This window comes from Linepithema humile, chromosome 3 (assembly GCF_040581485.1).
Source record: "Linepithema humile isolate Giens D197 chromosome 3, Lhum_UNIL_v1.0, whole genome shotgun sequence".
In the NCBI taxonomy this organism is placed as follows: Eukaryota; Metazoa; Arthropoda; class Insecta; order Hymenoptera; family Formicidae; genus Linepithema; species Linepithema humile.
Window position 1 is genome coordinate 2,119,697 of NC_090130.1, and position 218,783 is coordinate 2,338,479.

At 39.2% G+C, this 218,783-nt stretch overlaps 4 protein-coding genes and 1 long non-coding RNA gene across 20 annotated transcripts; 1 reads left to right on the forward strand and 4 right to left on the reverse strand.

Moving 5' to 3' along the window:
- Positions 1–267: 267 nt before the first annotated feature.
- Positions 268–93,311, reverse strand: LOC105676334 (protein abrupt). Of its 2 annotated transcripts, none has more exons than XM_012374119.2 (8): positions 93,171–93,311; positions 68,632–68,938; positions 66,779–67,479; positions 42,492–42,728; positions 41,895–42,089; positions 41,574–41,757; positions 40,710–40,769; positions 268–18,135 (listed from the first exon to the last, which is right to left on the reverse strand). In XM_012374119.2, the coding sequence occupies exons 3-8, from the start codon at positions 66,983–66,985 to the stop codon at positions 17,126–17,128; spliced, it is 1,893 nt and encodes a 630-aa protein (XP_012229542.2). In that variant the 5' UTR covers positions 66,986–67,479; positions 68,632–68,938; positions 93,171–93,311; the 3' UTR covers positions 268–17,125. The 2 variants fall into 2 exon arrangements, with proteins under 2 accessions (XP_012229542.2, XP_012229543.2); XM_012374120.2 differs by lacking the exon at positions 268–18,135 and adding an exon at positions 30,970–39,834.
- On the reverse strand, positions 22,214–23,580 carry LOC136998575 (GDNF-inducible zinc finger protein 1-like). The gene is made up of 2 exons (XM_067351500.1): positions 23,424–23,580; positions 22,214–23,042 (listed from the first exon to the last, which is right to left on the reverse strand). The coding sequence occupies exons 1-2, from the start codon at positions 23,485–23,487 to the stop codon at positions 22,669–22,671; spliced, it is 438 nt and encodes a 145-aa protein (XP_067207601.1). The 5' UTR covers positions 23,488–23,580; the 3' UTR covers positions 22,214–22,668.
- On the forward strand, positions 93,271–179,004 carry Ca-beta (Ca2+-channel-protein-beta-subunit). Of its 15 annotated transcripts, XR_010889165.1 has the most exons (13): positions 98,048–98,366; positions 101,199–101,934; positions 129,922–130,011; positions 160,200–160,316; positions 161,822–161,941; positions 162,041–162,251; positions 163,036–163,133; positions 164,341–164,477; positions 164,814–164,979; positions 165,116–165,485; positions 166,238–166,270; positions 169,840–175,446; positions 175,536–179,004. XR_010889165.1 is itself a non-coding variant. In XM_067351488.1 (12 exons), the coding sequence occupies exons 2-12, from the start codon at positions 101,683–101,685 to the stop codon at positions 170,019–170,021; spliced, it is 1,776 nt and encodes a 591-aa protein (XP_067207589.1). In that variant the 5' UTR covers positions 93,271–93,393; positions 101,199–101,682; the 3' UTR covers positions 170,022–179,004. The 15 variants fall into 15 exon arrangements, 14 of the variants coding, with proteins under 14 accessions (XP_067207589.1, XP_067207595.1, XP_067207593.1 ...); XM_067351488.1 differs by lacking the exon at positions 98,048–98,366 and adding an exon at positions 93,271–93,393 and having other exon boundaries at positions 169,840–179,004; XM_067351494.1 differs by lacking the exons at positions 166,238–166,270; positions 175,536–179,004 and adding an exon at positions 167,064–167,142 and having other exon boundaries at positions 98,046–98,366; positions 169,840–169,981.
- A 1,227-nt stretch (positions 179,005–180,231) lies between these two features.
- Positions 180,232–207,659, reverse strand: rau (RA domain-containing protein rau). Its single transcript, XM_012374134.2, has 6 exons — positions 207,250–207,659; positions 205,815–206,035; positions 183,992–184,248; positions 183,227–183,290; positions 182,699–182,947; positions 180,232–182,398 (listed from the first exon to the last, which is right to left on the reverse strand). The coding sequence occupies exons 2-6, from the start codon at positions 206,016–206,018 to the stop codon at positions 182,012–182,014; spliced, it is 1,161 nt and encodes a 386-aa protein (XP_012229557.1). The 5' UTR covers positions 206,019–206,035; positions 207,250–207,659; the 3' UTR covers positions 180,232–182,011.
- A 5,932-nt stretch (positions 207,660–213,591) lies between these two features.
- Positions 213,592–214,717, reverse strand: LOC105676285 (uncharacterized). The gene is made up of 2 exons (XR_010889166.1): positions 214,149–214,717; positions 213,592–213,745 (listed from the first exon to the last, which is right to left on the reverse strand). It is a non-coding gene; the product is annotated as an uncharacterized lncRNA (long non-coding RNA).
- Positions 214,718–218,783: the final 4,066 nt, after the last annotated feature.

Sequence of the window (218,783 nt, forward strand, 5' to 3'; positions counted from 1 at the left end):
TTGATGTCGCACGAAACGAGGGATCTACTTCGTCCACGGTTGCTATTTTGTCGACGGTTTGCTGGCGTTTGCCGGTAAAAATCGATTATTGGAAATGGAAAAATATAAATTGAATATTTGTGAAGCATATATTTATTATAACTATAAATTAACTGATAAATTAAAACAACCGATAATTGCGACTCAGTTATTAACAGTAAATATCTTACAAACAGTATCTAGTTATTCCATTATGTAGCACTACATTTACAAGAACAATATCCGCAATTACGTTCTATAAATTTTATTAATTATCATGTTTTCTCTACAATATAACTTGCATATATACAAAGATCTACTTAAGATTCTAACTGCTGGGTACAACGTACTTCGCAAAAGTAACAACGTTGGCGAAAGGGAGGATAGAAATAATTTCAAATTCACATAAAACGAATACGCAAGAAGTAACGAAATATAAATTTTGGAAAGCACACGCGTGTTTGCTAAATAGTGGCTCTTATCAGGAATCTCCAAAGTATCACTTGTGCACACGATGCTTCCTTATAAAAAATGAATTTTGCCTTGCTCTATTTAATTGCTCATCTACAGCATACAAGATATATATATATATATGTATGGTTTACTATAACGTATACTATCTTTTCCATTTACAATGTGATATAGCAATTTATATTTATTGTATACTTGTCGATTCTTAACAACTATATATTCTTATACATTTTTCTTCGCTTATTCATTTTTCTGTGTATACATACGTAGTGCCCTTATTAATGTATGCAAGGGGGCAAAATAGGAACTGTGATCGCCTGATGTACCTTGTTCGTCCGCTCTTTTAAACACCTAATTACGCGCTGTTCTGTTATTTTTTTTTCTACTCGCAAGTTTTAATAACTAAATTTAGGAGTATTAAATTTTCTAATTACTTCTACTGTTGAGTTGTAATAGAATCTAAGGGTATTTAAATTATAAGTTATTATAAACTATTATATTTTGGTAGAAAATTATAAAATCTTGGAAATAGTAAAATTTTACAAAGCAATTGTCGTATTAATTATAAATTGTAAATAGTAGGAAAAGTTAATACAATTATCGGGTAATAATATTGATGGCATGGAAAATTCTATTATGTTAATACATTTAAGTTGATATTACAACTAATGTATTTAGAAGACATTACTTAAAAGATAGATGATATCATACAATAGATAATTAATGTCTTCGATAAAAATAAAAAAAATTGTTTTTTCAAAATTTATAAAAAAACATGAAATAGAACTTTAACGTTCTATCACAATAGGACTTTTTTATTAGCGAGTAATATACTTGGACGAATACGTGGTGCAGTTTGCGTACAAACAGGCCGCAAGAAGGCACCGAGCAACGCAACACACGAGCTCCTAAATCTTGGACAACGATTGTGAGAATGGCGTGCAAAAGAAAGGCATCTTATGAATTTTATTAATCGCGATGACGTTTATTTCAAAATAAAAGGAAATAATGAATCGCCTCTAAAATGAGAAAAAAGCATATAAGTGTCAATGGAAAAATTTGCCGTCATTTGTACAGGGCTTTGTTCGTCAACGTGGTGATAATTCAGTATAATTCGTTGCCACCAAGGCAAATACTTGCTCGAGCTCTGTACGTGAAATACGCGACGTCGAATCGATGGAAACGTCGCGCGCATCCGTATTAAAGCCGAGCTTTTCTCTTCGCGGAATGCCGCGTCGAACCCTCGAATCTCTGAAATATCATTTTTGTCGCGACAGAAAATTTACGTTCAACTTTACAACTATTTATTACAATATGTTTATGAGCAATTTTTATGAACCAAAAAATTAATTTAAAAAAGTACAAAATTATTACCTGCAATTTTTTCACAATTTATTATCTCAAATAGTTGATAGATATTTCAACAGTTTTAGATTTAACGTCATTAACTGACACTTATGCAAATATATTATTAGTAATTAATTTTAAAAAAATTGCCTTGTCTAATAGATGCCTTAATTTTGCACATGCTATTAACTCGACATATGTTGGACGTGATTAACAATAACGTTACGTAAGGTATCTATCTATAGCTACACGATATACGGTCTATATATATACCTTTCCTTTTTCTTAAATATAAAGTATCTTACGGTATACATGAGTTTTATGCTATATATCGAGGGAAATTGCCCTTCAATCGCTTTTCTTTCGCGACGCCGTGGTGTCAATAAATTTCTAACGAAAACATGCTGGCAGCGCTTTTCGTTCATCCACCATCTTCTTCGAAATTCCTTAAATTTAATCATATCTCTGAAAATCGGTAGATTTTCTGCAAGCTAGAGATCTGTTCTCGTCGTCGCTAATGACATACGACTCAACTCTTTCGTTTTCTGTCATTTTCTTGGAAATTGTCCTTTAATCGCTCGATATCAATCTCAGTACATGTTCATGGAGGCTTTCTACGACGTTTTCGAGCACAAGCACATGCTATACTTTCCCACTGCTATGCATATATATATAACTCTATTTATGGTAAAAATTTTGTACTTTGGTCGAGACTTCCGGTGAATCTCTGATTATATTGAATACGGAGAGTAGTGAATCTCGACGTACATAGGATACGCGTTGAAAAGTATTCTTAATAAATATAATTGTTAAAGATATAATATAAATACAATAAAAAATTGATCTGTAGAAAAAATGGAGGACTAATTCACCAATTAATTTGATCGTTCATCAATATCGATAGTTTAATGTAAGACAAATTGCATATATTTTTAATTTTACAAATAAATTCTTTTATACAAAACTTAAATTCTATTAATAAAATATAATTAAATCTGATAACATTATAAAATTAATGAAATAAAATGTAAAATTAGAAATATATGTTCTATTACACCTTTACATATTAACATACTGATTGCCATGGCGATCAAAACATAGAAATGATAATAACTTACACAATAATGATTAAATCCACTTAGGTATAACACCGATACGTCTTTCATATTCTTCTGTTCATATAAAAATAATTATTGCCAGGCGATAATTTTGGATCCCTGATCTTGTAGTCAATGTCTTAAGTATCTTGTTATTATTCCGTAAATTATGCGTAAGTTACATTGAAATAAAATACAAATATATAAAAATACAAATAATAAACTTCATATATTGCACTTTCTACAAAATAGATTCTCATTAAAAGGTTTTATTGGAATTTTTCGCGAATCTTCTGAAAAATAGAAATGCATGCACATTAACTTACACTATAAGCGCTAATAGAAAAGGAAATAAAATAAACATGCAAAACACAATTTCTGTTCTATATTGCTCAATGCATTTATTAGATTGCGACGTATTGGCGGATTCTAAGTCTTACATGTCGATTAAAATATAATCCAAAACGAACTTAAAATTAATTAAATAATAACAGTACATCTTATCGGCATCTATCAAATGAAACAAGCACAGCGAATCTTGGTAAAACGCCTTACTTAAATATAGTATATATTTACAAATAAAAAGAAGAAGTAGTGATGTATGATGGAAACGGAGCAGAATTTTCTTTCCGATTGGAAGGAAAATGAGGAATCTACAATGTACTGGCACATGCAGTAAACTTAATGGTTACGTCTGTCTCAGTGAGCAGGAACGCCGCTGCACAGAGCCCCGATATCGACGAAATGCCGGAGTAAAAAAAAATCCGTTCTTTCGAATGACATGCGCATCTACGACGTTTTCTAAACACATGACAAACGCATTTCCTTACATGCTCTCTATCAAAGCTGAAGAAATTAAAAAAAAAAAAAAAAAAAAATGAAAAAAAATGCAGAGCAATAATGACAATAATAATAACATTAATTCTAAATATAATAAAAGCTATAATAAAAAGAAGAAAATAAAAACAACAATAATGAAAAACTAATGTTATAATGATACAAAGTCCTAATAATGTCACAACATATATATATATAATATGTAAGATAATAAGATGTAATCAAAGAAAGATATTAGATTCCTTTCGAATAAGCATTCTAAAAGATCGCAATTATTTTCAACATTAATTTCTTTTCGTTTCCTGCATACTTTTTTTCAATCTCTCTGCCTCTTTCCATTTCTCTTTCTATTCCATCTCTAGCCGTCTCTCTTTTCCTTTTTTGAACATTTGCATAAAATTATATAAATATTATAGTAGTGATTATAAATTAAAACGTATATTCTGGTATTGAATCATATTTCGCTTCCTACTCGGTTTTAATTTAGATGGAACAGAACCCTATTTAAAAAAGTTAATTAATATTAAAAATTTGTTTTTGTATTTTCGAATTTATTTCTTTGGCAGAGATAAATTTAAAAATTCTTAACTTGGCTCGTTCTCCTTTTTCTTTTCTTTTTCTCTTAACTCGATGTTCAATTGATAATCCCCTAATTGTGATTAAAACTTATAACGAAATGCGAAAGTATAGTAAGAATATAAATATTGATTTGCGTCATTTCAGTAATATTTCGAATAATATTTTTAAAAATTAAAAGAGCACTCTATTCTGCCTTGCATTCTTCTTATTTGTAATATGTATTCGAAATAGCACGAAATAATAATTTGTTACATCGCGATATTTGCGTATTATAATCAAAATGTTCATATGATTTCTAAAGTTACAAAATATTAATTATGGTTTGATGTTTAATGTTAAATGGATAAAATTACTCAAAGTTATTGAGTAAGAGAGCTCATTGCGATACATCATCGCTTTTCTGTTTTTGCAAGATCTCAGCGATACCGAGTACGTCGAGATTGCACGCCCATTATATGTTTTTATTTTCAATTATTTTTTCCCTCATTGTACTGGTTTTTATTTTTATTTCTTTTTTAATCATTAGAAAGACTCTATGAGTATATGTTTTATGACTCTTATGGTTATATATATAACGCGTCCCTGATTATGTTGTTAGTTGTAAAATATCACGTATAAGTATACTTATATTCTCTCTGTATCTTTCTCTTACTTTCTAATATGTATATAATTTATATGTATACATATATAATATATACGTATGAATATATGGACATTCGGTCATATGATGCATTTACGCGCTTAGGTTCATTCATTCTCGTGTCTCTCTCTCCCTCTTTCTTTCTCTCTCTCTCTCTCGTTCTCCATCATGCACACTCAACGTCCTACTCTCTTCGTACTACATAGATTAAATGGCAAAAATCACTAACCGGTGTTCACGGCCTGTAAAAACGATTGTAAGTACAACGTATTGCATTGTGATTTTGGAATTCAGCATTGTCGGTCACAGAGCGGTCGAGCGCGGTGCCTGGCAGTGCGTCGTCGTGCATCTCGAAATAATGCACACATGAGTGTAAATATAGATATACATTACTGGACAAAATGATAAAATACCGTGAAAACTTCTGGATTAGATTTAGTGCGGCGTTTTATCATTCCGTTCGCCCAGCGTATACAGGCATCCAACATTGTCGTAATAAACTTATCATGAGATTGAGGTAGTTTGTTTTCGCTCTTTCTTTCGCGACACACGATTGAGACTGCGTATCGAGTTGAAAGTTTCTGATCGCAAAACGATCGTTTCGAAAACATCACTTTGATTATTTGCGCATATTTCTCACAATTGAAAATATTAAGTTTAATTCTAGTGAATTATTGTGAAACAATTCCTAATTAATAATGATATGACTTTACACACATAATACCGAAAGAGATATGGCCAACATATAGAAACAAATAAAACACATGAAACAAATGAAATAATACATATATATTGATCATTAATAGTTGATAGAAATTACAATGATAAATGATGGAAATTGTGGTAATAAATATGTAAAGTGTAAAGATATAATTTCCAATGTTTATGTAATTTGCAACAATTAGGTATATGGAATATAACGAAGCACAAATAATAAATGATAAATACACAGATGGCTTAAATTACGTTGGTTTTTCAACATAAGAAATAAATTAAAATTAGATTAAAAACGACAATTGAGAAAAACAGATTCTAACTTTAGAAATATTAATAAGAAAGGAGGAAAACAGATATGCGAGAAGAAAAATTTAAGGACGCAAGTGGCTAAAAGCTTAGCGGACCAATATTTTTCTTTTTTATCTTTCCTTTATTCCTTTTTTTTAATGATTTCTCTAAAATTAAAATCTTCAATATAAGATCGTTAACTAAAATTAAACCTTGGAACATCTGATGTCCTTTTTGACATAATTCAATCCCCGTATGTGTGTTATCTTTTTTGCTTGTTATATTTTCAGAGACAAATTTATTTATGGATTACCCTGTACACAGAAATACACAAGATACACACACACACACACATTCATACACAAACACATTACATTGTGTCTTATTTGCTTCATTTCTTTATAAGAATTAGATTATATCAAGCACATGTAATCAAATTCATATTTATTGCAAAAATAATTCTCCCTTTGAGTGTAAAATAATGTTTTATTATGATTAACGGAGTATCAAACAATTTTACAATAGATATAAGAGAAATCCGCGCAAATTGATCGCAAGAACTTATAAATTAATGCTCTCTTCCTTACTATTTTTCATTTATGCTACTCGACTGCTCTGTGTAAGGAAACAATAACCTAAGTCCGTGGAAGCTATATTATCTCGCGCATGACTATGTGTAAATATATATCGTGTATACGTAATATATGTATATAATATATACTTTTACTATAAAGAAAACGTCGATACGCGATTGACACGCGAATTTTCATAAAGTAATTTATGTCATGTATGTGAGCATGAGTACAGCACGAGAAAAAGACTGATATTTAATAACATGGAGGTAGCTATGTTAATTTCACAATTATTTCCCTCTCCGTAATTACGCATGCAAAAAATTGTTTCGACTATTTCCACGATGCAAGACAGTTTATAATCATACTGTAGAAGTTGTAAGTTTTTTTTTTTTCAAGTTTCAAACGTTATTAGATTCATACTTACACGGAAACTGAGAAAAAAGTTCTGCTTCTACACGTTTGAAACAAAGAAAATGAATATTTTTTTCTAAATAATGATTGATAGTCAAAAGCAAATTTGCACGCGCGCCAAAACATGCGGTATATAGATGTCTCGCCACTTACCAGTGTAAAATCTCGTAACAAACAAGAAACAAACAAACAAATGAAACAAAACAGAGTAGGCGGTGAGACGCGAGTCGCCTACGTCGGATTAACGCAAGAATCATGCAGTAATAGTAATAGTAATAAGTAGTACCAGTAGTAGTTTCTATAAGTATAGTATCACGGCCTGGCTGCTTCAGATTTCCTGAGTTTGTTATTACATATAATGCATTATTACATCGTGTCGGTTATTTAAGTACCTGAGAAGGCGACTCACTCCCGGCCGTGCACTCGCATACACATTTTTTGTCTGTCCTGCAGCTGCCTGCAGTATCTTTTTGAGAGCTCAATGTCTGACGATGAAGTCAGGCCATATAGCTCCTTGAATTCATCACCAATGCCTTCGAGCCGTAGGTTTTTTCTCAAATCTGTAAATTAATAAGCCTTTCGAAGGCAGTACAGGACAAATGTCTTAGCTGTATGATCGTCACATTAACTCGGCGATGACAAATGCACCGATCAACTTTCCCCTATGGACACACTCCACTTAAGAGGGAGAGCATCGAAGCGGATACGAACGAAACTCGTAAATCGACAAAGAAGGCCGTTTGTGAAATAACGGTCTATGTAACGATTGCTCATTTTGCTCCGCGATGACACCTCGAATATCTTCGCAATTGCACAAATTTTTTCCAACTTATTAATTTCTTATAAGTCTCCACCACAATAATGCTGAACGTAAAAACGCATGATGGTAAATTCTTTGCGGAAAAAAAAGTGAAACTATGTGCGAGTATTTTTTCTTTGTGAATCTTGAAGAGCCTGGTATCAAAATAAGAAAAATAATATAGATGCGTTATTTACATTTTTGTAACTTGCCTCAATAATGAAATATTACAGCCTGCTTGTTAAAATCAAATGAAATGTTACTGTACACTTTGCAAAAAACTTAGAATTTCAAAATAATCAATTGCTTTCCGAAAGCAGGATAGGATAGATGCTTCAGTTATATGGCTGCAAAAAAATTTAATCGGATTAAAATTTATACCGCAAAGCTCGTAAAAGCGAGTTAACTGGATCGTTAGCAAAGTTTTAAAAATTGACGAAAAATATTCGGGACCTCGATTTTTGGCGTTTCACTCGGACGCCGGCGTGTGCAAATGTTGGCACTCGAAAATTCCGAATGTCGCCGTAGCGATGACTATTCGTTTTAGTTTCACATTTGCATCTCGCCGAAAGGAGGGCTGGAACGAGCGGTGGCGGCAATAGCCAGACAGTTCGTAAAGGGTTCACCGCGTTTACGGCGTCGTTAATCCGCCTTTATAATCACTGTGAGAGCAAACCACGTGAAGCCGATTCGGCTGGTTTAGGGACCTTTACGAGCTTGCAATTCGCACGCACGTCATTATCAGCCCAGAGTCTCATACCGCCGGTGAATCGCGGGTGATATCGCCGTCATTCCGCCATGCGTTAACTACGTTCATTTGAACTTTCTACCCACGTATTACGCGAAAACCCCGCGACAGCTCACTGTTATTCTCTAGAAGAGATAGGAAAGGGCGAGAAATCGCCGCAGAAACGTTTTCCACGCTGCAGCTTCGGAAACAATCGATTCTCGAAAGCTATAGTAGGCAAGAACTGGCTATTTGCATATCGTCTGAATTATATATGCCACTGTTCAACGAAGTCAGAATACAATGAGCTCAAATTAGAAGTTTATTCCGGGAAATTTATCGCGCTCATTTGCGAGGAACGTTAGTTCCTGAAAATCCAGTGAGCTCGAAAATGCAGTTAATTATTTCGAAGCAAAATACTAAATTTGTCCATAACGTAAATTTATTGACACACATTGCATCCTTCATAGCATTCAGAATTCGCTAGTATATTTCGAGAAAAAGATAGTTGAAATTGTTTCCGGTGATTAAATGTTTCAATCTGTCTTGCGACCGAATTAATTAATGCAATTGCCGAAATTGTTTCAATCTTTCTCACAAATATTTCCACACTGATTCTTTAATAAATAACTAGCTAACAATCCTATAACGTAAATATTAACTGTTAAATGAGAATTACGGCTTACTTACATTTAAGTAATGAAGAATTTACAATCCCTAATATTATTCCGCTCTCAGGAATCGATTTTGGAACAATATATCTTTCGCAGGATTATAAACTTTCTTCAAAGACTAAGTAATTATGTGTCTTTCAAACAATTTCGTTAACGAAACTTAGGTCGGCAGAAAATTAAGGAGCGACAATTGCGATAATTTGATCGAGGTGTCAATCGGGAGAGCGCCGGCCGGGCGCGTTATGCACACGATTGTCTCTAAAAACTATTGCAATACTGTAATTGATGGTATTATTTCAAGATGACTATTGCGGACTATGTTCAATGGACTATGACAATGTTAGGGACTGACCCGACAAAGGGGTTTAGGCGGGAATGGCGGGGTCACGCCGAGGTTACGGAATCTTTCATGTAAAAATATATATATATATATATATATATGTACACATGTATATACACATATATGCTTTTTCCGATGTATATACATATATATAACTATATAAATACTGACGTAGAAAACTATGATCCGGTGAAAGAGCCGGGATAGGCAGAAGAGGGTACAGAGATGAGCTTACATCTCTTCGTGAAAGGTAAACGAGACCCCGCCAACTTTTCGTTCTTACATACAAATATATAGAATATGTAATATATATATATGTGTGTGTGTCTGTGAGTGTGTATGTATTATGTGTCTCGCACTTACGAACGATAGCTATGTATAAGTATGTTTATGTGTTTACATTATGCGTTCTATATGTGTGAGGCGGACTCCGCGCGCGTGAGCCGTCGCTTTCTTCTTATTACAACGATTAAAAAGAAACGAACAAAATCTATCGACGAGATCACTATTAATTATTGACGATGACGTCACACGACAGATCTATCGCGGCTATTGTCGTTTTAGCCCGTTTTAACAACTTTCGGCGTGCTTATTCACTTCCGCATTTCGGCACTTCTGACAATGAGTTAAGGACTTTCTGCTCTCGCAATCATTACGCAACTTAACAAGAACAAATATTAATCATCGGCTCTAATACAATTAATACGCAAAAAATTATCCCGAACCAGATACTAAATCTATCCATATATGTAACGGTATTGACGTGTATAGCATACTTTATAGGATGATTTCGGATATTTTCACGGGTTTACAATGGCACAAAACAATCGATTGCGTTCTACTTCCGCACATTTTCTTTCAATTTTCTCTCTGTTCTTGTAATCTCTCTGATTTTCATTCCGTGACGGTAAAAATTTTAACTTCTTTCTAGCTATTTAACTTCTAAATTTACAACTTCTTTCTTTGGATTGTTAGAATCCTCGCATGTACTCGCACCTGTCGTATAGCGCAGAAAAAACTTCAGAAAAAAGAGGAACCCAGATGCGTAGAGAATTTATCGAATGCACGATGTAGATTGTTCCAGGATTCTTTCCAACCTAATCCGATCGAAATTGTATTTAATTTTGAAATAATTTACAGTTTGATGTAAATTATTTTGTACAGATAGAAAATAATGATCTAAATTTAAATCAAAACGTGTCTAGTTAAATATCAAGCTACTAATTTCCTTATTTCATTTTCAACGCATTTCTATTCTGTGCTAGCTCATATATGTTAATCTTTTATTATCTAATTTTTTATTTCATTAAGCATGTCGAATTTTTTTATATATTTCTTGCGTTAAAGTAGCTTTGTCAGCGTATTTAACGCAAAACGGAAGATGCGAGTATCCGCGAATTTTCTTTTTTCTCTCTCTTGTATCTCTCACTGTTTATTTCTAATAAGCAAGTGGATAAATTTGTACTCTGCGCAAGATGGTCTGCTTTCTTTTATAATAATAGAGAGCTTCAAGGCAAGAAGTGGTTCCTTTGTACCTGTTAAACGTAGATTCGTCTCTCGTTTGAGATGTCCTGTCATTTTTTCTTTCCATTTTTTTTTCTTTTACTATCTTAAAGTCAATGATGTTGGTCAACGACTTTTTTTTTCATTTTCGCACTTTTGTCTCACGTGAAGAAATTTTCACGCGATTATTTATGAACAAAATGAGAATGTAGACTCATGGGAGTCGAGTTTATGATGAAATCTCGTCGAGTGTTTTAATTTTCGCCCGGGGATGTTGTTCGCGGCTCGATAGATCGCAGTTTGTGGACGCGTCTGACATTTCTAGTCTGACATTCTAGACATTTTAAAGAAAGAGAAGAAAAATGAGTACCTTGATTAATAACAATCATAATAATGACAACAATGTAATTTAGTCTTTGAGTATTTCTTAGCAAAATATTAAACATCGAATGCTTTCATATAACAATATGACGCGGGCAGTACTCATTTTATCGCGTACTTATTACTTTTTAATTTCCGCACGCATTATCGTATACAAATGTCATATGTTCGTATACAGTTGCATTCGTATACACAATGTTAAGCTTGAACATTCCAAAATTCAGCTCATTAAACGCGTGATTAGCACAACCCGTTATTACTTGCGTTTTGTTGATGACACACAATTGTCCCAAATAGCAACTCAATAATTTCTAAACTAAATTATTAAAGATAAAGATATTAAGTTAAGTTAAAGTTAACGTGTTATTAAAAAATAATCCATCATTTATCGAAGATATTAGTTAATTTCACTTGCTTGCTTTTATTTGGAACTTTTGAAACTCATCTAGTTTTCCTGCAGCTTGCCGAATTCTTTTGCGCAATATCGCGTAAGTAGTTTGACACTAATTGTCGAAAGAGTCACTTCTTTCGCGCCTTTCCACGATCCTCTACTTCCGCTTACTTTGATCACGTTTAATCTCACCGGACGAGAGTCAACGGTTTTGCCTGCATTGAAAGCACCACTCGTTTACTAAACAAAAACTTCCTCGGAAACACCTGGCCATCTTACAGGTCGTCAACTAGATAAAAACTTTCTTGGGGAACACTTGTTCACCATGGCCAGGTACTACGGTAGGTTTTATTAAAATCCTACCAGACATGTATCGTTTACGGGCATTGCTCTCGCTTCAAGATTCCTCGCATACGGTCGCTTGGCGTCCTGCAACAAATCTATCTTAAAAGTGACATTGACCCATCATGACAAATTAATTCTAAGAACTAATTCGATACTAGACTTTGAGTATTGCATACAACCTACAAGCTATCTAATATATCTGTGTGTCATATACATATACTCCCTATTACTATCTCTTATATAATATGTTTCTAACTTCTAATATGTAATTTCTAATGCGGCGTCATCGTCGTATTTTTATCCTTCACTTTTTATTAACCTTAAAAGTGAAGATAATTTTATAGGTCGGCAAAACAACGCTGTCCCGCCCTGCACTGGCGTGCTGGGTGCCCTATATAGCAGATTTGAATGCTGTTCAATGAATGCTTTCAATCTGCTAAACAAATACCGACGATGCTTCGCTTTTCACAGCGGCAAGTAACGGCTGCATTCTTTTAGATTGCATTGTATAAGCCTGACTCGATTGTTCAGAGATTAAACTTCAATCCCGAAAAAAGTATGTGCAATTTTCGGAAATAAGTTTATTTTTTCCTGTTCCGAGATTTATCCCTTCTATTCCAGCGCCCAATAACCTCAAATTTGGGCTTATTTAATGCCCATTTTATTTATGCCGCTCGCTTTCATTGTCTCACTCTCGTCTGATCGTCTCCACAATCGACCGATAATATGTATGAGACAATTCTTAAAAGAGATAAATAAATCCCTTGTTTAGCACTCTTATTATAGAATATCGGTCGGTCACGAACAACGATCGTACAATCGAGAATTAGTAACCATTGAAATACTCCTGAACTCTCTTGCCTAAATTCAAAAGTTAGAATTCAAATTTGCGCTTGTCACACCCTTCGTTCTTTAGGAATCTCTTCTATTCTAAATTAAACTTGCCGTTTACTCCGACACTCAGATTAGTTAATAATTATATATACATATATATGTTGCACTTAACAACAGATAATCCGAGAACTTAACAACACGATCACCATGGATTTCATGGACGGCATACGCTTAATTGATGCGTTCCTGCCGATACTACGCGGTCAAGTTATACGATCTACTCACCACCCAGTTCTTTTATCATTTTCCGGTTGCATTTAGCTCGCGTCACGTTACGTATTGCCAAGTTCCTATTTTTCTTTTCTTTATACATATAGTATATACTGCGTACATATATGTATCTATAGAAAAGAAAAAACATACACACAAACTATTTCCTTTCACATATATATATATAAAATAAGTGTGTGTGTATGTGTGTGTATGTGTGATATATCTTCTTTTATATATATATATATATGTATATATATATATGTATAAAAGAAATATATATGTATATATATGCATATATGTATGTATATATGTATGTTTCTCAATTATTATATTTTTATATGTAATCTGTTCGTAATCTACAGAAAGATACAGCATCAATGAAATTAGCACGTAAATATATTAATAGGAACCATTTCTTTTACTAGCTTATCGCATTGCGCTCGCGTGTTTACGGGCAATTTTTTCAGTGGCTACATTTTGCCTATGTTTCGCGAAAATGAATAATGTTTCTGATGCATTAGCAACGGACTCTAAATTTTTATAATCAAATTCATCATTGCTTCGAAGCCGGTGATTAAAAAAAGAGCGAAGTGTCTAAACGCGTCTAAACGTTCGATTGTATTGTATTCTCTTGACCTGAGATTGCTAAAAAAATTTAATTTGTTTTGTTATACGCGTAGTTTGCAATCGATTTCCCCAGATCTACGTTGCGCAGCAACAATCTTGCAGATCACGTTGACCTTATGCCTAATATTCTGAGCTTATTGGTTCGAACTTAAGTACTACGTTATCCCTCTTACGACTAGTTGTTTAGACGATTTATATTTGCCTTCACAAATTTTTTTAATATTAGTAAATTGCGTTTGGTAATATTCATATCTTTAAACGCGCGATCTCAAGTTCACGATATAGAGTTAATAATAATTTGATACTTCATATTACAAAAAAAATCTATTTAAAATTTTTTTGCTTTCTTTAAAAAAAAATTCTTTTTGTGTACAGAAATAAAAAAATTTTCATGAACTTTTAATTTTTTATAATCCTTATAATGCAGTTAAGTAAACGTCCTGTTATTAGATATTGTACGCATCTAGAAAATCATTAGAAAAAAAAATCTGAATTATCTTGAGATACGTATGCGTATTTCGCATCTACGTATGTGAACATGTAGGCGCGCATCAAATAGATACGAATTTTCACAGATGTGTAACTCATTAATTAGTTATTAATACGTCGTGTTGATGTCCATGCAACAATGTGTCATGACATATGTTATATAGCTTCTAACCGACATTTTTATTCACTATAAAAGTATAGTTATCTATTGCCTTGATAGAATTGTATTATGTGCAGTGGCGAACTTACTGGTAAGCCACTGATTATGTGTCCCATTTTTAGATTCTCGTATTAACACTATATATATTAAACAGAGGCCAACTGTCATTATGTCGTTCACAACCGTCGTAAAAAGTTTGTCTTTGTCCAATTTTTTTAAAAACAAAAACCTAATACTTCCGTGATAGAAGTTTGAATATTTGTTGGTAATAAATACGCTCAACAATCGGACGTATATATATATATATATGGAACACACTCTCATGATTCGTTCGTTAAAATCGTGATTGTGTGACACAGTAGTGGATTGATGGTAGGAAGCGTTTCTAACCGAGTACATTGAAATTTGTACAGACGTGAAAGTATATTGATGAAAATCAATTTGTTCTCTATAAAAAAATTCTACGAAACAATATTGCTTCTTTTTGCAACTTTCATGAAAAATTAATGGTTGTGTTATATGAAGACATTTTGCAATCAATTATTCCAATAATAATTGCTCAAATATGAAACGTTATTTAAAATAATGTTTGGTCTGAATTGATCGTTTATCGGTGGTTTTGTGGCAAAATAGATTGATATTACTACGTGTTTTTTTCAGGGCTACTTCTGTTCAATTTTTTTACAAATCTAAGCAATATACAGTAGTTCCTGGATATAAGATCATTTTCCTAATTTTAAAATAAAACTTTTCTCACCTCCATTTTCAACGTTTCAACTTCGAGTTTGAGCTTTATCCGATGTTAAGTGTTTTAACAAAGATTACTTTTAAAAATGGTTTCCTTTTATAATCTTTCTAGTCCAATCTTCTTATTCTGTTATAACAAATTTGGTTGCCTGCAAATAGTGCGCATTATTGCAAATTAAAATTTATTATATATTTTAATCTATGCAATTGTAAAAACATCATATAAAACACTTGAAACTATATTTTTTTAAAAATAAACATATATTTTATTAATGTAATTCTCATAATAATAAATTATATTAAACGCGAGGCAGGTTTAGTTTAATTTGTTAAATTTAATGTATATTTTCTGCGGCACATTAATGTGTACCAGTACACACTAGTTTATCCAACCAAATTTGCTATTGCACTCGTCCCGACAACAAAATTTATAAGATAATTCTTCGAAGAAAAATTAACCCATGCATTTGTTATATAATCCATCCATATCCATCCAATAATCTTATCCAGGAGTTACTGCACGTGTTTCTTTCAATATTTTTATATTTATATATAATAATATAATATTATTATATATTTTATATATATAATATTATATATCTATATATATAATATATAGATGCAGATAAATATATTATATATATGTAATATATATAATATACACACAAATGTATATATATATATATATATTATATTATATTATATATACATATAAGTAATTATACAGAATAATTCTTAAATGTATATCAATATTTTAGAGAATAAAATCAAACATAAAAAAAATTTTTGTTACGAATATAAATTGTTTAGACTTTATTTTTTTAATTACATCAAAGTGCTTGAAGTGTACACTTTGTGTTCTAAAACACACTGCGATATGCAATATATAATATTAACATGCATTTCAGAATCATCCTGTATAATAATATAACATTGTCTGTCTATCTATTTATGAACTTATCTAACTATCTTTAAATCGTTTACGTGAAATCTATTTAAGTCTACTTATTTTTAAGTCTTCCATCATCAGAAAAATCTTCCGCAAGAAAATAAACAGCAAAAACAGTTGCCTTGTCATAAATTTCAGTATCATTAGACATGCAAGCAGCAACGCGGCATTATAGCCCGCGTTTCCGTTCCATGATCCAGCGGCATATTTCATTCTCTTTCGTTTAGTGAGATTCGTATTAGCCTGTTCTATCACCTATCATGTGCACTGAGGTAGATGGATGGAATATTTATGGGGTATATGTGTCTCTTGCCCCATTAGTTGTTGCGAGAAAAAATCATGTAGTTGCAATTACGATACATTAGCAATATCGTAAGAAAGCACCTTTGTGACATAGTTGCGGACGCAGATATGCGACACACGTGTCGCACTGCTTGTTAAACTTGGTAGGCTTTTGATGCTGTAGATATAAACGTTCGTCTTAAGAGTTATACTACTGCCAAAATCCAAGTTCCAAGCAAGCTCCAACAACCATAATTCGACGTACCAAAAGTTAAATTAAATTTTGGTATTCCAAAAAATTCCAAACCCAATATTTAGTGTGTTTGTTGTATGATATATGAATATGTTCTATGTATATACATATATATGTGCATATGTATATACATATACTTGCCCTAATGATTCTTATTAATAAGCAAGGCTCGTTCATACGTCATTTGTTTCACAAGCCATCCCCGCGTAAGAACAACAAATACAAAAACAAAATATTGAGTTTGCAATGGATGGTGCGTATTATATCTGCCTTTTTCATCGACTAAATCGCAGCACAGCAATTATGCGAATGCAAAGTTATCTGAAGGAACTTCAGAAAGCTATACGGATTGTACAACAAATAACAAAGAACTACTCGTTCTTGCCTACTTCGGGTTCTTCGTTCTCACTAAGTTCCTCCTCACCGCCGGATGAATCCACGTCGTCTGTAAGTTCGCTATGTCTCTCGTGCGCATCTCTTGTATCATGCCTGTTCTCGTGAACGATTCCGGATTCCCGTCCCTCATCCCTACAGATGACAGGATAATCGTCCAAGCTGCGAGCAAGGTCGCGCTTATCCATGACGGTCATTTGATGGACCACCTTGGCAGCGTTAGCCATTGCAGCCGCTTGTTCCGGAGTTAGTCCCATTGTTGTTAGGCTCGAACTTTCCGCTATCAACTGTAAATAAGTATCCAGAATCGCCGTGCCGGCAATAGCACTAGTATTGTGAACGGCATGATGAACGGATGGATGCAGCGGCGCCATGTTGGGCTCGCGGCTACCGTGCATCGTGTCGAGAGACTTAGCGGCAATTGCCGATGACGTTGAATTCTTGCCATTGCTGTTAATATTACCGGTTGACTTAGTGATCACGCTGTGGTTGGTAGGCGTTGGCGAACCGTATCTAAGATTGTGTACAGTGAGTGAGAGATCTTCGGGATCGTCACCACCACAAATGCTGCTACCGGTCTCGGAAGCAGCGCCTCCGCGAGGTAGTTCCAATCTCATGTCGCTTCTTCGAGGTGCCGTGGGGCTGGCTCGCGCTCGGAGCTCAGCCGGGCTCACGTTCACTCCGGCCTTTGCCAGTAATCGAGATGCCAATTCGGGATCAAACGGACTTGGCATTTGCAAGACTGGAAGATCCTTTGTGCTGATTCCGCGATGCTGTCTCGACATGTGTGAGTGAAGAGAATTCCGAGATTTTGCTACTGTACCACATAAGACGCAGCGATAACCTGGGCAGACCGTATGCTTGTCTTCCAAGTGAGTGCGTAACGTGTGTGCCGAACGATATATTTTTCCACACTTCGGACAGGGTCTAGGATCCGTGGCACGTACTCGCATCAACTCTAGCGCAGGTCGGGATCGTGCATTGAGGACTGAAAATAAATGATAAGGTGTAAGCGAGCTTAGAGAGTTTCGAAGGTTAAATCGAGATTACTATTTTGAGAGAATAATGCAGAATTGTTAAATTACTTTGCGATTAATCGACGATAATAACTCGATTAACGACATCATCAACGTAATTTTCAAGATAATCAAGTCAAATTATTTCATAGTTAACAAAAAATTTGAAATCTTAATAACACTTAATTTTACACAAATAATTATGTTATATGAATAGGGAAGATGGTGAAAACAATAGAAAATGCTAGTAAAAGAAAGTTGAATCTTCCTAAAAGTATCAGAATATAGTGAGAACACCTTTCACCTGTGTAACTACTATGTAAAATCGACTACATGTTGCACACAGATTGCAAGAAATTTTAACAGAAAGAATTCTACAATACTCTAGATTTCTCTGAATATCTTTTTATTGTACAAAGCATTACTTAAATAGTATAGATTTCATTTCGTATATCTTATGTATATATTTATATTTATATATATATATATATTTATATATATATATATATAAGCTAGTATTTGCTAAAATAGTGCGTATCATGCTATCATTCTATACATTATTTGCCGTACGAGCTGTCAGTCACGAAAAAAATTAAAATCGGTAATAAATAATACTTAAAAACCACTGCATTTTTCAGTTGTATGCATTGTGTGCATGTATGTATTTAACTACAATGCACATATTTCTGTACAAACATTTATGTTCAAAATTAAATAACGAGCATATATTCATAATTAAAATCATAGCTCTTGTCTTTATTCACCAACGTTACTCTTCGAGATCCACAACTAACAACTCGTACATCCAGAGAAATATATATATATTTTTTTTTGTTTGATATATATATATATTCCTTTGTTTTTACGTGGCATTTCCAGTATACACAATCTCGAACATAACATCTTTTGGGGAACTCTTTACCTAGAGAATACTGTTAGAACATAAGATTGTATAAAAATAAGGCTAGGCGTTGTCAAGCGACCATAATTCTGGTCGACGTATTCACTCGCGATCCATCCACTCACGTAGATCTGCGTAGACTTTCGCGTGATCATGCACTTCCATAGACACGCCAGCACCTCTCTTTCACATATCGCATCGAACTTTGTCACGTTTTCACGCCGATCGCTAGAGCAAACGAATTTTTAGAGCCGACCGACCGCTCGGTTTCGGCGCGATTGTCGCCGCTGTTTTCGGCGTGCGCTCTTTTCCGTCCGGTTTCTACACTCTTAATACTATGTTATTTAACATAAGGCTGGCTTACTCAGCTTAGAGGAACATTGTTTTCTCTTTTAGATACGTAGTCTAATCGTTATATCAATGTCGATGTCTGCGTACACCGGACGTCAGACCTTGCTACGAGTGCGTCGCTTTATCCTACGGCGGCGTCTACGTTTCAGGCGCTCTACAGGAAATACTGCTCCGTATATTTTATACAAAATCAACTCTATGTATATCTCTTTATGTGTACATATATATATATGTATGTATGTATGTATATATATATATATATGTATGTATGTATGTATATATATATAATATATGTATAAATATATATATATATATATATATATGTACACTATATTTATAGCTCTTTATATATTTATAGATTTTCTCCTTTGTCAATATAATCTCTCGCATATATACAATGTGCGCTTTCTTCGTCAGGGATAAACTTCGCGGTGGGTGCGTATGTGACAGTATTTTCGAAATAAAGCACTAAAGATAGTCCGATTTTCATCTTTGCGCATCTCTTATCACACAAAGGTACTATATTTGCAGCTAATTTGTAATTGGCATGCCCCTCTAAATACATTCACCGACTTTATTCATATTTTTACTTCGCAGATCTCTTTGTAAAGAATTCAATCTCCGTCGACCAGACTCTCTTCCAACATTTATGATTTAAAGCAGCCTTTGCGCGACGATAACAAACTCAATTTTGACATGAATTTCGTGTGTCTTCTTCTTATTAAAAGTATTAAATGAGCAAGCTTTAATTTTCCTATACAGGGAATGATTGTCGATTGATTTCTAAGTGTATATTTTTATGTATATTATATTAATTCTATCTCAGAAAAAAATAGTCCATCTCAATATTATTAAAGTAATATTTTCAATAAATCTGTTAATATAAAATCATCGATATATTAATATAAAATAAATTCTAATCCTAACACTCAACTAAAAATTGTTATCCATTAGACCATTACTCGCCATCGTCGCGCAATTGCTGCACAGAAAATTTTAGAATCACACACCATAAAAATAAAGAAACAAAGCTTCTTTGGCAAAAGCCTGCTAGGAAAGATTAAAGATTACAATACGCGATCAGAGTTAAGCTGATCCTCGCCTGTTTATCAGACGTATGTCCACCTCAATGTCTTAATCTGATCCCACTGCACCGGATGCTTGAGTCGCATATGATTTCTGACACTGTTGGGATGGGAGAAGGTTTTGGCGCAGGAGGCGACGGGACAGGTGGGCGAGTCTCTGGGGTAATGCTGATCCAAGTGCGCCCGCATGGCGCTGATATCCTGTAACGTCCTGCAGCACAGGGGGCACCTGTAACCGTGTTGCCGATGGTGCTCCCGCAGTAATCTCTGTTGCCTGAAGTCCGGCTGGCCACGCTGGTATTTGCTGCTCGTCGTGATCGTCGTGGTGGCCGTGGTGAAGGATTGACTAACTGATGAGTCGTCTTCCAGTGGCGCCTGATGACGGTGGTGAGGAGGAGGGACGGATAGTGGATGATGATGGCGATGCCGATGATGTTGCTGGTGATGGCTGTGGTGGTGGTGGTAAGCCGCGCCCTCCGCCTCATCAAGCCCGTGATCTGCAACCACCACCACACCAACGTTACCACCAGCCACCACCACCGTAATCCCACCCCGAATTATACACGATAATGCTACGCGCCCAACCTCGATCCAACGATGTTCAACATCTCGGAGTATTTCCCGTGGAGCGGAGTTACACCGGATTCTTACTATTTGCTACCAATCGATTGCTAATTGTTATTGGCACAGGTAGAGACTATCTGTGTAATTCAATGTAAGATGCCTGACATCCTCCGGATATATGTAAGTTAGTTCGGGAAAATTTAATATAAACTTCGAATCATATCAATAATTATTTTTCAGTGTTTTATAATTATAATTTATATATATTTATATGTTATATATAATTTATAATTTTCAACTTTTCTGAATACTTATATAATACACACATATATATTTTTATATATGCGTGGTACTATTTGTTATTATATATTCGGATGTACAAACTCACACGAGATAGTCTCTAGTAATTCAGTATGGAAATCCGTGACGTATCATTTTTTAGCATAATAACAAACATTCATAACAGTTAGATGTCACATAATTGAGATCATGATAAGATGTTGACACATAGCTGGGGTGTTCGGAATGTGATGAAGATGATATAAATTAAATTTTCTACAGAAATAAAAATACGATATGTCGTCAAAATTTATAACTGGATAACTGCCCTTTACTTGAATACAGTTGGAAGGAGTCTGCATCGTGCAAGAGAGTATGGACAATTAATGCTGCCATTTAACTATGCTCTTTAAGTGGGGAAGTGGGAATATTATTCAAATTGAAGATCTTTGGCTACGAGTAGCTGGATTTTCGGTGAAAAGATGACGGAGGTGTTCGAGAGATCCTAAATTCGCAAACATGCTAATCGATGCTAACTTCTCGATAAACCTATTGCGTGTGTGTTTGTTATAATTATGCGTTCATGTAATTATTTAAAATCAGGCGTTCGCGAGTCAATTTTCGTATACTCGTTCAGTTCCGTATACGCTTAATTTGATGCGCAGCATTAAAATATAAAATCGATGATCTTTTCTGACTCGCGCTATATAAATCTCAGTATTTTGTATTTTTAATTACCGCTGCAATTATTTCAGTATTGTGTTTAGGCGTGCGCTTCGTCTGCCGTCGTCACAAAGTCTATGCAAAACATCTGACGATTGGATTAATTCATTTTGTCGCGGTCGGAAGTGATTTTGCGTACCAGAGGGCTTGAAATCCTTTGCGCTGTTTATTCTCTTTCATTACGCAATTTCAATTAATATCTCGTTCCCATTCATTATAAAAGCATTATTGATAATGTTTGCTACAATGTGAAAACTACAATGTGGGTGCAAAAGTGATTTCAGTCGCCGTCGCTTACTAATGCCCCCAGAGATCGCATTCGGATATTCCCCGCCGCTGCGCGCCGACCACCATTCGCTTTAACGTTCGTGAGTTTCATTCCGTAAACGGATTAAACAAATTTCGGGTGGACAGCCGGCGCGATGCCAGCCGTGGCGGCGACGAAAGTCCCCATCATGACTTCTAAAAGCCTTATCAAGCTGGCAGCAATCCCCGCGTTTCCGACCGCACGATATCGACTAAAGCTTCTCGACGAGCGGCGAGGACTTGATTGTATTTCGACGCGCTTCCCGACGATCCGCGGACGACGACGCCAAACGTACTCATGGCAACGACGACGAAGAGGGCGATTGATGCTGTTGCTGCTGCTGCTGGACGGCGGGATTGTTCATGTTAGGCCTCTGATGGATGCCGTGCGCCTGCAGCTGATGATTGATTAGGTAGTGCTTCGTCTTGCACCGCTTGCCGCATACGTTGCACTGCGGCCACGTGTCCGGCGACGGCCAGTTCGAGTGGACGTTTTTCACGTGCTGCCGCAGGTTGCTCGGCGACGAGTAGCTACGGCCGCAGTAGCGGCATAGAGGCCTAGCGTCGTCGTGGCGCAGTGCCGTGTAGAGCCTCGCGAAATTCTCCACCGCCTGTGTGGTATCGGTGGCGGCGACCGCCATCGCGGCCTCCTCCCTCGGCAACGCCGATCCTACAACCAGGACGTGCCCGTCAATTGATACTGTTTCTTTCCTCGCTTTCTCTCTCTCTCTCTCTCTCTCCCTACCACAACTTCTTTCTCTCTCGCTACCTCTCCGTCTCTCTCTCTTTCTCTCTCTCCCTCTTTCGCCCTTCTCTCTCTCTCTCTCCTTCTCTCTCTCTCTCTCTCTCTCTCTCTCTCTCTCTCTCTCTCTCTCTCTCTCTCTCTCTCTCTCAATCACTCACACTCATTCTTTCTTTTGCAAGTTCTATTTCGCGTGCATTCGCTCTCTCACGTTCTCTGTCCTCTCCGCTTCTTTCGATACCTCGATCACGCTTTCTCTGTCACACAACGAACTCGCATAGGCAGCACATATTCGCACACACGTTATACCTTTCATTCTTTCTTTCTGTCGCTCTCTCCCTCCCTCTCGCTTGTTGCAGCCTGAGCCACACATGTGGCCAATCGCACGTGATTCCTTTCTCTCTGTCTGACTTTCTCTCTCGCACTCCGTCTTTCTTACTCTCCCTATCTCTTATTTGTTCCGCACCCTCAGGCGCACTTTCGCGCCCGATCCATCCGTCTTTCTCCACCGCGTACATACTCTCTCTCTTTCTCTCTCTCTCTCTCTTTCTCTCTCTCTCTCTCTCTCTCTCTCTCACCTTGTTCTAGCATACACACTCGCACTACTCTCGTACTCTCAGGGCATGCCCGGTTGTAGGATGTTTGGTGTGTTGTTGATGTTGTTGTTGATGTTGTTTCTTATCCAAAATTTATTTCGACGACCCTAGGCTAAATCACATTACGCGTCGCTACGGCATTCCTGTTGTTTATCCCTTTTTTTTTTTTTTTTTTTAAATTTTGGCACCATTTTTGCATCAAGAAGATGGAGGCGACTTTCGGTCGTCATAATCGAATGTACACTCGGCATCATAGCGCACTCACGAAATCATTTTAAATCGCGCTTCCTACGCGTCTTATGAACGGGGCGAAAAATTCGGGGAGCAAGCGAAAGATAATCGTGCTTGATCTATCGCCCACTTTCGTCTTTGTGCACTCGCACATCAAATTCTTGAAGAGAGAGACTGAGAGAGAGAGAGAGACAGAGAGACAGAGAGGAAGAGAAAGACAGGAGAGAGATAAGGAAAAGAAAGACGGACAAACTAAAAGAGATAGAGAGAGAGAGAGAGAGAGAAAAAGCGCGAGGATGAAGCTGAGAGAAATGGAGGAGTCGGAAGAAAGAGATAAGGAAGAGCAGCAGGGTGGAGCGGGAACAAGGAAGACAGGGCGAGAGTAAGCGAACTACGTAAGAACCCTCGTATTGATCCACTCTCTACGCCTCGTTACGACTATCTTTCCTACGAATCTCTAAGCATAAGGCCTCTCCCACTTTCGTGCACGTCTCATTACGTAAAATGGAAGGATGCGTGGATCCATCGTGTGAGGGGTATTCAATTCACATAACAGTCTCTCCTTCCGATTATCGTTATGCCCCATTTTCGAATTTTCCTATCTAAACTCCTTGAGTAGTCTCTTAGTAATCACTGATAATTTACGCGAATATCGTGATGGGTAATCCAGTTTATATTTTATCTTTGTATGCGTATGTGTGTGTGTCTCGTATATGTTGGTAAAGAAAAATCGACCCCGAGTTTTGAAATATCTAATCGCGAGAAGTCCAGAATTGTCGACATATATTTTACAAATATAATTCTCTCACAAATTTAGAGTGATTGAATCTAAAAAGGGAAACAATTGTCAATAATGGCGTTTGGTGAGCGAATAAGCTATTATTTTTAAAAGCGTCGCTTTTCAACGACAGAAAAGAAAAATAATCTCCGGAACGCTAGCAAAAATAACTCTGAGCTGAAATTCGGTCAACGATATTTGTATGACCGTCCTATTCTATTCTCGAAATTGACTTTTGTTCGCCAAACCTAGGATGAACAACATGCAAAAGAGGAGCGCAGTATGTAGACTGCTGTCTGATTTATGGCGGATGACAAACCAATTTATTAGAATTACAGACGTGCGTATACCTATATAACGCAAACCGCGGGAAACCGTATTCCACGATGATTTATATATCAATCGGGCTACACCAGAATTCGGGTGGAATTAAGGTCACATCGCTTCTAAAGCATTAAATTGGATTCTTTTTTCTTTTCATTTTCATCTTTTATCATCCAATTGCATTTTCGTACTTTGCGAATATTAATGGAAATACTTATATATAAATGCAAAAATAAATAATTTTCCGACTATTAATATTTTTGTAAAAGCATATATCCACTGCATATTAAACGTTCAATAATTCAATTTATTTAATCTTTATTCATTTTGAAATCTTTCGAATTTACAAGTTATAAAATGCATGGAAAATTAAATCTTTGTTTAATTTGTTTGGACAAACATTGTTAAATAATCAGTTGATTACATGCAGGAATCAATATTTCGTTCTAATCAAGGTTTGAAAAATTCTTATCGCGCAATTTTCCGTTAACGTGAAATATATTTCAATAAGGCCGTAATCTGTTGGGAAATCTTAAAAATTCAGATTCGATTGATCGAGGTGTACGTGTTCACCTGATTACAGCGAACCTTCGAACCGATCGGACAGAAGAGAATGATAGAACGATGGGTGTAGGGTGTGGAAAAGAGCGATGGGCGGAAAGACAAAATGCGAAGGGATAGGCGAGAGAAACGGCGGAGAGAGAGAAGTGGGAAAGGGCAAAAAGGATAGCCGGAATGATGAAGGACTGTGGAAATAGGAAAAGATGCTAAGAGATTTAGAGAAGATAAACGAAGGGACGTGATTTCCTTCGAGAAATTCTTTCTAAAACGAAATTACCTCTTCAGAAAATGTAGAAAGTTCCGCGGGAGGACAGTTGAGGAAATAAAAATTTATTCTTTCTCCTCTTAACTTGATTTCAAAGCTAGTGAAATAAAAGATAATATTTTAATTTTGTTAAGAGAAAAGATGGATGTGCGTCTCTAAATTTACCGAGTTTAACGATATTAAATTAAATGTTCTTACGATAAGATAAAATTAAAACTATTTTCGTTATAATGAAATGATAGAAAAGCAACTGCTTTTAACAGAATCGAATATTGATTCGTTTTGAAGGATTTCATTTTACTTCATTACAGGGATGTTTCTATAATAACTAAAGCAAGTTATAAGCTTTCCTAAAATTACTCTGACCTAATTCGAAAAATTATCAAATTTGCTACAACTATAAAACTTCCAAATTTCGAAAATTATAAATATATTATTAAAAAATTCAAATATGACATAGATTCCAACGACAAATTCTGATACTCGTCTGATTATTTTCAATAGTATATAAAAATTTCTTACTCGAGCATTATAACCAACATTATTCGGAATTGTCATCGTTGTGTGATTACAAACATTTTATGCCGCACAATTGGGAAACGGCTGAAGTCGGTTGATAGATAGTCTGTTCAGAAATTCTGCGAGAAAGAGAGAGGGTGTGGGAGGAAAGGAGGAGGGAGGGAGGAAGAGAGAGAGAGAGAGAGAGAGAGAGAGAGAGAGAAAGAGAGAAAAGATGAAAAACGAGAAGATGATGCAGCGATCGGACGAAGGTCGAGGTTTTCGCAAAGAAGTTCAAGTAGGACGAAAGGTATAGGGCGGAGGAAAGGAGAAACGCCAATGTTGTCGACAGAGAGGGAGATTCGGTAGCGAGCCAGGATGATTGCGCCAGTCCATTAGCGGCGTCGCTCCGACGAATTGCGCTGCATTAACGAGGACCTGCTTCTCGAGGAGCAGTCAGCACGCTGATTGGCCGAAGGGAGCCCGAAGATCGATGTCTTCGGGCTTCCGGGAAAGTCCTTTCGCGTCTGCCTCGCGTTACCGCAGGGGCGAGCGATTCGAAAACGTCGATCTCGTTGAGAGAAGAGAAAGAGAGAAAGATATACACATATATACACACACACGCGCGCGCGGTAATCGATATGCGGCGGTGCAATGCCTATTCTTGGGAGTGTTACGAAAATGAGAAACGAGCCTTGATGTGCTACATCGAAATTCGATTCGATGTTGCGGCGGTAAAACGAGAAACAACCATCGGCATTTTTCCGCAGCATCCCGAGAGAATTAATCAGAAATCGAGGGAGAGTTTAAATCTTGACGTTTCGCGTACGTTGCGCTACGCTGGTTCTTCAAACTTGGACTAAATTGTTTACTCCGTCGATTGTAATATTCTATATCAAGCTATATGTCAAAAGTTCAAGTTCTAAGGATTCTATCAAAACGCTGATGTAATCATTCGTTAACAAAGTTGGTATTGGAAGCCAAGTATGATCATAGCGTATTGCATAAATTGCATCGCTTTCGTAATGATTGAGCTATTTAAATCTCTATCTGCAAACGTATATTTTTAAAAATAATTTCGAATAAAACGTATTTATTTATTAGGAATTTTTACAAAATTGACAGCTTCGAAAGGAACTGTTCGAGAGTTCGTTAATACCGACATCTACTTCGGTACTTCGTCACTCCCTATAAAACTATGATCACACCTGGCTTCCGCAGCCAGTCTTTGTTAACGATTGGTTACATCAACAGCACAACTTAGGGCTTAGGTTTATGACAGGCGGTTTGATATATGGCACTCGACGAGTGGGATGGAGGGATTCTACCCGAAGGGATAGAAAAGTTTAATTTAGATAGCCTACCAACTTCCCCTCAACACGATTCGAGTTTTTTACTTCTCCGAGGATGAAAAAAAGAAGAGTACGCTGCGCATTGCGATGAGAGATACTTTTGCTCAACTTTCGCTCTTTCGCTCATTTCCTCGCGTGCGGGGCGAGGATGCGAAGGGCATAGCGTTTTGTATTGCATGAGCTGCATCGCTCTCGCAGTAATTGATCGAGACATTTAAATTTCTGACCTTGGCATCCCTATCCGATCTCTTAACATCCAAGTTTAATTAGTATTCCACTCGACAGTACTATGCATTTTTCACGAAATGAAAGACATTAATTTGCTAAATTCGTGGTTGCTAAAACAATTTCTAGATTTTTCCATTTTCACAGATTAACTTACATTTGTAGGACCGTATTTTCTTTCGATTCAGTTTTATTTTAACTACATTAATTTGCTTACGGTTTAAATTAATTTAAAACATCTAAAAATAATATACGTCACGAAGTATTTCTCTCTCTCTCTCTCTCTCTCTCTTAACTGAAATCAATTTTTGAACTAAATTTCTTCAAGTTTTTTTTGCACGACAGATTTCTGTACTTAAAAAGTTTTCTAGATAACACGACAAAACAATTTGATATTCTTTGAGGCTCTTCCTAGAGAAGTTTATGAAACGAAATGGAATAGAATGAGTCGCCTTTTCCTAGAATTGAAAAACCGTGTCTTCCGCCGAAAAGTTTCCCCCAACTAGCGGGATACGTATCGTGCGTGACACGCACGTGTATTACGCAGGAGGAATGTTTAGAAGGGGGGAGGAAGAGGGGCGATTTCACATAGTTGAAACGACTTTCGCCTGGCAAGTTGGATTTGCAAACGGGAGGGTTAGAATGAAGCGACCGGACGGCCGGAGCCGGCTGGATGAAACTGAGATTGCTTGGCAATGGTGGTAATAACGGAGAATACAGAAATATAGACGTATAAAAGGAGAGAAACATGGCAGATAAGAGTATCAGCGTAAAAATAGTCGAAATAAAAATTTACTTCACCAATGAGACTTGTTTTTCCACGGAATTGTCATTACGAATAAATATATGACAGTGGTTCGAGTTAAATAATTCAAGCCCGAGTGAAAATAAATGAAAAATGTATGGAATAAACATTTTAAGAATTTCTGATATTTAAGGCTTGATATTGAAACGTACAATAAATCGTATTTATATAATATATAAAATATATTTATGAAATAGCTAGCAAGATTGTTATTTAGCAACACATTTTCAGAAATATGTGTCAGAAGAAAGATATATAACCAATAGGAGATTGGACCGAACGTGATACGGAATTGCACGGATATAGGAGGTTTGGAAGAAGGGTAGGAAAGAGTATTGGAAGACGTTGAACGGGGTGGATCGCTGTGCGTGACGCGCGTGTGTTAAGACGCGAGTGCGCGCGTTCCAGGCACGTTAGAAGGAAATAAAGGGTGGATTTACGTATTCGGAGTGAATTTCGCCTCGGGAGATTGCCGACGAGAATCGCGTGGGATAACCGAAACTTTGTAAAAGGTTTTGAACGCAAGGCATCGGAAAGCGCATAAAATAAAATGCCCTGAAAAAAGTTTGTAAAAAATACAAATCAGTTAACGTTACGAGGAAACGTTGAAAAAAAAATATTTGGATATCATCTTAACGCAAAGCTGTTCGTCGATATTACTGTAAAAGAAATTATCTGCAATGGACGCATCAATCATTTGAGAAACTGTACGCGTCTACAAATACGTCACGATTGCCTGGTTCCCGGTCAAACTCATAAAAAGAAACTCGAGCCGTATCGGCGACTGTCGAAGGGAATTGTATCTATGGCGCGCGTGACATGCGTGCGTTAAGCCGCAGTGCGTGAGACTCGAGCGCATTAAGAAAAAAAAAAAAGAAAGTAGAGGGTGAATTGACGTAGTTGGAATGACTTTGGTCCGCGAAGGGAGCAGTGACGGATGGGGGAGGGGGGAGGCGGGGGGTTTAGGAGTAGGCGTTTGGGCAATCGGAGGTACGACCGAAGAAGCTTAGGGTGGTTGGCGGCGGCGGCGATGGTGGCGGCCGCGGCGGCGACTGTGGTGGTGGTTGAGTGGTGGCGAGGGGTAGGTGCCGGGGGCAAGTGAGGGCAGATCAATGCGGACATGTGCGGGAAATTGCACAGGGATCGATCCCAGGACCCTCGGGGGAAGCGCGGCCTCTGTGTTTTTCTCTCTATCACTCCCTCTCCCGCTATCCTACCCTCTCTGCCTCCGTCTGCTCTGTCTCTCATTTCGCTTCTCTCCGCCTCTCTGGTCTCCTAACCCTCTCTCTTCTTCTCCTCGCTCTTTCACGCGGATTCTATCTCGCTCTTTCGTGAAATGCCTCCCTGACGTAGCACCAGGCGCGTCGCTTACTAATACCGCTGATGATCCTTTAGCGATCGACAATTCTCAATTTTTATATGTTTTTTTCGATACCCTTTTGCTTGGCTAGACGAAAGAGAGAACTTGAATATGAGAGTTCACGTATAAATTTAGATTCGTCAAACTGATCTATTATATTTTATGATTCCATTTGAAGCAAAAATTGCAAACAATTCTGAAAGTTTATATAGTCTTTGGCAGGATTGACATTATTATGTTTAAGAAGATCAATAATAATGATAAGTAACCAAGATCAAATCTAAGGTAAATAGAATAAGAAAAATAAAATTTAAATTTGTCTTTCGATTTTTGTCAAATTTTTCCACAAAACTCCTTGTTTTTCGAGGCTTTAGAAAAATCCGTTTTCAACGTTCAAACATTTTTGACCTTTGAAAAAATTCCATCCGATTTACAATATACTCAATGGGTAATTTAAATAAGTTTTAAAGTTTAATTTGAAAATTTGTCGGCTTCTTTCAGTTTCCGTCCGAATAACAAAACGTCCGACAGTCTACAAAAACTAAAACTTTTAGTTTTTACGGAACAAAATAGTTGAAGAGTGAACGGTTTTAAATCTGAAAATGCGTAAAAACGTAATAAAAATGTATTGCACCGAGAGATATACAATAAAAAAAAAAAAAAAAGGGAAGAATTTGACCATGCATTAAACATTTTACTTATTCACAAGACACGTAATATAATTTTTGTGCGAAAGAAAAAGGGTTACACGCCAGAGGAAGGCATAGATATTTGTTACTATTTGTTACGAACAGGTAGAAATCCGTTTACAAGAACATCATAAACAACTTCAACCCTCGCTTCGGCAAGCGTTGGGTTACTTTTGTTCTTTTTTTTTCTTTTTACTGACAGTCGTCAAAATTATTATCCTCAAAGGGTTTCGAGCGGACCTTTCTGTTAAACGAGAACTTCCTGTAAATCTCAGTTTCTGAATATATGCGTCATTAGAAAGCGACGATTGTCTAGGCACGCCTTGTCTTATCCGCAAATTTTACCATCGCGATCAGTCTAGTAGAAGTAGCACCGTAAATTTCTCACGAATGCAGCATTCGTACGCCTCAACTTGAAGATTGATTAAGCCCGTCGCAGCCGCGCCACGCAAGGTTTATTAAAGACGTGACCCGACATAAAGGATCCTTGTCCTCGGTCCTATCTATTCCCCCCACTCGCTTTTCTTCTATGACCACATTGATTTTCCACAGTACTCCACCCTCAATTCACATCATCCCCGTCTCCTCCGCCCTTCCATCCGTTAATTTTCCCTTCGCAAACTCTTCTCCGCGAGAGAGATAGAGAGAGAGAGAGAGAAAGAGAGAATGCCGAACGAGGTACAAACTAGTACCCGCTGGACGGGCATCCAAGCCTTCGTTTCACGGCGTCTTCTTATCAATGCCCGACGTCGCGCTGGAGGCCGTGCAGTCGCTGTTTACTCGCGAGTAATCCGGGAACGAGAGCTCGGCACCGAGTGCTCGAAAGCTTTGCAAGTTTGATTGAATCCTAGTAGTAAGAGCGCCGCCGGCATCGGAAAATGGACAAGTTGCTAGCTTCGAAGTTCGTCTTTCACGGACCCCGTTTTTTGTTTTCCCCGCGAAAGTTGTCGCGCGTGTCGTGAACGGAGCCGTTTCGGTTGGTGCAATCGGCCGTAACTTTTGCGTTTCGAAACGAAAAGATTGTTCGCAAATCTTTTTGTGAACTAATCGCGGAAAATCTTGCATTGCAATTACGTTCATATTTTCCAAATTTAAACCAAATAATTTTATATAAAAGCGAATTAAATTCTTCGCATTGTGCCGTTTCATTTAACATTTTATTAGTTATATTAGCTATCTTTTATGTAATATCATATTTTATTATTCAAATATTGGATTATACAGAAAAGTTGGAGAAGTATGTTCATCGTAATTATAATACAATTTGTCCCTCGTAATCATCGTTGCAGGCATTATTTTTTGACGCAAAAATATCCGTTTATTGTTGTCAATTTGTTTAAGAGCTCGTGCTTTTTTTCTGGTAAAAGCATATTTGAGCTCATCCTCGTTGATGAGATTTCGCCTTTGATGTCTGCCGTTTTTATTGCGTTAAGTGGATTTCGGAGGTAATTTTTTTTCGGCCGGCGGCGCAACGTTTGCCGCGCTATTGCAACGTTCATAAAATACGTTCTCGTTTTTCGTTCATATCGACGAGAATCGATAGGACAGTGAGATTAAAGTCGAGTACCCGTAACGATGATTTCGGACGCGTGGCGCAAATATAAAGGCACTATATTTTTCTCTGCCGTTTGTTATTTCTCTGTCGATCCATCAAGTTTGTGCAATATTTTCTAAAGTTTTATTGCGAATTATTGCGAAATCAAAGACAAGAATTGAATTTTCATGAAACGTAATAAACTATTGCAATATATGTTCTTTATATCATCGTTTTAGCCACGTCTTGCAAATATTTTGGGATAATGTATTTAGATTGGCGAGACATGTGCCACATACAAAAAATAGTCATTTGCCGAATAATGTCAAAACTAATACGATAAGAGAGAGAAGAAAGTTCCAAAAGGGAATTGTAATTGTCATTTACCGGGAAGACGTAATAATACATGATGAACCATTCTTCGAATCGCTCTTACTACTCGTGCGGGATAACAGCACGTGGATCTTACGAAGGCGGAGAAAAGGGGCGCTTGGGACATTAAGAAGGCAAGAGACGAAATGGGCGACGGGATAAGGTCAAATGGAGAAGGATACCAAAGGACAGACAGACAAAAAAAAGCGGAGATGGCTGAAGGGAAACAACACGTGACACCGTGCATTCGTCTCGTTGCTCTGCTTATCGCGCAAGAAGCTCATTTTTATCCTTCCCGCGATATCCTCCAGCATTCTCCGCCCACTTCGTGGACCGCCTATGTGTGTTTCTATCTGCTATCCCTAACCCCTGAAATATATCTAATGGAATCGCCACTCCCAAAAGTAGGCTACTACATCCAATCTCGTCTCATTTCCGGATCTTTTTCTCTCGTACAGATTTTTGTTTTGAAACTGCGATTTTCATTTCAAACAATTTGATTGCGTCATTAGCCTGCGCGTCTCCACTTTAAGCCTCTTCAATCTTTAAAACACGAAATTTTGAATGGAGGTAAAGAAAAATCGCGAACGTATTTATTTTTAGAATGTAAAAATAACATTTACCATAGAAAAATAATAACGTTAGACTAAATTTGCTCTATTATTGAAATCAGAGATTCAGTTAGAGTTAGGATTAATTGGAAAAATAATTGATAAATATTTCAAAAATTGAAAAAGGAGAATATGTACACCAACAAAAATATATTTTTGCATATACTGCGCAATACAAACTCTCTCTTGAAAAAAAATGGGATGTTACTTGATGTTTACATCGATTTTTTTTCTTTAAAGTTCTTTTTCTCTTTTCTCCCGCATCCGGTTCGAATGGATGTCCGGGGAATGCGAGTGGTCAGCAAAAATTAAGGACGAAGAAAAGGAAAAGAAAATCTTTTCTACGTTCCTCCATCCATATGTTGCGCGGCTGTGACGTACGTGTACACACACGGCAGCATAAATAAAATTGCCAGTGAACTCACATGATTGCTATGTGTTTGTTTCGTCACCATGAAATCTACTTAGGACCCTTTTTCCCGTTACGTCACACGTGTCGAATAATATCGCGCAGGATGTCGAGTAGCAATGGTCAAACAGTAGTAAAACTACGGCATTTTTTGCGGGGAGAAAGCCTGGTGGAGATGATAAGAATCTGACCAGACCCGGTAGAAACGAAGTTATCCGAATCGGATCCGGGTGATAGATGACTCTAATCTGCCGAGAGTGCGCGATCGAGAGCCGACCTTGCAGCGAAGAACATGGATTCGTAGTAGGCTACTAGAATTCAGCGCGAGAAATCGAGATAAGGAGCAACGCAAAAAGAACATAAGTCACGCTGACACGTAATTTCGGTGGCCGGAATGATAGGTGTAATTGTCTCCGATGTCACAGCCAAGCTGAGAACGTATGTTCTTGGAACTTTTAAATCGCAAATCAAAATAAATTCTCTGAGATTTTAAATTCAATTTTCGAGATTGGGTCACGTAGATATTTAAATAGCACGGTAGCTAAGACAGTTTTTTGATTAAAGGTAATGAATTAAAAAATTTCAAATTATTAATAAGACTTTAATTGTGTAGGAAAAATTAATAGATATATGCATGTAAAAAATTAGAATAATAAATAATACGAAAAAAAAGAACAATAAAATTAATATTTAAATTAAAATAAATTTAATTAATATTTAATATTTAAATTTAATTAATATTTAAATTAAAATAAATAAAACTAATATTAAATAAAATTTGACTAGAAAGTACCTCGTAATTTAATTAAATTAGCGCAATATTATAATATAAATATTAAATTAATATAAATATTACATTTTTTTAGCAAAATTAAAATCAATATATTGTTTCTTTTTGTCAATTTTATCATAAATATCAACTTAGTGTTTTTTGATTCATACATTATATAGTTTTGCTCAACTGTGGTTTTCCTACGAGCCATTGACTCGGAAGAATTGCAATTTGATCGAAACGCACAACCCCGGAAAAATATTATAACCTCCGGCTAAATCTCAGCAAGAATTTTTCGTCAAGATAGCGCGTGTAATATTTGGACAACACCCGAGGAAATTGTCGTTACTGCTATTCGACGAATATTCAATCATATTCGTTTGCCAAAAGAATGTTTAATTTTCATACAGTAACCAGAGCACTACATGAGCACCAATAAGCACCAAATGTAGTACATGTTTAGGGCACTACAGGCCTTAGACACATGTCGCGACCAGATTTCAGAGATGGCAAGAATTTTTCTAATTTAGAAAATAATAATAATATAAATATTAGTAAAAATAAATCTGTTTTATTGTGGATTTTCTGGAAAAGTTTTACATACCTAGAAAAGAAATTATTATTTTATTACTTAATGATTTTTTTTTTCCTAATTTGAATTCTCTTTTTAAAAACCACTAAATGTGCGCTTATAAGCGGTAAAAAATAAAGTCTAAACTTTACACAAATTTCTAAAAATAATACACATACAATCGATCATCTTAGAAATCAATTTTGCAATTGAAACATAAATTGCACTCGAGTTTTGTAACAATAAGCGGAAAGGAGGAACAAATGAGAGACAATTACGTTATCCTCGCGAAAGTGCAGTTTGATCGAAACCATTATACGAGTCTCATCTCTCTAAGATTCATAAATTACCGCATCACTTTCAAAGTACGCAAAAGCATCAGTAAATGGCGTTCATCAATCACAACCGCAAGAGTCATGCGGGTGATGGCGCAGCTTCGCAGCTGATCCCATCGTATCGGTTCTTCCCGCATCGAGCTTCGTGTCACTGGGTTACCACGCGTCTCGGGACGGAAGTAAATCCCATCCCCAGCCGCACCCGAATCGAGCAGAGTACCGGTGAGTGCTTTTAGACGAGACCACACTCGTAAGCGACGGAGCTTTACGCCGACGGCACAAAATAAGGAGAACACGACGAAATGGGTTAGGGGGAGGAGAGGAAAGAGGAGGGGGGGAGGGTGGTCGAAGAAGAACGTGCGCGGATAAAAGAGGACAGGCAGGGAAGAAGAAGTGAGCCGAGGGTTTGCTGAGAACAAATGCGAAGCTCTGCCTCCATTTACGGGGGGGTTGCGAGCGTCAAGCACGAGACACGAGATGGAAGAAATTCGTGGAAACACCGCGGAATTGGATAAGCCGGCGGGGTTTGTTTTGTCAGGGGTTCGCAACGAGGGTAAACGCGACCGCGGCATCGCGTGGTCGATGGTCATAGGCCCAGCCATCGCGTGTCACGACAGACTTCCTCCCGCTCGCTCGCCGGCTCGTTCGCTCGCCGCGGTTCGTCCGGCCGCGGAAATCGGCAATCTGCTAACCCGAGACAGGCACTCGCGCTGTTAACAAGCGCCGCCAGATCGATGGATTGAAATGGCTCCCTGCTAGTTAAATTAATATTCCCTCGGAATGCTTACTTTTCACGAATGACTAAATTACCCCCACGCGCGACTTCCCGCCGCTTGCCTCTTCTAGGAAATCATATCCGCCGTTCAACGACTGCGTCGTTATAAATTGATTTAAAACCACGACGTTGTTTAATAGAAATAACTAAAATTTTACATATGTGAAAGTGATCTGTCGTACTCAAAGTCCAACACATAGAGCAAAGTAAATATAATCGCTTTTATCTATTGAACGTAAAAATTGCATGAACTCTTTTTCTCACAGCCAAAAATAAACTATTGATAGGTTCTCTTATCAAAAATTAAAAAAAAAGTCTAAAGATATCATAATTATTTTTAGCATTATTGCGTTTTCGAAAGTGTAAGAAATTCCACGGCCAGATTTCACTTTGCCAGATATCATCATCTTGCGATATAAAAAAAAAAAAAAAATCATCTATCTTATTTTCCGTCATAACGAAAATACGGAAAGAGACGGATTCTTTACGCGAAGTATCAAGAGAAGACCGACGGCGATCGAAAGCTCGACAATGGAATTGCGATTATCGTCCGAGCAGGGTTGCTTGCCCTCATCAAATCCTGTATACGCAAGAGCGAATCGAATGGTATGGAACACGACGAGAGACAGGGAGAGGCAACGGCGAAGGAAAAAGGGAATGGGATGGTGAGGGGCGGGACTGGCACTGGGTGGAGAAGCAAGACAGAGTTAGAGAGGAACGAGCGGGAGGTACTAGGTGCTGTTTGTTGAATCCTCGAGATCAATACGACGTACCCTATCTCTTTCTCCCGCGTAATATTACGAACGATAGCGTGCGTGACACACGTATATGTTTTCATGCTCCCGATACGCGTCACGAGATGAAGTGATGCTGCGTCGATTAATTCTGGACTTTTTTCTTCGTGAAAATGTTTGTCAATTTCTGTTCTTCTTGTTAGAAGCGGAGAAAAATTACGACATACAAAACGCGTAATTGCTTGTCTCAATTATGATATACTCGTGTCATGAGGTTGCAATTAATATTGCAACTCTATTTCCAATAACTTTGCAAAAGATTCTATTCACGCAAGTTTCAATGTAGAAACTTGGTGACATTTAAAAATCGATTGTCTTTATTTATATATATATATATATATATATATATATATATATATATATATATATATATTTGTTATATATATATAATATTTGTTATATATATAATTTTTTAAAAACGCGTTTCTGTTACGTGTGTGTTTGATTGACATTTTTATAGAAATTTTCATCTCAATTCCCGCCAACTCTTATCAATATATATTTGATATATAAAAGTTCGGAAGCTCTTAGGAAAGAAGCGATGCGAGGAAGACGAAATTAATCACGAGCATAGATCCTCAAGGTGTGGGAGTTCGTATCTCTGGCACCTATTTCTACGTAATCCCTCATTCCGCCTAACTCTCCCATGAAGACCGATTCTGTAAAGAATGAATACACCGTGACAGGATGGCTTCACGACGCCAGTCCGCCTTTCAAGAAACGGAAAGCCGGTCATGCTACTTTACTTATCGCGCTAGTTATATCGCAAAGAATTTTACGCGAAAGTCCTCGCGGAGCTTTTTCCAGCTCTGTTTCTCTCACGCTCTTTCCCGTATTTCCTCTCCCGACCAATCGAGGAGGCCTGCTTATCGTCGCCGCGAAGGGCGAACTGCGCACTGCGGTATGGGACGAAAATAGGTCGACCAATTCTCGTACCAGCACCCTCTTTCGCTTCCACCTTACCTATCGACACCTCCGCACCCTTATCCGAGCTCTAATAAAAAACGAATATCTGCGAGTGAGCTTCGATCGTTTAGGCGCGGCCTTTTCGACGCATATTCAGGGTCAAATTTAACCGCAATTGATGCGCTGAGAGAGAGGTGGAATGTGTAATCGAATTATTCGAGGTGTTACGCTAATAATTAATGCTTTTGATACAATAAACATGTAAATATGAATTTGCAACAATTTTGTAATTTTCCCGATTACGCGTATTTGGTTGTCTAATTTTGAAGATATTAATACTATTAAATATGAAGAAATTTAGTACATATTTTTAATAAATTAAAAATTCACAAATAAGTACTAAATTTCAATGATTCATTAATTTAATAACCGTAACAACAAAATTTTAATTTATTAAATTCTTTTTGTATAACTAAACTAGTTTGCAAGAAGCAAACAAAAAAGTAGTTTGCAACTTTAGATATTCAGTCATTTTGCAGTCTTTGTTAAATATAAATTTTTTAAGAAATTTTTTTCATTTTTATAAGAAAATATTGTAAAAAGAATTTAAGTAAAAATTAAAACAATCAGAGCCAGCCTTCGTATAAGCTCTTTGACAAAATTCGACTTCGCCAGTCGAAGAGAGTAAATGAGCTATGAGATCATCTTGAAACTAAAACATAAAATAATACTTAACGTATTTCCTATCTTGTATAATATTGCATGTACATTCATTTAGATACCATTGTCAAAATAGCTAACATTATAGCCTATGTTACGTTATAGCCTACGCACCTCTCTCCAGCGCATCGTAGAAAGAAATTCTATACATATATATACACTCACACATCGGCACCTGCAATTACCGTAAGTGTCAACTCACTTCCGCTAAGAGACGCAAGCACATGTTCTCATCTTTGATGCGCGAAAATACACGCACAGTGCATTCGTATGTTCCGAGAAATAGAAATTAGCTCAAAAGCGTTGCCTCTATCAGTGTCTTTTTTTTTTTTATCACGTCATCCGGAGGCATTAGCAAATGATTTTGTTGCACGTCGCCCAAAAAAGTGTTCTCCACATTCTTCGTATACATGTTACAACCACGTTAGTTATAACCACGAGGCTTTTTACTTCGTTTGATTTACGGATCACTGTTTATCTTCGGCGGACCACCTGTCCGCCACGGAATACTGTTGAGACTGTTGCTGGGCCGCAGAAACCTGAGAAGCAGACTGCAATGCTTGCGGTTGCGTCTGCACGTGAGCCATCTGATACAGGGTGTAGCTTTTTCGTTTTCTGATGCCGTGCATGGAAAGCAGGTGGATCTGCAGGTACTGCTTGGTTTTGAATTGTTTGTTGCACACGTGACACGAGATGTACTCGGTCTGCACGGTGTGAACGTTGACGATGTGCTGCTTCAGGTTGGAATTGTTCGAGTATATCTTGCCGCATTCGGGACACTTGGGTTTACCGCTGTGATTTGCGTTATCGATTTGCTGATGGAACCGCCTCTGGGTTTGCTGGTGAAGCATCGCTATACTTTCGATCTTGTCTTTCGCGCAGGACTGTAGCATCAGATTCAGCTGATCGTTCTTCGTGCTCTGCTGGAGGCCATGGAGATTGTTCTGCAGCTTCTGATGCATCATCGTCAGCTGCTCAGTGTTCAGGCTGTTGAGGGAGTTGAGGGCATTGAGGGTGTGTTGCTGCGACGACTGTTGGCTGGTGGCATGGTGGTGATGATGCTGATGATGATGATGCTGAAGCAGGACCGAGAGATCCTGCCCCTTCGAGTTGTTGTGACCCACGCCGCCGCTCTGGTAGCTTTCGGACCCGGCGTGCTCGTTCCTCGTGGAGGACGCGCCGGGCAGCCAACCGGAACTCGAGCTTGAACCGTCTCCTCCAGAGGGCTGCCACCGCCCTGGAACCACCAGCCAATGTCAGTCCTCAGCCAACCTCGTACGATCCCTTAAACACTATTCTTTTTTTTTTGCCTCTCGCCAGCCCTTTCTTATGCTCTCATTTTCGACCTTCTTTTTTTTTCTGAAAGTGATTTTCCAGGTTTCAAAGATAACTCAACAATTTTCACTCGGTCCCTCCCCCAACGAGCTTCTCTCTAAAACTAGGATCGAATTCGATCCTTTGTGCGAGTTAACATGACAATTGGTCCTGGCGCTCTTGTGCGCCCTATTCTATTCACCTCTTCTTCGTCATCACCTTCTTATACCGCAGTTTTTGTTTCCGACTCTTACTCGAGCTGTCGAATTTCTCTAACCGATTGAGATAGTTACATCGATAGATGCAAATTATTAAGAGTTTTTTAGTTTTACAATTTGATTAGATGATCCTGAAGACTTTGTGAATGTGGCAAATAACGACGCGAACCGATTTCACACTCGCAAAATTTCCCTCGGCAATAACGATGCGAAAATGAGTCTCATGTCGCAGAAGTGAATATGAAGATAAAGATGAAGAATACGACGTGAAACTCGTTTTCAAATCGAACAGTGACTGTGCGTGATTGTGAAAAAGGTTCGCGCCTTTGGCAAGTAAGGCACGCAATGACGAAAGCCATCGAAGAGAGCCGTCGAGATGCGACTCCCGTAAATACGCTGCTGCTCACGGTGTGATAAAAGGGGTAGATGGCAGGGAATGCAGGGTTGTGAGAGGTACGAGAGTTCTCATGCATTCAACGCAACAAGAGATCAGATTCTTAGGAAACGACGGAAGGAGACTAGTTTGGGCTTCGAGAACGTTTAAAGGGGTGAAATTGAATCGATGATGTAGCACACTTACCGTAACTTGGATCCTGATGTACAGGCGTGTGTATACCGGACGGTCCTGGCAAGTTTATTCCTGTAATTTGTAAATGAAACAACCCGTTAGATCTCGATATTTAAAAATTTATATATTTTTGAAACGTATATCATATTTGAACGCGAAAAACTTGAAAAGTGTAATATTTGTCGAGTTATGAGAGCGATTTTGTGTGCCATATACATATTAAAATATAATTAATTTATCGTTATTCAATAATTTATATAATACATCGCGAACCAAGTCGACTATTTTAACAGTAAAAATATAAATCATGAGATCTATATCGCTCAATTGACTATGGCACAGGTAAACAAAATTAAATTATGTTAATAATATGTTAGTTCGTCATATTTAATAATAGATGCATACTAACACATTTTCGCAAGTCAAGGAATACAATGAAATTATGTACACAAATGGAAATAATTGTAATTATTCATTAATTAATTTTAATTGAAGCCGTAATTAGTAATTAAGTCTGGTTAATTGCTAATTACGAAAGTAATTAGTAACTGACGAGAAATTAATTATTAATTACAAATGTAATTAGTAATTAAATGTGTCATTAATTAAAAAATTAATTTGCATCCTCTCGGCAAAATTGGAATTTCTTTGATCCATCATAAATTCAACTCTGCCTTTTCTAAATAACGAACTAGCAGTCGCTTGCACACGAAAATATCAATATAAATTGTACATTTCGAACAATTATTCTGCTTATGCCTCTCGATATTTAGTGTCAAATTAATTAAACAGTGTCAAAAAACTTCGTCAAACGTTAAATTACATTATGAAATTTTTATACGACGCAAAAACTTGTAGTAAATATCTTATAATCACCTTGAAGGCCCAACAATGCCGCGGGTATAACGTGATGGTTACTGTTGTTACGATGAACAGAATCTACAGGGTCATTTAAAATGTCGCTCGGCTCGGTCTTCACCGCGTTCAGGATGCTGTCGTTATTCGACATGTCATCGTCATTTTCCGACATAGAGTTCGAATCCTCGCAAGTCGACTGTGCCTGAAAATAAATAAAATATGCCCATACATTTGTGAAATGTATAGTCAGAGAGTAAACGTACAGCGTACACTTTACGAAATTTGAATTTATAATCTTCGAAAATTTGTTCCCACACAATAGGCTCCCTGCTCGCTTACCTGTACGTTGTTTGTGGGTGTCATGTGTATCGTAGGTCCGCCTTCAAGTGCCTGACCTAACAATGAGTCCTGAAGATCCGACTTTTCTTCCATATGATTCTGCGGGCTGCAACTTCTCGCTCGTTTTGGAGGCGGGCTATTATCGCTTTCATTGAGATCTCTACTGTTATCCTGCCAAGGATTACGCGGTGTTGCCTGGCCAAATTAAAGACAAGCCGAACAATAGTTCAGCGTTCATAAAAAAAGGAATAACGCAATCGTTCTTCATAATCCAATTTTAACGAATATTTAATAATTCAATAATCTCATTATATGAATAATCAGCAAAACTCCGGTTACTCATCCATTATTAAAACTTCTGCGTAATATTTGTCTAACGTCTATTATGAGTCGCGAAATTAAAAGCTAAAGGATGAAGCGGGAAATCCTAGCCGGGATTCCGCCTGTCACGGTAGCGGCGACGGCGTAGTGTTAAAAGCACATTAATTAAAATTCGTTTTAATTAAGGCTAAATTAATTAAAAGTTCGAAACCAGCCGTATAATTCGTATAATTAATTTTCCAACTTCCATATTAAACTGCCGTGGAGACAACTTACGGGCGCGCTAGCGTTGTTACTGATCGACGACGAGGAAGGTGGAATTTTCGCGCTGGAGGAACCTTTGTTGACGTCCGCTAGTCCTTTTACTTTAAGCATCTGCGCCGTCTTCAAGAACGCAGGCAGCTGCTCCTGACCCACGTTTACCTCCCCGTGATACATGAAGCGCAACAAGGACTCCATGTCCGACGATGCCACATCCTTTAGGATTACAATCGGATGCTGACATGGATTTGCCTGTACAAAATTAATATTTTTTCCTTTGAGTCTTTGTTTTCACATTATTGATTGACAAAGTACTAAAAGTCTTAATCGTAAGACAATGTGATAAATTCAAAATATAATAAAATATTCTAACATTATTTCATTTAAATATTAATTTTGATATTTGAAATCGTATGACGCTGTGCTATTTATAATAAATTACGCTGCTTATATATAATTTATCGAAAGTTGCAAAGCCAGCGTAAATTTTTTTTTTTCAAATAGCTTTTAACATGTTCGATTTCAGACTATTTAAAAAAAAGTCGTACGATACCGCTCGGTATTATTCATTCAATCGAGTGGTCAAACATGCAGCGCTGATTCAACACGGTTTGATATAAGATACGAGTGTCAAGTTAATCGCTGCTATTAATTATCAGCCCATCCCGGACAGCCGTTAGTACAGTTATTTCTTACGCGCGGCAATTATGAAAAGTATGCGCTCTAACGTTCGATCGATCAAGGTTATCGATTCATCAGGGAGCGCGTGATTTTTCTAATCGTAAATTCATACGAGCGAAGATCGAAAACCAGGAGAGATACATCGATCCTCTATCAGCGCGAGGTCAAAAGGTTCGACGGTAACGAATCCCCTCTCCTTCCCTCCGCAGAGCAGAACGTTTCTCACGTATACTGAAATCTAGCAAACCGTATGCACTTCGATATCCATCTCGGCAAAAAGAGAAATAATTCTTTTCAGACTAAACGATTCAGCATCGGTTAAAGGTTAAGAGGTGTATGAGGATTCTGATCGATGCTCGGCGAATCGATACCTCTTCCGAAGCGCTTAATCCCATCTACCGATGGACGCGCAGAGGGAGCTTGACGGCCGATTAATTTGTAACGATTTACAACCGAGATGCATATAATCAGCGTCGTTTAATCCACGTCGAAGCTGCCCCTCATCTCGTTGCACCGATTTGTACGTTAAAGAGCACATAAATCGTCCTTTTTTTTTTTTCTTTTTTTTCGCAATCGCGTATAGCAGAACAATTCGAAAAATGCGAACTCTGTGAGAGATAGAATACAGTTATGTATCGCAGATTATAGACATTTTACAGTAGTTCTTAATTACACAGGCGCATGTGTGAAAGACGCAGAAATAGTTGAATCATCGTGATGGACGTGAAACTTTAAATACTTAATTTGTGAAAATTTCGCTTCGGCTTAATCGACCGTCGCAGGATATATAAGGATAAGGAATTCTCTGGCAAGTGACGCCAAATGTGTCCGCCAGTGCTAAGAACGCCCTAGATGTCTTTTCGGCTTTTATCGGCGAATTGACCGAGTGAAATCGCTTTCCGCCGACGGTTAATTGCATCCGCGAATAGTCACGCTCGACGGCCAATTGATTCGTAACGACGATTTATAACCACGACGCGTATAATGATCGATACTCAATCTACGTCGGGATGTTCTCGTACCCCTCAGGCATCAATTCTTGCACCTGTCAGGCTGGCGAATTAACTCTTAATATTAAACGACCCTCGAAATCGTTAGACGGTGACAATCTATTCTGAACAAATGCAAAATTACTTTAAAGCACTTATAAAATTATCAGGCACTTTATAGTATTAGAAAGTCCCTGTGCTTGTATTTGCATATTGCAGCTCATATCTAGGAAATTCAATAATTACGCGTACATACAATTTCTGAACGAAAATCATCAATCAGAATTTCATATAAATAGTCATAAATATTTACTATTAATTAATTATTTATCTGCTTGTTATCAATTTATCTATGTACATAAATATCCATTTGCAATAATTAAATATCAAGCTAACGATTTGAAATCACCAACTTCTAAATGAGCTTCTACACATTCTTACGACACAGCAATGTAATAAAGACAATGTGCTCTCAGCTGAGATCTATGATAGTCTCAGTGAAGATTACATAGATGCGCTAATATCACGGTTTCTCTCGCGAAAAGACAACGAGAACAGTAAGTTGCTTCTTTTCATGCATTTAACGAAGGCGTTTCACGGAGATACATGCACGCCGTAGCGATGTTATATGCAGCGCCGGTGCTATTATCGACAGAGATATTAATTATAATTAATGAGTCTCACGGGGGTGGTTCGACTTTCCATGTATTTGCACACACCTGCACACACACACACACACACACACACTCACTCTCTCTCTCTCTCTTTCTCTCTCTGCATCGGCGAAGACTGAGACGCACAATGCCACAATCTCGACAAAGAGTCGTTCGATTATCGATGCTCCGAATTTAACGTAAAAACCGAGAAAGCTTGACGCTGTCACATGCAGGGACATTTATTATTGGCTAGTATCGACTTAATGTCTGTGCACGCGGCGCAGTGAGGTGCGGCGTTTCGATTTATTGAACTACAACGGAGGAATATCGCGTGTATGGTAGCGAAAAGTGCTTCTTGAGGGCAAGTTATGATACTATATTGCAAAGTGTTGGAAATAGTGCAGTCAAAAAGAAATATTAGTAAATTTAATTGATCTACTTACAGCATGTATTTATAATTTATATACATATGGACACGAGTTGGCATAATTGATTTTCACATTTTTATTCATAAGTTACTTTGAAATGGTAAATTATTAAATTTGATAAGGCTTTTCAATTATAGAATTAAAAAAAAAAAATGCTACAAAGTGTGTAATTACTTTTGATAGATAATTTATCCAGTAAATGTGATAAAACATGAAATTATATTTAATAGCGACCTTCTCCACAAAGTCCGCAGCGAATCAGTCAGTGTACAATGCAGTTTCGTAATTGGAGAAGTATATTTTATTAAATATCGATAATCGCTCTGCAATAAAAGTAAAACTATGCTGGTCGAGCTTTTTCATCCCGATAAAAAGTATGACTTAATCAATCGAACGCATTGAGATTCATCTCTCGACGGAGGCAATTTCTGCAGCGCGTAAAAGAGAAATATTTTTACCAATAATCTCGTGGTTAGCGCGGACTCTTCAATAATAATTATGCGCAAGAATAAACGAATAAAGGTTCCTGATTATAACGATAAAAAATATAGGAAAATCCGATGCGAGAGCGATGAAGCTGATCTCGTTGTTATAATATTTCGTTAGCTTTTATTGCAAAAAGAGTGAAAGATCGGTAAATAAAAGTAAACAAATCAATTTTTCTCTCAATCTGTTACCATTTCTACGTGGAAAACATTTTGGTTTCAAAATTTCAATGCTAACATTTATCTGAAGATCTACAAATTTTAAATGTGACACATGTACGATTCTTTATCAGCTTTATCGAGTGCTGAAAAGCTCGTTGATAGGAATAAGTCAAATAATTGAAGTAATGAAAATAATCACTGTCTGAAGGAATCGGCACACCTTTTAGAAATCTGTAGTGAAGAGAGACAAAGTGAAATAGAGAAGCAGGAGAAGAGAGAGACAATGAGTGGCGCGGGAAGGGCAGGGAAAGAGAACGTTGTGAACTCCTTTATCGCATTAACCAACTCAATTAACAACTTGGAGACGAGACACCATCCTCTCTAATTAGACCTAACGGGATTAAAACGGGTCAATAATTAATTGTATGATCGCGTGTGCGTCAGAGCAGAATAGGCGAATGATCAAAGAGTCCCCCCCTCCCCCTCCCGCCCCCCGATTAATTTCCGAGATATGTATCGATCTGCTTATCATGATTCCTCCCAGGCGAATAATACTTGCTCGGCTGCAACCTGTATGTGTATGCAAACGATATGTCGACATATTTGCTAATTGCACGTCGGATTATTGTCGCCTTGCAAAATACAGCCTCGTCAGAATTATATTTCATTCTATTATAATTACGCGTAGAGTATCGTACACAGAGTGTCAATGTAAGCTGACATTAAAGATCGTATTGTAGTATCGCATCGGTGTACTTGTTATCAAATGAAATCTAATTGATAAATTGCTCGCACACACTTCATCCAACGAACAATTTGTCTCAATCGTCAAAATAGTCGGCGGATAATGCAACATTTACCGATGTTACTCATATATTATGCTGTTTGCTCTCTCGGAATTCGATCCGCGCATTCGACGCGACATGTATCGATTCTACATTTGTAACGGAAGTCACGCAAATATTTTACATGTAAAAATGTAAACAAGGTGACGATGCATTTATTATTCAAATCTATTCCACGGCTCAGTAAGCGACTAGTTTTAACATTGCAATTTTTCGTGCACTGAGAAAATGATTTGCATGGCTCGATATGCGGGAAACTTCGCCCCGGTCTTACTAACAGCTTGTATGTGTGAAGCTGGCATATCATTTCGCGGAAACTCACAAATAATTAAGAGTTTTGACTTTATTTTTAATAGTTCTAGAGTTCCTGATAGTTTAAACAAATAGTTCTGGCCATTAAATCAACGAAAATGCCTCAGGACAAACTGAGACGCCAACTTCACGCAGCGTCTCACTTTGTCCTACGACATTTTCCTTGTCAATAATTGTTGGAAATTAAAAGATTTATAGTTCTACAAGAGTTCTAAGAAGAGTTCTGCCTTTTAAAAGCAAAAAAATATCAATAAAGATAAAATAAGAACAAGCAAATCCTTATATCTATAGATATACAGATGAGACGCCGGCCTATTTTCAAGAGTTCTGTTTATTCCAAATCAGTTTTCGTATAGTTCTGGACATGCACAATGCCTTTCCAAGGAGTTCTGATAGTTACAACAATTAGAACTTTTTAAAAAAATATATTTTGCCCAAAAAACGTATTTTTTCAGTTATAAAGGTGAGACGCTAGTCGATTTTCAAGAGTTCTGTTTATTCCAACTTAGCTCTCGTATAGTTCTGGGCATGCACAATGCCTTTCCAAAAAGTTCTGATAGTTACAACAATTAGAAATTAAAAAAAAAATTATTTTGTTCGAATAACGTATCTTTTCGAGTATAAAGGTGAGACGCTGGTCGTATTTCGATAGTTCTATCGATTTTAAATGACATTTTGCGTCAGGCTGTAATCACTTTTCATTTCTATGAAGAGTTCTATGCGTTATTAGAATGATAATTAAATAAATTAGATCTTTTGAAGCGCTGGACGTATAAATACCGAGCTATCGAGGTGAAACGTTGATTGTTTTTCTACAACGTCATGGATTAAAAAATTTTTATTTTACTGTGTAAGTATATTGTTTTAAATGTCCACGCCGTGATTCTGGATTATGCTAAGAACAAGATAAGTACATTTAAAACAATACACTTTCACACAATAAAATAAAAATTTCAAAATCCATGACGTAGAATAATGATCAGTCTCACCTTGATAGCTCAATATATATACGTCCAGCGTCTCGAGAGATCTAATTTGTTTAATCAACATTCTAATAACTTTTACGCATAGAACTCTTCGTAGAACTCGAGAGACCTAACTTGTTTAATCAACATTCTAATAACTTTTACGCATAGAACTTTTCGTAGAAATAAAAAGTGATTACAAACTGACACGAAATGTCACTTGAAATCGATAGAATTATCGACATACGACCAGCGTCTGACCTTTATAATCGAAAAAATACGCTTTTCAGGCAAAATAATTTTTTTAAAAAAAGGTCTAATTGTTGTAACCATTAGAACTCTTTGGAAAGACATTGTGCATGCCCAGAACTATACAAGAGCTAAGTTGAAATAAGCAGAACTCTTGAAAAACGACCAACGTCTCACTTTTATACCTGAAAAAACACGTTTTTCGGGTAAAATAATTTTTTTTTACTTTTTAATTGTTGTAACCATCAGAACTCTTTGGAAAGACATTGTGCATGCCCAGAACTATACGAGATCTAAGTTGGAATAAACAGAACTCTTGAAAATCGACCAGCGTCTCACCTTTATACCTAAAAAAATACGTTTTTCGGGCAAAATAATTTTTTAAAAAAAGTTCTAATTGTTGTAACTATCAGAACTCTTTGGAAAGACATTGTGCATGCCCAGAACTATATGAGAGTTAAGTTGGAATAAACAGAACTCTTGAAAATCGACCAGCGTCTCACTTTTATATTTGAAAAAACACGTTTTTCGGATAAAATAATTTTTTTTTTTAATTTCTAATTGTTGTAACCATCAGAACTCTTTGGAAAGACATTGTGCATGCCCAGAACTATACGAGATCTAAGCTGGAATAAACAGAACTCTTGAAAATCGACCAGCGTCTCACCTTTATACCTAAAAAAATACGTTTTTCGGGCAAAATAATTTTTTAAAAAAAGTTCTAATTGTTGTAACTATCAGAACTCTTTGGAAAGACATTGTGCATGCCCAGAACTATATGAGAGTTAAGTTGGAATAAACAGAACTCTTGAAAATCGACCAGCGTCTCACTTTTATATTTGAAAAAACACGTTTTTCGGATAAAATAATTTTTTTTTTTAATTTCTAATTGTTGTAACCATCAGAACTCTTTGGAAAGACATTGTGCATGCCCAGAACTATACGAGAGCTAAGTTGGAATAAACAGAACTCTTGAAAATAAGCCGGCGTCTCATCTGTATATCTATAGATATAAGGATTTGCTTGTTCTTATTTGATCTTTATTGATATTTTTTTGCTTTTAGAAGGCAAAACTCTTCTTAGAACTCTTGTAGAACTATAAATCTTTTAATTTCCAACAATTATTGATAAGGAAAATGTCGTAGGACAAAGTGAGACGCTGTGTGAAGTTGGCGTCTCAGTTTGTCCTGAGGCATTTTCGTTGGTTTAATGGCCGGAACTATTTGTTTAAACTATCAGGAACTCTAGAACTATTAAAAATAAAGTCAGAACTCTTAATTATTCGTGAGTTTCCGCGAAATGATACGCCAGCTTCACACACACTATCAGCTTCGTGCGTGCACACGCGTGCATGCGCGATTTTTCCTCGAATCAGCGCGTTCGCGTATCACGAGCGTTTCTCTATCATAATTATCCAGCCGCTTGTGAGAGAGTATAATTCAGCGGAATCCAGAGCGTCCGCTTTCTAAAATCCGTAAAGCGGCGGCAGCGCGGCGGAAGATCGTGGCGGGCGATTAAGATTCGACCGCGTGATCGAGCGGCACCGATAATTGATTAGTGGAAATACAGAAGGGGGCATGCGTGAGAGACAATGAAAGGGGCAGCGGAGATTAACGATACGCTGTAGAAAACGAGTGTGTCGCAAGACTCGCTGTAGCGCTGAGCTCCTTAACTCCTTCGGACATGGTGTTCATTATAACGGGCTATGTATCTTTTTTATTTGTAATAGCCGAACATCTATTCTCCGAGACACTTGGTTGTTCCAGTTTACAGATATGTCGTGATTTATAGTTTGGATTATTTAGCACGACCTGCACATTTAAGCGAAATAACGGACGGAAAAAAAGACAAATTATCTTGGTAATTCGCACCAAAAGTTAGCAATTTAGATAAAAAAATTTTATTTAAAAAAAAGATGTGAATGGGAAAAAATCATGTAATTTAAAATATACAAAGTGTAATAAAAATAATTATTTTCTGTTGTTCTAAATGAGATTTCAATTAATTCCATTGAAAAAAAATTCTTTACAACATTTTAATTGTCTGTAGCTATGGAAATAATTCGTGAAAAACTCTTTATTCTCTTTCTTTTAATATTAGTGTGCCAATGTAAAAATCGCTGAAATTAATTTTGGAATTAAATGTTAAAACAATTAACAGAAAAAAATTGCATTATTTAATTTTTTACAAAACTCTAAATTATTCCGGAAGAGAGGATAGTTTTAAAATGCACACGAATAGAAAGACAAAGGCGTCGTACAATTTACAGTATGCGCATTACAAAGAACGCTGAGTGTCACGAACACCGCGCATAATCGCGTATAACGACTATACATCGCGATATCGCATGTGCGAGAAGCACCCTAACTAAACCGTAAGTAGAAAAGTAGATACGATTGCATGGTTTCTGATCCGGTTATGCGGCATGCACGCCAGCAGTCGTGGCTTCGCAAAACATATCGTCGGCATCACGTACACGCATAAGTAGCGATGGGTTCGACGCTCGTTTACGGAAGATCGATATGCGGGGCAAGCGCGCATCATCGATCATTGAGAATACCATTGCGCGCAATAGCGTGCACGCTGTGCAATAGAGCTTTAGCCGGTTGGAAATTCAGCTTTTACCAAATGCAAAATTAATGCTACCGTGCTCCATTTGAACGGAAAATTGCTAAAATTATTTGAATATGAGGATCGAATTATATTTGCAATATATTTGATCGCGACTGAAACTTCCGAGGCTGTTGAGATTCGACATGATTTAAACAGTTATAATATTACAGTTTCTCCGATATATATTGAATCTTTAATAAATATATTTCATTCGACAGTTATTTTTATGAGCTTATTAGATAATAAGATTTGTTAGCTAGATTAGATTTATATTAGCTAATAAGCTCACGAAAATAACAACCGAATAAGCTTACAATTAGTATTTTAATATCATTTCCGTTTGTGGTGAGTAACGCAAGTAATACAGTTAGCCAACAATAGCCTAGTCTTGTTACGAAGAAAACAACTCTCTCTCTTTCATTATTTGTGAATATTCATTTAAATCAATTACTTTTTTGCGCATTTCAATATTAAAATATTCCGATATTTTCATATTTTAATATTTCGGGACTTATAATTCGTTTGTTTGGACACTAAAAATGATTGTCGATTCGAATCTATTACTTCAAAGAAATCTACATACGTAAGTACACAGACACACATGTCTTATGCGTGTGCGCTTCTCTTATCTGCTTATCTCGATGTCTGATGTTTCACTGACGCACGTATTAAACTTTCCTCGCATTATCCAGCCAATTCGCGAGATAATAGCGGCATGGATATCGATCAAACCTCGCACATAGTTACCGACTTCCTACTTTTTTTCTCAATGCTGCCAACATTAACTAGGTAACAGCAAAGCGATAAATTAAATTCACATGATACGATGGCAGATAATGGGATTAATCGTTTGACTGTCAACTATCGAGATTGATAATCCATCGAAATTTTGTTGACTGCGTTAGGCGGATTTGTTGCCTTCCATCCACGCGCGCGTGTCAAAATAAATATATCTATATTGTATGTATATGCAGTTTAACATAACGTGTATTTACCATGAATATTATATCTTGCATTTATTCGACAAACGTTTGTTTGACTATCGGCATTAGAATGGAAAATAACGAGGACGGCGGGTCGAAAATAATACATTATGCGCCGTGTAATTTTATTTCTTTTTTAACAGTCAAGTTTTAAAATTTATAACGTTAATTTACATTTATGATTTATTAAACTCATTTAATTTTGCCCTTATAAAATTATAAAGAATCGTTCATCGTTTCCAATTTCCTTCGAGTCGTAAACGACAGTATCAGTGCTATTGTACAATTATGCCAATCAGACATTAATGAACCATTGCGTCTGTGCTTACCGATAGCATCACTCGCCGCAGCATCGCCATTGCGAAATATTCCATTCGCGAGATAACGATGTAATAATCGTCATCGTCGCGACGCTTACCGGCCTTCTCGTTATTGATTCACCGTGGATTCTGGATCGCGACGCCGTGTCGCCGGAGCGAACATCGGGGGAGAAGACAATAAATGTGCATCGTGCGCACTTCTCCAGCATCGCCTTTTCCAGGCAGCCGTAGTAGGAATGCGCGCACGTACAACGACGCACTTCCGTTGATAAAAATACACGCGGTATAATGCGTCTCGGTACACGCGTCGACATTTCGCTTCGTGGTACGAGCACGGAAAGTGAACAGGACACCGAAAGCCGAGGCGTGTTCGTCTTTGTCGCGCGTGGAAAAAAAAAAAGATTGCTGCGCGACGATGTTCCGCGCGTAATCCCGCGTAATTATGTGCATGCAGAAAAGGTAATGCTTCGCAAGAGGAAGAAATTAGAATTGAACGAACGCGGACGTTGAGAGTCCGCAATTTTATTTTCGAATATTCCAGATTGAGAAATTTTGCTTATAATTAAAAAAAAAAGAAGTAAGGTGTTTCAGACAATTTGAACAGCGAATATGACTCTTTCGAGTCAAGATTTTGCTGAGATATGCAATTTCAGATAGAAGCTATTTATTTAACGTCGATGCATCGTTTGACTATTTTAACATAATGCAAGAGATACTGTTCATGTTTCTATTAGCAGAACGCAGCAGAATGCACGCGGCAGCAATATAAATGAAGCATAATTTCACAGATACGCCGTCGCGCCGTGTAACGCCTCTCTCTGTACGATGTTGATTTCGCTGCGTCGCGCTCCGACAGAAAGACGGAGCGCATATACGCGCACACGCAGCACAATTATATACCGGCGATAATTTGCTGGCCACATGTGCGCCGCTTAGGCGCGTGACATTAAGCGTAATGCGAGTACATCCGCGCGCACTAACGAAAAACGAGAATACCGGCTAGCGAGCGCGTCGCGAATTAATGGATCTTCTTCCCACGGATAAACATCTTGCATTCGTAATGCATTCCTGCCAACAAATAGCTTTGACGCGATCGGAAAGGAAAAGCGTGGCACAATAAATATTATTCTTTCCATCGGAATATCGTAAGAATTTAGAATCGTCTACGTTTGTTGCTTTAAAAAAAATTAAGTTTCGCCGAGTAATCGAATGTACATATGTATGCGTCTACGTATAAGCTTGTAAGCTTTACTTTGTCCATAGCGGAAGAAACTTTATTGCAGTATAACTGGTTCTGACAAGACAAAGTACTGCTGAATTGTATATAAAAATCCGATACCACGTACCGAAGCAATCACTTAGGTTCATATTCACACTATGCGCTTAGCGCTTGTAAGTGTGACTCCCAACTCGCATTAGCATTGAATCACGCAACAAATCAAGCTCGGGATCAGGCGAACATTAAATGCGAGAGTTTGAATAGAAGCCTTGATATTTAAGATCTGCAGAGTCGTGTGATAAATCGAGTATCGACCACGCGAGATACTAGAACGGCCACACGCTTTTAACAGAAAGTATATTCGGTAGTTCTTTTATCGACCTTGCCGCAGTTCGTGCTACTATTTAGAATTTATACAATACGAGTCATATGATATATTTAGATATGTCGTACTCGGAACAGACGAGATATTTTAAAAGATGGGGAGGCGGCGATCGAGCGAGATGCGACGTGCATCGAAAAGTCGAGAAGTTGCCGCAAAGAGCGGATTTTATTGTTAATTCTGTTACCTAGAATTGTTCTTGCGGATATAATAGCCGACTGTGTGTGCTTCGATAATCGAATCCATTAATAAAACATGTCCAATGTGTTTATTATCTTCGTCTGGCATCGCGTTTTTCGAATTTTCTAGTCGCGCCGAAACAAGTGCTGGGTATTTTTATATGATCAAATTTAATATCAATACTTCTTTTTCTGTGTCGTCATTGCATTACATACATATTTGTGTGCCTGCACTATAGATCTGTGCAGCTACTTTAAATTTAGATCTAAAAAATCTAATCTTTTTATAAAACGACGAATTTTTAGAATGCCAAGTTTATAAAAAGCCTTCCTCAGAAAAAAGTCTGCGACATACATTTAAGTATGCATTGAAAAATATTTTAATCTCTTTTAATTGATAAATTTTTCTATTTCTCCTCTTCGTGCTCACATTAAATTATCACAAAGAAGGCTATCGGGCTTTTATATAATGCCACTCTTCGTTCAAGCTATTTAAACGTGCTTCCGCGTACACGCAACAATAAATAATCACTATCTGTCCACCCACATTATTATCCAGTCTCATTAATCTCCACTATGCGTTCTACCATGCCAAATCCTTAATGCACCAAAGCATTATCGCGAGACACCTTAGCGCGGGGCCAAATATATGTCCGTACTTCGAGAGAGTGCTCAGAGTTCTTTCCCAAAGACTTCGATCTTCCTATTGGACGTTGAGATAATTGATAGTTAACTCGCCGCTTACTGTTACAGGCGACTTATCGGGTCGATCTTCGCGCATTTTAAATTCACTCCGGCGATGTTCAATAGTAGTGTCCATTTCGGCAATGACGCCTTCGATTCGACGGCGGATAAATCACCGTAATAGTCGGACGGTACGATGGCCGGGCAGCGGAATCCGCGCGCATGTATCTAGCCTGCGTGCGTGTACACGTTTCTCGCGGATACAGGCGGGCGCGCGCGCGCGCGCGCTCCCGCCGGTTGGAAATTGCCGATCCGATATGCAAATAGCCGCGGTGACCACTAATGCGCGGTTAACGGTAACGTTATTAACGGATCGTTACACGGAGAATGTTCGTACGCGGATGTGTGCGCGCCACACACTCGCACGGAGAATAGGATACGATGTGTATGCGCGACGTTCGCGATGTTCGTGAGAAAATCTTGAAGAGAAGCGGGGGAATTTATCAATAAAACGGTGAGTAAGGGAAGAGCGGGTTAAAAGTTCGATGTCAGTGAAATGCCAGTAGCGACGGATTATCAGCAAATTGATGATAATGAACAATTAAATGACGCCACGACGATTTATTATTCGCATGCGACGCAACGAACTGAATAATACTGGAATACGCGCGGTGACTGCAACGCCGATATATATCGCAATTGGCAAAACACGAACGGCTCGTCGCGAGTAAAATGACGGAGCGTATTTACGAAAATAGAAGATTTGTGCAGGAAGTGTTTATCATGAGACGGAGATAAGAGAATGTGTAGATGTGAATGAATTTAGGAGTGTTTGCTGAATACTGCTGATGCAGCTGCTGACATTGGATAGCACGAAAGGCCATGCAACACTAACCTCATCGTTACAGCAATGTCTGTTTTAGAATTGAAAATAAGAACGTATTTTCTAGAACGGATGTATTTACTTCAACTCTTGAACTCGGATCACAAAAACTAATCGCGACGATGTAAATAAAAGATTAGTTAAATTAATATGAGAAATCTGATCGAAAGTTTTTAGGCTTATCTTACAAATCTTACAAATGACTTCCATCGAGCAAAAATGTCGGAAATTTACGATGTTTTAATAATAACGGAATCTCAGCTCGATTTGTTTTTTGCATCATTAATAGAAGGCAACGGGACTTGATTTCATTTAAATATCTTTAATAAGAATTGCATACACATTTTGCTCAAGACACTTATGCGAGCTTTACAGCTACGCTACATGATTCAATATGCATGATTCACATTCAAGAAGCTGGCTAATTGACAAGTAACACGAGTAGCTACCAACAACGAGAGTTCCGAGAAAGATCGCATTGAGGAAATTGACGAAAGTCGCGAGTAGGTCGCCGCCGTATGATTCAGATGAAATCCCTGAAATTAAATGCGTCGCGCAAGACTCACGCAAAACGACCGAGTAAACGCCACGCATTCCTGTGGAATGAATGAACTGTAGATGTCTTCGCGAAAAAATTGCGAACGAATTAAAGGAGAAACGTACCGTCGGGTTCGTTAGCTCGGAGTGATTCAGGTAACGTTCCGAAAATTGAGAGTGACGATCGCTTTCGGACCAGGCAAGCGTGAAAGGAAGGAAGCGTGCATTTTAGCGAGCCTGTGAATCAGCGAACGGAACGTCCTTGCGAAAACAAAGATCGTTATTATACATTTCGGTAGGCCGGTGTTTCACGGTTCAAGTTGAAGGTAAAAGAGCGTAAAAGTGGATTGCAAAATTACAACATTTCTACAAAATTATATAACTAATAATTTTTCCACGAAATTGAAAATCCCTATTTTTGTGCATCGATCAAAATTAACTTAACAAACATCAAAGTCCGCGATTACTTCTCGAAACGTTTCGCTAGCATTCAAAACGTGGTACTTTTAAGCTCGGTCGCTGCCAACTCGCGCCTTTAATTTCGCCCGAGTGCCATCGCAGACGAACGGTCAAATTCTTGAATTACATCGTAACATATATAGCGACGCGCGTACACACGACAGAGAAGACGGGGTTCGGCCCCGTCGTTCTCCGTTCTTTGGATCCCAACGACTCAGGGGCTTTGTACACTTCTCTTTCCCCCCCCCCCTCGTCGCTTCGCCCCTCCCGTCCGATGGCACTTCACGAGCGAGGAGAGCCGACGCGATGAGAGCGGGAGGAGGTACGCGGAGAAATTTATTACGGCGCGCGGCGCGGTGGCCGATCTTATTTTAAGATCCGCCGCGCGCGCGTCTCGCTCATGGTGCGAGTGTACGCGCTCGAGTACTTATGGCGACGATCCGGTGGACGACGGACGGCATTATGGTCGACAGATGTACTACGTCCGCCTAAATTCGACGCGCCCTCGATCGGCACCGAAACCCACAGCCGTCTGCGAGATAATTGGCTGCGCAAATAAGAAACCAGTATTTGCAGTTACGCGCAAGCAAAGATATAATATATCTAATTTATATTGAAAACAAATATAGAAGATAATAATTTCTATTAGAATATCTTTTTTCTGTTATTTATTCAATCCCATTTTTTTTCTAAATACAAGAATATATCGTCTGCATCCCTTCAAGACTGTCTATCATGTCCGTGGTGTGTGTATGTGTGTGTTATACGTCGAGGAAATAAACGCGCGTAAATATTACCGCGGCGCTTCGGCAGCGACTTAATTACGTTTTTTTTTTTCACGGGTTGGAAAGGAGTAATTAATTTACGGCAACGTCGGCAGCGCTATGTGATATTTCCACGTGGCGTTCAGCATTCAAGGCGAGCCGGAAATTGACTCGAAATAAAATGTGGGCGTAGGTGAATTGTTGTGTGATTTGCAATGGATGCGATTCATAAAGTCGTACATTACACACCATGCGATAATTTGATAAAATGCAACAATCATTATTACTGTGTTCAGTGCTATTAATTCATTCCTTTAATAATCAGTATGTAATCGATTAGTTGTATCGTGGATTTTTAGTAATTAATGATATGTATGCACTTAATTAACTCGTAGTAAGTTAATTTTCAAATGAACAGAGATATTTGACGGTTTCGAATTATGTCGGAAACGAAACCATAGAATAAACACGATGGCAACTATACGGATATAATAGAAATGTACGCGAGCTGTTAATAATTATTTAATACAACATAAAGAACTCGCACGTATGTGTTTCCATTTCGCATTTAAAGTTCACAGATGACGTAAATTCTTGAACGAGTCAAGAAAAATTACTGGAAATTAATTATTGAATGAATGACATTTCGGGCTGGAAACGAGATAATTTCAGCTATATTTGCAAACTGGACACACATCATGCACACACATACATTTACCATCGTAATTTTGTGCCCAAACTTTTTTTTTATATATTTTCGAGTCGCTTCTTCTGATTTATCGATTCGTAAGAATCATAGAATTCTATGTAAAAGATATATATATATATATCTGTTGATGTCAAGACACCGTCACGTAAATCCCCGCAAGGAGATCTACTCGTAACCGTTATTGCCCGGTCAAATATAGCTCCACGCGCCGATACCTACGCGCCCAACAACGAGTCTTGAAACATTTATCCAGTGCGTTCGAAATAGTCTCGTTCGTCGCGTATTATTCTTGGAATCAGTCGAGCTGGACGCTCACTACGTCGAGTGCTGCCCAATCAAAGCCCCATTCTTCCGCCTCCCAACGCGTCATGCCGCTGTTTACGATTACATGCGTCATGCTTAGCACGCCCACGTACGTACACTCGATCAACGGCAATCGCGCAATTAGGCTCGCGCTCGCAATTATTGCGCGAAGCGCGGCAACGCGGATGTACGGCGATTTGAGAGAGTTCGCCTGCACCTCGTTCGAAAGCAGACAGAAGGAGTTGTATTGGGAGCTATTATTTTTTTACGGATCGATCGAAGAATCGAAGGAATTCTCGTGTTTTTCTCGTGTTTTTCTCACGCGATTATTCCAACGATCACCATCTGTCGTCGTGACAGACGGACTAAACGAGGAAAAGCGGTTTGCTCCTTATTACGATCAATTTCCGTACTATCACTGGCCCTCACGACAGGTTTTCCCCTCCATTAGCGGTGAATTACAGTGTTTATAAGCACCGTACTTAGCGGCGGAACGAAGCGCGGGAGAGCGAAACAGTAAGATGCGGAAGGCGGAGTAAGAAGCGAGAGACAAAAGGAACTCTCCTCGATGAGTAACGTGCGGGATGACGTAGTCGTTTAAGCCTGCATTAAGCACCATTGCGCGCACGTGTAACGGTGACCACGCTCTCGTCTCGAAGCGTGTACGTCGCGTCGGAGGGAGGCAGGATATACTGGAGAGGGTAATTAAAGTGAGATACAGACCAAAAACGTTATTTGGAGAAGCGCGACGGAGGCAAAGGCGAGACGAGACTTTCATTGCCTTTTATGCCGCAGTTGTTTTCGTCTCGGTACTGCCTCCCTCTCACTCCTTGATACAGCCTAATCGCCAGCCAGGTTTCGTAATTAAACTTACAATCGTAGTTAAGTCTTTCCGAGAAGACGAGCAGCGTAACGAAAAATCACAAGTAAATTTGTTCATAATTTCTTTTCAACTCTGGATAATTGACAACTGTGGAGAATTGAGTTTACCAATTTTCAAATTTTTGCTTGAAATTGACAAATTAAACTTGAAAAAAAAAAAAATGGAAAAATAGATTTGCAATCCGTTGTAACAAATTGACAAAATTTTTAATTTCCAACTACGAATTCCGTGCATAAAGCTGAAAATTTTGCTCGGCAGAAAGCTCGGTGAAAGCATTATTTAACTTTCGTAAAATGACGCCGTCTCCAAGACGATCGAAATTTCGGTGATATTAATGTCGAACCGGCGCGCGAAGCTCTTCGAGTAGAAATAGATGCTACACGGGAGGCGTTAAGATTCTTGCTACACAATCACGCCTCGCATCACGTACAGCCGGAAGCAAACACGTCCGTGTACGTCTCGTATATTTCCAGTCGCGCTCGCACGCGTGTACTCATACTCGTGAAGACGCCCCGACGGCGCGCATCGATGGTAAATTTAAATGCGACCGGTCACGGGGGGAGGGGAGAGACGGGGGGACACAGAGAGACGAAGTACGCACGCACACGCGTGTGGTATCTCAGCTGCCCTACGAACGCCTTTAAATATAGAATTTGGAGCACCTTGTCCGCCATACGACGATGGGATTGTGCAAGCGTGATTTTCTCCGCCCTGCACTCGGCACGCGTTGTTTCTAGTATTTCCCGCGGCGCACGCACTCGTCTTTTTGTATATTCTTCACCTCACTCCTCCATCCCGCTTTTATCCCCCCTTCATTTATATTTCTCGCGACTTATTTCTAGCTACACTTACATCCCCTCCCACATCGTCATCTACGCTCTCTCCTAAACTAATGCCCTGTCAACAAAATAAGTACAGGAAACGCTGAAATATGTGCAACTGAAACGTATATATATATATATATATATATATATATATATATAGACGTATATAGATTTCAGACAATTTTTCTAACGGTACAAAATTATATTTTCTATTCGAAATCTTATATTAACGCTTTTACATGATGCGCGTTTAATGCGAGAATAGAAAAAGAAGAGTTAGAGATGAAAATCACTATTCATAAAGGCATCAATCGTCTTTATCGTCTCGCCTACCTCTTATTATATTCCTTTCTTTTGCCGCCTGTGCATAATTTAAACGTACTTTCGTTAATTATGACTGAAAAAACCGCCGGGGTGAGATAACGGACTTTTGTCTGCGCTTTTATCTCCGGCACTCTTATTATTTTCACGCGCGTGGGATGTCGTCGTCGATGTTTATACACGCAACGACCGCCGCGATTAATATAGCCGTGTGCGTATACGCGCGCGCGTGCCTGTTGCGTGAAGTTCCGTGAGCGTGATAACAAATCGTGCACTTTTTTTTCTTCGAATAAGAGAGGAGTGGAAAATAATCAAGTTCAACTTGAATAAAATTAACAGGAGAAACTTATACATAGTAATTTATACATTTACCATCGAGCTGTCACCAAGTCAAGTTCGCAAAGGAAAAAAAAAAAGAAAAAAAAAAAGAAAAAAGAGTTGTTCGCGACTTTCTTTCCGGTATCAACAGACACGCGATGCATTGGAGAAATCATTAACGATGCCACGCGAAAAAAATATGTACACTCAGATACTGAAAAGTGTCACCACGTCATCCTAGAGCATGATGTTGTTAATTCGATAAATTCTCGCTGTGTTGCATAAAATTTATTTATAGCAAAATACTAAATTTATGTTATTCGCAATGCTATTTGTAATTCGCAAAAAACTTGGAATGATAAAAGGAACGTTTATTGCGACGGAGATTTCGCGTCGAGTGAAACTGATGCGAAAAATTTATAAAAAAAATGAAAACTAAACAAGGTGCGTGTCGATTCGTATTCGAAAGCAGCTTATATATATAATCACGTTATATATAATCTTTGACGCAGCAAGATATACTTGACCAGATATACTTTATTAGCGGGTGTTGCGGCGTTTCAAGAAGCTGCGAAAACTCGTTAAGCCTGTTTCCATGACACTCCGATATTAATCCGCCGATCAACGTCTAACAAAGCGGAGCGCGGCTTTCAGAGGCCGTCACGACGCTAGATAACTCCGTTAACGTTCCATTAATATCCATGCGGCGCGATGACCGTTCGAAGGAAATGAAATACTTTGTGTCGGCGGGTAGAAATTAACATGACTCTCGCCCGCGTTCTCTCCCTCGACTTCGCAGCGCCGTAAATGTCAGTTGATCTAGTCCACGCTTTAATCATCAGATTTGCTCTCCGCTACTTTTCACTTTAATTCCCTCGGTCCGCACAGACCCCTGACGCAGTTCCGATTTAATTAACAGATTAGAGTACGCGCAATTAGTGTCACTCGCTGATTTCGGCCGTAACGAAGTCGGAGCTCACTCGGCGCGCACTTTTCACGCGCATAATAGTTTCTTCTGCGGAAAAAAAAAAAAAAAAAAAAAATCAACGCGACCGCTGCGAATTTGCATATCGCGCGACTCTTCGCGGGGATTTATCCGCGCCGACAAATTTATTACACGAATATAAATCAACGCCGGTAGAATATCCCGTGGAACACAATCGATTCTACTATTGCGATTTACAGGATGTCGCTTACGCACGAGCGACATATCGCGGGGGGGAGGTGGGAGGCGGCATTTGTTATCGTCAAAGCACGCGTATGTATAATCGCTATTCGTATTTTGGCAAATATCATTGCGGGTTCGGCTCGATAACCGGGGTGATTCGTCATCGACTTCTGGCTGATAGTCAAATGAACGAGTATGCCGTAAATCGACGCGTCGATGCATCGTCGTCGCATAAATCAACCCGTCGTTCAGGTGCGCCTCTATCAGTGCTTTCGGGCAGTTTCGTTATCGTTAGGTACATATCGCGCGTGGCAAATCAAATTGGAAAATATTTTTGGAAGGATAAAATCGCGCACGCGAGCGAACGCACGCTTATCGGACCGTGTTGTATTTGCCGAGCAAACGGCGAATCGATTAACGCTACACGATAATTAATATGGGAAATAAAATGAAAATGATATAATAAAGTGTCCAGAGTAATGGTAAATATTGCCGGAAAAATAGCCCCGAGATAACGCTTATCCGCGCTACGTTGTTACGATGCGAGTTTGTTATTGCGACTCCCACCGAGATAATTCAGCGCAGCGCTACGCTGTAAAAACATTTCATCTTATTTTTATTGTTCACGGAGTCATGAAATTCCCAAATTTCTTACAGACACGCGAGGATGGACTTCTTATGGCCGCCCGTCGATCGCGCCTGCGATCGAGGCCGTATCGCTCGTAAGCGTTACAACCGGCGCTATTTATGCGCTAACAATAAGTAGGCGATCATCGAAACCAATACGGAATCCTACGTCATCGCGCAAGTGGGCAAACAAAAAGCGGGTAATACGGTGAAGCGTCTGCTATTAATGCCGGCATAATAGCAACTCCTATTGCCGCCTGGTTGTAAGAAGGCTGTTAAGGTCGACTGGCCTTAATGTAATTGTGTCCGGGAGGTTCAAGCGATACGGCATGAAATCCCGCGCCATCGTCGTGTGTTCACGTAGCCGGCGTGACGTAAGCACAGCTCGGCCGGCGTGTAAAGCTTTATTAACTCGCCTCGAGTACTGCCCGACACTTAAAATCAATTAGTGGTACGCGTCAATTAGAAAGTCGCTTGCTTCACCCCGGCCCAAGTTGCTCTTCGGGCGATAACGGCGGGACGCAGAACAATCGAGAATGACGATCCAACTAAACGTTGTGATTGTGAAGAACAAGTACACTCTGTCTGTCTAATATTTATATGTCGTACGATTAATTTGCGAACGTTCCAATTAAAATACCGGATTGATCATTTCTAAAGTCCTCTTCTGAATCAACAAAATTTTTCGATAGAGCAAACATCTCAATCATGTTGATGATTGAAAAATAAAGTGTTGATTACATAGAAAATTTTTTCTTTTGCAATTATTTTTTTGTGGAATAGAACTAGATATATCAGACTATACATAGCCTTGTAAACTTATTTTTAGACTTCTATTAATGTCACTTTCTGCAAAGGAAGTCGGGAAGTGATGAGCATAGATAGCGATCTTATCGTTCTCGGTGTAGTATGGTTTTTTTTTGCGGAAGCTAGCGTTGTGAAAAAAAATAAGGCGCGATTTGTCGAACTTTTTGTCGAACTTTCTTCACGCCCACTAGATCGTTCGAAAGTATTAGATTTATAGAACGCTGTCTCGAGAAGGCGGCGGTAAAAGTCAATGATGCACGCGAAGAAAACAGGTTCTCCAAGAGATATCACAAATGTGAATTATTGACGACATCGCGATGACATGTCAAAGTGATTGATGATATTTCGTATGGAGAAAAGGATAGATTTCCGCTTGCGACGGCTCGCACGCTATATTATGCAAATCAAAGCGGAAGTTTTTTTGTGGATTCCTTCCAGCCACGCGAATATCGCGAGATTGCCTTCTGCCGCCGACAATTCTGTGAGATGGATCTCGGATCGATGTGCAGAGGGCGCGGGAGATGTTAGCGGAATGTCTGACAGTAAATTTTGGGAAAATTTAATTATTCCCGTATTTGTGATGTGGATTCCTCTTGACAGAGAAACATAAAATAATCAAATTACATATCGCATAATATTGTTTTATCTCTACAATTATGTTTAATTGTTATAATCATATTATACCCCTGTAATGTGTGTGTTATTTTCATTTTTACGCTTTTGATGTCACAATGTGTCAAAGAAAATCTAATAAGCAGCGTTGCATGAATGTTAATTATCGCTACTTTCATAACCAATATTGCATTGCAGCTATTTATGTATTTTTTGATATTCAGCTTTGAGAGGAAAGTAGACACGCGAAATAAGTGTAGTTGCAATCGTTCCCCATGATTTTATAACGATTTGTAACGTCCGCGATTTATGAGGTAAGAAACCGGTTGTTGCGCGTTTGTTCGAATCGATTAAGGTATACATAATTACTATCAGAGTTATTATAATTCGCGATTGCGGCAATACACGCGAAATGAGATTCTTGCGTTACTTCCATTCACTCATGCGTTGCTTGTGTCAAATAAAAACAAGATATCAAGATTAATTTCGAAGAATTCAAAAGAAGTACAACATAATTGAAACCACTTTGATTTTAACAAGTGTATAGAATATTTTAACTTTATCCGAATAATCAGAATGTATTTTACGAACTCGAAGGAAAACAGATAAAAGATGAAATACAAAAAAAAAAAAAAAAATCCATTGATTTCTAAAACAATAGCGATAAAAACATTCGTGTCTATCCTGCAAATACGCATACATATTTATTATATTATAACTAAATCCGTCTTTTAAATCGATATTTTCTTAACACCATTATAAACTCGCAAAGTTGATATTCTTCAATTTCATGCGTTTTAACAAATTTAATTTCATCCGGCAATATTGTATTATGAGTACACGCGAAATTGATTATTTGACCATTCGTAATGGTCGCTAAATGCGTTAAAAGCAATTGTAAAATTAATACCTTATTAAATTTATGATTTCTAGCAAAATGTTAATGTAAAACATAACAAAAGTTATAAATTAACTCCCATTGTCTCTATTATCTCTACTTTTTTCGGGATATCAAAACGAACAGGAAACCGCGACTTACGAATTCTTCATGGCGTATGGTATCTAACCTTCTATCTACCCTTCCTCGAGAAATGCCTACTTTCTTTCTCCGCGTTTCCTTTTGTTCCCTCTCGGCAATTTGCATCTAACCCACCCGTTCAAGCGGTATAAAACTTGTGAGACTCCTCCGACCCTTGTTGGAATCATGATACCAAAAGATCGTTCCCCACCGTTTGTTGTTCATGTAAAGCACACGGGCCTACTAACTAGTCGTAGAAAAGATGATGGCGGTTGTTATAATATTAAAGAAAAATCTCGATCTTAACTACAAATTGACAGACACGTGTCATGGTCCGCGCGTTACAAGATTTCATTACTCGAGGAGGAAAAACTTTATTTTTTTTTCCTCAATAAGCCCATCTGTTTTGACGACGATAAACAAAAGTAGGGAAACGCTTCGATGATAAAAGATATTTATAACATCAGGATAATTTCTGTCAACGTAATTTTGACTTCTTCTTTTTGTCATTAGCTTCACGTAGCAACGATGTTTGTCAATTTTATCAGCGTGTGAAGGATTTCTTATTATAGAAAGTTGAAGCGCAGAATGAGATGTACATCAACGTCACTCACTAACACTATTAACAATCTAAGATTAGCGTAAGATCTGGAGGCAGAAAGTATTACTGGAGCGGCTAAAATTAATGACATGCAGTTCTAAATTTGACTTTGTATGACGTATTCGTAGTCATCATAAATACCGTGTCACATTTAAACTTGACACCTACTACGTTCTGTCGTGAGACGTTATCGAGAGAAATTGCGGCGGAAAATACAATTACAGGAGAGAAATGGCGCAAAAATGGACATTAATAGACATTGATCGAATTAACTCTTAAGTGCTGCGGACCGTATATAAAATTGTTCAGTTTTTTCTTCCGCCATGGTTTGCCTTACGCTTCTTTTAGCTTATTGTTTATTACATTACATTTTACAATCCATTTTTATGCACGTCTGCATGAGAAGTCAATATTTTTTACTCGCAAAAGCTATTTTTTCAAGAGTAAAAAAAACTAGCAATTTGGGAAAATTCTCTATAGTGCTATGTAAAAATCTAATCATAGTTTTTTATTACTACATACTCATGAATTAAACATTTCTTTGGATACTATTTTGCACTAAAATAACACATTGATTTCCGTTGAAACAACCATTATGGTTAAATTTTATCGAATAAGTCATAGCGCAGATATATTTAAAGCAAGGAAGATATCAGTTTCCGTAAGTAGAGTGTAAATAATGCGGTTTGTGACTATCAGATATAATTTCACTCCATCACAATGTTGCCGTTCCTACACATTGTCGTTTGCAACTCTGATTCAACTTTCCTACTTTACGATCGAGTTACATTGCTCGCACATGCAATAACCGCTAAATATTCCTCGGTTTAATGCATCGCTGCGAAATTTCCAACAGATTTTGCAAATGTGAGCTCAAATTAATGATTAGAATGTAAGTCTTTACCAAGCTAAAATTATATTCCTATAAGTCTCCAATGTTGCAATTTGCATTTTAGTTAACATAATATTGTCGTTAAAAAATTTCCGTAGCCTGGATTCTATCTCTCTCGCTTTCTCATTTCTTCAACATTCCTAACATTACTTTCGCTTATTATAACACGTTAAAGAGAATATTGTTGAAATATCCGTAAAAACAAGTAGCAGTATAATTCAGCGCTGTAATTTAGAAATGTTTTACTTAAAATAGAACTTATCTTCCTTTTCAATAAAAATAACATGTAGATAATTTCTGAATCACACTGAAGAGCATTATTTCTAGCTGATTTTATATAATCACATTTAATATTTCTAACTTACTTTTACTCGAGGATATTTCAACACACAAGTAGGAAAAAAAAAACATAAAATGCACTAACCTTGAGCAACTGTCGGAAATACGGACTGCATGCCGAAAGAACGACTTTGTGCGCGGTGAAGCTGCAGTTATCGCACGCGAGCGTGACGTCGACGAAGTCCTCTTCGTCTCTTAGATGCCGAAACGAGCTGAGGATGCTCGACTGAAAGTCATTCCATCTAAGAGAGTACTGCTGCTCGTTGCCGCTCGAGGACGAAGAAGCCGCCATGGCGTCCGTCCTCTTTGAATTGACGGCCCGAGGTGGTATCGTGCTCTCTCTGGCACCCCGTAGGAACACTCTCTTACCCTCTTTCGGTACACTCCCTTTCCTACTCTCTCTCTATTCCCGTGAGATTTCAGCGACCTTGACTGAATCGCGCGATGAGCGGCCTAATTTGCGCCAAAATTAAGTTGCAACGCGTTTAAATTTGATGTTACACTCGACACCAAATGTCAAACGGACTGTCGCAATGGCCACAGGCAATGTCAAAAGTGAATGCAAGCGAATAAATGTCCAAATAAAAGCAAGTAGAGAGGAAACTTTAGATATATTACTTTAATGGGTTTCATAGTACTTATGGTGCATAATAGGAACACGTCGTTATAAAACGAGTTTAACAACAAATCAAAGGAAGCCGACTTCAGGAAACAGTTTATATAATTTGCCAAATATACGTCGCTGTTTATGGATTCCTGTATGAGTGGTTCCTTTGTAGGTCGTTCCTGAAAATGACAGTGTTTTGTATAGTAATCTCTATTCAAATTTTTTTTTAATATTTATAAATTATATTTAATTAAATCACGCATTAATTTATGCATGCTTTGGTAATTAATTCTTCAAAAATGTGTAAGCGTTAATACAGGAAAATGCATTCAAGATGGCGTTAAGTAGACTGGTTTATTATAATTTACATGATGCGTATGATATTATTGATAATTCATGCATATAGATTGATGAAACTTTTATGCAGTAGCCAGGAATCAAAGATTACATTTTTAATGGCTGCTGACTGGCCAATTGTCCATGAAAATTTAAATATGTAATGCGTAACGCGCGCATTACGAGCTACATTTTTAAAATATCAGACCCATTGGAGACAATTAAAATTTAAATTTTAATGCGTCATTCGTAATGAACAAATTAAGTATTATTCTTGCCCATACAAAACTCGCCGCGTTAATGGAATTGTGCAATCGACCTTAGCGTGCGCAATCGTCCGACATAAAATATTTTTACGTTTATTTTGTTAATTTTCTGTTAACCTTTAAATAAATGTTCTGTTAACCTTTAATTAAATGTTGTTTATATTAAAATCATAAAAGTCACGAAAATTCCAATAAAAATAGTAACGTATTCAGTAATATTATTATAACATTAAATACATAGTAATTATAAAATAACATCATTAAGATGTGTTAGTTTGAGCCACTTTAGAACATTTTTATGACCTATTAAGGAAAACTATTTTAATGTTTATCATAATAAAATAAATTAATTCTCATAAAACCCCAACCAAAAATTATTTTATTATTTAAATATAATTAAATATATATTCGTATATCACGCGCTACAAAGTTTGTAGCATACACGAGAAAGTTAAAATAACAACTCGAAATAAATCGAGAGAATATATGTGTGTACTCGTATAAATCAAAAACAGAATATCACATTATAAAGATATAACAAAAAACATAATAATAATAATGTGAATTTTTTAGGCGCAATATTATTAAACTTGTGAGCTATTTTTCTAATTTAGCAAAATAATTGATGACATACTTAAAAAAATATGTACACTGTAATGAATACGAACAAAACTTTTCAACGTGGATTTGCATTCGATTAGTTTTTATAATTATAAATATTATACCCACCTTAACCGTTTCAACGATACGTTGGCGTGTACCGCAATCGTGTGTCTTCTCTTATAATCACTTCTTCATGCGTTCCGAAATGCTTTCACCCTTTGCCCGCCCGCGACGTATTCGGCGCGGCATTCCGGCATCCAATGCCGGAAAATCGACTTTAAGGTTTCCTTTTTGGTTCTTGACCATTGAAGTTTAGGGTACTAACAATAAAAACACTGCTTCAGTCCATTTACGTTCCATTTCTTTAATTATTTTGCTTTGTCTTCTCTTTTCTACGCAGTTCTTCTGTTTTAATACCGCATGCTCTTCTCTCCTGTAATCATCAGACAAACAGACAATATAAATTAAGTGACTCAAATTCGATATTTTGAGAAAAAAAGGTGAAGATTACATCAGTGATTCTCGAATAATTAGATCTCGAGCAAGTATGTGTAACGTCAATTTCGATGATAAAAACGACTGGGTTGCCCGACAGGTTGCTTGAGAACCACTGATCTTTATCATTAAATATTAATGATAGAACGAGTAAAGAATTCGATTCTAGTTTCTAATTTATTTATTACTGCATATAAATGAGGAAAAAAGCAATGCTTTGATTAAAGATAAACGTGATTTTCTTTGAATTCCCTTTCGCTTAGATTATTGATAAAAATTTTACTCGTAAATAGACAGAAGAAAAGACGGCAATCGAAGGAAAAGGTTCGTGCTCTTATGAATGTTTAGGTTGCTTTGTTTAACATATCAAATTGATAATATGTAATTGATAAATAACAATTTTCAATATTGGTCCGTATTACGATTGAACGCTGCTGAAGGATTAGAAATGAACGACTGGTGAAACGCGCGAATAATACCCACTCTTTGGCCACATCACGAACGGATACATTTACTAATAGCAACCGGTTTACTCGCAAAAATATTTCGATGGAATCTCCCGAATATCACCCGGTTTACGATCGTTTTATCCGCGCGCCACGTTTTTACGCGATCGAAACATCCCGTGGGACTCCCGATTTCTCAGCGCTTTTACTAGCGTCGTGACACTTAATGCACGGTTGGATGCATACGCATTATGCATTCCCCGTGCTTAACCAGTGATATATAGCCGATACGCCGGATAAACGGGGAACCTAGGGGGTCTGCAATCGACCAAATAAGCAAATCTGAAGACTTCCATTGAAATAGTTTCGCGCGACTTGTTTAATATTACATGCCGACCCAACCGATAGGAGAATACTTTTAGAACACTTAATATATTTGTTAGATTTATAGATACCTATTATTCTGTTGCGCATGATAACAAAACTATTGCATGCAATAAAGCAGCCAAGCTTCAGAAACATTTTTAATACGAATTATTTTTTATTACATACATAAAAATCAAATTATACAAGAAAAATAAAATTGTAAATGGAATTTCCTGACTCGAATATTACTAGTTGTAATTCTGGATTTAATTTTCTCGTGTAGTCTAATTTTTAATTTAATTAAAAATAAATATTCATAATATTTCTAATAAAAATTGCTGTAAAAATTTTTATGAATCTTGATTGCTTTATCGCGATTTTTATCATTGCGTTATATGCAAATATATATAACTTTATCGTTGTCTGTATGAGTGGACTTCCGCTACATATTGTCCTAATCAAATTTATTTGAAATTCTTATAAAATTCAATTTAGTATATCTTATCTAATTTATTCTATTTTAATTTAATTTAATCTAATCAGTGCAACGTATCTCTTAATTAGATTTTTTCAATTTTCTCTGACACGGAACTTTGAATAAAATTAAGAGTTAATTAAAATTACTGCCGGATGTGAGAATTTTAAAGCTTGAATGACACTATATATGTATTTAGGACAGCAATTGCTCAAATTCCGAACAAAGAACAATTACCGATTTAATTACGCATCAAAAAAATACTTCCCAATGAAGTACTTAAGCGCGTGCGTAGATTACGATTACTGCATGGTCATACGACAAAATACCGCGATAAGAAACTTGCGTCATACGCGGAATTGACGCGTGGTATTATTTTTCGTTTACAAACACCTATAATCGTAAATCATCCGGCTTTACGATCAATAGAGAACGTTTCTCTTCATCGTACATCGATTATCGTAATGTAAGCGTGACGTCTGTCCCGTCGTTCTCCCGATTCTCTCCGCGTCCCTTCACGCACTCGATTATCGCGTTTATCGCGTTTATCGCGCGTTCCCAATTGAAGACGTAGATTTAAATCCAACTTCCGCTCCATTCGACATAGATGTTTACATATCTACGTGTTACGTGCGATCTGACGATAATATCCTACGAATAATTCATCGAATCACTTTCCTGAATCTTCAGTGCGTAAAGTATTCTTTTCGCTTTTACAAAATATTTTGTATAACAATGTATAATTAATACGGAATGCTAGAGATAAATTGTAGTTTATCAATAAATATTTACAAAGTGCGCAACAATAACAACATATACTTATGTATAGTAAAAAATAATGTATGGTAGTTTACAAGAAAAAAATTTATAATATCATAAAAATATTCTATAGCTGCTAAACAACCGTGTAAAAAATAATCGGTATAATAAAATATTTTACATTGTTATTAAATTTACGACATAGTCACAACTCGAAAATATTTGCTAAAATATAATACGAAGTACATTAAGCATAACATGGCCGAGCAACATAAAATCTTAACACAACTGCTGCGTTTTATATGAGCAATTCATTCACAAGTTCGCGGAGATAAACGCGGAATTTATGCACCGTTCGCGGCGAAATGCACAATGGTTTCGCGACCTCTCCCTCGCGAGTTTTACGTTCACCAATTTAGTTTCCATTAAAAGCGAATTTCGTGACGCCGCGCGATGCTTATCGGTCGGTTATCAGGTGAATGTAAAAGCTTGACCGTGTTTCCCCGTACAATGTACGATCGCCTTCGCGGCTTTAATTACGAAAATAGCTCGATCTCGCTGATAGCAACCGCGTTGTTTCGCATTTCCGTATATATGGTAACACTTTGTAAACAAGCGGCCGTAGTGACCCGAGATATCGCGGAGTAACGTATCTGAAAAACGCCTCAACCACGTACGCAATGCAATTGCGACGCACGTGTCGGGAATCAAAAGCGCACAAGCCGCGGCAATTACGCATTACGAAACCGCCGTAACGACTTCGCTTTGGAAAGCGCCTATTAGCTGCCGGTCAGAAAACTGAATGTGTTAGAAAATAAAGAAATAAAGCAGATGATAAGTGATATGTGTGACTAATCAACTAGAACCACAGAGAAAACAGCGCAATTCCAATATCGATCGTAAAGTTCCGCCGAAGACGTCAGAAGGCGATGAATAAATTCTATACAATCATATTTTATATCTTTGTATCATTGACATCAGTGTCAAGCATGAATATGTATGTATATACGTATATACATATATACACTAGAATTACTATATTTTTTTGCATTGTTTGCATAATGTTAATTGTAAAAAAGACTGTATGGTTTTCTCGTAAAAAACAGATGCAACATTAAATTTTTTATTCAAATTCTGCAAGAAAGAAATACGACTGCGTATAATTGCATCTCTAGCGCTTAGATCTGTACTGAAGAATATTGAAAATGAATATCTCACGCCCAAAGTGAGGAAATTGAGCATCAAAAGTACGAGCAGTCACATATTATGAAACTGACATAATGACCGCGGTTTCGTAAGCGCATACCTAGAAAGCGTTACAGCCTGAAACGCACTTTATCTATGTTTCCTTCTACGACCGTACTCGAATATGCATTTCACCCGACCGGTGGTGGCTTGCATCTTTCTGCGGCAAAATGAACTGGAGTCTGACAGACACGCTAATCGCGAACGCAACTGCTAATACCGCGAACGATTTATCTTCGCATCGTTAACCATGTGTTCAATTTGGCGCAGTCATGTGTGAGAATCAGGAAGAAAACAATAGCAGGCGATTAAGTGCGGAGCGATTCGATTTCTTGGAATTAATACAGTTCGCTCAAATGCGTATTAAAATTTTTAAATTAAAAAAATTAAAATTCAAGATTATGCAATTTTAGAGACGTAACTGTTATTGCTGAGCGAAAAATACATTAGCTCTCACCTTTTTATCGACTTATTAAATTTTGACTTTCTAAATAATATCTTACTTTTATTAAAAATGCATATTTGAAGATCCGCAAGTTTTCAATTTAAATTTGACAGAATTAGAAATTCAAATTTTCAATTTAAACTCGACAGAATTAAAATTTAGTTTTTCAGAATCGTGGGTGCGAGCGTGGAATATTTTAATTTGAATTGCGTTGTTCCACAAAGGAGAAAATGCAATTTTCATGCCGCTAAATTATGCGGCTAGGCGAGCCGAGTGATAAAGTAAGACACTTTCGTTGTCTGGCTCCGTGCGTCTTTCGGTGTTTACTCACTTGTGAATGTGTAAAATCGCGACCGCGAGAACGTAAAACAGAACGTGTGCGCATGCTGCCAGCATTCCATTGTATCATATGAATGAACTACACCGTCCGGGAATATATTTCGACCAATCGATCGGCAGCGGCCGAACTGTTCCCGGCACGGCATCGATGCGCAAACATAATTCCGGCGTCTGCGGGTTGATGGAAAATGTGAATCACGTGAACCGAATCGCATGTATCGGAGCGTATATCACGTACTCGTAATCCCAAATTTTATTTTGCAGCTAATAATCTGGATATTCTCTCTTAAAAAATCGCGAGCGTTGTAAGAAGCTACGGCAATTGGAATTAACTGTTTGTTAATTGATAAAACATTTTTTTCTCATAAATAAAATGTTCCGGAATGATATAAAGAATCTTTCTTTGCTTCAAGTAATCTGCGAATCGTTAAATTTCAGATTGCTCAACGTTTTACATTGTTGATCCAGTATTAGCGCAGAATTGATCACACCTGCGGATTTTTTTTCTGTAATCAACTATTTAAAGATCAAGAACGATACATGCGCATTTAATAACATAATTTCAATACCGTATTCTCGACGTAGATTAATTCCGAGAGTCATATCCAATAATTACACTTACAATGCGCAACACATTAAATGTTTGATTAATAATACTGCTTACAGTCAATTATAACGAATTTATCACCTTTAAACGGAAAGATGCAGAGACCTCAAGTACCCTCGTCCGTTTTTTTTTTTCTCCGCTCAACTAGCAACGCTTTGCATATTATTGTATGTGATGTGCGTACACAAAGAAATATTCCAAGCGCGCAAAAACGAGCGCGATCTGCATATGTCGTTAGGAATGATCGATGAACCCAGCAGTAAAGCCGTCGTCATTAACGCAGTCGCTTTTTGCGCGCGCATACGAGCGAGTACGCTCGCAACGAAGCGCCGCGAATTCTCCTTGCCGAATTTTTGCGCGATTTACCAGCCGCTCGACGAAAATTGGCTGATCCACCGGCGTAAAAAATAACGAAATCGATGAATGAGCGCCGCGAGTCATTTGCAATTTAATCCCTCATACATTATTTATCACCCTTAACGATCGCCGTCGTTTCTCTTACGCTTTTTAGAGATAATCTATTTTTGCGATTCTGTTCCGACAATAGTTTAAAAAACAAATAGACAAGCAGACACAACAAATTAATTTAATTTCAAGTCTTTATTCTTATCAGGTTGTTTACACATAAGAGATTTCGTTGCAATTTCTTTAATCAATTTCTTTTCGTCGTCATTCTTTCTGCAATTCTGATGTATTCAGAGTTTTGAGCGAAGGATTTGTTTTATTTATTAGAAATTGATAGACTATTTTAAGATTCGTAATAGGGGGAAAAAAAAAATCTTCGAAATGACCCGACAATAACCGACGCCCACAAAAGTGATATGCGTGCACGATCGACGACGCTTTCCACGAATTAGCGGCCATTTCACATTCCAGTAGCGATCATCAGAGGTGCGCGATCGATAGTCATCGGAGACTATTGTCAGCGGTACTATTCAATGGCCCGATATTGCGAGTGAGCGTAAATCTGCGCTTTCCTGCCACCCCCGCTTTATGACTCAGCCGCGCGTACAAAACGATTTGCATACGCTGAATTTCGTGCAACGCAATAGCCGATCGTTTTATTTGCGCATCGAGTGTAATTACGCTGGTGAGATGGACCACCGAGGGTAATAATTGAATGACGATCGCATAGATAGCATAATAATGAGTTAAGCATCACCACGAACAACGTCATCACACCAACACAGCAACAGTAACAGTAACAACAGCGCGATCATCAACGATACCAGTGACCAGATGACTTTCACCTTCCAATGTACGCATGTATCACGCGTACAGGCATTTCACCGACGCAAACGCGGCCGTGTATGCGATAAGCGAAGCACATAAGTGTTTGGTAATTTTGGGAGATAATAGCATCCCGGTTAATTGGAACCTTTCGTATGCGGATGCGCGCTGCTGATTGAATATTGGCGAAGAGGTCGTAGTAATTATCTTAAGAAATTCATTGCGCGAGATTGAAGTATCGAGAAAAGCAGAGAGAGAGAGAAAGAGAGAGAGAGAGATTCTTCGCACATGGCGGAAGAGAAATTTTGACAGTTTTTTAATATCGATGCGGATAAGAGTGCAAGAGTCGAAAAAAAAGAAATTAAATTCGCATAATTATTGTACTTAAATATTTTACAAAATAAAAAAGATTTAAATTAATATTTTATAACAAGTTCGAACGTAAAGAACAAAACTAAAAAAAGGAAAGAGGAAGAGACGGCAATATATAAATATGTATCAAAATAATAATTTCGTTGGATTTTTATCATCACGCACAAACATCGTATAATTGTTGTTTGGAAAAGTTTAAGTTCACACATTATACGATAAGCTAGATCGTTAAGACGCTTGTATGCGTAAGGGCGCATATAGACGTGGTATTAATTTATTTTATGCGCGCTCGCGTGCACCGGCTCACGCATACGCGGCTGCGCACGTTTCCTGATTACACAGTATAAACGCCAGGTTGACGACCCTTTAATAACTCTGTGCATTCTCGTTCCGCGATCAAATGTGGATCTCGTATCGGCTAATTAGGAGACGTTTAGTAATGAAGATGCTGATGAGATCCTGATGAATCGACTGATATTCGACAGTCACGTAGCCGGAAATAGCGTTGTAAAAGGAGTTCGTTACGCGATATGCGCATTGCTCTTCCGGAAGAGAAATAATGCACAATTTACTATCAACGAGTTATAGATCCGAAGATTCTAACACGAGAAATTTAATGTACAGTGAAAATTTATTAAATATTACTTTTAATTAATGTGCGCCTTTATTGCGCATTTATCTAAAATTTTTCAGATAAATATTAATATTTGTTTTTCATTAAATGTTGAAAGTTTAATACGCATGACTTGATAAGCTACTTTACGGACCGACACTTAAGCTATTCGCTAAGTACAGATGTAATGTAACGACGTATAAACTGCACTTCGAGCGCAAAAGCAAGGCAAACGCAGGGAATCTTAAATATTCCACGTAGACGACAATCCTTGACGTGACAAACATTATCAAATACGGCCTCGCACTTGAGATGTTAACTTTAGCAGCTACTCGACACGCTTACTTATGATTCCAGCTTAGAGGCATATAGTTAATAACCAGAATCGCATTCCAAACATTTCTTTTATTCTTTGCATATCAAACTTTTACGTATGTAACGTAGAAAACATCACCGTTAATGTGACGTTTCCATCGCAAAAAATCGCACAGAAAAATAACCATGCATGAAGCGTGTTTAAAAATAGGCAGACTCGAGACAAAACTAAAAAAATGAAGAATAAGAAAAATACAAAAAAACCTGTATTAATAGCTTAAAAAATCATTCACAGAAGAGATGTTATTTATCTCGAAATGATTGTTGCAGCACTTAGTCCCGTCGCGTATTCATTTCGAGTCTTCTTGCCGCCTAAGCATCGACGTGACGAAATAGAACGCATGACGTAGCACAATGGCTCGCACACGGGCGTAAATAACGCGAGACCGGCTCTTATCTCGCCGGCTCGTTCTGCGCAATGTGGGACACGTTATCAGGCAGTCTGCTGCAGAATACTGCACTTTTATCGCGAAGCAGGGGATTTGCGAACGCGAGAGGGAGAGAGCGGGAGAGAAGCATGACAGACCTGAATTAAGATCGATTACGCGGCGCGCGTACCGCGAGCGCGTCGAGACGAGCAATTTATCAACGAATGCGTGTTTACATGCAACCGTCGCGACGCGTACATTTCGCATTTACTACGTGTCATCGTATTTACCCGGTCTTTACTACGTTGTAAGCCGGCGGTAAATGTACGCTTTAATTCGTCTTTTCCCCGCCGCCGCCGCCAGTAATTTGTGTTCGACATTCGTTATTCTCGGCAGGCACGCGTTTTATTCGCGAGAATCGGTGCGTTTGGTCCGCCGTCGCGCGACTTGCGCTGCAAATGATCTGTAAAATAGGCCATTACGTAAAAATAGTTCATCCACATTTATTTATCAATGCCGCGTTTATTCGGAATATAACAGAGAGCTTTATGAGATAAAATTGAAATTATATATAAAATGTGTAGGAGAGCAATTTCAACGAGCAATTTTGTTTGTTACTTCTGTTAGAAAAATTATAATTGAATACATAAAATATATAACTTGATCTTGACGAATAAATTTCGAGTTGAGGCTGATGACAATGGCGAAGCAGTAATTGCGAATGTGTGTTTGCCTTCAAAGTGTTTTTTGTTTATTTGCCGAGTGGAATTTATCACGGTTACACTACGATAGTCTCAAGGTGAAGTGATCGGCTAATTTCGGCGCTTAAGTAATATACTCGATGAACAATTCCGTTGGAAACAAAAACCTAGCTCGGTTAAGACTTTATTAAATATGTACATTGTGCATATAAAAAAAGTCGACTAAAATATGTCTCTTACAATTTTATTCAAGCTGTAATACGCATCATTCCTGATTTGCCAAAATAAATGTTTTGCGCTAGATTCTTTCTAGCGAATAAAAAAGGCTGATTCAGTTTTTCAATTTTAAATCGAACATTTCGCGAATTGCACTTTTTTCCATTTACGAATTAACCACGGCGGCGGCGGGGTCGCAAGAAAGTCGCGTTCCATCCCTGGAATTTCAGTCGAATGTCCACTTATGCACGCACATGCGCTCGCATGCAGTAGTGCCAGCGTGGATGCAGATATACCCGGAATAGATCAAGAGGAGTTGAGATTGGATATGTAGCGCGGTAGGTATGCCGCGAATTCGAGGTGTGGCACCGGTCGCCTCTCTTCCCTCGCCTGAGGGAAACCTACTCCTCCTCGCTGGCTCTCGTCGACTGCCCACTCGAGGAGAGTAGTATTGTGAGGCAATTAGAATCGTAGATTCATCGACGGTGCACGCCACTGTCTCCATTCCTGACATTCTCGCCGGCTCTCTCCTCGAACCGACGCGACTCAGCGGCTATGAGCGAAATCTCGAGCGAACGTGAAAGTGAACCCTTACACGCGATACAAGCGATTCTAATTGCAATCAATTTTTAATCGGGGGAAAAAAGGCTGCGTTACATAAAAAATTTTTTCTCTAAAAAAAATTGCCTGCAAGCCGGATGTAATGAATTTTACGTAGTTAAATGTTCATCTTCCGGCACATATTCATATAATTAACGCTCTCATTATTATCAGTGCAAAACCTGCGTATGTACGATCCGATGTATTATTCAACAATTCGATCTGGACTGCACGAGTGTGCTTGGAGAAACAAGCATGACAAGATATCTTTTCGACGAGAAAATGAGCGGAAGTTAATGCAATGCGGTAATTGCATAATAAAGCAAATCGAAATTACCTCATTCCGAGGACGGCGCGTGTATCACATTATATACACATCGTCATTTGCATTGACTTCATACTTAAGCGTCAGCGCTTTTTGCAGATGGCCTTTGCGCGCACTATCGTCAAAGAGTACAAAGTCGTTTACTACACGTGGAATAGTACCGGATATTAATCGGCGTGATTCGATGTGTCGACAGTTTTTCTTCTGCATAAAGTAGTTCCGCGTTACATAAACTGCGCCGCTATATCATGCAAGACCCTCGACAGGTGCGAAATAAAGAACGCGGCACAATAGTCGAAAACGTCCGGCGAGTAAGAGAGAGGATGAGACAAAAGAACACGAGGGGATGTCGGAAGACTTCAAGAATATGTCCCTCTCACGACCGTGAAGGTCGTGTATGGAGCGATGTACATTTCGGACAATACAATAATAGCGAGTCATCGATTCCACGCTATTACCATTCAACGCAATACACCTATCATTATGTTTTAACAAACAATGATGTTAACAGTCTTGGGCAAATTTGACAATTTTAAAATACGAGCGAGATTATCAAAATATTCATTTGTTTTCTTTTTTAAATCTTTCTCTTACGAATAAATCATCGATGAAATTACACAATACACATTCGTCATTTTGCGGTGAATTATGCAACGCGATATTTCGATGCGTTTACAATTTTTATTCAGACGGGGAAAAAAGTAGCGCAGTATGTATCAACGACGCGGAATTTATCGGTGAAAGCTTTCGTCGCAGATCGAAAGTGAAAACGCATTTTCATATGGTGGGTGCGCCACGAGTGCACTTTATAGACGCACATGTCCGCGTCCGGGAAATCCTATAACGAGGCTCGTATTACGAACGCCCTTTCATGTACTGCGTCGACCGATGGGCATGAGTGTGCGTACGTACACATTCGAGAGGGTAGTGTACGAAAGATACAAACGAAAAATGTGAAACGTCGAGAGAGGAAAAGCAGGACGTACTCGTATTACAAGGGAGACCTACAGGGTTCTCCACGAATAATCATCAGCGTCGCACGGCTCCGGAAACTTTCTTTCAAATAATACGAAAACAATACAGTTAAATCTTGCAAACAGCTGACGAGATTATTCAAATAAAGAGTTGTAAGAAGGAACAATTGATTAATTTGTCAATTTATGTGAGAATTAACAGATCATTCTCCATCGATTTTTACATAAAGAAAATATGAAACTATTGTTAATCAGAAATGTTTTCATGATTAATAACACTTGAAGATTTTATGTGCTTAATACATCTGACATTATTGACCGGTGCTGACTTGGCTTCTACTTGGAATGGATATAAAAATATATCTACTTTGAACAGATATAAAAAGATATAAAAAGTATTTTAGCGCAGTATAAAGATTGCAGAAAAAAGTCATCAGATATACTCGAAGTGTATAAGGTGCAGTAGTAATACTTGACATTTGGTTGCAACTTTAACGACATTTCAAGTGTCTGATTATATATGCGCGTAAATAATGCATTTTTTTAACAGATATTATCCCTACTTTATTATGTAGTAATTTTGCTCGAGAATAATATTATTCTGATGGATACTAATTTTGTAATAAGCTTATTAAATAGATGTCTCTATGCAACAACGGTTATTTAATTAAAATTGTAATTATATAATAATAATTTTATATTGCTTCAACAAACAAATAAAGTACGTAACAAATTTACCTATATTTAGTGCAGAAAAAAAGAATTTAGATAATTATGTTCTGATTTAATTAAATTATGTTTGACAAATATATATTATTTCAAAATTTATTGACTTATACGGGCGTGCCGTATTGAATCTGTAAACAATTAGTTCTAAAATTGGATAAAACTCAATTATAATCTGCAGAGATGTAATGATGAAATAAGATATATTATTAGTTACTTTTGAAACGCATTGTAATTGCGGTTTCAGACCGCAGTAACGAAGGCATACACTGCCGTAGGGTAAGCATTTCGTTTGTGCCAAAAATAAACATCCTGGCAGCCACTTCTTTTCACGACCCCTCCGACGAGGAAATTCATCTTGGGGTAAATTCTTGAAACGTTAGAATTTGCACAGGCCGTTCCGCAAAATAAAATGGCAATATCTTTGGGAGAGCCAAATTTGCTAAAAGGTTACTCGCATTTTTCGCGACAATTTCCTGTTTCGTTGAATTGGTACAATTGTTTCCAAATATATATGTGGCCATTGAAAAATGTATGTTTATTCTCGCAGAATAATTTCCAAATCTAACACCGAAACCGAGCAATCTGTTGAGATTTTGTTAATGATAAACAGAAAGCAACGTCAGCTCAAATACAAATCCAAACAAATTGCATATTCAAATAGATTGAAGTAGAACTTCAGAGTCGAATAATTTATACGATTTGAATGGAAACAATGCTTTGATTCGAACAGGCCAAGGTTTTCGCAAACGCCGCCGAAGTGTTTAAAACTACAATGTTCAGAGATGTATGTAAATGCATAAAGAAAAAATAATGCATCCTTGCAAGCAGGGGGTAGAATATTTGGAGCATTCTTTGTCGGTTATCTAACAATACTAGCATCTACAATACTAGAATGAGAATAATACTAGAATACTAGAATGTCACTTCTTCCTGTTATTATAAAAATTCGAAGAAAATATTTCTAAGATCAAAAAATCACCGTCCAAAAAGGCCGAAAGGTATACAGGACTTTCTAATCTCTTAAATTTCACCTACTGAATTTCAAACGTTCCGACTCCATTCAAAATCCATATATGCTCAATATGATTTATTCGTTTACAATACAACAGAATAAAAGCTAAATGTTTCCCTTAAGCAGGTAAAACGTTGTACCAAATTTTGCGTGTGTGCTTCGAAACAAATCACGGTGTCGCCAAAAAATATTGCAAATGTTACCGAGGCCCGCCAAGGCCTCTGTATAATCGCGTTATAAATCGTTTACTAACGTGTAAAGAAATTCAGCATCAGACGGGAGCACCGCGACGGAATTAAATGCTAAGTCAGCGAACGCATCCGGCATTGAGAATAGCGGCATTGTGCTCTCCGTTACGTGGCGCGTACTTTTCGTGAGCCTAGCTTAAAAGCGTGCAAAAGTATACCTGAGTTCTATGAAGTATATGTAGGGACCATTAATAATATTTCCAACGCAATTATCGAACCAGCTGCCGCGTTTCCTTAGGGTCCCTTTTAGCTTGGAAGCAGGTACCGAGCTAGAAATCTATCGCTCGATGAATGCGTGTGCGTCCTGCATGTATATGCCAGATACGTACGCTCGCCCCTGTGGAGCCTTGGTCTCTAGAAGATATATATCTCCTTACATCATTGCGGTTGCCCGCCCTAATGTTCAAGAAAGCTGTACTGCTTGCGAAGATGAGAGGCAGACTGGTGAAACTAACGCGTCCAACTAGTTTGGAACAAAAGAATTTGATACGGATCTTTGGAGATGCGCAGAGTGCTAGAATCTTCAACAAGTATCGAACGAGTACCGGCACAAAAGAACGAAAATAAGATATAGTAGATTCATGTTGATGCTAATCAGAAATGGCGGGTCTGGCGGCAATCATTTTTCACGGATGTTCGATACTAAGTATCGATCAATAATAATAACAGCGTCGGATGCGTCGGAACTGGTAAAATGCATCTTTGCATTTTTTATCTCCTCTTTGTTAACTCTTCTTCGGAGTATACGTAAAAAAACTGCATAAAAAAGAAGAAGGTAAAATCGATAAAATTCTAATTTCAACCGCGTTGCCGCGCGCGTCGCAATTTCAATAGACGCCTATCGATTCATCTCGCGATTATAAACAATATTGGCATTTGCTAATTCAATGATTGCAATTAAATCACTCAAATAATGCCTGCCGCAGCAAATCACGCAACGCTATCACATCCCTTCCACCACTTACGCCAGATTATAGTTCGATATCCGGCAGTCCCTCAACAACGGCTCGGCATATATCACCAGCAAAGTTTGCCCACCGACAATTGCCCTCCTCTTCCCTCCCCTCCCCCTCCCCCTCAGCCCCCCTCATCCGCTCCCACCCGCCTCGTTCCCACCATCGGACCGTGACGAATGTATGTACATCATCTCGCGGTCGCAATCTCGTGCCCGTCGATTCATTAATTAATCGCTGGACACACATACAGAGACCGCGTGTTCGCGCACAGTGGCAATTACCGGCGCATTGTCGCGCATAAATCATTAGCAAACGCGTCGCTTCCATAATTCGGTTAATATGCAGTGTTTTTGCCGACGCTGGGCGTCATGTAACGCGCCCCGGTGTTCCCCACCACGCTTTCTCTTATCTTAATTATCTTGTTTAGGTCGGCGCTAATACACGTTACAATGACGCGACTGATCGATGTGAAATTTTAGCGAGATGCCTCGGCGCATCAAATGGAAAAGTTAAATCAAGTGTTCAAATAATTTATGTATGCAAATAATGCGAGTAATTACTGGAGAAAAATTAAATCAATTAATTCGTGCCATTTCGTCCGGATTTTTTGTGAATTGTGATAACGTTTTATTATTTTAAATAATAAATTATTATTAGAATAATGAAATATCGATATGACAATTTATCTGAATGATTTGATTTATTGAAATTCGTCACTTTTATCATTTGACATGTAGAATAATAATATTTAATTAGCTAGCTGAAAGATTATCGTCGGGGAAAATTAATAATTAAATAAAATGAGTATCGCAGCGCAATATAATATTTATGTTAATTTATTATCCAATGTGCAACTTTTTGAAAATAATGTTCAACTTCTATACAATTCAATAATTAATGGACATATTCGATAAATATTATGATTATCTTTGACTGTTATTATGAATTACAAACAAGGAAGTTGCTAAATTATACTCATGGCTTAATTGAATTGTGCAAGTGATAAAATCGATATCTTATCAAGCGCGATAAACAAGAAGAAATGTAAAATTGCTGATGCGCAAACATTTTTTTTTATAAACCTATTTCATATGTTTGTGTTATACTTATTTGTTTTGCCAAAAAAAAACTACTCATACGTTACACAAAGCTTACACAAAATCAGACTTTTAATTAGAATTTTACAATTTTCTTAATTACTAGATATTTTTACTCTGAAAAAATGTAAGAAAATAAGAGAAAATTATTAAAATATGAAATATTATTTCAACAATAAAAAAAAATATCACATTATGATGCACTTCACTTCATACAAGAATATAATAATTTAAGTAAACATGTGTTTAAATATTTCTAAATCAAACGAATTTCGAAAAGGTATGTCAGAGGCCAAAAATGTTTTCGTGTTTACGGATGGTTCGTTTCTCACTTTCAACCGCGCTTTCGATAACAGCGAGATTATATTCTGTATGCGCGTATGTATGTTCGCCGATAATCTGAAGATAAGGCAACGCGACGCAATGAATACACGCGCTTTAAATCGTCCACTGCTATGGTTTTTATTGACATACGCTACTCCGGCAAATCTAGCTATTGGATTACAAATTGCCTGAGTTAACCCTCGTCAACGTAATCGTCTTTGGGACTCACTTTTAAATTTATATGAATATCACAGTGAAGACTCGAAGTTTCACGCAATGGTGCAAATTCAATATTTTTTATAAAGCTTGTTTGGATGCGCAACAAAACATGTACTTTTTATATGATATCACTGGAACTTTACTAGTCATATAATCGTATAATATTTACAATAAAAATTTCATTTCAGTTTTGTGCTGAAAGATTTTTTTTTAGATATTTTTCTGAATAGAAGAAGTCTTTCTTCAAGGAAGATATCGTTCACATCTGCTTGAGATCAGTAACAAATAGATATTTGTGTGTGATGAAAGCAATAGAGAGAAATCTTGATATCACAACATGCGTATTTATATATTTTGCATCAAGTTTGAAGAATGCGTAATAAAAACGCACCAACAAAGACATCGTATAAAAATAAAAGACAACTACATATTCGAGAGAATGTATATCGATTAAGAAGAAGATCCGTTGCGAACGGATACGATAAATATTTTAAATAGCTAAATCGAATCTTTATTTTCATCTTTATTTTTTAGAAAAAAAAAAATCACTATTTATATGTTGTGTACTGTAATAAAAGACTAATTACTTTGCATTAATAACGTTTCATGAGAAATGGGCAACAGTATTTATTTTTCCAGCAACGATGCTATCGCGTTTCTCGTTCTCTTGTATTGTTTCTAAATTTTCATGGGACTAATATATATTACACATCACTCGTATACATATTACATATATATGCGCGCGCTCGTGCGACGATAATCTCAGAGAATGATTATCCTACTCTCGTACATAACGACGTTTGGCCGTGGCTATCAGCTTATCGGGACGCGTGTGAGTCAGTCATTAATAAAAGGGTGGCCCCGTGCACACAGCAAAAAGCGTAAACCCGAGGGTTCGTATCGATCAAATAACCATTGGCTGCCATGTGTGAAGACGCGGAACGAGGGGATTCGGTTCTTAACTAGCACCGTGATCGTGATTTTCGCTAATTTCTCAATACGCTACAATGCTCGTAAAATAACTTCACGACAAACATTGCGCAATAAAATAACAACGTGGAAATAAATATTTCTCCAGCTATAAATAAAGATGCGCAAGAATTATACGCGCTACAATATCGCTGAATAAAAATTACGCGCCAGTTTGTAAATGTGCAGCGATTCCGCACAATTATGTTAAAGCTGACAGCGTGAATAAACTGAAATTAAAGCAACAAAATCAATCTTATTGTTGAAACCTACAATTACGAGGATACTTTGCATTCTATAAAACGCGTATTCGCCGTTGTAACCGCATTCGCCGTCGTAACTGTCGCTCTGTAAGATATCCTCTTTAAATCTCCGTAGTGTAAACGTACTCGGTGATCAACAAATCCGCGTTGCGTACGAAACACAACTATAAAGGCAGGCACTAAGTGGAGATGGTAGAATAAATAAACGGCAACATGTATGGAATAATAGATATGATGCGCTGAATTGCGTCCGGAAAAATGTTTTTAACGGCGAACTCGAGCGTAAATGCGAAGCTACATCACTATGAAGCTCGGGTCGATCCGTTTGACCTCCCGATACGCACGTATGCATTATTGGATAATGCACGTGCGTACATTAATTACACGTCGCACAGACGCATCCTCTCTCTCTCTCTCTCTCTCTCCTTCCCTTTATCTATCCGCTCTCTCCCTCTCTCTCTCATTCCCCTTTCTCTGTGTATATACCCTCTCTCTTTCTCTTCTACGATCAGGAAACCTCATATCAAATTTATCAAAAACACAACGGGAAACTCGTGGGATGATAGAGACGAGGAGAAAGTAAACGCGGCCAATATAGTAGAGCTCTTATGTATCTATGATTCCGAATGACGCTGCGTTTCTCGTTATTACGTTTTAGATATCCCGCTTACTCCCACGAATTTCATTCCGGACAGATTAATCGGCGACGGCGAGCGTTAAAACAGAAGGTGAGAGAGAAAGAGAGAGAGAGAGAGAGAAAGGAACGCTCACGCTTGTTTGAGGTATCGTATTTATAAACCCGCGTAACTCGCGCGACCGGTTTCGCGTACTATCGGAGTCGTTTCCCGCAATTGTAGATCAGCAATTTAGTCACGAATACGAAGCATGAGAATGACTGTAAGCGTAATATCGGTATAAATTAGAAGAATGTAAGGGGCTTAACCCGCGCGATTGACCCAACTATACATCTAACGAATTGCGCAATTCGCGCGCAATCATTAAATAGAGCGACAATGTGTCATTACAGTTCGTAAATTACCGATATTAAATAATGTATCAAGTTTGATTGAAATCATCGAACTTTATCATTCTTTTCGGCAATATCGTACAGCGATGATACAGGGATTATATTTTGTGTAATGCTAACGAGGACTAACGCAATATCGCGCAACGGATAATTTGATGGCTTTGTGCAATGAATGTACAATAATGTTGATGGCAAAGGAGAACAACCCAGTTCTAGAAAACCTTGTTTTGTTTGCGCACGCAATTTACGTATGGAGCGAGTATAACCTACTATTATTATCGTGAGTAATAATAGCAATACAGCTGAACTGCAGCTGTTCGTCGATGTACGCATCTTGAAATGAAAATGTCGCAATGCAATTCTCATAAATTTGATGTAGAAATCGCGTTTGCCGAACCTCCCCTAAAAAAAACCTGCTTTACATATCAATCAAAATGCCACGTGTGTGTCTAGAGATTACGCGCAAAATGATAATCTGTAAATTCTCGAAATTTTCGAATGCCGTATCGATCATTCGCGATATCTGTTAAACGTGTGATTGATAACAGCTGTCGTTTTGATGCGAATTTCTAGTATATTTTGACTGACACGCCGACACAGAAAGGCAAGTAATTAATTACATAGAACGACAGCGGGTGAATGAGATTGGAGGGTGAATCAGATTTTAAATAAAACTCGTTCACTGACTCATCTCGTCTATTAATTGTTTTGCGATTATCTAAAAACACACTTTTATCATGAGTCCTTTTCTGGAATTCAAATCTTGACTTTAATTTATTTTATCACGCAGTCCAATAAATTCGCGCACCGTAATCATTTGTAGTGGAAATTGAATAAAATTATTACATAATTATGTTATTTTAATACATAAATATATTAAATATTATAAGTATCGTTAATTTTTAATAGCAGAAATTATTCAATAATTTTTTGCGAAAAAAAACTTGACTATATTTTCTCATTAGAATAAAAATCATAATGTCGGAACTACGTGATGCGATACACAATGCATGAGACAACGCATGAGTTCTCCGTTAGACTACGGTTTAGGTTTCTGTACGAGATGTGTGTGTGTGTGTCATGTGTGCGTACGCGTATACATATATGCAGGACTGTCGTATCCGTGTTGCACAGGCCTATATGAAGTTAGCCCCCCATTTTTCGATTTTGAATATTTTTTTAGTTGTTCCAGGTTGTTCTACGTTTGTTCTATATTGTTCCAAAGTTATGAACAAAAAAATCGAAAAACATGACGGGAAAAGCAAAAAAACGATTTATTTTTGTGGCCACCCATTTTTTTTTAAATTCAAATTTTTTTGCTGTTCTGGATTGTTCTAATTGTTCTAAACATTGTTCTAAAATATTAATCCCCCTAAAAAAGAATTTAAAAAGATATAGCAAAAAATAGCATTAAGCGTCCAAATAGTATTTTTACATTTATCGCTATTATTATATTATGTTTTGACACCAAATTACATATTTAAGCTAAAAACGAATAGAACAACCCAGAACAACTCTCAGTTTCACCAGAACAAACATATAAAAGGCACTTTACTCTTGAAGGTAGAGAATTATTTTGTCTTTTTCGACCGATAATGTTACATCAGCGACACTAAAACCTAGAACAATGAGAAATAGACACAGAACAATCCGGAACAACTCTCAGTTTTGTCAGAACAAACGTTTAAAGAGCACTTTACTCTTGAAGGTAGAGAATTATTTTGTCTTTTTCGACCGATAATGTTACACCAGCGACACTAAAACCTGGAACAATGAGAAATAGACACAGAACAATCCAGAACAACTCTCAGTTTTGTCAGAACAAACGTTTAAAGAGCACTTTACTCTTGAAGGTAGAGAATTATTTTGTCTTTTTCGACCGATAATGTTACACCAGCGACACTAAAACCTGGAACAATGAGAAATAGACACAGAACAATCCAGAACAACTCTCAGTTTTGTCAGAACAAACGTTTAAAGAGCACTTTACTCTTGAAGGTAGAGAATTATTTTGTCTTTTTCGACCGATAATGTTACACCAGCGACACTAAAACCTGGAACAATGAGAAATAGACACAGAACAATCCGGAACAACTCTCAGTTTTGTCAGAACAAACGTTTAAAGAGCACTTTACTCTTGAAGGTAGAGAATTATTTTGTCTTTTTCGACCGATAATGTTACACCAGCGACACTAAAACCTGGAACAATGAGAAATAGACACAGAACAATCCGGAACAACTCTCAGTTTTGTCAGAACAAACGTTTAAAGAGCACTTTACTCTTGAAGGTAGAGAATTATTTTGTCTTTTTCGACCGATAATGTTACATCAGCGACACTAAAACCTAGAACAATGAGAAATAGACACAGAACAATCCGGAACAACTCTCAGTTTTGTCAGAACAAACGTTTAAAGAGCACTTTACTCTTAAAAGTAGAGAATTATTTTGTCTTTTTCGACCGATAATGTTACATTAGCGACACTAAAACCTAGAACAATGAGAAATAGACACAGAACAATCCGGAACAACTCTCAGTTTTGTCAAAACAAACGTATAAGGAGCACTTTACTCTTATATTTAAAAAAATAAAAAAATTCAAAAAAAACACTAATCGACACTAATCGCTGATGTAACATTATCGGTCGAAAAAGACAAAATAATTCTCTACCTTCAAGAGTAAAGTGCTCTTTAAACGTTTGTTCTGACAAAACTGAGAGTTGTTCCGGATTGTTCTGTGTCTATTTCTCATTGTTCCAGGTTTTAGTGTCGCTGGTGTAACATTATCGGTCGAAAAAGACAAAATAATTCTCTACCTTCAAGAGTAAAGTGCTCTTTAAACGTTTGTTCTGACAAAACTGAGAGTTGTTCCGGATTGTTCTGTGTCTATTTCTCATTGTTCCAGGTTTTAGTGTCGCTGGTGTAACATTATCGGTCGAAAAAGACAAAATAATTCTCTACCTTCAAGAGTAAAGTGCTCTTTAAACGTTTGTTCTGACAAAACTGAGAGTTGTTCCGGATTGTTCTGTGTCTATTTCTCATTGTTCCAGGTTTTAGTGTCGCTGGTGTAACATTATCGGTCGAAAAAGACAAAATAATTCTCTACCTTCAAGAGTAAAGTGCTCTTTAAACGTTTGTTCTGACAAAACTGAGAGTTGTTCCGGATTGTTCTGTGTCTATTTCTCATTGTTCCAGGTTTTAGTGTCGCTGGTGTAACATTATCGGTCGAAAAAGACAAAATAATTCTCTACCTTCAAGAGTAAAGTGCTCTTTAAACGTTTGTTCTGACAAAACTGAGAGTTGTTCCGGATTGTTCTGTGTCTATTTCTCATTGTTCTAGGTTTTAGTGTCGCTGATGTAACATTATCGGTCGAAAAAGACAAAATAATTCTCTACCTTCAAGAGTAAAGTGCCTTTTATATGTTTGTTCTGGTGAAACTGAGAGTTGTTCTGGGTTGTTCTATTCGTTTTTAGCTTAAATATGTAATTTGGTGTCAAAACATAATATAATAATAGCGATAAATGTAAAAATACTATTTGGACGCTTAATGCTATTTTTTGCTATATCTTTTTAAATTCTTTTTTAGGGGGATTAATATTTTAGAACAATGTTTAGAACAATTAGAACAATCCAGAACAGCAAAAAAATTTGAATTTAAAAAAAAATGGGTGGCCACAAAAATAAATCGTTTTTTTGCTTTTCCCGTCATGTTTTTCGATTTTTTTGTTCATAACTTTGGAACAATATAGAACAAACGTAGAACAACCTGGAACAACTAAAAAAATATTCAAAATCGAAAAATGGGGGGCTAACTTCATATAGGCGTTGCACAGGCCGATTTATTGATCACTCGCGTCGCACGCAATAACGACGAATATGCGTGTCTACTGTGTCGCAACCGTGCGACATCTAAAAGTTCCGTTCCATGATTTCATGTGTGCAGTTATCTCAGCTTTCGTATGAATGTAAAACAAAGAAGGTTGAATAATTATAGCAAGTAAAAGTAACTGACATTATTACAAGGATATATGAAATAACTAAAACAATTTTTTTTAACAATTACTTGATAATAAACGATTATAAAATACACATGGAATATTTAATTGCGATAATATATACGTAAATTAAACAATTTACGTGAATTTTGCCATTTCATGAAAAGAATGTAGGCATTTTATGAAGCCTATCAACTTGTAAAAATTTGATATTTTGTAGAAAAAAAGCTGGATTTTATAAAATGACTAAATTTATGCATTCTGCAATATATATATATATATATACATATATGTATGTATCATCGTGGTTAAATATTTTGAATATCCATTTCAAGCAAATTAAATTGTTTTGTCTAAATATGAATAAATTTAAATAAATTTTTAAAATTAAACATAAGCGGTAATTATATAATTGGTTAATTGATTAATTGCCGCCGTAGAAAAGCAAATGTTGGAAATATTTGCGAAGAAAATCACGAAACGAGGAAATTAGTACAGGAAATTGCACTATTGAACTTGTTAAATAGACTGATTATTTAGTATACAAAAATCAATGATCGCATGTTAGCAATAGCGTAAAATTATGATGACAGATCAGAAATGAGAAAAAGTCGTAACATGATCATACAATATACGATTTATCACGGTCAGTCAAAGTGGATGAATAATATCAAAGTCGCAATAACATCGTGTTTATTTTCGCAAAAACTTGAACCTATTTGCACAGCATATATGTTTTTGCAATTTTGTCACGTACCAATTACTCCCGGCCTATATTTTCAATATTTTCTGAAGAAATTAAATTTTTAGGTTTTTGTAAAACTTTTTCTTGATGATGATGAAATTCTGATAATTATGAAAGTAGTAAGAATGTATATTAAGCCAAGCCTGACGAAATTGGAAAAACGAGTGGTGATAAAAATAAATAGTGATTAATGCTATTGAAAATTTAAGAATGCTATTGCATTTGCGAAAGGCGAGCATTTCGTAAAAGAAGCCTGCGGCTATTACTTTCTTGACATTAAATAACGTTGTAAATATCTTTAACGATTAATTACTCCGGATATTAAGAAACAGGATAAACGAAGCGCTGTATGTTTTACGACCTTGGCGTCGATCAATTACACCAAGAAATCCTCGACAAAGTGCGTGCAAAAGACAAGAAGTATGTTGCAAAACCCCATCTTACACCAATATATTAATTAAATTAAGCAAAATTTACACGTGCACTGTCAGTCTCCAATAATTTTAACACAATCTCGATCAATTCTAAATAAAATATAAACTTAAATGGTTAATCTGAATGAATCAATTGAAATAAAGTTGCAAAAAAAATTCAATTATTCTACAAAATTAATTTTTGTGTAAATTTTATATGCAAACGCGTGAAATAAATATGATCTCGTCTAATGTATCTTAATATTCCGTTTAATACACGAGTAAAACAAAATATGCTTGAAAAGAATGAGACCGGCATTTTTTTATTAAATATTTTTCAATAAATTTAAAAAAATTACACACATAATACAGATAAAAATATAATAGGCAGGCACATCGGCAAGTTCTTTTGTTGTCAATAATAGTCCGACATCTCCGTGTTATTGTAAATAGCATGCGACGGAGATGCTAGATTATTATTGACACAACACGCTGGATCACTCACTACTGTGACTACGTATTATATTTTTATCTGTGTACGTGTATTTTTTTAGATTTATTGAAATAAATTTAATAAAATAAATGCCGGTTACGTTATTTTTAAACAGTTCATTACTTCTCTACGTTATCTAAGAAAAACAAGTGACTGGAAATCTTCAAAATTCGGAACGTTAGATCGTCGACAAACAAATGTCTGTTTGATGCTGCACGTCGTACGCGTAAACGCCGCCGTAACTTCTAAAGCTTTTTGTCTGAAAGGTAAACCGGAATGCGTGAAAAATAAAAGAACGATATACTTATTGTCTTGTCGTTTGTTGACTTTTAAGTGGCACTAGCTACAAGCCGTCATGATGTTACTAGATGTAGCCTTGTAAAGTCATAACTTACCTTCGGCCAGCGCTATCTCAAAATCAACAAACAATAAGAAAAGAAAACACAATTTCTACTTTTCCTTTTCTTTTCCACATTTCGCTTACTTTGATGTATCTGATGTCGCAACGTTCAATGAGAATTTCGCTCAACGTCTCGCGAGAACTGCCGGATATTTTCGCAAGGAACCGTATCGTTTCGCGCGCTCATCGTCCGCGATCGCAAAACACGTAAACTCTCCTATAAAAGCGTGTAACGTCGAGCAACGAGCAGGACGGCGCAATTAATGGCGTGGGCCGTGGTCGATCGTGCAATTAACTTTAACGAACGGGCGGCCTTGCGATTAAACTTAATTAGTATCGCGGTAATAACTCGTTAATAATCAGAGCCGTGTACAGGAGAGTGACTCTGTATATGCACGACTGTACACGAGCGCGCATCATCGTTCTCCAAGCATGCAAGTGTGTTTATGAACAAATTCGTGTGTGAAAGAGAGAGAGAATATGTGTGGATCTGTGTGTAAAATACGGTTTGGTAGCTCATGTGAATCGGTTTTATATTTACGTATCGACGACGGTGACGAAGAGGACGACGACGGCGACGCTACATGATTTTTGTCGCCGAATATTGAGAAGAGGAAATAAATGATTTCCTTCCGACACACCAAAGTCCTTCTCAACAAAACCACATTCAACACCAATTAAAAAATACCGAGATTCGATTTAAGAAAGAAAAAAAAAAAAGAGATAAAAGCAACACGACAGTTTATTCACTTAGCTACATCTTTACTCGCACATTTTCCTTCGATCTGCCGCGCACGAGTTTGCAAAATTACTTTGGTTGTTTACCTCCGTTGGTTTAATCTCCGTTCTTCGTGTGCTCGTACGCTGTCGTACTGAGAAAAAATGAAAATAATCAAGAGATTCTTCGTTTTCTGTTTCAGCGACACGTGGAAATTTCCCGGAACGAGATGCACGGATGCACCAAATCGTGTGTGTATTCTCTTGATGACTGACACCAATTAACTGACTGATTTGACAGGCAGATTGATTTCAGGACGAAGCTCTACCGGTGAGTGTACTTCTTCATTCTCTCCTCACGTTTTCTCGTCGCGCACTAATTCTTTTGTTCTGTTTCGCGGCGGCACCGGTCTCGTCGCGCGTTACTTCAGAGGCGCGACATATGAATCGCGCGTGACTAGCGCGTAAAGATCAATGAATTGCGGAAAACGCGCGTACGCCGCTCACGCGTAGTTACACGTAACGAAGGTCCGGACCGAGGACCAACCGGAGGCGAGTATCAATGAAAGTAAAAATGTTCACACTATCGTCTTTCTCTCCCCCGGCTGATGATCAACAAACACGGCTGCAAAGCACGAAGCTTGAGTGCGCACCGGAACGGCGTACCGAATTATGAGACGCTTTACACTTCGTAGTAGGTTTGCTGCGCCCTCTGCCGGTTATGCTGTCTCTTTCTTCAGCCTCGTGTGCTCTCTTTCGCTCTCGTGCTCTGGTCCCCACTAATAGAGCGCGAGTCGGAGATTCTCCCCACCAACTAGTGATACGTATACAGCATTGCTCCCCACTTTATCCTCGTTATAGGAGCCTGTAATACCCCCACCAAACGCATCGCGTCGGTAGCATTGCCCCTTTTGCTCGCAAGTGCGCAGAGAGATAGAGACCGAATGTCAGTGAGGATGAAAGGAGAATAGAAACGGAGAATGTTGCCACCTTACGAGGCAGGCGTAAGTACGGGGATGATGACGGATACGTCGCCGAGGCGACGTGCGCGAGCATGCTTTATGTCTTCCGGTGTGAGGTTATAGCGCGAGAATGATTTTCGGAATAAACCTTTGAGCACCGCGGGGATCGGCGATGCTGGCAGTCTGATACGGCAGAATGGTCCTACTTGTGTAAAAGAGCCTTTTATATTGATCTTTTGATAGCAACTCTGCCTCGATTTTCGAAGCAAAAAATTGCCCGGTCCTAATCTCTCGATAAATTAGGAATTATTTATTACAAACGCACATTCAAACGCTAACGTGCGATTTTTCTTGCAGATATCAATTAAAAAATGCTTAAAACAAGCTTAAATACAATTATCTGCATAATTAAATAAGATAATTGATTCACGAAGAACATAGTAAAGAAAATGGGATTATAATTTTGAAATAAATGTTAGATAACGAAATTATAGACGAGTATAATTTTGTTTTCTAATATTTCTTCTTGTTCAATCATTTAAATAATCCTAGTCACAAGGTTTAATGCTGTTATTTGTAAATTTTTAAGCTTGAACCTTTTTCATTTGTAGAACACACACAATACATATACAAAGAGCTGAACCTTCCGTCAGAAAGATCATCAAGAAGATTGGAATTGCAGTATCTTTAAGATACCGAAATATATCTCTAAAGATGCTTTTGGTGTCACAGTTTCGGAATAGAACGAATCGATATTAGAAACAAGAATATCCTTTTACAATTAGCAACTGTATTCTTTAAGTAGACCCAGATTCTCTGCGAGCAAATGTATTGCTTGTCACAATTTCTGTTCCAAAAATTTCTTCTATTTCAGTCAATAATCAATTTTTTAATGATGTTTCGTAGGAAATGATATTAATAAGCAATTAAACAATAAAATACTACGCATAAATTCTTATGAAATTTCTTTCTGACATTAAAATCAATGCTGCTTAATTATTTTTAAATGCGTATTATGGAATGCCAAAATTATTTTAGAAACACATTGATAAATAGTAATTATCGGTAATAGCACACGTTTAATGCACAGATAAAAATATGTCATTCATAACATCATACGAATGTATAAAATTTGAGTAACGTAAAATACGAATAGTGCTTCTTTAAAGAGTATTATCGTACAATTCACGTTCAACATCTCCCATCGAGTATGAGATTAGGATTCACCCAATCAGCTCTCGTCGCTCTCTCCTTTTCTACATGTGTATGTGTGGGCGTACTGTACATGCACACGCATTATTAATGCATTATTAACTTGCACATCGGATATACCTTGGAATAACACACGTGATATGGAATAAAAAATAGACCGTAAAATTGTTACTTACTTACCTGAAAATCAACACAAAAGAAAAACGATACTCCTAAAAATTTTCTAATTATTTGCCTTAGTCGCATCTTTTGTCGAATTTAAACCTAATTTAATGGTCTGCACAATGACCAATGACTCTCGGAAAGGTGGTATTGTATAGATTTAAAAACGTCCATGAATGCTCAAAACTAACGGAAACACGCCAATTCTAAGTATTAAACCTTATCCGTAACCAAAATAGGATTATACAACGCTTTTACACATTATTTCGTTTCGATTCGATTTTTAAATAGAATTTTTCGTTTTCAAGCGTATAGAAATATTTGATAATTAATCATCATGAGAATAATTTTCTTCGCGTCTTTGCAATATCTTGTGCAATACACGTTCTAAATGCAACCACTAGCATGCAGCACCACGCAACGTGCTAAGTTGCAGTTCTCATTGTTACCCTTAACGCTGCGATCGATAGACTGTGCTGAAGACACACCCCCGAGTGTAGTCCAAAGTACTTACCAAACGGTAATGACCAACCGGGGGACGTCTGAGATAACGGCATTATACTAAAGGTCGGTAAGAGGCTGCAAGTGGGAAAAGTTGCGCGCCGAAGATAGAACAAGAGAACGGAAAAGTGGCGTACTTATTTCACTTTCGTTAATTCCTTCTTCCATTTCGCTTCCTTCACCCTCCGGTAGATGTCGGCGTTCGCGATAGGGGTTGCAAAAGGGGTTGCAAGAGGGGTTGCAAGACCGAAACTGCTTCAGTTCATGACGCGATTCTTTCGCGAGCAGGACTGATCTCCTCCAACTGTATGCATCAGAAAAAAAGCTAACTTTGTGGGAAAAACATCTGAATCGTTCATGATAACACAAATGTATTTAATTACATATCGATTTCTTTATTTTTCTTATTTTCCTCCTCACATTGTACCTTTATGATGTATCACTTGTTTTGATTTTATTACATAGATGTGCATCGCGCTGTAAAATTAGCTGTGACCGCAGCAAGATTCTACAATCATTCGAGAATTATTATGTTGTAACGGCGACGTTATACGCACCATAAATGTATTGCGTTCTAATTGCACAAGTGACACTTGCCTATTAGTTTTATAAATTAACGTCAAGCGTATTTATGATAATTTTTATACTGTCTTATAAACGATAAACGTTCGGCGGAAGTGTCCGTCAAGGAGCCAAATAAAAATGGTATTTTAATGACCAACTTTCTGGTAAATAGCGCAATTAATATAATCGTGTTGATAGTTTGTTTCGAAAGTACTAATAATGTGCTCGTAATGTATTCCCCGTTAACATTCCGATGCGTGTTTAACGATAGGTGAAAACACACTCGTACTAAACGCAGTTTAATTTAAAAGTTTACTGTTCGTAAGAAAGATATGATTTTATTTTCTCCTTTTTGAGAGAACTTTGCTTGACAGTCTCTTTTAGAAAGGGGGAGAAAGTATTATGTAATAAAATATATCAAATTTAGTTAAGTAGTACACGTTTGTCTCTTTCATTTGCTTTTTGAAGTGCATATGCAGAATATCGTGTTCTGTCGCAGTTCATAAAGCGCTGGAAGAGAGAGACGTGACAATGCTGGGTGAGTTGCAGAATGAAAGGAACGAAGAAATATCAAATTGACAGGTGGTGCAATAGTTTCAGGGAAAATGACGTCACATATCCGATACCTGCTTTCTATACAGAGTTACGCAAGCAATGATAACAACTCTACACATTGCGGTCCGATTGAAAATTGATTAATTTTCTAATTTTAAACTCTTGCAAAAATTATTGTTTATGAGACGTCGCTTAAGTTTGATATTACTTTAATTACGGTTTAATTAAGTCCATTATTTAATTCAATTTCTTTTGCCGTTTGCATGAATTCAACGGAAATAAAAAATTAACGAATTAATGGAAAACCGTCCTGCCGCTAATAGTGTTAGTCTTCCACTGCGATAAATCGAATTCCATATTTGAATATTCAAGTATCGGAATATTGACAGCTATACATGACAATGCGGAGATATTTTAAGAATGAAAAGCTCTAACTGTCTACTGCCAATCGTGTAACAAATAATGGCATTATTATTCCAAATCTTTAAATTTTCCAATTACGAATAAATTGCAATTTTGTCATGCTATTAATAATTGTTCTTGAACAAAATAGGAAGAAAATTTTCCGTTTTCTAATATTACAGAATCATTCAACGGTATCAGTGCTTACATTGCCGAGAATCACTATCACTATCGTGAGATAAAAGATTTAACGTGTATGCGTAAATCATGTTAATACGAGATGCTTTGATCCGACCAGTTTATATCGTACTCATAAATATTTGTTACACTGAGCAAATAAAGGAAAAAGAATCGAGATTGCGACTGTCACAGAATGCGACCTCAACGATCTTTGCAGCCGGAAATCACCTGTGCGATTTCCAAGTCTCAAACTGTCATCTCTCTTTCGGGGTATCAGCCACGTGTCCCACGTCTGCCTCCGATTATCTACCGTCGCGGCGCGAAGCCTCGGCTGCGCCAGCGCAAGCGATCGATATTCCAGACTGCCGGGGTTTTCGTCTCTGCGCGTGACGTCACGTTGCGCGAACCGAGCCAAGACGATAGGGGCCGTAGCCTACCGAGGGTGACCGAGGTGGTGCGAGCCGCGTTAGCAGCGAGCCGTCGTCGCGAGCACGGTCCGAACATTACCGTCGTTTCCACGTAGTGTCCACTACGTAACCCTCGAACGTTTCACGCGAAATAATCCCCCGGCTGCTCGCAAGTCGCGTCCGCGACCGGTGAATTTCTCGTTCTCGCGAATCCCGTTCGAGTTCCGATCGACGAAACATCCGCGCGCGAAAGTGACAGCTCCGAGTGGTGTGCTTCGGTCCCCGGGGGGACAGACAACATTGGGAAACGCCACGCTTGCAGGAGAGAGAGAGAGAGAGAGAGAGAGAGAGTCAGTCCCGTAAGTTTCGACAGATGTTGCGTGGTACAAGAGGTGGCAAAAATTACCGGGGATAATCCGTTAAAAGTGCCGATGGATTTCCGAAACGGATAAAAGCGCAAGGTCGCGTCGACCTTCGCACCGAGCGATCATCTTGCAAAATCTCCCGCGGAATTGGTCCAGATTTCGTGCAGAGGCGAACTGCAATATTGGCACAAAACGTCCATCGTGCATCGTGACAGCGCTCGGGTCCGCCTGACCATTTGCCGGCGTTTTCTACTGGCGCGCGTCCGCCGTAGAGAACAGACAAGAGCGAACCGCCACGCTCGTGTCTGATCACAGGCGAGCTGCAACCCCTTTGGGTCGCGACGCAGCTGAGCTCGACCGGGCGCGACCCACAGCCCTACATTCGCGGTCTGCGGCATGACTAACCTCAACTCACCCCACCTTAAGCGAGCTTCGTCACCACCCTCTCTATTCCGAGAACCGTGACAGGATCTTACGCATTGGATTCTCCTCTCATCAGCCACATACTCTTGTACAAAATTAATCAATAGTGCATTATGACCTATTTTATTCTCTTTATTTTCTCATTCCACCGATAACTTCACACATTCAGAAAATTTCATTGTCGAGAAGATTTCAATCTTTTCATTTTTATCAACAGTGTGTGTGTGTGTGTTTGTTTTTAGAAATTTTATTCTACGTTTGTACATTTTTTCAAAAGCGATTTAAATCCACTTGAGAAAATAATATAAATGTACGTATCCAAAGTTTTTCTTCTTCTGTGCGATTGCAAGTGTTTAAGAAGGAAAAATATTTAATCTGACTGTTGATAATAATTGGAAAAGTGATTAGTTATCGTATATTTGGCGAATTGCATGCCTGACCTTGGTGAAGAGATCAATCATTTACGTATAGCGACAGCCTAGGGACAACGCCTTCCGATAATAGTGCTGTTAATTAACGAACAAACGATTTGACGGCCGTAGGTCGACGTTGATACGATCGTCACGACGATGATATCGCGCGTCTGTAAGTACGATAACTTTATGAGAACATCTACTTTAATATTCGTCCGGGAAGCTGTAGAGCTACTGCGGAAGGATGCACTTTCACGCGATGCACTTTTATATTAACAGTTCATCAAAGTGCCATTTCTTCGATCGACAGCTGTAAATTCTTTTAACTTTTAGAGATTCTTATCAAAATGGATTACTTTCTTCTGAGATAGCGTTATTGATGTATCAATATTTAATGACATATAAAATACACTATTTTGAAATATATATTATATTTACTAAATGTTGCTTAACCGTACAATTAGATTATGAACGCAATAACGCATTCTGCTATCGTAAACAAACATTTCTGTTGGATAAATCTGAAGCGCCGCGAGCAATATTTTCGTTCTTGACATTGTCTTGCGATATCATGAAATTCGAATCGCGAGGTAAATAGAGTTTTGCGAGTAAACAGACTACGTAAATGGGCGAAGCAAACGGACGAAGAAAAGAAAGTTTTAGTACTCCGAAGACTATCCGGATGAATCGGGTCAAAGCGCAATACGACAAAGCGAGCACGTGTCGCGCTCGCAAAATTGTTCGATTCGATCAAATTGACTTATCTTCCGTGTCGTGCGATGTAACAACAAAATTGAATTTACAATAAGCAATTTACGAAACGCGCCACGACATCTGTGGCTTGTTTTTGGCGTGCGTGTGAATGGCGATGTAAACGCTTGAATCATTACGTTATGTAGAATCCAGCACATTATCATTTGATAGTGACAATAAATTCGACGCACGTACTAATCGCGAATAATCAGGGAAACGCTCCATCACGTGCCCTGAAATATTATTTATGTTGCGATTCTATTTAAATAATTGGATAATTTATAACTAAATTAACGGTATATCGCTAATTTTCTGCTTGTTTAAACAACAATAACGAAATGAAATTGAATAATTTCTGTTCTGAATAACTTCTATAAGCTACGAGCGATGAATAATTTCTATAAACAAAACTACATAATTAGAAATAGAACATTATTCAAATATGCAAAGTACGCGCATCAAATACAAAATATTAAATTGCAACGTTCTGCAATTATTGTTATATTCAAATTATATTTTATCGGGTAGTTGTATTATTTAACGTTAAAACGTAATGATTTTTTAATTTAAGAAAAAACACAATCTGCGACTTATTCGTTGCAATGCATGGAAAAAGTATCATTAAATCTCAGTGCCGGATTTTTGTATAATTTCATGCTCGGTATGCTAGAAAAAAAGAACCTGTTCCAATAGTTAAACATTCATTATAGCCATTAGTGTAATGACAAGCACATTTTATCCTATCATGTTATGCAATATCGTTATAAATAATTATGCGTTAGCATGTACATTTACCAAGGAAGCCGTGGTCAATGGTGCAAATACGCAGTTTGCACCGCCATCAACAATGTATACATGCAGCTTGCATGTATCATTTAGGAAACACAAAAAAAAAAATTATACATAATCTGATTATAATTACACGTACTTATATAATAAATTTGCTAAATACTGAAATCGCGTTTGTGAAACATTTCTCGATTGGTCACAAATAAGTTTCATAAATTTATATTATATTTCTACGTTTAATCAGAATACTATTTAATGTGCTACAAATATATTATCATAAATATGCGTTATTCGACAGATTGTGTAGAGGAAATTAGAATAAAATCTATCTCCGAAGATATGTTCTCCGAAGATCTATCTCTGAAGATATGTTACCTTTAATTTAATCTTATTATTCTATTTTTCTAATATATCTTCTATCTTTCTAATATATTTAATCTTTCGACAGGTAGCCCTCTTGGTTAGTGATCTACGCGTAGCCGCCTCCCCACGATCAACGTAACCTCGATACCGGTAGCAAACAAAAGCAGCAGCATTCTTTATTGTACTTGGCACACTAACGGTGTAAACACGAGAATCCACCAAGACGCGAATCGCGAGTGGTCCGAGAACGAGGAGGAGAAGTCAAGAACGAACGGTGGACGCGGAAGAATCAGGTCGCGAAAGCTCCAGGTGGGATAGCCTTTGATTGTGATGTGGTGGAGCCCCCCGGAGGACCGCGGGGGCAGGAGGTCAGAGGCAGATCGGTCGTGAGGGCAACAAGCACGGCTCGGCTGCCCCGAGGCAAGATCGCCGGCAGGGCGGAGGAGGAGGTAGGATGGTGTGACCTCCGGCGTCATCCCGCCCGACGCGGAGGTGGTGCTGGAGGTGGCGGAGGCGGCGGTGGAGTCGAGCAGCTGCTGCCCGACTCAGAGGAGGAGGAGCCGACGGCGATGTCGAGGCAGCTTCGAGGTGAACGGGACCACGTGAGCCGCGACTACCAAGAGGGCTACCTCAGTGACTTCCGGGACCTACGCGATCTCAGGGATTTCAGGGACTTCCATCGAGAAGATAGGGACGAGAGGGACGGTCAAGGACTGAGAGAAGGACCCACTGCCGGCAGGACTTATCGGGACGATTATTCGGAGGAATACGATCATCGTCCGACCGCTGCATCCACCTCGGCGAATCTCGTCAACAACCCGGTGAGTTACCATTTTTTTTTATTGGGATAAATTAATTTGTTTTACACATTATTTTGTCTTTAATAAGAGCGTATATATGTATGCGAGATACTTACATATATTTCAAGATAATCTCGAATTCTATTGACATTATACATAATTCGTGCAATTTTTGTGCAAATTTTAATAAGGAAATTCTCTTGAGATCGCTATTTAGTATTTACTTTTGAATAAATATAATATCTCGGGTGATATACATATTTAACGCGTTAAACCGCTATTCAGCTGAGATTATATTTATTTTCTGGAAAATTGTGATACCGAAATGTTCGCGTTTTATATTAAAGATTAGGAAAGGTTATTTGCTCAATAAACTGATTATAACTTTAAATTTATATCGCGCGCTTCGTTACCCGTCAAACAGAACGTTGCGCAGCGCGATAGCGGCTGTCTCTATGGCTGCTTTTACTCGGCGACATTATTTCTTGCAACTGCGCTGTTGTGCAATGAAAGCGTAGTAGTTTCTATTAAAAACTTGCTCTCGCGAGCCCGTTTAAAACTTGAACAGTTATTTGTATGGCGTTATCGTCTCCCTCCGCGTTGCTGCGAACGAGAAATAGTTGCGAACTTGGACCATCAGCAGAAGTTTCAAATCCCATCGAGATTTATATTGTAGGCTGTTTCCGTCTTGCATACTGCTTTCTCTGTGCGATAATGCACTTGACTTACATATTTTCTTCCACTTTAACAAATAGAAACTTTATATAAAAATTTGCAAATAAGCGAGCAATATTGTTGATAAGATCCTTCGCGATTATTCGAAGCGGTCTGTAATCAATAGTACACATTTCTTATCTCAGAGTTGTGTATATTAAAACGAAATGCATATTAAATTTGCATCTGATGTACCAATTTACGTCACAAGACCGATTTTATGATGCGATAACTTTCTTGATTAGAGAAAAAAATTTAAACAGCTGCCAAGCACCGACAAGACAATATAAAATCTCTGTGCATAAGCACACATTACTAAGATGCGATTTTCTGGTGCTTTCATTGGCGGACGGACCGCCGCAGTAGTCACTTTATAATATTGCGTGCACATCGTATTGCACAATATTGCGCTTCGCCCGGATACGCCATCAGCGCTCATATCTCACACTGTAACTTTATATCGCGCCGTACGAAGATTTCGCGTCATCTGTGTGTGCTCCGTGCTTCTTATCAAACAATAAATTTAAATTAACGTAACCGCTGATTAATATCGTTATTGCGATCTGCAATAACTATTTATTGCGGACTGCACGATACCGCTACCACGCGCGCACTCGCATTAATACTGGAATTCCATATAATCGCGCCGTGACTCGCTTCATCGCAGAGAAACACGTGCTCATTGATATTGCCTATCGCGAGCTTTTATGCCCGTGTCTCGATAGAGATTGCTTTATGCACGGACGATCAAGTCTGTCGGAACCGTTCGATTCTCAAGCGGCGCCTCGTTTCACGTCTGTTTCCTTAAACAAACTTTTTGTTTATGCCTATTTTAGTGAATGCAATTTGCACGAACTACTTCACCTTTAAATAACCTACGATATTGAATATTCGCAATGGTGTATGGAATGTAAAAGAGAACATTTTATTTTCAATTATTACATTTCAATAAAAATCTAAATTTTCCGATCTCATCAATAATTGAAAAAACGATAATACAATTATATTTGTTTATTTTTTATTCATTTTTTTATTACAAAATATTGTAATTTGTTTCGCATAGGAAAAGAATCGAAAAAAAAAATGTGTTTATCAAAACGCGCCGATCGAGTTCGATTAAAGGATCTAAGTAGATTAACGTAAGATACTTGAAAGCTACACTATTCTCTATAACTGCCATTCCTCTGTTCGGTTAGTGGACCATTCAGAATTAGTCGTAAACAGTCTTGTTTGCGCGGAGCTAGCTTCTGTATGAAATTTTCCCTAAACCCGAAAGGAGGTCAAACGTGTTACAGGAAGAAATTGCACAACACGAGCTCCGCGACGTACATCCAGAATGAGGGCTCGACCTTTTTGATCAGCGGCGCTCGCTTTAGGCCCTCCTCGGCGTGCTCGGTAATCGGTGGCAGTACTCTTCATTTAGCGTTCTTACATCTTTCATAACGAGGCGTCTTCGGTGCCACATCTGCGGTGTCCTTTCATTTACAGCTGCATTCATCGCGGCGTTCTTTTTCACTGTTCGCCTCTCGAGGGTCAGACTCGCTAATGAGAAGGACGGGAACTTTGCATAGCTAGAGGGCAAGATGGGGGGGGGGGCGGGAGGGGGATGACATGGTGGAAAATGGAATCTGCTCTCTCGAAGGACACTTTTTCATCGAGCTAATATGACGCACGAGTCGCGAAACTGGGCCACTCTGTCTTCTACAACAACAATTCCGATATCTTAGTTTGCTCGAATGCGATATAAATTCTAATTACCGTTTATTCGTTGTTTTTGCTAAAGTACTATATAACGAATCATGTTTTGATCACGAGTGAATCTTGTTACGCGACAAATTGCGGATATTTTATAATTAAATTACACGGAGCTCTGCTTTATTTCTTGCAATTAAGAACAGCTTCTATATTTATCGTGTGAGCTCGAATGCGAATATCAGAATTATAATATTTTCACCTGGGCAACGGTATCTTATTGCAAGGTTGATTAATTTAGCGATCCGCAAGACGACTCGCCACATTGTACATATGTGTGTTGAATCTGATACTCGCAATTACGTTGAAATATACCTTCGCATAATCGTGCTATTGCACGCCTGTTTGCGCGGATCGTTCGACTATCGCGAACGTTTATTTCCCGTCATTCGATTTATCGGAGTCAGATCGGGAATGTAGGACGATATGATTTCTCTCAGCCTCTCTATGTTCCAGCATTTTTACTTGCAGATCTTCGACCGTACATTAACTTCGAAGATTAAAATTGCGAAAATAAAGTAACGAAATCAATGAATACCAAAGTTTGAATTAAAATTGCAGATTTGGACAATTTTTTTCCTAATATTTTAATTCTGTGACGGATTACATTCTATTATTTTTTATGACAATCGGATTTTTGCACAGTAAGTAGCTGCAAAATTCCAAAAAGTTTAATGTTACTCGCATCCGGAGATAATGCTACACGAAGTTTTCGTCTTCACAATCAAGACACACTTTTTGCGCTATTTCCACTCGCATTTCAGGCATTCATAAATAACGTTTCGCAAACATTCAGGAAATCGATGTCGAAGTGGTCAAAGTCCAACTCGAGCATTTTATTGAGATGTTACGCTGCATCAGCCTGTCGGCTTGTCGAACTACAGTAACGCCTCCCGCTCGCGTCGGAGTCGTGTGCTTCCTTTAATCGATATCGTTAGGTAACGGGCGTGTTCACATTCATCACGCGCGCGTTTATCATTAATCCGTTCGCTTACACCGATTGCGCATTCAAGAATCCTGCAGACTTTATAATTGTACGTCTGTAATTATGTAAATGCCGATCGCGTACGCATTACGCTCGCAACTATGTTAGCTGTGCATGCGATAATCATGCATCGACTTAAACGGTACCGCGAGTAATGGACGACCGGTCGTCATCGCTTACGCCAGCCAGACCGGTCGGCAGTCCTTCTTTCCGAATCACCGGTAATTACGGCGTTTAATGCGCGACGATCGATAAACACGCCGCTCGAAAGTGAAAATCGCGCGGAAAGAGAGTGAGGGCGGCTCGTAACGTCACCGGAAAACCAGATCGTCTGGGATGTAGCGCTGTGCGTGCATACAATTGCCCGTGTGTTTCCGAAATTCCGATGCATCGCACGCACGCGCGCTAGTGTGTGTCCATGCGTCACATGTGCTGCACTGCAGCGAATGGAAAACGAATCGATGACCCTTCCGCCTGCGATACTGTTCCGCTCGTTCAAAATTGTTAGATGAAGCTAGTGTCATGTATTGAACGTTTCCAAGTCTAACAATCTAAAATGTTAAATATGGAATAAGGAAAAGATACTTATGTACATTAGGTATGCTTTGTATTTAATTAACGTCGTACGGGGAACGTTAGACACTTAAATTAAACATTTTATTGCTATGTGCAATAAATAACGTCAAAATAATTGGGGAGCTGAATGCAAATCATTAAAAAAATTTTGTCAAAATTAATTCACGATACACAAATATATTCCGAATTCTGTAATATATTTCGGAGATACTTCTTCAAATGTAAATTTAACTTCTTGCCAATTATTATAATTAAATATGCATAAGTTGGAGATATATTATACATTTATTCTCGATTATATAACTTGACCACAAGAACTGGATTGGTGGATAACAAGGAAGTTTGCAGTAGAAATTGTCGATTGACGTAGGATTGCGTTAGCATTAGCATCTAATTGCCGCAATGCGCGCGTGTGTAACTCGAAAGTAGAACGTTGTTACTGCTATCGCACGCAATTAATATCTCTCGATCTGCATGCGAAAAAGGCTGTTACTCCAGTAATAACTTTACTCTTGTGCATGTAGGAGCTGCGCGCGTGTGATTTCGAAGGATCCTGTTACCCACGCTTATTCCTCCAATGGGAATAATTCAATCGGTCGTTTACTTTTGCAAATATATAAAATAATAATATGCGATGCTGCAGCGCTGTAACGCATTTTTCATGTTTAACGCAATGGAAAAAGAAGGAGCAAAAATGATGTGACTTCTGGGCATGTGCATATTATTGGATAGCATATTCCTTATGTCAGAAAAAAGAGTTATAAAAAAAAATATGAAAAATGTCATGAGATAAATTTTGATAAAGAGAAATTTTTGTCAAAGAGACAATTGCATGATTCATTATTGTGTCGTGGATTTCAAGTTTAAATACAGACGCCTATATCTCGCGACAATACATGTCCACTTGAAAAAGATCATTGACGAACGGCCAGCGCGAATCGATCGGCAGCGAGAAGGCCACGGATACAGACAGCCTCTCATCTCGCATCTCCGCGAGAAGAACTCTCACGTTCTTCAGGGTAGTAGGTCTCTGTGGCTGTGGCGGGTCTTCGGACCCGGTTCCAGCGAATATAGGTCAGTGTACAAGCCGGCAGGAGCAAAAGGGCTGAATTTTTGCCCGTGAGCACGTCTCGATCCTTCTGGACCGCGTCTGCCCCGACGTCGGAGACTGCAAACGGCCAAAACGGGTTTGCACGGGCGTTCCCTTCCTCCTTCCTCCCTCTTTTCCTCCTTCCGTCCTCCTCGTTTTCTTCCACCACGAGAAAGGATTCCACCATGCCGTCGTCTCTCGGGACGCAGAATCGCCGTCGAAATTATTGTTAATAGGCCGCTGTCCGTGTATATCGCGGATATATCAACACCGGCCTCCGACCGTCTGTGAGCCCCCGAGGAATTCGTCTAATGTGTATTGTACCTTAATGCCTTTAGTAATTAAATACTTATTGCTCTCGGCCGCATTCGTATCGCATTATATCTCAAACGCTGGGACTCCTTCGCGAGAACGAAGACGCTGACCGACGAACAATAAAGATCGAGGCTAATCGAGAAAATTTACTTCCAAATTTAGCGCTGCAAATTTAATCGCGATATTCTTGCCATTCTTTCAGCATGTCTTACTGATTCTTATAAATATCCGCGAAATTAATTTTAAATATTTGCAACGGAATACTTGGGTGGAGGGAGAAAGAGAGAGAGAGAGAGAGAGAGAGAGAGAGAGAGAGAGAGAGAGAGAGAGAAAGAGAGAGAACACCAATTTCTAGTTCTTGAATATGCAAATAAGAGAAGATACATACTGTGATCAGCTTACTGATTGAAAATAAAAAAAACAAGTTTTTATCGCACGGAATTAATTTTAATTTTAACATGCGCAGATTTAACATTGTAGTAGTTTCGAATAGACTCATATCTCGTTAAATGGCAAGAGGTGATCTGTACTATTAAAGTGCGACGTGGCACCTGACTTCTCACTGGCGCATAGCCAATAAGGATCAAGCCAGAATTTCAATATGTGTATATCGATCTTCGAGTCATACCGATCTCCTCTTTCCTCCGCGACCGTGAGTGCTGATTTGAAATTCGCAGTCGCATTCTGATCCGATGCTTCGAATGCGCGATGCAAAACAAAATATCTTCCGTTATAAATGGCGTAAGAAGCGAAAACAACATAAATCGTGGAAATATTGATATTATTTACTATAAGTAGAAATTTAATGGGGAGCAATTGAAGCGAGATCCAAGATCTCCTATTTCAGCTCTCGAATTCTCGCCAACTAGCACGTCTTTTTATGTCCCGTTTACTTTTATGCATGATTTACTTCATAGCTTGTTTGCGATTGTGGATTCCGGGTTCGCCGGTGTGTAAATGATGAGAAAGTGTGTATCGCTTTACACAAGTCAACTGATAAATTCCATGGATATAAATGATTCCATGGATATAAATGATTTGATTAAAAAGTATGTCTGATTTAACGCTTCGCGTTTCCTGTTTTTGAGCAAAGCGCTCCAACCTATAACACGTTTTCAATAAGTAGAACCAATCAAAGCGGCACGAGGCGCAATCGCAACGCGGAATCGAGACTTAGCAATTATATTTATGGAATTTACTATTTTGAAATTAGCAATTCCGACTAGGTGGATTATGGTGGTAACATTCCTCATTATCCAATCGCCGGCCAGTGAACAGTCGCTCGATATCCTCGCTTAAATTCCAGTCTCGTAGCCGGTTAAACTAATTATTTTTTTGCATTACTTTTTATCGTATTACATAAAATACATAATTATTTATGTATTTATGTAGTTGCGGAATTAAAATTATTGCGAATAAGTCGAAATGGAATATTATAACGTTGCGCGCTGATTGCACTGCTCGATGGTAAAAGGAATGCACGAAGCATTGAAAAGCAGACGATGATCGTCAGGTAAAATCCAGATCCTTTGTTGTCCTAGGCTGGAAGGTCTACGGTTCACATCTAGACTGCATTTTATTGTAGCGCGTATAGTTATAATACTCTTTCTTTCCTCTCTCCGAGAGTTGCAGTTCTTAAACACGTTTTAAGCTGTCATCCTTTCGTTCCCCCTCTATCACAGGTTCACACACTCGCGCATCCTTCCGCTGCTTACGCACATACGTGCGTTGCGCCGGACAGCTACAGGCATTAAGGAATGTAGAATATAAAAATTGAAGTTTATACCATACAGTTAATTAATCTTTATATTACACCAGAATTTAATTTTAAATACATATTAGTTATTATTATTATTTTATTATTAAAGAGACAAATTATTTAGACGGAAACATTCGATGATTTTTAACACTTAGTATTTTGTTATTATTATTTTGTTATCTATCTTGTCAAAGCGTCTTAAAACCTGTCCAGTATTGTATTATTCACATATTATGATGAATTAAATTTGTTCTGTAAATTTTCGTTCGATGTAAGTTGAGAATTTTGGACTATAATTCGATAATTTACCCTATCTTTAAGAAAAAGTCGATGAAACGCTGCTTGAAGCTTCGCGCAAAACAATGACGACGGCGGCGGCGGCGGCGGCGACGACTGGTGCCGTTCCGTCCGGTACACCTGCGGAATTAGCCGCGAAAAAAGTTTTCGTTGGGCCGCGTGCCTCCGAAATTGCAGAATTATTATTCTTCTTGGAATGCCCCGGCGCGAGTGTCGCCCAATTGCATTAGAGAGAGGACGCGCAAGGTGAAACGGACGAGGGAGAAGGGGAGGAAACACGTTGGGCGAGACGAGCCAGAAATGGAGGAAGAAGAGAATGAAGCGGGCGTGGCGGGGAAAGGCAGGATGGTGATTTCTTAGGGCCTTAGGACTTCTTCTTTACGTGCTGGCGTCATGCCCTTCGGCCAAGTAGACGGGACGCGAGCGAGCGAGCGAACGCGCGCTCCCTCTCGTGCCTCTGCACCTGATCGGGCTCCTGCTGCTTAATTGGAAAGATCCACGAGTAGGATCGAGCATTGTTCGCACAGGACAAGAGTCGCGTGAAGCACGCGAGGAGGTGGCATGATCGCGCGGCTTAGTTTGATGGAAACGCTTTGCTCGACAGCGAGATGAGGGGGTTTCGCGGCGCGATAAGCAGACGGGGGCGCAAGGTGCGTTGGGTCGTTAGCTCGGTCGTTAACTGCCGGAGTTGTCTTGTTCGCGGGCAGGGCGAGGCGTGTTACGTAATGAGTTAATACCACGGAAGTTTGTAACGTTCTTTTTTTTCCACTTCCGCAGGCGATCAGACGCTCTTTGCATCTTTGCCCGCCCCCTAAGAGGATTAAATATGCCTCGCGTCGGCCCCGAACTGCTGTTCTTCTTGCCTCCGAGTGGCACGTGGCGTTACGGTAATGGCTTGTACAATGTTTGCGACCGCGAAATCCTTACCTCGAGATTGAAAAATAAGACAGAACAATTGTCTATATATGCAGAAACACGAAATATAGGTCTACATGGACTGAAGCAAACAAAATTGTCTATTTCGCATATTGTTTTTTCGACAATCATTTTACTTTCTGCTTTTTTGGAATTTTATAACTTTATCGCGCATGACGATCGATACGCGTAAGCGATGGTTTGGGAGTTATAATTTGGATATCGTTTTGCAATTCAATGAATGCATGCGCGCACTACGAACCGGTTATACATATATTCATGCCAATCTTAACGAAGAAACTTTTTACTACATCTTTACATCTTTTATGTGCTCATAATAATTTCCCGTCTAAATGCTCGTCCCAGTACGTCGCGGCAGATAAGACGCGCTATAAATAACGCCGTCACGTTTCATTGGATTTCGGTTTATTAGTTACCAGATTATAAATCATTAACCGTTGGCCTTTTTGCCAGATTATTCGCACAACACTTTTTATATTAAACTTGAACTTTTTATATTGCTCAACAAAATTTCGCAGACGTATAGTTAAGTATATTATTACATTGATACTTTCGACGTAAAGAGCGAAAAGAAAAATAAAATATTTTGTTAAACGTAAAACTATAATTAACGTAACTGTAAAATTTATTAAGGATTATGGAATTATCCATTTCTTATGAGGAAGTTTCTACCTCCACACTTCTATCTTACATTTTTCTATTCTCCATAAAAAAAAAGCTGAAATTTTCTAGGACTTATAATTCTCTATCATTTTTCTCATCGAGAGAACTCCGAGAAGTATAAAATACTGTTCGAATTCAACGACCGGCCATAAACTGGCACAGTTTCAAACCCGCAAATCCTGTGGCCGGCGCGCGGCGGTCGCAACGAGAGGCCGCAAGCCGGTCCAAGATCCTTACGTAAAATATCGCGGTGCTATCCGGCCAGACGGCCGAATATTATTTCCCCTCGTAAAGATCCTGATGAGAGCGTCGAGCCGGGATTATTTAATGACGCGTGTATCTTCGGTGCTCGCCAGGTATAAAGGTAAATAGGGTGGCGCGCAGAGAGCGGTAGACCGATGAGAGAGGGACGAGCGCGGGGAGAGACGCGGGCAGACATGCCACCTTCTCAGGTATGCTCTGCGGGTAGCACACCGTCACGCGGCACAGCTGTATGAGTGGGTGGGATATGTGCGTGTACGGGCGACTAGTATCCTCCTTTCCGAAGCTTTGAACAAATGACAGGGAATGGCTGAGCAGAGGGCTCTCACTGACCTTCTCTCGAAAAGTCTAACCGAAAATTCTCTCCTTCCTCGGCCGACACTCCTGCTTCGATGTGCGCGTCCCCTCTCCCTCGGTGCGCGGACCCTTCAGGTAAATCGAACAGGTATCACACCGTCGACATTTTGAGTAACGCCGAATGAAGCGAAGGAATGAAAGGACGGGGCAGTGGCGTCTTAGGATGGATGAGGAGGCGTTTTTCGGTTCCACCCGTTTACGCGTTGATTTTTTTGGCGGCTATTTACCGCTCTCGGAATGAGCATCTTACCTGCGTTAAAAATATGCGCGCGGTGCGCACCGCGTATTTGTTACCTGGAACCTCTCATAAAATTTTAACATATCTTCTATAATATTGTAATTTGTGATTCCAGCGGAACATAAATTTTAATTAAAGATTTTTATTTGCACACCTCGTGAAAAAATACAAGACTCGAAGCTAGATAAAAGTTACATTAATCAGTTACTTGATTAAATGAAGTAGTTCTTAAGCGAATGGTACAATTATACGCGATAATAAAATCTCAGATTTCATCTTTACGCATCGCGGAAATAACAAATGTAAATATAGAAAAATATTATTTGTAATTCGCGAATTCATAATATTCGAAAACTTAAGATTTTAACTCAATTAAATGTTGAGAAGTAAAAACGCACCAGAAGAAGAACATACTTACAAGGCAGGCGCTCACTTTTGCACGAAAATAGATTGCGTGCAGTGTTGTCGGTGTTTATGATTCGTTAAAGAGACCGAATGTGTCAACGCTGACAAGTTTACTGCTATCCTTACGCTGGGCAATGCTCTGGCCCAATGACGAACATCACAGTCGCGTCGGCAGGTTACTGCGTCGCGGTTGCGGCCGTTTCCCCACTAATTTATGGATATTTATGGAACGCTAAGTAGCAGCGGCGGACCTCTCGGTGGCACTTGCACTTCGCCGCGCGTTTTCACAGCCTCAAACCCATTATGCGGCAAGCGACTCGCGACAAGTATCCGGGAGTCGCACGATCCGTTGTTTCAGAAATTGCGTCGCGTCGAGCAAAGCGGGATACACGTGCTTTAAGACAAACGCCTCTTGTCACCTTCGAGATTCCACGGGCACTTTATCATAAAGCATCTTGCGCAGTCGTCCTCCGCCCGACTTACCCGCGGACTAGGAATACGACACCAGCTATCTCATATTAAGGATCAAGAATCTTCAAAGTCATTTGAAACTAGCAGCCGAGCAATTTGAGAAGCGGACATTAGTGACACTTCGTTAAGATAATTCGAACAAATGCGAGATTCCACTTTCAACAATATCTGCATTTGCCGCCGCGCGTCGAAGGATGAAATATGAAGAAAAGAACGTCAGCTTGCATAATTATGCTATTAGGATTTTTTTAGTTTTTGTTGCAAAAACTTCTGTCATTTGTAATTTGTTTCGCACAAGGCATAAATCTTTTCTACGCGGCGTTGCAGTTCTACGCAAGTCTCTTCTATATTACAATCCGTCATAATTAATTGCTTTAATTAATTATTTTAAAAAATTACGGAACATTTTACAATGGATTATCTAAGCATTTACTTACTGAGAAAGATTATTGATATTTCAAAATGGCGGGGAATCATAATGCGCCATAACAGCCGAATTTCATCAGCGCAGGTTCTCTAGTTTCTCGATAATCGAGGTCGTCCGGGCCGCACTACACTTCTGGCGAACTAATGGTGCGTCTAAGGCACTGAAGGGGAACAAAATGAATTTGAAGGACGGTGCGGGCCCGGGAGGGATGCCGCGGGGCGGTGGCTCCGAAAGGCAAGGGAAGAAGAGTAAAAGTCCCGAGGCTGGCTTACACGACCGCTTCTTGCTAGAAACGCATGAATAATGCAACAATTGGCCGGAGCGTCGACGGAGCCTTTGTTTTCGCAGGCCCTTCGTTACCGGCCGCCAAATTGCTCGCGAGCGATCCACATCGTCGGCTAGTCACCGACCAATTTCGGGCACAGACAGCGCCCGTCTTCCTTGCGCTATCGCGACCTTGTCTTCCTCGCGCGCGCAGGAAGACCCGGCAAATAATTAACAATTATGGGTGGAGCATACTAGCCTACGTCGCAGCTGCACTTTGCACGCAGAAGGCTGTCAAGGGGATAGATATTCCTTTCCAGGAAACAAGCTGCGCCAGCAAATTAGGGCATGAAGCCTCTGTGATTAATTGTTGACGGCTTTCTATTTTCGCTTCTTCTTTACCGAAGCTGCATTTCGGCAAATTGGACAAATTGATCGTTTCTGCGGTTCCTCATTCGTAAATATTTTTTTTTAACATTCAACACACGTGTAAAATCTTATTGAAACAGTTGAAAAAAAAAACTTTATTTTTCCAATATGATAAATAAATATACGTATTGGTTTGTACTACGATGGATACAATTTACCTCGCAGTGTCAAATTCTCTTGGACAATATTTTCAACGTATGATCGTTGTTACTGTAACAGCCGGCACTCCGTCGAACGCGTTCCGACAGAATACCAATGATCAGATGCCACCAGAAGACAGATCGGACATCATCAGTAAGGCATCTCAACTTCGATCACAATTGAAGCCAAATGGCTGCGTTTTCTTAGAAAGAGAAATATCCGAGAGAAATGCAATATGAACATTTAAATATATTTGATAAAGTAAACTCTATAAATATATTTCCTATGCATTTGCATATGCAAATTGAAAATAAATTTACGTGGTAATCCACAGAGCGCAGGTACGCTGGAATGAAACATCTGATAATGCCGTCCTAACTATCGATTGTGGATCGCATACATCCATGTAGAGCCGCAAGACCGCTTCTTAAACGGGGCATTGACGTAGGTCGGGCCAAGAACGGACGGACTCGCCCCTTTGGGTCGTTCAGATGGCAGATTGCACTCGCAAGCTCGCCTCCGTCGCGCCCGACTCACACTGCTCCGAAAACCGGTAACCAAGTTCTCTCCGGGACTAATGGAATTCGGCCAAATGCCGAGGATTCGAATTTGGTTCCCCTCGCATTGATTATCGTCCAATTTCCTCCCAGCGCAGTTGTTTTCCTGATCTCCGAGTCCGCCGCGCGGACCACTCCATTGTCTCTTCCTCCTTATCTATCGCACGAGCAGCGCGATATTACGTAATTGCACGTGGCGTGATATTAATTCACATTATCGAAGATTAAATGCAATTTTGTTACTTCCAGTTTCACATCGTTGAATTTTCACTGTCACGAATAAACATCATTTTTGTATCTCTGTAACGTTGAAATGTGAACTTTCATAAACTAATCTATCCACAAATGATCTAACTTTCTTCCACCGTCACGATTCTCGCGATCTTTAGGAGTGCCGCACATGTCTGTAAGAAATTGCGCAGAGGTCGTTGCAAGTCGTTCTCGAGACAGAAAGTCGCGGACGTACACAGATTTCAGCTAATAACGGCAGTAAGACATATAGCGTTTAAAAGATTACCGTTGCAGTCAGACAGTTGTATCGATCGCTCTAAATTGATGATATTAGCGAGCTTAAATGAAACGAAGCAGTGGGAAAGGTAATGAAAAAGAATTGCATATTGTATTCGATATATAAAACGCAGACAATGTATGCAAACTTTGCTCTGCGTTGTTTTATTTAAAAAAAAAAAACCCCCCCGAAATTCAGGCATCGAAAATTCAAGCGACCATAATTGCACGAGCGAATTAATTTCACTTTAAAAGGTGCAGACAACTCGCTCGCACCTTGAAATCTGACGCACGATAAATCTCAACGGTATATCGCGCAATCCGCCATATAAATCTCGAGCTTTCTCGGGGACACCGAGGTATATCTGCGGAAAGGAGCATCGAGGACTCGCGAGAATAAAGGAATCGTGGGAAGAACAAGGAAGAGGCAGGCGGTGGAGAAGGAAGGCCTCGGTGCTCCCACCTAATAAAGAATTTATAGTCCTTGTTACCGGTACGGTTTTCTACGAATTAAAGTTGATTACCGGCCTGACCGCACCGGTAAAAACCTAGAAAACGAGATAGCCCGGTACGCGCAGAAACCGATTAAACGAATTCATGAATAACTTAACGTTTCACGACGCACCTGTCCCCCACCCTTCCCCTTTCTGATCCACCGTAATCCCCTTACTCAGGCTACGTGACAGTTTTGAAGTCGTTCGCACCGGTCTCTTAACCGGTGCTCATTTGGACGAAGCTGACAACGTTGATCTTGAAAGTCCGAAGTTTGATGGAAATACCTGATGAGGGTGCTTCGGTCTTAAATACTCTTGTATTCTTGTAAAAAAAAAAAAAAAAGCTTGCGCCAGAATAATGTCTGGGCGGACAACGGGATAATGCGGAACTAAAAATCTTGATTTCTAAATTAATATTGTACACCGTTCTTTAATTTCTTCCTTTTCAACGGTTTATTGCCACGCGGATCTCTCCGTAATTATACTTAAATCAGATGCACAGTTTTCTGAATTGTGAGCTATCGTACATTGCACGCTTCCTCCGTTTTATTTATATTGTACTTTACATATTTTCTTATTCAGTATAGCTCTTTTTAGCCGATAGTAAAATTTTCTTGCCTTTTACTTTTCATAAACCGTAAAAGTTACAAGTTATGCTAGACGCAAAACTTTATTGGATTCCAAAATTTCGAAAAGCCCCTTGCTTGACTTTAGGAGCCCTTCAGTGACAGCAACGATGGAATTCTTATTGGATTCTTTTAATTCGCCAGTGAAATACGTGCAGGAATTAAACGAAAAGTCATAAAAACGGACGACCGCGCCTTAGTGCGACCGTAGAACCGTCTTGCGAGTTCCGTTCCGTTTTAGACGTTTACACGCTACGTGGTGTACGGAAGGTAGGTTTATCGTTTTATGGACGTTTTCGCAGGTGATTTACGCGATATCGACTGGTCCGCGAGACATCGTATGCCCGTGAGACGTCGTATGATTATACGACGGAAGATATTATGCTTCATCTTTTTGGTTTTAATGCAGTATAACGGATAATGCTTTCGGTGTCGTATACTTACGGCGTAATATCAGCTTTAGTTTGTTCGGAAATTATCCTCGTCAAACTGTTACGCTGAAAATAGTAAAATTATGAAACTTTTATTATTCAACAACAGTTGCATGATGTGTGTACAGAATCTGTCACAAAAATAATGGAATAGTATCGTTTTATACTGCAGATTCGGAATGTGAATGACATTTGCTGGCATCATTGAAGTAAATTAACTCAAACGAGTATGTTTACAAGATTCCGCATATTTTCTTGCGAAACGCGTAATTTACTTGATATGACTTTTTTTTTAATGATAAAATACGATCGTTTGCATTCTTCACGCGAATCGATTGCGGGACACTGCACGCGGAATTACTAACGCGTCGGCGCGTAATGTAGAACGAGATGATCGAAAATTGGATTTCTCTCAAACGATCGTAAAATATTTCGCGCGCGACCATTTCCCTTTCCCGTTTGCTCTCCGATGACATTATCCAGGATTTGAAATGGAGCGACTGTGGTGAAGCGAAAAGAGGGATAACTGGTTTTCATTTGCCATTCGCGTGTGTTTATAGTCCGGGGAGAAATTAATCGCGAAATATACAAAATATTAAGCACTGATGTGGAATGTGGCACCTTACACGCGCTCTTCTTTTGCCCGTCAAAATATGGCGAACACAGCGGAGCACAGCAAGTAATAAAAGAATCGGAATAACGAGGACTTGGACGGAATCGTTTTTGTTCTAAGACGTAAACTCAGCATGTGATATATTTTGTATTCTCGTTTTTAACTCGTTTCTTTAATTCGACGAACGACTACCTTTAGTTGAGAATTTTTAAGTATAATTTTCTCTTGTAGAGGACTGTTGCTACAATGTTTGTGATATCTGATATTCTTAAAAAAAAATTAATATACTGTTGAATGTGTATACTCGACGTCCTTGATAACTTCTATTTCCATATTAAGCACTTTCTCGAGCCGGCATATTAATCTAAATATGTATATACTGTGACTATTAGTGAATAAAATCCAAAATTACATTAAAACAGAAGTAAAAAATGTTTTAATTTTTAATTCTAAAACTTGAAACAAAGTTTTATTTAATTAAGCGTTATGTAAAGTGGGTCGTTAATAAAGATAAAAATCGAATTAGCCGATTATAAACGAACGTGTTAACATGTAGCGATACGCAAATTCATGAGCTTCCTCTACGCACGGTAAAGAGACTTTTTTCGATGCTGACGTCACGTAGACGAGAATGCGGTCAGTCCGGATAGGACTACAGGATCCTAGAAGTATCGGCCCAAAAGATGATGTGATTAAAATATTTACTGCAAACGTTTCGAGTCGGTTGTGCTCATTATCTGTGTTGAAATTTACAAACGACCGAATTTTGTTCTTTAACCACAGAGCCTTCCAGCAAATTAGTTATCTACATTTTAGGCAAACTGTGAGTTCACCAATTTACAAATGAAATTTTATTTTGCTGTCAAGACCTCTCAGCACGAGGGCAATGGACGATTAATATATTTTTTCGTTTAGTGGCAATTTTGAAACTTTTTACTGCGAAGGTGGTCACAAGAATGTATAGAAAATAGTTGCCGAAGTTTCTCCTATTTCACGCTTACTTATTTGAAAAATGGCAGCAAGCACCATTGTGCTTTCCTCTCATTTAACTGTTCAACTTCATATGAGCTTTTAGACAATGATTGTACAGTTGTGTTCTTTTTTTCCATATAACTCAGGAAATATTAATTTCCGAGTATCAATAGAAGTCTGCCGTAGCGCTCTCGCTGGCACTTTTCGATATAAAACATGAGAACCAATAGCGTTACTTTGCACTCAAACGATTAATATTTAATCATAATTTCTCTGTGTATACAGTTTGCAGTTCGTTACTTTTTTTTTATAACCGATTGTTTACTGGTGCATCCATCGTGTACTGCCTCGATAGAAACGAGCATACTTCCCTTTTTCTTCCGACATGTGGAGCGTCTTAATCCGTAAGAGGAAACATGCGGTTATGCTGGCTTTAGGGATGCCCTTGTCGAGCCTTATTAAGTATTTAGAGAACATAAGGGTCCTGAGCATCGCTTCACGGGCGCCGTTTAACTGCTCGCTCGAATTACCTCGCCTCATATCCCGTCCTGTATGAAGAGAAAAATGCAGAGCACCCATGAGAGACAATCGCCTTAAAAAAAATTAATAGGCGGAAATATGGAGATCACGGTGTTCTGCCGTTGAGTCGCGACGCGGCCAGATGTAACCGTAAACGTAAGAAGTAATTAATCTGTTTATAGCCGGTGTGGGACAAGCAACGACTTTCGTAGAGAATGAAAATAATATATTGCTTATTATTATATTAGGAAAGGGAGAAAGTTTGCATAAGTTTAATTTTTGTTAATTGTGCGTGAAATTTTTGAACGGCGATGCAAATGCTAGGCAAAATAAATTTCACAAGTTTTGATGTAATCAAATCTTCATAACTTGTATATTTTTATTACATCGGCGAAGGAGAAACATTGCGTCGCTCGTACATATTAGAGCAGATAAATAATAAATAATCGCTATGAATTCAGTACTTGGAGAGACGTAAACGGGAAGACGTGATTGGGAAGACATGACCAGATCTTAAGGCAGGAGTAATTTTCCAGCATATAGATTTACTTAAAAGGCGATATGGATGTTTGCAGCAACAGCTGAGAACTGTGGAGCGATTCGAGGGGTTGCGTGTATATAATAAAGCGGGGAAGGGGTGGTCGGTATGGCACACGCACCACTGACTCGGAAGAGCTTCGTGACGTTACTCTCAGATTTTACAGAGCATGAACTACAATCTCAACCCCCTCGGGAGCGTGTTCTCTCAGCGTCGTATCATGAATTGGTGCTTACGATGAAGGGATGTTGCATCCTTTGACGATACTTCTTTCACGTATGTCGCCATTTGCGCGATTTTTCAAAGTATTAAGTGCACCTGAAGGAATTGTTGAAAGCAGAAAAGATACGATAGTATTAAAGGATACTATGACACATAACATGTTTTTTTTTTATTTGAGTTCAGTCTTTGTGTAATTGGAAAAGAAAGAAGAGATATCAGATATTAATTGCAATCAAAATTTAAGATATCGTATATAATTATTGACTAATAATTATTGGTTGATGAATATTGAAATAAATAATAAAAGTATTATATAAAATTTTAATATCTATTATTAATTGACAAATTTTGTGTTATGAACGTGTTACGTTATATAAAATAGTACGCGGCGCAATTAAATATCCAATACCGTGTATCACTATGTGTTTCATATTCTCGTCAATTAATAAACTTTTCGATATAATTAAAATAAAGTAATTAATATTGTAATAACGGTATTTAATTTAATATTTAATATTTGCACTAACTGGAATGATGTATAAATAATCTATCGATGTTATATTTTTGATTTAATAATTAATTTTACTTAATAATAATTCGATCTTTATAATAATAATGATCGAATATAATTAATAATTTTTTTTTGACGGCATCGGTTGATATCGGTAAAAAATATTTTTGTATTGTTTCTTCAAATTGTAAATTATAATTTTTCGAAAATTTGATCCAATAAAATTTCCGAGAAATCAATCAAGTTGCTCAAAAAATATTTTATAAAAAATTGTCGAAAAAAATACGGTTTAAATAGTTACGGTGCTATCACGCCCACCGATTAATCCATTCCGCGGAACGGCGCTATCTTATGAACAACTTGCACGTCACATTTTTTAATAAAAATTGATTTAAAAAATATTTTTTATTAAAGCAAACTGTAATATATTTCATGAAAAAAGTCCCATTTCGATATCTCTTTTTATTCTCTTAAAAAAAAAAATATTGTCCATTTTTTAAACTTTTAAAGTAAAATCTCTTTAATATATAAGAAAGGCAAGATAATATTCGTTTTTCTTAATATATAAATCAAAGAATAACAAATGCAGGCAAATATCTAGATATATCACACGCAGGTATCTCAAATATAGGTTTCTGTTCTTTTTTCTGACATCTTACCTGCTATTTACTGCTGAAATGTATTACAGGTAAAGATTTATTTTAATGTATTTCCAACATTTTTTGTTAGAAAATCTGAAAAAGAAAATATTATCTTCTTTTTCTTGTTCTTGCTGGTAGCATTTATAGTAGATCCAATGTGAAGTAATGCGAAAAAGGGATCTTATGATTCTTTAAGATTCTTAAGATTAGATCAGATAAAGTGTAAAGTAGTTTGGTATAAAAAATGAGATAGTCCATGTTTTTTTATCTAAATTATTAGTTATTTTATCGCAGTAATCATGTAAAATATTGACATATTTCGTATCTTTACAATGACTCTCAATATTGAATGCAATCCGTAACTTGGACCGTTGTCAAATAACTTAAAAGTTTCCATGCTGTATGAGATAAAGAGATAGAAATACTTTCTGTGGTACGAAAAATTGAATTTATCAAACGCGCGTCTTTTTACTTTAATATAAGATTTATGTCATTCAATTTACGGCCTTGGGAAAGAGTTGACAGAAGGTCAAGCGGGACGCCGCCGACACAGGTTTATATATACCGACCTGCCGGCACAAAAGGGGCACCGAAAAGTAACAGACATTGGCAGGACATCTGCGAATAGGGCGTTTGCGGATTTGCACCAGTAGCGATAGCTACTCGTTCGCGTCCAGTGTGTTACGCCACACACAAAAAGAATAGACCGAAGCGCGAGACCTATTCGAGAGCAGTAATGCAGCTAGAGACGAATAGAAAAGGAGGGGGGGGGGGGGAGCTAGTTGATTCTCTTTCAGACCTGTAATTTGTTCGTCCATCAGATGGTGTCTGCGTGACCGACGAACATTATGGCAAAGTTAGTCCGAAATTCAAATTCAAATGCGCGGCCATGTACATTGGTAAGGTATAGCTCGCGGCTGCTTTTCTACTAAACCGTTTTGATTATACTCATTACCCGAGCCCCAAGCTCAACCTTGTCTTCTCGATGCGCCTCCTCCAAAAATCTTGCGAGACAAGCAGACCTTCGTCTTCTGCTATTCCCGGAAATCGTAGCGTCTCTCGGATCGTCTTTGATAGACTGTACATGTGCGTGTAACTTTACGATTTACGATAGCAGACGCTGGGCGCGTCTGCGTGAGGTCCGATGGGTTATTTCTGCGCATCTTTATGCCGGCAACACGGTATTTTTTACTGCTTGCCGGAAGGTGTCGACTTACGATACGGTGTTGCGTAATAAATACGGATCTTGCAAGCATTCGGAGGAGAGAAAAAAAAAACGAATATACAAAAAGGCCCGGCCCCATCTTACTGCTCGGGCTCGTATGTCACGTATAGCGGAGCAGCGTAACATTATACTCGATATAATCGAATCATCTATTCAAAATCAGCATAATGTTTCAATAATATCTCACGGAGATAATCACGTAAATGATGGGTATTCGTAACAATTCCGAAGATGATACAATGCGTACTAAATTAATTTCATTGTGAAACTATCTCCAGTCAAAATTGGGATGCTCCATTTTGTAAAAGAAGAGTCATGAGAAATGAAATAGAAAATTTGTTTTGACATTTCCAGAGATATATTTGTTACAAGAACTCATTAGAAACTGTTGCGCTTTATATATTTCTTGGTGAAAACAAACGAATGTAACACGACTGTAATGTATGTGGAAAAAAAAATACCTCGCAGAAATGATTTATGCCGTAGAATGATTCTAACGGTGAAACTTTGTAAATTGGCGAAAGTACAAATATGCATACTGGTTCTTACGTGGAAACAACTTTGTTCTGAAGAAAGGTGTCAACAGAAACGTATTGGCGAGTCGATTTATTTTTCAATTATGCATCGACGAGTGAGCATACTGTCTTCATTGAAATTTATTTAGAATACACAACTAATGAATTTCTTATAAATAAATATACTTATCACAATTATTCTTATACATAGAAATCTTTCTATCTGATTTTAAAATAAATACGCTCTTGAGTAAATATATCCTGGAAATAACGATTTATAAACGCTGCACGCGTCATTCCATAGGAGCATTCGACAAGCGCTAAATGCAAGTGAAGTTGTATGGCGAAGAAAAGGGGTAACAGAAACCCATTACAACGCGATCGATCGAGCGTCAGCGTTCTAAAGCATAAAGCAGTCGAGATTAATTAGAAATCATGAGCGACGACGCGAAAATATTGGAAACTTAATCCAATCCGGCTGCAACCAAATATAAATAATAACGACAATAATAACGATGTAATGAGATTGACGGATAAGTGAAGCGGCATACCGGGTCGAGTGTCGCGGACAATAGCGCGCGAATATCGAGAGCGCGACGTCGCGAGTGAAATGCACAGCAGGAGTGCCGTGCGTCTAATTACGGTGCATTATAAAATTTATGGCGGTCTAAGAGTGAAATCTCGCCGGCGTGGTAAACGTCTAAATATAGATGCCAGTTGAGCGCGGAAGTTAGCAGCGCGAAGTGTCTACGGAAAGGCGCATTAATCGATTAACTGCGGGAATGCATTTTCCATGTAGCGATCGTGGCTCGCATAAGTGATAATAAAATGCGATTGTAAAAAATCTACGCTGTTCAACTGATTGCCCATTCTGCATACTTTCCGTTTGACGTATTTTACGATCGTTAGGGACGAAAGTTGGTAGTTACGATCGTGCATCGCGTCGACCTTGGATATTTGCACCATATGTAGGCCGTCAACATTATTTTTATTCTTCAATAATGCCGTAAGAGAGAGAAAGAGAGAAGGGTATAGTTTGTAAAATACCTCCGCATGTTCTCGTTGCTTTATTGCGAGCATTAATATACTATTAATAGCGTCCGGCTAGAAGAAAAGTTCGAGTTTCTTAATATAAAACGTGCGGGTGTCTCCTTAAGATGGAAGTTTTGCCGGAGCCTCAAAGCCGGTAAATGTCAACGGATCTTGTTCCACAGAAATAACAAATTGCAAGTTATTCTCAGCGTCATCCATATCACAGAAATATCACATTGCATGTGACCAACTGAGAAATGATGTCACGCTAGACAAAGGGTTATCTGCCCTAATGATAGCGCGAACGTTTAATTATATCTTGTAAAAATAAATCTATAGCCGGTAAACTCTATACGTGTGTACAATGCTGCTTGAGACATTAATGCGATCAGACTTGAACGTGGTTTATTTAAATTTAACACGACATCCTCGCATATTTCGCGACGAACAAAAATTGTGTATAATTTTCAAATTCTATGCAACACTCGCACATTCTTGACGCCCAGGTGTGGAGAAACTAGCGTGCTGCTTAATTATGCCGCCGTACTCAATTAAATTATCATCCGCATCGCGCGACCCAATGTGCAACCAAAGTTTTCGTCGGAATGCACTTTCAGCTGCACATAATAATTCTTTACTTGCGCGGTCGTGTTAGGGAGGGAGTGAGAGGGGACACCCGCTGGACGACATTGTAGCAACTTGCGACATCCGCGGCAATTATCTGTGCTCCCCGCCTCATTTGCGATTGTAATTAAGATCGGCGCGGGCACGAGCGCATTCGACCGTTGCGCCGATTTCAGCTGATTGCAACGCGGTCCGCGGTGCCCGAGTTGCGATTTCATTGCAGCGTTAATGCGACTAAATGCCTTTCTCGCACCAACTCGCTCGTTTAATCATTTCCGCCTTCTTCCGACCTGCGCGGCGGCACGTCTTCGTCGTTCGCGATTTTTCTCAAACCGTCAAAGGCGTATTACGAAATGACAATGTTAAATCGTTGTGCGCATCTTTATTTTATAAACTAGTTTGTGCGTCACAATAATAATATAATGAATAAAATATTCTCTTCGAAAAAACACAGTCGTAAAACGCGTAAAAATAAGAGAAATAAATGTGAAATAACGTTTTATACTCTTTAAAACTTTCCGCATTAAAAATGTTTAGCAACAGAATTAATGTGTGTCCGGAATTTCTGAGACGGTAATCTGCCACTGAGCACATAGTACCGATCGCAACGTGCACGGCTACAGTATACAGCTTCGTTCAATCAAGTTGCGCGAATATACGGAGAAACGCCCGAGGCATCTGGCCGAGTCTTATCGGTAGGTGTAATTATAGGTCAATTAAATTAACTACACGTGTCTGAGCGTGGAGAAACGACTTTCGTCGAATTGATATATCGGTACCGAGCACAATTTTGCATTATCGCCGTGGAGATACGTATACAAGTATTATTCCGTTGATATTTACTGGATGGAACTTGTTTTAAAACTTGTTCAGGTTAAACGCGGTAAAATATCGCATGCTTGTATTTTGTAATTAACCCACTCAACGAATTATTAAAGAGTAAATAACATCTCCCGCACGAACAGAATGTTTTTGTTTCGTATTTTATTTTATACCGCATTTAATTGAAGGCATATAATTTAATATTCAATAATTTCCCTGTGCCTGATAGAAAGAGAGAACAAGTAAACGATGCGTGTAATTACGTTTTAAAATCTGAAAATAATTTTATGAAATATCAAAGGTAAAATATATAAATTCCACTTTTAAAATAGAGATTTTTTTACAAAAGCGCATTGTTTATGCCAAATTTTTTTCCACGCAGTCTTTATAGTTGCAAATAATATTTTATATACATATATTGTATTTTACAAGTTCAAATTTGGTAAAATTTCACGTTTTGTTCAGAAGCCATGAATAAATGTATGTTTAATAACAAAGTGAGTGTAGAAGGTTCTGAAGAAAGAAATTTCGTACAAATGTCGTGTCATATTGTACATTGTTGTCTCGTTTCAGTATACCTACCTTCCTTTCACAGTCACGTTTTGCCTTTATTCAGCGAACGCCGCGGCCGAAACTTTATTTTGCGGCTTGCATCACATCGCTTTCCTCGAAAGAGCATGCGATCTGGTTGCGATAATCTACTGACGGGGGTTGTGCGTCACGTAGATACATTCGTGCTCGTTGCGTGACTTCTCCTCCCTCTCTCTTTCTTCCTCTTTCTACCGATCACCCCTTAGATTCATTACTACAGCACGCTTACTTGCACGACGTAAAATGCAACGGAAACGTACACGTGCGCATCTGGTGGGGATGTCAAAAAAAAAAAAAAAAAAAAAGAAGCATAAAGGCACGTGTACGTTACAATCACGCACGCTTCATCACGCCACGGCTGACGGAGATAAAATCTTGAAAGGAGACAGTTGGCATCGTATCAAGTATTAAGAAATTTTTAATTTACATTTCGACATAAATCAGTGAGAATATAAATTTCATAAACAATGCGCGCTTAATGCAAAATCTTGTTTTTACCTAAATAACCTTTTCTTTTTCGAATAACAATCTATTTTTAATTATTTTGAAGATTTCATCATTTTCGGATGTAAGATAAAATATTATAAGTAACAGCCGCACGTGCGGCGTCGATACAGAAATTCAGCCATGAATTCACATGAATGCTCACCTTTGGAAAGGGAATCTAAGGGTCGCAAAAGTGTGCCTCGCCGGTAACCACATGTTGCAGGTTTCCGGAAAGGGACAGAAGAAGAGGATAGGCCATTATACCTGCGCGACTTTGACGCTCGTGCGGACGTTTCGATCCCGTGCGGGCCTTCCTCTTGTTTGTGCCTCGCTTCTTCCACGCCGCCTCGTGACGTCGGCTCCACTTGTTCTCTTTTCTCTCTCTATTACTTTGTACCTCGACCCTGTTGGCGATTACATCCCGAATTAGACGGTGCGCGGCACGTACGTGTGTAAACTCGCTCCGGCCGTCCGGGAATCGCGCCGGTTCTGATTATACCGGCAATCATCGTAATGAGACGGACGTGCGTGCCGCCGATTCACCCTTGGCGGCGTACTTCGTTACTCAGATGCAACCGAGCGGCGACAAGTTTCACGCACCCGGCGATGCCGGTGGTAAACATCGTTAACGCGACGCGCTAAACGCGGCGCGAATCGCCTCAGTTCGCAGCTGGTAATTTCGATGGCAATAGTAAATAGCTAATTGGATGATTCAACGCAGAGTTAGGCCGCGAACATTATTCAGCGGTCCCCGCGGGCGCTGATGCAATTGCCAAAACGTGTTCCGTCTCGACGCTTCGCTGTAATTGAGGAGTCCGCGGTGGTGCGATCTGTGTTGCGTGCCTGCACCGCGATTGCGGCACGTTAATCTTGCACGGATTGTGTCCAACAGAGACAAACATACATTGTGCTCATTGGCAAAATTTATGCACACGTGCCTAAAAATATTTCCTTTTTTTTAATATAAAAAATTTAGGAAGTTAAAAAAGGGAGTTGCGTTTAAAGAGAAATTTTACTTTTGAATCTTATTTTTTATCCAGGTTTTTCGCTTGTTTTTAAAAACACAGAGAAAAATTTTTTGTAGTTTGTAGTTTAATCATAACTAAAATCGATAAACATCGCTTTTCGATACAAGCTCGATGAAGCATTATAAAAATTGCTAAACCAAGTACGAGGAAAAGTTAGAAAAAAGTCTGCTGCTAAAACTCAAGGTACTAAAATATGTTCTTAAATATACTGAAAAAAAAGAACGTAATAGCGTTATGCGCAAGAAAACGTCGGTTTGAAGCGTAATAGTTTTCAAATTTTGTAAATAGGTACTTTTCTAACCGATTTACTGTAAAAATAATGAAAAAAAAACACAATTAAAATTTCATTTTTAACCACAGTTTTTCATGCTAAGTACAAGCGGTTCTTTGTGCATTCCTAGCTAAATATTTTCTCTTTAGAAGTAAGATAACGTCTGACAAAAGAATATTTTTTTTCCATTTCTGCTCGACTAAGTAACCCTTAGAGAACTTAAAAATACAGAGCTAGCATATAAGGAATCTTTGGATGATTTAGCATAAAAAGAGCGGAATTTTATAAAACTGATGAATACTGTTTATTTTAGGATTAAAAAGACTATTAGGAAATCAGAAATAGATTTTCACCAGCTCTTTCGATTTCTGGCGCGGTGCTGGATTTTACTTTGCAGTTGTGTCTGCATCTCCCTTTAGATGTGTTAACTTGTTAAATATTGAACAACATAGAAAACAGAGCAGAAGGCACCGATAGAATAACAAAAAGGGAAAAAACGAAAAAATGCGCATGAAACAAGAATAACGATATACGTGCAAATGTCAGAAAGGAATGACTAAAGAACCAGTAACAGTGACGAGGGTATGATGTTCGCTTTAATGTATCCAGCAGGTATATATTCTCCTGTTCTGTGATTCTTTCTTTTGCTTTCTCATCATTCTCCTTCCTTGGAACTATGTCGGTCTTTTTCTTCGCACTGATGCTTATTTATGAATTTTTAGTACATCGAGTAACACAAGGTGTAAAAACTGCGGCAACACGCATTATCACAACACCGAATTCTTATAGAAAAGAGAAAGAAAAAATAAAATAATTCTTCCAAGACAGCATCTATCATTTATCAATGCTCGAGAAGTCACAGTAAAACGGCACGAAGAGTAATAGCACTGGAAAAATAACCGTGACGTCCACAAAAGAACAAAATAACTTGCCAAATTCTTCAAACCATATTAAGAAAAAGGACGTTTAAAGGAAAAAATCTGTACGAACATCTACGGAAGATACATTTGATACATTTCCGCTTTCTTTTTTTTTTTAATATTGAATCACGTTTCTATACACAATACGAAATTCAGGGGTTTCTCTGCCTGCAATGAAACCCTTTTGTACCCAATATTAGAAGAATTGAATCTGTTACGTAAATATAGAAAACGATAGTAAATATAGAAAAGAACGTAAATATGACAAAGAATATGAAGCAAACCGAAAGTATCTATTCGTAAAATTAACCCAACTTGTTCTCCATAAAAAGAGTTAAAAAAATATCTTCCTGTACCTCAATACACATTGCACAAAAAGGATTCGTAACGATCATAAATAAATAAAAAGCATAGCGCAATCTTTCGGTTTCAAATAAATGCCGACCGCAGTATTCAGCCTTAGTACCGTCAGAAATTCTTTGTTCAAACTCTATGAACCTTTTTGCAACAGACTACAGAGTTCTAGTGTTAGAATTAGACACGCCAAGAAGAAAGACACAGCGGAAAAGTCCATTGAATCTTTTTCTGTATGACGCGCGTAGGTGGTGCATTTATGTACTATGTAAAAGGTCGGTGACAGGTTTTGCCGGATTATACTGAGTTGGTGCTTTTGCTTTTATTATTCTAGAGTTTAGACTGTAACCAGAGCCAGATAGGATGCTTGTATCTTCGAAGATCTATGCGTATTTTCACTTCACAGCCAGATTACGATTCGATCGGCATTGGTGTATCTATGGTTAGATCGTTAGTACCGACAGTCTGCAAGTTCCTGCCCTTCCTCTATTGCTATCCTTTTTTTTTCTGTGTCTATAATGACAATACATTAAAAGATCCCAAATATTCCGAAGAGCCTAAGGCTCTGACCGTTTGAATTCCATGACACGTGTTTATACAGATGTATGGTATTTTTATTTTTACAATTAGAATTGCCTGATTAAAAAATTTCATAGTAATAATATATATGCCGCTACTCAGATTAAAATTGAAGATATTTTAATTCTAAAAAAGTTTATATGTAATATTGCTCGAGTCATACTTAAGATATATAACGATATATATACTTAAGATTGATAACGATCGCGTTACAGCACAAGGACTTTATCTCAACGAGGTACTATTACTGAACGAGCAAGAATAACGGATACGTTTTTGCGGCTATTTTTATTCATGACTTCTTTCGTTATTGCAAGTATACGATCACTCTATTTGTGCCAAGTCGGCACGACAAACAATTGTCAGATAGAATAGTCAATCTCTAATTGACTATCTGGTCTCCGACATAGTTGTTCCTCTGTCAATGAAGATTTATTTAAGGCTAACGCAAGCAGATCGGTGGATAGTACTCTCATATTTAAAAAACCCGTTTGCTTCCGGTTTCGTCAAGTTGTACGATGGAACTTTGTAAAAGTAGGTCTGAATAAAGTCTAAAAATCTATAACGGTGAATGATAAAAAATAACGGTGAAATGATTAAGAAATATTGATGAATTGAGAGAATAAAGTACACCGAATTGACATATTTTAAACTGAAACTCGTAAAAGTATTGAATGAAAGAAATTTGTGCTGTAAGCAGGAAAGGAGCGAATTAATATAGGTATTAATTAATGGATTAATTTTAATGTATTCATAAAGCAATGCAATTTATGTCACGCTATCATCAACTAAATCTCCCAGTGCAATGGCTGCCCCAATTTCTCGTATTAAGAGTTTGGTGGGCTTTCAGGGAAGATTGAACGGGAGGGCCACGCAGCATGAGGGTCGCAATGATCTACAGTTAGTGAATCTGTGCGTACCTGTGAGATCGGCAATCGTTGTAAGTAGATTAATCGTGTTGCCGCTCGATGCACAACTTGGAGCTTCAGAATAATAAAAGTCTACAACTGTGCAGCACCACGTTGATTGATTTCCGAATTCACTTCTATTTTATTCGCACTTCTGTAGAACGTCACACATTTTTCCGATGTAAAAAGTACTAACAATCACGCTAGCACGATTTTTGCAGCCTTCTTCACTTTCACTGCATACACTAATTTTTACAAGAAATAAAAAGAAACGTTAAAATTATCAATTGTCACGTACATATTTATACAAATAGACAGAGCGCTTCCGCTTCCACAAGAAAACTGTGAAAATTTCAACAATTCTACCAATTTCACATTTCTTCTTTACGCTGTTCTTTTACTGCTTTACAATTGCCTGACCAAATAACAATATGCAATGATTTTTTCTATGGATATATTTTTAAATATTTTTCAACACCATTCCTGTTTCCAATCGACTTCTGTTTTGCTGTCTTATATATCTCTAATAAAATTAAGGAACGAAGAAATGTTTCAAATGCAAATTAAAAAAAAAATATTTTCAACGTTAACAAAAGATTAATATTTTATTATTCAGAGCAAAGAGATGCCTTATTATAAATTTATCTGTGAATTAAAAATTATAAATGACGAAGAAATAGAATTTCTGTTTTATTTATTTGACGATTTATATTTCAGACGTCGAAGAAAGAATATAAGTTAAATAGATTATTTTTAAAATATTTTTAAAGCTTGTGTTTTTTTTTTTAAGTATTTTTAAAACTTACAATACTTATAATATCCTGCGCCATATATCTTGAGTTTTTGGCGATATCTTAAGGCACTGCGAGCTGTATTTGAAAAAGCATTAGCTACGTGAAGGGCGAGCATTCGACAGCTGCAGCTCGTTGTCACGTTACACGATGCTGCGATGCAGCTATCTTGCACTAGTGCAATGATGGCCTACCATAGTGTAGCAGAAGGGGGAGGTTCTTGAAGTAACAGAGAAGGGTAAAGGGAAGGGAAAGAATCTCTTTGTCCTCATCATCATCTTGATGGGACTGACCTGCTTTTCATTGGCGTAGAGAATAATGTTAAAGTCTCAAATATTGCCAAATCCATAACTCGTTCGGAATATCTTTTTACTCGCCAATGAACAACATTATTCATATAAGATTGTACCCGTTGGCACAATTTTCTACGATCGATTTAAAAGCGAAAATAATGTCTCTGAATAATTATATAAAAATGTAGTATGAGTTCTTTCAGAAACGGTAATAGTTTAAACTCTCTATTGGAAATTTTTTTTCTACTAATTACTAAATCTGAGAGAAAGTATTTTTAATGATATTCAATTATGCGTATACACTTTTAAAAAATTTTGTACTACATTCAAGGATTTAAAAACAGTTTTAATAGGATAGACCGGCGGTATTTCTATCAAAGAATTATTCCGATCAAAATAAATGATAGAATCAAATTCAATAAAACTAATTAATCATTTCTCGCAATATATCTTTACGCTGTTGATCTTGTCGCTGATCATACAATGCGCTATAACTTTTTTTCTTTCGATTCAAACAGTTCTGATTTACTTTATACAATATTAATTTTACAAATTTATAAATTATTTTTGTTGATGAAGATAAAATATTTATACTATATCTGAAAAAATGTGACCCGCAATTCTTTTATGAAGTTTGTTTTAATAAATTTATTTGAATAAATCTAAAAATATTTCCAATGGTAAAAATGTAATTTGCAATCGCATATATAAGCAAGTCGTCCAATTACCATCATTTCAATATTAGCCTAGTACTTTCGTACTATTTATTAATATGATTGCATTGTACACTTTTATCTGTAGCAAAGGTACAATTTTTTTAGATTTATAGAAATAAATTTAATAAAAGAAATGCGGTCGCGTTCTTTCTAGACGTACTGCATTTGCAGTACAGCTCGCAAATGTTTCTATAAAATTCTAAAACATTTTCCGAATGGCAATAGACATTAGCGATCATTCAGCGGCATATAAATATTTATACATCTCTTCTTTTTCTCTAGATTCCGTGGATCGTTCTTGAGAAAACGATACACTCCTACGCCATTGAATGACTTATTTTTCTTACGAGCAAGAGAGATAGAGCAAGGGTCGGTTGAATATGGCAAACTGGCTGCTCGCAGTCCTGCTGCGTTTAACTTCTGTTAGACTCTCCTCGACTCTCCATCTCTTGAAGCATTGTTGCAAGCCACCACCACTTTTTGATAGGTACCAATGTGCTTCTTCCTACGTATGTAGGAAGAAGCCACCACCACTTTTTGATAGGTACCAATGTGCTTCTTCCTACGTATGTAGGAAGAAGCACATTGGTACCTATCAAAAAGTGGTGGTGGCTTGCAACAATGCTTCAAGAGATGGAGAGTCGAGGTCTAACAGAAGTTAAACGCAGCAGGAAGGATTAGAGTGTAAAATCGAAGTGTGCCGCTGCTCGACGACGAGCGAGCGCGTAGGCAGTTCGGGGTAGGAAAGATAAAAGAGGGAAGAGAAATTCTTTCACTCCGTTCATTGGTATTTTATTATTGACATTGTCGGCCGAGATACTCCTCCGAATAGATCGTCCTTCGAACAAACTATTAAGTTCGGGGATGATAAATTTTTATAAAGCTATTCGACCGCTAACGGTCACTTACTTTCGGTCGGATTCTTTCGGAACCTGTTTTTTTTTTTAATGGGAGATAACGCATGTACGACTGCGCGGTACTTTGCGATCCGGTCGATGTATCTAAACGCAAAACCTACTTGCTGCTTGGATTATATCGATCGATGCTGTCTCTTTTTTTAGAACGCCTTTCTCTCCGCTGGAATTTTGGCATACGACAAGCGACGCGTGAAATATTAAATTGTATCTGAATGCGTTGCGGTAATAGCGGGCTAAATGGATTTTTATTTGTCTGTTTCGTTTCTATAGCAGAAACAAAGAGCAGCCTCACAGCTATATTATAATCTCTGCAACACAAAATTGTGATTGCTTTAGTGTTATTTTTCCTATTTTTTTTTCTTTTTTTTTTAAATTAGTATCGCGAAATTTAACGTATATTATACAACATATAAAAATTTGGCTTTTCTAAAATTCACCGTTTCTCCTAAACCTTTTTGAAAATACTCTCAGAGCTATTTCTCCATTTAAAAAGTTTTTTTAATCGCAATTTTTATGAGAAATATGTATTTATTTTCTATTCTTCAAAATGATTGATATCTACATTTCATTTTACAATAGAAAAATTTCTGTCAACATATATCATCAGTCTTTTACAGTTCTGTGAAGTACAAAAATCAAAAGTAACAGTATTGGTGAATAATTTTTGTACAAAAATCATTAAGCAATGTTTTGTCATCGATAATAAAGTTAAGTTCGGAGACTTCAAAAAATCCGAAAGTGTAAATCTCAAAATCTTTTCAAAATAGCGTATCTTACCTGAGAAGATCTACTCGCCCCTCAAGTTGAGATTTTGCATCTTTGATTCGAGATAAGGATCTCCCATTCGCGCGCGTCGAACGCGATGGTGTTTGACGAGGGGCGACAGGGAGCGTGGCCGCGTGAATGTGCAGCGAATCTTTTTCTCGCTACGTCTTTACACTTGTTTGATCTGTGAACGCGCAAGTCTCTCGATGATGTGCCTTCCTCGCACAGTACCAGCGTGAGAAAGTCCAAGGATTTGACGCCGGAAATTATTCGGCTAGAAGAATTGTCTTCGAAGGAACGGAAATAAATTGCTTCTTTGGCAGAGCCTTCAGAGTAGGAAAAAAATTACATGTACACTTTTTCGATTCGATATACGTTTAGGACGAGTATATTGTCGCAAGAGCTATTAAATCTTAAAATTTTATTTAAATAATATAAATAATACACATCAATATATCTCAATCAAAATTAATTTAATTTAATTTATTGATTTGAAAATGTTGATTGCGAGAAATATTTAAAAATAAAAAAATGGACCAGTTTATTTGAAACATGCTTTCCTATTTCAATTGTGTATCTTGAAGCCATGCGAATAACTTTACAAACTGCGCGGGTGGAGTGCCATTTCCGCTACACAGCAATAGAATACTGCACTTTGACGCGAACCAATTTCACAGAGTTTCGACGTTCCTTGAGGATCACTGTTTCTTCGCTCAACCCACGATGAATTCCTCTCATGCCTTCACCCTTAGAGACGCGGTAACGCAATCTCGGTAACCAATAGCGTTGTCGAGTGTCGAGTAGTTTCTCCGCTGTAAACCGAATGAAGCAAATGGCTAGAAGACTCGAAAATATTTACAAAATCTAAAGCGTCTACATAAATGGTGATACTTCAGTACAGAAGCGCGATACAGTTTTAATAATCACTATTTGCTTAATTTTCTTAATTATATTTACTATTGTTATCATCTGAAATATAAATATTTATTCGATTAGAAAAATTATTTCTAGTAATATTAATATCTGCGTATTAATAATGTAACAAACATACAGGAATGCAGGTACATATAATACATATAATAAACGGGACGATCTTTACCGTGCATGAAATAACACGGATAAATGTAAACTACAAGTTTCCTTTGTCAGTTTTCAGCGTTCCCATCGGCTGAAGACGATGCGGTCTGTTTTACAATGCGGGCGCTAATGTCCATTTACCGCGAGGGACCACCAAGGCCCCCTAAGACTAGTTTGGCTGTTTTAATGCTTTACGGCGGCCATAATACCTCTTCTTTGAACCTTCCTTAAGCCAAGTCAGGTAGAGAAATTCCGGTCCCAAAGCCTAGCACAATTTGATACTGTGACTTACGGAATAAACTATATGCGTGCATATACGCGTGATAGACGCTTGTCGAAAATAAAATTACTTGACGCTCGCGCGCGCTTTATAAAGATATTTACGAGACGCTACTTTTCAATATTTTCTTCCTTTTTTCAACACGGTTTCGCGAATTTGACCAATAAATTTTAAAACAGAGGACGAATGAGAAACAAAAGAATTGTAGAGGAAAAGATTCTATTTATTCAAATCTTGGATGTAAAAAATGTGCTTGGAAGAATGAAACGCAATTATTCATTAGCGCGGTAGTGCAAACAACTTAAGATGCACTTCTGACCATTGTTTATTAACATTATTCGGAATTCACACGTGAAAGTGATTTTAGAGAGAAGTTGCACGATACGCAAACACAGCGCGCGTCTGAATGGCAGAAGAGGAAAAACGCGACGGGATTGATTATGCGCGCGTAGATTGCACCTGCAAAATAATAAAGCGCATAATGAGGAGGGTCTTCCGACTCGAATTTCCGTTGATTTGCCGATCGGCACGAAGTACTTATTGGGTGGTCTCTTTCATTACGATCGTTTTCTCAATGACTCCATAGCGCATTCGGTCAGAAACATATGGTTCCTGGCCGTTGATTCACGATGACTGGCCTTACAGAGGACGGTATTGTACAACTGACGAGTGATTTTTCATAGGCGCGGTTCATCAAAAAATTCACCGCCGTTCCGCAATTAGGCCCCGGTCTCACAAAAACGCCCGCTCGATTTCAGACCGAACTAAGCCATCGGAATCGTTGCAGTCACGGGCTGCAACGTTGATCCGAGCTTTCAGTTTTTCTGGAGCCCAGGTTTTCAATTAACGGTAATTTTCCAAATATGCCGATGTTTTGTCAGAGCAATGGAATTGATCGATATTTTATCGAACGGAAAAGAGAAGGAAGAACGGCGAGGGCGAAAATTCTGCTCTTCGAGTTACGCGCGAAGGACTGTCGTTCATTATTTTCGCGTTTCCAATGGCGATTTGAGCGATAATAAATCACCCGAATCCGCCTCTCATTCACCTCAACCACCTCCTCTTAATGCTTATCCGTCCTCACGCGACTCTCGTTTGAATGCTAAGCCGGGTTAAAACGACGAGAGAAACAAAACCAATAATCACGTATGGAAACGTCTCGGAACGGAATACCGGTCTGTATTTCCGAGGGGGATAGTTCGACGCTCGTCGAACGACACGACGGAGGGAGTCCTCAAGGATACTCTCGGAGGCACCCCTCGCTCTAATAGCTCGTGGCTCTCGCGAAAAGGGGTAACTGCCGCAATTCCAATCGCATACGAGCGGAGGGAGTCGATAGGATGAAAGGAGAAGTAGATAGATCAGGACGAACTGCGCGGCGGCACGCGGGGTGGGGATACCGGCAATTATCATTTCTTGTAGAAGCCGACCGTACCGTCACAGACACACAAGCGGTTTTGCTACATTCGGGCCCTCATTGTGGCACGGTTCCTCCGTCGCCTCCGTCTCTCTTCTTCGCCCGCTCCGCCATCTCTCTCTCTCTTTCTCTCTCGCCGTCTTTCCGCCCGCTTCCATCCCAGTGTACACTGAAACAAAACGAATGAGATGCACGGCGCGCTTTCAAGGATAACGACTATGAGACCTAGCCGAGAAGCTAAGCCGGCGGCCATACTGCGGACAATTGAAACCGTTGCACTGCTCTCTTCTAGGTACCTGCAGCTGCGACAACTCAGGCTCGGTGTATCACGCACACGCCGCAACGACAAACGCAGATGCGCGTCGCCCGGGGGCAATTAATGCGGGCTCACGTCGTACTGACTGAGCGTCGTTGTACCCGGAAGACGGGAATTGCGGGCAATTAGATGCGTCCCGAAAGAGCGAACATCGCGCCGCAGATCTTGCGATTCAAACCAGATCATGGAGTTTCTTTTTTGACACTTGAGTAGTAATGAATGATAAATGTGTCGAGATATATCTCGAAAGACAATGTTCGGGACGATGTTAAAATTATAATCCACTTTCCTTCAAGTGGATGAATAACGCAAACAAGTTAAAAATAATTTTTTATTAAAGATTAAATTGAGAAGGGTTTATTTTCGTGTATTTACATAAAAATTACTTCAATTGACCATTTTAGAATCTATTGCTATTATCTTCTTTAACATATATTGCGTGCTGCTTCCATGCTGAAAATGTTAAGTATACGATTTCATGAAGACGAAGTTAAATCGAAATACTTGTATTCGGCGCCGGCCGACCGAAATGTAGCCAGTTACACGACTTTCACACTACGGCCGAACAAAGAATGCATTTGGCGCATTTAGAAGCAGGACTCCTTGAGGACGAATGGAAGGAGGAGAGTAACCCGATGCCATTGGCAGCGGTGCAAGTTCAGCACCAATATTTGGAGCCGGAGAGAGTGGGGAAGGTCGTGTCTGTGTGCCGCACACTTTGCGAGGACCAACCAACTACGCGCACATTAAGTACGCCCAGAAAAACCGAGTTTGTGCGGCCGAATTCTTCTTCTGCCAGTGGCAACTACCTCCATAAAATCGAATACTCGGCACCAACCTCAGGGGGAAGGAATGTTTAAATAAAATAGAATCGAACGGGTCCGTCCTCGCCTTTGCATTCGCGCATCTAAATCCAGATGAGTTCGCGACGATAATCAAATCGGCGAGTCGCCCCGGGCGCTCCGGCGCGTTATGCTCGCCTAAAAGCATGCGAATAGCCCGGAGAATTTTTACGCGCGATCACTTCTCATAACGGTAATGATTCGCGGCGCGCCGCGCGACATAAAAGTCTCCACCCCGGAGGAATAAATGTAAATCTCCGAATTTCTCATGATGGCGCGGGAAGGATCGGGCGTCGCCGGTAATGGAACTTCGACACTGTCGAGGTCGGCTGCAGGTGGGTGGTGGAAGGAGAGGGGGGGGGGGGGAGAGGATACGGCGGAGTGGGCCTCACCGAGCGTAAAGGACTTAGGCGGGTCCGAGCAGGACCCGAAAGTCGTCTTGCATGGTCAGAAAGGTCCAATCTCATTTGGTACTAGCATGCCTTGCTCACCTCCGGGGCCTCGAATTACTGACTCCGCTCGTTCTTCCTCTCTCTCTCTCCCTCTCTCTCTCTCTCTCTCTCTCTCTATCTCCCCTCGTTCCCGCAGCATCCCTTCTCCCCGCAGAGCCGTCTCTCCGCAGCATCCACCGCGCTACGACGTTGATCATTATCGCCCAGACATTCCGAGATGCGTCCGCGGTGCAAATGCAGCATTAACAGACGCAACAGCCCTCGCCTCGGCAATTTGGGAAGAATAGAACAATGAGTAATCGCGAGCGATTGTTGCAGTTTAAAGGCCGCCTCGAGGGAATTGATTTTCTCTTATTTCGCTGCAGCGGTGCCTGCAATAATTATCACTCGAATGTAACGAGAGATGATAAGAAATATTTTACATGAAAATTAATGCTTCTTTATACAGTGATTGGATCTTTTCTTCCAAAGAATTTGATATTGCTTCTCTTCTCTCACGTGGATTGAGTTGATTGGAAAATTTCTTTGGATTTTTCGATAAAATGTGAAAAATTAAAGGAGTTTTCCGATCAATCCAATACTTTGCGCACGCGCGTAGATACATGACCGTCGGATATACATGAAAGGATGTGAAATAATGTCCCGTAAATTCGTTATTATTGACGATTGTCGGTCGTCGGTCTCGGCCGAAGCAATTTATCGCCCCTGCTAAGGTCTGCCAACAAAATCGACTGAAAATGAACTCCCGACTGGTCTCATCATCGCCGACTCGAGGAGTCCTATCCGTTCGGCTCGCCTAACAACACCGATGCTTCCGCGCGCGTTGCTCATACACTAGAGAAGCCGTGTACAGTTTCAAAGAAATGAAAGAAACAGAAGCGGCCGACGTTGATGAATGAAGCTGATGAATCAGATATCCCCTGTGAGTATCCTCGAAAGGCCTTTCTTTACGATCGCGGGCGTCAAGATAAATAGGTCCTCCTTTTTATTTCGTCTGATACACCCGAGGCAGCTATTCGACCTCCGGTGTATGCCGGATCGCACGCACGGGTTGACTGCGCCTCTCAAAATCTCCCGAAGTAGCCGAGCTTTCGGCCAATATCTGCGTATGACGTTGCGACAGACTCGTCACGAGTTTGGAAAAGTGGACAATTTCGTCGCTAAGAGTTCAAGAACATTATTTTGATATAATTAGACATTTTCGAAGCGATCGATCGGAAGAACTATTTGCGCTAAAATAAGCCAATCTCGTTTCTAGTCGATGCCTCTCGTATCGCGGGTTAATTATACCAATTTTCGATGAAAAATGGAAGGTTCGAGAGAAATGGCAATTTCTCTTCCCGCGAAGCGTGCGCATACAATATCGTGTGTAAGAGTAACGATAATTCCGTGCACGCGACAGTTCGCCGGCAGCGGCGATACCGCGACGAATTATGCGGATTTTCGCACGGGCGCTCAAAACTTTTGCCAGAGCCATTAGGCCGTCCGGGCGCATTTCTCGCGATTCAATCTGTCGTGCGAATTATCATGTGTCCGGCGATAACCCGTTATACTGTTCGCCAGCCGTTCCTATCACGCGGATATCTCCACTAATTGGGATTTCGCAGGATCGTAAGTTGGTCCGCGCTAGGAAAAAAAAGGGGAAAAAAAAAAAACCACTTGCGCCTGCACGGGGAAGGGCGTGGGTTTTAGCACGGTATGACGCGATAATGCGGTACGGATCCCGCCGCGGGGGCCGAGAGGGGGAGGGGGGGGGGTCTCGAACAAGCGAGAAAAAGAGACAGAGAGAATCGGACGCGCGAACAAGGAGAAAAAAAAAAGACAACCCGGAGGAAGTGACGGAGAGGGGAGAGAAAAGAGGGACGGGTGGTCCTGCCACACTGACCTTGACTATGCCCGAAGTTGAGGTGGGTTGAGGTGCTGCCGGGCCCTCTTGTCGCGTCCCCCCCTCTTCCTCCCGTCCTCTCGTGATCCTCCCTCCTGCGCCCCGCGGCACACCGCGCGTACCGACGTGCCCCACCGGGCCTGCCCTGTAGTTCTGCATTCGCAGACTCCTCCATCAAGGACATCACAAAAAGTACATTAGACGAAAACACGTTGCCATTATACCGCGGCGTACTGCGAGAGAGAAGAGCGAAAACGCTACGTCTGCGCTAAGGCCCGTGTGCACCGACACTGCAGGTCCAACAGCCCGCCGTTCCGGCCCCCGCAACACCGCCAAAAAGACTCACGGACATCTCCCCTGTCTCTCCACAACTACGCCTCGATTAGGTCGCGCTCGTGACTCCGGCGTGTGATTTTAATAAGGAATTCGCGAGGGAAATTGATCTCGAGTAATTTGCAGCTTAATCGGTTTCTTCGTAACAAACCTTGCACCGCATTTCTGTATTACAATAATTTATTGGCGCTAAAATATTATTGTTAATAATATTACCGTCATTATGCTGATATATGTAAATTACATACACTTGAATTACAAGTACAGTCTTTTACGCGAAGAATCGTAAATAGTTTTACGCGCGCACCGAGGACGTAAAAGTATAAGCATGCTGATTGTACATAGCTAGCGGCTATGCGAAGCCAATGGCCTTGATTGAAATTAAAATTCACTCGCGATGAACGAAGAAAATTCTCTTTCAGCAAATGCAGCGGAGGATTAACTGCCTATCTTAAAAGAATAAGGAAAATTGTGATAAGCAAATCGGAGCACTTTCATCGCTTCGTATTAAATTCATATCCAGCTCCTATTTAAGATCGGGAAATAAAAGGCATTACGCATCAGAATGTAAGCAGACCAATATAATAAATATACAACGTCGTTAGTTTCTCAGCCGGTTGTTGCACATTTAATTCACGGGCGTAGAAAATCATCAAGTGGCGAAACGCGCCTTAACTACCGCCTTTACTTCTGACCCTCACAATGCACCTCACCACTCACTCTCTCAAGATCAAGGTCAGCTCTCGGGAGATGACTGGACTCTTTAAGCAACGCACCTTTTCTTCGTTATCCGCTACGTTTCTCACTCTGGCTCACATACCGGGGCCCGCTGTAAGAATGTCTTGCGGAAACACTCGCGCGAGAAACGGCGCGAGTAACGCAAGCCTTAGCACGCAACCTCCCGAAGAAAATGATAATATAAAAATCAAAATTTATAACGGATCGCGCTACCGCGTTGCTAAATATTTTGCGATAATTACTGCCGTAGAAATTTTAATCATCGTAAAAATGTTAATTGCAATTGCAGCGTAACGTCAACATTTTTTAACGCTAGTGTTAGAAAAAATTTATAACAGGCACTAGATTAAATAAAAAAAGTATTTATCGCCGCTTAAGAAATTGCGATATATTTTTATCGCAGCGTCTCCTATAAATTTGACAATCGTTCACTCGTCACATCTTTACGCGTTAATTCCTCGCTTGTCCGCGGACAAGCGAATAACTCGCAATTTCTCTGCGCAATACTTTCTCATGTCAGGCGTGAGAGAGTGACGCTTGTTTATGAATCTAAACGCTCGTAACAAATAATTCGCGATAATTTCAACGAGACGATGCACCGCGCTACCGGCGGCAACGATGCCGGGTCTGATTCTCGCTTTAAAGCTTTCTCCAAAGCAACCATTAAATACTTGCAGGCGACTGCGACGTACCTAATCTCCGACGCACTTACACACACTCTGCATCACATGTACGATTCAACGGATTTATTATCTACCTTGATGTTGTACAGCGCGTGGGCGGCTCATCGTCGCGCCGACGTTACCTTCGTGACGCAGCTTGATACGACTTTATATTTCCGAGTGATTCAGTAACCTTGCTCGGCTCAAGTAACGAGTAGCGTGCGATGTAATTTTGTGTTATTACAATTGAAGTAAATTAAAAGTAACGCGCTTTACTTTGAACACGGACACTTTTCTCCCTCGCAATTGGATGCTACATTTTTCGCTGAATATCTTCTCAGCTATTTCGAGCATATATTGTTAAAAATAATTACAGCTGCAATTTGGAACGTGAACATTTTTCAATGTTCAAAGTAACTTAATATCGCAGACTCTTGCAACAAATTTATTTTACGTATTACGATAACATAATATCAATCTTTTATGTTTTAATAACAGCGATCTCTCGTTACATTTGCTTATATCTGCCGGAAGCGCCTTATAAAATATTTCTTCACAAAATACAGGCGCGATGAAACACGCGACGTCGTCTGGTACGACGGGAGTTAATTATATTATTTAGAGAGATAGACTAATTTATATGCCAGCAGGAAACATACGAGTTTCCGTATATGGCGGCGTATGCTCACCTATATACCACAGTTCACGTGAAAGTCAAGTCATGTACTCGATGTAGGAGCAGAATATTTGACCACTGTCATGATATTTTAATGACAAACTTTTCCAGAAATGTTCAGACTCGCATTTTCCACGGAGAAAATTTCGCGGGAAGACTAATTGGGGAGAAATTTTATCCGTTAAAATTGGAAAATTCATACCGGGCGAAAAAATTTCCGCTAAAAAATCTCCCTTGATTATTTAGATAGGATTCTCGTTTGCGATGGAGCGGCCATCGAAAAATAGATGTAATTGGATTTCGCGTGCTGTCCAATGAAGCTGTCGAGTTTCGTGAGACAGCTCTGTTGACATACAGATAGACTCGGGCCGCATTGTCAGACGGATCGATTGGCGCTCGTCAACCTGTAAATAGAACTGATAAAATGCTCAGTCATTCCTACCGATAGAATGACTCCGCCGGGATCATTACTTGTGCCATCGCGTGTGCGATACACTCAAGGATTCTCTCGGGCCATTGAAACGTGTCCCCCATTCAGCCTCAAACTTTATTATAACTGCAATTGCATCTGCAATTCCCGACTGTATAAAAAATTCGCGCGTTTTCCACACCGGTATTGCATCTAAGAGTTTGCACTTTTAATCCTATCGCTATCCGGAAAATATAGTCCGAGGAACCGACTTAAAAAGTTTCTTGTTTACAAATTTATGATATATGTCTGTACAAGTTACATCGAAGTCCTGTTACATCGAATACTTTGGCACACATAATTTGAGATTGTGAAACGCGAACTTTTAACGGAGTATACATCCGCTCTCCAGAAAGATACTGTTAGGTCAGTCTGTTTAGCTGTACACATTCGGCAAATAAAATTTTACAAGAAAATATGTAAAGCGTACCCGTAGGCGTTGTCCGTATTTCGGACATAACTCACAGCAAGTCCTTGGCATTAAATATGCAAATGCTCAACGATCGGCAACGCGAGCGTTTAATATGTCGATGATTCGGCAATCGCACGAGCATCTCGTCAATTGAATTTCGAATGGCGTTCCATGAAATCATTGGCCGGTAATTAGGTTGCGCATAATGACAGCGTCCAGACAAACAAGGTTCGTTTGTGCGCAAAAGGCGGACGCGACATTCGATTAAATTATTATTAAAGTTTGATTCGCGTATTTGCGCACGTTGCAGGCATCATTTACATACACGAATAAATTTATCGTCGTCCGTCGAAATGAACGAAGAAAATAACGCCGTCGCGCAATCGATGTAGAAGAGCAATCAAAATTCATAAAAATAAATGTACTCAAGGATAGAATTTAATGGGTTTTGAGCAGTTGTTTTTATACAAAAGTATACATATTTAATTCTCCTTAATAATCACGTTACATAGTAATTTAATGATTAATGTTTTATGAAAAAATAAAAATAATATTTAAATTTGATTAATTGCTAATAACATTTACAATATATTATTATTATTATTTTGATTATTGCGTTTTCAAATTTGCATATCATAAAAATGTTAGCTATCCTTCAGTGCAAAGACACGTCAATAGAAAGAATAGATAGTGTAGGCGTTGTTATCATATAATCGCTTGAGCCATGTTTTATCAGCGCTAATATTTAATTTCGCTGCTCGTGGCAAACGCATTTTTTTCAACTCGTTGACATTCACAAAGTGACACGCTGATGCCTCCAGTAATAATTTGAACACGCTCGATCGATGTCTTTTTTTTAATTCTCATAAATTTTTGCTCAACACAAATGAGAAAATGAAAATTAGAACACCACTCAATCGATAATATTTTGTCGGATTTTCTAACAATTGTGAATGAATTTCTAACGCTAGTAAAAAATATCACAGGAAATAAAACATCGAAGTGGAAAAGAAAATTTAAAGCTATTACAGTGGAAGTTTTCGCTTGCGCAACGAGAGTACCAACAACATAACTGCCACATACACGCAGTCTTCGTATACATGTGACTTACACATACGCACAGCTGATCGGGCACGTGTATGGCACTTACGTGCCAATGACTGTAAACACCCGGAGCGATTACCGAAGTAATTTGTACTGCACGCGTGTCCGAGTACTCGCACCACTTACAGTAAACGGACGGACGGATATCGAACGGATTCCGGGTATCCGAGAATTCCGGAGCGACTTCTTGCGTACTTCTGGCTCTTGGCTACGGCGTGCCGGTAATAACATTATTATCCGGCGTATCGATGCGCCACTTTGCGGATGTCGAGAAATTGAAAGGAAACAGCGGCAAACGTTGCCATTACCAACCATTTCGCTCTTTTGTGCAATTTTCCGCGTAATGATATCTTTGCTGATACACGTAATGCACAGCGATGAACGATACTAATTCGATGCTTTGCTGTATTTCTGCTTTAATAATCAAGATTGTTATTTTTCACCTCTGGGGATTTAGATCAAAGTTTTAGAATAACGAAAATTTGATTAAATAAGCATTTAAACTTATGGAGAACACATTACCACATTGTGCCGTCGAAACCAGTTCGAGATAGCTGCCGCTTATCAACCGGTTCCATTTGGACGAAGAACTCGTAACTGTAACTTGAGCGCGGATTTGTACTCCACAGGAAGAACTTTCGTGATGATTAGGAGCTTGAACATGAGTTAATGAGATACGAAAAAGATTCTTCTCTCGAAAGATGGAAAATGGATTTTTGAAATATCATCAGACTATAGTTACGAAGTATTTAAATGAAAAGTTTTGATTATTCTTGCAATTTTTGGACAAACATTTCTGAATTTGCATTAAAATTATACCAAAGTTTGTAATGGAATAAATTTTATTTCCACATTTTTATAGATTTTGCCAAAATTTTACAAAACATAAAAACGGTATTTCGATTTTATTAATTTTTGTACGCGGTCGAAGAAAATAATGATCGACTCGACGTGGCGTTCAGGCAAACCTCTTAAAAGCTTACATCTCCGAATATCCCAACAGAGGTTGTACCTAAGCATTTTTGTGTGGGTCGCATTAATACGTTCACGTTGTACATTTACGCTCGCGCGTGACATGTATGCGTGTAGCAGCGGCTCACAACTTCACTTTTGTGTGAAGCTCGTACAGAGTCGGGTTTGGGTGCTTAGAGGGCTATAAAAAGAGAAAGCTGAACGGGTATTCTACCATGCTTATACACGTATGTACCGTGCGTGTACCCGCACATTGATGTAACGGGTGTGCCGGTTGGACAAACGCGTAAACGCGGCATGTAAGACGCGCGCGCTTCAACTTGAACAATTTTGATTTTTATTTTCTATCTATATATATTTACAAGATAGCTAAGTTATTTGTGACTAAACAAATGATGAAAAATTTAGTATAGTGCGTAAATATGAGATTGAAAATCGATGCGAAAAACGGCATAAAAACCGGCAATTTTCAACCATTTTTGTGCGTCCAGGTCGTTTTTCTCTATCTATAAAATCTAGAAAATCATCGGGCCGTTAAAGACGTGTGCTTGACGCATGAATTGTGGCACGATCGTGTAATAACGCGGTTGTAAAACGTACGACACGTTTCTAAGAGCGTGCACACGTCGCCTTTAACAGGTCGGTATGCCGTGCGCCTAGAGCAACGACCAGTATAATTATCGGGTCGACTCCCACCTCTCGATTCCAGGAGTTACATTATCCGAAACCACGGCTCCGTACGCACCGACGGCATTAACGGTGACTCAGAAATCGGGTTTTTATGGAGGAAAGGAAAATTATCCACGTGTAGCTTCTTGCGGTAAGAGTCGTTTCTCGGCGCGAGATCTGTGATCATAAATATGGTTTCTATCGTTTCTTCATTGATGATAATATGTTACGAATATTGGGAGAATGATTATATATCCTACATTGTAGCGAGTTTCGAAAGTACAGAGAATTTGAACGCGCTTTGTGAGAACGAAAGGAAAAAATTGGAATGTGTTTTGTAATTTAAATTATAAATTTATTTGAAAGAACTGTAAAAATTACACACAAGAAGTTCCAAATGATTACAGTATTTATTATTTATTTTATTTTAGTACAAGCAGCAGCATTTTTGGAACGACTTTACGTATAGATGCTTGTCGGATACATTTTGATGTATTCTACTTATTATACGTATAATAAGTAGAATACATAAAAAATATAAAAGTACTTTTATATTTTTTTTCAAATTTTTTAAACGTATGAAATGTTTCTCTATCTTTCCAAATATTTCTTCAGCTTTGTACGTCAGAGTAGAATAGATATGAAATATTTTCACGATGGAAGGCACAATGCAATTCAATGCTTTCATTTACGTTCCCGTACCCGTTTCATTTGCATCACAATGCATTTTTGATCCCCTCGCAGACGCGACCGGGATCAGCGATCTCCTTTAATTTCACCATCATGCTTAGAACGATAATCGAGTTCTGATCGCATCTCCGATTACAGTTTCGCTGAGTATTGCCGACTCGAATTACGCTATCTCCGAGGTAACCAAGTCCTCGAGCAGTTGTCGGTCGTCCTTAATCGTTCGATTGGATCTAATTCGCCTTCATGACTATCTGTGTCGCCGTCTTCGTTGCCGGTTCAAGGCCGTCACACATATTGAAGCGCGTCTAATTCGTCTCTTTGCACGCGGCGTATCCTTTGACCGGGCTGCAAGTAAAGTAATAATTGTGCGGTTCAGCCCGCTATATACGAAGATTCTTTCGATCTTATCGTCTCCCTGCCGAAACTTTAGGGCGCTCAGGTGTCCACCATCTGCCGCCTATCTTACCGCCCTATGGCGAACTTAGCACCTTATGTACCTCGCGTTCGCCATCAGGATAAGTTTTATTCACCGCTCCTCGGCCTGCATCGTTCCTGCTTGCAGCAACCTGAAATGGTAGAGCTATAAATACCGCGGCACATATAATTCAGCTATTACCACATAAACTAAAGTCATAAAAAAGATTACATTTATTGGGAAATATTATTTTTCGATATCTCTATTTTGCTACTTTATCTTTCAACCATACATTATATTATTAAAACTTCGTACATTATCATTAAAATTCAAATATATCATGAAGTGTCAAGCGGATAAACATGACTGTTGATATAAATAAAATCAATCGTAAGATTTATTATTTTTCATATATTTATTTCTATATAATTTTAGATAATAAAAAAATTCAAATAACAGATAAGTATATAGTAAAGTATTTTTTTTGTTCTAAAAAACTTAGAATCATTTGCACATTATCGGTAGCCGCTGGAATCACGCAGCAGTTAGGAAAGGAATAATTTCAGCCTCTCGATAGCGATCGTCCGCTAATTTGCCGCAATAGAGAACAATTTGCGCCTCGACCTTTTTCTCGCGCGGCGTGCAGCGCCGCGGCGCCGCGTGCTGCTGCAGCTGCGAGCGTCACGAAAGCGGCACGAGAGATGTCTGATCTCATGCGCCGCTCTGGAAAAATTCAAGAGTCCGCTCGGCACGCGCGAAACACGTCTTAGGACCAGCACAGGATTCTAAATCTGCCTCGAGCGCCTCGTCAAAGCGGCCTACATTTCCGGTAGTAACGATGCCAATGATGCAACCGTGAAAGAGAAGAGAGGCAGGTGCAAGTGCTAACAACGCGACCGATTAGTATATGTAACGAACAAGTTAGTCCTGATTCTTTTTCATAAACATTGCTAGATATAAAATGCATGACAAAAAAAAATTCGACATTTAAAGAACAAATGTTTAAGCTTAAAATTATTCTCAAAAAATTGTACCATTTACTTTTTATTAAAAATTTTTTTTTTACATACATATAAAGTAAAAATAATTACTTTCTCTTTTAAAATATTTCTACAGTAATCTATTCGTTTTAATAAAAGAAATATTTTGTGATACAGATTTGATAATAAGCAGAAATGTGATTCTCTGTTCCGACTGCAATTGCTCGACGATATCTTTTCAGATATTTGCCTTGAACATTCCGGCGTGCTCGTGTAGTACGACACTGCGTTACCAGTAAATCTTATCGCGCTATAATATCCGACGTCTCGCTTAATGTGCGCGCGCGATGCGGCCAGTGCACGGCAACGAAAATACCAGCGGAAATGCCGAGACGCTGAATAATTAAAGCGGGAAACGTAACAGCTAAGAGAGGCGTGCGTCGTTCATCCGGCTGTGAAGCAAAGACTTTCAGCTCTGTATATTTAGCGTGACATCGATTCTTCCTGAAAAGAGACGTTTTGCTCGACGACAGCGACCATTATTCAAATGGCATATTTGTAAAAACAGTCTCTCCAAAACAGATTCAAGTAAGAAAATTTTGACGAATCGTTTGCGGTTTAACTGAGGGAGAAAATATCTTATTATTCAGAAGTCTCATTTTTCACCAAGAGATTTCAATGAGCGGTGAATCAACAGTTTTTAATTGTATTCGCGTACACAATTGAGCGTACAATTAAGTTTGATATTGATGAACTAGCTTTCTGTTGCTGCACTTGAGAGATTTGACCCCGTAAAACTGCATGCATAAAGAATGACGCAATTGCTTTCAACTTTTCTCGACTATTTTTGCAGAAAATACGAAAACTTTGTCTCACTTGTAAAGATTTTACATTTTGAAAACAATGAAAAAACTTGATTAAATTTTATTCTTTGAATTTTTATTGCTAATTGTTGAAGTGGAAAGATAATTGACTAGTAAAATTGATAAGAATATATTATTAAAAAATCAAAAATTTATTTTATTTATTTCAAGAAGTAAAATATTATTTTGTTACCGTGTTAATTGATTTGTAGAATGCGTAATTTTAACATGCCAGATGAAAACTGTATCACTGCTCGTCGATAAAGCAGCTGATGGTACAACTTTGTACCATACTACTGCTAATCGAAGAGCGTTGGGTCGGTGGTACTCTGCTAACTGCAAATACCTACCGTTAATATCTCGCAAGCCATCTAGTTATCCGACAAGATAAGCAGAGTATCTCGAAGTTTGTCATCTTGTGCTGGTCCGTCAGTTCGCTAATCAATTTTTTAATTTTTATTTTTAATTCTTATGAATATATTTCATGACGATTTTTACACCAGTAGCATAATTCTTTTAACATTATTTTTTATTATTTCCAAATTTTAATAAAATAATTTAACAGAATTAAATTACTCGATTTAAACAGTAAAAAAAAATTAAAAATGCGTTAATCAAATTCTTATTAAGAACCATATAGTTCTATATAAACTAGTGGTACCGAGCCAGCTGGCAACAAAGCCATTCAACATTCAAAACAATTCTAAGAAGTATAATTGTTGAAGCATATTCTAATAAAAATAGTTATAACACTTTTAAAAAGTTACTGCTTCTAAAAATATATTCGAAGAACTTTAAAATTAAAGCTCAAAACAAATTGATGTTCTGAGGCTTATCATCCACTGAAACGCGACTGTTTCAAAACTTATCTCATATACTTCTGTACAGAGAAATTGTCAAGTAAGATCCGCGAAAATCATCAGTATTCCTCAAGAGATACGACTGGCGAAAAAATTCAGGTTTCATCGAAAGTGCCACCGGTGTGACTTGGCATACTTCGGTGCGTCCGAAGACGCCGATCTATTCCGCTTAATTTCCATCACCCGGAAAATTTCCCAGTTCTCAAATTTTACGAGGAAAATTACGGCGAATCAATGCTGCCCGTCTCGTTGGCAGACTTTTCGGTGTGGCGGCCGTCGTTTTATTTATAGCAGGGGAGGTCGTGGTGCGTTCCAAAAGCTCTCGACTCAACAGTACCACCAGCACATCCACACCGAGCTCGTCTCGCACCGAAATCCTAGAAATCATTATCCGTCAATAAATGGAATCTATCGATCGGAAAATAAACGCGAAAATCGCGAATCAATTCTTCGTGCGGTAACTCGAGTTCATTGTCTTGATCGAAAGTCCCTTAGGAAACGAGCACGTGACTTTCGCACAGCTATATAGCAAAGTGATCGATTTGGTGTTAATATAGTAAAGTTGAGTTTTCGCGAAGATTAAAGGTGGCTCGGCACATAAGTGGATTGATCGAGGATCCGGCAGGTGTGTGGAACACAAGCGATTAATCACCGCGTTTGCAAGGGTTAACGTTATTAGAAATTGTTTACTGGGTCGCGTTAAATTTGTAGCTATATTTTAGAATCCCTAGAGATGATCAGAGAAGTCGAAAAAAATTTATTAGAAAATTGAAACTCCATTTTTAACGCCGTTCAACAAAAAAGTTTCCGAATTGTATGACAAAAATATAGAATTTACTGCGATTAAAATAGGACAGCGCAGGGCGCTATAAATATTTTATTCTAATTTAATTCAATTTTCTGTCCTGCGTCATGTAATTAAATGTATGTATGTCCATAATTCGATCCAGCTCCAAATGCAATTTTTATGTGACAATTACGAAATTTGTCACTGATTTATTATAATTATCTTATTTCTTTGACAAGCGAAAAATTATGGTGATGACTCAAGGTCAGGGCTAGAGATTTATGTGTCTGATATATACTCTTGACGACGTCACCGACTGTTACACTAACTTGTAGGCATCGATCCAAAGATCAGACGATGTGTGAAGTGGCAGTTCTCAATTTTCAGAATAGCTCTGAATGTTATCAACTTTTTAACATCATATAAATAAAATAAATGACCACGTCGTAAGACAGATTTGCATACGATTGGCTAAATGAGAGAAGTTTAACGAACTCAGTATCCATCCACATTGCAGCATCATAAATTTTAACTACGTGAATTCGAGTTCTGTATTTCGAAATGAATACAAATAGCACCCGAAATACGTTCTGTGCAAGGCGATTTTTGTTCAGATCTAGTGAAGAATTTTTAACAACGACAAACCTTAACCCAGCGAAAATAGCGGAGAATCGCTTCGGAACGTTTGCATAAAGCAATAACTTAGTTTCTCTTGAATTTTTAATTGAGTGACTGAATGGACGGGCGGTTCCGTTTCGATGCTTCTCTTCCCCGTGGAACGTGTGCGTGTCGTGCGTCTGTGCAGAACGGACAAAGGAAACAGTAGGGCGTGATAAATGCGGCTTCGAGCCAGGACTCGACGTTCCTCGTGTCGGAAGTCGATGAACTCGAGAAGCTGACGAAAACTAATCCAGTCGACCGGACACGTGTGACAGATCCGTTCTATTCTTCTCCTCTGTCAACAAACAGCGCCACAGCTTTCGTTTATCTTGACCTATCGTCCGATTCATCAACTTTCGCCCTTCAGCATGGCACACTTACGGAGACCAATGAGGCGGGACCATTACAAGCCTTTTGGAAGGAGAAGGGTAAATTAAATATGCTTATAATAATGTTATTACGGCTTGAATGTAACGTAATGCGGCGATTCATGCAAATAACATCGGCCGCGGATCTATTTTCGAGGCGAAGTGACAGGATGCTTAATGCAGCATCGAAAATCTCTACCGAAATAGCAACCATGTCCTTCGACCACTAAAAGTCCTCGCAATCGCAATGACTGCCAAATATTTGCCTGCTCGTCAGAACTCTTCAGATTTCGAAAATATCGCGATCAGAAATACTCTCGATTGATTGATCGGAAGCGAATTCTATAGTAATATAACAAAACAGAAACCGCATGTATAAAACTGATCGATATTGTGTAAAACGTATTTTTTTCAATAACCGCAATATTTCTATTGGCGAAAAGCCATATATTCGTAAGGTCATGCTGTAGGTTGGTACTCGCTTGTAAAAGCGAGTTCCAATTCCATCATTTGTGCCCGCGATCTGTCATATCGCAAGCATGCGCGTTTCATTTTCGCAAGCACAATGCTCTTAAATTTTATTTCTGCGCCACGTGACCGCAATGAAAGGTGCTGCCGTTACACTCGTATAGTACATCGATCTTTTATTTATAAGCTATTCTGAGATCGAAGCCCTCCGACATCTACAAGGTGTCTTCAAATTCGGACTTCTTTTCATTTGAAAAAATGTGTGTGAAAGTTTATTTTTTCTTAATAAAACAGATCTATGAAACTAGGAGTTTAAATTTATCAAGAAATTCATCGATGAAGGAAAGTGCAAAATTATATCAAAGTATTTCAAATATGTATGCATTATAATGGCCTACTTTGAATAGTGAAAATAATGACAGATGGCGAAAAAACACGCAAGTAACACCTGCAGCAACCTTTGGAATTGACTGCAATTTAAACTGCAAAATCCGAAGGTAGCAGGCTGAAAGGGAAGCAAGCGGCACGCGCACGCACCCTGCGTGACCTACATAGATGACCTAGATTTCAGGATGAAGCTAATTGCAGAAAATAACTCAATTTCTTATTAACTGTTTTTAATATTAATATTTCTTTTCAATAATATTTTATTTTTATTATTTTTTTAATATTGAAAAGCACACAGTTATTTGGAATACAGCTTAAGAATATAATAATATGTAGAAAATGTATTGGAAATGACAATAATTTTCATTTGCATGATTTTTTTAGTGAAGTTGCGAATAAAAGTAATAACAATTAAGCTTTGTTGCGCGCAAACTTGATGCGAAATCGTGTCTCTTATTTGTAATACTTATCAAATGACAATTAAAAAAACAAAGTAGTATTTTGTAGTCGAATAATTATCCAACAGTGTATGTTATACAAAGGACGTAATGGGTCGACAACCTCCGAGATAAGAGAATGACAATTTTTTTATCTGCATTATGTTTATGACATATGGAGCACTTGTGCGACCATGTTGCGATTAAAAATACACTGGCTTTAAAAAGAAATCAGCATTAACGCTCTTATATTCCAACGCTAGCCATGATAGAAGCAACCAACAACATATTAGGATTTAACTAGATAAAAGAATGTGTTATTCATCATGGCACTGCTATCAGCACGCAGGTTTTATATCTCTATCAGATAAACACAATGTTTTAATAATGCCGCAAAGGAAAATCTAAATGTTACTTAACAATAAGTGTATAAGAAATTTATATTAAGTTAATATTTTCTCTCATATCGTTATTGCGTCTATATCTTAATCGATTCAGTTATTACAAAGAAGCAACGTGTGATATGAAATACAATATTTTTGTCCGGTGGATTGCAACATTTCAAAAGTGACCGTATTGAGTTGGCTGACAATTTTCATGTCTGCGAATAAACACTTTCTTCTATTTTTCGCAATTGCACCTCCGCGTTTGACGAGTTCGTCTTTACACGAGCGGTCTGTCATACTTGTGCAACGCTACGTGCATGAAAACGTGTACACCGGGTGGCTGATAGGACACGTTGCCATCAGGGAGCAGTGGCCTGGCGTTGTCGTGCGGGTCGCACTCTGGGTGGTTTGCGGAGGAGGACGCGGCGGTGCGGAGCCGAGTACGGGGATCGATATTCACGGGGGTGTCGTCCGACCATCCGCGGTGGCGCCCGCGCACGGACGAGTCACAAGGCGGCACTATCGCCAGAGTAACAGCGACCCGGCCAGGAGTTCGCGATTCGCGAGGATCACATAGTGTCAGTGCGCGCAGGCACCGCCGACCAATCGCTCTCGCGGGCGCCGCGTCCGTCGTCGCCGTCGAAGGCTCGCAGGAGTGAAAAGTCGCGGGGGTGTAAAACTCGCGTGCCGCGAACACGCGTGACGCAACGCACACGAAGCGGGGAGAGTTTCGATCGACGAAACTTTCGTTCTCGATAGCAGATCTCTCTCTCTCTGGGATATCGTCCGCGCGTACTCTGTGAAATTGAAGTGTTTGTGTCGGAAGAATGCGATATAAAGCGTGCGACATAAAGCGTCCCAAGTATTTGAAACAAGATGCTCTTTCACGTTGAGGAGAAGAGAGTTTTCGGAAATGATTTATCTGGTGCTTGGATGGGATTTTCTTGGTGTGAAGAGGGGTTTGTAAAGAATATACGGTGCGAACGATAGGGTATGAGAATAATCAGACGAGCGCAGGTGTCCGCAGGTAAAAATTTATAAGACCAGTCGGAGCTATTTGTCGATCGACTGGCGAGCTGGAACGTGGAAACTGCACTCGAGGTTGCATGATGTCGTTGACCTGCTTCCGGGCGCCACGGTGCTGCGGTGTACCATCGGTTTAGCGGCTTCGGCGGATTTCACGATGAAGAGTTTCGGTTTATAAAGCGGATTTTATTTAAAATATAATTGGAAATGTGAGGTGTAATGTCACTGACGCTCTGTTGACGCTTCCCGTGGAAATTGTTTTTCGAGGATTAATATTACAAAAATAACAGACTGGAGAAAACTTATTGATCTGCGAAGTGATTGGTTCTGGCCTAATATCGCTTATCGTATTTATCAGAAAGGAAAAAGTGTTTTGAATAATTCAGAAAATTATCAGAAGTTTAATCGATGGACAGAATGTTAGTGGTTGTCTTTCGTCCTTGTTTTTTTAATTCAAGTTTAACCAGAAAAGAGATTAACACCAATATACATTGTTTAGTATTTTTTAACAACATTTCTATCACGTTGATAGAAATGTTGCAGGTTCTATAACATTTTTTTATCTAAAGAACAGTTTTTTTTTGGTTGTTTGTTTTTACTTTTACGTTTTATTCTAAATTAAATTTTTTCTGTGTTATGTTTTTACAAACCCTTGATAAATCATTTACTAATTTGCTACCGATTACTATTTTAATTTCGAATAATTCCAATCGAGCGACGAATATCATAGACACGGATTTCTAAGGGGGTCAATAGTATCGATTGTCTAGGGATAAAGTTAAATATTTCAGAGTTGATTTCGCGTTTCCATCAGGAATTTTAAATGAATTGCTGTACTTACGAATGTCTGGCGAAGCCAATAACGAGGTTATTTACGAGCCTATTTATTTCTGTAGTGGATTAATTAATTATCCAGATAGATGTAGCGATCGGGGAATTGCGTGACGACGCTCTACGCGTAATTATTTTCTGGAGTCACTTTGCTATTCTAATTCAATTTTTATTCATTCTTATTGCATATTAGCGGCTTTTTCTTTTTTAAAGGCGAGGCTAATTCGGTAAATAGAAGCCATAAAAGCTTCTTCCTTTGGAATATTATAGAGAAATTACGGGTAAAATGACATCTCTCATATTCGCCCGGAATTAAATTCCTAACTCTCCAATGCACTTTATTGCATTTCTTATACTGGGTATGCAAAAAATCACACAGTCCATTTCGTGACTACAGATTTATTTGAACGGAACTTTAATTTCAGTCTGATGTACCAAGGTGTATAACAAAGTTTTCTCGGAAAATTTTACATTACAAAGTTAGTCACTTTAATTCGTTGCTAAAGAAAATTGATCCTTTTCGTAACGAGGAAAATTTCATCCTTACAATTTGTACAATTCTCGACCCGCTTCTCTCGGCAGTGTAAACATTTATAGAAAATACTTTACAACGTCGTAATTAAAGATATTTATCATGAATAAGAAGCATATTGAATAATTATTGAAATATGGAATTTTAAAATTATTCGCCTCTCGAAAGCTTTTGCTTAACATTGAAGTTATACATATCAAAGAAGCAGCGCAGTTTCTTCTTTTTGTTTGATCGAGATTCTTCGAATTAATCTTGGAAAAGTATATAGAGTGCATCTGAGGCATGTAAACAGTCGATTTACATAAGTAGCGTTATCGGGAGCGATCTCCGATCTCTTTCACTTCAAGGACTCTTCAGCAACCGGGACAACCGGTTAAAAAGTTTACCGTCAAAGCTACAAATGATCGAATCAGATCAAATAAAGCACTATCGATTGAAAATCTCAGCCAATTAGAAGTTAGCATTCTACTATGCACGGAAATGCTACTATTTTTATCGCGGTTGTGATTTATAATCCAAAATTTTATTTACAATCTTACATTACATTAATTTTCAAGAGTGGAAAAAAAACAATGTGGCGCACACAAAGTTAATTGAAAAATAATTACAGAATTTATATTTCATTGGAAGTTTTTGCAGTATTTTTTTTCGAAATATTATTAGCGTTTTTAATATTTTCCGTGATAAAACCGAATCGTGCATCGAGCGAGTTAAATAATTCGCTCTGGATGGATCGTTATATAAAGTTCTGCCGCGGTGCTCATATATTGGCCTAATGTTCGCATGTCATGTGACCTAACAGGATTATTGAATTGCACAGCCAATGAAATTTTCAATCAACTACGATTACCGTGAATATTTTAGTGGAATAGACGCCGATTGCCTACACCAAGTAGTCCGTGCGAATTTATATCAGCCGTGTGATGGCAGAAGTGGCGGACTGAACTCGCTAAGTGCATTTCGTCATTGTATGAGCGGAAGCCGATTTCCGTGAACGTAACGTCACTTTAGCGAACATAATGATTTTGTCAATAGTTGTAAAAATCACCGAGGGCCAGAAATTGCGCCATCGTGAATTAGTCTTTCACTTATCTCCTCGACGTCGAGTGTATTGATTTACAATTTTTTGAATAATAATTACAGTTTATCAAATTAAAGTTAGATTTAGAATTTTAATAACATGCTAAGAATAAACGAATTAAATAGAAACGACTTACAAGATAGCTAGATAGAAATGTAGGCGTAGACGTTATTATATTTATCATTGATATTGATATACAAGATATTTTTGTCTCTCATCCCGCATCGCCGTGTAATTTATTGATGCTTCGTGCTTACGTGTACATTTTCGGCAATGTGGGGCAGATAATTTTAGGGAGTGGCATTTAAGTTCTTTGTAATCCTTCCACGCTCCTTCGCAAGCAAACTTGGCCGGGTCAATTGCGGAACGGTCAATTGCGGCTCCCTCGCTCAATTTTAGAATATATCGTGTAATACTTTTTTATAGACCCGACAACATTGTGCAAAATTTAATACGCTATTATATCGATAACTCACGCCTGCGTTCGTCTGCGATTCATACACGTCCATTTCTCTTCCCTACGACCTGTTTTTCACGAGATGCTTACTCGCAGTTGACCTGAATTGAAGTTTAAATTACACTTTGTCCCGCAGAGAGTTATTAATAGAAAAATGAATATTTTGAATTGGATATTATTATTCGGCGTGAACGCGAAACGCACACCGTCCTGTCATCGTGAGACGATGACGATCGCTTCGAAGTAGATCAGGATTCCTGTTTGGATGGCTTGCAAACGAAAGCGAAAAAAGCTCGAGATACGACGTGCCTGAGGGAAGCTCTCTCCGAAACCTTGTGCCACTGCGCCATTCAACATGGCGTAGCGGCACGAACTCAGATATCAGTGCGACATAGACAAGCATTTTGATGAGAGTGAAAATAGTCATGCGGTAGCGTGCGCTAAGCGAGAGCTTAGAACATCAATCCGATAAATTTCGGCCCCGTAGCGGGGCGAAGGCGGATTAAACACCATCAGAAGAACAACTCTGGCGTCCATGGTGACTCCCGGCGATGATCGGGTACAATCAACACAATTCTGGCTACAACAAGCTATTCACCCAGGTACACTGACGATGAGAAATATTTCTTCATCTAATAAAGAATATCAAGGATGTTTCAATATTTTTTTTAGAGATCGATATCAAATAGAAGTGAAACAAACACTCTATTTTATTTACTTTAATAATTAATATATCTAAATCAATAATTTGGCAAAATATTATCTTTGTCAGTTGTCCTCGTACGATGATTTTAAGTCACAGTTATCACTTGGAATTTATCTATTTTTCAGTCTCGCTCTCCTTGGCTTATCACATTTTCTCCTGTCGATCTTACCTTCACTTTTCTCTCAAGGCTATAATAAACAAGCACATTTTTGTAGGAGCGAACGTTGTTTATCTTTTTATTTCCCCTATCAAGAGATGAGTGTAATTAAACTCATCAAGGGACTTCGTCCCTTGCGAGCGAAGCTGTCATATAAAAATAACTGATTATCGTGACCGGAGCTTTGAGCAAGGAGGCGCAAGGAAGAGTGTCTGATCGCGTCAAAGACGTGCCGCTTCCTAGACGTATAGGATTTTCTGCAACGTATCATTTAAGCCTCGTATTAGGCAACGTGGCGTGAAGCAGAAGCGATCATCCGTGCCGCTGTTGCACCGTAACACTGATTTACACCGATCGCGCGCTCGATCTAGGTTCACTTTTTTAGTGTGAAATCGGGCTGTGCGCTCGGATGGTATACTTTACTAGCCTTGAAGCTACACTGTTTGTCCTTGATGCACTTTTCTCATTCACAATACATCTTTCGAGACATTGTCACTGATGAACTTCTACACAAAGTGTCTTCTCTCAGTTTTTACGTACAATTCGTGTCGAAAATTTGCAACTTGTTTTGTTAATAAATATAATAATTCTTGGTAGAAAATTATTTACATCTACGTTGTCTTTAAACTATTATCAAAATAAATTATCATTGACATTTTACTTGATTTTTGTCTTTTATAAATGCTTTCTAAGTGTAATATATTTTACAATTATTATTAAATATTTAATTAAGTCAATCAATCTTATCCTTCCTCAAAGTTTTCTGCTATAGTTCTGCAACTTAAAAAATTAAGGTAGACATATAAGCACGCATGTATTTATAGAGAACTGGATGGCGTAGTAACTAAAAGCTGTTGGCATAGCTACGACCCGTTGATCGAATAAATTTGTTCTTCAAAAAGCTTCTTTGGTAGGAAAAGATACCGGTTGGTCCTGTGGAAATAATCTCTCTGACCTTATACTTTTTCTTATTGGCGGAAGCCGAGCGTGGCGAGATTAATCGAATGATTGAGCGACAAATAATGCAATCATGTAAGGTTGAGAAAATATGCATATAGCACAAGAATTCTCATCGTAATTTTAAATATAATTAATCGGAAAACACACAGAAATGAAAATTATGTAACCGTTGCTGGATAAAATCTTTTTTTACACGATCGCTGCTTGAGAAGTGATAGTTCAAGCGAGTTAAGAGAATTGATCAACATCAAACAAAAATGTTTATTTATTACGTTATTTTTAATCTAAAATAATTCTTTTGTTGTCATTATTATTATTAAAGTGAAAATAACTTTTGATAAAAAGAATTTATGAAAAAAATATTTCTAACAACTACATTAAATAAAGAGTATGATTTATTTCTAATCTTATTTCGAAAGAAATTGGAAAAGAGCAACTCTGACAAGTGTTCAGAAAATGCTCCCGCAAAAGAAAATACTTTTAAGGTTTCACTCTTTTATAAGGATTTGCTTTGCAACCAAAAAGAAATTATTTGCAGATGAATTTTGTATACTCAATATATAAATATATTTATATCTTCTGCTGTGTTATCTTAAATCGTAATTTTAAATTTATTGAAACAACAGAAGATCGCTCTGACTTTTCGATCCTATTAATACGCCTAATCGAATTCTGGCCTCAATTTCTTGTTTGCGACTACGAACATCGAGCGCGTAGGTCTTCCTATTCGATCGATTCATTTAATTTTAACAGGAACTAATTAACGCTTGCTAGACTGATTTCCTTTGTTACAAGGTAATCTACGTCGATGCTTGTAGGGCGTGATAGACGTAATGAACTGCGTCGTAGGGCACTTTATCATTCACGGTCTTGCGGACAAAGTCACAGTTAGTATTACATGGTTACACAGAATAGATAAATGTTGCTTAAATATACTGCTTTCAAGAGGTGAAACTTCCCTTGAAACTACTCGCTATTTGAAAGATTAATATAGGAAACAAGTTGTGGATGATATTTTTGCAAAACTTTATATCGCGGTTATTCAACACATGTATTTGTTTGGAATATTTTGTTCACGCCATTCGATTCGCCTCGAAATGCCGCATATGCTGTAGTAGAGATAAATCAATGTTGGAAATTTCTTGGGTCTGTTCCTTGAATAACATTATCTGTCTCGACGAGAAACCTTCGTGATCGCGTGCCGAAGATTGTGAAAAGCTGTAAAGCGACACTTATAAATGTTGTTGCAAACGGCTTTTAATTTACCATAAATGCAGAAATTATCGATACCCAAATAAATAGCAAATGTTTTATACTTTGTAAAACTTGATGATTTTATGCGAAATTTCCTGCAGATTTAATGAATGACTTGTCTGATTTCAGGGCTCGGCGGACTCGAACTACTCGCAGCCGAGCTCAGATCTCTCGCTGGACGAGGAGAAGGAGAGCTTGCGACGCGAGAAGGAGAGGCAGGCCCTCAATCAACTCGAAAAAGCCAGAGTAAGTCATTGATTCCACGCGCGTTCCAATTTGCTGAGAGAAAATGCTCTCACAGCTCCGCGTCGGTTTTTTTTTCCGCGCGCATTGGATTGCCGCCTATCGATCGAGCCGATGTCTCATCATCGTCGCCGTATTTCATCGCCACGTCATAAACACCCTGAATTTGCATGAGAAGCGACGGAACTGGATGCCGTCTGTAACGGAAGCGAAGGAAAAAAAGAAAGAACGTAGCTCGGCAAAGTGCCAATCAGAACTTAGCGTAACTTCTTTTTGCGCACTTGTATTTTGAGCTGTGAAGATAAATAAATGAAAAAATATGAAATCAACCCATATATATATATATATATATATGTGTGTGTGTGTATGTGTGTGTATATATATATATATATATATAGGATCTGTACGCGTGCTATGCCTTTAAATGCGGCAATGATATCGCGTTCACGTAGCATTCTGGGAATGAAATATGCGCAGCATTTCTTGAACTATTTTACTTTATCAAAAAATTACATTTTGTTTATCAATTTCTTAAAGCGAAACTCGCAAGCAATGTTTGCTAAAAAAATACCTATAAGATTTTTAATTACAAAATGGTTGAATATTGTAGGATATTCTTTATTGATTAGCCATGATGCTTCCTGCTTCGCAGTTCCCTCGCGACTGTCTCTTCCTTGATTTGCGTTTTATATTACAATATTTGTATGTAGTACATCTTGTGTTATAAATCTGACATCTGTAAATATGCAGATGGCGAAATTGATTCGTGACGATTTTCGCTTGCACTAGATTACGTAACAAAGAATCAAATAACAGGCACAAGTGAAGTTATGAAATATATAGCACGACATCAAATACAAGGATCTGATCGACTCAGTCTTCTTCGGCTTAGCGGTGAACGGATATTGATTGGAAGACGACCTTCGAGGGATAGCTCGTCGCAATAAAAACGAAAAAAATTCTCCATCGCCGCAATACTCTTTTATTCTTTATTGAAGCGACGGTGTTGTCACTGGCAATGCGTCCACGCATAAGCTGACAATGTGTCGATCGGCCGTGAAGCTTCGTCGCCGGCTTGCGGCCGGCTTTTATTTTCCACTCCGTACACGCGATATAGTTGTCCGTGTTTGTGTACACATCGTGATATAGGAGTTGCACCGTGACCCGATAGAAAAGTCGATAAGACGGAACGATGATACGTAAGCACGGTGGTACGCGACGACACCGCGCTTGTCAACGGTGTTGATAATCATAGCTTAGATTTCTTACTGCGGCAAAGCAATAGCGCATTATGAATCTTTCCGATGTGCTAATATTTTGATCAAATCGGTTTATTTCAATCGGAGTGTTGAATATCACTTTACTATAATGCTATATTAAATCATTGTTTAAAAATTAAAATTTATATCTTAATCGATATAAATCGGAATATGTACACGGCGACTGATTGAGCGGATAAGTGTGCGACGATTGCGACATGCTTATGGAATTTTCAAATGACATTTCAGTCGAAGCCGGTAGCGTTTGCAGTGCGGACCAACGTGAGCTATGACGGATCCGTCGACGATGACTCACCCGTCCACGGCTCAGCCGTCAGCTTTGACGTCCGCGACTTTCTTCACATCAAGGTGCGTTTTTCGTTTTGTCGATTTCTTTTTTACCGTACATTTTCTAAAACTTTTCTAACTTGTCAAATCGTGCTCTCTCTCTCTCTCTTTCTCCCTTAGGAGAAGTACGACAACAATTGGTGGATCGGCAGGCTCGTGAAAGAGAACTGCGACGTGGGTTTCATCCCGTCACCGGTGAAGCTGGAGGCCTTGAGGCTGCAGGCGAGCGCGGCACGTGGCACGAAGGGCCTCTATTCGACGCGAGGAGGGTCTTCAGGGAACCTTGGCGAGAGTGGTATGCCCTCACGTGGTTCCACACCACCTACGCCAGGTATCCTAGCACGTCCTTCTTTCTATCCCCACCCTCTCCGAAATTCACGGTGTACCCAACTCGGTTTATCTGATCGGGTACTTTCTCAGCTTGATCCACGAGAGTGACTTACAGGCGGACGGATCTTTACCACAGGCCGGTCGTAAAAAAAAACGTGACGAATAAAATTCGCTTGAGATCCTAAGTATCCTACTACTTCAGACACGCAAACACCAGCTTCCAGTGCTTATATTGCTCCGAAACACTTTAGATCGAAGCAACTTCTGTGCGAGCCGCGAGAGAAAAAAAAAAAAACTACTCACGTAAACCATAACGTGTGATATTACAACATTTTCTAGCACATATGGAATTTGATATCACAGCAATTTATTAAATCGACAATAAATAACAATTTTTTCTCTCTCTCTCTCTCTCTCTTGCGGTTTACACGGAGATGCGAGCTTCATTTTTGCTCTCATGCGATTAAAATTGTTCACTACTGTCCCTCGCTTACACACACGCTCTATTTAGTTTCCATTTCATTACTAATGTCATTAAGGTAAGTCACCGTATTCGTGCCACTCATCAGCAGACACGCGATTTTTAGTATGTACTGCTGTAGCTAGCTGCTGAATTTTCAATAGCCGCTGCTATAAGCATAAATTAGTGAATTATATTTAGGCTGCATATCACAGCTATATCAGTTAAATGCTTCTTGATAGCTTCTTTAAGAGAAAGAGGGACTCGTCGATCGCACGCGATTCAGACAAGATTTCGAGTAACGTCGAATTTGTTCTTTCGACAGGTGACGACAGCGACAGCGTCGGGAACGTGCGGCCCGGCAAAGCGACCCTGACAACCCCACCTGCTAAGGAAAAGCGGAAGAACTTCTTCAAGAAGCCGGTAAACGCTCGGCGAGCTCCGCTGTCCGCGAATAACTAATGCACTATGCACATCTTGCCACTTTTTGAGCTTTCACACTTGAGTTAGGCTGTACGCACATGAACTGGCGTGATGTCCAACGATGTGTCGTGCGTAATAATAGATACTGGGAGGTCTTCAGATTTAAAAAGTCTGAACATTCATCAATTTTAAGATTAAATGTTCCGATGTGCTAATTGTCGCTTGGAATAGCTTATTTAATCATTCTTTCATGATTAAGACACAGCTGCATTTAGTTGACGCATGATGCATTAGCTTTTTTCACACTAGTTAAGCGTACAGACAATGTTTAGCCTGTCTATATGCTAAATCGACTTTGCGACTCTAGGCTCCGTCTATATTGAAACGATTTAACTCGGGTTTCTGGTCAAATTAAACAAGATATTTTACCAACTTTGTGTTGAGTCACTTTGTCGACTGTCGTAGAGAAAATAATGGAAATAACGTTGACAAAAATTCTGTAGCTATATAGTTTCGTATGGACGTTGCCTAAAATGCCAAATTTACCAGTCGAAAAAATATTATGATTCTTTTCGAAAATGCAAGTAGAATTATTTTAATAAATATGCAACTTTCTAGAGACGCGTGCATATTGGATTAAGTAACTTTTATTAAAATTTCCGCGATTCCATCTCACGAAACTTTGTCTTCATAGCAAGATAAATACATAATTATTGTAACGTGCCAATACACGCACGAAACTCTGGAAACGACTGGTAAATACTGTCATTCATTTAACACATTTCTCACCAACGTTTTCGCCGCCACCACAGCGTTTGTCCAGCGATCATCTCCATTCGGGGCCGCGTGTCGCGGTGAAAATCATTCACCGCCATAGGATAGAAACCTAGACGAAACGATTAGTCCGTAGGAAATCGTTAATACCTTAATAGCTCGATATCGTAGTTACTAACATGCTGCTTGGCCAAAGTACCTTCGGTGCTTGAAGAGGATGTCTCACGGGCGTTCGCACGTTCAGGGAAGGACTTTGGCCGTGCAGGAGGTCGCATGTGTCAAGTCGACGTGGCCATTAACTGATTTCAATGTTTCAATGTTGCATACCGTGCTCACACGCAGTCCTACGTAAGTGAGACTATCCTGGGGCCGATATACCGGCGAACGGGACTCGTCTCGATTGGCTGGGTTGATCGTTTGCTCGGATTTTCAGGAGACGACGACCCCCTACGACGTGGTGCCCTCCATGAGGCCCGTGGTGCTGGTCGGGCCGTCGCTCAAGGGTTATCAGGTGACGGACATGATGCAGAAGGCGCTCTTCGATTTTCTCAAGCATCGCTTCGAAGGCAGGTCCGTCTTGAGGGATATCAGCAGTTATCTTAAATAGGCTGAAGTTTTTTCTTCTTTTGAAATTGACGAGAAAAAATAGATAGCTATTAATGTTAACGAGGTTGACCCTCTTTTTGGCATCACCGAAGCAAAACGAATATTATTTATCATTAATTCTATTCCTGTGTGCGCATACATAGCTATATATAAATCTCTTTTAGCTTATAATACGCGTAATATACAATTTCTATAACACATTGTGTATATTAAATGTACTGTAAATACTGAAAAGTTAATACTCTTTTAATATTTCTTATATTTTTTATTTATATATATATATATCTATTATGATTGTAGGATTATTATCACGAGGGTAATGGCCGATATTTCGTTAGCAAAGAGATCCTTGCTGAACAATCCAACTAAAAGAGCGATCATGGAGAGGTCGACTAGCAGGAGTAGTTGTTTAGCGGAAGTTCAGCAAGAGATCGAAAGGATTTTCGAACTTGCACGGACTCTTCAGGTGTGTGAAAGAGATATATTTCAAAATAACATTTTATTTTTACTTATCACATATTTATTTTAATGCATACGAGTCTTGTTAGAAATAATTGAAATAAATTAATCCATTTTGAATAAAGCTTAACACGCACTTCCAGCTAGTTGTTTTGGACTGCGACACCATAAACCATCCGTCGCAGTTGGCGAAGACCAGTTTGGCGCCCACGATCGTGTACTTGAAGATCTCTTCGCCAAAGGTTCTGCAAAGGCTGATCAAGACCCGTGGAAAGTCGCAGATACGTCACCTTAACGTACAAATGGTGGCCGCGGAAAAACTGGCGCAATGTCCGCCAGAAATGTTCGATGTCATCCTTGACGAAAATCAGTTAGAGGAGGCATGCGAACACGTGGCCGAGTATTTAGAAGCGTACTGGAGGGCGACGCATCCGCCGGACTTTTCCACGGTGCCGCGCGCCGTGCCTGCGCCTGATGCATCGGCAGATACGTACACGCAACGCGTGCCATCAGGTATCACGATTAATCGATATCATTGATTATTAATCAATTTTACGAATCTCTTCAAAAATTCTTAGACTCGCAAATATTTCGCACGCTCAACTAAACGAAGCAATCAACCGCTGGTTAATTGTTCGATAATTCATGACATACAAGATTCAATGCGAAATATTTGCGTGTTGAGGACACGTTAAATACAAAGAATTTCAAGTCAAGGATATTTTTGTTTTACACGAACAATAGAGATTTTGAAACAGTGTAAAGATTTTAAATAGCACGGGATTAGAGTATCGGTACTCGAGAGCCAATACTTCGGCCATTCGTAATTGTTTTGTAGAAACCGTCCAAGACTCTGAGTCTTCTACCGCGAGACAATGTAAGAGATCGACGATGATTTACGGCGACATATCGTTTTTGGCAGCGACACCGTCATACAATCGTAAGTCGACGCGTAACACATCGGTTGACGTCTTTGGCACTGCCGACCGGAAGTCGGATCTGTCTACGAACGTATTTGACAATGCTCGGAATTAACTAGAGACCGAAATATTGGCTTCGAGAAAATTGCCATCATATTGCTCAGAGTAACTCAAAAAAAGTAACGTTAAAATTCTAAACTTTTATCATTCAGATTTTGCATAATCCGTTCTTGCCTTGACTGCCTCAAAATGTTCTCCTCAACCCCGCTCGCGTTTTTTAGCCCACTCAAAATTTAACGAGACCCAACTTTACTAACACTCGACACTTTCTTCTTGCTCTCTCAGGTGCCCCTCATGAGCCTTATTACCATCGAAGAGGTAATCTAACATTTTCCTTGAACACATATATATGTATCTCTCTCTCTCTCTTTCTCTGTATACTCTTTACATTCATCTTTATCTAGCAATGTGGAGCGCTAGTTGCATGAATATACTTTAGAAAGTAGAATTTCATTCTCAAAAATCCACTAGTAACTGCATCTTGAGATAATTACTCGTAGCATCCTATCGGAATATATAATTGTTGTGAGATCTATGTATGTACTGCATTATTGATATATTTTGCATTTAGGAATTTTTGTTGTCTTCCTGTAGCATGGTATTAAAATTCAATTGCACAAGATATAATAATTTTTTTTCGCAATTTTTTAATCAATATTCCAGAATGCTGCATTCGCTAAAAAAAGCTGTGTAACATTTTCCTACATTTTATATTATTTTTTTAGCGTATATTTTTTTATTATTTATTATATGTATATATAGATTATTTTGTTTATTGAATGTAGTACAATTTAAATGTCAGTGCATGCATTTATGCACCTTTTACACAAATGATTATAACGGTGGAAAATTTTTGTAATGCACGCACGTTACATGGATTCTGATGTTATTTATAATTTTCTTTTCAATTCATGTGCAATTATATATCGATCGACGACTCATAGCGGATCTATCAATCAGAATACTACTTAACAGTCTTCCAACTTGGCATTTCATCTTATTCATCTGTTGAGGAGGCAACGCTGACGATCAAAGTTGCCTTTACATTTATCGCATATTCATTTATCATTGAATCGACATCATCTTATCCTGACGTTATATTTCTTTTCAGCGGCAATGTACGGATCGAACGTACGGGTCGATACGAACTTGTATCCAGTGCAGTAAGACGAGGCGCGTTTGTCTTCCCCGTTAGTGCGAACAATTCTTTCGTTTCTATTTGTAATCGCTCTCCCAATCCCTTCCGTACAATCACCGAAACGTTTTTCTCCCCATATCTCACACATTTAATCATTTAAACATGCTTATCTTATTTAATTGCAACTTACTTCGTGCACGCTGCTCTATTTATTATCAATCACGAGTGGATTTCTTGTCTGAAAAAATTTCAACAAACCGATTTACGATACATCTCCTCAAATAAAATAATTTTTCAATATTTAGCATTCCAATAACACTTTTCTTTTTACAAATATCGAACACGATACAAAATCTAGCAATTTTGTCAAGTGTTAAATGTTGTGAATTATTATTTTTTTTTTATTGTATTTTGTGCAAATTTTAAATATTCAAAGGAAGAAGTTACAAAATCCACGCGTGTTTCCAAGCTGCGCTAAATTAATGCAAAAAAAAAAAACAACCGCGTAATCGTGCGAAGCAGAAAACCAATGATACAAATGTACATCCCGTTTGATTTCTCTTTTACATATTTTCTCCGCAAATATTCATATTCATCATCAATCTCTCTGTACCACATTGCGGTTTAGAATATTGGGCAAACCAATCTGCGAAAGCAATTTTGCCCGCGAGAGTGCCGCGTAGGGCACGCGCAGATCGTCGGCCCTAATGTCATCAGCAACGAGCTCTGACTCCGATGTTCTCTTTGTTTACGTGTGAAAGTGGAGGCGGTGGCTGCCACGGGAGTCATCCGAAAACACAGCCCGTCCAACTATGGTCGCGGTGACCAAGAGACCAAGACGAAACACTCGAGTTAAGAAGGCCCGAGCGCGGGACGTGCCTGTCCGTTGTGCGGCCGTTACTACTTCTTCCTTCATCGCGGATGCGATTTTATACGGCATAGACCGGCCAAATTGTACGCTCCGCCCGACCTGTGAATATTAATTCCGGTTGTGGATGCGATTGAGAGAATTAGAGACTGTGTAATAGGGATACCTTTGTAAGAGCGCGTAGTAAGTACAGATGGGTTTGGTGCATGGGCCCGGAAACACGGAACCGACCCGATTTTATCTCTCTCAAACAGAGAAAATGATTTATGCTCCCCTATTTATCTTTACGCAGTGGGGTAATTACGGATTTGCCGGGCAGAGAGTAGTCAAGGATTTTCACGAATAGAAGACACCAATTATGAGTTTTAATCTCGCACCCGCTTTATTTCAAAATTTATTCACGAATGCAATATTATGGATATAAGGCCGTTCAATTCAAACTGCGCAATCGTCTCTGTTCAACAATTTTTTTAAGCCATATTTAAGTAAGTTTAACCGTGAAAAAAGATTTCGAGATTGTCGGACATATTTTTCGAATATAACTTATTATATTTTATATCAGCTTCTATAATATTTTAAAGATAAGTATTAGAATTATTAAAATTTTTTCATTACTGCCAATTGGTGTAATTACGCCACTGTTATCCAGCTCCATTTTTTATCTACATTATTTCGATTTAGAATTTATTTCGACTGAACTTCTGCTCACGAGATGCTTTCCATTTAGTTGCACATTAATTAATGCTTTCTCAGAATTAATATAGTTAATATTATTATTTATTATTTAGACGAATATTATTTTTGCATACAATTAAAAAAATTTTGTAAATCATAAATAATATTGTCGGTATTATTTGATTAATAGTTTTCTATTTATTAAACTATAAAATGTGACATTTTTGATCGTTTGAAAGTATATAACTATCAAATTCGAAGCTAAATATCACGCATAGATGTATAAAATAATTTCACGCATATTTCTCTGTGATCTTTTCTTCAATATTAATACTAATCGAACTTATTTGACGCGTCACGATCAGAAGTCTAGCCCTTTTGTTTCTGCCTTCATCCCTGTTTTTACTTGATATGTTTCGCAAGCCCTTCACCAACCCTTCTCACATAGAATAGGACTATAGAATAGAAATTATCTAACGATAGAGAGAGATTAACGATTTAGCCGCGTGAGTCGAGAGGATAGAAGTTATGAAGGGTTTCTTCACCCTCGTCGTGGATCATACACGATTAATCGTCTCACGAGATTCATGTCCGAGGTTTGCAACGACGAGTACACTCTTCTACTTCTCGATTTCTGCGCATTTGCGCAACGGTAATTTGAACGTCGGAGTCTTTGCGACGTACTTCCTTTTTTTATTTGGTTTTTTTTCGCTTAGAGCCTGCATGGATTAGGTAACGTGAGATGTTGGAATGAGTTGGCTGGAATAATCTGATTCACTTGTTGTTTTTAACGATAACCACTTTGCGACCCGAATGGCATTCCGTAGGGTAGTGCTTGAACGATATGTATATAGACAGCTTTTTGCAATCTTGAACTTTTTTCGTACGCAATTAATTATTTCTTGTCAGAAAATTCGACTTTATTCAGAAAAGATTAAGAACAGCATTAAACATTTGTAATTTTGCAATTCAATATTCTATTACATGCCTTTAAATAATCTAAAGGAATATCTATAACAGTTGTCTCTTTTCTTTGAAAACGTATCAGCAATAAATTACAATACATTACTGTCAATAAAATAGCGGTTGATTTATTCAATAACTATCAGAACAATTAATATACAATAAAGTGACACAAATCGCTTGAGCAAGACACCCAAGTGTTCCATGAACTGCAATGTAATTTCTTTCTTTTATTGAATCCAGGAGCCGGTTACGGCGCTGGAGATGTCAGCGGCGGAACGAGAAGATCGCGGTTGGAGCGGATGGATCGCGATCGGGGTGATCGCATAGATCACGATTACGGCGAGGAGGAACACGGGGTCGATTACGGTAGTGCCTCGAGACGTCGTCAGCAGCAGGACTCGCGTGCTCTTAATGCTATTTAGGAGCTGGGGCCCCGGGGCCTGTCGCTTCAGCGCTGTCCCCACCTGCGCACCACCGCCCTTTAGCGGGCTCGCCTCCCGGTAACGCTACCGAACGCTAGGATGTGCGCAACGCTACCTCGCGATAAGATCGCTGCGCTCTGTTAGTGGGGCTGTTTCCTGTCGCGCTATTCTACGCTAAATGAAAGAAAGAGAGGAGAGTAAAAAGTAAAGCACAGAAATGCAGATCGGCTGACACGAGTATAAAATCAGTGAGTATAAAAGACGCTACCATATATCGATTCTATCCGGACCCGCACCTCGACCTTGAAACCGTTGACGGTTTATCTCCGCGTACCTGTTCAACCTGGAGAACCTCGCTATCAATACGTTACCATTTGCCAGCAGCGTGCACGCTAGTTTCCGGAAAAAACGTTCTGCGCTTGCATTTTTATTCGCCGCGCTCTAAAGAGGAAGTATAAAAATTGTATATATACATGTGTATTATATCAGATTTTATTATGCTGTTCAATTAGAGAATACGATTCAGTTGCTCTAACTGTTTGGAGAATTTTTCAACATGCTCACATGCGTGCATTCTTATCTTCCGAAAGCCCTTGCACCGTTATGAAGTTCGTTGCTACTACTATTTATTCCTTTACGCCGTCGGGTATCTCGATAACGTTCGCGATCAATTTACTTGTGTATAATTATCTTTCGCTAATGACAAATCAACAAGAACGGTTTTTTGACGATAAAATATCGAAAACTTTTTCTTCTTCTTCTTCTTCTTCTGCTACCAACCACCAGCGGCGTGCACGTGTGGTTATCAAAACACCTTCACTCCGACAACCGACTCACTTATCGTCGAATTAACGTGATACCCAAAATCAAAATCACCGTTCTTGGAAATTGCCGAACGAGTTCCATCAGCGCGTCACCTAATTCCACATGATTCGCACATGTCACCCTATCTAGAAACATATCTTCACCTTCGTGTACATTCGCGTCCCGCTTCGCCAATCGATATCTCAATTAACGTCACGAGCGCGTATCACTCTGACGATGTCATCACCCGCGACTGCGGAGTTATGCCACTCGCTCGATCATACCGGACCACCGAACAATCCACACGCACAAACATCATCGAAATGTACTTGTCCGATGACGTACGTACGCTACTCTTAAGAGCTCCGCCGTACTATATCGAGAGAACATGTCAACCGCTCATCATAACGATTACCTATGCCAAACGTCAATTGCTCACCGTAATGACTCCTGAATCACGACGGGATGCACGTTACTTGGCATCCTCGCGAGGCCATCTTTTATGCTATTTTGTACGAAGAATAACATTGAATAATTCTCTTAAAAAAGAAAACACACATACCGGTGCTCCTCGTTAAATGCGTTATTCAAAGTCGTGCGCGTGTTAAACCAGACCGACCTTACATATTCTTCATGCGAGAGAAATATTGCAAAACTTACTCTCGAATCTTTCCACAGATCCCCGGATGCGATCGCAAGCAAATGGCACGAAAAATTCTTTCAGTCTCGCCATATTCAGTGTATTAAACTAACGGTTGGCAGTCCACCGAAATTAATTATTGTCAAACAAACATCTTCACACGTACATTTTGACACATCCGTATTTTTCGAGGGGGATCCTATTTCTGGACACACACGCATATCCTCGTGTGCGAAATCTCGAAAGTGTCATGATAAGGACAAATTTTTTTCAATATTCATATACGATTTTTTAATTGTCGAAAAAAAAAAAAAAAGTTTATCACGAATGCTTAAGGCTGGTTCGAGCGTAGTTTAACGGTCGTTTTGCCAAAACGATCTTCCTAACAGGGAGCTCTGGTTGAATCGAGACGATCTTCCAGTGTCCTTGTCCATCGCAGGACGAATCCCGTTCGCGGAATCAGCTCGACGACACTAGTAGACGCGCGAGATAATCGCGTGGGACGAGGAGACTAAGACAGAAAGTGCACTCGTAAAAGAGTGAAGAGAGCCCTGGGGCCTTAATCCCTGCACACCGACTCCTCCCAGGCCCCAAAACCCGACCTTTATGTCGAACAGCGATCGGCGATCGATCTCTTGTGATCGCGAAAAGAAAAAAAAAAAAGAAACCGAGATTTGACTTCTATCCTAGATGCAAAGAGCATTTGACTTCTATTCTAGAATTTAATTGCATAGGAGATAATAATGACGATTAATTATAATTGATGAAATTTAACGTTTATCTAGAGACGTGATTTACGATCGGTATAATTGTTAGCAGCTAATTGCGCCCGCAACCGAACACGAAGAAGCTTTAAACGAGACTTCGCAGTTGATCATAGAGATCTCAATTCGATCGTCGATCGTGGCGGCGGATGTAGCCACCATAACTTTACTGATCGCTGAGGAGCGATCTGCGATCGACACGACTTCGCAATCTCGAATTTGATCGTAGAAAATTGAAAACCGTCATCAGTCGCGATGACGGGCGTAGCTGAAGCGACTTAACGATCAACGTAGTGATACTTACCATCTCTCCGATCACGTAATTAATTAGACAGACCAATGTAGAGAGACCGAGGCGTTTTTTGGGGGAGTGTATAATTTATGAAGCACCGATGCACCGACAGCGCGTGGCTCGAAATCGGAAGATGTCGGTGCACTGAATCCATTGAAAGTTTTTTCGATTTTGATCGTCGACGATCTATCGCGCCGCTATGATGTGTTTATACGATTTATTAGAGCTATGCAAAAAATTAAAAAAAAAAAAAAAGTATACACTGATACACATACGTTACGCATCAAGGGGAAACGCTTTGTGTACATAGTATACATATATACATAAATTGTACACTCAAGTGACAACTCCATCTGTACAACTCGACAACTTTTAATCGAGATAAGAGAAAATTAAGAGAGATAACTGTTCAGCGGAGATGTGGATAAAAATTACTTAGCTCTTTCGTGGATGTAATGATAGACTGAAACTTACAGATATAATCTGAATTTTATCGTAATAGTTATATGTAACTAAATTTAATTATTATACAACTAAATTTTTCAGCTTATGATTGATGAAAAGGCTCGATATTATCGATCGCTTCAACTAACACGTTAAATTCGCTTCTCAAACGTCTGGCTGGAATTATTCCAATAAATTAAATTTTTCTTCAACGTGGCAAAAACATCTTCTGCGTATTTTTATTCACATTTTCCACCACAACGGCGTTATGTAAATACTGTAAGAAGCCTTTAACGAGTGCCGTTCAAGTATTCACACGGCGTTGCTACGCTGCGTATAATGCGGATCGGCATTCAGCTGAAAGATACTTGTAATTAGATCTTCGATTTGTTTTTACGTTGAAAATTATAACGTTATAATGAAAAAGTATTTATCGCGTCACGGGAAGCTCTTAGTATTGTGACATGCTCATCGCAATTCTCTGTCGATTCCAGCGCGTGGAGGAATCCGACCGACTGTGGTAAAAAAAAAAAAAAAAAAAATGGTGAAAGAAGATCGATCGTGTCGATCTATTTTGCAGACACACGTACGCGAAACATTTCCCGCTTAGGATGATACGATTATCCCCCCCTCCCGCCCCGGAGAAGTAAACGTAACATTTGACGAGAATAAAATTTACGAAGATCTTAAGGCGTTCTCGCGGCCAAGTAGCTCGGAATAGATTACGGCCATCGGCGTAAGTCATCACTTAGGATTATTAATCGGGAACTTTTCCTATATATACGTACGCGGTGGCTATGTGCGAATGCCGCGCTTTTGATTAGCGGTGTCCTACATTGTGTATGTCGCTATATGAACTAGCATAAACTAGGCGCGGGTAATCTCGAGTTTGCTTTTTTATACGTTTTTCCGAGTCAGTCTGTTCGCCGATTCTTTCGCGAGTCGGGCAACAGCTGTCAGCTATTCTCTTTTTGGGGGAGAGAGCATTGTCGAAAGTATCAAAGCGATCATCTAGCGCGTCGAGGAGTTACTCACGTACACTCTTTTTTCACTCTAGACGCCGCAGTTCACGGCGCACGAGTACACTTCGATATACATTTTTTGCGATTGATTCTCGATGCATTTATGAGAATTACGAAATATCGTATTGTGATTGGAATTCATACAGATCACCCTGTTTGTTTCATTGTTCGCTATTTAAACATTAGATAGGCATGTATGATTGGCAAGGAATGTAACGTTCGAAAACTGATTTTTATGATTGAATAATAATATGTAACTCTTCTTTAATTGGTACCTATTTGCCGCATATTTTTTATAAACGTATAAATTTATTAGAAAAAAATAAAGAAATTAAATTTTTCTTCAATTATATCGAGACTGAATTAATCGGAACATTGATTTCTCAGTATAAAAGATTAATTTTTTTTCTTTGGGAGGCTTTGCAATCGATGATCGGTACCAATTAAGGACACGTCTCTTGGAGGAAGCGTGTCGCGAAGCACAATTGATTTGCGCGCGCTACGGTTACATTTGTTTATCTCTTTTATAATATTTAGATAGACATATATTTATACGAATATCCGTCTCTCTCTCTGGAGAAGTTCGGAGCTTCGCATGAGATTTCGTGCCGACGCGAATTATCGCGCCAATATTTGCTTATCAGTGTTGAGGATGTAAATTTTATCTTAGGGAGAAGTTTTGTAAAATGAGATATAGATATAAATATCTAACGTCGTGCGTTCGAATAAGGAAATCGAGAGCAGTGGAAGTTCCGTTCTTCAGCAAATCGATCGATTGAAAATCATCGCTGTCATCTCGACATAAGGTTTCCGTAATACATTTCGACACATCCCGAGGTGATTTCGCGCGCGACACATTTTGAGACGATTAGTCACGAGGTCCTTTCGCAGCCCAGACTTGTACATAAGTTTCGTCATGATCGCTGTGAATCCATATAGACATTCACGTTGTTTTTGCTTCCGTGCGACAATTTCGTTTCCCGCGTTTGACTCGCATTGAAAAGCCATTTGAAATTGCGAGTGAACGTGTTCTCGGTATTAAAGAATTTGCTTAATCTTCAAATGTATGCTAATAAACGAATAGCAATGATTTAATAGATAAGGAACTTCCAAACATCTGCATTTGCTTTAAAAACGACTACATGATATTAATATATTAATTCCTTAATGTTAAAATTTGATTTATATTTCTTGTGACTTTCTTTCGGACATTCTTGTCCTTTTTCTGACATAGTTAGAATAAATTTGCAAATTGTTACAAGATAATCTTACTGGAAATAAATTTAAAACATTCTGAATAAAATATGAATTCAACATTTTTTAATAAAATGCTAATGTACTAATATTATAGTAAAATTTAGTAATACAATTTCTTTGCAGATCGAGACTATCGCTCGATACGTTGTGCTTGTACGATTGATTGATTATTTGTAGACTACAGGGAGATCCCAGGAAAGCTGTACGTTATAGTTGTTCAAGCTTTATCTTACAATATCTTTTCATTGTGTCGAGATGAACGTTTTTATATAATATTTTATAACTTTTCAGGATAAGCAGCGATAGAGATTCACACGCTCATACATATATTGATCCCTATACATATACACATACACATTGGGAGACGTTCCTTTAGAGGAAATATCTAATCCGATATTTCAGTTTGAGACTTACGAGTTAGCGATTTCGGCTCATCCATTACTTTCAGCATCCTTGATAATATTTGATCTACGTAGCGCAAATTCAGTATGTAGCTTGATGGAAGCAAACCTAAAATATCCACATTCTTTGATCACAAGTGCGTAGATCGACGTTCGTAGTTTTTCGCGTGTATTGTACGATCGACTGGAAACCTCGTTGGAATGAAAAGTCGCGTCGTCGAATTTTGGAATAGATCGAGCTCTTCGGAAAACACCGCTACGAAATATCAATCGTGAAACGTGCTTTCACATTTATATGTGAAATGAGCTTGCAGCATCCTTTGCGACAAACAGCCTGTTTTCAATTAATTTACGTCAAGCATTGTACGGATTATCCATGGATGCGTGAACGAAATCCATAATTTTTTTCGAGATTCGGCGACTCGATCAGTACCGACTTTGTACAGAGTACATACATTTACGTATAGAGAGCCCCGTCGTCTAGGCATTATGCTAGATAAGAAGCTTTGACTTAGTCGAGAACGATCATAGGCGAGGCGAAACACTGAAAGTCGAATTGGGAACATACGAATTTTCTGAAGACTAAAACGACTCTATCGAGTATCGACGTTAGGTGAAAAGGGAGGCGAAGGCGAGGATGAACCCTTCGGCGTTGTGCGAACTTGTTGTATGAACTGTGCGCGTATAGGGCGCGAACTGACCTGATAATTGTATGGGATTTGGTTCGTTGGCTCGCACTGTGTGCACGTAATAATATAATTATTCGCTTAGAGTTGATTCCGGCGTCGCATCGACGGCGGTCTCCAATCGTACGCGCTCGATGCGTCCGCCCGCGAAGTTTTGGATACATATATTTATTTGTTGGAACGGCAAAGAGAGTTTAACGATTGATTGATTGATTATATTGATAAAACGATGATTACTTGTACGACTAAGTATTTTGTCGCACCGTGTGCACGCGGATTCGTAAGGCGTATAGGCATAAATGATTTGTAAGACGGTGGGAATATAAGATGCGACTTTTGGCTTTGACAATATAATCGGAGCGAAAAAAATCTCGAAGCTACTCGCGGATCTAATTTGACTTTATACGATGTGCGCAGAGAGTGTGTAAAGTTTTAGCGAATTCACGGAATCGTCGACGACGATCGCCCCGATTGTCGGAAACGATGGATTGTCAAGAAAAAAAAAAAAAAAAAAAAAAACGATCGAGAGACCTCTTCGAGACGACGGATTATTTCTGTTGTTAGATTATCGCGCGCGAAGGCAACTCTTGATTGCTTATTATTTTATTAATCTCGTAGCGCGAATTTGTAAAATACTTCTAGTCTCGAGTATCGCAAGCAACGGTGATTAAAGAAAAACAAGATTACATTAGATAAACGATTGCAAATTTTTAAGTACTCTTTAAGGTAGGATAAAACTTGATCGGCGCGATGATTGTTGTGAATTTTTATTCGTCGCTTCGCAGCTTGCAATGCTAATGCGCCGTGTCGTCGACGACGATTTCCCTCGTTCGTCCCATCGAACGTGTTCACTGAATGCAACCCTATATGGTTGGAAGGTCCAAACGAGGATTGAGCACAGGCCTTAGGTGCCCTCGCGACCGAAGACGACGCGAGGATGACGTTCGGCCGATGCGAATCCCCTCGGTATGCTTAAAATACTGCGAAATGCCTGTTCTTGTATCAAGCCTTAAGGCTTTCGCAATAATATTGTTGGCGGTATAATGCGGTTTCGAAAGTATATCTGTATAGCGAAGAGAGGAAGATTGCGGTAAGATTGCGATGGCGTGATGTATCGGCCCGAATTGATGTTCTCCATGTTTTCTTAAATAAATTCGCGTTGCAAGATGATTTAATTGCAACAAATAAATTTTATTTGTTAATAATAATAATTTAAGATATTCTAATTACACGCTCACACATTATTGATTTATAATGCTTTAGGAACGTATAAGAAAATGCAGTATAGCATTCTTTTACAAATTCATATTAATTAGCAGTCAAATTATAAACAAAAAAAGCAAAGCAATTTTCAAAATGAACGTTATTAGCAATGCAAAACTATAACTTGTTCCGTGTAAATAAGTGTTCTTGTAGAATACAAATTTTCGATGCGTGCATCGCGAGAGACAATTTGTCAATTCAGGCCGATTAGCGCTTGTGCGAGGATCAGATGCAATTCTGTCGCGTGTGTAGGAATCGTGTCAAAGGAATGATAGACTTCGTGCACGCGCGAGCGTCCTCGATAATTCCTTTTCGTGGCTGGTTCGTCGGATCAAAGATTTTCTCTGTATATTATCTATATTACTATCACACAAATCGCGCAGTCGGTGTCGCCCACTGACGAACACGCAAAAAAAAATGTTTCAACACATGGCAAAACGCTCCATGTGATTCATTCGTTTTCCTTGAGAAGAGAACTTTATTTCACTATTGTTGCACCGATAACGAAGAAAGCGACGGAGATTGTGAGAGAAAGAGAAATAGAATATTTGTAAGCTATTGCGTTGGATTTTTGTGTCCACCACATTGCTACTATCCGATTATCTAATTATAACGATCGCAAGGGTGGATGTAAAGCAGATCGAGAAGAGAGAAGAGAGAGAAAGAGAGGGAGAGTATGCGTGCGTGCCTGAGCGAGCGAACGAGCAAATGAGAGAAACACAGCTTATGTATAAATGCGTACAGTTGTTCGGAGACGGAATTGAGATGTCTTAGTTAACGAGATATTGTAAATTGTTCTATAGCAAACGAAAAGCGCTACGGCCGTTGCAGCGCGCTCCTAGAGAGTCCTCGGGCAAACGGCGGCGGCGAAGGACATCCCGCTCCCTATCCGAACATCGAAATCGGAAGCTCGTTTCCGAGCGTTTCGGTGACTTTCGAGGGACGAGATGCTCTGATCGTTTCGATGTTGATATGTCAATGCTGTGATGTTATCCTCTGAAACTTAAACATGAAAGAAGTATATTCCCAGGACCTCCCCGACACCTTACTTACTCCGTTCCCCTCCCGTTTTTCCCGGAAAGATCCTGCAACAGGACGGACCTCTCCCCTTGAGAAACCAAATATTTCTATTATTGTAATTCCGCATAGCCCATAAAATAACTAGATTTTAATCGTATTTAATGTAAAGATTATTATTGTTACATCTCAGTGATTCTCTCCTTCGCCAGTGGCGTCTCGGAGAGATGAAACGCGAAAGAGAGAAACAGAAGGAAAGAATGCGCGCGAGAACGAATCGCGACTGCGTCGCCATCGTGGACGGCCGATCGATTCTCTCCCGCATGTCACTGGTGCCCGAATTCCTACATTTGTCGCATTTGTAAATAAAATTTTTATCATCACATGACACCACACGACGTGTTCTATTGTTTGATAGACGCAGATTTTCCCTGACTAACCGAGAAACTATTTTGAAATTGAGTATTCGACAAGCATGTACGAACAGATATGCATATATCACATGGAAAAAATATTTAATCAGATAAAAATTTTTATCGTAAAAAAAAATATATAACTATGTATTGTTGATAGGAATGTGTTATTATAAGAGCGAATAAGTTTATATAACTCCACTAATGACTTCTTCGGCGAACGATACTGAAGTGCAACGAGGACAGAGTTCATATATGATTTATGTTTTCGTTTTTGCTATCGCTTGTGCAACGACGACGCCTACAGCGTCTCGAGTGTGGCTTTGTGTCTCTTTCTAACTATGTGTCGCGTCTCCTTGATCTCGTAACTCTTTGCGTCCTGCGCGCGGAGAGTCGCCGGCGATGCGCGTGACGGCAAAAATATTTTGCGCGCAGAGTATGCACGCCCATTTCTCCTTTCGCTATCTGCGTTATCCCACCGAGCAGGAAATGCAGGATCGCGGTTCGCCGATGAGTGGCCTATCAATTGTGTAACTATGATCTAGCCTAAATAAGACCTCCCACTTCCGTTCCACCATTGGCGTTGCCGAGAAAACATGCCTTTTTCTCTCAATCATCGATCGAAACGGTCGCCGTGCAATCCGCTTCGTGCAAGGTCGTCGCGTTTTATCTTATAGACGGACCTGCCTGTTGCTTTACTATTGGCAAGGAAGCGACGCGTCTCCCCCTCTCTCGGACCACTCGAGTGAAGGTGACACATTGTTCGTCGTTTAATCTAAACAAGACCACTGCTGGCACGCTCGAGAAAACAGTACGTCCTTTCCCCTTCTCCTTTTCCTCCTTCGACGAATCGAGTGGAGGTTGCTTGACGCTTTTCGCGTCGTCCATCTAAACAAGACCGCTGTTGGCGTTCTCGGATAAGCAGTGCGTCCTTCCCCCTTCTAGCTCCCGCTCGGACGAATCGAGGTCCTTTCGCGTCGTTTATCTAAACAAGACCTGCACTATTGGCCATCTGAGAGAAGCGGTGCACCTGTCCTCGGACGAATCGAGTTGATGTTTCGTGTACAAATGGCCACTCAAACGAAACAAAATCTTTCTCTTTTCTACTTCGCTATTGACGTCGAAAAAACAGTATGTATAGCGTATCATTCGATTTACTTACACGTTCTCACTCTACTTGAAGATGAAATGAAAATACGAAGGATAATTCAGGACACATAAATCATTATTCGATATTCTCTCCTACAAACGGACAATACAAAAAGATATTTACACACTACGTAGGTACATTAATTCGACATATAAGTGCGACGTGAAAAACCATGCGTCTTATCGACACACGCCGATGACATTAAGCGTCGAAGGCTGTTGTACAATAAACGCACATCCGGCTGCCGTGTCCGACGCGCGTGTTATCCTATGTTTTTTATATACGTATCTCGTACCGATTCTTTGGCAGTAAAATATAAAACATCGCGATGTTCAATCGTTTCCTCCGCGTGGAAACGATGAAATCTCGTTAAAATTGTCATTACGGCGTAGTAACTCTCAAAGTGTTTCGCACAATTTTCAGATGTTGTATTACAGCTCGTTAACTTTAATGCGATAAAATTGTTTGCCTTCGCGCAAAAAAAATACGTTTATAATCGGTAAGCGTGCTTGATGTTTTGTAAATTACGTTAATTACGCGCAATTAGAAGGAACGATATGTATATACATATACTATTGAAAGTGATTATTACAATCTCTCACGGCAATTCTAATCAATGCGATAACAGTGAGCGTTACTGAAATGTTTTCCTCCCGTCCGTCGTATTTACATAAATTTCGATGTCCTGCTCGATCGAATTGCACAAAATTTCGCATAGACGGGAGAGATAACAATAATTTAAAATTGCTTTGAAACGAGCTTAACTAAACGTTTTACATTTTCATAAATAAATAATAATACAGTTCTTTTCTGACGTTTTCGCGTATTAAATCGCTCCATATAAGCGAGCCTCACTTTTGAACTATGCAATTACGAGTTTATTATTAAAGTTAACCTAATAAATTTATTGATTCATACAATAAAAGATTAAAAAAAAAAAAAAAACAACTTATTCTCGAGGCGCCTATCGCAATCGGTTCAATATTTCTTTTTCAAATATTTTAAACAAATGTTTATAAAAATGATGACAATCTTATATCAGGCTTGATGAGCGCCGTACATTTGGACGAATGCAGCGCACATATATTATATATATATTTATATATATGTATACATATACTACGCAATCTAAAATTTCGTACATCTACCTTTGGTACAATTTCCCTCACTACTAGCTCTAATATCGTAAATTCTCTTTGTTCAGTGTTATCGGCCTTCGATCGGCCGAAATACAAGCTGCAAACGAGCGTTTAAACATTGTGATTTAATTTCTTCTTTAATTTCATTTAGGAAACTATCGATTTTCTCGCGATTTTAGCTAACGTAATGAAATAGAGCTAAATAAATGGTTTCAGCTGTTACAAATGCGCGTTTTATGCGCTCCTTAAGACATTAAGAGATATAATTGGACATCACAATACCCGGTCGAAGATGTCTCCTTCGATACAAAAATTACGAGGAAAAGTCAAAGAGTAAAGGGACCTTTTTAAAGGGTTTGATTCTTCAAATGTGTCTTTACTTTTTGTCTTTCTCTAATAAATATCCTTACGAGCCTTGTCGTGCTCGTAGAATTGATCGAGCCGAATAAGAATCAAGTAGAGTCAATTTGTATCGAAAAGAGGCATTAATCTCTCTCTCTCTCTCTCTCTCTAACACATTTCGAAGGTACACGTCTGTTCATATAATGCTCATAATATTTGGAGTCTATATGTTGCACACGAAGACAATTGCCATTAACGCAACGCGTGTGTTTCTTGCATTTCCAACAAGTCTCTGGTAACTCTGACTGTCTCACTTCTGCGATCGACGCAGCAATTTCTATCACGCTTACGCGAGCTTATATAAAAAGATAGTTTTCGTAGTCGGCGTAGGAGGAGGCAGTCACGTGCTTCGTCGAGAGCGGCGTCGACGGGACGCTCTGCGGGAGTGGCTGCACCCGCGGCAGCTGCATCTTCGGCAGATCCGTGCTGCGGGGTAAAACGAGGCGCGGCGGCTGATTAATGGAACCCAACGACGAATGGCGCTGATCCCGATGAATGATGTTGTTGTTGTGATTATTGTTGTTGTTCTTGTTGTTAGCGGCGACGCCGGCTTTCACAGCGAGATGGTGCAGGCTGAAGTGATTGTTATTGTCGAGCCTCGGATTGTAGTGAATAGGAAGATTGTCGCGGAGATCCAGCCGCGACATCGCCACGGTGATGCTCGAATCCGACGCCCACATGCTCTGAAACGACATCGAGTTGTGCAATAGATTTGACTTTCTATTTAAGCTCTTATGAATAATTCCGACGACGGTGTAATTATACGGATTGAATTGGACGACTACGGTGCCTTTGTCGGAGCGCGCAATTCATTCCTATTTTCAAAGATCAATAACAGCTCGTTAAAACAGAAATATTTTTGAACGGCCGCATTAGTTGCTAAATTGATGTCCCGAAGTAAGCGGAATAAATTGCCTTTAAATGCGCGCAAAATGGAAGAGGCGGAGTTCCTGTGACAATTCAGCGGTAAACATGTCGCGTACCTTCCGCCTATGCTGATTGTAGTCTGGGTTACGCCTAATGCGAAGATGCCGATCCACGCTGGTCCATCGTTGCGTAACTTTAAGTGGAGAATCGTCGGGGTGCAATTTCCTTTGGTACTCTTCACCTTCGCAGACCTCGTAGAGAGAAAACTGCTCCACTGGTTCCTTGGAGCTGTAGCAACTCAGCAGCATCTGGATTAACTCATCTACGGTGGTCTGCTCCGAGACCAGAAGGCTTTTGTATTTAGACTGCAAAAAGCAAATTTGAATTATTGGAATAAAAATTGAAATCTAAGATCAAATAATAGTTTCTTTTCCGTTATGTCTTAAGTGTAATAAATTTTGATAATAAATACACTCTTTAGTTTCTGAAAAAAAGTACATTGTGCAATATAATTTATGTTGAATTCAATTTTTTAATGAGAATCTTTTTTCCTTGCATTATATTTTATATTGTACAATATATTAATAGTAGAATACAGTCTGTTACGTCTTTGTTTGCTTATACAAGAATAAAACTTTATTTACCCCGGACATGAGTGCGCTGTCGTATATTTTGACGAGTCCGCCACGGCGCGTCTGCAACGAAAACCTGCAAACAGGGAGGAGGCATATGTAAGCACACAAGTTTATGCACCAGAGATTCTGCGACGCTAGTAGGAGTCGGAAAGTTCAAAGGACACGAACGAGTGTTCTTTCTATGTGAATGCACCGGTTTGTGCCGCGAGACAAACGCTCTCGTCCTGTATTATGTGTGTATTCTTTCTTTTTCTCGCGCCGGAAGTTTCGAGCTACCAAGACAACATCGGCTGCGTCGGAATTCCTTCGCGAATGAACCGTTTTAACGTGAAAAAATTACGGTGACTATCCTCTTCATGATCTAGCGAATAATAGTTTTTCCCACGTGCTACAACGTCATATCGTCTCATAACTTAAGCATTACGATGTGCATTTAATCATACGCATGGAACGTTTGAAACATCTTCCGTGTTCTTTCCATTGATACGTAGATTATTTACGATCGAGACCGCCTTAAAATTCCATAAAGTCCGCTCGATCTCGCAACCGAATAGCCGTATTTACATTCTTCGCGCTATATAAAAATCGCGCCGACCCACGCGGCCACTTGTGTCCAAGAATTATATCGGTGTGCGCGACGCGGAGGACGTCGACCATTGTTAGCTCGTGCGCAGCGGCCCGCAGGACGTGTTTACGGTCGTGAGCCCTGAAATTACGTCACGTAGCCGACCGAAACCGAGAAAGGGACGCTGGCCAAGGGGTCTCGGAACGTACTTGGAATCGCCGCGAGGATGGCAGGATTGTAAGACGGCTGGCCTTGCGTCCTCGTCGAGGGGCAGAACGGTGCGCACGTTGGCCCTCCTCACGGTCACTTCCATGGTCAGATAAAACAATCGTGGGTCACGGTGTCGCATGCGATACTTATTCAGAAGATTCTGCACGACCTCGCGACAGGTCGTCTGATAGGTGATGCTCAGGGTTTTGTATTCGATGTCCGGCCGCAAGCAGTTGGCGTAGACTTTGATCGTGGTCTGCAACAAAAATGGTAAAAAAAATCACACAAAGTCAATCTTAAAACGTTCATTAATAACGCTTGTCAGAAAGTATGTTGCGAAGGGATAAAAAGAAATTTTTTTGAATTAAGCTAAATTCGGTAACGACAGGAAGACGACGTCCTGTTTTGGCGGTACGGTAAAAAACTCCAAAGACACGGGGTTTCACAATTAGTCCATAATTAACTCGTAGACAGACGTTGCCCACGCGCGCGGCATAAAACGCTATCAACCCTTCAGATACGACTCGTTATGAGGGGATGCGCGGACCGAAAATAAACCAGACACCAGATCACCCCGTTCGCAGATGCCTACGCACACATTAATACATCCGCTTACTGCACGCGGATTTAGAATAATAGATGTAATTTTATGTTTCAAAAGAATGATTTAAAAATAGTATAAGTAGAAAAGAGTAAACAAATATATTGAAAGGAATGGAATAATTATTGTATTCCGTGCGAAACGCTTATTGCACATATTATTATATCGTTTAAATATTGTTTTCTTGTAATATTCATCTTTGCGTCAATTAAAACTAGTTATATCTATTTCTCACAATTAGCATTGAGAACGTTTTCAGCATCAATGTCATAAATCAGTTTTAGTGTCGCGAACACGTGTTTATACACAAAGGGTCTTCTCACGAAACACGAGTTTTCGTCGATGAGACTTAACGAGTCGCACACTTTTGTCGCCCAGTCGCGAAAGCCGTTCGACCCGAAGCGCGAACAGACACATACGGTGCTCGTACATTCATTCACGAATGATTTCGCCAAAGTTCATTTAAATTGAAATCGTCGCGGGAAACCGGAACCTGGATTACAAAATCCAGTTGGCTCCGTCCGGATCCGGTTGAGCCTCCGTCGTGCGAAATAAACACGTTTCGACGACAATTGTGGGATTACTTCAATGCGCTTATTACAATAGCGTTCATTGCGCACTACGCAATCGCAATGCTTAGCCGAATCCGTCGAGGTTACTGTTACATTTCGCCTTATTGTGTAACGTCACGGGTGGGTTTTCGAAGGAAGGCATTGAAATAGTAATTTGCGGTTTCAAAGCCGGAAGGAAATGATTTGTAATATTTATAATCCATTGTGTAATGCTACGCTTTCAGGAGAAAATTATTCATTCTCTCGACTAGACACATATATATCAACATTATTTTATTTATTTCTGTCGTTAACCGCGCAGATGTAAGAGAATCGCACGAACTGAATGTATATAACTCTGCCGCGAAATTCTTGGCGAGGTTTCACGACGATCGAGAATCGATAAGGAAACATCGAGCCGGTCCTAACAAGTCGTTCGTTAACGAAGCCGAAGATGCACAGTACTGGTGTAAATATACAACGGTGCAGGCCGCCTGCAGAGAGATTTCATCGCGCGACGTATCTCACGCGTTTTCGCAGAAACGTCTTCGCATGTGTAGATGCAGTGAAATTTCTGATTCAACAGTGGGAATTCCGATGCGGTTACGTTAACGCAATTCACGCGAATTGCTTCAGTGCGCGTGCACCAATCTTCGAGATTTCTTCTTGAGCTTCCCGCAAACGGGCAAGGTGCAAGGATCGTCATGAGTCATCGATTCCGAATCCGCGTCAACAATGCTCTTCTTTCCTGTTATTTCACCGCAGTAAATGATATATAACGTTCGTAGAAAACGGAGACATTTATCAATATTGCAAAATTAACGTTCACTTTGAGACGAAAGTTATTCGATCGTTATTTTTATTTAACTTGCTGGTTGACGAGAGGATAAATAACGCAGCGGTTAGAGCAGTGTATGAATGTCAGAGCTAAGTCTGCGCCTCGTCAGGATCGGGAAGGACGTACGACAATCCGTTACGAGAGCGCCGAGCTCCAATATCTCGCACCCGGTTGTACAAAACGGACAGAAATACATCGCGAGATATTTTTGTGCGGTGTTTTCTCGAGTTGAGAGAAATTGCTTGACTGGCGCGCGTGCGATTGACACTACCGTCAGAAGCGCTATCTTAATGGCTTTAATAACCGTAAATATAGAACGGGAACACAATATCGACGCTTATAAAAATTAAAGGCACTCGATAATTAATCATCCTCTTATTTCTTTCACCGTATTATGTCGCGATTTATATGCTGATCTGGTAGCGGAGTGCTTTCTTCCGCGAAATGTATTCATATTTCAAACGGATTATCAACGTACAACTCACCTTGCATAATGCACGATGATATCACTGTCGCTATTTATAAAAGCGCGCATAAAGGGGATTTCGATAACGTCCAGATTGGCTTTCGCGCCCTTGATCTTACGTTACAGACGGTTAGAGAATGCTGCCGCAAGTTCTTTGCCATCGAGATAATAGCAGCTGCTGGCTACATTAATCTTACGATGCAATAAGAAATATTAAAATCGTTCTTTATATTTTCAAAGTTATCGCAACTGCCTTGCGTAAAGTATTTAATCAACTAACAAAATTATTGCATAGAAAACTATATCGAATTTTATAAAAATTATACAGATGCTTTTTGCACAGTCTCGTTTTGTCCGAGTTCTAAGGATTTTGCTAAACGATTGAATCCTTCGCCTATTAATCATAATTACACATCGGAGATAAGTTGCCCGACGACTTCATTTTTTTTTTCAATACTCATTAATTACGCAGCACATGGCGGATTCCAAACGAGGGCTGTATGTTTATAGTCGCCCTAAAGACTCGTTCTGTAAATTGAAGCTCTAATAGGGAAGTCGCGCTGAAGAATTCAAAGAAGTGGAGGAAGTACCGAAATCTAGCTGCTAATACGCCATATCGAGCACACGGCGCAACAAAAAATAAAGCGCAGAATAGAATAGTGAACGCCATATGTCACAAGATGCCCTTATAACGAGGGAATCCAATTTAGCTGGAATCCATAAAAATCCCAAACTCGCAAAGGAGAAACGCGCGGTCAGGCGTTTTAGTGCTCTCGAATTGTTAACTGCACACTCGGAACCGTAAAATCGCCCTATTTTTACATCTGCGTACTACCGTTGATTCATCCTGCTCTGCCAGTAACTCATTCGCCTGCCGCTCTAAATATAGTCGCCTTTATCGCAAGCTTATCGTTATCGGTGGCTCAGTTCTCGGCGTTTACCGCGAAACGCCACCCGGTATGCGTATTCTCCTTTCGCAGCAAGGTAAGCGACGCCTTTCAACGGAAACGGTTTTAAACGAGCTCGCTTTTTTTTCTAATTAACAAATAGACGTTCCTACGTAATGAGCTGGCGTGTTAAAGTACTCATTTTGTGTCAGAGAACGTTAAAGAAAATACTTTATTGTAACGGTTCTATTAATTGACTTGATGTATTTTTTAATCATCATTTATTGTACTTTCTATCTCGACCTAAATTATAACCAATCGATTTTGAGCGTAGTGAAATTGTAATCAAACTATCTCGAGAAAAATTTCGTGCATAAGCATTGAATTTTGAAAGTGAACATTTATCCACTGACACTGTTTATTAGATATGAAGGGAGAATGACGTCTGTTACGACTCACTGAGTTTAATTATTCTGAATGCTTGTCTCTCGCATGGCGCCGTCTATTTACAATTTATTCCTCAGTTGATAAGACGAACGACGCCGCGACGATGTATTCCAGTCGGGTGGCAATCAAGTTAAATAGCGAAAAAAATTGCATTCGCAGATGACAAGCCCGACATGTTTTATTTGAAAATTGTATTATAAACTGTGGGCCGCGTATCATTACACATTGTACTTTCTGCGAATGCCAAGTATGATATGAGGTCGCGCTTAATTGCTCGAAACGTGATAACGTCGAAAAAAAAAGTAAATTACGCGCCTGCTTGCTTTCGCGTAGGACAATAACGCTGCAGAAATCCATGCGACTTCTTAGCGATTCTACGTACACTTTAATTACGTAGCACGTCGTTTCCGGATTGTTTTAGCAGGATAAAAATTTGCAAGCTACAGTTACATCATAAATATTTATTTTATGAATATTAAAAGAACTTTATCATATTTCTGATTATCTTTCATCAAGATTTAGAATCCTCCAAAGTCAGTTTTATTTTCTTAGTTAAAGTATTGAGATATCGCGAGCACCCTGTAGATTTGGCGCGTTTAAAATGCAAGACATTTATTCATTCAACCCCACGTAACGTATCAACAGCGATTTCAATGGCCACACCACCGTGTACTGGTGTGTTCCAGGTAGAAGTCCCCTGCATAATAAATTTCTTATCCCGACACTCGGTTTGAATCCGGCGTCTCTTCTTTCATGCGTGGCACGTGCTTTTCGGCCCTCAGCTGCCATTTTTCCATACGGAGTCTTCAGGTACCGTCGTTACTCGAGCACGTGTCCCCACTCGCTTATCCTCTACCCGACTTCCGGTCGGGGAAGGACCCCGAGGATAGCGTTAAGACAAAAACTCGCCTCGGAGAGAAACGCAGCACCGTTCTGCACGCCTTAAGATGTTGCGGGAATAATTATTTGCAGGAGGTCCAGTGAGCGTCACATTGCAGTTCAAGAGCGTAAAATCAACGTTTCTAGAGTCACCAAGGCATTTTATTGCTCGGTTTCACGGTCTTTCGCTTCAAATCTTTTTAATTATTATCATCATTATTGATCAAAATAGCACGATATAATTTTCCTTTAACTTAGCAATGCGAGAAAATTTGATTAAAGCGTCCGCAGTAATTTTTATACACAATTAAGATATTTATTTTTGCCTATCCGCGACGAAAGCAATACTTACCGACACCTGCATACGCAGTGACAAAGGTTTCGCTGATTATATACAATTCGATCAGTACGCGCAATCGTCATCAGCCACCTCGAACGTTGTTGTCAGCAGATAATATAGAATTTCAAGTGTCATCGGCTTTAATTAATTCGCTAATCATACGATACTTATTGTCACGGCTGACTCGCTGACTGTTGTTAATACGACAATATTGATAACACTGTTCCGAGAGTCGTAACGGTTGTAACAATAACTGAAATTGCTACACAGTCGTCGCAGCGCATTCAATTAAATAAGCACGCCCACAATTAAATCCAGCGCGGCCGCCATATAATTTCTTATAATGAAGATATCGCAGCAAACTCGTTATATTAATTGATTCCGCGTGATTCATTCGGGACGCAGTCATTAAATCGAGAGCGATTCCTCGCGAGTGATCCGAACACAATCGCCACTCTCGCCGCTTCCGCCGGAATCCCACGCAAATCGACCCTTTCGGGATCACCCGCTGATTGCGACGATCTCGCGAGATTGCGATACCGCGGATCCGCTGAGAAACCGCTCGGCGGATATCTCCTACGGATTCTTACTTTCGCGCCACTTTCCTGGCGCGCAAGACAATGCGCGCCACGAAAGCTGTGGGAGGTTTAATTGCTGCCGAACAAAGCACACTTCGCACGCTCGGTGGAAAAGCATGTGACTGGAAACGGCGAGGCGAGGATTTGATGAGGGAAGACGAGAAACGTCGCCCGCGCGATTTCTGGCTGCGCTCGTCGCACGACCCGGTTTACATAACTCCGATCTATAAGAAGAATATAACTGTCGCCGATTGGGTAATGAGCTGTCGTTTTGACAGATACTGTTCTACCTGGGAAGTCGCGACGTCTCGCCGCGAGGAGACGCGGATCGCGGAAAATCAGTTCCGTCACGGCTGCCTCGTCATTGTCGGAGAAGGGATTTCGACGCGATCACGTCTGCTGAAACGAGAAAGTGTTAAATAATCGCATCTAGAAAGGAAATGATTTTGCAACAGCGATCTTTCACATTTATCGCAGCGATTCCGTCCAATAAAAAATTATTTCATATCTGTATCGCGATTCTCTCAGAATTCATTCGAGGAATGTTACGTTATATTAAATAACGAAATAATTAACTTCTTCTTGGAAAGGAAGCTGAAATTGATATGAATAGGATTAATTAAGAGCGCTATCTTCCATTCTTTCTACGTTTTAATCTTAATTAGTACATATAATTTCAGCTGCGCATAACGGGCCCTTATATCGTATTTTTTGCGCTGAGAGCTCTCTGTCTGCCGCTGGCAACACGAAGGCGCCGGTTTTCACGGCTCCTTTTGTCGGAAAGAAAACGACGTTAAATCGACCGTGTCGAGTTCAACTGCGGAGTCTCTGAACCCGTCGCACCGGGGTCAAGAATTCCACGGGTCAATCACTGTCGCTTGCATTATCCAAGTCAAATATTTCAAGCGGGCTGGTCGCGAGATATCACGCTCAATCGATCTCAAAAGGCACACGTAGTAATCACAAGCGGAACAATACATTTTACCTTGATTTCCCATTTAACGTTATTGCGCAAAAATCGATAAGCTTGATTAAAAATACAAATTTATCGTCTATAACCCAACATGCTCCGTTCGCACGAAGCGGAACCAGTAAAACCGGAATATTATATTGTTGAGCGGTTTACGTTCTATTTCCACGGAACAGTAAACTGTTGCATTTGGGTTATAAAATTGAGGATACTACATCGCATGAAGTTGATGGCGGTAATAATGATGACGAGGCAATGCCATGTAGTGTGGGTCAAGATTATCTTGCGATCTCCTTTTATAGATTACCGTTGTAACGGCAGATTTATCCACTTATATTTTATCGACAATTCTTTCATCGTTTCATAAATCCGGCTAAAAGACCGTCGGGAAAATCCGCGTAAAGGAAGCGAACGATGATTGACTACGCCGAATCAAGTGTCGTTTCCGTATTAATTGGCAGCAGATGTCCGACGATGCGCGTTCACGAATGTCAATATCAAATAAAAATTCGATATAGACATCATTATTTTCTGTAGCAATTTTCTTTCAAAAATTTTCCATCTATATTGCACTTTAAACGACCAGAATTTCATTATTCCTTCATCTGGAACGAAACAAAGGTTCAAAAACGATTCGAGGATGACTCAAATTTGCATGAAACAAAGCGATATACTTTTAACACGACGAGATCGAGAGTCACGAGATAGAAGCTGCTCGAATTACTACTGCGAAGCTAAAAAAACATGCTCACGGATAGCGTCGTCAATCGATATTATATTTATGCACGCGCTGCATCTCCGACTGCATGCTCGCGTCTCGATAAGAAGCCACTCGTCACAAGGACCACACACAGAAGCGCGCCTTCTCGAATTCGCTCGCCGGCGGATCCGGCCGTCTTCGGCCGCGGACGTTCGTTCGAGTAGCTGACAATTGACACCCGTTTCCGGCCTATCCGACGATACAAAGGAGGGATGATGTCCTAAAAGGGTATAGGAGAGGGCGCGTGCCTTCATCGCGTGCCCCGCTTTTACACAAACCGTCGGCCCGTGTTCTCTCTCGCAATGTGTTCTCGGTACACGGAACATAATACGATCATGCTGGAAAGCTTCCTTCCTGCGAACGCGCCGTCATGTAAGCTTCTTCTGGAGCCATATGGTATCGGGGCCTCTTCCTCTTCGCGCAAGATGAAAGCGAAACCGCATGTTGTTACCACTCGCTACGCGCGCGTGCCGTCGCGCGGATGCAATTCGCGCGATAGACGCCACAACAGTTTCTCGCAAACAATCATCGTTTCAACTTTCTCGAGTTTCATTATTTTTTTAACCGACCGATTTTATTCTCAGAGACGTTCAAATTCCTCTTGAATGTTTCATTCGAGTTCTCTTCTCTCTTATATCGATTATTAGAACATTGTTGCGAATTTAATTAATCGGAAAGGCATTTTTCAAGATTAATAAGACGGAAGAATAATTATCGACTGGCTATTTACACAGAGCACTACCGAATAATCCGTGACCAATGGAAGCACCAGTTGTCCTACTTCCACTTTTTTTTATGCGGATGGGCCGTGTAGTGGGCCGGCGCGACATGAATCGTTTTCGAGTTTACATCCTGTCGCCTGTCGAAAGGCGGAACGAACATGGTGTCGCGTGCCGGCTTCGCATTTTTAAAAGAATAAGACAGATGGGCAAAGTCGCTCTTTGCGAGAAAAGTGCCGCCGCCCATCTCTCTTGTGTGAAGCGCTCCTCGAAAAATATCCCAAAAGTATTTTATTACGACAAACGGATGTTTCTTAAGGACGGCAATTCTATATTTCTATTATAAAAAGGACGGATATCATTAAAGAAAAATAGCAAACGAAACATGTTGTAGAATAAAAAAAAAAAAAAAAAAAAACAGAAATAGAAACGCTCACCAGGAAGTCTTGGCTTCGTATTTTATTATGCGCGTATATTAGCACCATCATATTTTCGCGATCTTCAATTCATTAACTTGCAGCAAAAAGTGGTTACATATGCATGTCGGAATTAGCTCCTTTTCACGGGATACGCGAAAGCGACGCTCTAACGTTGGAAACGTTCTCTAACGGAGGAAACGTTGCCAGCGGCGAGCAATTATGCGGACGTGCAATGCTGCTTTGTGCGCAATTTAATGTAACAACCTGGCAACTTTCCTAAAACGAATTTTTAAAGCGAACCCGGCGCGGTTACTTGCGGCTGAATTGTTCGTACAATTAGCAATCTAGATAATATCGTTTGTATGCGCTCTTTGAATCAATTGTGTCTAACGTGAGCGGAATTGAAAACACGCTGCATTACCGTTATTGGCGTCATTAACTGTAGGAAGATTCAATTCCGCCAAGTATCATTAAAAATTTATCGCAAATATTTTTCATTTGCAGTCTGAATTTTGTCGCGAGTCTCTTAACAAAATTAATTATTAAAAAAAAAATGATATATAATCCTTTTCTATAACAATATACTGAAAGATTTATAAAATACAATTATTTATTATGTATTTATTTATTTATTTTTTTTATTAACATCGCGTTTGCTCCGCAGCGTTGTAAAATGGCTCGTATTATTATTTAACGATCCTTTGTCTTCCAGCTTCATTCTTCTCAGAGAATGGGATTGATGTATTATTTACACGCATCCAAGCACGTTGTTTTGATTACTTATACTTGTGACCTGGTGCGGCACATTAAGGGAACCAGGAGGTTGGTGACAGACGGTCGCATGTCCGTATAATTGGTCCTTCCTCCCCTGTTGATTGTTTTAAACGAGAACAACTCGACCAAGTTTAAGTCCCCCGTTTACCACCAACACGCGCGCGATTATTAGCGACACACAGCCGCCGTGTGTGGAATGCTCCGCATCCGGTTTATAGAGAGTGGAAGAGCGACAAAGCATCCTCCTCCCGTGCCGGGCCCGGGAGTAGATACGGTTCTAATCTCATCGAGCGTGTCACGCTAGCGATCTCGCGAAACAAGGAAACAAGCATAGTTATCGTACATACTTGCGAGACTCATCAAATACTGCTCCAAGCGGAAGGACAAATTAAAGCGTAATTGCAGCAATGCAATGTGCTGCTTCGAGTATACCAGCTTCCGTCACATTTGACCGTTGATGTTTGACCGAACGCACTGCATGCCACAGATATATTTGTGATTTTAATTTATGGAATTTTTGTATCGAAATAATGTGTGTTTTCTGTTGAAAATATGTCGCATTACTTAGATTGAATTAGGCTCGCGCGGTTATATAAATTAATTGAACGACTTAAGTTTAGAATCGGGATTAGTCACAGTTTAAGAGCGGAAGTTGGCGTACTATTAAATTTGAGTCGATTAAATGGTTCTACTTGAAGTGTCTACGATTGGTAACATTTTGATGTGCAATTGCACGTAGAAATGTTTTTAACTTTTATTCAACTGCACATCACGATCGTTGTTAATATTTTGTCGCGTAAGGCGACTTTCTGGAAATCCATTTTATTTCAAAGCAATCGTTATCGACGTTGTAAATAACTCGTCACGATATTATCTATGTTTATAAATCTAGATGGACTGTTTTTCTCGTCTATCTGGCGTCGAGTGATAATATATGTCTTCCTCTTCCAAAGTGTATAACGCAGTGTAGTAATGTACAGCCTGGCACCAGCCGTTAGGCAGTGCGCTCTTCGTGTACGCGACACGCGTGCCGAAACATCCATCAAAGCTCTTCGTCTACTCTCAAGTGCTGAAGGCATAGAACAGATTAGCATGCAGTCGACACGGTCAATTTATTGCTATGCAACATATTCTATTAAATATTACGCTCCGTAATGTGATAAATATGTTACATATTCAAAATTCACTGGAATACCAAATTTACTTATCTCGTGTCCTTCATTAATATCTGCTGTTGAATCGACGAAAAACAATTCATGGTTAGTTAACAAAGAAAAAATTAGGAAAGAAAAGCTTTCGTGCAATTTTTTCCATGTTTCGGAGCAATTTTCGATGCCAGTCTATAATTTACTCGCGATATATCATTTTTCGCGCAGTGATATGGGCGCGCGGGGTAATTCGCGGGAGTCACGAAAGGCCTCAAAGGGAGCACGGTCGTGCATCCGCGCGCACGATCACGACCGTCGTTTTCCTTTGTCCTGTTCTGCTTCGACTTTCGTCCAATCGCGTTTGCTACGCTTCGTATCTCGGCCGCCAACTCGCCCTTGTTCCCAGTCAATGCACCGACCAAGTCTTCCGCTGGACACACACCTGACTACGGTCGGCATAACCGCGACGATAGCACCGGCAAGGGCGGATTATCGTGAATTGAAGTACGAGAATTGCCATGAATAATGCAGCGTCGCGCCAGAAATCGCGCGCCAGAAAATTTATACAAAGAGGGACCGTTGCCAACTTTTTCGGTAGCAAATTGTTCCGCGTCTCCGTTTTATTTTGATAAAATAATACTGATAGAGATAATATTTCGTTTGCGAAAAAATCGTTCATGATTGATTCGTATAATCGTTATTATCTCAGGAGATTGTTGTGACACGTTTTTACAGAACTGAAAATCACCCTTAAATAAGATTAAATAAGATTTTTACGTATTGATTTATCAATCAGCAAATAGAACCGCTATCTTGCCCGGGAAAAATCATGGCGATTCGGGAATATTGCCCGCGAGTCGAAAGTAAACAAGCGCGATGACGCTCTATCGCATTTAACCCATCCTCTTGACTTCACTTGACCAAGTGTCAATAAGTCGTACGCCAAGGCAAGAGCGAAATCCGCCATAAGAAATTTAACCTTGGATCGCGATGCTTCTTCCTCAGTCAATAAATTTTGAAGAAATCGGAAATTCGTATTATCTTTAACTTTTATAGTGAATTTAATTTTCTCGCTGTTGACGATGCACGATCATTCCAAGCACATGGAGCGGCGAAGACAAAAAAAAATCACTTTACAAGAGGTAAAGATCTGTTTTGTCGTCGCTGGGGGTTCGAAAAACGCAGGTGCAACGCGCACCTGCATTCGATGCATTCCTTTTTGTGCAGTCGTAACCACGCCTCTATATATAGGCTGTCGAACGCCGCGAGACGCTTCGATGACGTATATCTTACTGAACTATTTCCAGAGGTTCGCCGTAAAACTAATATTGGTACCGTAATAAGCTGCGAACGAGTTCGTTGCACCGGAAGTATCGTGTTCATGCTTTAACTCTTTCGTCGGAGTCGCGGAATCGAGACGGTTTGTCTGTCAGCGATGAAAAAAGATGAACTTGTTTCGGGAAACGGTACACTTTCTTACACGATTGTCATCGTCGCTACTACTAATCCGTAAATGATTAGATTACTTCGTCAGAAAAAGACCTTCTGGATCTTGTGGATGACAAAAGTGTACTTCACGGTGTCGTAAAAATCAACGGGACATTAATACGATAACACAATAAAGTTACATTCATTATCAATTTGTCATTTATTTTACTGTGTAGTTAATAATTACTGGTAAATATAATAATTTCTGCGTCTCATTCGTTGCTTCGTGGGGAGAAAATACACGATATCGTCGCGGCGCCGCATTAATCATTATATTATTTAAGCTACCATTAATCGCGATGTTTAACGAACGCACTTTCCACTCACCCGTACAACTCCCCGAGATTGCGCTAATTAACTTGAAATATCCTATTTATAGCCGTTAGAAAAGATAATTAACGCTATACTTATAATTAGAATACCACACTTTATGTCAACCCGTGCCAATCCCCTTTGCACTTATTTTACATACAAAAGTATTAAAATCGTTAATGCTAAGATTAAAAAAAAAATATCAGAATGTCTAAACAGATATGTATACGTGAACCCCAAGTGAGATTTAACTTCAGGAAGAGAAAATGTACACGTGTGAAGATAAATAACAATTACTTTCTTATCTGATATAAAAGAAAATTGCATTATCTTTCTTCTGACACCCGATACATAGCCCACAGTCGCAGATACGCCGTGGTACTGGCGCCGTGGCGTATCATTACGTTGTTTAGCTCATAATGCGCTGTAACACGTATGCTACTGTGCCGTGTATTACAGCCGTTTACGCGTTTCAACGACCCGGCGGCTCACACGTGTCGTGTACAAAGCCGACGCGGACACACGCACGAGACAGTACGCTGACCGTCGATATACACGATATATACGATCATATGCATTGCGCATAAATAGGCTCGGTTCGATCGAAGCATATGATCGAAAGTTATAAGGCTTCGTTACTCTTTTTGAAAAATTATTAAACGACGAAATATGGAAGCACATGTTCTATTTTCACGACAATAATTAATACAATTATCAACTTTCACTTCTTCCGATCGATCTTCCGGTCTTAGACCCAAGATTATTATATTCGTATGAAAAACGTGCCGAACTTCCTGTTATCTCGAACCTTCGCGCGGTCCCTTCCGGTCAGCTTTTGAACATCGGACAGCCGGTCTGCGGATCAACCGCTCGCATCCCGTTCAGCTCGATCATTGACACGCAGCTGTATACGCGTCTTATCGGCCAACTTCGAAAACACACGCTATTTCCATTGACTTTACTGTCACCTATAGGGCGTTTATGCTTGAGATTCTCGGAAATCTCGCGGCGATAAACCGGCTGAGACCATAAAACGCCATGAATTGTCAGAGGTCAGTCGCATGGCAGTTATCGCCGGTGGTGCTTCTCGCATTATATAGCCTAGGATCCTCTCTCTTCCGATTATTATAAAATAGCGGCGGGATCGGCACACAGCCGCGGCTATGCCTCGAGATGAGGCGACGCCGCCGAACCATCTGGCGCACAGTGCTCCCATTCACTCTTTCTTTCGACGCTCAACATCCCCCTCCCGCCTCCACCCCGTCGTCGTAGTAAGTTTCTTCATTCGACTTCCCCTTTCTCGCTCGCCGACGCGCTCCGTTCCGCGCGCGGCACATCGCCGCGCGATATCAACGCTCACGGAGTCGCCGCGATAACCGTGTTTGCGCTCAGTCGCTGCGCGTTTGAATTATTGCGGCCAGAACAAACGTTACATCACGGCGTGTTTTCGTACCGCGGCCTTCGTAGTACGAGACGAAGTAATCGGCAACGATTGCCCCGCGACTGCTCCTGTTTACTTGAGATTTGCAATGAAATTCGATTGCAGTGAGCAATTCGCTGTTGATAAAGATAGGCGCGGCTAAGAGAGAGTGCTTTATATGCGCGAAAGAATTCCGCGCCACCTGGTTTCCTGCTGCACGTGCGAAAGCTGGCCGAGAAGTGCAGAACAAAATACTACGCCTCGAAAATGCATACCGAAAAGTAGGACGTCCGAAAAGAAAGGAAACCTCTCGGAGTAACAAATATTTCGAAGAATTGGTCTTTATTCTCGATGTAGAACGTCAAAATAACGAAACACCGCGGGCTCGGTTTTTTTTTTCCAAGCATAATAGCACACGGGATAATTGAAAAGCGCGAAACGCAGACTCCTGCGTGCTAAAATTTAGCGTCCTTGCTGATAGTCATCGACGCCGATCAATGCCGCCCCTTCACGCGATTCCACGGCCACACAATTCGGCATTCACGGCGCACAATGGTTTGCTTTCACTGCGACATTATTTCGTATGCAGAAAGGATGAACTTCTGCGGTTTCACACCGCGGCCAAGATGCACGCACGCGTCCATTTCGTCCCGGGCGTTAAACTTCCCAGAACCGGGACGGAGGGAACCTGTTCGCACATCATTATACTTTTGGCCGAAGCGAGAAAAGATCCGATCTCGGGATCGCGCGCTGCTTCCTCGCAACCGCAAGAATTAATCATCTCGTCTTGCATCCTGTCGCGCCGTGTAATTTTTCTTTCGTCACTGCTGTTCGCGGTTACTGTTTTCTTCCTCGCTGCACAGCGCGAGAAAGGACGTACTGTTATGAAAGTGGACTTTTAAAAATCCCGGTGGACCTTTAAAAATCTTCTGCTTGTAAACAGCGTGAATATATGCCTTGCATTTCGACATTTAAAATACTGAATGGCAGATATAAGTATTGTTAATGAAGAAATTGTTTAAAAGATGTTTGAAAGAAATCAATTTTGTAGCAAATCAGTAATCACGTATTAATCGGGATAAATATAACTGGGATTGACAGTTAACGAATGCTCTGCAGTATGCAGTTTATATGCGGTATTGTTTGAGAGAGAAGCTGGTTTCGAGATGTGAAAAACGGAACTTAAACGCCTTTTAACTCCTTCGATCTCTGTACCACCCCCACCCCGCCCATGCGGCATTATGCCACGATGTTAGGCCATTATTATGCGAGGTCCATAAAGACTGGCGGTGCCCGAAGAACATTAAATGTAACAATCATCATTGTTCGGCATTGTACGAACGAGAAGCTCGACCATCTGCACCGGAGACTCGAACCGCAATTGTCGATCGGCCAGATGTTGAATTGCACATTGAACAAGAAAAATCACCAAGGATCCTTGATAGTCGTAGAAACAAAGAGACGCGAGTACGAGTGACTCACGAAATGTTGCATAATATAGCTTGCGAGAGATTACCTTTTTAAGAAGCGATTATAATCTCGTTCAAAGACACGTGTCTTTGTGGCCGAACTTTCATATATCTCTCGATAAAATTACAATTTTTAATTAACATTTTATATTTTTTTAATTACAAAATTGCATTTAGGACACTCGAAAATTGATTAAATCTTCCCTGAATCTGGAAAGACATCCGAAAACGTTCAGTTACACATTTCAAAGTGTGATGCACATTTCTGCAGAATTCCGGGAAGATATTGCAAGATGTACGATGATCTTTTGAAATATGGCAGATTCCGATACCTTCTCGGTGTGAGCAATCAAGGGAATCCAAACGGATTCCCAGAATGCAATTTCTCGTCCCACGCGGTGACACGATTGGACACTTCGTGGACTCCCGGTGACATAAGGCCCGGTTGGCGAGCAACTGATATGTATTGCAAATGTATTAGCACACGCACGCGTGTAATCGTATGCAAGACCGGGGACGCCAACGTTACGACTTTAAATGTTCTTCGAAGAATTCTCTTGTCCGCATCCGTCTGCGGCTGCAGTTATTGTATTACAACCAACTAATTCCTGAAACTAATGAATGATAAAAATACTTCCCACGTGGTATTAGAAGTGTTGTGTAAAACGATAAAAAATTATTGAAATCACTAAGCGTTTATCGATTAAAAACTATCATTGATCTTCCAATCCAAATAATAATATATAAACTATTCGTTATTTATTTACTTTCAGAGTATTTTCAGTAATACAAATGGAGAAAATTTTGTAACACCTTACGTCTTTCCTGCGTAATTTATGACCCATGCGTTTCCAGAGTTTCTCATCCTCGCACATTATCGAAGCTCCATAAGATCTCTTTACGAGCGTGTAAAGTAGCGACTTTAACGGCGCGTAAACCGCGCTTTCGGAACGTCCAAGTTTAACCAGGTAATAATTCGCGGTAGCGTGAATGAGTGTACTCGCGAATGACTACTTTCGCGTGCGTGAGCAGCCGGCTGTGCGAAGTGCTGCTTTCACCAGTAGCCCGTGACTGATCCTCGACGACATTCACGGCTCAGGAATTCTTACGAGCCTTGTGAATGAAATTCACTCACTCTTGATTGGCTAGTCTCGTAAATTTTGTCCCAATATTTTTGTATTCGGGATTAAAGTAAAAATTAAAATTATTCAAGAATAAAGTCTCCATAAATCCCATCTAAATAAATCATCAACACTTTCCTCTCACTGTACCGAGAGATTTTCTTACGAAATGATGACTTCATCACCGCGACAGGTCACGGTGAATCATTTGTCATCCGCAACACACCGATATTTTCGCCACGACCGTATAATTCGATCGTGCAAAATGCAATTGTTGAAACGTACTTGGGAGGCGAAGCGTCATATTGCGTAATGCACCGATTATCTTGGGCGTTAAGCAACAGATTCCGGTTCACTGCCGACTCGAGTGTTAAATCGCGGATGTAGCGCTGCGCCATTCCCGCGTGATAATGGTCAAGCATTTCAATTAGGAATTATCATTGGCAGTGAACAGGACGAGAATGCTCTACCGGGTGAGCTGGATCAGATCTGCCGAATGAAAAAATCCCGCTGACAACTGATTTTTAACTATTGAACTTTCAGTTCTCTAATTCTATATTAGATAGTATTTTTGTCCACGTACAATACTTCGGCATTTATGTTTTATATTTACTTTCTTTTATATAGAGATCCAGTTTAGTTTCTTTAAATCATCTATTTTCCAAGTTCCGTTTCCGATTGCGGACGCACGTAAATTTGGAAACTGTTTTTATAGATCAGTCGAGATTTTAGGCGGTAGCCATTAATTAGTAGAATTTGTAGTCCAGTTTTTCGACGCGATAAGCCCTACACATCGGTCTCCCTATAAATAAAGCCGTAAAATGGTCTCTTCTTTTCGTTTATCTTGTGTCTCTCTTGGCGTGTCTCTCTTTTCTTTCTTCTTATCGGTGCCGTTTACCCGTTTTTCCACGAACTGCTTTCCGTAAAGAAATAAAACCGTTGATTAGCGTTGTTCGTAAGAATAGAAATGAGATTCACGTGTCGAAGGAGATAAATCCCGACGCGAGCGCGGCGCAATCTTTTCTCCCATTCACAGATATTGGTTTTGAAGCATGAATGAAACGATTGAGGGTATTTCTCGCGGACGTCCACAAAGTTGCTATCATGAAGTTGAAGGAATGTATCGAAAGTAAACTTTAGCATTTGAAAAAACCATCGTCATTCTAATTTTTTGCGGATTCACCGAATTTTTATGGATTCACCGAACGACAACAAACAGAATTTTTATACATTATTTCATAATACGTTGATTATAAATATATAATTTTTTCTTAATAATTTAAATGTCAAGTAAAATCTTCCTTGTTAAAGACGACTTCCTTTGTTAACTATTCTTCGAAAGGAAGTTAGAGATCTTCGTAACGTTTTAATCAATAATCATGACATTTCCGGTTCGAAGCGATTGTTCTTATCGCATGCAAGCTTTTGATTTTACTAATCAACATAGTACATAATTTCCGCCGTTCGGCCATAATCTTTAACTAGTATCTTTAACTAGAAGCAGGCATTTGTTTTTTTATTTGATAACAAATTGCGATATTGCAAACCAAATCTGTATTGCTTGATAATTAGATATTAGAAATCTATTTTCAAGCAGGGCTCGACAATGTTTCAATAGAATCTTTAACATATGTGATACAGTATGTTCTCGTGCGCGCTCAAGGAGATCAATGCGGAAAGATTACGGAGCGCGTCACTCCGCTTACGTCAGCGATGAAAAATTCCATACCACCAATGATGAAAAACTGGGTGGCTGTAGTTTCTACTTTTTACCGTGGCCAAAGTGCTTTCGTAGGGTGGCAGTGTGTTTGCTTAAGGTCGTCCATTCGTTAAAGACTCCCAAGCCTTCGATCCGTGGATTTGTCCGAGTAGAAGAGTTCATCTCGCGTTCCCCCGAACGGATAATAATCTATAATTATCTGCGGCATAACAGAAGGAAAGACGCGCCGCGCGTTCGTTGCTCCGTAAATAGTCGTTAAAGATGGCGACAGAACCGGATCGGCGAGCCGATCGGCGTAGTGGAAGCGTATCCCAATATGCAATCGATAAGGCCCGCCGATCGGGCCGAGGCGCATCGAAGGGATCTCATTTTCCATTCGGAAGAGCATCTTTTTTCCCCGGGTCATTGCACTCCGCCGTGCCGCGTTCCGTGTGCCACGAAGAAATTATCCTTGGATATGGGCAAGGACCTCTGAATGAGTTGTATCCTGATTATAGGCTATTGTGATCCGCCGTTCGTCGTTATACGGGGTCTCCTCCATGAAAAGAAGACGTTGCCTTTCCGTCTTCCTTCCACGCACTTCCTCCTTCTTCGTCGTGTCGCCGTCATGCGGGCGCCGGCGGCACGTAATAATTAACGCGGCACAAAATTAATTGTGCGCTCTTCGTTCTTTCTTCCGCGAGCGGTAAAAGCAGAGCAGGAACGGAAAAGACAATGTCGGCCGTGAATTTACATTGGCGGAAACGGTGCCAAATGGACGCTCTGATTCTCACACGTACGTGCGTGTAATCGGTTGAACGTCGCAGAGATGGTATTAGCTTGATTGCGTGAATGCTGAAGTAATGACCAATGATTTCCGAGTAAATACCTATGCAATTGCGAGCATGGGACGGCGCAGGTAATCTAAGTACCGCGAAAGAAGGATACCCTCGCTAGACGTATCGCTGCCGCATATTTACGTTAGATGACTACGAAAATATCTTGAAATTTTTTCACAGCCAAGTTTTGTCTTTCATTCTCATTTCTTGCAAAAGCATACTCTTTTACAATTAAATTGTTAATAAATATAAGAAGCAGCGCGGAGATACATCGGTGATATGCTGCGAGATCCGCAGCCACGCAACCTTGAATCACGAGCATCTCAGCACGAATATAAGAAAGGTCTGCCAGTCGTAAATTCGACCTTCCTCGAGTCACCGATGCGAAAAGCGACGAGGGAATCGCGGGACAATGAACGTTTTCGAAATCTACACAATCATATGCGTCGCATCGATGATGATTTCGTCATTTCCGATTATCATTCTCACAATGCGAGCGCAGTTTATTCCCTGTCTAAAAAAACAAGTTCAAATAATACACTTGAAGTATGTGGCAAAATCATCAAAACATTTCGACATATAAAAGCTACGACGAAATAAAGAGAAACGCGACCCGGATAAAATAAATTATATTGCAGTAGTATAAACCCATCATGCAAATTTCACCGATAAAAACTTGATAAACCGCTGATAAGGAAATGTAGTCTGTCGGAGTTGACCAACAAAGGCACTGTGGAATCAGAAGGAAACCGGAAGCACGGGCTACCGCGCCGGATATTGCAAGGGCCAGGACAGGTCCGCGACTAAAGGCGTGACAAGACATAAAAGTCGATCTCGCGCGTGTAAAATATACGGTTCAATCGCGCGAACGTAATATTCAGTCACTTTTGTAACTCAATATTTATTAATATCAACAGAGAAGAGACTGAGAGAGGTGTGAGGAAAGCGGTAAAAATAAAAGATAAAAAAAGGCGCGGCTGTCAGACGACAGCGCGTCTCCCACGTGTCTAGTATTTCAGCGTTAATTGCGAAAAATATGGAATTCACGTGCGAGTAATTGGTCCAAGGTTCGTCTGAAAGCGCACCGCCTAATCGTGACCGGGTGATAAAAAAGGTCCGCGCAGACCGACGGCGAGCGCGATTAAGTGGATCCGCCATGGTTACCGCGGCTCGTTTAGTTTTTCACCGCGTATTGTGGACGCGGTTGCAATATGTGTGACATCTCGGTATGCGGGGTTCTCACAGAGAATCGTCGGTTCCGTCGACAAAAACTGCGGGATGTACGTATCTTGTGCTTTGAAAACGGTGCTCTCCCGCTTTCTATCACTTCTCACAATAAAAAGAAACGACGTTTCTTTGCGCCGCGATGAGAAGAAGTTACTTCCAGAATTTGCCGCGGCACAAATATCTCGTGATTAAAAATTGATTTCCACGCGACGCGTGTGAATAGCGCGATACTCAATCATCGCTTATAACACTTTGCAGATTAATCAGGGTCATTGTGCGATTATAATTGGAATGTTAATTAAATATCTACATTGCATACTCTATTAATTACGGAAATATTCATGACGCATGATCTTACAGAGGCGTACAAAAGCCGATATCTCGGACTAACGGAAGCGACCGTACATTTTGCGACGACCTTTGATACCGCCGCGTGCGAAACGGGTCAGGTAAGCGCAAATACAATGAAAAGTCTTCGCGGTGCGGGCATCGAGGTGAATCGCGCGTGTAATATCTAGAGCTCAAGTGGAAACGAGGATAGTGACGTTTGCGCGAGTGCAATAACATTTTTAAATGCACCGACCCTGATTTTAATCAGCCGTGTGAAATTGCAAAAACTAGTCGCCCTAGAAAATTCCAACGCTTTGCCACTTACAATCGGCGTGCGCGTTATTTCAGCTCCGGAAATATTGTACGAGATACAATTCCGCGATATACATAAACTTATATATTGAGACAAAGAATACATTATATATACTTCAGCGTCTTTTTCTCTCTTTCTAAATTACTCGAAAATTATTTTATATGAAAAGAAAGAATGAATATAAAGAAATGTAATTATCTTCAAATGCGGCCAGTGTCCCTGAAAGAAAGGCGAGATTTCGAATGACAGTAAGCATGTGTCCGTAAGCTATAGTCTGTACAGATGGCGAAGAAAAATATACTCTGCCTAAACGCCTTCCCGCGACGAAGGCCCTCGAGAGAGTCATGTTACGATATGCGCAAAAAGGGACGCGAAACCGCACGTCGTGCAGTTACACTACAGCTCGGACCTAAGAAGCCGTGAGAAATTATGCGGTCGTCATTGAAACCCAGCCATAAAAGTCACAACTATTCCAAATATTCAACCTTCCACACGGTTATCATTTTACTAGAAATCGAGTGCAAATTTATAAGCTATATCGGCTAGTATTTTATAATAGCAAAAAAAAGAAACTGCTGTCGTTATTGATTTATTGCTCCATTTAATCATCACTTTATTACGATTGTGTTTAAAACGAAGATGCGATGTTTTAGGAATTATGAGTAATCACGGATTAGACGACGGAAATAATGATGAATTAAATGTGACGAATCCACGAGGCGCCGTCTCGCAGACACGCTGGACTTGTCGCCCAGCTGTTAATAAGTGCTCGAGTAACGTGTTGTTCTCGTTTTCGCTAAACCGCTTTACGTCACTCGGCGGATCGCCCGAGGAATGGCGTTTCGTTCCTCTCGTTCATTTTATTAAGCGCAAGCATCGTCGCTTTTTGCACTCCCCCGCGTTGTTCCTGACCGTCTCCCGCGGGCAATGTCAAACCGTCGCGCGTTTCGCCACAATAATGGCCCGACTACGCCTTCATCTCTCTCACGCATTTACTATTTATTTAATTGATCTTTGCAAATAGATCTGCAATTTGCCGCAATATAAAGGATTTTCATCAACGGTATTAATGCGAAAACAACTCTTTTCGTAATACGAACGGCGTGCTGGGGGTCTCCACTGGCATCTCCGCATATCCGTTTCCGAATTTCGCGCACGTGTTCGCCGTAAATGGCGAGTCTCGCCTGGCGAAATAATTACGTGGGAAAATAATCACGGGGTACTCACCTGTTGGGGCGCGTTGTCGGCCGGGGAGAAGCTCGACAGGGCGGTTAAGGGTGCCAGGGAGGCGCATGAGGATGCTCTCGAGGGCGGCGGTGTGTGACCGGGGGTGGGACTTCCGCTTCCGCAGCTACTCGCGCCACCGCTGGAAGATAGGCTCACGCTGTCCGCTCGCCCTCTCCACGGCGAGACCGACACGTGCTTCAACATTCCTCCTTTTTCTTTACCTGAAATCAGGATCCACGCATCGTTTGCCATTAAATGTGCGCGAGCATTGAACTGGGGAACGTATAGACCTATAACCGGCTATCAACTCGATTAATTGCCCACTCCGATCGGCGATAGCAGTTCTTTGCGCGGATATACTTATCATCCTTTCATCTATAATTATGATCGAACAGCTCATTTGTCTCGAAGGATAAGTGGAAGGCTCGCGAAGTGATAAAGGGATCGAACGTAGAAAGTGATTCGTGATGTAAGAGCTTGCGATGAGAATAGCAATTTCGCGTCCCACTGCAAGTTTCAATTCAGGACTACTTTTAAGGAGCGAACGCGCGAGTGAAACCGCCCGGAGTTTCACTCCGACGTGGATTTCCGGCGACATACTCGGTAACAGCGCTTGCTGGAAGTAGCGCGGCGACGTACGTTTCAATTAATCTCTTTGTGCAGTTTCCTCTCGCAAGGTCGTAGAAAAACCATAATTGGTTCGACGGCCTCTCGATAAGTAGTGTCCAGCGACTGTGATTGCTGGGATGTGAACAAACGTGGAAAGTGGCGGGAAGCTCGTAGGAAAAACCGGACGCTGGCAACGGTACACTTTAAGCGCGTCTATGTAATTTGATGTCGGAGTGAAACCAGACGGTTGCGATGTCCGAACCGACGCGTCCACGCACGCCTCTACCGCATGGAAAGCGAGGAAAACTGCTAACGCGGGTAAACACTAAAAACCGCAGATGCGCGCCAGACGCCCGTAGATCGCATATGCAGAATGCATTGGCGTGAGAAGGGAAATAAATTCTTTCTTTTGTGTGCCGCGCCGTTTCATTATTATTGGTTATTGTTTTATTCCTGCGCGGATTCTTAATGTTCGGTCTATAAAATGATAATTGCAAATGATGATAAATAATTTATATTATAAATACGTAAAATATGCAAAGATGTAATTATTCTAGAGCACATATTAAATTTTAATTGTGCGCTGTGCGATTCTTCGATTATGCAGATATGTGATAAAAAATTACGTGGTTTTTCCGCGATGCATCATCGAGAAGCGTGCTGTGTGTGGTCACGCGTATCTGAAGGATCATCAATATATCAGTATGAGCAAAGTGATAGAAAAAGAAGGAAGTGGTATACGCTTTTGGTATTTTAAGGAGGAAATGCGATATGATACGATGTATTGTTGCGAAATGAAATTTTATTCTCTATGTTATTTACTTACTTTTATCAAATTCGCAGCTGAGTAGCTTGCTGTAGCTCGCGCGTCAACACACGATAAACCTTCAAAACAGACAAACAAGCATCGAAATCATCCAAGTTCACTGTCTTACAGCAATTTTGTGGTCACAACACACGAACGGATTCACCACCGATCACAATCAAGCTGTGACGGGAATGCACAAGGAGGTGCTTCTGGCGTGCACTTCGATTGACAGATATTCGGTTTCGTGTAAATAAATCGCTCCGCACATTTTACACCGAAACGTCCTCGGATTATTATTCAGAGACTCGTCGTATAACCCATATATATATATATATTGTCTCGATATTAATTTAGCAAAGCTTGAAGCTTTATTTAAGGTTTCAATTTGAAGTGCGCGTTGAATGCACCACGACACACGCTCCGCGAGCGTTCTATCGCGACTGGCGAGAACGCGCGAGTAAGCCGACGTAGTAAGCCAGACCGCCGTACCGGCGGACAGAAGAGGGAAGAGAACGACCTTCTTGTGTAGTATACGCGGCTGTGTATCTGTGTGCCGCGTGTGAGCGTGTGTTGGCGCGCGTGCACTGGTGGAGCGCGCTGAGGAGCGCGCTGCGGGGGCGATGACGGTACGCGCGTTGTTCGCCGCACGAAGGGCGTATGTCCGCGGAACCAGCCGCTCGCGAGGAGACATACCTTACTCTCGCTCCCGGTTCTCTTCCCCGCTCGCGATGATGAGAATATGAAATGTCTGTCTAGGATACGAAGGAAGACGAATGGCTTTCGCAAATTGAGCACCTGAGAATGCAAAAGTTTTTTTTATATTAACCATTGCGCGGATAATTAATGCGTTTACGTTTTTGTATTTCTTTTGGAACACTGAGAAATTATCGGCAGCATTATTTCAGTAGATATTGATTTTTGAAAAATTTTGAATTACATGCGACAAGTTCGATTGTTGGATTATATTTTTAGATATATTATATTTGTTTTCTGTATAATATAATTACGTATTTATGCACAGGAAGATTACTATCAATTGCAGGATGTGCGGTATCGCGTGAAATAATTTGCAGAGATGACTGTTGAAGTCGGAGAAAGCGTTCGTACTGGCGGAAGAGTGATCCGCGATTGCTTTGCTGCAAAAATAAATTAAGATTCGAGTCTTACGTGGCGCGCAGCCGAGTTCCGCGTTGTATTGTTGAAAGAGGAGGCGAGCTACGCGTGTATCGCAGCGCCGAGGCTCGCACCGTGGGGAAAAAAGTCCGATAGGCCCCTCGGTCGTTACGGATAAGCACGTCCGGCGATTTTATTTTCTATTAGTTATTCCGCGCACAGGATTCTTCGTGAGTTCGAGAAGCTGAAGCAAGCGACGTGTATAAGAAGCCATTACCCGAGCGGTAGCGCGTGCTCGTTAGGATGATCATCAACGCGGAATCGGAGAATGAATGTCGCTCCCTCCCCGTCGCGGGTTAACATCCACGGTATATAAATCCTTAATATAAATCTCTCGAAAGCTTTTTCATGTATCTTTATTCTTTTTTTTTCGATAACTTTGTGATTTCTTTTCTGCAATTGTGAAGAGACACGCGAGATTTTGATTATTTAGATATATTGCTACATTTATTTTTTAACATACAAAATGATGATCATATCATAAGAATTGGCCAACCTTTTTTACAGCCCGAAGGTTAATCAAGATTCTGTGACAAGATCGACTAGCTGATACTCAGACGTAAGATTACGGATTGCTTATCTGTCTCGTTGCTCGACCAACAAATCTTCGTACCGTTCTTCTCACAGCAATATTTTACATACACGCCTGTACCTGCCACATTCGGAAAGAGGAGGATGGAAAAATAAAACGCGAGAGGTGCGTCCTACGTGATCGCCCGACGAACGACTGCATGGGCGTCGAGCTCGCGTCGAAAGAAAGAAGGACTTGCGTCTGTGCGAAGAAAAAGCGAGAGACGTACGTGGGAGTCGGCTTGATTCACTCAATGGCGCCCTGTGCACGCTTCTCTTTCCGATTCCTTTAATAAACTCGTTATATCGCACGATACGCGCGCCCGCCAGGAACAACAATGACTCCTAGCTGAGAGATTCATAGATTCGAGAAAAACACGCGTATTTATAGCATCCAGCCGCCATTATACTTTACTGCTGATCTAGATTGAAGTGTGTATTTGCATTTGCGTCAGCATAGATGCAATCGTACTTATTCTCGTACCGGAAGAACGAATAAATCCTCATCTTCCGGCGCGTTACGTGCTTTTCGCCTCGATTGAGCCTTCCGGCCGATTGCAACTACGCTGGATTTTTCCATCCTTTGAGACAATTTACAATAGAGCGATAGAGAAAGTGGTGCTTGCCGATGAAACCGCAGGTATTCAGGAAAGTGTCTTGAAAAAGAAGAAGCGCGCGATCAGACTTGGGTGGCATTCGAGGCGCAACCGAGTGCGACGCGGGGTGGTCGACACATGTAATTCGAGGCCGCTTTCGGACGCGGAGGCGTGCCGAAAATAAGGGGTGTCTTTGAAAATAATACCTCGGTGCATCGTAATCTGGGTTGAAATCGCGTAGATTATAACATGCGTTTCCACGGTGATGAATTAAACTTTCTCCAATCATCGTTCGATTATAGCCCGCGGATTGATAGTCGTCGGTAATATCGGAACGGATAGGCGCAGATTTAATTGCAGCCCCGTCGTTCGATTTCGATTCCATTGCGCATTTTACATCTCCATATGATTATTATTCGGTCACTTTTGCAAGGAACGCTCGAATTTTTTCCCCATTGATTCCCGCCGAGGTCGAGAACCGAGAGTCGCGGAAAAACATGAAACGGCTTCCTCGTCGTAAGAAACGCGGGTGACTTTGGTCTCGCCGCGGCGCGAGAGAGCTCCACGACTGCAGCCGCGCGTACCATCGCGATCTAGTCGCGGAACACGCGTGCCTTTTGTCGCGGACACAAGAGGCCTCACTGTGAAGGGTCCTTCCACCGTCGGCTCTGACTTCGCTTACGACGATCTCGGGGAGAAAATTCAATTAGCTACGGCCAAAGCGGCTAGATCGCCGCAGCTGCAATCGGCAGATAAGCCTCACGAGCGCCTGCGCGCGCGACCGACAATGCAAAACGCGTGTGCGTGCTCATTGGGTCTCGTAAAGCAGCGGCAGGCTTATCGCGCAAGGCGCGCAAAAGGTACGAATCTTACGAGCGTCGACTTGTGTCGCGCTAGGTCGCTTTCGTGACGAATATTTTCATACATCGTCTAAACACGTCTATCGCGTTACGATGAAAGACATGAGAAATTTGTATTGCATTACACGATATATAATATGCACGGATTATCAGTCGGTCGTGATATTAGAACCAGTAGATAGAGTGTGAAGACCTTCGGGATAATGAAATTTCGTACGCGAGATATGTAAAGTAAGAACGTGAATATTTAATGTTTTAAATACGTATGATCGATAATTATTTTTGTTTTGTTCGATCTTTTGATTTTTAAATTAAGCATTCGATAACTCACACGCAAATACGTGAATTGAATGATTATCAAGCGCGACATTAAAATAAGGATGTGAAATCGTAATCACCGATGATACTTCAATGTGCAACGCTGCAATCACATTTTTCATCGTTTTCAACCTAAGTGACGTAACGAAGTTAAATGAATTGTATAGCATTATCGCCAAGTGTCTAACAGTTTACTAGTTTAACATACGGAACCTGTTTAGGTACTCGTCGATAATACCATGCAATTTAACTTACGTCACATCGCTTAGGCAGAGCGTGATCAAAAATGTGCGATCGAAACGCTCCGTTGAATCACTCGCCGATGATTACAATTTTTCGTCGCGGAATTTTCACGGTTCGCCTTGACTTTATCGCGCATAAAATTATTTATCGAATTTTAATTTAGAAAATTGAGCGTCCGCCGATAAAGGCACTCACGTGTTTTGCCGTATGCAAATTCCGCGAAGTCGATTGACCACTCGAGAAAACCACTCGAGGACTGACGACGCGATGAGGGGATGTGCGAGGAGAGAAATCGGAACCACGGTGGTCAGTTACTTCAGCCGTGTACACGAGCGGCGAATACGGCGAGCGTGACGGACTCCCCGTAGTATGCGCAGGATACTATGGGGACTTTGGTAGAGACGGCGGTCCAGCCCGCCGGTGGATCCCATGGTGTAGCGTTACTTTCCCACAGGCGAGGCCTCTTCCTCTGTGCGCGCGCGATTCTTCCCAGACGCGCATCCATCATGCACCTGCACACGCCGATTCGCGTGTATGCGTGCCTGAGATGGTGGGGACAACGAGGAAGGGACATGTATCTCACCTTGCGAGGCGAACCTGTTGTTCGTCACTTCGCCGAAGATCGACGTAACCGAGTGTTACCGCCTGAAAAATAATTTCCACCCTTCGGGAACCGCCAATTTCGGCGATGTAGGAAGCTGGGAGCAAAAGGATGTCTCTCACGGAGGAAAATGGGTGTCCCGGAAGAGAAGGTGCGGAATTATTGTAACTGCAAATTTGGATGGATGCAACAAAGGGGGAGTTTGTATCGCCACTTTGGCAAATTTTAGCTTCACATTTGCAAAAAAGAAAATAAAAGTAAAAATTTGATAAGAAATAACGCAAATTTTTGAACGGCATAATTAGAATTAAAAACATTAATATATTGCTGCTGTTTAATTGATTAATATTTCTTCTTATAATTGTTTACAATATAAGGGTGCAAAATAATGGAAATAATTACTCTTGTATGAATATTAAAATGTACTTACATTTCTTTTGTTGTGCAATATCTTTTTGTTTGAAATAAAATCTAATCAGATGCAAATGATACCCGTAGAAAATAGCAGTCGAAGTCGTCGTTCAGCGTAGACAAGGATAGTAAATATTGATTGGGGTTCCCCTCTGAATGGAGCACGAAACTGTTCCGGAAATGAGTTTCGTCACGCAGAGCGGAAGCTGGACCTTGCCGCATCATGGAATTGGTATTAAAGTACCTACATCGATCGCGGTCAGTGTGTATCCTCAATTCCCAAAAGGAAGAACAGCTGTTTTTCATAAATATTGCGTCTCAATGTTATTTTTGTCTTTTTGGAAGATGCAATTAAAATAGAAATTTAATTAAAATCGAAATATTAGTGCATTTAAATAACAGCCAAAATTAATTTTCTATTTGCAAAATAATAAATCAATATTTTACGTATCAGCACACAAACATTAAAATCTAGTTTTATACTGGTATTATATTATCTATAAATTTATTATGTTAGGATTGGAACGAGGCAGTAAAGGAGTGCGAAAGGGGCGAGAAGAAAAATAAATATGAAAACTAATCTTGTAGTTACGTTGCGCGCGCGATAACGCGAGAGCTGGTAAACATTAGGAGCATTATGGAACCCAAGAATCAAATTTATACGACAGCAGTATATATGAAATCACATTCACACTATGAACACATATTTATCTTGCCTTCAGTGGAACACAGGGTCTTTTTTGTTACGAAAAGTTTGTCCATCTCCTCAGTCTTTTATCAAAATTTATATATGAACACAATATTGTATAAATTAAATTAAAAATATAATTAAAAATATAATATTGGCTCAAATTATTCAAATAAATTATTAACAACAAGCTACAGAGCCCAAGCTGGATTTTCGTGCTTAATTTATTAATATATTATAACAAATGTTTAGGTCAATCTAGACGTTTCGACCATCTGGTTGTGGTCATCTTCAGTAGTTAGTTATTATAAAATTCGGAACATATTAATAAACAATCGTTACTTATAAAACTAATTCGGATATTACAATCTTCTTATATTCGTTACATTTAAAAATTGTTTAGAAGGACAACACATCTTGAAAGTCATGCCTCTTCTAATAACACCAATCTTAAGATCATCAGGAAGGAAATCATGTTTTACATTAAACATACACGATGTCCTTTTTAAGATTTGAATTGTGGTTGATTGCAATTATTCTCAATGCATAGCAGTACCGTCATGTTGTGTTTTCGTGTAAACTTTCTTATTTTAAAAAAACTAAGAACCAAAACTATTCGGTGTAACGAGTCAGTTTGCTAAAAATGATATTGGAGGTCCGTGTCGTTTGAGTGGACATGGCAAACTACTTTGTATCTTCGAAATATTGTATCTTCGAAATAGTATAATTAAAAGATAGCGTATGCTGCGTCTTACATCTCAATTATTTGTAAATTAGATATATTTTTTTTTTAAATGAATACGACGATGTAATGCGTCTTCGGTCGTTTCGCAGTGACATTCATACGATCACGAATCTGTTCTATCTGTTTTGTTCACTAATTTTTTTAAGAAACAAAGGGCAAAACAGAATCGTATATGGTCAGCCAGGTGTGCGTTATGAGCGTCATTTTCGTGTTATATCTTGCGCGTCTTGCGATAGAAAACCGCCTGCAGCTGGTAAAAGTAGCTCAGTCATCCCGCAAAGTTCCGTGCTAATCCTTGATCTCTGGCAACTGTAAAGTGTTATACTATAATAATTTACTAATTTATCATTGTTACATATAGTAAACAATTAACGCAATCTTGCGCGTAAGCAAAATATTTCGGGATTATTTGGTAATTTTATTATATTATTGTTGTGCAAATAAAAATTGATTTCGTAGTATAATTATTTGCTAAAAGTATAATATAATTATATAAACACAACACTTTTGAAAATAACGTCTAAATACATTTTCGTGCAATAGTTTAGTTAAACCCGCACTAAGCTGCAACAATACCACGTCGGAGTGCCTGTTGTCGGTTATGCAATTGATTAATTATTTCCTATCGTGCACTGGCAGCGAATCGGCGATTTGGGAGTGGTTGCACACACATGTAGGTCAGCTTTTATAATCCTTAGGATGATTGACTTACATTACACGCTCCGTGAACTTTCGAATTTCTTAAGACGGTTGATAGAGGGCAACGAGGGGCAACGAACGAAGCAGATGATGGGTCGCCCTTAGCAGACCGGAAAAATCGTACCCTAAAAAATTACACACACATCGGTTTGTTAATCGAAAATCACTTCTCATTCCCGAAAGAAAAATTTCAATATCTTTTAATCGATTAATTTTATTTTGATTAATTCTAATATTTTATCGTAATAGATTATGCAGTTTGTTTTATCTCATTGTGAATTATTTCAGCATAAATAGAATTAATCACGTATTCTGATATCCGTGAATCACGAAAGTGTGTAAGACGATAAGGCCATTTCACATGTCGTTTGCGACGATCGTATGACGAAGAATAAGTTATGACTAACAGCGCGAACTCATACTGTAAACAGTCGAGAGCGTCCATCGAGAAATACTCTCAGACAATAGACGCTGCAGAACATAAATCGTCTACGCGTACAGGTCTATCATGTACAAGAATCGTATATCACGGCGCCGTTTATAAATGCTGCAACACACACATGCACTTCATCATGCTGCAATTAACTGGGAACGTCGTATACGTGTATAATAAATAAAATACTTGCAAATAAAATTACTGCTATTTTCAATCAATATAAATGGATGCCACAAATATGTATTATTATACAATCTCACATGCGTAGAAATAATTATCCTAAAAGCACATATTAAAATTAGTAGGCTGGACTTTTCATTAGAGACTTCATTACAGAAATATTTTTTTGTCAGTGGTTATTAAGGAAATGACGTTAAATTAAATTGCTCCATCAATCTTCTGTCACGGGGATGAAGAATAAGGGTGCCTACACGCAGTGTCGCGCGGCGAACGCCGCACCCTCGAAAGCCGCGCCCATATTCAGGCGCGGCCGAACATTACACTTTCCACCCTTACGAAGCGCGTGCAAACACGGGCCATTAGTCCGTGTTTTCACGTGATAAAGCACTTTGATATGATTATACGGAACGAGCGGCGATGAAAGACGAGACGGATTGATCGTCACGTTCGTGGAAAAAAGTTGGAGCTTCGTGAGATAGGAGGAAATAATAGCGGAATCGCCTTACGGTATCCCGGCGAACATGCAAAGTCACACAAGTGCTGTATCGTACTTCTGCGGCGTGATCGGCTATAAAGTTAATTACATACCATGCTTACATTGCATTCTGTTCAAGTTCAAATTGCACCTTGCAATCGTACGTTGCGGTAAGAACGTTGAATAGAATCGGAGTCCGACTGGATTTTAGTGTAAAAACATTGTTCACTGACATACTCCATTTATTTCACTTATCTCCGCATTAGACGCCCTAATTATCAAGAATGCTTCTGCAACTGTGCTCAATTGTTACACCTTTTTTTCCAAAAGAATTTTTTAACTCTAATTCATTTCATCATATAACACTTCATTCACTTACCGTTACTGTGTAAAGTTACTATACTTTTATTTTCTCGCACAGCTGATATATGTATAATTGTATTCCGCAGAAGCAGCCATTATCCAGAAACGTGTAATTTCGAGAGTCTGCAATTCCTAGAAAAAAAAATATATAACATTAGATGTAAAATAGGTGAAACGATCGATCTAGAGTAGAAATCTAATTAGCGAGTGCGCTTTAATTTGACTTAATCATCTCGCGGAGTTACTTTCTATTTCATTAAGATTGGATTCTCCTTGTCCGAACATTTTCACCCTCCCCCTTTCCGGAAACGAGTCGGTACTTCCGGCACAACACGGCCACGATTTCGTGGCGAACAATGATAGCTTGATCTGTTTCACGTGGTCTTGCCGTGCATTTCCGGCACGACGGCGCTTAATTCGCTGCCACTTCCGGCGGAACCACACCTATCAAACCGTAACGGAATAATGGAAATTCGCTATTTTCTCGGACGACTTCGGTCCTAGTTTCGCGGCATACAATTACATAGCGTCATACTTTTATACGCCATTCACAAGTTCGCATTCCATAGTATCAGAATAATTCAATCGCGACACAATAATTATGTATTCATATTTAATTAAAATACTTTAATTAGATAATACAATTAATTAATAAAAATTAATTAAAATAGTTTAATTAATTAATTGTATTAAAAAGTTTTCAGCATTTGCCTGTAAATAACAATCTTCGCTTGCAATCAACCGTATAAGCGAAAATCTCAGAGCCGTCGAAAGTTGCCGCAACTTCCTACTGTCGTTTCGTGCCGAGAATTGCGCTAGCGCGATCGTCGGCCTGGGTTGCGTCTACGCACTTACGTTACTGGATTGTACTCGCGTACCCACGCACGATTGTAAAGATCCGCGTCAAACGACACGGTTGCGGCGGGATAGATACGAAATATTGTGCAACCTGCGAGGCGAGGCTCGCGTGCAAATCGGCGAACGGGAGCAGAATTTCCGCCGAACGAAGAGGAGAATGATTTTAGCAATTGGCAGCGTCGCTCACCGTGACAGTCAAAAAAACATACGCGCCGTATATCGCTTTCCGAAGATAACGGTACGGCGGTAATGCGAGAAGATGCTTGAAGCGGTACAAGCGAATGGATTAATATGCGCTACCGTGATGCGCTTCTTATATCTATGCGAACGCATCTTAGGAATTCGCGTTAACATCCGCATCGATTACGGTGAGACCAGTTTTGCAATCGGATCGATAACGTAATTTTTAGCGAGTTTCTTTTTTCGCTCTTCTTGACCCTCATATTCTAATAAACCTCGTGTAAATGATTTGTGTTCTGAAAAAAATTACTTGCCGTAACACCCATCTTGCCATTTCTTAGAATAATGTTGTTTTGAAACACATTGCAGGAGCAATCGTCGATGCAATACGGTGCGTGGGGTACCGAATGACGAATACAATAATAATTACAACAATGATCATGCTGTCGCAACGCATTGTTCGTCGTTGATGATCCGCTTCTTTGATGCGAGTTGCGTGCAACGACTGAAAAGCGCGCCGAAACAATGCGCTTTTCGTGGCCGGGAATCGAGCGCATGGTGCCGCGATTCGCGGTGCCAGTCTAATTTAGTTTAGCATTAACGGTGGGAAAATCTTTGTCGCGATAATTGCAAAGAGAAAGTCGCAAGAATTGAAGACCGGTATGGTAATTAAAACCTAACGACCTAACGCATTCGTAATCGAGTTATGCATCAAGTTTCTTTCATTTTGGGCAGAGGACGTTATGCAACAGCATAATTGCAGTGTCCCTTCTGTGGCGTAAGTATCGAGGCGAGTATCGATTGCAGTAATTTATCGCCGGACAATTACGTAGCTCGTAAAAACTGATGAAAAGCAAATATTGACGATCCATTGCGAAGCGGATTTATAAGCGCGTGTGTATAACAATATCTGGAGCCATATCGCATGTCAAGCCTGCAGCCGTGCATTCTGTCACGTTCAGGAACAAATCACGTCTCTCGTAAACATTCTAATCGTATCTTTAAGGACAATGGACACGCACTTGATAGGATAGATAAATCATAGAAAGCTAATCTCTTGTTCCATTATTCAAATCATTATTCAAAGAATCCACTTGAACTACAACTTTGTAAATAAGTTTTTAGTTCATTTTTCTACTGTCTCTTCATATTAATTGATATTCACAAAAAAGTATAATTAAGCATTAGAAATGCTGCGCGTATTCTCGTGATGCGCGATAAATTAGATACGCTAACGGAAGAATATTACACTTTGCAACACATATCTTACAAAAGAATTTTATCTAACAAATTACATTATTATCAACGTGCGTTTCACTTCCTCAATTATTTACTGATATAATAACGTAGAGCAAGCGGAAAATATTTTTATCACGTATTCTGTATTTTAAAACTTGATAATGTAATCACATTTATAAAAACGTGATAAATATTTATTATATTTTATCGATTTATCATAATTTATTAAAAAAAAGCAACATTTTGAATATATTAAAACCTCAATATTTATTTAATAATTAATATTTAATGTAATAATGATTAGTTGAAGATATTAGCTAATTTTCCGGAAAACTTGAATCAAGATTGACAATTTTAAAAACTGGATTTTCCGCAAAGCAATAATATTACGCAAAAATATTCTTGTAACAACCAAGAATTCGATATTGTGTGTAATACTAGCTTGACGTCACAATCGTGCCTATTTCTTCATAGTTCTACCTACCGGATCTACATCTTGCAATACTTTCTAATTCAACACTTTCGTTCTTCTTGGACATCTATTTGCAAATTCCCAGGAAGTTCTAATTGCTTTTAGCAATCCGTTGGCACTTGAAAATATTTAGAATATGTCCTTATTACAAACGTTATCTGCACATTTTTGAGTCACTACGCCATTTAAAAGCGAAATAACGATTTCTATTTTATGCGAAGAGTGACGCGTAATTGCGACATAATTAATATCATAAGCGTGATCGAAGTCCAGCATGTAGTATCGTATAGAACACGGTGCCCGCATTCTTCGCGAGAGCACGTTAATTACCGTCGCTTAATCTTACGATATCGCGAACTTGCAATTGAGTTTTCACCGCGGCTCGATTACGCAGTTCCGGCGAAGGCGGTCGCTCGGCATTCCGAAATTATTGCACCTGCATTTC

Coding starts and splice junctions, on each gene's coding strand:
- LOC105676334 (XM_012374119.2), bottom strand. CDS start 66,985: ATGGCGGCTTCTTCGTCCTCGAGCGGCAACGAGCAGCAGTACTCTCTT. Junction 40,770..41,573: donor GGCATTGTTGGGCCTTCAAG/GTGATTATAAGA, acceptor TACAAATTACAG/GAATAAACTTGCCAGGACCG. Junction 18,136..40,709: donor ACATCAGGATCCAAGTTACG/GTAAGTGTGCTA, acceptor ATTTATTTTCAG/TCCTCAATGCACGATCCCGA.
- rau (XM_012374134.2), bottom strand. CDS start 206,018: ATGTTGAAGCACGTGTCGGTCTCGCCGTGGAGAGGGCGAGCGGACAGC. Junction 182,948..183,226: donor ACAGCGCACTCATGTCCGGG/GTAAATAAAGTT, acceptor TGCTTTTTGCAG/TCTAAATACAAAAGCCTTCT. Junction 182,399..182,698: donor ACAATCAGCATAGGCGGAAG/GTACGCGACATG, acceptor ATGTCGTTTCAG/AGCATGTGGGCGTCGGATTC.
- LOC136998575 (XM_067351500.1), bottom strand. CDS start 23,487: ATGTGTGGCTCAGGCTGCAACAAGCGAGAGGGAGGGAGAGAGCGACAG. Junction 23,043..23,423: donor ACAGAAAGAAAGAATGAAAG/GTATAACGTGTG, acceptor TCCTGGTTGTAG/GATCGGCGTTGCCGAGGGAG.
- Ca-beta (XM_067351488.1), top strand. CDS start 101,683: ATGTCGAGGCAGCTTCGAGGTGAACGGGACCACGTGAGCCGCGACTAC. Junction 164,478..164,813: donor AAGCATCGCTTCGAAGGCAG/GTCCGTCTTGAG, acceptor TTATGATTGTAG/GATTATTATCACGAGGGTAA. Junction 166,271..169,839: donor GCCTTATTACCATCGAAGAG/GTAATCTAACAT, acceptor TATTGAATCCAG/GAGCCGGTTACGGCGCTGGA.